At 48.1% G+C, this 243,909-nt stretch overlaps 4 protein-coding genes, 1 long non-coding RNA gene, 1 other non-coding gene and 1 pseudogene across 8 annotated transcripts; all 7 read right to left on the reverse strand.

Annotated features, from left to right (window-relative positions):
• Window positions 1-899: 899 nt before the first annotated feature.
• LOC149992133 (uncharacterized) lies at window positions 900-4,387 on the reverse strand. Its single transcript, XR_016508440.1, has 3 exons — window positions 4,253-4,387; window positions 3,082-3,231; window positions 900-1,090 (listed from the first exon to the last, which is right to left on the reverse strand). It is a non-coding gene; the product is annotated as an uncharacterized LOC149992133 (long non-coding RNA).
• Window positions 4,388-8,429: 4,042 nt separating this feature from the next.
• On the reverse strand, window positions 8,430-53,912 carry BLM (BLM RecQ like helicase). The gene is made up of 22 exons (XM_090263686.1): window positions 53,866-53,912; window positions 52,000-52,101; window positions 50,457-51,157; window positions 49,162-49,324; window positions 46,500-46,624; window positions 42,497-42,629; window positions 41,485-42,191; window positions 39,427-39,618; window positions 37,313-37,431; window positions 36,320-36,433; window positions 33,882-33,980; window positions 33,523-33,671; window positions 27,803-27,909; window positions 26,055-26,215; window positions 21,860-22,055; window positions 19,526-19,716; window positions 18,584-18,728; window positions 16,077-16,276; window positions 15,456-15,648; window positions 13,898-14,020; window positions 11,763-11,964; window positions 8,430-8,691 (listed from the first exon to the last, which is right to left on the reverse strand). Exons 2-22 carry the CDS (start codon window positions 52,095-52,097, stop codon window positions 8,514-8,516), a joined length of 4,296 nt encoding a protein of 1,431 aa, XP_090119812.1. The 5' UTR covers window positions 52,098-52,101; window positions 53,866-53,912; the 3' UTR covers window positions 8,430-8,513.
• A 10,307-nt stretch (window positions 53,913-64,219) lies between these two features.
• On the reverse strand, window positions 64,220-64,299 carry LOC149992135 (small nucleolar RNA U3; annotated as a pseudogene).
• Window positions 64,300-85,015: 20,716 nt separating this feature from the next.
• CRTC3 (CREB regulated transcription coactivator 3) lies at window positions 85,016-147,618 on the reverse strand. Of its 2 annotated transcripts, none has more exons than XM_090263699.1 (15): window positions 147,328-147,618; window positions 138,699-138,797; window positions 114,405-114,524; window positions 108,427-108,488; window positions 107,028-107,090; window positions 105,007-105,107; window positions 100,023-100,058; window positions 98,255-98,340; window positions 96,929-96,978; window positions 93,394-93,611; window positions 91,431-91,726; window positions 88,231-88,431; window positions 88,062-88,142; window positions 86,816-86,918; window positions 85,016-86,374 (listed from the first exon to the last, which is right to left on the reverse strand). In XM_090263699.1, the coding sequence occupies exons 1-15, from the start codon at window positions 147,457-147,459 to the stop codon at window positions 86,169-86,171; spliced, it is 1,854 nt and encodes a 617-aa protein (XP_090119825.1). In that variant the 5' UTR covers window positions 147,460-147,618; the 3' UTR covers window positions 85,016-86,168. The 2 variants fall into 2 exon arrangements, with proteins under 2 accessions (XP_090119825.1, XP_090119824.1); XM_090263698.1 differs by having other exon boundaries at window positions 85,016-86,377.
• Window positions 147,619-156,701: 9,083 nt separating this feature from the next.
• IQGAP1 (IQ motif containing GTPase activating protein 1) lies at window positions 156,702-223,250 on the reverse strand. The gene is made up of 38 exons (XM_090263786.1): window positions 223,113-223,250; window positions 221,333-221,432; window positions 200,779-200,935; window positions 199,293-199,370; window positions 195,128-195,204; window positions 190,510-190,577; window positions 189,073-189,186; window positions 188,336-188,514; window positions 187,620-187,704; window positions 185,927-186,090; window positions 185,125-185,209; window positions 184,226-184,389; window positions 183,874-184,034; window positions 183,264-183,388; window positions 181,590-181,753; window positions 178,770-178,860; window positions 178,415-178,582; window positions 177,539-177,681; window positions 176,733-176,903; window positions 176,059-176,142; window positions 175,892-175,963; window positions 175,726-175,795; window positions 175,194-175,402; window positions 174,519-174,674; window positions 174,098-174,261; window positions 173,401-173,625; window positions 171,172-171,312; window positions 170,999-171,083; window positions 169,731-169,963; window positions 169,013-169,145; window positions 167,950-168,052; window positions 167,337-167,472; window positions 166,862-166,949; window positions 164,292-164,504; window positions 163,503-163,669; window positions 161,624-161,746; window positions 160,397-160,505; window positions 156,702-158,434 (listed from the first exon to the last, which is right to left on the reverse strand). Exons 1-38 carry the CDS (start codon window positions 223,165-223,167, stop codon window positions 158,321-158,323), a joined length of 4,974 nt encoding a protein of 1,657 aa, XP_090119912.1. The 5' UTR covers window positions 223,168-223,250; the 3' UTR covers window positions 156,702-158,320.
• LOC149992138 (U6 spliceosomal RNA) lies at window positions 212,392-212,498 on the reverse strand. Its single transcript, XR_016508521.1, has one exon. It is a non-coding gene; the product is annotated as a U6 spliceosomal RNA (small nuclear RNA).
• Window positions 223,251-230,575: 7,325 nt separating the features above from the next.
• On the reverse strand, window positions 230,576-237,788 carry ZNF774 (zinc finger protein 774). Of its 2 annotated transcripts, none has more exons than XM_090263762.1 (4): window positions 237,738-237,788; window positions 235,557-235,670; window positions 234,217-234,323; window positions 230,576-233,820 (listed from the first exon to the last, which is right to left on the reverse strand). In XM_090263762.1, the coding sequence occupies exons 2-4, from the start codon at window positions 235,652-235,654 to the stop codon at window positions 232,583-232,585; spliced, it is 1,443 nt and encodes a 480-aa protein (XP_090119888.1). In that variant the 5' UTR covers window positions 235,655-235,670; window positions 237,738-237,788; the 3' UTR covers window positions 230,576-232,582. The 2 variants fall into 2 exon arrangements, with proteins under 2 accessions (XP_090119888.1, XP_090119887.1); XM_090263761.1 differs by having other exon boundaries at window positions 237,651-237,774.
• Between the last annotated feature and the right edge of the window lie 6,121 nt (window positions 237,789-243,909).

Below are 243,909 nucleotides of genomic sequence, written 5' to 3' on the forward strand. Positions count from 1 at the left end.
ACATCTCAACCGCCTGAGGAAAAGGGCAGGACCCCTGGGCTGCGGTGAGGAGTCATCCCCCCCCCCCCCACCCCGTGATGGCTGGTGAGCAGCCCCGCACTCGGTGCCGCCCTACGAGGTACAGAGAGCAGCGCATCGGGGGTGCGCTGTGAGGAGGTGCAAGAGGAAGCCTTGCCTCTGCCATTTCAGTTCCCCTGCTCAGTGTCCCCTCTCCCTCTTGTCCCACCCCACCTGCCCCCGCAGGCCCTTGTGCAGCCCCAGGACCTAACAAAATGGGGGCTGACAGCGGCCCCCAAGTGTGTCCTGGGATCACGAGGACGGCTACAGCCCGTGTGGCGCTTACCACACCCTGGGAGGCTCTGGAGGCCACTTTGGGGTGGGGACTAACGGGACCCCAGCAGACCCAGGTGCCATCAGGGAGGAAGTGCAAACCCCAGATGTCCCCCGGCGGCCCTGGCCCAGCCGCTTCTGCCGCGGACACTGCACACGTCACCCACACGTACGGCCTGTGGGCCGTTCACGGCAGCCCGGGAGGGAGGCGGGCCAGGCGGCGGCCGCTGTCCCACAGCCACTCATTTCTCAGAAGGGGAGAGGCCAAGAGAAGCCAAGGGCTCGTGTGGCTGACGAGCGACAGAGCCTGGACTCACCAGTTCGGCGGCGACTGTGGCCGTTTCTGCAGGAGCTGCTCCGCGGACTCCACGCAGCCCTCCATGTTCGATTCTTGGCCTCCACGGCCGCCCCGCTGAGCAGTCCATCTGCTTGGCCTGGGCTGGGGCAGGTCTGCTCTCTGTTCCACGACACTTTCCTCCCTGACAAGATTGTGGACAGTTTGTCATGACGGCTAATTGTCATCATGTTTTGCCGGGGGCTTCACACTTCCTGACTTGCTCTCACCATCTTATGGTACTGAGTCCTCTCCTCATTTTGGAGAAGGCCCGGCTCTCCCGAAAGGAGGCGTGGATGTGAGCTGCTCCTGTCTTTGTCCTGGAGTCCTGGCCTCGGAGACGCCCCGCTGTGCCTGGGAGTGCTGGCCCCGTCCAGGGAGCCTGCTGAGGCCTCTCATGGAAGCCATGGCTGTTCTTCCAGAAACCTGCAGGCACACAAAATGAGTATCTGCAATTTAACGGTTTATACACCGTTAAATGGTTTATACACCTCTCGTGTCCCCCCCTTGATTTCCCAGAGGTCTGGATATAGACCTCCTATGCTATGGGGTACCATCTGCCAACTTCCAGAACCCCAGAATTGGATGCTTAATGATAGTCGGATAGCTGGGTATGGCCATGCCTAAAGGAGGCTTCTTTTTCTGAGAGAGAGCTTATAAAAGGATGAATCTGAGAATGACGGAACCCACTGAGTGAGAACTATGTCCAGTTTATTTGCCAGTCAAATATATTTGTACAAATATATGCAACAAACGACAAATACAGAGTGGGTCTATGCCCCAACAACTCATGTTCAGTGAGTGCCAGGCACTATGCTACATGCTGACCACACTTTATCTTGTTAAATCTTCATAACAATCAACTCCACAGGGTTATGCTCTTCTAATCTCTCTGAGGCACAGAGAAGGTATGTAACTTACGCAAGGTCACACAGTAAGTTGACTCAACTGGCTGTATCCTCAAGTACTCGACTCCAGAGCCAGTCTTTCTGCTTATGAACTGCTAAGCTCACAGCTGGGGGAGGCTGGCCCCATCCTGTTCTGAGACTTTGTTCCCAGTTTGGCAGCTGGGTCCTGTTGGGACTAGGTAGAGGCCAGGCTCTCAGTAAACACAGAAATGGTTTTTCTGGAAAGCCTCCGAAACACACTGGTGGCCCAGCCCCCTGTCTAGGAATCCTCAAATGATCGTATCATGAAGTGGCATTTGCTTGTCCTGGCAGGGAGACAGAACTCCGCTCTCAGGCAAATCTGGGGGGTAATGTGACCCCATTTGACTCCACGGGCTGGCAAGTCCTGGGAAATGTCAGCTCACACTCCTTCCCACCGATTTGAAGGAGGTTCCTTTGCCTCCAGTTCACCGAGCAGAGCGCCTGCTGGGAACGGCAGTCCTGCTTCTGCGTTCCACGGCTGGGTCTCCCTCTCAGCTGTCCTTTGGTGCTGGAGGGGCTTTAGGGCCTTGGCTTTCTCATGACACCAGACCCCTGCCTGCCAATGGCTCCCACTGAGCAAGGCTATTCCACTCCCACATTCTTCAACACCTTTCAGACAGTTCTAACTTCTCCCACTGTGGATGGAAGTAGCTTAGCCACCATGGGAAACCAAGAATGAAGGGGACAGGATCCCTCACCCAAGGCCCAAAGCTAAAATTCCCAGCACTAAGGTCCGCATTCGCCCCGAGGGCTGACACCTGGACGAGGTGGCAGCAGCAGCAGCAGCCCAGGGAGCTTATTAGAAACGCAGACCCTTGGGCGCCATCCCCCGCCCCTGCTGACTCTGAAGCTGTGTTTTATGGGCCCTCCAGTCATGTGAGCTGTAAAAACCACTGCCTGGGGCCTCTGCCCTCTCAGCTGCACAGCTAGGGATGAACAGTCTGAATTTCACCCTCAGCAGGCATCTCGGTCCCTCACAAAGCCTTCTCTATGTGGGATCTGGAAACAAAAGCTGAAGATTGTACAAGTCTTAGCGCCTGCTAAACGGAGCATCTCCAAATCCATAAATGGGGAAATCAGGATTTCTGAGAACTAAGACGACACTAATAGCCAAAACCATCCACCCACGGAGAGAAGGAAATGGGACCACTGAGGCCATGTTCCCTTGTCTCGGTAAAGCCAGCTTAAGTGGTAAAAGGCGAGGCCTTCACTGAGCAGCCTGCCACCCTGCTCCACAGGCCTGGCACCACCAACGGGGCTGTGAGAGTCTGAGGGCCAGCAGTCCCAGGCCCCTGTCCCCACCCTCCCATGGGGAGGACAGACCAGGCAGGTGCCTTCAGTGGTTCCCTTCCTTTGCCCACCCATCCAACAGTGTTGTTGGGCTCTGCCAGGCCAGAACTCCTCAGCGGAGGACAGTGGGGGTCCTTGCAGGCCGGCTGGGCCCCCCGCCCCCTGTGCAGTGCCCTCTCCTTTAGCCAGAGCACTTACTGTGCTCCCTGCCGTCACTGGGCATGTGACCCAGCCCAGGGCTCTAGTCTCCTCAAAGTGAGAAGGGTGGCCAGCCAGCTGGGGAGGCGTTGCTTTCTTCTCAGGAACGGGGTCCCCACGATGGTCAAGTGGCTTTCCCCTTGCTTTATTCTGATAACAAAAATGATAAACGATACAGAGCTTGTTGTAAAAAGTCAAATCATTCAGAAAAGTAAAAATCACCACTTTCAATATTTTGGTGAGCAGCCTCACTCTCACACACACAGAGGTAAGGTTACAAATAAAATTTTTACCAGCCACATTGTCCGCAGCCTGCTTTAAAAAAAAAAAGAGCTGTCGTTTATGAGACATACGGACTGCTGAGCACCCTGGGCGTGTTTACGACCCTTCCTGCAGCCCACGTGGGACCCAGGGCCCCCGGCTGCAGGGGGACGGTAACATGTTGTCCTGCTCAGCAACGTGCTGTGGATGACTTTCGAGGTCATCCCCATTAACCACATGCTCTTAAGTAAAATAAGTTACTGCAGTTGGCTTTGCTGTGTGTCTGTTGGGGGGGGGGGGTGCTTCGTCTGAGGAATTACTTGCCAAGCCTGGAGGCAGCGTGGGGTGAGAGTACCCGCGCACACACACTCCACACACTGCAGGAGGTCCTGTCCAGGGGGCTGATCTGGAGCCTGGACCAGGGGCCCCCAGACAGACCGTCAGGCAAGAGGACATTCTGCGGACTGGGAGGGTGGGGGCTGTAGGTTTCACCGATCAGAAACAGCAACTCTGGGATGTCTTCAAAGCATGTTGACAGCCCCGGCCCTGCCTCACGTCACCTCCTTGGCCAGTGGGATCTGTCCATTCCTGTCACCTGTTACCCTGAAAGCTGCTATATTTCTCACTGGACAAATAAGAGCCTGCTGCCCGTCTGCAGGTGTCCAGCCTTACCCTCCCCAATAAGATCTTGTCTCTCTCCTGCTTCAGCGCCTTCCCTGAAGCCAAGTCCACACTCAGCCTGTCCTGAGCCCTAAGAGTGCCCCTCACAGGCCCTGCTCCATCCCACATCCAACCCTTTTCCCCTACGCTTCCCTTTCTCCTGGAGTCTCCTCTTCTTGTTCTTAACTCCTCCCCATTCTTCAAGGCTCCAAGTTCACTTCTGTGACCCCCAGACTGGACTAGGTCTCACCTCGGGGCTCCCACAGCACCTTCAACATCCCAATACTGCTTCTCTTTGTCTCCTGGTCTGTTAAGAGTGCTGGCTGTTTTCTTCACCGACTGTGACCTCACCGAGGACCAAGGCCATGCCTGGGTCTTCATGTCCTGGCCACCAAATATTTATGGAGTACCTGACCAAAAGGGTGTCCACAACCACTTTGGGAGGCAGGGACCTGGCATTGCACTCATGGTGTCAATGACAAACTGAGGCTCAGAGAGGCTGCAGAGCATGCAAAGGTCACTCAGCTAGTTTGGAAAGAGCAGGTTCGCTGGGCTGGGTGCTGTCCCCAGTGGGGACAGCTGCTGTGTGGTCTCTGTTCACAGTGCACGTGGAGACATGTAGGCGGCGAGTCGCAGTGGGGCTCACGTGGGTGGCCTTCTCTTTGGCACGAACTGTTAAACCACAGCTGCCGCAGACACTCACGCTTCTGTCTTGAGGTTAGCAGGGTACTGCCTCCCGGGTCACGAGAGGCTCACAGCCTCTCACTGGGGAGGAGGCCTAAGGGTGCTGGGTGTGAGCAAGACTCTAGCCATAGGTCTAGTTCCCAGAAGCATTTTCTTCCAGGTGGAGATTTCAACGTCTATTGAAGGAGGCTCTTCAGACCCTTCCTGACTGTGGTGAAGGTCACCACCAAGCCTCATGGCTCCGTTCTCTGCCCCATGAAGGGTCCCCGTGGGAGGCGAGGACCTGTGAGCTCCACCAAGGTTTGATCTTCATGCAGCCTCAAGGCTCCTGGCAGGGACTGAGTACGTGGGGCCAAGACGGGCTGATGGATGCTGGTGGCCTGTGTGTGTGACCCACAGGGACACACAGCTGGGCTGAGCTGCATCCGGAAGAGGCCTAGGCCTAGGGGCCATCCAAGTCACCGAATCTTCTATGGGTGGTAGAACCACACTGCGATGACCCCAAGACCCCATCTTGCCCATCTGCAGGCCATGGGGTCCCAGCCTTGGGCCCTCATCACTGCCTGGGGCAGGGGGGTACCTCTTCTCCTGGGGGTTGTCTGCCCTCTTGTCCTGTCCTCTCTGCAGTGACCAGGAGAACAGGGACTTGTTCCCTGGGGCTTTGTTTCCTCTTTCCTTCCTCTCTGGCCAACAGAGAGCACAGGTCTGGCTGATCAGAGCCCGTCTGGGGCTGGGAAGGACAGGAACATGAATGCTGTAGGGAGCAGCTTTCTAAAGGCCACGGGTGCTTGTCCTGGCAGCTCTGGTCATTCCCTGCGTAGATGTAGAAAGTGAATCCTTGCGTCGTAGCAACCGAGTGCTGAGCCCATGGACGGGAGCCCCTAGCAGGGTCAGGTCGGGACTGGCTCCCCGGCACATCCCACCAGCCTGCCCCCCTGAACCCAGTCTGTGAGGCCACGTGGAGGCTGCGGCTGCTGCACGGAGACCCACAGGCCACTGTCCCGAAGCCTCTGTCAAGGTGGGAGGCCAGGGCTCGGTGAGCCTCGTTGTTGCTGCTTAAAGGTGGGCAAGCCGGGCTGGGGCCCCGGGAGCCTCCGAGGGACAGGCTGGGCCTCTGAGCAGTTCCAAGCTGTGGGAGGAGAAGCAGCAGTTTCTTAAGAAGAGCAAGGGGGCCTGGACCACAGCCCCCGCTTCCTCTTCTGGAGAAAAACCACAGCTCAGCTGTGCTGGCTAATTCTGAGGCTTCTGTCCTTGGAGCCTGCTCCAGGGGCCTGAAGTTTTGAGCAGGTGGCGGCAGATGGCCCGAGGCTCTGGATGGAAAAATAGGGTTGGGAGAGGAGGCTGGGTTGTCCAGGGAAAGAGCAGAGACCTGGATTCCTTGTACTGTATTGTCCAAACTGGAGCACTTCTGGGAACGAACGGGCGCTGTCTTAACTATGACACCAGAGCAGCAGATGTAAACCGGGAGTCTTCAGGGCAGACCGGGATATGCGTTACCCTATTTACTACCGCTTCCGAGCTGTGTGGATTCAAGCAATTACATAACTGCTCTGAATTCTGGTTTCTGCACAGAAAAGGCTAGTATCATGTGCTTGCCTCTCAGGCTTATTGGGGGAATTAAAGGAGTAAATTAAAAGTTTGGGAAAGTTCCTGGAACAGCCCTTGGCAGAGTAGGCTCTCCACGTTTCTTCTCTTCCTGTGAGGTAGTGGGGTCCCTGTCCCTGGAGGTAGGAGCCAGAACCTGTCAGCTCTCTCGAGTGAGTTCTCACGGTGGGAGAGGTTGTGTATATATAGCTGGAGAGTCAGATTCCAATCCTTCCAGTGTCCTGCAGAGGGTGAGGGGGACGGTGGGCCAGGGGAGCATCCTGGGCTGGAAGTCCCCGGTGGACTGTTCCCCTCCCCTCCTCTGTGCTCATGGGGGGGCCCCCACCAGGGCCCAGCCTGGAGCGGCTTTGCTGTCTCCAACTCTCTGTGGCTGTGAGAGGCCCTGCGTTAGGCCAGGGAAAGGCTGTGCGCTTCTGCTCTCCTGAGAGCGCCCCAGGCGGATGTAGCCATGTTCTCGGGGGTGGTCTGGGAAGGCTGGAGGCTGACGGAAGGAGGCGGCCCCTTGCATTTTCTGTGTCTGCTCTGGGACCTGTGGAATTGAACCAAGAATTTTTCTAAAAGGCTCGGTGTGGGGCTTGGCTCTGCCAATTGGTCCTCAGCTATTCCAAGGTCTCCAGGCCCGATTCCTGCTAGGAAGTGGAATGAGTCGGCTCTGTCCTCAGGACTGTGGTGACAGACACAGGTGACGGTGCTGTGTGTAATGCCAGCTGCTCACAGCCTCCACACGCCACCCTTGGGCTCCTACTGAGCTTTCTTCACCCATCTTCCCCGTTGCCTGGGAGCCCCTGGAGGCAGAGTGGACCCTCCCGAGGGGACAGTGGTCTCCAGTGTCGGGGCAGAGGAGGTCCTTGGTACAGAAGTGAATGAGGTCAGAGCCGGGAAGTGACTCAACATCTGTGGCATCGGCTGCCCCCAATCCCTCAAAGCCAGACTACTGTAGGAGGAAGGCATGACCTCCTGCAAGATGCCCTTGCGCACTGCCAGCTCTGCAAAGGTGACCTCATGCTGGGGACATTATCCCAGCAGCCTCAACTCCTGGCTACGTTGTCCTCCATCTCCTCTCCTCACTCCAAGAAGGTGGTGCTTCCGGCCACTGAGTCAGGACTGGCTGAAAAGATGGCTTCTTGAAAACTGTCAGCTCTGGAAGGCATCCGGAGGAACAGCGCACAGCCCTCCGCAGACTTCCGCCAAGTCAGTCTCCCGTTCAGTGTGGAGCACAAAGCCCACGGGGCAGTCAGTAGGTGTGCGGCTCCAAGGGTGGCCCCTTGGGGTAGGCGCAGGGTCCCCTCAGCACGGAGTCTCCAGGCCGAGGCCACAGGGCTCCCAGTCAACTCTGTTCTGACCTTTGGCTCAGTCAGGGCCACCCCAGCTCTATCCTCTGACGGAGGTCAAGAAGTGGACACCAAACAGGTCACCAAAGTTATTTACAGCTAACAAACAAAATGTCTCCCCAAACGGGGTACTGGAGCTCCGAAAAGAGGTGTCAGAATTCCACATTAAGACTTTCTGGCCAATCAGCCTATTAATGGCATATCTTGAAAAGAAAGGCCCCTAACGCTGAAGGACTACGCCACCATTTAATATATTCTCACCAGCAGAATCTCTGACCATTCTCTTGTTGTTCCCAGAGTTGGGGATATTATTCAGTGTCGACAATCCGACAGGCAAAAGAAAGGCATCTTGTCATTTTAATTTATATTTTTAACTAGGCAGACTGAACATCTTCCCCATATTGTGGGCCATTTTTACTTCTTCTGAAGAGCCTATTCACCTCCTTTTCTTTATAGGTCTGTCTTTTCTTAATGATTTTGGGTGCTCTCTGTATATTGCAAATACTAATCCTTTGTCATGTATTTTTCCTGTTTATCTTCTAATTTTATTACGCCTTCTACAGAAAGCTTTACCCTTTTACAACGCTGCATGCGTGTCTTTTCCTTCAGCTTGCTTCATGCCGTGCTTAGAATTTCTCTGAGATGATTCAGCTGCTACTTCAGATGTTCTCAGAAGCAGCAGCCACAAGGCCTGCAGTGGCAGCAAATCTTGCTTATTCAAAAGAAAATGTTTATTTTAAAATAAGAACTGTCACCCCAAGCATTTATTTAAATATTAATAGATATGGGTAAAAATCACAAACAGTATAACGAAACTAAAAGCTTTATATTCACAGATGGTCAGATGCTGACAAACAAGAAACGGGATCTCTGTACACTGAGGTTTGCTTGTTATGAAAATGCATACGAAGGCCTGAGGAACGGTCTGTTTACAGGCTTTGGTGGGGCCATAATCCCCAGTTTTCTACTGGCTCCTGGTGCCACCTCAGAACCTTGCACAGCTGATCTTGGCCCAAGTACGCCAGAGGATTTAGTTTTAGAAGATGGCTTTCTGCACATGGTGGAGCCCCTAAAATGTGAAAAAGAAAATTGAAATGTTAAATAAAACCACAAGGGAAGTCTTTTTCCCCCTCAATCTGAAAGAGCTCTATAACCCATGATTTCCTTGGGTCGCATGGGTCTCCCTGCCTATAACCCCCTGGGTAAGGTCAGCTTCCTTTACAATTCACGGAGGACGGGACCGCTGCTCTTCAGACCAATCTGTCTCCCTAAAGCATCAAGGGTTGTTTCTGAGTCCTGGGACTGGGGGCCAACCCGTGTCATGTGCCTTTTCCTCACCCACATCTTTCACATGATAATCAGACCCCTCCCTCTGGACAGCAGCCCAGATGCACGTTCCCAGGTCTATTCTGACCAGATAAAGGAAGCAAGGGTACCTTGTTTTAAGGCCCCCAATGCCCAGACGACAGACACTCCGAAATTACTGCACTTGCACGGTCCAGAGAAAGGCCGCTGGGCGCATGCAGATGGGGCGGAGGGGAGCCCAGCCTCTTCCTGCCCAGCCGCAGCCAGGGGAAGGCTGCCGATGCGGCTCCCTGGGGGCCTGCCGTGGCTGCCGGGGCCTGGCCCGGCTCTGTCACACCACGTCACCAGCAGCCTGCTGGATGGCCTACCCTCCCAGAGCCGTGTGCTCGCACCTCCCACTCACTGCCGCTACAGCTGGGGGAGCAGCCTCTGCCACAGCTTATTACGAAGCCCTTCCAGCGCCTCACTTCCCCAACGGGCCTAAGATAACGGCCATTCCTTTTCCTTCCTCCAAAATAAAATGTAGCAAAAAAAAAAAAAAAAAAACCCACAGGGCCGTACATTTACAAGGATAACAGCTGGCTGCATTCTCTAGAGCAGTCTTTTCTTACACAAGTATTTCTTGCTGCTTCGTGACAAAGCTGAATTCAAGTCCAGCTCTCGTTCCGAAGCATCAGGGCAGGCCAGTGGCCTCCCGTGTCGGAATTCGGGGCCACCAGTCAGTGCTAATGACACTCTGGCAGGGCCAGGTGAAGAGGGGTTTCCAACATCGTTACACTCCTGTTCCAAGGCAGTGCTGCTGCAGAACTGGCAAAGGCGTGCTAAACAAGCAGGGCAGCAGCCCCGCATTTCCCTACGCATTCCGCTGATTTCCTGCGGAGAAATGAAGCCCTGAGCAAAAGCCTGCTGTTCAGGCTGTTTTATAGAGTGAATCTGCCAACAGCAGTCTCCACCTCCCCGGCCATCCCTTTTCCTCCAGCTCCTTCATTGTGGGTCATTCTGTAAAGCTCCAAGGGCAGGGGGGAGAGTCGGGTCCCTGGCAAAGAGCCACCTTTATTCTGTCCCTGCGCAGAACCTCTCAACCAGGTAAGCAGAGGGGAAACTGGGGGAACTGCCTTCCGGAGAGGCTCGGTGGGAATGAGGAGAATGAGGCACAGGTACAAAGAGGCTGTTACAAAGGAAGTTACAGAACTTCCTGGTTTTAGCCAGGAGGGATCAGAGGAGAATCCCATCTTAGACACACAGGCTAATTAAAACCAGCATCAAAACTGGGACCAGGGTTTGGACGACTGGGAGGCCACAGGGCAAAGCGCTTCTCTCTTACAAACAAAAGTTGTGAAAACTGCGTAAGTGAGTCAAAGTCACTGAGCACTAAAACACGGTTTGCTGTGTCCTAACAAGTAAAGACGAGACCATAATTGTTTCTAAGGACGATGTGCAGAAACGGCGTGGGCCAGCCAGCATCCAGGCCTACCTGTGACACCGGGGCCACGCTGCCTATGACCTGGCACAAACCTCGCACAAGGCCAGGCCTCAGCTTCCTCACCAGAAACCCCAGAGGGCTGGACCAGATGCCTTGTAAGGCCTCTGACTCTGTGTGGGCTTCTGGGGAAATGACTATTTCCCAGAACGGAGGAATAAATGAAGAAAATAAAATGTCCCCACTGAAGAACATCTGCTGGTCACTTGCGCATTAGAAAACCACAAAATTAAACTAACATTTACTAATGCCTTTAATTTCTGTACCCTGGCAGAAGGATTAGCACATACAAGATGTTTGTTTATGGAATTAACAAGAAAATGACAATTTGCTAACATGTGCCTTTCCCTCTCTTCCTTCACTCAATTTTTTGTTTTTGATTACCCAGAAGGAAAAGAGATATAAAAACTGCAAAGGAGAAGTGCAGCAGCTTGCAGACAGTTACTGAGGACTCGGTCCCTTTTCTGCAGGCATCTCTGTGACAACATGCAGTGGTTTGGGGGCCACATTGTCCAGACTGATGGGGTGGTCACCATCCTGCCAACCTTATCTACATGGCGAGGACAGAGCGCGTCCGTGCAGAAGACAGGAGAGGGGCTGCCAGTGCAGCGATGAAGAAACACGGACGGACGTGGCCCAGGTCACCCCCACACCTGGCAATGCTCTCTCTGTCCCCCACTGATGTGCAGCAGACGAGGCCCCGCCCAGGGCTCAGCACAGGTGGGAAAGGGCCCCTGGAGGCCTGGCCTGCCTGACCCTCTGCTTTCCCTGCTGTGGCCTCTGGCCTGCTGCCCTGCGAAGACCGGGAGGGAGGGTGGCTTCCCGAGGTGCTAACGAGCCAGGGAGTGTGCAGGGCTTCCAAGTGAAGGCTGCAGGTTCTGCCGCAGTAAAAGCTGTGTGGCACGTACTGACAGCTGCACAGCAGTGAGGGATCGGGGAGAATTCCATCTTAGACACACAGGCTAATTAAAACCAGCATCAAAACTGGGACCAGGTTTTGGATGAGTGGGAGGCCACAGGGCAAAGTGTTTCACTGTGTTTATTCAGCTAGTATACGGTTTAGAGTATTTTAGGTGGAAAAGTCTTTTAAGAAGAGCAATTATTTAAAGAAAAATTTTTTTTTAAGTTAAGGTCAATATTAGAGTTTTTGCAAACTAGAAATGTTTAGTGATAGTTGACTTAGGAGTAGTTTAAAAATCTGAAGCAAATGTTTTGGACACAACCTTAATCTTCATTCCATGAATTACAGAGACAATGTTTAACAACGGCTTTTTCAGTGAATGCCTCGAAGGATCCCCGAGCAGTCGTATTTTTCCGCCCTCCGCCCTCCGCCCGGGACACGCCGTGGGGCTTACTCTCTGGCCTTCGGGTCCCCGGGACCAGGTCTCCTCCTTTTGGCCCGCTGGCAGGCTGGCGCCCTTTTCCTCTTCCTCTCGTTTTTGGTTTTGTTTGCAAAGTAGTGAGAAGATACGGGTGTTTCCTCACTGAAGTCCTCAGAGCCACTCCTCCCAGGGTCTCTGCCTCCAGAAGGGCTCGGCTGCCGGGCGCTGTCCTCGGCTGCAAAGGGACGATGGGGACACTTAGCGGCGGCGCCCAGCCGGTCCCAGCACTGCCGTCTCCGTGGGGACGCGCGCCACGGGCAGTTCGGCTGGCACCTACCTGCTTTCCTGGTGTCTCTTCTTGCCACGTGGGCTTGACAATTCCTCAAGAACTGTACGTTTCTTTATTTCATAAAACCCCAAAGCCCTGAATGGCAATTTGTTTTTTTAAAGAAAGAGGACCAGAATGCACTTAAAAACCTGTGATACTCTTTCCCTTACTTAACTGGAGGCCTCAGGTTTAGCTCCTACTATGTTGTATGGCCTGTATCCGCTACTGTTTGGGCAGTTAATCTTGTTGAGCCCTTTGAAAAGTATAAAGTGCTACATAAAAGTTGATTTTATTTATCATTTTACATATGCTGAAAAAATGGCCCAATAGAACAAAAACATAAACTACGCCTTACACCTCACGTCTGAACAAGTTACTTAGTGAATGAGTACAGAAAACTCCAGACTGCACTCTGCTCTTCAAAGACAAAAACACCTCTTTGCATAATAGTTGTGACCATGTCACACACCGAGCAGGCCGGGGATCTGTATGAAGGGACGCATTTGCAAAGACTGTAATTTCCCTGGGCACCTGCACCCCCACACCCCCAGGGACCATGAAGCCTCCCCACAGGGCCACGGGGGCCCCTCTCCCTTTCGGGAAGGACGGCACTTCCTGGCGGGTCTGGTCACCCTCAGGCCACTATGCTGCCTGGCAGGAAGGGCAGGGAGGGCTGTGGCCCCCAGCAATGGCTCTCACAGAAGGCACTGCAGCTGCGCAAAGAGCGTGTCATCCCAGCTGCGGGACTTCCGGGGACATGAACAGGCCTCGCCCATGTCCAGCTGTAGAATGGGTGCTGTGAGCCTTGAGAGACATAAAATCGCCACTGGCTGTGCCCACAGAGCAGCCCTGTCCCATGTGGGAAAAAGCTTCCAAACAAGTTACTACACTAAGCAAACATCGAGTTCCTACCAAGACAGGCAGGACAGCTGAAGGAAGGCTTTTCATGGAATCATGACTATGCAGTGGAATTTATGAAAACCCTACTTTTCAGCATTTTGTTAATGGACAAAAAACGATTATGAACAGACAGAACTTGAAATGCACGCCCACTCATGTCTCATCCCGCTTACCATTTCCATTAGCCTGGAGGAGAGACCCCTACCATGATTTCTTACAGAAACAGGAAAACATTGAACTTGGCCTGTCTGCGGGGCAGCACGTCAGAGGAGGCCCCAGGACTGCGGCATCCATCCTACCTCCTACAGCTTTCTTCATTTTCAATTTTCTCTTAGTGCTTCCTGCTGCTCAGTGATGAGGTTCGTCATGAGAGGTGCCTTGTGACCAGCCTAATGTAACCTTTGGCAACGTCTGCTAAGAAGCACTCACTCAGGCGATTCTTTCAACGGCTTATAACAATAAGAGTATCTAGCATTACAATTCCATGTTCATTTTTCCAAAATATTTAAACTCTACTCTTTAAATTTTTATCTTTAGACATGCTTTTTTAGATAACAAGTCCCTTCCTCAGATAAGGAAACTGAAGCACAAAGAGGCTATTTGTGGCCTGCCAATGACCACAGAGCAAGGTGGCAGCCGGCATGGGAGATGCACCCAGCTCTCCCGATGCCTCGGGCATTTGCCTTAACAGAACCAGCAATTTCTGGGCTCAAAGGTCAGCAGGTTCAGTAGCTGGCACCCCCAGGGGACCTCAGCACCACTGTCCTGTAAGACCGGCCTGGCACACCCCTGAGGGCCACCCTGAGCACACGAGCATCAGGGTGACAAGATGTAGGAAGCATGGCCACAACCGGAAGCCACGGGACTTTAACCCAGTGAGATGCGTCACTTAGCACTGCAACAGGCATTTAGAAAACACAGATCTGGCTGTATACTGAACCTGGCGATGTCCACTCAGAGTACTTCTGCAATATTGGAATCACTTCTGCACCGTATTTTTCCAGTTTGTCTTCAGTGACACCATCAATTTGAAGCAAAACCTCCGGATCGGAAGATAAAGATTCTGCGCATGAACATAAAATCAGGAATTTAAATTACCACCAAGAGAAAACCCACTGAATTCCTGCTCGCTCACCCATTCAGCACGCCTGCTGAGTGCCGACCAACTGCAGAGCACTGGGCGCACGGGCCAATTTTCTACAAGGCAGCTGGTGCCAACAGAGGCAGCAGGCAGACCCCGAGGGGAGGAGCCCATTGCCCAGGTCCGGAAGCCAAGGGGCGTTAAGCTGGGGCAGAGGGGGGAGACAGCAAAGGACGTGGGGGGAAACTAGGGGAGACTCCTGTGCACCGCGCCTCCGAGTTTAAGCAGACTTTGCTCTGTTCTCACAACAGACACGCGTGCTTCCAGCTCTGCCCTCTCCCTGCACTCCTGACTTCTGTATCTTACTCAGAAAGACAGTAAGCTCACGTGTGGAGCCCAACTGCCACACAAAATGTCCACAGAAAGACTGGACTGTGATTAGCATGTGAACGCAGGAAACCGCAGAAACGTAATGGGAAATACATTTGGCCACTCACTTTAATTTATGCACTTTTACATGTATGCAAAGTATAAATAAGTCAAAATAATTTTCAACGAAAGTACTGTGTTGTTAATTTAATTAATAGATTCTTTTCTTTTCTTTAAAAATATTTTATATATGTATTTTCAGAGAGGGAAAGGAGACCCCCAAATGGGGACCTAGCCAGCACCCCAGGCCTGTGCCAAGTGGGAATCAAACTGGCGGCCTTTTGGTTCGCAGATCAGTGCTCAATCCACTGAGCCACACCAGCCAGGGTGAATTTTTTTTCTTAATAGTTCATAAAATAGATGGCACCTTAGAGCTGATGAAGTCCTGTGATGACCAATGGTGGTGGGAGTGGGAATGGAGGAGGGAGGAGGCAGTGACTGTGAGATTCATGAAGGAAAAACATGGGGTAACGTACAGTACTAGTCACCTATGTGCTAAGTTATCCTCCAGGGACTTGTGGTTGAGCTACCTGAATACAGCAATCACTCAGGACAGCAGGTATTTATAAACTGAAGACGTAGAAGAGGGCTAGATCCAGACTCAAAGAAGCATAAGACATAATCTCTTTTTATAAGGAGCTTAGCTCCTCATTGCAATATCATCTGTACATAACACAGCTAAACAACATATAGGAAGGCAAAAGATGGACAGAAAATCATTCAGTAGCATCTGGTGTCAGAGACTGCAATTATCCATACCTAACATCCAGCAGCAGAGGAAAGCATAAAATTCAAATTATATCAAAGTACTATATATATCTTAAAGAGTATATTTTATCTCAAACAGTAAGTTGAAATTGTTTCTCTGAGCTTTCAATTTAGCAATTAAATAAAAACACAAAAGACTGAGGTCTGTTTATGCACCTCAGCAAGGTTAATTTTGGCCTGTGAACTTACGCAACGTAACGGAAGACTCACACACACCTACCTGCGAGCTTCTTGAGAGTGGCAGTGTTAAAGATATTAAAGTAATGGACTCCGAACACTCTCCCCAGAGACTTGCAGACTTCCGTCAGCTCTCCCAGACATTTCTTAACCACCTCTTCCCTCTGAGATATCTTTGTCACTAAGGCTTTTTGTTTTTTTATATGGCTGGAATTTTCCGTTTCCATAAAGTCTACCTTTGTGTGTGTGAGAGAGAGAGAGAGAGAGAGAGAGAGAGATCATAGGAGCGGGTGCAGGCACAGTTATTTAATCTGCAATTGCATTTGGGGGGATATTTCTGTTATGCCAGGTAGACAGTAAGCCCCTTGGGAAGAGGGACTGTGTGTTCTCCATCTTTGTATCTGCTTCTTGATAAATGTTTATTTAGTAAACATACAAGGCTTCAGTGATCTGAAACCTATTAAATTGACTTTGACAGGTATTACATTACTTAGGTTCAGTTTTAAGAACTCTTAGCAAATTAACAGGAACAGAATACGTTCATATCGGACAATATAAATTCAGTATCCATAAGCTTTGGAAAAGCCAGTTTAATTTTCAGTACTGTGTGTGTGTCTGCTCATTGTGAAATAATAAAATGAAGTAAATACGTAAAACATCCTACCTTTAAGTGCCCATTCAGCAAAGTCTGGGCCTTACTGCCAGGCATTACATAGGCGATCGGCTGGTCCACGGCATTGATGAATAAGTCCTCATCCAAGATCTTGTCCAGTATCAGCTTCTTAAAGAGCCTCTCGGCGTTGTGCCGTGAGTACGCAGACCCCTTTCCAAACATGCCCGACTGAATCTTTGCACTCTTGCTCCCTGGCGAGAAGGTAGAAGTTGTTAGATTAGTAAAGGTGGGTAAGTCATAACCATCCAACAGAAGAGGCTGAAAAGGTCATGGAATAAATAATCTACTCCAGAGGAAACCCACGGCCCAGACACGCCCAGGAAATGCGCATATTTCTGTTGAACTCTAAAATGTCTACGGTCGTATGTACTTCTCCTCATTCTCTTATAACACACACTGACTAAAAATAACGTTGACCATTTAGAATGTTGCACAGCCTACACGACTGTATCAGAGCAAGGAAACCAGAGACAGAGTACTTGCAGAATTGAACAGCTTCATATCACTGTGTTCCCTTAGGATAACTGCATTATTTTTCTAGTTTCAAGAAATTTTTGACCATCAATTTTAGAAATACTACCTCTAACGCTGTACTGAAATCACTCCTCATTTACAATCAAGGAGCATTTAAGTCCGTGCTCTCTGCCACCCTCACGGATGAAGCCTGGATGAACTTGGAGTCGAAAGCACACCGCCGCACAAGCCGGCACTTCCACCTCCCCTGCGGGCCGAGGGCTCCAACGGCCGGAGCCCGGGCTTCACACCCAGCTGCTGTCAGTCCTCACGTCCTCGTCGTAGATACAACTGTATTATAAAAGTCTACGTAGGAAGCCTTGTGACACGGATTACAATCAGAATTAACCGTTACTTTGGGAAGCTTTAGCACTATTTTAGTAGTTCCAAATAATTACATTGTTGTAATTCCCAGATGACTTCTGGCCACATCTTTTGAATGATTTAAGTTTTACTTTCTTCAAGTGTTTTGTATCCCTGAAATGTCACACAGGGTCAGGACAACTGCTCTGGTAATCATGAGATGGGTGATGTGGACCAACTCTAGTGCTGAGGATAACTAGGAAAGCTGGATGAAATATAATTTTCCTTAAGACATCAAAGAGCTTAATGAAAAATTGAAGAAGATGTAAGAAAATGTTTGATTAAGTATTCTTTTTAGGAATTTAAATGAAAGGTGCAGGCAGAGATGTAGCTGAAGGTGTATTTAAAAGGCTATTTAACACAGTCACTTTGGTGTTTTTATTTTTTATTTTAAAGATTTTATTTGTTTTGTATGTTTTATTGATTATGCTGTTACAGTTGTCCCAACTGCTTTTCCCTCTGCTCCCCTCCACCCAGCGACGCCCCCCTCCCACAGCGCCCTCTTAGTCCATGTCCCTGGGTCGTGCATAAAGCTTTTCTCAACATCCCCCTGTGCATTCCCCACCCTCCTACCACACTTCTTAGTTCCTGCACTATTTCCCTCCTTCTCCCCCCTCCCCCCTCCTAGCTGACCTCCCCCAACATGCTCCCCATACCTATGATTCTGTTCCCACTCTGGCTGCCTGCTTAGTTTGTCTTTGTTTCCATTCCCTGGCTTCGTATAATAAACGCTTGGTGATGAGGAGCTCCGTCAGCTTCACCTTGTCTGGGAGGCACTTTCTCTGCCCTCCCATTCTAAGTGACAGCCTTGCTGGCCACAGTAACCTAGGCTGTAGGTCCCTGCTTTTCATCACTTTATTTCCTGCCAGTGCCTTCTCGCCTGCAAAGTTTCCTTTGAGAAGTCAGCTGACAGTCTTAGAGGGACCCTTTGTAGGTAATTCTCTTCTCTCTCGCTGCTTTTAAGATTCTCTCTTTATCCTTGACCGCTGGCATTTTGATTACGATGTGTCTTGGTGTGGTCCTCCTTGGGTCCAGTTTCTTTGGAACTCTCTGCTCACTGGACCTAACAGAGTATGTTCATTTCCTTCCCCAAATTAGGGAAGTTTTCCTTCATTATTTTTTCATATAATTTTTCAATTCCTTGCTCTCCCTCTTCACCTTCTGGCTCCCCTGACTCGGATGTTGGCAAGTTTATAGCCGTCTCAGAGGTTTCTAAGCCTCTCTGGTTCTCTATGTTGTTATGGGTTTAATTCCTCATTTGATTTCCTTACTATTATTTTAACAGGACGTCAAGCAAAAATAAAGAAGTCGGATACTTAATGCTCAGGCTGCCATCCTGAACTGCAAGTCGGTCAGAAGGTAACTCTCTAAGCAAGTTATATTCCATTCACTCACGGAACTGTATGAAGTCTCTTATTTCCTTTTTTGAATGTGAGAACTCATCTCAATGACATGACTTTTATAAAAAGAACTGGTCTAATTCGTAAAAACTGATTTCCTTTTGTTACTCAAAAAGGGTTTTATTCTGAAACCTTTCACTTTTATAAGAAAATAGACAAGAGAGTTCTTTATAGATGTTCAACTTCACCTGATGTAACACAAACTAACGAAACGGGACTTACCCAGGAAAATGTCGACCAGCATATTCAGGGTCAATCTCCCGCAAGGGCGTGCGTGGTTTAGATTTCTCACTCCTTGTGAACTATGTTCTTGAACGAATCTTACGATACTTCTCACATCGTCGGTCACATCTCGTGTTTTGTAAGCCTGCAAATAAAAAGAGATGATCGTCTGTGAGAATTAAGATAACGATGCCACATACACGTCTGTCTGTCTTTCCTCCAGTCCATGCGCCTGCCCACACCACTTCGCTTGTGAATCCCCAGCACCTTACAGACATTTCAAATAATGTGTCAAATGTGAAAATGTTCTGTGAACTGTAAAGGAGACATTAACACATAGGATTAGCATAACAGGCACAAAAAAGTACCCAATTTAATAAGCTCCCAAGGTTGTTTTTAGGACAGATGATAGCAAACTCATCCAGAAGTTATTGCCATTATTCTTCATAGTTTAAAAACAAAACCCAATTTATAATCCAACTGATTAGAATTCAAACACACAGTAATCCAGTTATTGTAACTCTTTGGAGAATGAGATCTCTAAATACAAATTAAATTGAAAATATTCTATCTTCTCATGTTAGATTTTTTTGATATTTAGACATTAATGATATTTCTAAAATATCCTATCAATATCAGTGCATGTATATAACCTTAGTATTTCGGGTAGGTCCAGTGTATTTTTTATGGGCTTCTATTCTAAAGATATTCTTTAGAATTAGTATTAAAATGTTTCTATTCCAAATTACTATGGGGAGGAAGCAATCTTCCCTGTTTAATTCCGTAAGGCCTGCTATTTTCATCTAACTTTTCTTTTTTAGCAAGGAAAGGTTTATTGATCAAGAAGGCCCAGCTAAAGAAGATGAGAGAACTAATTCTCAAATCCACCTTTCATCTAAATTTTCTAAAGTTAGAGAAGAAAAAAATTCCTTCTTACTTTACCTTCATTTTACAGCAGTTATCACAAGAAACATCAGGGTGTTTCTTACAAAAATCAGGATTAAATCCAATTTCACCAAAGTAAGCCAAAAGCTGTATTCTCCTGCATTCGGTTATATTTTCACAGTAATGTACCATACTATACAAATTATTGAAGTGAGTCTCTCTTGTATGACGGTTTCCATCTTTTTCCACTAAAAGAAATGAAGAACATAGCCAAACATCCTTATTAGGGTAGAAAAATAGAAGAGTATATCACAGAAATAATTAAAATATATTCATATAACTTTAGATATTAAATGAAATAAAATTATTAATAGCATTATATGTCAACATGACATCATTCTACATTATAATTAACTGAATATTTATGTTAACCCCTTATGATATTAGTTTTATAGATATAAATGTAGATTGATAGGAGTCGGTAAAATTTTTTGCACATCTTCATTACTCCCAGCGATGAGGATGTGCATGATAGTCACTATATTTATCAGACAAGCACGTCCTGAACTGAAGAGCCAAAGAAAGCGGTGTGTGGAGCTTCAGCAGCGGGCTGTGCACCCCACGGGGCACCTGGGGTCAAAGCGGTTAAGCCAGTGGCTCGGAAATTGTGCGCCCAGTACCCCGGGGTGCTGCAGGGAACTCGCGGGGCACCGGCAGCGTATTTCAAACTTTGGGGCACCAGCAGCGCCTGACACCTGTTGAACAGCACACAAGCCACCAGCGGGCGGTACGTCACGCAAGGTGCGCTGCGCTCCTTTCAATGGCATTTTTGTGAGGGTGAATTGTTGACGGTTCTATGAAAAAACAAGCATCTCCAGAAAATCAATGGGAAGTGGCTGTCCAGTCGGATTCCAGGCTTGGGAACAGCAGGTACATACTTTGCATTTGTAAGAACTGTGGTTAGTTAAGAATGGAAAAATTTCCCCGATGTATGAGTTTTCTTTTTCTCAGATGGCTGCTAAGCGTTTGAGCCTAACTTAACATAGGTTCTGTTTAAAAACACAAACAGACACACTAGGTCTAAGCGTTTCCGTGTCGCACCGAGTCATCTTGGTACCGCGCTGGGGGCCTGGGCTGTGGAGTCTGACGGCCGGGCCCCACCAGGCTCTGCCACTTACTGGCTCTGAATCTCCTTTTCTTCTCTATTAATGGGCAACAGCAGCCGGCACCCCTTACGGGCGTGGAGGGTCACATGGAGTGACACACATAAAGCACTTAGGACAGGAGCACATGGTGAAATGCTGTCTCTAAAGCACTACCACTCGGCCAGCCACGGCTGCTGCTACCACCGCGTCAGCGCCCTCGGGGGCACGTCAGGAAGCCTTTCTGAAGCTCACTTTCCCACGGACTAACCACCCCAAATGCCAGTGGTTAGGAGCAAACAGGGGACACATTACTCGGCACAGTGCTTGGTAAGTGCCGTTTCCCAGGCCCAGTATCGCTGTTAAAGAGTTCTTTCAAACGTGGTCTCAAAGCAGGTTAATTTCTTTAGGAAATGTATTTATTTAACAATCCCCATCCAATAGTATAATGGGCAAAATAACATAATAAAATTCTAAAATATGCATTCATTTTCACCCAGAACTCTAACTAGAAATTTATCCTATATAGATAATTGCACAGATGCCCAAAGATATCTGTACAAGGACATTCAGTATCACATGGTTGATAATAGTGAAAAACAAGACATCTATTAAAAGGGGACTGGTCACATAAACATGAAACCACCACACAACGGAATTCTATGGAGTCAAGCTATGCACGGTGACTGGAGTCCTAACTACAGCTCGGTGTTAACTGAAACAAAACCAGGTTTATATATGCACATATAACACGGTCCTGTTTGCACTGTAGAGCACATGCACTTGGGAATGGTAAAGACCGAATAGAAGATACTGCCTGTCCCCGACAGGGCGGAGGAATGAGATAGGAGAGGGGTGTATATGTCTACATAGAGGGGGTTTTAGTTCTTAGCCTGGATGGCGACACGTGAGAGTCACTGTTTTTCCCCCTTTACCTTTCTGCGTGTTTAAAAGATGTGTTACAGGCAAGGATGCATGCAGAAACGAGGTCTGGAGGAGCAGAAGGGAAACCCATAATTAGAGTGATTTCTTGGGGCAGGAAATAGCATGGTTTGGAAATCTGTCTGATACATGTCTGTGTCCTTTGAGTTTTACATAACAAGCATGTGATACTTCTATCATAAAAATGAATAACTTCCATATTTATAGAAGCAGCTCTCTTTTTCTCTGACCACTGAAGCAAAACTGCACCAGAAGCCCCACAACAGCAGGAGGAGGTCACGCTATCACGAGACTGGAGCGGACTTACTCAGTATCAGTCTCTTCAGCCGAGTCACGTCGTAGTAGGTGTAGAAAAGCAGGCAGTGAGAGACCTCCCCGTCTCTCCCCGCGCGGCCGGATTCCTGGTAGTACCCTTCCATGGACTTAGGGAGGGAGGCGTGGATGACAAAGCGCACATCGGGTTTGTCAATCCCCATTCCAAATGCAACTGTCGCGCAGATAACCTGGGGGGAGAGCAAAGGCCTGTTAGACTCGTAATGCATTAAAAGAACCATCCTAGTAACAGATACTCCTGAACACTTTATCTCCTATTTCACTTTAAAATGTACTCTACACAACGACTTAACATGCTAACTTGGTCCCATTACTTAGCAGGACTGATAGATTTCCACATCGGCGATTTGCAGTTTTATGAAGACCCAAGAAGGTAAAGAGAAGCTTGGGGTGGCAGGCGCTTTCCTGTGTGACTTGGTGTCATCACGCAGGGCAGCCAGGACCAACGGCAGTCGCCCCTCCGCGTGCTGTCCCTGTTCTGTGTGGCTCTGATACAGAGGTGGCTGAGGGGCGCTGCTCCCCCTGCCGGGGTGACCAGGCCAGTGCCGCGCGGGGGCGCAGGTGTTCCCAGGCGCCAGCTTTCAGAGGCCACGGTCGCCGGCTTCTCCGATGAGCCCGGTCCGACGGCCTTCTCACCTGCCCGGTGCTTTACCGCCCGTTCCCCCAGGGACGGCAGCTGATCTCACACCAGCTCCTTTTCTTCGTCGGCGAATTTCAGTCAAAATGTGAAAGTTCTATTGGAACTCTTGTGAGTCAAAGTCTAAGAGTCGCTTATACTAGAAAAAAATGCCTGGTGACCCTTGACCTTGGCCTACGCAAACTACTTACTGGAAACAAGGCAACAGCTAAACTTCAAGAGCTCGATCAATCTGTTTTTAGTAAAAAGTCATTTTCAGGAATATCCATTTCAGTTGCAAATTACATTATACAAATAAAGCTACCAATCTTTTCATAGCACTTAAAACAATAAATTGCTACTGCAATAACAGTATTTCAAAAGCAACCGAGCTATCTGGCAGCCAGACTGGGGCTGGGATTTCGGGAACTGTGAGTAGCAGAGAAAGGAGCTGCACACTCTGGAGCCTGGGACGGCACACGGGTACCTTCCCCAGCAGGGGACTGGCCCTCAGCCATCTGAATGTACGGCGCTTTGATCCAAGGCAAATCTCCTTGGAGAGGGGACGCCTACCACAGCCTCAGTGGTGGACAGCAGGTGGACAGCCCACGGACCAAGATGTCCCAGCCAACAGGACGCAGGGGGCAGCCTACGGGGCTCCAAGAAGCCCTGGACGATGTGGGCATGTGACCCAAGGCCACCGATGACGCCAGCCCTTTCTGAAAGTCCTTATTTCTTACAACTGGGAAAACTGGCTTTGTCCAGTTGTTACTTCCTTCTTTATTTCTGCGTTGTTTTTAAAACTTCAGATGACAATCAATTCTTTGTGAAGAAAACCACCAAGTTTTATTCTGCCTCACAAATCAAACAAGATTAAGGCTGTCTAGCTGGTTATATTATTATACCCTGACTATAAGGATTAACTGGTCTGAGAGCAAAAACAATTATGACTGATTAAAAAAAGACTTTTAACCATTTTTTAAAAACCATATTTTTGATCAGTTGTATATATGTATATATACCTATATATTGTAGAATATTCATACTATATATAGATTTAGAAGTTGAAAAAATTGGCTTCTTGTTTGTCTATTTTCTATTCAATCCTCTTTTTTATGGTTGACATTACACACTTTTGAATTCTACTTTTCAGTACCTTTATCCGTCATGATCATCTGAACATTTTCATATCATTAAAAAAGCTCTTCATAAACCATTTTTAATGGCAGGAATGTAGTACCATAATGTACCCAGTCATTCTCTCAGGACAGTAAGGCTACTTAGTACCAAACAGCCAATAGGGCATTTACTATTGAAGACAACGCTGATGAACCCCGTGCCAGCGCTGCAGAGTTGAGGCTCCCCTAGTCTGCCATACCGCTTTCCAGAAACACCGTCCCGAGCGTCGTAGGAAATCGGCCTCTTACAGTGCCGTCCCCAACAGTTAGTAAAGGTTTGTTAATATAAGAGGTAAAAAGTTTCTCGGCTTTAGATTTTAATTCTTTTGATTATTAGCAAAGCTGTACTTTAAAAAAACATTTGACTTTAGTCTTTTGAAGCTTTTCCTATCCAATAGTCTCTTGATAGCCCATAAGGTAATTTATTAAGACTCGTGTTTTCCTTTTCGATTTTTTCAAGCTCTTCATTATGTTTTATTTGCTCAAGATATAGTTCCTCATTTACTGTTGCCCATAATTTTATTGATATAGAAGCATTGCATCCTTTAGATTTTTCATCATTTCTGTGATTACTTTCTTTTGGGCTCTTTTTAGCCTTCAGTCTTCTTCTACTCAGAATTCATTCATTTAAAAATACCAATACCTTTATTTACCCGTAATTAATTTTGATATGAGGCTTCAGAATAATTCCCCACATGAGGTTCTTTGTAGAGTAACCAATTTCTTTATCTTGATGAATATAATTATTTTAGCATTGTAGATCAAAGTGCTGAACTATGTCTACATGTAAGTTTTTCCCTGGTAATCTTCGTCTTTTAAATTTGCTATATATTTACTTACAATACATTTTAACTATCCTGATTTCTTCCTTGGGTACACTTATTCACAGACTAAACCCCTATTCCCTGTCACCAACAAATATTTTTTTCCCTTCAATTTTTACTTGTTTTCTTTTTCCTTCACATTCTCAAGTTATTTACTATGTCATTGATTCAAATGTCTGCATAGACCACTTGCATCTTGATGTACAATTCTATTTGCTTTGTTTTTCTTGCATTTTTTATTTGGATATATTTTTTCTCCTGTGATCTCCTTATGACAAACTGCTTCTAGTTCATGTAAGTCAAGTTTCCTTATACCTTTCTGAGGATACTAGGGTGATATCCTCCAAGATATTCTTCTGTTTTCCTTTAGAAAATAATTTTGAGAGATATTTCCCCTCTATATCTTCAGGGTAATCATTTCCTTTTTTGAGCTGAAAAATTCATAGGCTACAAAAAATTATGAGTTATTTTCCTGAAATTCATCCTTGTATGGACATAGTACAGAAGACTGACGATACTAAGTATGGGTGAGGGGCAAAGACAATGGAATCTCATGTACTGCCGAAGGGAATGTAAATGCTATACCTGCCTTGGAAAACCAATGGGCAGTTCCTTAAGAAGTTAGAACTTAGAGTTACCATATTATTAAGCACTTCCACTCCTAGTGTATACTCAGAACTGCAAACACAGGTTCACACAAAAACACACACAAATATTCACAGAAGCATTATTCACTACCGTCTACCAAATGATGGGTGGACAGCCAACTGTGGTAAATTCATACAACGGAATATTATCCGACCTCAAAAAGGAATGAAGTGCTGATGCGTGCTACAATGCGAATAAATTCTGAAAACATTATGATAAGTAAAAGAAATCAGTCACAAAAGAACACACAGTGTGTGGTTCTATTTATATGGAATGTGCAGAATAGGAAAATCTACAGGGACGATTAGCAGTAGCTGGCAGATTAGTGGTTGCCAGGGGACGGGGACTGCTAACAGGTATGGGGTTTCTTTTTAAGATGATGAAATGTTCCAGAATTAGTGGTGATGGCCACATAGCTTTGTGACTATACTAAAAACCACTGTTATGTAAACTCCTTTTTAAAGATTTTAATTTTTTAGAAAGAAGGGAAGGGAGGGAGGGAGGAAGAGAGGGAGAGAAACATTGATCAGCTGCCTCTCGCACACCCTCAACTGGGGACCTGGCCCACAACCCAGGCCTGTGTCCTGACCCAGAATCAAAACCTTTCAGTTCGCAGGCCGGCACCCAACCCACAGAGCCACACCAGTCAGGGCACTGACTTGTAAACTTTAAAAGGGTGCATTTTATGGTCTGTGAATTACATCTCCATTAAAATTTTTTCTTTTAAATTTAAGAGATAAAAAGCAACTTTAGAAGTCTTAAAAAAACATCTATTTTTTAATTTTAGTCTTATTTTGATGTTTACTCCTTATGGGAAAAACGATTTTCATTCTACGGGTGCAGGCCTGCTGACGCACTATGAACGAACTATTGACCGAGTCTGTGGCTCCTGAACAGCGTCACCTGGCAGCCGTCCTGGTTGACCCACTTGTGCTGCACCTCGTCCCTGGCGGAGTCGCTGAGCCCGGCGTGGTAGGCGAGGGCGGCGAGGCCGTGCTGCTGCAGGGTGTCGGCCATCGTGTCGCACTCGCGCCTGGAGAGGCAGTAGATTATCCCCGAATCATCTGTCAGGGAATGAGGGCTCGTCACATAAACAACAATGCAACTGACATTATGCTCCTCGAAATACATGGCACACAGGCAGACCTCCACAGTTTTCTTGTAGTCGGGGGAGAGCCCTAGGCAGAGTTAACTCAGGCAAGGAACTCGTGTGCACTGAAAATGACGGGGTTTGACCTTTAACCCTGCCCCTGCAAAGGACTCTGAGGTGCACCCAGACGAGCCCTGGGCGCCTGTTCACACTGACTATGAAATGGGTGGGAGCCCTGGCTGCTGTGGCTCAGTGGATTGAGCGTCGGCCTGCGAGCCAAGTGTCGCTGGTTCGATTCCCAGTCAGGGCACATGACCAGGTTGCACGTCAGGTCCCCAGTTGGGGGCGTGCGTGAGAGGCAACCACACAGTGATGTTTCTCTTCCTCTCTTTCTCCTTTCCCCTCTCTCTAAAAATAAATAAATAAATTATTATAAAAAAAAAAAAGAAATGGGTGGGGACTCTCACACACAGTTTGCAGAAAGCACGTGGCAATGTGTATCAAGAGCCCTAGAAACGCCTCCCCTTTGAGTCAGTTTCCTTCTAGAAGACTAATCTGGAAAATAAAGGGGTACAAGGACTTATGCAGAAAGTTTTATTTGAATTTAAAAAATTAGAAAAATTTTAATGGCCAACATTAGGGGACTAATTAAGATAGGAAATTATGAAATAAAATATAGTATAATTATCGAGTATTTTCTAAGTTTTTAAAAAGATGGGAAAATGTTCAAAATATGAAACAGATTAAGGGTAGAAACACAGTGTATATAATATGCTAATGAAGAGGAAAATGCATACAAAAATTACTGGAAAAAATAAACCAAAATGATAACAGTGACATGTCTTGAGGTGAGGTTTGTCTTTTGCTGCTTTCTAAATGTTCTTCAATGAGCATGTATTATATTTATTGTTTTGTTCACTGTCATTTTTAAAGTTGGAAAATGAAAGGTATTAAGAAAAAGTCATCCCTCTGTGGCGGAGCCAAAGGTACAGATGCACACGCCCCTCCTAAGCTATTTACGGGAGCTGCCCGGGAGGGGGGACCCTGGGGAGGGCAATTACTGACTCCTTCATGGTCTGTCTCTGCACTGTGTGATTTGCTCAAACCACTTTGTAGACTAAGCTTTAAAAAATGAAATAAATATGTTTAACAAAAATATTCCCCATTGAAAAGTAGGTTACATGGAAAGCTAGTGTGACTTTCAGACTCCCGTTTTAGTTAACACGGCTTAAAGGCAGCCGCTTGGGAGGACGGGCTAAAACAAAGACCTGCTAATTCATACAGTGACAGGAGCCAGAGGGAAGGCGCTGAAACCACACGTTACATTACAGGGCTGGGGCAGGGAGTGCTTAACATTCCTTTGTTAGGGCTTATTGTTATCAAACCAAATGAGATTTTACAATATCCAGAACTGAGAGAGTGGTGATATTCTGCTCTATAAATAGAAAGTCAGTGCTATCATGAGAAACGTTTAATGTGCAATTTTATAAATTCTATTGTGGTACTAAAAAGACATTTATTTATTACTTCTGGACATAATTCATCACAGGGCTGTACTCACGTGGGTGATGCTTTCTGATCCATTCTAAGCAATCATATGCCACCTTTTTAGGCTTTTTTGGTAACACATAATATTTCAGATTATGTCTGTTAAAGCTCATGGTAAACCTAAAAGAAGCCCCAAACATAAGATTTTGTTAGGAGAAAATATAATTCTAGCCACTGTCAAAAATTAAATGCGAATGTTCTACAGCGCAAACCTAACACCAGGCTGTGTCACACTGGGTACTGTCGCCAGCAGCGTGGGTAACAGAACACTGACCCCGCCGCTGTCCCCAGTGGCAAAGCTCTCAGAGCACACTCACACCCCTCACGGACTAACCACACGTGCCATCTGCTCTCGTCACCTCCACTGCTGCTCTCCCCATCACCGCTCTACCAAAACGGTCTGACCCAAGTTTTTAAACCTAAGGAAGGTGAGAGAATTGTTGCAGGAGAGACAGACGTGTTTGGTGTCAGGACTAAGGAATGCCTGGCGTGTGGGGGCAGGCACGTGGCTGTGGGCCTGCTGCTCAGGTAAGAAGGCCACGCAGGGGGCAGCAGCGACCTGCCAGCGGAGCCTGACCGCACCCCTCTAACGCCTGTCATGCCGCGCGGCAGGCTATCCTGACCGAAAACCTGTTAGTGCTCTCAGTCTTACACTCCCTTTACCTCTGATTCTTCATTTCCTCCTCCTCCTCTTCTTCAGGGGCCACACTCTTTCTTTAAACAGCACCCACACACCATTCCCATGAGTCCCCACTTTTGCCTCCAGCTTAGTCCTTAAACCACATCCAGCTTCTTTCTACACCCGTGGTCTGCAGTCAGGGTACAGGTTCCCGCGGGGGCTTGGTCACAAAGACCATCTCAAAGCACACGAGCCAAGACAATCTTCAAGGAATCGATTTCCAGCCCCTCCATGTCTACATGCACTTTTCGCTAAAAGACGGATCTACAAATGTTGTAAACACAAACAAAGAAACCAGCCAACCAACCCCACCCCTGACCCATTCGGAACTTGACTCCCGTGCACTGTTCGGGGGTAAAAGCCTCCAGGACCCCAAACCCAAACAATTGTATAGGTGGGTGTGGGTAAACTTTCCTAATCAAAGAGCCAGAACCCCTTGTGGGCCTCCGCGGTTTTAAGTGCTTTCCGTATCCCTGTTAACGCCAGGAATGAAGTACGGCGACCTTTATTGGGGCGCTCCGGCCTCAGACCACAGTGAGGGGGCAGCTTTCACTGTGCAGCGCGGCTCCCCCTCCCCGCCCCCCACCTGGGAGAGCGTTTGTACGAACACGCAGAGCCCCCTATGAGGGCCCACAGCGGCAGGGGGACGCGCAGCGCTGTGGCAACAAAGGTGGCCGATGAGAGACTGACACATCCGCGAGCTGCTCTGGTCGGTCCAAGCTCACGCCTTATGGGGAAGAAAAGGGACCACATGGCGACCTGACAAGCTCTGGGGAGGCCTGAGCGGTGGCCGTACAAACCCAGAGACCTAAGTAGCCACGAAGGACGGTCTGAAATGAAAACTTAATAACTAACAGCAGTTTCAGGCGGGCACCCATGTCCTCGGCTGCTATCTTTCCCTAACAAAGGTCAGCCTTTACCTTGACTGAGCCTGTCTGTCGTCTGTTTGCGTATGAGATAACATACCTCTGGAATGTCAGGATAATTCCCTTTCTCCAGACCCGAGGGCACGACCTGCCCGCAGCGGAGACCGCCTGTGAGCACTGCAATGCTCACTGCGCATCACGGGACACCCGCCAGCATGAGGGACGTCTGCGACTCTCCATTGTACTTTCTGTCCAGGCCCAGACGCGTCCCCGCCTTGCTTCCTCCTGCCTCCCTGATCTGTCACCAATGGACTTCTGGGAACCCCCTCCACGGTCTCCTCCTCTGCCTGCAACGCATAGAATAAGGCGTCCCCGCCCTGGTCCGCAGCACCGCTCTGTCCGTCGAGATGCTGCTTCCCGGCAACTGTGGTCAGTCTGGCTCAAATGAACGCGCAGAAATTCTCTGTAGGTTTGAACGTCTTACGCTGACACTTACAATCGCTGCCACAGCAAAGGGGACCGTAGTCCTGACCCAATCACCGCATAAAAAGAACGGCTCGGGAATACAAATGGTCTCCAAACTCACTTGGCTGGGCTGGAGCTGGGACTGGCGCGCTCAGCTCCCCACGACAGGAACCCTGAAAGGCTCTGCCCTGCAGCATGGCCTTCGTGCCGTTCCCTGCGTTTTACACCCCACTTTAATTTCAGAACACTGCTTCACACATACATAAAAAACAAATTGGCTGAGTCAGAAAAGACAAGACCGTGGCAATGCTGGCGGGAATGTGACTTGAAAAACTGTCCAAATTTTCTTTTTTATATATAAGAAAACAAATCTAATTTGGCTGACTGCATTTGCCAATTAGGTAATACAGTAGTCATGTCCCATGATTTGAAAAGAGCTACTCAGCAGCCACAAGTTTTGACAAAACTACACTTTAAGAGCATATCACACAATAAAAAATATGTCAAAACATCTTAGGTGTACTAAAAGTTAAAGTATTTTGATTTTCTCAACTCTTCAGAATGTATTGGACACAAGGTTCATTGATGTGGAAGAGTAACAAGAATATTTAATAGTCATTGGTTAATCCTTGGTAAGGCATTTTTTAGGATGTATTTCCTGGAATAAGTGAGTAACTACTGACCTGACTTATTTTGCCAGTCAGATGGTTTATAAATCTTTACTTTCAACAAAATTTGAGGACCTAATTGAGTTTTCAGCTGAACTATCACTAACAATAAATTTTCAGGACCGATTATTATGTAATTTTTGCATATAAGTCAGAAGGAATTCAAATAATTGAGTATTAGTACTACAATAAAATGCTCCCCATTCCGATCTACATGTTTATGTGAGCAATATTTCTCAATGCTTACATCTATAAAAGAAATTTGAGCCGACTGCATTCATAGATAAACTAATTGGAAAAAAAAAGGTCCATCTCCATTAAGCTACGCATTCCCAATCAAAATTTATGCTTAAGACTTATTTAAGATACATCTGAACTGTGTTCACAGCCCCTGCCACGCTGCCTCCGAGCTTGCTGAGCTGCAGCCAAAGGGGACGGGCGAGGAAACAGCTCTCTACCCCAGGCTCCTACAACGCAGACCGCCTGCAAATCAACAGGTGGCAAAGCACCATGGCAGCAACTCGCTATCAAAGCCACTCTCCAGAGTGCACCCTCTATTGGAGGGTTTTTTAAACGTGTTTTGCTAGTGGATGATAGTAGGTACACAATTGCTATTATATATTAATATTCTACTGGATACATTTTTAAAGGCTAGGTAACAATTTGTTTTAAAATGTTAAAACAAACCGCATCCTCTTTAAATCCGTGTTGAAAAATTTTAGACGGCCGGTTAAAAGTGTACAAGGGGTACAGTTTTCCAACACTCTTTTAGGACGCACATGTGTCCGAAGAAAGTACAAAGGCTGGCGTACTGGCCGACCCCATTCACGCTCAAACGTGCCAAACACCATGGGTCGAAAGTCAAGTTGTTACCCACTCCCCTGACCTTCTTCCCTCCTGCACGTCCGGTCACTGTCAACGGTACCAGTCACCTGCACTGGCACCGGCAGAGACCTCCACTGAGTCCACACTGCTCGCCCACCAACTGCCAGTCCCCCCGACTCAGCTGCTCTCTCGCCCGACTCCTCCCGCACCTTCCTTTCCTACCAGCGCCACCGCCATCCCCTCCCTTAGATAGCTCCAGCGGGGTTCCTGAGGGACCCCCCACTCCGTCCTCTCTTCCGCTGCCAGGGTTAGCATTCTACCACACGGTCAGATCAAGCCACTTTCCACACCAAAATGCCTACAGAGTAAATCCAAACACTTCACCATCATGATACGCAAGACCCTCTATGATCTGGCCTCAAGCCACCTTTCCAGGGTTATGCCTTCTTTTCATTTCTCCACTGAGTCTACGGCTGATTCACCACTCCTGGGCACCTGCCTTCTCCAGGCCTCGGCACATCCGCCCCTGGGCTACTTTAATCCAAACGCGGGGCTTACTGGCAGAAGAGAAGATCAGGAAAAAATGTATCAGAAAGTGTTCGTTCAAATCTTTTACTTCCACTAAGGGATTTAAACCTTCCCAAATATAGATGTGCCAAATATATTACAGAGTCAACAGACTGGCCCAAATTTTCAGATTTTACCCACATTTACCAAAATCCCTCCATATGTCTCATTTATTCACTCTTTCCGAGAGCCAATTATGCACGGGGCACCACATGCTAGACTCAGGAAATGCATAACCCGCTGCCTTTGCAAGCAGGTCTCCTCACCCCACTAGGAAGACACTAAAGGTGTCTGCCTCTAAATACATCTGCGCAACGTTTACCCAAGCAAAGACGACAAACTCTATACTTACAAAAAGTTATTCAAAAAGTGAATTGAACTAGTATAATTTCTTTTAACTACGGGCATTTGGCTAATTAATCTTACTAATCTAAAAGAATAGTACATTGCTTCTGGCATAAATTGATGGAAAAAAGCTAAAAACATTGCCTATTAAAAAAAGAAAAGCTTTCACAGACCAATGCAGTATTTATAAAAGCAAATTTCTAGCGTGTACGTTACTCCCTAAAACCTAAAGGGTGACACCTTGAATAACATGTGATGTTTATCAATTATGGAAGCAAAATATACCCCCCCAACTTTATACAAACACTCCTCTGCAAATGAGATTAAATTAAAATGCCCCATTCTCAACTCTGTGATCACACACGCAAAACTTGGAGCAACTGAACACGCTCGCGCTCAGAAACGCCGGCCTCATCCACAGAGGCCCCGGCGGCCCCCACCCCGCACCCCGCCAGCGCGGCACCTGCAGGTCTCCCGAGAACGCGCCGAGAGATGCTGTTGCTGGTTTTACTGGTCACAGTGTTTAGGGAAGCAGCTTATTCTCTGTATTTCCAAATGAACAAAATGTGTACTTTAAAAAAATCACCCTAATATTTTAGTTATTATTCCACCGGGCACCCCTCAAACTCAAAGCACCCATTAACAAATTGGAAGGAAAAAGTATTTTAACCCTGGTGCATGGCAGCTGTCAAATAAACATCTGCTGAGTGAACGGCGCTGGCAGAGAACGCACCTCGGCCTACCAAGTCACGCCGAGGTACAGAATAATCCAGTACGACCTACAGACGGGGGCTATCTGTCTGCTGTAGTTTTATCACTGAATAATTAGGGGTTTGCTGCCAACAAGAAGCCCTTTGCTGCTGAGGTGGAAACACAGTAAAAGGGCTGTTTTCAACGTTCTGGATGTCACTGGGACCTCAGGGGGAAGGACAAGGCAAGCTCACTGGTTCATGTCATGATGTATACAGGACGGATGGGAGCTGGACTTAGATAAATAAAAGCTAATTCACTCCTGGGGTGATCTCAGGTCTAACGGGGACAGCATGTACTTTATACCGCCTTACAAAATAGGTACCAGGAGAAAGTTTTCATTTCATTAAGTGAAGAAAAGCCCGAGGGCCTGGTTTCCAAATTTTGCCGCACACTGGAATCACTTGGAGATTTAAAAACGTACTGTCTCCCAGCCCCAAATTCGGACTTAACGGGCACTGGGCCCAGCCTGGGCACTGGGACTTTTAAAGCTCGGTAAGATGAGCGTAACCCAGAGCCACCTGCGAACCACTGCCCCGGGGCTTTACGGCTGTGACTGTCAACTTACACCTGAGGGCTGAGGATCTTCAGCTGAGTGAGGATGTCCTTCTGCACCCTGGGGTTGGCTGTGGCGGTGAGAGCCATCACTGGGACAGAGGGAAACTTCTGGCGAAGCATATTCATTCTTTTGTAATCTTGACGAAAATCATGTCCCCACTAGATGGGAAAAAAAAATACTGCTTTTCAGACTGTATGAATCTTCCTTATTTACAAAGCAAACACTGCTCACTGTATTCCAAATCAACTATTCTTCAGTGAAAGAGCCGAATAATTCACCCAATGTTTTTTTTCCCTTCGGTTCTGAAAAGATACATACCCAGTTGGCAATACATTTACCAGTGTTTCAGGACACAGAACAGCACTCACCTGACTGACACAATGCGCCTCGTCAATAACAAAGCGCGCCAACAGCTTCCGCTCATACAGGTTCTCCAGGGTAGAGATGAGTCTGTTACTGGCACAGACCTAGGGCAGAGACGGATTAAACATTTAAACATCACCTCACCTCAAGGATTCTGTTGTCTTTGAAGTTCTACTACAACTTAAGCTGCATTAAAACCTTCAGAGAAAATTAGTTCTTATTCCAATCTGTGATGAGAATTAGCAGAAGTAGCAGAAAATAGCAGAGACATTTTAGAATGTTTAGCAAACATTTGTGTATCAGGTCAATGGTTCTAAAATTTTTTTTCTGGACCTCAATATACCTGAGGGCCATGTTTACACTGGGGACAGTGTTACGGACATTTTACTTGCATGCATGTCATTTGGGAGGGAGGTGGTACACAAGCACATATATCTATATGCACACACATATATTTGTATGTATGTATATATTTTGTAGCTCCGCCCATGACAAGGCCTACAAGCAATGACATGCTAGTATCAACCACCACATCTTGAAAAGACATGTCAAAAGGACACAGAGGCCAGTTTGATGGAGGTTTCCCACTGGCCAAATCCAGGACAATTAGAACATTAAGTCACAACACAAGAATCGATTATAGCCCACTATGTAAGTAAAGTCCATGATTTCATATTAATACAAATAAATATGTAGGTAAAAGAGAAAGCTCTACATTATAGTAAAATACCAACTAAATTAAAAAGATCATCGTTTGGCATCCATTATATTAACTAACTGGGAATCATCAATGATGATACAACTATCAGATAAAAGTCTGATGAGTAATAGGATATTCACAATGTCAGGGTATCCCACAACAAAATATCTACTATTACCAAAAACTTACATTTATTACAAAAAAAGAGAAAAAACTGATTTTACAGTGAAGAAATCCAGCAGACACCACCTAACAGAATGAATCAACATGCCTCCTGATAAGATTGCATTGGGAACTGATTACCGCTTCTGATAATTCTTGCTAAGATGAGTAACTGGAATTTAATCACGAGGAAACAGAAGATAAACTCAAACTGAAGGACAGTCCTCAAAATAACTAGCCTTTACTCTTCATGTTGTCAAAATCATGAAAGACAAAGAGATAAACTGTGTAAAGACTGATGACAACGAAACACAATGCACAATCTAGGATTCCCTTTTGTTGTAAAGGACGTTATCAGGACAGCCAGGGAAACTGAAATGAGGCTTATAGACTGAGTAATAGTGTTGAATCAATACACATTTTCTGATCCCGATAATTCTACAGGGGTCATGTAAGAGAACGCCTTGTTTTTAGGAAATGCATGGTGGTGTTCAGGGTTAAAAAGATACCATGTCTGCAACTTTCAAATGTTTAAGGAAAAAAATAGAGAGAAAGAATGATAAAGCAATTACAGTAAAATGTTACCATTTGGGGTTTCTGGGTAAAAGTCATACAGGAATTTTCGCATTATCCTGTACATCACACGTGTGTCAAAATTTAAAAGTGTATGTATTCTAGTGAGCTTTTAGGAGATAACAGAAAAAATATAATGGTTTCCACCCCCCCAGTTCCGGCGCCGAGCTCCTGGGGCCCCTGGAACTGCCTCAGTGCCGGGAGCACAGGGAGCGTCTTTGACTCTGTTTTGGAGACTCTGGGTGTCCCCTGCATGGCGCTGGTCACCAGAAAGACAGAGCCGTGGCTAGAAGCCGGGAATCTTCAGCCCCACCCCAGCCTCCAACGGGGAAAGGGGGCTAGGAATGGAGGTAGTAACTCATCGTGCCTACACGAGGAAGCCTCCATAAAATCCCGAAAGTATGGACCTCAGAGTTCCCAGGTTGGCAAGCACAACCACACCAGGAGGGGGATCCCCTCCCCCCACTAGGAGGGGGATGCCCCCAACTCCATGGGGACGGATGCGCCTGTGCTCGGGACCCTCTCAGACCTCACCCTGTGCACCTCTTCACCTGGCTGTTCATCTGAATGTTCATTGTGTCCTTTAATAACCTGGTAAACTTAAGTGCTGCCCTGAGTTCTATGGGTCTCTATAGCAAGTGAATCATACCTGGCAAGGGAATCAAAGGAACTTCGGACTCGTAGTCAGATCAGGCAGCAGCTACGGGTAACCTGGGGACCCACTGCTTGTGTCTGGCACCTGAAGTGGGATGGGAGCCACCCTATGGGACTGAGCCCTTAACCTGTGGGAGGTGACACTATCCCTGCATAGGCGGTGTCAGACTTGGACACCTGGCTGGCGTCACACGAACTGCATTTGGTGACCAGCATGAAGAATTCTATGTGCGCAGTAAAGGGGGGAGACATGGGAGAATAATGCTGGGTTTCTCCCTACTCAGCAGGGAGAACTGAATTGCTTCCCTAACACAGAGTTAATATCATATCTTAAAATAATGATAACATACAAACCTTCTCCGGAGTAACATACAGAAGTTTTATAATGGGGTCTTTTTTTGATAATTGGAGGTAAATACTTGTAGCTTCTGAGTCAGTCTTATCACCTGTCAGATATGTAGCCGGAATCTAAGTATAAAAGTAGTAAATAATTAAAATTTTACACATTAATTGGACTTAAGCTTATATTTGCCCTTTGTTTTTATAAATATTTTACAAGTTGTATGTGACATCTGTCAAAGGAAAGATAATCTCCATGTAACAGAAATAACAATCAGTACATATTTTTTAAAAACCCTCATTAACTATAATTCAAAATCTTCTCATCGTTTACTTCCTTTTCTTTTTTCTCTCTTCTTTACTTTCTTTGCTTTTCCCATTTGTAAGTAAGAGAAATATGAATTCAGCATCAAAGAGGTCCAGTCTTAACAGATAGCTACATCCTTTTTTAGGTAAATGCATCTTCAGGGTTTCAGTGTATGACATCGGTGGCAGGGCCGTAACATCGCAATGGCGGAACAGCTACCATCACTGCACTAAGACATTCTTTGCAATAAAAATCGAACCAGTGGTCTTGTTGAATGGTAGTGGCTCATAACCCCGAGAAGAGTTCTGTTTGATCACAATATGCAGAATTTAGTAAGATGCAGTCCTATAAAAACACGTGTGTGGGCACATGCATGTGTATGCACTTTAAGATATTAAAGGAGTACGATAAGAACTATGCTGATCTGGCACTAATTAAAAAAAGAAATCTTTTCATATTAGTAAGAAAAGTTAACATCAGCAAAACACATTCTTCTAAAATAAAATCAGGCTGAACTGCAAATGGTTCCCAGTATCGGAATTTTCAGACTTGTGGTTAAAGTACGACTTAATGTAACTGCTGTACTCTATTTTTATAATTCATAACTATTAAGTAAACATTAGCCCAGAGCACTGAAATATAATTATTTTTAAGTTATTAGTATTTTTATTATAATTGGTAGTGTTTCGTTTTTAACTTACATCCAGTGACGTCAGCTTTTGGACTTGATCTACGATAAGTGACCTCAGGGGGGAAATGACGATAGTGACCCCAGGGGACACACAGGCGGGGAGCTGGTAACACAAACTTTTACCACCTCCTAAAAGAGAAAAGACAAAAACAAAAGTCTGTCAGGTTCTAGCTTGAGTGCATGAAGGCAAAAGTTACAAAGTAAACCACATACAACATTTAAGACAACAACCGACAGGACACCAAGTGCTGCTCCCTGTGCTGCTGACAGTTTGCCCCATTCCGATGAGCCGAAACACTCAGGCAATTCAAACGCATGAAGGCTGTCCTTTAGGGCGTCCCACACAGGCACACGTGACAGCAAAAGCGAGAATCAGGGCAGGAAAACTGAATGCAGCAGAATTGCTTCAAAAGTCTACTTGGGAAACCAAATGCAGTGCAAGGGGTAGTCTACGTATGATACTAGGATTAAAATAATTATTTTATACAATATTTCACTTCTAAAGAGTTGAAATGTGATAAAATGTGGAACACTAACACCCACAGTTAACACGGTTTAATATTTCTCTGATGACCCAGAGGGCACTTCTAGAATCTCAGTGCCGTTGAGCCACGAGTACGAATATGAGAGCTTTTACTCCCCATCCTCTTGCCAGTAAGGTAGTATTTCTAATCCCCCTTTGAAATACAAGGATAAAACTACATGTATACACACTAGCAGAAGATGAAGAGAAAGAAATTTAGAGACAGAAGGGTGGGTGGACTCTGTCTCCGTGTAACTAACTCAACATGGCAGGACAATCAGTACACATTTACCGGTAACTAAAAGATTCATCCGTAATATTCGACTTCATCTGCCTACTAATGGTAGAAACTCGTGCCAGGCAGTTTCTAGGACTGATATATTTTTTTAACAACACACTCCACCTTTTCCACACGTGTAGTGAGTCAATTTCACTTTGAAATATACGTGTAATGTCAAGGCAAGAGCAGGAAATGGAACCCCAGTTTCAGCTCCGCCCCTGAATAGGTTCCGGGACAGAGACACGCCGCATAGCCCTACCATGCCAAACGCACTAGATCAGGGGTTTAGGTTTTTTGTCTAAAAGGAACTATTTGGAATATAAATGTGTCAAGAGGCTGAAATTGGGTGGAAGGGCGCTTAAAAACACCCCCTTGGGGCCCTAGAGGGCCATGGAAAGACCACTGGGTTAGCCAGGGGCATTTCCTGCTTTGGTTCTTAAGTACCAACTTGGAGTCAACACCCAGTAAACAAGGTAATGAAATATGAGATGATTATTAAACCAATATCACCTAAATTTTAAAACCAGTTTGAAAAAATTCAGGTGGCCAGACAACACTAGTTAACAATGAAGGCAATAACTAACTGCCTAATGTCCCTGCAAGGTGAGGCAAGGACAGAGGAAGACATGGGTGAGTACTGAAACCCCAAACTCCCAAGCTTCTTACCCTAACTGTGTATTTAATATTCTGACCTGGATGACTATAAACCACTGACCAGCTGTTACAAACGTTTACAGCACAATGGAAAGTCCTGGATCTCTTCAGAACAGGCCAAGAAAGAACCACTCTAAATGTTTCCCATTTAGTGCTCAAACTCTCTGCGGCAGGTGTCATGTTATTATCGCCCCTGCACATCCGGGGTGCAGGGGGTGCAGGGCCCTGCACAAGGCCACGCGGCCAGGCAAGGCTGTGCTCTGAGCCCAGGCCATCTCCCCAGAGCTGATGATCTGAGCCACCACGCAACACTAGACTGTACCAAAAAAACTGCTAGAAATGGTCGTGTCTCTAGTCCAGTCCTATGTTTTTACTCATGTTCCAGACTAATTTAGACTAGGAAAAAGGAAAAATTCCCAAAGAGAAATTCCAGATCAGTTCAACACAATGAGCTTTGAGTTGAAAATCTTAAAAGGGCTATAAATGTCATCATGTCAACAACTAGACGAGAGGGTGTGAGGTGAGGCACTTTCTCGCTGCGGCATGGGGGCGCAGAGGCCCAGAAATGACAGAAAGACTGTGTCGCTGTTCTCTTCATTTCTATCAAAGGGCTCCCATTTCACACCTGCCAATGAATTCCTGCCAATTCATATCTAAAAATACATACCAGTGGGCATTAAGATAAAACAGTCTTCACCCAGCAGCGCAGCATTGATCGCCTCTAGCTGATTTGTTCTAAAATTATGCAGGCCAAATTTTTTATGAAAAATCTTCATCATTTCTTTTGTATGAGGAAAATTAAGACTTCGAAAATGCTCGTGTTTCAGATTTCTGGATGCCAAATTTTGCGCCGACCCGTCTAAGAAAATAATCAACGTGAATAAAATAAAAAAATCAGTGCGTTAATGTCACAAGTCAGTTTCAGTACTATCACTGGCATACCTCTCCTCCCATATTAGTGGAAAGGCCAAGTTCAAGTCTTCCCTTGATTTTTCTACAGCACTACCACTAGTCTTTTTTTTTTTTTTTTTAACAATTTTATTTATTTTCAGAGAGAGGGGAAGGGTTGAAGAGGGAGAGAAACATCGAGCGGTTGCCTCTCATACGTGCCACGACCGGAACAAAACCCACAACCAAGGCATGTGCCCTGACCGGGAATTGAACCAGCAACCTTTCACGTTGCGGAGTGATGCCCAAACCACTGAGCCACAGGGGTCAGGGCTACCCACTGCTCTTTATTCCCTGCTTCCTCTTCTCTGCTGACTGACCTTTAACACAATTGTGGGTTTAAATTCCCTTTTTGGTCCCATTTTCTCCACTTGCCCCTTAAATTTGGGAGTCTTTCAGATACCTGGGCTGGGCTCTTTAGATGTTCTTTTTCGAATTTTCCTAGTCCTATGGTCTTAAGCATCAGCTAAGTACACAGAAGGCCTGGATCTCTTTCTTAAGACCCGGCTGATCGGCTCCTCAACTGCAGTCCTGTATGCATCTCCTACTGTCTGCAGGACATTTCCATCCGAATGGCCTCTCAGCACTGTGCGCTCAGCGCGTCCTGCAACAGCCCTCCCAGCTTTTCTCCGAGTCTGCCTGCCTCCCGACGCCCCTACTTCTGGTAATGCCGTCGGCTTCCCTGTCACCGGGTCAGAAACCCCAGTCATCTCAGATTCCCGACTTCTTCCACAGTGTCGCTCCCGCCTGCCCCCCCTCCCCGTCCTTATTGTCGCACAGTGAACAGGAGCTCCTGCCAGCTCTGGCAGCTACTCCAGCCCCAACACTCAACTGTCTCAAAGATAATTGCACATGTTAAGTATGACACATTCTAACACGGCACAAAAATAAGTCCATTAATGGTTGTTTTAAAGGTCAACAGCGTAACTATAAGAACAACCTCCGTGGTATTAGGTCATCAATAGCAAAAATAGGGAGGACTGGAGTTTATAAAACTTTGCACATCTAAACTTGTTTCAGTTAAAAAAACACTTTGTGATAATTTTATAGTGTTGATGCAAGGTTTTAAAATTTATTTTGGCTTTTCTCCACACCCTTTACAGAGGCTAATTTCACTCCTCCAAAAACTTCCCTCACCGCACTGGGAGCTCCAAGAGAGCAGGAACTGTTCGTTACTCATCTCTTACCAGAACCTAGAGCAGAACGTGCACATGGCGGGCGCACAATACCTACCTGATGAACGAATTAAACGATTCTAGCCAAAAGAAATTATTTGATTAAGAAATTTGACTTCCTATCTTTTGTAGACTGCCCTATATTTTAATATTTTAAGACATAAAATACATTTCTCTACTTGATAAATCGATCAGTTGTCATCAATCCAGAATTCTAAAAATATACACACTTTCATTTTTAACATAAATTCAGCTTTGCTTTTGTCCATCCCCCAAATCATTTAAAAACTTGGTCCTCGTGAGCATTATTGTTTTAGGGGCTAAAAAATGTTAATTTAAAGGCAAAGCACATTGGAATGACTTTAGAGCTTTACTCCAATAGGTTATAATTACACATTTTATAAAACTCCAGCTGCTACAAGACAAAAGAGCAACTGGATTTTGAAATTGTGATTTGTAATTCATATTATCAGCGGAAATTTGCATAGGAACAATGTAGTTTTCAGGCCATGGTGACTTGCGAGGGTTTCTCTCTTACAATTCCAGTTCTGGACCTTTTGTTTTCATGTAAAATATAAGCATTCGATGTACTGTACACTTACCAGTGTGATTCTGAACTGACTCTGACAAGTTTTTATTCTGAGCAGTAGATGCCCCTGGAAGAAAGTTGGTCTTGGCAGGAGACATTCTTTCTGACACTGATTTAACTGGCCGACGGCCCTCTTTAATAGGCGGGTAGGCGGCCGTGGAAGACTTGCTGGCTGCTAAGTTGAGCATTATATGTTCCCACTCATCATCATCATCATCTAAGTCCTCAATGTCAAAATGATCGATCTCACCGGGAGCCGGCCTTTCTCCTTCAAAGCTGCTCACTGAAGCGGTATGTTTATTCTGATCCTTCACAGCAGTGCTTGTGAGGACATTTCCTGGGAAATGGGAGCTCCCGTTTCTTTCTGCTGTCCTTGGTGTTTCAGCCCAGTTGCTACTTACAAAGGACGTCTGTAAATGGGAGTTGAATAATGGTCTTTCAGAGAGAGTCCTCTTGGTGGCTGAGAATCCTGTCTTTCCTGGGGTAGTAGTCACCAGACATTCCCCAGAAGAAATGGAATTTGAGGAAATGGATGAAAAATTTAACTCCTTATCAAAATCCCCTGTATGGCAGGCATCACCCACTGGAAACGCAAAAGGCGAGGAGACAGATATCACGTGCTCCATGGGGCTCCTGAGTGCACCAGGCCTCTGCCTCCACACTGAGCCAAGACCACCGGCATCGCCTGGGTTACAATTCGCTTCAGCCAGGAGTTTTCTTCTGAAAAGGAAACACACGACGCCGTATTAAGACTGAGCAGCTGACCACAGCTGACCACAGTGCACCGCGCCGGTGTATCTTTAGTTCTCATCCCAAATTGGGGCAAAATACATCCTCTTTTTTCTAATTAAAAAAAATCTGGATACAAATATTGAAAAAACAATGCGAAAAGGTAAACAGATAAATGTAAAACATAGCGACAGTTCATCCTGTTCAGAATGCCTGAACTTCCGCCCCGCACATTTCTCACGTCCAGTGGTGGAAACGCAGTCGGACAGGCTCCAGGAGGAGGAAAACCAGGGTACCTCACGTCCCGCTGCTCCAGGAGGTCGCGCCCACAATGCAAAGCTTTCAGTTCCTCGTCAGGAATGGCATCCACTAGGTTACAGATGTGGTCCATCACGCCGATAAGCCGCTGCCGTAAACTTATCTTTCTAGCTGTAAGGTAATTATGGTGTTAATATCTTTCCTTGAAAACAAAAAAGATGTAAGATTTTCAAAGTCATGCATGTAAAATCTCAAGTAGTTTAAAAACAAGGTGATAAACTACCTCATACTGTCCTTATTAACTGCCTTTGAAATAATTTGAAATCAGATTGTCTCTCTTCTATATCCATGATAGCTTGTAACTGTGTTATCATTTAACTCCTATTAATTCTTAATATTTCTCTTAGGGTGTAACCAAGGTTGATGGAAGATAAAAGAAGTTTTATCAATTTACTACCATTTTTTAGTAACTTCAGGTGAAAATCTCACCATGCCCACACCAAATACAGCGGTCCCTCTCTCTCTCGTGGTTCACTTATTGCGGCCTCACTGCATCGCGGGATTTTTAAAAATATTATATTTATTTATCGTGGATTTTTCACTATATCACGGGATTTTGCAGTACTGCACACGTATGCTGTTAAAGTGACGTAGGTTTAAGCGTGTAGAATAAATGTAAGGCTGCTACTTCGCGGGGGGTCTGGAACGTCACACCCGCGATAAGGAGGGAATGCCGTGTACCGTGAAGGGCTGCACGGAAGCCCCCAACCACACTGTGCCGGTCGGCCTGGCGGCCAGGCTTCCTCTCGGGGGTGACAGCACAGCCCCCGGCTTTCCTTCTGGGGACCTTCCCGCCCCACTTCCTCAGTGGGCTCGTGGCCTGAAGCAGCTCGGTGGGAATCAGGCCGACTTTTCTGGCCGGTGGGACGACAAGCAGGGCAGGCTGCCAGGGGCCCCCTCTGCCACCACACAGGGAACACAGCCTGGGCTACGACTGAGCGGAAAACAGAGAGACAGATGCAGAGGACTGAGATGGAGAGAGGAGACAAAACAGGACAGGGAAGGCAGGTGACTGAGAAAAGTCTGGACAACAGCGCTTGGGTACCTGATCACGCCAGCCCACTCCCCAGCTATCTGCTGAACCCACGTAACTAAGAAGTAAAATGTCAAAGGAGGAGGGGCGTTAGATGAAGGGAAGGAAACAGCCGGGCCAGGGAGGCAAGTGAGACACCACGGCAGCCCCGGGCCGAGGCCGACAGGAGAGGCGCGTGGGGCGCGGGGCGCGGGGTGCGGGTGCTCTGGGAGGCGCCCAGAGAGACAAGGGGAAGGGCAGGGTCAGACGAGACTGGGAAACCGATGGGCAAGTGCAGTTGGCCGAAGGGTCTGACGGGCAGAAAGGAGAGGCAGAGAGAACACACTGGGGGCGGACGCAGCGACGTGGGAACAGGCAGCTGCGTGAAAACGGGGGCCCTACTAGCGACGGACGGGAACAGGAACGTGGGGTACGAGAAGGCAGACGTGGACCCGCTGGATCCCTGCTTTCCCTGTGTGTTCTCTGCCAGGAGAAGGGGCATGAGATTGGAAAGAGGAGGATAAACAGCAGTCTGAAGGGGCTGAAAGCCAAGACAGGCTCAGAGAGAGCCAGCCATCGGAAAGGAGCTCCGGTCTCCTTGTCTGTGCAGATTACACTTCGGAGCACAAAGGAAACCCGCAAACAGATTTCCGTGACATGTGAGGCCGCCGGTGAATAGTAAAGTTGATGGAAGAGTGAAGACAGGCAAACATTGTTTTAGTTTTCAAAAAAATTGTAAAGTCAGTGCCAAAAGCTACAAGCTGGTGATCTTGATGTTAATTCAAGGCAAAATTCTAGAACATGTTATCAAATGGCTTCTTTGTGAGCTCTAAGGGGAGGAAACAATTATAGAGTTAGCAAGAGTTCATGAAAATAAACCAGCCATCTTATGCACTGTGTCCTTTGAAAGGGTGACCAGATTGGCATAACAACAGCTGCCCTTTATTGAAGGCCTGCAGTGCACTAGGGACTTTTCCTTGAATCTTGCAACCACTCAGCAAGTTAAATATTATTCTCCCCGTTTTATAGAGGAAACTGAGGTCCAGAGAAGCGTAACTCAAGTGCCACAGCCACACAGCCAGGAGCAGGAGACAGGTTTGTATCTCAGGTCGGCATCACTTTAGAGCCCATGCCCCATCTGTTCCCTCTTGCTGTCTCAGACCTTGAACTTCTCAAGTCATACGACCAAGACTGTCATATCCTCGGGGACGAGGGAGAGAAATGCAGCATGACAGGAATCCGTAATGACTGGACTGATGACAGCTGGGAGGGGGCCTCTAACGACAGTCTGTACCACCCTGTTCTGGCCCCTGTCCTAGCCAATCATTTTCAAATGTAATGATGTAGAAACATTGCAGTGCAGAGGTTTATCGGTGTAAACTCAAGAGCCTCAAGACTGCTGGGTTCAAACTCCAGCTTTGCTGCTGTCTAATTCTATGACCATGTGCCATTACTTAACTCTGCTGCATCTGTTCATTTATTTATAAAATGGGGATAACAGAAGCTACCTTACAGGGCATTGTGAGGATTAAATTGGTTAATGCTATAAGGCACTTAATAAACTAAAAAAATTTTGAAACAAACAAGAAACAATACAGAGACGACCACGCATGCGTGTGTGCACACACATACATACCATGTATACAGACAGCATCCATCAAACAAGAATGGAAAGTATTTATTATAGAAACATATGAAGGAAAAAAGAGCTCTGGGAAATTGATTTGATAAAAATGAAAATTCCATAGAACAGTTAAAAGATAAAATTGAGGAAACTTCCCAGAAAGCAGAGAAGCAAGAGATGGAAAACAGGAAGATAATTAATGGGACCCTAACAACCAGATAATAGTTTCAGGAGGAGGGAAAGAGAAAAGAATGAGAGGAAATGCCAGAAAAACTTCCAGAATAGAAGGACACAATTTCTAGACTGAAAGAGCCCCTGGGCAGAAGAAATTAAGAGTGAGAAAGGAGACTTATTTTTCCCTTTTAGAGTACTATTGGATTGTTTATACTAGATACTTAGTAGAAAAATTTTAATGGATTAAGAAACAAATCCAACAAACAAAAAAGTATTAAACTTTAAGATCCAAACTCAGAGTCTACACAGGAGAACTTGGAAGATGTCTAAAAACCAATATCTATAAGGAGTTAAAAGACTTAATAATGCCCTGGCTGGTGTGGCTCAGTGGACTGAGCGCCGGCCTGCAAACCAAAGGGTCATCATTTTGATTCCCAGTCAGGGCACAGGCCTGGGAGGTGGGCCAGGCCCCCAGCTGGGGGTGGACGAGAGGCAACCACACAGTGATGCTTCTCTCCCTCTCTTTCTCCCTTCCTTACCCTCTCTCTAAAAATAAATAAAATCTTAAAAAAAAAAAAAAAAGCTTATAAAAAAGACCTAATAATATGTAGCCTTAAAAACAAAACACAACAACTTCTGGAAGCTTTAGACTTACCTTACAATGATTAAGGTATAGAAAGGCACATTTTGGTTCAATACAGTGTAAGAAATAATTTTCTAACAAGCAGTGTTTGCAAAATTGAGAGTGAATTACCTTGTGAGAACATGAGTTTATTATTTTTTAAATTTTTACTTATTTATTTTTTATCCTCACCTGAGGACGTGCTTATCGATTTGAGAGAAAGAGGAAATGTGGGAAGAGAGAGGGAGAGAAACACAGGAGTGAGAGAGAACCATCGACAGTTGGCTCTATTACACCCCCTGACTGCAGACCGAACCCGCAACCTAGGCACGTGCCCCAGCTGGGAATTGAACCCACAACCTTTCGGCTTGAGGGATGAAGCTCCATCCAGCTGAGCCACCCCAGCCAGGGCTGAACACGAGTTTACAAGTTGCTCAAGCAAATGCTGGCTAACGAGTGGGCAAGGCAGCCTACATCAGGGCAAAAGGAACTATGGTTTCCCAAAGTAAGTAGTTAAAATACGTGACAGGTCTAAAACACTTTTTGTACCGTCACAATCCGTGCCGGCTTCTTGGGTAGGCTGCTGAGCAGGCATTTTCTCAGGTTTTGACAAGTCCTCGGGTGCGCCTAGATCATCCGCCTTTCTGTCCCAGGTGTCAAGCTCCTTCAAGGTACTACAAATTTAAAAAACGAATTATCAATCAAAGTGTAGAGTAGATCAAATGCATCATTTTTTCCTCTAATATTTCTCCACAACATGTAACATAAAAGAGAAACATGTTTTTGTATCTTCTCTATTCTAAAACCTCTCTAGCTGGCCCTCAAAGTCCTTCATCTCCTGGCCCAGGAGACCCTCTCAACTTTACCTCCAGCAACATCTTCCCAATAATCCCAGGCTCCAACCACAGCCCACCACACCCGTTCTTCTTGGCCCAGCGCAAATGTTTCTTTTCTGATTTCTCCAGCAGGTGGTTATTAACGTCTCTCCCTTCTGAGATTCCAAAGTATTATCCCGACTCCTCTTAGACCAACATTTATATGTGTGCATCTGTACATATAAGTAACTTATGCAGATCATACAAAAATATATTAACACATGCAAACAAGGTCAGTCTGGATATAAAACATACTTTAAAAGTAACAAAACTAGCACACATTGTTCAAGAGAGGGTACTGTGGTAATCCAAAGAAAGATAACACTCTCCCAAACCTGAGAAGGCTTTGCAAAGGGAGTAGATTGGGAGGAAACCTTGAAGAATAGCTATGAGAAATGACAGACTATGAAGAAGAAATAAAAAAACAATTCTATTCACTTGCTATCCAAGGACCAACTGTACTTTCCTAAAACAGGATTTTGGAATGCAATCTTCTAACTAAATCAAACAGTGATGAATAAAACTATGCTTTATTAAATGATAAGATATTATAATTAAAGAAAGGGCCTTACATTTTCAGCAATGTTTCCCAATTTGTCCCATTAGGCTCATTGGAGCTTCGGGTTCTTGCAAGGACATAAATAGCAATAAAGCTGAAAGGCAATGTGGGGCCTGAACACGGAGGATTTTTGAGGGCCAGCTACAAAAACACGTTTGTTTCTCTTTTCTGTTCGCTCTATTACCTGACCATTACACTTCTGAAGTCAATTTAGAAGTCACAACCAGCATTTCAAAATAAAAATAAAAGGTAAAGTTTAAGTGTACTCTGCACATAAAGCACCATTTGTGAAAATTCTATTGCTTTATAATGTATACAAATACAAGGTTGCAATGGAAAATATACAGAGGCTCTACCTCAGAAGTAACCACTTGCCCAGTGCTGAAGATCTAGGTAAAGTTAATTATGGTATGACAACTCAATAAATAATACAGCAATTAACAGAATAAAAATAAAAAACTATATAGCAATACAGAAAATGTTTTTAAAATACTACTAAAAGAAGCAGAATAAAAATTATAGTTACATGCTGATCGCAGCAATGCAAAAATTATACACATGTAAAGAAAAAAGCAAAGCAAAACCTGGATAAAGACAATAAAGACAATGTTTGGTTTGTTGGAACGCTGAGACTGTGAGTTACGGGTCCTGTTAAGGGGGTTACAGTGTTGTTTGTGCAATAATGCTTCTTCAGTAAACCAAAAAGCCCGGGAACAGCACTATGCTGGGGGTCGGCCCCTCTGCCATGAACTCTCCCATCCTGGGCCACCGCCGCCTGCTCCTCCCTGCGCCTCGGCTGCTTCCCCTGCTCAGTGACAACGCTGCTTTAGAATCCGGACTCTACATGGACTCCTGCTCAGTTTTCTCACTTTGTGCAATTCTGTCTGAATTTCTATTGGAAGGGAGGACATGAATGGGCAGCTGTTAACAGTTTTTTTAGTTTTGTCATCAAATAGTAATTATGCTTCAACCTTTCCTGCCTCTGCAAACATCCCAGCACACCTGTTAAAACACAAGCCCAGAGAAATGCGATTATGCACACAAACGCCTCCTTCCTGCCTTCCTTCCCCAATTAAGGTAATGTACTACAGGGATCCATTCCTCATCCAAATATTGGTTAATAGTCTAGTATTACTCCAAATACCTCCTTCCTTCCCTAATTAAGGTAATGTACTACAGAAATCTATTTCTCACCCAAATATTGGTTAATAGCGTAGTATATACTCCACCACTCAACTGGACTGTGATTTAGATTGGGGTGAGCATGGAGGTAATAATGACTATTTTTTTTTTAAGCTATTGATGAGCTGCGAGGACAATGTAGTTTTTCCCGTAACACCACAATTAACAACCACCTTGTCCCTAATGTACTAAAATTAAGTCAATCAAATACAACAGCCAATTCTATCCCATAGGATTCAAAACATATCACTAAGTCCCTTTCCCAACAAAGAATTAGCTTTGTGTCGTTTCAGGGCCAGGAGTTTGGAAATACAGTATTTTTAGGAATATATTAATGTTAAAATCAACTACATAAAATTGTGTGGAGGTCCCATGTAATTACAATTTTGGTATTCCTCTAAAGCTGGCACTTCATAGCTTTAGAATACTACCAATTAAATAAAAGGTATCAATAGAGACTCTTTGAAGCTTTCATTTAGATATAAAATAGACTGTGCAGAGCATGAAATTACACAGAAATGCTATTACATAACTAAATTATTTCAGATACTCCAGAAACAAACAATAATGCTTACTAATTAATTAGTTATTTTACCTAAAGCATTTTAAAGAGGAAGAAGAGGCGGAAGTCATTCCTTCTTCTGGAGAAGGTGGAACAAAATCTATATCATAATCATCTTCATCAAGTTCAACACATGGCAATTTCTCAACTGAAAGTAATTCCGTTTCTTCCAAGTTTTTTTCTTCTTCACTATTATCTAAAGTAAACAGTTGATAAACACAGGTTACTTTAATAATTAATGAGACGGAAAGAGTATAAGCACTGAAAAGCGAGTGCTTCAGGCAAGTCCTAAACAGTGACACCCCCCCGGGAGCCCTCTTCCTTCCCCCTGAACGGTGGCTCGTTTCTCCACGAACGACCGCGTCAGCCGGAGCAGCCCCAGCAGATGTCGGACTGAGGAGGAGATCTGCTGTAGGATGTGCGCGACTGTGTCCAGTAAAATTGTGAAACCCAAACTTGGCATTAGCACGTTTGTTTTTCCATTTTCTACTCTTATTTTCTACTCATAACGGTGAAGTGCAACAGATGAGTCTGATAATTGTACAAATACTGTTGTTTGTACAAAGTATTTTTACTTTGTCACAAAGGTTTCCTAGTGATTTAAGTCTACCAAATTGTGTCTCCTGAATGCAAGGAAAAACACAATCCCAAATTCTTGCTCTTTAGTTACCTTTACCAAATTTTCTCTTCATAAACAGCAACACACTGGATTAGACTACACAGTTCTGCTTATTATGAGTCACTTTTTGGTTCTCTCTCACCCTACAGTAACGTCCATGGGATTCAGGTGCTTAAAAATTTTAGTCTCATATTTACATCTATTTCATAAGGTAGGTACTTCCATATATGGCTAATCTTAGCTATTAAGTTCTGAGCATCTAATAACTATGAGACCTAAACAGAAAATAATTTGAATGTAATTTATAATGCTTTAATAGCATAATTAGATCATATCATACAGCAATACCAGGTGGCAGCAAGCCATAGAGGAATCAGAATAGAAAGGCTTAGCTTTGCTTCCCAATTGTACCACTTATCAAGCCTGTAGAACATTAATAGGCCATTTTAACCTCTATGGACCTTATTTTCTTCATATATAAACATCACAGCACTATCCTTGGTGTTAATATGAAAACTGTATTAACAGAATAAAATGTTTCATTTCATGAATATGTCCTGCTTTGAGCATATGATCAACAGATTATTCAGTAAGTGCCTCTGAAGATTCTAAGAAAAAAGCTGTCACATTTGCTCCTGGTCTAGTGCCTAGCTTTGAATGAACAAATATAATCAATATATTGAAATAAAAATAAAATAATAATTGTTACCTCTTTCCTCTCCCAAATGAAGTTTTAAAGAGTGACTATCCTGAGTATATTGATTTGTAAGCTCTTCAGAATCGGGGCCGTCATCAATACAAATCACATCGCTACTCCACCGTTTGGAGTCAGCCTTCTGTTTCTCAGTCAAACACACTTGCTTACATTCAGAGGGGGAAGGAGTCAAATCAGCCTTTACTGTATTTGCTTTATGAAGCTGTGCTTTAATAAAGTTTCTCTTAGACTTTTTTGATTTCTGAGCAGTGCTTACTCTTACGAAGTGATTTTTGATTGGTGTAACAAATGCTCTGGAATTTCCAGAAGTATCAAAGTCATCCATATCATCCCAATCATTGCTGGTAATAAGAGAGTCTGATGAAGAAGTAAATTCTAATTTCTTGAAAGTAGCATCATGGGCTTTCTTCATAACCAGTGCACTCTGTGTGGTATGTAAAACTGCCCGCGGCACCCGCACCGAATCCGGCAATAACGGTTTTGAGCCAATTCCCGTGGTTTGCTGTCCTGCCGCAGCATTATTAAAGTCACTGGTCCTTGTCTGCTGACTCGTGGTGTGGGGTGAAGTTTCAATGAAGGAAACGTCCTCAGTAACATTAACATCTTTATCACTTAACACGGGTGTTTTTGCTACTGACACATTAGTCACAGATACATCACTGGCTGAAGAGGTTTTCTTTTTAAAAGTGAAAACACTGGAAAATTGAAAACCTGAATTAGATAAATTTTAACAAACCCACCAACTACACAAAACTCTACATTTTCTACTAATTTATATAACTTCCCTGTATCACAAATGAGCAGACTCTATCCCCCTCTCTGATTTTAAACTTTACGTAAATTATACCTTGTATGCTCTGATCCTTCCTATTCGGGGGCTGATTACCCAGGCCCTTCCCACAACTTTATTTCCCAGGCCGGTAGTCCGCAATTAATAGCATCTCCAGAGGGAGGGGATGGCATAAGTGAAAACAGAAGAGACGCAAATGTGGCTACTTGTTGCTGCTCTGATAAAAGTTTTATGGCGGAAAAGGTTCAAAACTCCTCATGATACTAAGATCTGGAGGAAAGTAAGAATCCTGGACATCTCTAGATTTAGTGACATAAAGGTTAATGATGACCTTGAAGTCAAGCACCCAGTCTACAAACCTGGTAACAGTGCAATAAGGAATATAAATTATTATAGGTATCATTGAAGTTCGGGGTATAACTTTGGGGCAAGAACAGAATCAGAGAGCTATATTGTTTCCTTATAAATTGCTTTTGGAAAGGATATAAAATGTTAAAAATACCTATTTGCCCAAATTTAACAAATATTTACTTGAGCAAGTGTTATGTGCCAGGAACTGTGCTAAAGTGCTGACCAATCTGTTACCTGGGGCTGCGAACACCTGCTCTCCCATTAATTTGCAAAGTGGGAAAACCACTGACCTCACAGCTTTATTTCTCATCTCCACAACGAGAGGGTTGAAAGGGCAGCTATCTCATTGGTATGACACTGTTAGTGCCTGTATAACAAAACCACCAAAATACTTACGAAGATTTTGGTTTTGAAAGGCTTAATTTACTGTTAAGTTTTCTGGCAGAATGACGCTCCAGTTGCTCCTGTAGGTTATTCTGAGGAACAGCAGCCATGATCCTAAAGAGAGAGGGAAAAAAGATCAGTATATTACTTTGCATTAATCACAATATTTGGGGGGGACAAGCGGGATGGAGTGCTATTCCAATTGTGCCCAAAGAAAAAGGCTTTTTTGGGGTCAATAAATTGTTTTGACATGTATGACTGCTAACATTTGCAATATATAATCTTTAAATAACTGAAGGCTCACTTGAATACCAAAATGACCTGGTTTTCCCGGATGCTAAAATAAGCACGAAAGCGATTAGGGAAGGGATTATTAGGGAAGGGCTTGCAGGAAAATGGTACCTGGCTGGGCTTGAAGAATAAATAGAAAACGGACAGGGAGCGAGGTGGGAGAAAACAGGCAAAGCCTACGGAACCCGAAGACCACGTGAATACATGAGTTCTCTGCCCAAGGGGGAAAGGGAGAAAGAGCACGTCCACTGTGAGCAACGGCTCACCAGCAAGACAGCACGCTCCACAATTACTTATTTCAGCCTGAAAGAATACTTTCACCTACCAGCCGTATTCTCCACTTGGAGGACAAATACTGTGACACTGCTCAGCTACTGCCTGAGCTAAGGTCAAGGAAGAAAGGACGGGCAAATCTACGATGGCAAACAATTCCCATTTTAGCTAATAGTTATAACCCCTTTCCCGTTTTATCTTTAACAGAGTCCTACCAAAGTGGATGTGTCATTTCCCTGCACACTGTCATTTTATGCACACCCAACAGCGCGGTGTCCCCCTCGGTACGAGGAAGGCACCAGCCACCTCCCCCGCCATCCTCCTCCCCGGGGCCGGGAGCTGCTTCCCGACAGTGGGTCTTCGGCTTCCTCTCCCCCTTCTCAGTGCCTGAGCCCTCACGCAGTCTCCTCCGCGACCGCCCCTCAGGCCGGGGAGGGGCCCGAGTGTCACCCACGCTGGTGACACCAGGAGCTGTCAGGCACGTTCTCCGCGTCGGGGCATTAAGGTGGCCAGGGGCAGGCGAGGGCTCTGGGCAAAAGCCCGGGCCCAGGAAGACGCCTGGGAGTCGGCTCCCCGCGCAGATCGCGCCACCACGAGCCCTGCCGGCACCGACAGCGTCACTGTGCTCCAGGGGCCCCCGGAGAGCAACCCGGCCTACTCGGCCTACTCGCTGGGCAATGGAAACAGAACCCTGACGAGGTGCCGAGCGCTCTTGGAAGCAGTTACTGCACAGACTAGGTCGCTTAATCTTCCCCCCCAAAAAAGATAAAAAATAAAAAATAGAAAACCACCCGGGACCGTTCCCCCCACGTGCCGGAAAGAAACAGAGGCACTCCGTCGAAGTCACGGTGGAGGCACAGAGCTGGTGCGTGGAAGGGCGGGGATTCGAACCCGGCCCCCGGAACCACGCCCCTCTGCTGGGATCTCGTGACGCTACACTAGTGACAGCGGGTGCCAAACACGTGGCCCACAGCAGACACTCAAAACACAGTGGGCGGGCTCAAGGCTGTGGGAGGCCGCGGGGCGGAGGGCGTTCTGGTTGTCCCTCGGGAGGGAAATGGGGTTGGGGCCGCGCCCTGCGCTGGGCCCGGCCGGTGACCGCTCCGTGGGCGCTGTAGGCCGGCTCGTCCCCAACGCCCAGGGCGACTCTTGGACAGCCCGCCCCGGCCCCTTCTCTCTCCGGGGCTGCCCGCGAAACGACAGCGCTCGGCGGGACGAGCAACGGAGGGGCCGGCGAAGCCTTCCTCTCCGGCCGGACGGGGAAGCCGAGCTGGGCCGCGCCGAGCCGGCCCTAAGGCCGCGCGCCGCACTCACCTCTCCCCGGGGCTCCGAGCAGCGGAACCGCAGTCCAAACTCCGCGCGCCGCCTCCTCAGCCCTTGCGCAGCGCGCCAACTCACTTCGCGCCGAAGTCGGCAGGTTCCGATTGGCTGCCCCCAGAGGAGACCGACCAATACCGTCGCGCCGTGGCCCCCGTCCTTGCCGCCCCTGGGCTTCCGGGGCGGTGCCACCATTCGGAGCTGCGGGAGCACGTGTTCTGCAGCCCAATCATAACCTACAATGCCGTGTCAGCTGACCACGGTTAAATCCCCGGCTTCCGGTGCTAGTTAGGGCTCTGTTTTTGTTGTTTCCTAGCGCTGGGAAAGGCTTTTCACCCAAAACAGGCAACGGGATCGCGGGTGCGGCGGGATTAGAAACCCCGGGGTTCTGAGGGGGGCTTGAGATTTACAGGTTCCCACGGACAGCGGCTCTGCGCCCGGGGCGCTTTGCCTCTGCGCGTCCGCGGCTCGGGCGGTCTCCCCCGCACCCGGACGCCCCCTGCACTTGACCAGCAGCAAATTGTCACTATCGGGGAAAGGGGCCGCAAACTCAGGTTCCTCCAGGGACACAGGAGTGAAAGCCGAACTGCGGCCGCGCCGGACTGGCCCTGTGATGCCCGATCCTCCCGTCCTTGAAACATTTCTTCATTTATTTATTTCTCTCTCTTAAAAAAAAATATTTTATTTACTTTTAGAGAGAGGAGAAGGGAGCGAGGAAGAAAGGGAGAGAAACATCGATCGGTTGCCTCGCAACCGGGGGCCTGGCCCGCACCCCAGGCCTGTGCCCTGACTGGGCAGGCCGACGCTCAGTCCCCCTGAGTCCCGCCCGCCGGGGCCTATTTATTTCTCTTTCTAAGAAAAACAAAATCTGTTTTTTGTGTGTGAAGCCTGCCAACTTTGACATTTTACAAACAAACGCTGCTCAACAAAACACGTTGCAAGCGCTCGCTTCGGCAGCGCACACATTAAATTGGGCCGACGCGGAGCTTAGCGCGGCCCCTGCGCAAGGATGACACCCAGATTGTTAAATGACTATCGGAAAAAAGCAAAAGCAGCGTCAGTTAAGCAGATTCTTAAATAGCACAGTGGGCAAGTAGGAAGCAGGATAGAGACAGGGTTCAGGCTATGAATAATCTCCCAAAGGAGGGCCGCTAGCGTTTCGACTTCAAAGGATACCGCTTGGAACATTAAGGAGGACCCTCAGCACTCAAGGAATGGCACTCGGCTGCAAACGCCTGCTCCACACGCCGCTGAAACCCTCCTTTTGCCTTTTTCTTCTCTATCCTTCAACTTTGCTTCCTTACCCAGTGCCAGGCATTGTGCTTCCTAATGGCGCACGCAGTGTGTTAGACACCCGTGAAAGAGGCGGACACGTGTGCCCTAATAATGGCCACGTGCGCCATAAGAAAGAGGACTGCCATTACGGAAGCACCAAGGAGGGCCACATAGGCAGATCTGAAGGGTTAGGTAAGGCTTTCAGAAGGTGTCCTCACACCTGAGAGATGAGTCAGTAATTTTAACACTGGATACTGGGTACGGAGGTCCTAATGGATGGGACCAAAGCATTAATGTCGCAGTCTCCACCATGGGTCTCCTGTTATGGACTGAAAGTTTGTGTCAGCCCAAAGTGTGTATGTTAAAGTCCCAACTCCCAGTGTGACTGTACTGGAGATAAGACCTTTATGAAGTGTAACTTAAGTTAAATGAGGTTGTAAGAGTGGGCCCCTAAGTCAATAGGACTAGAGGCATTATAAGGAGAAAGGAGGGGAGAAAGAGAAAGAGAGAGAGAGAGAGAGATCTATGCTACCAAAGGGAAGGCCATGTGAGGACCCAGCAAGAAGGTGACTGGCAACAGGCAACAGGCCAGCCAGAGAGGCCTGACTAGAAATTGAATAAGTCAGCACCTTGATCTTGGACTTTCCAGCCTCTAGAGCTTCAAGAAAATCAATGTCTGTTGTTTAAGTGACCCAGTCTGTGCTATTTTGTTATGACAACCCTAGCAAAATTGGACTTGCAAGTGGAGAAGCAGTGGGCTAATCACCCCTTTATTAATTAGGTTTTATATAATAAGTTTTAATCCTTGGAGGCTTTGTTTTAACTTATATTGGACCATATTAACTATTTTAACTGGGAAGTGGGCTTCTTGGGGTGCCATATTAATCATTGTGTTAGAGTGTGTTTGTCCAATTTGGGATATTTTTACAGCTATGGGTATTATAAGTATGGGAAATTTAGACAAGGCCATAGTTAAAGCGAGGCATTCCTATTTTTCCCCCTCAATTTTATAGTTACTTTCTTAAGATTATAGGGGCACAATGTTTACATATAATGGGATCCCCAGGTGTAAGTATAATTTGAGCCCCAGTAATAAGTAATAAAGTTTTGTCAATTGGTGCATTTTAGCAACTATTAGAGTTTAGACCCTGGGTTGCAGACTCACAAAAGTCAGACAGCACCCTTTTTACCTTTTTGTTATATAAATTCTTTGGATTTTTTATGTAAATTTTGGATTTCCAAATGGGCCAAATTAAGGCCCTTTGTTTTAATTTAGTTAGATATCACATATACATATATAATGTATCTGTTATATATGTTAAAATATTATTTATACATAATTTATTAAGTTACCTTTTATCTCTCTCCCCCTGTATTAGGGTTCTGCATTTTCTTTTTTCCTTGCCCACCCTCTCTCCTCCTGCTTTAGGCTTTTAGCCACTGAAGCTGTGGTTTTTAGTTTCTGTCTCAGGCTGATAAAAGGAAAGAGGAAGCGGGAGGGCCCATACTTCTAAACAGCAGCTCCTCCCTTCCTTAGCCGGGTCTGTCCCCTTTTCACCATGCCCCCTTTGTTCCTCTTTAAAAAAATCTTTCAGGACAGCTAAACACCTGTATCTGTAGGTGGCTAAAGTTTTTTCCCTTTTTAAAATTTCTGTCTATATGTCCCTGACCATTTCCCTTTTTTTATTTTCTTTTGAGTGTTTACCTGATAAACTCCTAGGCTGAGTAAGATCTGGAGCATAGGGGCTCTCCCTAGATGGCTGGTACCTGGCCGTGAGTTCATTTAGGGCAGGGGAAATCTTGGCGTGGCATGTGGAGGTGATAAGGAGGTGGCTGTGGGTATGGACTTGGGATTGGTTGGAGGGTTCCTTAAAAGACTCTTCATGCTTGCAAAAGCAGCATCACAGGAAAGAACAAACAACTTTGGCCATTAGTTTGCCCCTATGGTTAATAGATGCCAAGTGGACAAATGCAGAATCAAAGAAAACACTGTTAGGGCAGCCCCTCTCCACCCTGGGGCATTTTCCAAGAGGCCAGTGCTAGGAATAATCTAAAATTCCTACACATGCAAGAAAATAGGGAAATGTGACCCATAGTAAAAACAAAAAAGAATCAGTAGAAACTGACCTCACACTGGTCCAGATTTGGATTTAGCCAAGACTTTAAGGAAAGTATTATAAATACGTTCACAAATCTAAAAGAAAATATGTTCAAAAAATTAAAGAAAACATTGCCATCATGAGTGAAGTAATGGGAAAGCAGAGCCCAAAGGCATGCAGAGGGACAGGGAACGCAGAGGTCTCCCTGCTCTCACCCAGTCCTCATCGTTTTAGACCCTCCCACCTTCCCAGTTTTAGAGACACCTGGTTCCGCCCTCGGCTGTGCTTCTCAGGGTTCTGTGGCGCGAGCCAGACTGGCCCCAGCCTGCCCGCCACCAGCCCAGGAACTGTCCCTTCTCGGATCTGCTGAGACAGTCACCATTTCTCTTCTGCTGTCTAGCTTCCAAAATTTTGTGACTATTGTTTCCTCTGTTCTCCTCATCCTTGTGGGTTTACTGTAGTTTTTTTTTTTTTTTTTTTTTAACATTTTACTGTGGATTGAGAAGGGATTTTAGAGGGAATGGATCTAGATGTGCGTGTTTAATCTGCAGTTACAGCCTAGGACTCCTGCACTAATTCTTCAGAGCAAATTAAATAACATAGCGTTTCTTGGAAACTGTTCTCATCCAATATGTTAGCTTTCTGTTGGCCTCCTGCTCACTAAAAGGCCTCAAGTGAGATTTCTTAATGTCCCTTTCTTCTTGTGCGCTCAAGGGCCACAAAGCCTCTAAAATAGTTTCGTTAAGCCTGTCCACAGCCCGTTCCTTGGACAGGACAAATTGGTAACAGACACTCATTTTCGTCTAGATAAGTAGTCATCCTCAAGTGACCGGGGCTCACCCCACTTTCACAAATACACATCCTTTTTGAACATGTCCGTCTTTTATCAACAGTAAATATTAAATATGCTTCAACAATAAAACCTCTACTGCCTCTAACTTAGGCCAACAACATTAATGATTACTTAAGTCTTAAAATCTAAAAGGCTTTTTCTTCCATTAAACAAGTCCTGTCAGCCCCAGCAATAGGTATCCACGATTTCAGTAAATACTTCCCTCTTTTCCTCCATTAAAAAAATTACCTTTGATGTACAAAGAGTAATAGAGACAACCCCCTATTGTCTACTATAATTCTCCTTGCGATTGGTAGCACCAGGTGTACCTCCAGCCTGTGTTCTCTGGCTAGAACATCTATCTTTCTGGAAATTCCTATTTTTGTCTGGGCTGCTCCCTAAATGAGGGTGGGGAGGGTCATCTGCTTCAGAAACAGCACAACTTCTAAAATTCAAAATATAATTCCAACCTGCTAAAAAAACTCATAATTGTCTCACAGTTTTTGCACACACCTCTGTTTGCCTTCACACGACCATGCTCCCCTCCTTTTTGTTAACAGAATCTTAATTGTAAGCAGACATCTAGGCACATCCCTCTAACCCTAGAAACTGACACAATCCTTGGCTCAGGGGCAATATTTTTTCTTTTTCTTTTTTTTTTAAGAGGAGAGAGAGAAAGAAAGAGAGAAACAGCAATTTGTTGCTCCACTCAACTATGCATGCGTTGGTTGACTCTTGTATGTGCCCTAGCTGGGGATCGAACCTGAAACCTTGGCATATTGGAAAGATGCTCTAACCAACTGAACTACCCAACCAGGCTCTCAGGGGCAGTTCTAGTCAGGTACCATCCCCCTGGATGGGGATTGGTCCAGTATGGATACAGTTCTGCCAATGAGACATGAGGAGAAGTCTCCTGGGGAGGCTTCTAAGAAAAGTTTCCTCATTCCTAAAGATACACTCCCCCCAGCCCAGGAAAAATCATTCTGTTTTGCCAGTCACTGTCAGCCTGAGTGTGGCACCGGGACCTGCAGTGGCCTTCTTGTGACCAGGGTGCATCTAGCCTTGGGAGGGCACAGAAGAAAGATGGAAGGACTTTGGGTCCTCCGTGATATCCACGAATATACTAGCCATGGAGCTTCCCCACCTCAGGAAGTCTTATTAAATAAGAACTGTGATTTGTTTTTAAGCCAAGTGGACGTTGTCTGTACTAGATTTTTTCTGTTTGCCCCTTCAGATCCATTCTCCACGCCTCTGCGTCAAGAGGTTGGGTCTGGCCAGTGACATGCATTGGCTTTTGATCGAAGGGTGGAAGCAGAGAGCCAGGCTTGGTTCAACAGTAGCGGTATTCCTACAAAGGCCATATTCCAAGGTCCCGATAATCGCTCCTTCCCTCTGCCCTCTCAGGTGTGGGGTAGCTTCCCTCTGCCATTAGTTCCATCGCCTGTGGTTCCCTATACCCTGCTCCATGCTTTTGTAAATAGTCCCTTCGTTAGCCTCTCTTAAATGTCCCCTTTGTAGTGTGCCACCTCTTTTCTGTCAGGACCCGTGACTGATGCACTGGGTTTTCAACTGGTGTATACAGCTATAGGCCACCCGACTCACCCTGTATTGGCCTCAACGACATCTTATTGTCATTTTTCACACAGACGGGTCTGTTCATCAGTTTCAGAGCCTGAGGTGGGGTAATGTTCCCCTTCGATGTCCGAGACTTGCCCAGGTGACGAACTACTTTCCTCTAAACACGAATCCTTATAATAAATCTGCCAATATTTTCATTGATTCCGGCTGACTGATGAGTTCTTCTTATTTATGGCCACCTGGGAAAACAATGAAAGGAAATAAATCTCCAAACGTCTTTAGATTATGAGACGCTCTAACTGAAAATGCTTTGGCTACCGCAACCATTTTCTCTCTTCTCAGGCCATACTTGATTTTCCTCACTCACCAGCCAGGTTCCTCTGACAACTTTCTTGGATGCTCTCTGCCCAAAACCGGGCCCCAAATTCAGGGGAGAACTATGTAGAGGCAGATGGCCTTCACCCACATCATTTTATGTTTATCCCAGACGGCCACTTGGTGGCACCCAAGAACCTTCACCTTTACTTTGATCACATGATCTGCGGAATGGGTCATGTGAATAAAGAGGGTAGGGCAGGAAGTCTGGTAAAAGCTGTTAGTATGTCCAACATGTTCCGTTGTGGATCATAGCATTGTCACACCTCCCATTTTTTAAGCTGTCAACGGAAGAACGTCCAACCTAAAGAAAAGTCTTGTAAGAGTTTATTTGAGCCAAACTAACCATTGTCGGAAAGCAAAATCTCAACAGGATGAGAAAAGGCTCTGAAGAACGGTAGTTTTGCAACTTATTTTATATGCTGGAGTCAGAGGAGGAGACGTAGAAGAGTTAACGTGAAATTTATTGGCGGTAGGTTAGGGAGGCGAAGAAAGCACAGGGGAAATATCTGAAAATGGATAAAAACAGCCATTTTTGCATTGGTGCGTACAGGATGGTTAATATTTCCAGCACACAGAGACGGTATGTGGCCAACAAGATAACAATGCGGTCGATGTGGTTTTGTATAGTTGTGCCTCTGAGGGGTCTGGGAACAAAGATACTTTGACATTTCAAAAGTATGTTATCTCAGACATACAAAGGCAATAGACAATTTCAAAGGTAAAGATTGACCTTTGTCAAGGAAGCTACGGGTCTAGGACGTGACTACCAACATTACCTGCTTTTAGTTAGGAATTTTTGCGTTCAGACCACCCTGCTGGTTACTTTGGCCTCTGGGTTTGTGAGGCTGACCATGCAGGCTTCCCCGGACCTTGTCAGGCTTAGTATGTGGCCCCTTTTTAGTCTACATAGCATATAATGGAAGGGCCAAATCTACAGCAAGATTATTCTGTTTCATTTCATCCAAATGAAGAAATACTGATCACATAAATAGAAATTCAGAAATATCACCATATGCAAAATAATGTACTATTGTCACTGAAGAGTTGTGGAAAGGTTTCACCCTCAGATTTGCACTCCCCCTCACCTTTAATACAAGGCAAAGGAAGTCAATGAAGCCCTCAGAAGCAGCAAGAATTTCACTATTGACTCTCACTGGAGATTCAGCCAAGGAGGTGAAATGGCAAAACAGAATTTTGAAAATGAAATCGGCCACAACAGAAACCAGAATCATATAGCCCAGATCTCAGTCTTAGGTTTTGCAAGTATAAGTTACATGGCTATCAAAGAGACAAGGCTTTCTCATCTTGAAATATTAATAGGTTGGCCCATGAAACTTCACACTGTGCTCCCAGGAAACCCATTTCAAAGACATCATCTATTAAATGACATTCTACTTAAGTAGTGCAAAGCATTTTCTTTCAAGGATGTCAAGGCCTTCCATTATTAAGTGCCCTACCATAGCAATACTGTTGGTGACTCACTTATGTCCCCTTGGGTTCCTTTAACGCTGATTCCAATTCTGATGTCCACCCCCCTCCACACACACACATGAAGCAACTCTCAGACACCTGCTGGGTGTCCTACAATTCAGCTCCATTCTGACACTGCCGACGGAGATGGTGTCAGGTCCCACACGTCGGGGGCCCAGTCCTACAAGACTGCCCTCCCGCCTTCAGACACCAATCCTAAATCCAGGTTGTCACCTGTTTGCCAGAGAGCCTCACAGAAATCAGAAGCATTTCACTTACTAGATTATCCACTTTTTACCAAAGGATGTAACTCAGGAAGAGCCAGATGGAAGAGAGGCGTGGCGCCAGGAGTGGGAAAGGGGGTGGCACTTCCCTGCACTGTGAGCACGCCCTTCTCGCCATGTCCCCGCGTGCTCACCAGCCCAGAGGAAGGGGTCCGAACCCTGCCCTCTTAGAATTTTCATGGAGGCCTCATAACAGGCACCATTGATTAAATCACCGACCACTGGTGACTGAACTCAATCTCTAGCCCGCTCCCCTCCCTGGAGGTGAGAAGGGTGGGTGGGACTCAAAGTCCAACCAGCCCATCTTTTGGTGACTTAGAGGCTCCCACGTCACCACCTGAACGTGCCTTTAAAAGACACCTCCGTCACTCTCGTCACTTAAGAGATCCCAAGGATCTGAGGAACTCTGTGTCAGGAACAGGGACAAATTCCAAGTATAGATTTCTTATTATAAATCATAGTGTCACAGTCTCCCCACTTCTGCTCAGCTGCCCTGCAGGTTCTGTGCCCTTTGTTTCCCGTGGCTTTTACCTGTGACTTTGTTCAGAAAATCACTCTCGGGCTTGGGCTACTAGGGCTGCTTTGCACACCAGCACTCAGAGGAATCGAATTGCCTGGGAGCTCGCTCATGTGTCCTTCCTCCTCCTCTGACCAGTACGGGAGTCGAAGGAAGAGCTCCCCTGCTGGTGGCGGGACGACTCCTAGGTGGGATTTACCCTTCAGAACTCCCTCGGGACCAGGGCGAGGTTGGGGCTTGGCCCGCATCGTATGGACACACTGTCTTCCCTCTGTCCGTACACTGAGCCCAGCAACGATAGAACACACATTGTTTTCAAGGACACACAGAACACTCCCCAAGACAGACCATAAAATAAGCCAATAAATACTAAAGGACTGACATCTTACAGAGTATGTTCTTTGGTAACAATGGAATTATATTAGAAACAATAATAAAAAGAAATCTACAACAGACCCAAGTGTTTGGAAATCAAACAACAAACACTACTAATTAACTCATGAGTCAAAAAAGAAATCACAAGGAAAAAATTTAAATATCTTGAACTGAAATATAATGATAACATCAAAATATGTGGAATACAGGGAAGGCTATGTTTAGAAGGAAATTTCTAACTTTAAATGCTTCTGTTCCAAAAGAAAAGCTTTGAATCAGTGATCTAACTTTTCACCTTAAGTAGCTAGAAAAAGAATGAACTGAAATCCAAAGAGAAAGAAAGAAAGAAAGAAAGAAAGAAAGGAAGGAAGGAAGGAAGGAAGGAAGGAAGGAAGGAAGGAAGGAAGGAAGAAAATAATAAAAACAAGCGCAGAGATCAGTGAAATAGAAAACCAACAAAAGTAGAGAAAACCAAAATTGGTTCTTTGAAAAGAATAATACAATTGATAAACTCCATCAAGACTTAGCAAGAAAACAGAGAAAGAAAGAAGATAAAAGTGGGGCCAGGGTAAGTGCTACGTATGGTGGTTCTGTCCACTGTTCTTACAGGTTTTCTGTATGTTTCAAATTATATCAAAATAATTTAAAGAAAGTGGGTGAATGTCCAGACAATACTGAACACCTCAAATATTGGTCAAGAGACATGCTCCTTTTCTGCTGAACTGAAGACAGGAGTGGGAGGAGGATGGGAAGGAAGAGGAGTCACGGGCGAGGACACTGGAGCGCTTCGTCCTCCTCGGTCACGTGCCTGCCTGACCTGGACGCCCACCCTCGCTGCCCAGTGTCTTTGTCATGTGGCCTTTATGAGCTGCAACCGACTTCCCTGCCCGTTTGCCTTCTCCCCTTGATATTTCTTGTACTCAACACTTCAAACTCTTCTTGCGGCTCTAACCTAAACACCATGTGAAAGCCCAGTTTCTTCCACAACGTTACGGGGAGGGAGGATTAGGTTTCAAAGAAGGAGAGTTAAGTTTCACAGGAGGAGAAGGCAGGCGTTTAAATTTAGACGTGGATGAAAGCAAGTCTCATATTGCATCGGAATCAGAAACTAGGCAGATCAGTTCTTTATTCTAAAAGGCAGCAGCTGCTCAGAGACAAGCAGATTGAAGCACTTCCTCCGTGCTCAGAAATTCTCGGAGAGGGCACACGCACACACGCGCATTTATATACATATATGGTTAGAAGGACAAAGGGAAGGAGCACAAAGAAACATAACTCATTGGTGATGTCATTTGCAACTTCAGGGCACAGTTATATGTTCCACAGTACATGATTTCCTGCAGAAGTCACGTTCACGAGTCCACGCAATTCTCTCAGACCGGGAGGTTAAGCATCACACTGCAGAGCAGCACAAATCAACCAATTAAGACCGATGAGTTGTTTTTTTTGTTTTTGTTTTTTTTAATGAGAGGTGTTATTTCTTTTTTAGGGTTTTATTATAAAACATTTCAAACGTACACAGAAGAATAGTGTATGCCCATCACCCAGCCTGGGGTGCTCCACATGTTCAGAGAAACTTCTCTAGTAACAAACCATAGAAATGGTCCCTGAAAGTATAGTCTTCATCATCCAGCCTGAGCAATCCGATTGCCTTGAGTTGGAAAAAATCATAAAATCATAGACAAGGGCACTAATTTAGCTTCACTGGGAGCTTGCCCCGACTTCGTTAATCAGCTCATCACAAGCCCTTTGTTTAATTTCCGTTTCCTCCTCAGTGTAAAGAAATGCTGTCCACCACCGGCCACCTGCCCAAGTCCCCATAGGTCAGGTTGAATGCTCATGCCCTTCTCAAGGTCCCTTGTCTTCGCTGATCCCTTTTTAAGCCAGGTTGTAGGAAAAAAAGAAGACTTTATATCATTTTCTACTTTCCATTTTCAACAAAAGTGAAGACGTTTTCTAACCACGATCTGCCATGTCAGATGGCGACAGGATTCCAGTGGAGAGGAGCCTTGGGCGAATAGAGCCATCAATCTGGATCCCAGGAAGGAATTCTGTGACTGGAGATCTGTTAGAAGTGACAGTCCATGAAACTGGGGGACACTGTCAAGAACACAGTGCAGAAGAGAGGAAGGCCTGGGTAGAACTCTGGAGCACTCCCAGTCAGGCTGTAGAAGGGACATTCAAGAGCTAGGTGACAAGGCACACAGCCCTGGGAGAGAAGGGGAAATAGACGGGCTGACCACAGGGAGGGACCCAGGGGTGCTGAAGCCCCTCCGTGAGTCAGACAAGGGCAGGGCTCAAAGAGGATAAGGCAGAGGGGAACGACCTAACATCTCTCCGGCGCATCCCATCCCTCCCTAACTGCCCCTGACTGTCCTTCCACTTTGGAGTCCCTGGGCGCTTGGGGAGAAAATCGCCCTTGGCTCCTTCCTCTCCATCTCTTACCACCTTGTCCCTGCCCGTTCCTCCTGGGCTAGCCCATTCCTGCTCATCAGGCCGCAGCCTAAAAACCTCTCTTCTGACCTTCCAGTGAGGTCAGATACCACCATTATCCACTCTGTATTTTTCCCTATAAAATGTCTCGTTTGTCACGACTCTTTGACTAGTGCCTACCTCCCTGAGTAGGTGGCTAGCTCCAGGAGAGTGGAGACCGGGCCTGTGTCCTTCACAGTGTGCACACCAAGGGCCAGCCTTGGCACACGGCCCGGTTGTACTCAACAGATTGAATGAATGAATGATTGAATAAATGAACGAATGAAGGAAGGAAGGAAGGCAAGGAGGTAAAGCCAACTGTCACCAGCCCCTGCTGGTGCAGCGCCCCCACCCACCCCCCGGCCCGGGTCCTGCTCTCCTGCCTCAGCTCGGCCCTGCAGAGATCCCTGACCGTTTAGAGCTGTTTCTGGGGCCGATGAGGGTGGAAGCCAGACTGAAACGAGTGGGAGGTGAGGACAGGGAGACAGTGGACGCAGACAGCTTTTTCACAAGTTTGGCTTTGAAAGGGAGGAAAGAATTAGGGTGGTAGCTGCCAGAAGCTTTAGGGTCAAAGAAGTTTTTTTTTTCTTTTTTGAAACTGCGGGAGAGATTGGAACATGTTTAAATGCCAGCAGGAGGCTTCAGCGGGGAGGGAGAGGCTGGGTGAGTAGCAGCAAAGAGGAAGGCCGGGAGGAGGGAAGGCAGCTCTGCCGGGCGCCCGGGTGTTAATACGAGTTCTTTGTGCCTCCGAGCTGACTAAGGCCCCTCCAGGAGCGGCCGTCCCCCTATTCCAGCGCGGGACACGAGGCCACCTAAGCAGGGCCGGGAATGGAGATGTCCGAGGTCTAGTCCTGAGTCACTGACCACCCCGTCCCGCTGATAAAACGGCTGGACGGCTTGAGAGAGGAGCCAAAGGATTTGGGATTTTCTGTGGGAAAGGCTGGCACTGTGGAACGCACGGGGAGGGGAGGCCTGCGTCCTATTTTTCTCAGATCACCTGGGAGGGCCACCTGGAGAACCGGAAAGGTGGTCCCTGCAGCCAGGGAGACACAGGAGTTACCTGACTTGCACCAGGACAGAGTCCTGGCGGCCACCAGGGCAAAGGGCCCGGGCCCTCGGCAGAGCCCTGCGGATGCCTGCGTGGGACTGAGGGCCTCCGGTAAGCCCCGTCACCCCCTGCTGCTGTAGGCCTTAGCTGTGCGCCCGCCCAGGCCCACGCCGGTCAGGCAGTTCCTTGATCGGTGAGACGCAGGAAACGCAGGGAGCTCTCAGCCCACTTGTTCCCATCTTGCCTTTACAGAGGGGACACCTTCCAAGCTGCACCTCATAAGGGTCGCTGAGCGTGGCCATAGCCCCTCGCTGATCTGTGACGTGTGCATGTGGAAGACGAGATTCCCAGTGCTTCCTACAGAAACGACTCGGTGCTGCGGTGGCAGGTGACCGGTGCTGACTCTGACCACAGAGGGATTCACGGGAAGGACGTGAGTCCCTCACAAGGGACAGGGGAAAGCTGAAGAACTTCGTCTGAAAAGGACAGGAGCCAGGGAGGCATCGGGGACCCAGAAGCAGGAACCCAGGGACAGTCTTGCCCAGCGACAGCCCCGCCTCTTCTCTGCTTCTGCTTCCTCCCTGCAAGGGCCAGAGGCCCAGGGGAGGGCGGAGGTGGGCTAGAGGGCCCTGCCCCTGGGAGGACAGACCGATGTTTTGATTCACAAAGGTAATCCGGACCTGGGAGCGGAGGCAGGGCTGGGAAAGGCTCAGGGGCCTCCTCGGCTCCATCAGGAGAGGGCGGGCACTGGTGTCTGCTCCTGGGAGACCCTCCACGGTTCCCTAGGGCCCTGTCCAAGACAGAGGCTCCTCAGCTCTGGGTCTCAGACACCCTCGTGACTCAGACGGAAAGAGAGGACTGCATGGCAGTTTCTGGGAGTCACTGGACCCCCCTCTCCAGTCTCTGCTCTAGAGGTCTCCGTCCCCTCTACCCGGCAGAGGCTCAGAAGCAGGTCTCATACATGGTATCTCATATATAGTTTGACCATTCCACGCCCACTGCCATGTGGGTGACACAGGCAGGGCCCTAAATCTTGTCTCAATTTTGTAAAATTTTTTTTTCTAAAAGGGTAAGACACTATTTTAAGTCACAGTTTTGCAGGGAGAAGAAAGTCCTGTTTGTCTTTATGATTCACTTTGGTGCGTTTTGGATGGCATTGTATTGATTCACGACGACTCACCCAGCATGTGGTGTGAATTCAATGGGACTTTCTCTCGGTGACAGTGAAATCTTAAACAAGGCTAACGTTAAAGGCAGGCCTGGTGGGAACACCAGAGCTTGAGCAAGCGTCGGGGCCTGAGTCAGTGAGCTCGGACGGTGCTGCGTCTGAGCACACGCAGTGAGGGCTGACCGGGCCTCTGCGTGCTGCTGCGGGGCGTAAGGTCTGCTCCTCGCCGCCATGCCCACGACTCCTTGCGGGGCAAGCTGCTCCCCACACTGGGCTTTTCCGTCCTGTGGCCGGGAGTCCAGTTAGACACACGGGGAACAGAGGCAGGAAGCCATCACGGATGTTGCACCAGGGGCCAGGTTGTCTCTGGTTTGTTCCAGGAAATTTTCCAGAATCCCAGAGACCACTCGGTGGCTCCTGAGAAACGGCTGGTCCAGGGCTGGGACAGAGGAGTAAGGAAGGAATCAGACGCTGTGGGGTTGGAATGAGAGGAATTGAGGGAGCAAACCCGATGGGACTCTCTCTGGCCAAATATGGGATGATGTGAGCATCAGAAGGAAAAATGCAAATACGGTAAAATCCTTATCTGAAACTTGACGAGAAGCCTGGGGCTGAAAGATGAAAGGCTATTTCAGAAATCATGTGGCTTCCACAGGTTTCTTTCATTTGACACAAAAAATTGGTTCCACTGCCCCTAAAACCTACGTGTTCTCAGTTCCCTTTAGTGTGATTAACCGTGGTGGAAAGAAGTTTGTCACGTCTTCGCTGGACTCATGGAAGAGAAGCCAGAATGGGAGTCCCCAGCGATCACAGTCACCCTGTGACCGTGACCGTGCCGATCTCGTGTGGGGGAGAGAGAAAGGCAGAGCAATGCGTGAACAGAACACTGCAGGACAGACGGGGACATCTGTGGCACGGTGTTCCAGTTGGAATCTTCCTCCCATAACTGAAACCCCAACTCAGAACAGCGTTGGAATAAATTTCTCAGCCCAAGATGGAGCTGCTCCTGCCCAAGCTGCCACGTCAACAGCCCAAACGTCCCCGTTTCTGTCAATGCGCCCCTTGCCCAGAAACGCAGTATATCTAGTCAGCCCAGCCCCCAGCGCCAAGCCCCCTCGGGGCGCCACGCTTATTTCCTTGATCTTCCTCAGTACGGTCAGCCACGCAGCCCCAGCCCCTCACCCTGCGTCTGCACTGCGGCTGCATCTGCTCGCTCTGTCAACCCCCCCCCCCTTGCCCCAAGTCCCTGCGGAAGGACGCTCCCCTGCTTGTGAGGCACTGCACTCCCCAGTCCCAGGAATAAAAGACATCAAACTTGTCACCAAATTGTTGCAGTCTGTCATTGGGTGTGAGATCAAATAATAAAAGGCAGTGATTGGATCACATCATGACGAAGCCTAGACAGTGACTCACAGCATGGTCATGGGCCAGCGCATCCGCACACGGCTTGCCCCTTGCTGGTCCGCAGTGGCCACACTGTTGAAGCACCATGTGCCTGACCATCTTACTACAAACTTCCTCTCCTCCATTGTTGATAGCGCTAAAGAATAATGACCACCCTGGTAGAAGAGACAGCGGAGGACCACTTTTTACAAGGGAACCTGTTAGAAGCCATACATTGCATGTTTTGTAACACGGCATGTTACAGAAGTACCAGGCAACAAGATAACAAATGTAAAACTGGAAACAAAAAAAAACAAGAGTTCCTTTATCATAGACAGTTTGAGAGACACTAGCCTCGCATATGGGGAGTCACAGTCCTGGCTGCTCGTTAGAGCACCTGGTGAGCTTTGACAGCTACTATGCAATCACATCCTTCCCAGAGATTCCGATTCCAGCAGCCTTGGGAGGGCCCCGGGCCTGGGCAGTTTCAGAAGCTCGCCAGGCATTTGGGACAGGCCGAAAGTTGGTGGTCTGGGTTCAGACTGGCCTCAGAGGAGACTCGGCTCCGTGGTCAGGAATCTCATCAAGGACCTGAAGTTCTCAGAGCACTAAACGTTCACATTAGAAAAGAAGAAAGGCCGCACATCAATGACCTCAGCTTCTGCCTTAGAAAACTAGAGAAAGATGAGTAAATCAAGTCCAAAGTAAGCAAATGAAAGGAAATAAGATCAAAGAGGAAATTAAGGAAATAGAAAACAGAACAATAGAGAAAAATCAATAAAACTGATAGATGGTTCTTTGAGAAAATCAATAAAATTAATAAATCTATAGCCAGAGTGATTAGGAAAATAATAAAGAAAACACGAATTACCAATATCAGGAATGAGGGGGGAGGGACTTCCAGCCAAGATGGAGGCCTAGACAAACACGCTGCGTCTCCCTCCACAACTAAGAAGGAATACGACTACCTCAAAACTAGAGACAACCAGACGTTCCAGAAAATCGAGCTGCATGGAAGTCCAACAAACAAAGAAATAAAGAAGAAATACTCACCCAGACAGGTAGGAGGGGCGGAGCTGGGGAGGAGAGGACGTGGTGTGGTGGTGGCAGCAGCAGCAGCAGCGGCAGGCCGGCGGAAAGCGCAGTCACACATTTTAAAAAGTCAAGAGGGACACCTGGGGAGCGTTCCCAGCTCCTCACCAGACCAGATCGCACAGCTTAGAGTCCCAGCGCCGGAGAGAATAAAGCCTCATTGCTTCTGACTGTGCAGACCAGAGGGCATTGGGGCAGAGGCAGAAACTGCCAGTCTCTCAGCAGAGTCTGCTTGTTGGAGGGGCCCCCATGGTCCTGGAGCGTCCACAGACCCACCCACTCTGGGAGCGACTAAGCAGCTGTGGCAGCCACTTTGGAACCATAAGGAGAACAGAGAGGAGCTGGGTCCGAAGCAGATACTGCGTGAGAACTAGAGACAGAGAGAGAGACGTAAGGACAGATAGACGGATAGGAAGAGCTGAATATGAGGGGTCACCCCAAGTTTCTGTCTCTTTTGAGGCCTAGCTCTTCAGATTCTTTTGGATTCATGGAAGACCCTTTATATTGTGTTGATACAGTGAGTGGATGTCTGTTTCTTACAGCCAGAGCCACCCTGACTAACCAAAATGTTCAATGAAAGGTAAGTTCCTTCCCCTCCTGCAGTTAAGTCCCTGGTATCACTTCTCTCTGTAAGGACACCGTCTTCATTCCCAAAGTCCTCAGATATTTAATTGGATTCTCTTTTCTTTTGTGTTTATTTTTTAAAAATCTGTTTAAGGCATAACATGCACACAGTGAATTTTAAATGTATGCCTAGGAGAATTTTTAAACATGCACACACACACACACACACACACACACACAGCTATGCAGCCGCCACCCAGATACAGAACATCTCCAACACTTACAGTTTACTCTTGTCTGTGGAGTCGCAGATCAGATTATGAGCAGCTGGCTGGGCTGTCCATGTGCTAAGGACTGAACTGTGTCCCCTCATAATTCATAGGTGAAACCCCAACCCTCCATGTGACTCTTTGGAGCTAGGGTCCCTAGGAGGTAATTAAGGTTAAATAAAGTCATAAAAGTGCGGCCCTAATCTGATAGAATTAGTATCCTTATTAGAAGAAACAGAGAGAACAGAGACCTCTCTGCCCCGCTGCACGTACACTGAAGAGGTCCTGCAGACAGGCCACGAGATGGTGGTCACCTACAAGTTCAGAGAAGATGCCTCAGAATGAAACCTTGATATTGGGCCTCCCAGTCTCTAGAACTGTGAGACATAAGTTTTTTTGTTTTGGAGTTGGTTTTTTTTAGATTTTATTTATTTATTTTTAGAGAGAGGGGAACAGAGGGAGAAAGAGAGAGAGAAAAACACCAATATGCATGCCCAAAACTGGGGACCTGGGGACCTGGCCCACAACCCAGGTATATGCCCTGACTGGGAATCGAACCAGTGACCCTTTAGTTCTCAGGTCAGTGCTCAATCCACTGAGCCACACCAGCCAGGGCAGACACGAACTTCTGTTAAGGCACTCAGCCTGTGGAATTTGTTATGGCAGTTTGAGCAGACTAATACACCGCATGACCCATACCAATAACAGAGAGGAGAGAGACACTTTGAACAGAAAACTACCCTTGGGAGGAGCGTGGGTGGCTGGCCCAAAATGTGAGCAGGCGGCCTGTGCCGAGCATGGGCGGGAGGAGCATGCCAGCAGCACAGCCTGCAGAGTAGGCGGCCCCTCCGGCCGCGAGGTCCAGTCCACTTCCAGGCTGACTTGGACACGTTGCAAGGAGCCGTTCAATAAATTTGGAATTATAGTTAAATGTCAACCAACAGCCTCTCACTCATCTGTCCTTTAGGAAATGCTCCAAGATGTCCCGACACTCCAATGGGGCTTTCATTTGGTGTTCCTGATCCAAATGGGAGCCTTGTGGGTAGGCCTATCTGATCATTGACTTGGGAGGACAAACTACTCACCACAAATGGACCGAGTGCAATTTCCCAGCTAAATGGCACTGACCCTCATCCGAAAACAACGTGCTGCGCCACTATGACTTTCCTCCCCTGGATGGTGGTGAAGACCTTGGCCAGGAGTAGCGGGGGGGTGGGGGGGGTCAGTCCTGGCCCAGGCTCCCTACTTCATCACTGTCCTGGGGGCTGTCCACTTGCAGGATGGGAGAATTTTGCTGTGCTTAGTTTCCACAAAGAAGCAATGCAGATGTCTTCCCTGCATGGTGCATTTGGCATTCAGAATGCAGAAGGAGCTGGAGTCTCTCGCAGGCTGTAGCGCCTGAAACTACGCACTGTCTTGACCCCCACGTTAGAGAAGCTGTGTCTTCTGGGATGTTTTTTCCTGGCTGAAAATGAGCATTCCTGGGCCTGTATTCACAGAGGTGGAGGACGGCTTGACAAAGGACGCAGGAAAAAGCTCTGGTTCCAGAGCTGCCTCCGACAATATGTGGAGTCTTTCAGACAGAATCTTGGCCAGTTTAAATCAAGGAAATTGCATATTTTGGGAAGGTGCTTCCTGGGCCAAGTTTTTACACAGATTTCCAGCAATGTCAATGCCAGGTATATAATTATAGTATTTTTAGATGAAGAAGAGGCTCCATGGAGATGCTAATGCAACATGCTACATTTAGAAACCTTTCTGCTCGAATCACGTAGAACAGGGACCCACTTTTACTATCTCATTTCACAGTAGCACGTGAACTATATCCTTTGTAAGACTTAGGAATTCATGTATTTATCACATTTGCCAAAGGGAGCATTACATGGGGGTCTGCCCAGGGATTTTCAGGAGCACCTCTTTTGAGGGGTTTGCAACAGAGGAGGATTTTGGGAGACGTGTCCCCAGGGTTTGTGCTTTAACGGAGACCTCGGCACACACAGTGCTGTTCCCAACAGGGAGCCCTGCCCCCTACCCCCGACACAGCACCACAGGACAGAGGGTGGCTGATCTGGAGGGAATGCTCCAGAGGCTGAGCCGACTGCCTTCTCCGCCCTGGTGGTTTGAGATTGGGACACTCAGGGACAAGGTCAGTCAGTACAGGCACCAAACTCGGTAGGGGCGTGAAAAGACCAGCCATGTTTCAGTCAGTGCAGATACATTGGGGATGCAGAGACGAGAGATCCCGTGTCTTTAGAGAGAAAGGTTGTCAGGCAGAGGCTGAAAGAGGCCAGGCGACACAGACTAAGTGACAAAAGGATGGAAGGACAAAGAGACAGGGACAAGATAATTTTAAAAAAGAAAGAGAGATGACAGAAATGGCAGAGAGAGACAGATGCATAGACTGAGAGACAAAGGGACCAGGAGACCAGCCTTGGCTCCCCATACGTCCCCCCCCATCCCCAGACCAGACTGCCCCCTGCCCTGTCCCCTCCCCTGATGCAGGAGCTGGCCCTGCCATCCTCCTCAGGCAAGTCACTATTTTTTCTTAACTTTGTGGGAGGGACTCTGCTGGCACAATTCCTGGGTGAGTCAGTGACCAGACAGGGCTTGGGACTGAAGGGAGCTAGGGCTGCTGCTTTGTGCCTCTTCTGGTCATTTATTTTTTTTGGGGGGGGGAGAAGGCATTTTGTGCTTTTTCCCCCTGAAGGGATGGGAATGAAGCATGTGAGTCAGGACAATAAAACCACGTATGTCTCTGGTGAGACGACGATATATTTTTTTCCGATCTCCAGTCATCAAGTCAATGCTGCTGTAGAAGTGACAAGTCACTGGGTTTTTATTTTTGTCCCGAAGGTATGAATAGCGCTGTCCACTCTCTTACTGTGCACCGGCTGGGTGGTGTGTCCAAAGTGACCGTTCTGGAGCTTCAGGGAGCTGGAATTGAACAGCTGCTTTCTGTAGAAATCTGCCTGGTCATCCTTATGGAGTAAAAACCACATGACAGCAGGTTTTGAGACTGTTCTTCCCAGCAGCTTGTAGCGCACAGTAGCTACTCAGTTAACACAGTTGAAAGAATGGACGTGAAACGTACAAACGGGAATGCATGGATATAAGCTGGTCACAGCTGGCAGGAGCGGGAGGAAGAAAAGCGGGGGCCTGAGGACCTGGGCTTCAAGGGTCTCATCTTTTTCCAGGTGAGCCCTGGGGGCCCCTTTCCTGCATGTGGCCGGCTGCGACACTCACCTGGATGGGGCTGAGCCTGCCCTGGGTCACTGAGGCTCAGGAAGAAGGGGAGAGAGCAGGCTCATGTCTTGTCTGGCTTATATCCATGCACAAGAGTTGGCTCCTGGTTCGGAGGGTCAAGTTCACAAGGGTGGGAACCCGAGAGAAGGACCTGGGCTGCCTTCCTCATCATAACCAGCAGCCTGGGCTGGGCGCCAATGAGGCTGCCATTCCTCTCGCTGTTTCCAGTGTTCCTGCCCCAATCCTGGCCGGACGGGGAGGCGGCGGTAGGTGAGGGGGACGGCATATGTGTGCCCATCCAGAGCCCACCCCAGCTGCATAGAGTGCTCACAGGGTCTGGAAAGACTGTCCTGCAGGTCCCCAACTGGGACTAGGGAGCCTGCAATGTCACAGAGCTGCAGCTGCCAGGGGTGGGCTGGGCTGGAATGTCCCCAGCTGTGAAGGCAGGAGTGACAAATATCAGTCCCCTTCAGGTGTCCTCCAGTCTCTGCATAAGCCAAAGGCCCTCCAGGCCATTTTCCTGAGTTTCTGGATCTGGGATTTCCTTGAAGGTCTGTCTTCCTGACTTCAGGAGTCCTGGGAGGCACCCTCCTTCAGGATGGCTAGTTTTCACTCTGTTGCCTCAGGCAATGATAGTTGCCCAGGGAAGTTCAAAATTTTTGAGAGTCATCTGACTTTGTCTTTTTCTGCTTGGAATTTAGAAGTTTCTAGTTTTCTATCACATTTAGGAATTTCCGCAGGCTATATCTCAGGGTCAGATTGGCTTCTCATTTTAACTGGTACAAGATAACCCATCACAGTTCATTATAGAGCACTGTGGGCACTCACCCTAAGGCTCGTACTCGAATGTCGAAAGACATGTGTTCTTCATACGAGACCCATAAGGCAGACTGACTACTTCAGCTCGTGCTCAACCAAAGGAACGGCCATCTGTTCCCACTTGGAAAGCAAACATGGCTGAACTGAGAGTGTGTGACCCTGCCTTGCTCTCTTGGGTAGCTCCCTCTAGGGAAGCCGGCCACCACGGAGAGGCCTGCTGGTGAGGCACGGAGGCCCCCTGCCAACGGCCTCCTGATGAGACATCTTCTAGCCCCGCTAAAGCCTTCAAATGATTCCAACTCCAACAGACATCTTCCCTACAGCCTCACGGGACACCCTGAGCCGGAACCACCCAGCGAAGCAGCTCCGAATTCCTGACCCGTCAGTGTGTAACATCATACGTGTTTGTTGTTCTGAGCCACTGAGTTTTGGGGTAATTTGCTACCTCTATCCACCGTGCACAGCCGGTGTCTGTTTTGCTTGGCGGGCGCCCATGCCTTGGTATTTTGACTATCAGTAGGGTAGTCATGAATGAGACCAAGTGCTGGAGGCAGGGAGAGAAGCTGCACTGGGAGGCTGAGTCACTGACGCGTGGAGACGGCGGAGAGAGCACATTTCTGAGCCCAGCTGGAGTACAGTCGTGACTCCTCCTGGATCCGGGCCGTTCTGGGTTTGCGGGTTTACAGTGTCCTCCCTGTAAATGCCCCACGGCTTGGAGTGATAAGCCTAAGTGCTCTTCCTCATTCTGATCCTGGTGCTGGAGGACTGCGCAGTGCTCAGCCCAGAAACGGGCACGGGGCACGGGCTGGCGGCAGACGCGGCCTTCATTCTGCTCCTCTGTGCAGTCGTGGCCCCATCCTCACCCCACATCTGCCTCCCCAGCCCGGTGGGACGGGCTGCGTGAAGGGAATCCACTCCTTCATCTCTTCTCATGAGGTAGGGCTGGGTCACACGGACCCACGGGCATCCTTTTGGGCTCTGCCTATGCCTGAGCCTCTGTTTGGGTTCATTTCAATGACATTTGAATGGAATTTAGGGACAGGAAGTGATGGAATCTCAGGCCACTCTAATAATTTGCTGAAAATCAGATATGTAGCATCCCCCCGCATTTTGTCATTAATTAAAAAAAAAAAAATTAAATAGGAAAAGTTCCAAAATACAAAAATACCAGAAGTGTATTCCCCTTTTTCTTCCCGTTCTCTGGTTCTTTCGATTTTCTGTTTTTTCTCCAGTACATACATTTCTGTGCTGTGCTTCACATACCCACGTGCGGTTGGCAGGCATTTTCCAAAGAAAAGATTCCTAGACGTCAACCTGCAGATTTTACGTAGGCACCTCGGTGGCCCGGCAGGACCCAACTACTGCGTGATGCTGACGGCACACGGGAGCATTCCTTTCCTTTCCTTTCGTCAACATGAGATATTATCCACTTTTAAATCTGCATTTCTCGGATGCACAGGGAGCCTACGTGCCATTTCTCAGATAGAGGCTATTTAATGTGCTCTCCCGGCATCGCCTGTCCTGTGCTTTGACTACTTATATACCGGACCACAAAGCTTCGGCCTTTGGGAGGCAGCGGCTCTTCGTGTTCCTGGCTTATTATGCCGGTTGCAGCGCCGTCTCACTTGCCTTTTACCTCCGATACGGTCCCCAGCCCTCCTGCTGTTTTAAATGTTTATGAAGTCCAATCTGTCCATTTTTTCAGATTTATGGTTTCCAGATTTTGTGTCTTGCTTAGTTATGTTTTCCCACTTTGAGTATAAAAAACATATCATATTTTCTTCCAGTACCTTAGGAATTCTGTTTGGTAGCGCATGTCAAATGCTCCTCCAGAAAGGCTGTACCCGTTTACATTCCCGCCAGCAGTGAACGTGCCCCCTCTCCAGAATCTCCATGTGGGCGCCACTTACTGGTATTTCTTTCTCTGTGAACTTACTGACACTCTCCTGGCACTGTTTTTCCTGTTGGCTGTTGGTCTTTATCTTATTGATAAAGGGCTCATTGTTTATGAAGGAAATGGGTGTCCCGCCCAGTGTGGTAAATGAGTTCCCCCAGTTTGTCCTTATCTCCCTGCTGTCTGCTAGGAGCAGTGGGAGGAGCAAGCCCCCTCAAACCTCACTGGTCACGTGGTCAGCAGCCCTGGACTCCTGCATGGGGCACATCCCTAAGGCCAGCCCCCCTCTTCTGAGAACTTATGCTTTGATTTTTACCTTCAATTCAATCCCATCTATTGGCCTTTAGCTTTCCTGTATCCTTTATTCCCCAGAATTTCTGATCATGAGGATGTCCCTTTGTAGTTGCTAGCCCTATCACAGACTTTTTTGAACACATGTTTTGGTCGTGTTTAGAGGGCCGGGTTGAAATAGGGTGGTTGGCTCAAGCTGCCGCCTTGAGTTAACCTCCTCACCCTAAATGCCGACATAATCACATAACTGATTTCTCTCACCGTTCCTTGTGGTTTTAAATAGGATTTTGTCCAAGCTCTCAAGCCTAGAATTCTGTGATCATTTTGCTAAAGACACTGTAACAAGCTCGCATGGGAGAGCCACACTCCCATTCTCACAAACCAGATGACCAGGCAGACATTTCTGAATTGAGGAAAAAAAATCAGCTTCTAGATCAGAGGCCACTGGTCAGCACGTCCTGGGTTGGGTGCCCCAAGTGGTTTCCACAAGGCAGTGGGAGAACGAGGCGGCCCTCTTGACAGACAAGAGCCCCCCTCTAGTTAGTATTAGTCTCAGGCATGGCTTCCTTGACAGTCACTTACATTAATATTTGTGACCAACAGGTATAACAATGACATTCATGGCTTGGTCAGAGGCATCCCAGGCTTCCCTGAGCCCACGCACGCCGGGTCCTCCAAGTTGGGAACTCTGGGTGGCCTCTCATCCTTCCCTCCTGCTGTTTCTCCGTTTTGCTCCACCCTTTCCCCTCCCCTTATCTGATCCTTTCAGAGTCTAGTTCTCTCCTGCGTGCTGCCCCCATCCTTCCTGTTTCCATGCTTCTCGGGGTGTGTCCCACAGAACAGCAGCCTCACAAGGTGCCTGACAGAAGGACTCAGGGGTCAGACAAGTCTGAGAAATGCTGACTGCCACGTCAACCTCTTGGAAGTGGGTTGGCACTTTGAAGCCTCTGGAATGAAGACATCCTGTCACTGCATTTCAGCCGCCAGTGCCCAGGCCTGTGGGAACTCTGTCTGTGTGTCCCTTCTTAGCATTCTGCAGAGCTAATGATTGCTGCACCTTGCCAGGGGGCACGCTGGCTTTCAGGACCCTTGGTGGGAAGTGGCTCAACGGCACTGTTTGTAGTGGCAAGAAGCGTATGATGGTGTAACACTGGAAGTTCCCCGGAGCTTGGCCAGGGAGATCTATCTTCAGAAAGAACCTGTGGCTCAGCGGGTTGGGCGTCATCCCACAAAGCAAAAGGTTGCTGGTTCGATTCCCGGTCAGGGCATGTGACTGGGCTGTGGGTTGGTCCCTGGTTGGGGTGCATTCAAGAAGCAACCAATCGATGTTTCTATCTCATGTCTCTCCCTCTCCTCCCTTCCTTCCCCTCTCTCTAGAAATAAATAAAAATCTTAAAAAGAAAGAAAGAACCTGGAGCAAAAAATCACATGTTTCACTAGCTGCCACTGCCCTTGCCTGATCCAAAAGAGACAGAGAAAACAGTTACAGAAACAGGGGCCCAGACAGCAGGCCCGGGCAGGGACAGAGCTGCGTGTTCCCCAGGCTGCTACCGGGAAGTTAGAGCAAATCAGTGGGTAGCACACCAAACTCAAGAGTAGCTGCTGAACAGCCAGGCCCCAGATGGCAGAATAGTGGCCACACACTTGTCACCTAGCCCGGAACCTTCTCTCCAGGCCACTGCCACTAATATGACTCAGTTTCAACAATCCCCAGAATCTGTGTATCTCCCATTCAAGCTTCAAGTTCCTGGGAAAGAATATCTGATTGGCCAAGTGGATCAAGCCAGCATGGCAGGGGATGGGGTCTGCACCCAAGTGGCCTCCAGGTTGCACGGCTCTGCCTGAAACCGGTAAAACCGGCCCCTTGTAATGTGCAGGGCTTGATGCAGGGAAATGAAGCCCCTATAGAAAAACCACTCAAGGAAGACTCAGAGGTTGCAAGTACTTCTTCCCCTGCCAGGCTTGGAGCAGGTGAATAAGCATCCTTTGAGGATGGCCTGAGACTCCTGAGCCAGGAACCTGTGCATCAGAAGCCCCCAGGACAGCTGCTGGTGCCGTGGCCACACTGGTTAGCCACTCCAGCTCCTCAGCAAGAGGGTGGGGCTTGGACAAATCCTTTTGTTGTGTTTCTGAGGTCTAGCAATAGTAAATATTCATTTAATAAAAAAAGTAACAGTGCAAATGATAGCTAACATGTAGGAAGTACTTACTAGGGTCAGATGCAGCCTAATGAGGCAGGTCTCATCACCCCATTATATAAAGGACTGAGGCCCACAAAGGCCACGGACTTGTCCCAGCTTCACGGTCAAAGGGCAGAGAGGTCAGATGTGAACCGGGGGCTCTGGCACTCCAGACCCCACGCTCTTGTCCCCTAAGCAATGCTGGCTCTAGGTCTTGTTCTTCTTCACAGACTGACCCTGTGTCCCTGACCACGCCAGTAGTCCTGGCACAATTGCTAACACGGCCTCCTTTCGCTCTCGGAAGTATCCTGGTTTGGATGATGAATTATAAGGAAACTAGGCCAGATGGAACCTAGCTGATCACAGCATGATGCTGGTGGGCGGAGCTGGGGAACCCGGCCGGCAGCTGCCCCTCCCCGTCCCAGTCCCTGGTGCCCAGCGCCCCCTCTCCACAGCGGGTCTGTGTGGCATCAGTGAGCTGGCCCCTGACACCTGGGCACCCAGTGAGTCAATGCTCCGAGATTCCCGCACCCCAAGGCTGCGGGTTCATGTTGGACAAAGAGCTCAGCGCTCTCTGTGCCCCCAGCCCCCTGCTGTACTCACCAGGGTCTTCTGCCTGTTTGCATGCAATGGCCAAGCGGCCGCTATGGTCCCCGCTGCTCCCAGGTCGGGGCGGCTATGCCCTGAGTGCTCTCCCTAGTGGTGGGTCCCAAAGCTTAGGGCTTGAAAGCCTCCTTGTCCAGACTTGCAGGTGAGTCCTGAAAGCAGAGGCCCTGGGCTCTCCACTCGGACGGGCTGTCCTGGAGAGAGGGCAGATGGAAGGGATGAATCTGGGTGCCCTTCCGTTGGGCACTGGGGAGTCAGAACTGAATCAGACGGTCTTTGCCTCAAATTGCTCACTGGCCCGGGGGGAGGCAGCCGCTCTAACAACATTAGCCTTGTAGTTAACAAAGCCGGGAACGAAGTGCAACTCAGACGAAGGAAGGGAAATAAACAGAGGTGATCAGTCAGTTACCACCACAATGATGCCACCTAACAAAGAGCCCCTCATTCCTGGCCCACTGCTATGGGCATTTATTCCCGGCTCATGTGTGGCGATTCACTGGGACAGCCTGGCTGCTTAAGCTGGGCCTGCTTGATGGCTGGTGGGCATGGGTGTGGAGTGTGCCCCGGCCCTCACGCTCCTGGAACTAGAAGCCACACAGTGGGGAAGCTGTGCTTGTGGCAATGGCGGAAGCCCAAGGGGACCAGCTCTGCCATCAAGCCCAAGTCCAGGCTTGGCTCCAAAGCCCTCACCTCCAAAGCCCTCAGTGGCCAAAGGAAGTCACGGAGCACAGCCCAGGGCCACAGGGTCCTGGAGGCACACCGCTCCCACAGAGCGGCGGGGAGGAAGGAAATATCAATACTTGTCAAATAATAACCCAAACCTCACAGAAGGCTTCACAGAGGAGGTGTCAGTGGACCTAGGCCTTGAAGGAGAAGTCGGGTTTTTCCAGGTGAAGATGGGAGAGGGCACTGCCCTCGAAGGGATGAAACAGGGGGCGGGGTTGTCAGGATGATGGCGGAGTGGTCACAGAGGTCCCCTGAGCTAGAGGCCTCGTATGGCCTTTCTTTGAACACTGCGCCCCTCACCCTGGTCATTTTATTTCCTGATTCTAAAACTTCGCCTCCATGTCACCAAGTTTAAGACTCAGTTTTCAGCGAGGAGTCATCTTGTGCCTACCCTGCAGATCTGTGCCAGCCCGCGGCCTGCCCACCCCCACTTCGGGGTTCGGGTCTCCAACCCGGCAGCACAGTAGCTGCACCCCTAAGGACCAACGCAGCACTTCTTGAATAGACTCCCTGATGACAAAGTCAAGGCGGCCAGGAGGTGAGTCAGAAGGAAGGGCTTGGGGACCAAGGGCTGGGAAGCCCATCCTGGAAGGGCTGGCGGGGAGCAGGGGCCCACGCAGACAGGCCCTGGGGCCGAACAATGGCGGGAAGGATGGCTACAGGACAGGATGCAAACAGCACTGAGCGACAATGCACAAGCGAACACTCACAGCGCGGGGAGCGGGGCGGGAGGCGGGAGGCGGGTGAGCTCATTTCCTCCTCCCGGGGCGCAGGCTGTCTAGGGCTGCCGCCTACAGTTGAAACGGTTCTAGAGACCGAATCCAGCTTCTGGGTGGTTTTCCTTCCTTGCAGAGAAATGATGAAGAAGCACAATTAATCAGCTGCCAGGTATATTTAGGCTTCCTTTTTCGTTCTGTTAAATTCTAAGTACTTTTTCCAAAGAGAGCATGTATTTGTTTTGTTTGCAAAAATTTCCATCCATCTACCTGCCTTTTTCCCTGAGTACATGAGGAAGGAGGTGTCTCTACCACTTTCATACTCTTCAGTGTTAACGTGAATTCCTTACGATGAGCATGCTCTACTATTATAAGAGCAAAGCCTTTAAAACACATTTCTGAAAGAGAAATTCCTTTGCTCCTTAGTCGGCACCTCTCACTCCAGCAACCTGCTCCCAGGGCAGTTCCTGGGCGGCTCAGCCCCGGATGCCTGCCGTGAGAAGGGTGCGCTGTGACCCACTGGTTCAGCCCGGGACAGAGCCTCCCTGGGACGGCTTCCTCATCTGCGAGCCCGAGAAGTCAGCCTGGCCCTGCCTGCCTTTCAGGCTGCAGAAAGGAACGTGTAATGGGATCGCATCGTCCGCAGTGGAGTGGGCACTGGGGAGGTTTATTTGCATCCTGCCGTCACAGGATGCAATCCCAGCCAGCACCACGCCAGCCCCGGCCCAAGGCTACATTGAAGAGGCTCAGGGAGCTCAGTCTGGTTATTCTGAGCCCTAATGGCCACTCTTGTGGTCTCAGCTCCATCTAGCGTTCACATCAGGACAAAGTCACTTACAGGGTGTGGCAAAAGTAGGTTGACAGTTGTTTGTATGGAAAGTAATACAATAATTAATTAATAATAATACAAGAATAAACTGTTTCATGTACTCGCAATCATAAACCTACTTTTTCCCCACCCTGTATAACTGGCTTATTATAGCAGAACCCTAAATTCCATGCTTGCAAAAGGTACAGAACTCATTAGAACAACATTCCTCCCCCTGGCTAAGACTTGGTACTTCAAAGCACGCATTGTACAAATGCAGTATTTCTATAGATTTGTGCCTCCTGTCTTTGAAAGAACATACTCAAGCATATTCAAGTGACAGGTAATACTCATAATTGACCCTGAGGGAGCTGTGTCCCTGCCCCGGGGGTCATGAGAGGGCTGAGCAGGGTGAGAGCTGGTGAGGGCCTCACAGAGGCCACCGACCCTGGGGACTAGGCCTGGGAGGGGAGGAAGCCAGGAGAGGATGGGCAGGCTGAGAGAGGATGGGACGAGGGACAGAACTGTCAGTGGGGTCAAAGGACAGGGTGTGTGTGGACACAAGTAGAAACGATGACTCAGGAACTCAGGGTCAGAGATGGGGTTTCTGAGTAAGACCTCAGGAGTCACCTTTATGATAAGCTCTGGGTGTGGCTGAGAAGGTGGGTCTCTGAGGATGTTGGCTGGGCCAGGCCTGTGCTCCCTGCTGGGCCCTGGGGCAGGGGCGGGGCAGAGGCCGAGGCAGGTGCAGGACCCGCAGCTCTGCCGGGAGGCCCTCTGCCCTGGATACTCACAGCTTCAAAGGAACCACGTGCCCTACTTCTTTCTGAGCTTCTCTCTGGAGTGCACGCGTGACAAGCAGGTCAGGGCAGGACCCGCCAAGCCAAGGACCAGAAACCCCTAACGGCAGGCTGAGCCACAGGAGACGGCGTGAGAGAAAGGCTTTCCCCCGGTTCATCTCATCCGAGACAAGGCTGAAGAAAAACACCAAATGCAGATACAACCTCATTGTGCTTTTAATTACGAAAGATGTAAAATGATGCATTATAAAACTTGGAAGCTACTTTATACAAATTCCAATCTTTAAATATTGTTTAACAAGGGACCTGGGAGTTAGGACACTGGCGGGAAGTCTGATTAGTTGCTGTGACGGCTCCATCGAGGGCAATGCAAACACGCTGGGAACCGTCTGCGCGCAAAGCCCAAGGGCCGGCGAGGGTCAGAACTGGAAATGTCCTCGGATATGCCAATGGACCAGGACACACAACAGTTCAGCTCAGGTAATACACAGCAGACTTCAGAGAAATGAAACAGGACAAAGGAGAATCTATGGCCATCTTGATACGATCAAGAAAATCTTCTCCTAAAACCTTAAGTTCTAAAAACCACAACTGCACAGAAAGAAAGAAAGGACACACAGACAGGCTTTAGTTCTATGCTGTTTAACTGCTAGGAAATGAGTAGTACAGCCATCGGTTTCTTGTAACAACACTAAATATTGTGAAATATTTAGCTCGCAGCCACGTCAGGTGCTGAGGATCACGCCTGGTTTGTTTTAAAGGCACCGGTGAGCACAGACTTACCCGCCGACAGTCAGAGCAGCCGCCTGTCCCTGACACCATCTAGGCAAAGTGGGTTGTGTTAATGCCCAAGACCTTTTCGCAGGAAAAGATCGGACTGATGGACCTAAGGATAAATTAATTCAGTGCCATTATTATACTCCCCCAAACGAGCCACTGTCCCGGGGAGCCCCCAGGCCCTGCAGTGGCCAGGAGAGAGCCCCCGGCAGCACAGGCTGTGGCGGAGGTCTCGGGCTGCCCCGCAGACACAGAGCGGGGGCACCGGCCCTGACGACCCCCTGGGTAAGGCACTGTGCACAGGGATTTAGGCTGGGGCCACTTGTAATAAACCCCTCTCACAGCATCAGCACCGCTCCCCGCCTGAGAGGCCAGAGCGGATGTTGGGGCCTTGGGCACAGAAAAGGCGGATGGGAGCTGGCTGCTGTCGGCACCCTGGGGTGCTGCGTGCAGTTAGAAGGAAAGGCCTTGAACTTTAACACACAGTCGCTCCCCACTCCCATCTGGGGTCTTGAGTAGAAAAGGACCTGAAAATTCACCTGGGAATAAAGCTGGGAGGGGGAGGCCAGCTGCCCCTCCCTGAGCCAGCACTCAGCAAGGAGGACTCTGGTTTGATTTCCTAATTCAACAGAGGGAGGGGACTGGAGGCTGGTGTGAAGTGGGAAGGCGTGGGTTCCACAGCGAAAGATGGAGTGGTCCGCCTTCTGGGCTGCTGGGAAGGAAGGAGGGCAGGCAATCCCCCTGAAGATCACAGAGGAACGGGACCAGGCCTGGAGAGGCCAGCAGCCCGGATCCCTGAAGACTCCTGCCCTAAGGCACACAAGGGTCAGGTTCAGACCCGCATAGCTCAGCCCTGCTGCTTTGGGCTGGGAGTAGCCTCGTGACCTTCAGGCATTGCTCACCTCCCCTTCAGTGGCTCTGTCCTCCCCACCTTGTCTCCCATGCCCTGATTCTACCCAGACCCCTCCCTAGGGGTGCTCGGCAGGCCCCACCCCCCTGACCCCCTTCAAATCCACCAGCCAGGCTTCTGGTCAGGAGCTGGCGTAGCCTAAGTTAGAGAGGGCAGGCAGTGGTGGAAATACGGTAATACTATTTTACGCTAAGGTATTAATGACTAATGATAATTTCATGAATCAGGCCTTCATTTTACTACAGAATTTCTTCAACTTCAAAGAATGAGCATCTATTTTAAGGCAATTTAGAGCAAAATATGGATCTGCGAGGGAAGAAGTTTGAGGCGGGGCCTGCCGGGACCCGAGGCACCTGGGCGGCCCTGAAGGCACAGACGGTCTGACCTGCCTGCTGCCCAGGAGGACAGCTGCCCAGTCTAACAGTGGGTTTGGTCACCTAGTGTTAAAAGCATATTAAAGTGCATGCTTGACTTAACCACAGGCACAAGTGTCAGACAAGCTACAGGTCTGAGAAGATCTGGCAAGGAACAGAGGCAGCTAAAGCCGGGGCTGCCTCACGGCAGGCAGACCCGTCTGCGCGCTCTCCCATACAGGCGTCCGTGCACCCAGCGCACAGGGGCGCGGCACCTGCTCAGGGCCAGGCACCCGTTGGTACCAGGGCTTCGACACAGTCCCTGCCTGCCCTCAAGGAGCTTAGGGTCCAGTGGAGTGACAGTACCACTCCCGTCCCACAGAGCAAGAGCTCCGCTCTGCTGCTCTCTGCTGGTGGCCGAGTGGGCTGCGAACCTCCCGCCGCCGCCTCCAGGTGGCATGTCCCGAGGGCGGCCCGTGTGAGCCTGGAGCTGTCCAGAGTGGGTCTGAAGAATGCAGAACACCGTGTGTCTGCGAGATGCCTTCAGGCCCCTTCTCTCTTCCCTCGCCACCAGGAAGCGCTGTTCCTCCTCTTCAGGCTCATCCATTAGCAGGGGACTTCTCTTCAGTGACTGAATAAAATAATCTTCCTTTTCCTTTGGTCCGTAGGAAAAGGCAAACTGAAGCAGCAGAAAAGAGATTACAACTGGGAAGAAAACAGATCACCATTCAGCTTGCTTAACTCAAGTCTGTCTAGGAGTCGTGGTGCAAATGGTTCTTCATACCAGAATTAAGGCATCTGAGGGCACAGTGGCCCTCTGTTCTGTCCCGAAGACCCCTGCCACCAGCTGGCAGGTGCGCAGCCAGAACGGCTGGGTCAGAGAAGGCATGTGGCGCTGTGGTGCCGATGCTCAACACCGAGCCCGCTCCCGAAGGCCTGTGGCCCCAACTGCCTCCCACAGGGGCCAGGGCTGCCCCTCGGCGTCTGTTGGCTGAGAGCAGCGGTTCTGAGCACCACACAGTGCGGCGGGGCCTGCGTCCCAGGGCGCTTTCTGCTTTACACGGTGACCACCTAGATGGCCAACAGAAAGATGTGACGGTCACGGCAATGACCACCCCTTTGGAAGCTCCCAATCAGCCTGCCTGCAGCGACACAACCCGCGCCTCAGGCCTGAGAGGCAGTGCGTCACTCTGTGGTCAAGAATAAGCCACAGTACGTGAGAATGAACCTGTCGGAAAGCTAGGAGCCGTGGGATTGGTTCTTTCCGCGTCAGAAGCCCAAGAAGTAAAGCCCAGGGGTGCAGCTGGCACCATTGTATTCCGTTCTATTTTAGCTGTTTCTGATATAAGTTCTCCTGTTCTGTTCCATTCTGTTCACAGTCGGTCAGCTCGAAACGTCTCTTCAACAGAGGGGTCAAGCAGGCCCATGCTGGAGTCGCTTAACATGTTGAGTCCGTCCAGGCTCAGGGGTTCGATCTGGAGCTCCTCCTCCAATGGAAACGGGGTGTCCATGTTCAGGTTGACCTCGGGCAGGCCCGCCAGCGCACTGCTGAGGTCCTTGAACAGGCTGGAACTCGAGTCTTCTGGAAGCAGCAGCAAGAAGAAACAACAGGGCAGGTTAGGAGGTGTGAGGGCCGCAGGCTACAGTACAGCTGACGATCCCCCCAAACGCTCTCCCTGTCCTCCTCCCAGCCAGGACAGTGACCCTGTGTCCCAGCCACGGCCAGGCCTACAGGTCTGCTCTGCAATCCGCGTTCCTTCCAGTCAGTCCCACACCCCCAGTCTCTGCAGGCTTCTCCCTTTGAACAGCTGTCAGTCACTTAGAGCTCAGTCCTTCAGAAAATGTTCCCTGCCTCACAATCTCCGGGCTGGACACCCGCAACTCTCAAAGGTAAAGCTGAGCCAGAGAACGCTCCTTTTCTGATTTATCTAATGTTGTCGTTTAAACTGTCTGATAACGGGATCTGTAAAAACCCAGCAAAGTAACTACAGTGAAGAAGGTGAGGGCAGCTCCCACTTACCTGTCAAGACGTTGCTTGGGAAATTTCCGCAGTTGGAATACAGGTTTGGTCTCAAATGAAATGAGTCCTGCGGTTCCTGGGGGCCTTGCTGCGCGAGGGGCACCTGCAAGCACCAGAGGTTACGCTGGAAGGAGCTGCCTCTGCTTCTGAGGACAGCGATGTGACAGGCTCCCGGAGCAAGCCCGGCTGGAAACCAGCTCCCAGCCCCGCCGCCAGGGTCCCCGAGCGCTGCGCGGCCAGGCAGACGCTGGCGTGGAGCGGGGGCCCCAGCCACATGCTGCCCGACCCGCCGTGCCGCCCGCCACCGGAGCAGGTGGCAGCCGCTGTGGCTGCTGAGCCGCCCTGGCCTCAGACCCGCTGCCCCTCAGTCACCCTGAGGCTGGCTGGAACGGCACCTGCGGGGAGCCTGTCGCAGCGCCCCAGGGAGGCCCGAACAAGCGATGCAGCCAACATGCTCGTTTCCCCTTGGCTTCCGGAAAAATGAGAAAGTGGAGCCCTTTCCCACACTCAGAGGGAGAGGCCTCAGGCAAGGCCCAGTCTATGAGGAAGCCTCTCTGAGGACCGGTGCGCACTGAGGCCTATTGTAGGTGCCTTTCCAGAAATAACGCTCCAAACTGTTTTTAAGAATCTCTCAGTGGCAGGAGTGCCCGTCCTTTTTCTGGGAGACACCGACTCACAGAGACTAAAACGGCTTCTCCGGCCAACAGGGCGGCAGGACCCTCGGGTCTCACCCTGAGGCTTTCCCACAGCAGATAAGTCTTTATTTACTTCACTGTTATTAAGCTCTGTAAAGTGGTCCTTAATCCATCCTAGAAGCCAGTCCATACTTTTTAAACATTCTAAAATCTAGGGATATTAAAAACGGCCTGTGTTACAGAACATTAAAAAGCAAAAGGAAACGGCTGGGTGGAAATGTCTAGGCAAGGGGGCCGCACGGCGCCGGGCACAGCAGCAGGTCCTGCCGGCCCAGCCCTGCCCGCTCTCAGCCTGTTCCACGGACAGCTGAGTCGCTGCGGCCCCTGCCGGTGCGGTCCTGGGACCAGTGTCCCCATGGGACTTCTACCCCTTGTTCAAGCAGCCCCTGTGGGGGGCATGACGGCAAACGAGGTGGCCAGTCCCGGCCCCTCAGGGCATGGGGGAGCCCAGCTTCTCCCAGCCACCAAGCACGTCTGCCATCCTTGCTGTGGGTCACACGCCCTGACCGGCTCCCGTGTGAGAGGGCAGACCCTCTGGGGCGGTCACTCACCTGCTGAGTGAAGGCTGGGCCTGGCCTCAGGGACTGCTGGTCAAAGCTCCCGTCTGGGAAGAAGTTGGTCAAAGACGAGCCCTTCAGGGAATAAGGAGACGGTCACTTAGTTTGGAACTCAAGGCAAAATGAGCATTCCCTCCCTGCCGGTGCTCCCGCTGGGACTCACGTGGTCGGCGAGGAACTGGAAGTCTGGCTGCGGCAGTGACGCGGCCGCCTGTGGCTGCTGAGCAGGGGGCGCCTGGGGGCGGGGCTGCTGGAGCAGAAGCTGGGGGAACTCCTGGGGCGTCGGGTAAGGGGGAGGTGGGGACAGCTGAGCCTGAGCGTCCGAGGCCAGGAAGGAGAGCGGGCTTCGATCGGAGGACACCATCTGAAAAACAGTCACTAACTAGCTTAGCTGCTGAGTTTCTGGTAGTGGGTCCTTTGAGATTAGGAGATCTTCTTCACCAGGCATTCTCTGCTGTGCTCAGAGAAGACTTTTTCTGCCTCTTCAAAGTATATCTCAAATCTCACCGCCCCCCCAAAGCATTTCCCATTCAACGACAATTTCTATTGTCCTACAAAACAAAACAAAACAAAAAAAGTCAGCCAATTTAGCAGTTTCCTCTCAGATTTCTCAGTAAAAACCATGTTTTTTTTTTTTTTTTTTTGTTTTGTTTTGTTTTTAAGCCGTAATTTCTGGTTAAAGATGGAAGACTGAAAAAAGCATTTAGCTCTACTGTCTCCCAATATTCTACTAAAAACACTAAAACAACATTAAACATTAGTAAACATTCATAAACAATACTAAAACAATAGTAACAATACAACAATAAAACAACCCAAGGACAAAAATAACAGGCGAGAAGAAAATGGCAACAAAATCTGGAAAACGAAAAGCAGATGGACAAGAAGTGACGGCTGGGCTGGGCGGAGAAGGCCAAGTGCTAAGCTGGCCGTGGGGACACCGAGACCCAAGCTGACTTTCATCACAGGGTCCTGAAGGCAGCGGTGCCGAGGCAGCGGGGGGTGAAGGCAGAGCTGAAGCCAGGAGGGGCTCGTCAGAGCTCAGGTGAGAGGCAGTGGGGCTTGGAGTCCTCGCTGCAGGAGCCTGGAGGGTCGCGTTCCAGAGAGGGGGCAATGGAGGGTCTCTGGATGGGGCACACCCGACCCTGCAGGTGGCTCATGAGACAGCTCACTACTGAACCTGAGTCTCCACCTTTCTTCCCCAACTTGGTTCTCAGGGAAAGAAAGCATCGCAGAGATAATTAAAGAAAACTTCCCAAAAAACGAAGGATGAGTGTCCAGATTGAAGAAAGCCACCTAATGTCCAGACTCATGCCAAGCCACATTATCCTGAAGTTTCCGAAAACTGGGGACAGAAGATCCTATAAACCTCTGGGCAGGGCAAGGGGCAGATTTCATTCAAAGTATCAAGAATCAGAATGAAATTGGATTTCTCAACAGCAGCTCTAGAAACTAAAAGGGCAATGGATTAATAACTTCAATATTTCAAGAGAAAATTATTTCAAATTTAGTATTCCATATTCAGCCAATTATTAATGAAATTGCTGGTTAGAATAAAGACATAATTAAATCATGCTGCGATAGCTGTACTGAGAGAAGATCTTCTCAATTCCAAGAGTTTAAGACTGAATTAGTAACGCAGACATAGAAAACCAGACTAACAAAGTAGGTCAGTTAAGTTTCCCAGGAGGAAAACAAATGTAATTTCATAGTATACTATACGGCTAAACTCTGAATACATTATTCTAACTATGGAAACATTACATACCGAGGACTGTTCTGAACAAAACCGTAATAAAGCGCGTTGTGAGGAATGAAGAGAAGGAGAGATGTGTGTACGTGCGGGGGAGGACTGGGAGCCGAAACAGAACAAAACGCTGACCTTCCACAGCGGGGTGTCGTTAGGAAACACCCAACACTAACTGTAGAACAAAATCAGTGTGAAACAGCGTGACTACAGCAGAGCGATGAGCTGCAATGGCTGCAGGCGGCCGTCCCCAGGGAGTGGGGAGTATCACTGGGAGGGAAACAACTCTAACTTCAGAGCAAATCCTTCAGAGCTATTAACTTTTTAAACTATGAGCATAAACCTGGATTTTTTTAAAAAATCTAAATATAAAGCAAATAGAAAAATGGAAACATCTGGAAGAGGACATTCTCTATCCATACAGTCTCCTTAAACTGTATCCAGGAAGGCCAAGTAATACTTTTTATTAACCTACTGAATAATTCTTTTTATCCTCACTCCCAGTGACATTTTTTCTCTGCAGTTAGAGAGTGAGGAAGGGGGTCAGGGGGGAGAGAGAAAGAAACGCTGATGTGAGAGAGAAGCGGTAACTGGTTGCCTTCTCACAAGTGCCCCAACCCGGGGTTGCACCCTCAGCCTGGGTACGTGCGCTGACTGGGAATCAAACCTGTGCTCCTTCCGTCTATGGGACAACATTCCAACTTACTGAGCGACACCAGCCAAGGCTCAAATACTTTTGCAAAATGAAATTAATATCATAAAAAGAACCATTAAAAAAACAATTATGAAATACCCACTCACCCTCTGCTGAAACGGATTACTCATATGATCAAGACCCTGCAGCCAGTAATTGGTACAGAATGACTAAGAGCCGGACCTGCCAACCCTCCCGTTGTGTCCCGTCCGCTCCTCCTTGTAAGTCATTACTCACTGAGGGGGAAGTGGTCAGGGAATGATGTTATAAGGTCCCTAGGGAGTGACCAACAGATTAAAAATATATTCATTGATGATTTCGGTGAGGAGAACCACCCTAGGAGCTTAGAATAAAAACAAAATCAGCAAGTCAAAATATGATGTTTCAACCCCTGAATTTCTGTAACGGGGCTGGGACTCCAGCCTCTTTCTAAACTGACTTTTTTCGGTTCTTCTACAGTGATGTCATCCTTCCTACACCTACTGTTTTGTGAACAATACAAGTTTCTCAAACCTGTAGTCGTAGTGAGGGAAAAGGTCTCATGTCAAAGCTTTAGGGAGATAGTAAATGTCTCCTGTGGCTTTTCCTTGTGGTTTAGAGCACTTGTGGGGCCAATTCTCGATTTTCCGCACCGATTTAAAAATCCCAGCCTGGTGCCCTCTCCTCCTCACCGTGGCCCAGCGCCGACGTCGGGAGTAACAGCGACGGCAAACTGTTCAGTGTTTGCTTAGGAAATAATCGCCGCAGGTCTGCTCTGAGGACGTCACCAACGCGTCCCGAATCGGCCCCACTTCTGCGCCGATTTCACAGGTAAGTGACCTCACGGGTACGGCGCCCGGGGCGATGGAGCCAGCCCAGAACCCCGCGGAGGAGGAAGGCAGGCGCTGTCCCCTGCGGCCTGTGTTGCCGCAGTGCTTCTTACCTGCGAGGCCGGGTAAGGGTGCAGCGGGCTGGTGGCGGAGAGCTGCCTGCCGAAGGCCTGGTGCGCCTCCGGGCCGGGGGAGAGCGTGAGCGGGCTGACGGGCGGCTGGCGGCGCCGCGGCGGGCCGCTCGGGCTGCTGGTGGGAAGGGACGGGTTGCTGAGGGAGAAGAGCCGGAGCGCAGGGTGCAGGGCAGAGGCGCCGGGCGCGGGCGGCTGCGGGCGGCTGTGCGGGGGCGACAGCGCCGCCTTGCTGAGCGTGGCCTGGATGGAAGGGTTACTCCGGGAGCTCTGCAGACCTGGAAGACAGCAAGCCCACACGTCACTGGCCCTAACTTCAGACCAAATCGTTCATCTTCCAAAGATTAAAGAAAACTTCCGGCGATGGGGGGTGATTCTGAATGTGAGGGGCTCCCTGAAAACTCCCACTGCAGGCGCATCACACAGACCGACAGCGGGAGAAAGGTGCCCTTGAGACGGGGTCGGGCTCCTGAGAGGAAGGTGCTGCGGACAGGGGGTGCGGGGGGGCGGGGGGGTCCTGGGCAGGACCAGGCAGCAGGGGCAACAGCGGCCAATGAGCAGCGTCCTGGGCTTCCACCCCGGCAGAGGGCCCGGGGCTGTGCACCCAACTCCGCTAGGAGCCCTGGAATGCCTCCGCCCCAGGCACCCTGCCCACCCCCTCTGCCGCTTCAGAGAACGTCTTTTCACTGGGACAACTTCGTGTGCCATGCATTTGAGGTCCCATGCATAGGGACCAGGAAAACGTGACACTGGTTCTGACATGTTCTGGAAAAAACAGTGCTTGTTTGAGGAAAATGACAGCCAGTGATCAAACTCGGGATGTGCAGCTAACGCAGACGCTGGGGGCTACATTGCAGAACGCCCGCTTCCCCAGGACCCAAGGGAGCTGAGTGCCGGTGCGACTGGACTTTGGGGACCTTGGATGTCTCTGTTCACGGAAGATCGACCAGAGTCACATAAGTAAAGCAGCAGAATAAAAAATGACCAAAGAACCAAAAATTAAGGTGGTCACTGAAATCAACTCTTCAAACCTAAAATTCTGTTGCAAATCATCAGAGAGCCTTCCAGGTGACCACCCTGAAGGGGATCATTGTCATCTGAGTGGTGAGCTCTGATTTATGGAGACAAGTCACACTGAACCCAGAGTGGAACCAGCAAGCACTTTCCGCACAGACAGACCATCGCCGAGGACCCTCCCAAAGGTTCACGGCACGAGGCTCAGAGCCGTGGCGCACCTCTGGGTGGGTGTGACAGGGAGGAGCGACGCCTGCCCCACACGCTGACGAGAGCATGTGCCAGGGTTCAAGCATGGAGTCCCCGGGGGTCAGAGCTGGAGACACTCAAACTCACACAGCGATGCCCAAGTCACACGATGGGTAGCATTAACACAGCTACGTGGCACATCGTTCAGCACTTCTGAAGAGCAGAGCTGATCATTTTGAACCGTGGTAGATTTCTATTTAATATACATATCTATTAAGTATAAATATTGTCATCACATCCACTGTCAATTTTGTAAAACTCAAAATGCTCTCTTTTGAAACCCAGTGGGAAACTGGAGGGACCTAGAGAGGCAGCTGTAACGACTGAATGTCACCACATGCTGGTAACGGCCACTGACACTGTCCGGCCAACACAGAGGAGAATGGACACTTGGTTCCTGACTCTCCGCATTGCTAAGTCCCCAGGACACGCGGGCTGATAAAGACGATAAAGAAGGGGCCGAGCAGAGCTGCTGCAGGCTCATTGCGTCCAACAGAAACTGGGCCATGAAAGCAAAGCGTCACCAGAGTCAAGAGCTACCAGAACAGGCAGGTTACCACTTCTAACTCAGATGCAATGACTCTGACCCCACGATCCACTAACAGGCCACCTGGCTGGGGACCGCCTGCGATGGAGCCACCAGGGACACGGGCGAGGTCCTCGCAGAGCAGGGGATGCTTACCGGATGAGCTTCGTATGCCCAGGTGAGTCATGGCAGCAGGAAGGTTCCCCACACTGTTCCCCATGCTCATGCCACCGAACAGGTGGTCCCCGGTGTCCAGAGAGGCCGGCAGGGGCGCCGAGTAATGGAGGTTGGTTAGATCTGGCAGGGACCCTCCGGTGTTCAGGGTCCCCAGGAAGGGGGAGAGGCCCACGTTCTGACTGTTGTGTGGAAAAGCACTGAAAGAGAAAAGGTAAGGATCACTGTCTAGAACCACGAGGCTCTGGGGACTAGGACTCATCTGAGATGCCTCTCTGTCAGATGAAAGCACGGGGTGGCAGAGACCTAAGTCCTCACCCGAGCTCTGCCTCTTGCTCTCCCGAGAACGTGCTTCCCCGGCTCGGCCCTCTGAAGTGCCGTTGCTGCCTGTTCAGCGGGACTGAGGGGGCCACTGACGCCCACTTCAGAGGGATATTTTCCAAGCCCAGATGAGAACACTGATGCTGAGCACTTTAAAAACTAGAGAGCACCATATCGCAGGTGAGGCGCTGCTGTGTAAGTTACATGGTTCTGTTTGCTAGATTTATAAATAGTCATTCCTACAGAAAATAAAAAAAGTATCTCTGTATCAACCAGACACCTTCCAAGACAGGGTTTTTCCATTCTAGTGTGCAGGATGGCTTCTGGGAGCAGAAAGATGGCAGGCAGAACAGTTAGCAGCGACGGCTGTGGCCCAGGAAGAGGCAAACGGGAATGAATTCAATGAGGACACTTCATTCAACACAGCACGATCCCTAGGGCCCCTCCCAGGTACCAGCCACTGACACTGGGGCCTCAAGAGACTCGGACAGAGCAGGGAGACGGTGCCAGAGAAAATAACTTGCCACACAGCACAATTGGGCAGCACACTGACAGAGCCTGGCCGTCTAAGTGCGGAGACCATGCCTGGCAGGCTGGAGGGGCTTCCTGAATCCTGTCTGAGTTGAGTGTGGAGGTTAAAGAAATCAGATGATTGACACAGGAAAGTCACTGCAGGAGGAGTTCACAGCATGGGCGAAGCAGAAAGGTGTGACACCGCAGTGTCCTAGAAACTTAAGACACCACAGGAAGGTCACGTTTAAGAGGGGTAGATGGTGACCTGGCTGGTGTGGCTCAGTGGATTGAGCGCTGGCCTGTGAACCAAAGGGTTGTGGATTCGATTCCCAGTTAGAGCACAGGCCTGGGTTGCGGGCTGGGTCCCCAGTCGGGGATTGTGTTAGAGGCAACCACACATTGAGGGTTCTCTCCCTTTCTTTGTCTCTATAAAAGTAAATAAAATATTTTTTTAAAAAGAGGGGTAGGTGGTGATGGGAGATGGCCCTGGCTGGAGAGGCGGGAGAAGCGGGCACGGAGCACGTGAGGGCTGGACTGACACGCTGACACACGAGGCCCATGGACAGCTGAACGCAGGCAAAGACACGCTCCGCGCCCTTAGGACGGTGTGGCTCACAGGCCAGGGGCGTGCGGGCGGGGGTGCGCGCAGCAGAGCCCGGGGGCAGGCAGGCGCGTTCAAACAAGACATAACTGGAGCATGGTGACAGTGAGACAGGATGGATTCAAGAAGGACTCAAGAATGATCCCTGGTTTTCGGGTGTGGGGACTGACGGAGCCACCCACTGAGGCAGGGACACTGAGGAGTAAGAGCGGACGGGGGGGGGGGGGGGGCGGGTAAGGGTGGGTGGCATGGGTAGCTTAACGAATTGTTTTGGACACCGAGTTTCTGTTATATAGAAAGACATGTCATAGGGGTGTTTCTTGAGGACAGTTCGGTTACGAGAGCGCGGGTGGAAGCCAAGCCAGCAGTGGACAAGCAGGAAGGTGGACTTAAGGCTAAATGCTGCTACACTGCTGGGTGTGCGGGTCTCCCGCCCAGCTGTGTCCTGGCAGGCCTTGTGACCTTCTGAGAAGGTCAGCCCTCATCTCAGCTCAGGGGGCTGTGAGTCACACTGCCTAGGAGTTTATACGTAACGAGCCAGAAAGCAGGTCGGCACCTAGGCCCTCAGGAGGGAGGGCCCTGAACTCCATGCCGGACAAGCCTCACGTAAGCGTCACAGGGGGAATGACATTTGCGGACTGCCTGGAGTAGGCCGAGTTTGTCCCCAGGCCCCCTGGAGTGTGTTCATACTCAGCTAGGGCAGCAAAGGGTTCCATTTTCAAACTACGTTTTGGCTCTGGGAAGACTGGCTGTTTCGGAGCTGGTTTTGGTCCCCTCTGCGAAGAACCGTAGACAGCGTCCTCCCCTGGTGACTGCCCGTCTGGATCATCACTGGCCTCACTAGTTGGGTCCCTCTGCGCCTGTCCCTGTGTGGGCTTTGGGACCCCTGTCACCTCCTCATTCTCCCCCAGTCCCGGTTTCCTCAGGGACCTCTCATTAATCTTTTTGTGCTATGCATATTTTTGTCAGCTGTCTCAATTCTTTTAGGGAGTAAAATTCTATCGTCGTCGTCGTCGGCAGCCGTCCGTCTCGAGAGACGATGGTGTAGCTTCTTAAGAGTCTATCTGCACCGCCGAGAATGGTTGTGCAGTCCGACTCGGGAGTGACACGGTATCTGTCTCCTCCCGTGTTGAATCGACATCTTGCGATGACGCTGGAGTGTCCTCTCCAGTGAAGCTGAAGCTACAGAGCCTGGGCAGGGTGATATGGAGGGTCTGCTGTTGCCCATGCAGCAGACCCCCCCTCTCTTCGCAGCTGAAGGGTCCAAGGGAAAGACGGAGTCAATACAGCTTGGCTTCAGGTGCGCCGCAGGAGTTGCCGGTGTTGACTACAACGTCAAACCGCCTTAGGGACTCCGGCTCCGGATTTTCTGTCGGGGTTTACTCCCTTAGCCTTTCCCCTGAAGAGGTATGCCGCAAGGCAGCGGAGGTTTTTTGGGGTCAGAGTTTTCCTTCTCTGATGTGCCCTGACTGGAAGATCGAACCAGCGACACTTAGCTCGCAGGCCAACACTCAATCCACTGAGCCAAACCAGCCAGGATAGTAAAATTCTATACTACTAAATATATAAATGCATTAACAGTTTCATAGAAACTTTTCCTATTGTAAATTTTCCTATTTGCTCATCTTCCATTAATTTTTAAAATTGTAATAAAAGATGTATTACATATAATTTACACCTTTTACGTGCACGGTTCTGTGACATTAGGTACCTTCATAGACACTCAATTAACTCCTGTGTAACCAAAGTGCCAAGTGCCCACAGCGGGAGGCTGGGGGTCTCCTCTCCACGCCTGCAGGCTTCTGCTTCATGCTGTGTGTTTACCAGAAGTCAGCTGTGTTATTCTCAAACATATTCATGGCAGTTTTATTTGTTACTGCAATTATGCAATATAATTACTTTAAATAAATGAAATATGAGTACCAAAAGGGAGCCATTGTTTTCAATAAAAATTCAGTTGATTTGCAATTTATATAGAACAAGTGAGGTCTCTCAGAGTTCTGTGACCAAGTAGGAAGACTTTCCTTTTGGGAAAGCCATCGGGACAGCCCCTGAGCCGTGAACAGATAGCACGTTACTTACTTGCCACCTCCAGCATCACAGGACCGAGGGCGCCCTGACAGGGACTGAATCTGGGGAGAGACACAAAGCTGGTTACTCACTGTAGAGCCACATTCAAGTTCTCACAAGCGTCTTCGTAAGCATCTTGGGGCTCCAGTGAGTGCAAGTGAGAGCCAGTGAGGAGGAGCCAGCCCCGTGTGGCAGCCCTTTAAGTTCTGACTAGACTTTCCCAGGCATAAGGGAGACATAACAGTAATAAATAAGGGGTTTTCTTGTTTACTGCAGAAGCCAGGGACCTAGAATGCCTGGCAAAAGGTGCTCAACAAACACACAGTATGTTGAAAACCAGGAACCACCCACGGACTCAGGTCTTCCCCCAGAAATGACTTACGCAGGACTGCAAACCCTTACGAATTCAGGGAGCTGAGTACCTCCTCCCAGAGAGGCCCTGGGCTCGGGGAAGAGCGGGGCCGCTGCCTCCTCTGCTGGAGGAGCTACACTAAGTGCCCTCCGATGAAAGCCTCCAGGGTGACTGTGTGTCCACAGCCACAGTGGCAAAGGGTGGCGGCTTAGCCTCTGTCTCAGGGTGTGAGTTTAAATCACATCTCTTCTTCCCCCGAATGATGGCACATCAAGTACATCTTGCTTTTACGAAAGCCCTTCCAAGCCCACTCTGACACTGAAGGGACACCTGTGGACGTGGCAGAAGCACAGGGACCCAGACAAAGGCGCCTTCACAGGCGGGGGGGGGGGGGGTCGGGACAGAGGCGACACAGGCACCCGCCTCACTAAGGGCCGGGGTGAGGGGCTGCTTTCGGCCTCCCTGTGGGAAGGGGGCCCAGGCAAGGCCCACGAGACCTCCCTCTTCCCCGTGAGAGCAAGTGCAGCACAAATACTCAAAAGCTCAAGGAAATCATAAAGCAGACGACTTGTTTACGGACTCGCTGAGGACTCAGGTCAAATGCTCTTCCTTTTAAAAAGGGATGTTTGGTAAACCAGCAATTCTGGACAGAACCTGGTGACCAACAGATGGTGTTGGCTACAGAACAGGAAAATCTGCCTGTGACCTGTAACCAGGTCTGAGCGCTTTCAGTGGTATGAATGAGAGGTGAGGGACTACCAGGCTTTTCTGAATTAGTCAGTTTCCACGCAGATTAGAAAGCCCAGAGATCACTGTGCTAACCAGATGTGGCCATTTTTATTTGACCCACCATTCCCTAGCGTATTCTTCCTATCTCTGCCCCCAGACGAATCCTCTCTTCCTTTTCCCCCGATTCCTCACTTTCTCCTCTGCAGGGCCTCACAATGACAACACGCACAGCGCACAGCGGGGTGCTGGCCACCCACCTCCTTGGTCTCCCACAGCTGCTTCGGCAGTGGCCTGGGGACGTTCAACAGGTTCTCTTCTTTCATCGGGCCAGGGAAAGACGCCACTAAAGCGGGGGAGGAAGCACAGGCATTGCATTAGATGGCAGCCATCCCACTCTTGGCCAAGCAAATTATCTTTGTTAAAAAATGATTGATTTCACAAACACGTACTGCTGCTCTCAGAGAGGGACTGCAGGACAAGGGCCTGCCCGCAGGACTTAAGGGATCAGGTGCCAGGAAGGGGACCCACCGTTGGAGACACCGGCTCAGAGCCATGCCCGCAGCTGGGTTTTGGTGACTGTCATGACTGAATGGTTTAGCCCCACACAGGCTACTCAAGAGTGACGGACCCCAGAAAAAAGTCAGTTAAAGCAGGGCCCAAAATTTCAGAGGAAATTCTGAGGAACTGGTTTGAAAACTGGAAAGAAAACCTCTAAAATAAGTTTCTCTCTTACTTAGTAAAACTCAGGACGTGACTGCACGGGCGGGCGGCCTGGAGGAGCCCAGGGCGAGGGAGGCCTCTGCTGGCCCCTCACACCGTGCTGACGGCTGTCCTCCCACTCCACCTGCCAGGCTGCACCCCGTTCCCTGGGCCCTCTCTTCACTGTGACAGTCCAACCCCTCTGAGGAACTTAGTGTGCCAACATCCTTGTTTGGTTTTCTTCTCTTCGCTGCTGGGGAGAGCTCAGAGCAGTGCCAGGGACACACTGGCTCTGCAGCCCATGCGGGGACTGCAGGGCAGGAATGAGAGGTTGGAGGGCCTTTATCAGCAATACAATGAGCCTCTCAGGAAGGAACAATCGCCCTTTAAGGCACTGATGGATGATAGGAAAAGTTTCAAGGGCTGAGGGAGGTGGCTTCATGACTCAAGGCTACTTCTCCTGAGAGCCTGGTCACAGGAGTACGGCTGCGGCAGGCGCCAAGGCCTTGGAGGGACTGCTTCCTTAAGACTTCACCGTTTCCAGTCTCTTTTCCCATCCAGGATGGGTTGGGAACTCCTCGGAGCATTCACTGGGGAGCCACAAAGAAGCCTGAAGCCAATTATTTATTTCTGTCCTAGCGGATATTTATTGATGCTCCCACTTTCCAAGATTTTATTCAAGGCCTAAAAGGGCTTGTCCAGAAAAGGCCTCCACAGGCCGAGCACAGAGGCCCGTGCCCCTGGGCACACGCTGCCCCTGCGGTACCCGCGCCCAACCGAGGGCTCCACGTCCACGTTGTAAAAACGACCTCTCAGGTCAGAAGAGCCCGGTACGAGGGGGCGAATAGACAGGGCCGCACTCTCATTTGTCACTGCCTTTGAGCGTCATTTCAGTAGATCTCCAACATCATGTTAATTGGTTTAAAACTCAGTATCTTCTGCAACATCTGCTATTTCATTTTGCAATCAATTTACATTTTCCTCGCATCGCTTATTTACATCTGTCAATCACTGACTCTCAGAACCGTCTAAATGGGCGGGGACAGACAGCAGAGGAGGGAGGGATACTGGAGGAACTCATAGTTAAGTGAGAAATTCATTAATATTTTCATGTGGTGCCTACTTCTGCGTTCCTGCACGACCCTGGGACTTGGGGCCTCTGTAATCTAGCCATACATGTCCCTTCTCATGGCCTTCGCTGTGGGGAGCCCTAATGTCAGAGAGCATCTCAGAAAAGCAAACCGATGTTCAGTGACCAGCATTCTGCAAAGTTCTGAAACATGAGGATGACTGAGTTCAGATTCACAGTGGCAGATCCATCCCTACCTTCCCCACGTCCACCGTGCTCGCCATCACAGAAACCTAGGGGGAAAAACAACACTTTTATGTGGTGTTTCGTTTTTATTTGTGAATTAGTCACTCTTCTGATTTGAAATAGAATTTTGAAAATTCCAACAATTCTGGTACACTGACTGATGTCCATCTAAGGTATATTAGCATTTACGCTAAAGTTAAGCTAGATATGACCAATTTAAGTCTAAAGTTGGTTCCCATCTACCATTATTCTCCTTTAAAATGATCTCATTCTTAAATTGTTTTACTGCCTCTGTCCTGAAAGAAAAACAATTTACAAAGTCTGAGAACCTCTCAGCTTACAAAGTAAAGAAGTACGGATCGAAACCTCTTCCAAATGCTTTACCACTGGGAAGGGAAGATACCTCCAAAGTCTACCTCACTGCTTCCCACCTACCATGAGGGCCTAGAGGAACAAACTGGAAGTTCCATGCTATATGGTATTTTATGTGTGTGTGTGTGTGTGTGTGTATGTGTATGTATACATCTCTTGAAAGAGTAAAATTATTTTTAAAAAATAATTTACTGTAAGTCTCAGCCAATTTAAATAGGATATGGTGATCACTATTCACAAAAATTTAATAATTTGACTTTGAATAAATTCTGGCTGAATAAAGTATTTTTAATCTATAAAACCTATTGCTAATCACAAGTACAGTATAGCCAGCTGCTCTAGGCTAAACCCAGACTTGTGCCAAGAATGTAGGCTTATTATTCTCCTTGGAGGCATCGAATATACCAAATGAGTTTTCAGTACAAAATCAGAGATTTTAAGTTCTAAGCCTTTAAGTAAAGGCTTACTTAAAGTTTAGATGTTTCTGGGCAAGCTTAATCTACAAATTAATCTGATTAGTCTAGAAAAGCTTAAACTAAATATCTAACGATCATTCACTCCGCATACATTAAGTTCCTACCTAAAGGGTAGATGTGGCCAAGTGATGGCGTGTAGGGGAGAAGACCACACCCGGGTTTTGCGTGTTGGTCACCACAGAGATGATGGTGGCAGTAACTGATACGCTAGCAACAAGCTGACATATGACCAAAATGTGCGAGCCAGGACTTTTTTATCACAGGCCTCAGCTATGCATAAAGGGTTACAAATAAAAAGGAACAAGTTGTGACGGGATCTCTGGAAAGAGGACTCTCACGCTCCTCAGCCTCACGGGGGGAGGGGCAGCGGTGACCGGGGCTGCACCTGTGTCCCAGGAACCCTGTGGCCCCAGAGCACCAAGGCGACCTCCTTCCTCAGCGTGTCTGAGTCCACGCTCACTGTCCCCGCTCCCAGGCCTGACAAATCTAACGCCTAGCACAGTCTCGATTCACCGGCTAGAGGGGCAGTAAGGGGTGGCTCATTTAACCAGAGTGGGTCCTTTAAGAATCCTCTGGGGCCCTGGCTGCTGTGGCTCAGTGGATTGAGTGTCAGCCTGCGAGCCAAGTGTCGCCGGTTCGATTCCCAGTCAGGGCACATGACTCAGTTGCCCGTCAGGTCCCCAGTTGGGGGCGCGAGTGAGAGGCAACCACACAGTGATGTTTCTCTCCCTCTCTTTCTCCTTCCCCCTCTCTCTAAAAATAAATAAATAAATAACCAAAAATAAAATAAATAAATAATTTTTTTTTAAAAAGAAAGAATCCTCTGGGGCTTCAGCCTCCTCATTCTGGGCCCTCCTGCCAACTAGGTGAGCCTTTCGCCCCTCTTCATGACCTGAGGTGCTCGTGCCTGTCCCCTCTCCCTCCTGTGTCATGCACAGGCTCACTTATTCCAGGGTTCTTTGCATTTTAAGCCTTTTCCTTAACTATGCAGGTCAAAGTGCATTGCCTGGAAAGGTCACTGACATCTGGCCTGTATGGGTCCCAGAGGAGGAGCTCTGGGCTGTCGTCCCCAAGCTGGCCGTGCTCAGCTGAGAACTCTGGGTGCAGAAAAGACACGCATTCCACCCTCCTCAGCCCTTAGCTCCCAGACTGCCCTCTGGAAGGAGGAAGACCACCCCAGGCCCTCTGTCACAGGCTGGCCAGGAGCCAACGAGAGGTAAGGGACAGACCTAGGCTTTGGGACAGGGCGAGTGTCGCAGAGAGCCCTTAACTGTCTCTGTATGTGTGCGAAATGATCATTAAACTGCTCAGGCAGCCCGGGAAAGGATCAACGTTTCTTTTTATGGATTCTGGATAATTAAACAAGAAGGGAGAAATCATAAAAACCTTGTTTCGTTGCACAGAAGTTTATTTCTGCCATTTCTATCAACTGCTTATCACTTACGCCAAATCATCATGCCACTCAGTAACCGTCATGAAAATCACTACCCATGAGTCAGAATAAAGGCTCTGTTTCCTTGGGCCACAAAGCCCTGCTCACGAATGTGCCCAAGTTCACTGCTCACGCAGTTAAGCTTTGAGCAGACGCTCCTTCATCACCACTCGCTGGGGCCCAGCACTGTGCTCAGGGCAGATTCCCACGGGCAGGGCAGGCAGTACCGCGTCTGCCACGGGGCTCCACTCTGGGCTCCAGTTACATGTTCCCATCACTTGTTTAATCTTTACTTTATTTGGTTGGTCCTATAATAAGAAATACCTTTTTACAAAGCTAGTTGATATTTTTAAAATCCAAAAGGAAAAGAAAATGAAAAACTTTAACGAGTTACCGGGGGGAAATGCATGAAATGATTTAAAATAGCTCCCACCAGCAAATGTAATTATCCAGAAATAATTCCCATCCTTGGAGACTTGAATAATATTTTAAACACACGGGCCTTCCCATGTAAACACACCCATATTTGGACGTGTTTCTGAGTCCTGCGAGACGGGCAGCCGTGCAGAAGCACCCGCACGGTTCAAGCTGGAGGGCGGCCCACCGCGCGCGGCTGGCAGACCCCGAACTGCTGAGGCGACAAGGGGCGCCCACCGCGGGCTTCGAGTCCACCCAGGCATTCTGCCCTAGGACGACTTCCTCTCTGCTCCTCCTCTCTACCAGGATCACCACCTACACCCCTCTGCTTTTCTTCTTCCCCGTTCTGACGGCGCTCGCCGCTTCCCTGCCAAGGCCACATCGCTCTCGGCATAAATACTTAACTCAAGTAATCCCTTTCCTTAGTTGCTTTCTTTTCTCCTTGTATGCAAGCCTGAAAAGCCCCTTGCTTAAATTTCCGATATTTTCTTGTTCTCTCTAGGCCTTTAGTCCTTGTTAAACTCCGCCCAGAAGGAATGGCAGAGGCAGAAATGCAGCTCTTCATTCAGGGTTCCAGGGAAAAAACCCATCCACCCATTTTGCCCCCACTCCAGGGAGACAGATTTTACTGTGGTCACAGGGCCCCCACCAACCACAGCCGCTGCTTCTCCTGGGCTCTGCTGCTATCTTCCCATCTGTACCCAGTCCGAGCTAAACTACTCCACCTGCCCAACCCACGCCCCGTGCTGACGCAGTGCCAGCCGGGCCCTCGTCTCCCCACGCGTGGACACACGGCTGGCGGCCTCACCCTTCACAAGCAAACAACTGTCTGAGCAAATGTGTTCACCTCTGCATTGCACCAAGGGGACAAACAGCAACAACTGTTATTAAGTCCTGTCCCTACTATGTGCAAGAAAAAAAAGACCAGGCATGCTCGCCTCGGAAGAAACAGACTATTTAGGCTTTAAGTTGTCTAAAAAGTAAAGAAACCAGAAAAACTGGTGCTATCTTGGCTGAAGATTTACTAGCCTGTTTCAAGATCAAACACATAGTCCTTCCTGTTTCTGGACAAGCATCAACCTGGAATACTGACTGGCACATGGAATGGATAACGCAAAACCACTATTCCTGTTCGGTAATTAACCCCAGAGAGGCGGCTCGGACCGCGTCTTAGGGAGCCAGCCTGGTTTCAGGTGCAGGCTTGATGGCCGCCTGTGCTCTGCACACGGAGCCCCCGCGTCATCTGCCCACACCGCCCGCCACGGAGGCTCCTTGGGGATGAGACCGGTAAGATGCTGATGTCCAGAAACCGGCTGAGCCCGGGAGTGACGCACGGCCGCCAGAACGGCAGTCGCGAGCGACACAGGTGCACGCAGGGGCTTCGGGGTGCGGGAAGGACATGGGCAGCTCTGGACTGGGACAGCCAGGACGGTCCAGGACAGCGCCACAGAAACGGTGACAAAGCTGAGGGCGCTGACCGGAAGCCAGGAGTGCATGGAGAGGAAGAGAGGGGAACAGGAGGAGGCATCAGGAGACCCCGACGTGGCTCCAGGTTGGTGAGTGAGCGCAGAGGGAGGGAGGTGGGTGGGGGCCGGGGCCTGGGGCTCCTGTGGTCCCCGACTGCGAGGACTGGGCTCTCCCCTGGGGCGGGGGGCGGGGGGCGGGGGCACTGAGGACTGTGAGCAGGAGACTGATGGGATCAGAGCTGAGCTCACTCTGGAAGCAGACGGCATGAAGAGGGTTTTCCCACCCCGGGCTCTCTCCTCCCCTTTACTCACTGTGGCCAACGCTCTACCCAGCGCAGCGGGGCCCCACTGCGGCCCTCCGCTCAGGGCTGCTCGGCTGGGCCCTGCCCTTCAGGCTGACCTCACCCCTCCACGGCGGCCGCGCTGGGGCCTCCTTCTGGGGTTCAGTCCCAACAGGTGTGGACCCACAGAGAGAGGCCATGCCCTCCTGTCATTAACAAAGATGATACTAAGCTCCATCTGTCACTTCTGGTTTTATTTCTCAGTTTGCTCCCGTCCTAAATGAGAAGAGCGGACCTTCAGAGAACCCACGTAGAGCTGGATCAGAGGCACAGCGGACTGGAAAGAGCAGACCAGTTATGAAGTTACGACGAGTCCACAAGGGAACAATGAGCCTGGCGGCGAGGAGGGAGAACCTGCCAGAGGAGAGGCAGGACCACGGCGTGGGACCCGCACGCCCTGTCCTCACTGCCCACGAACACACACACCTCTCCGGCGCTGGGGAAGCGCAGACAGAAAGCGCGGCCGCTGCGGGCAGGGCCGGGTGCCTTACCCATGTACTGGGCCGGCCAGGCCGCCGGGCCCGCTCCTCCGTAGGGGTCCTGGGGCTTGGTGCTCAGCGCACTCGTGTGAAGGGCGGAGTCAGAGTTGGTCCTAAGGGGGGAGGAGAGAGCAGTGAAAACACAATACTCTTTGCCGAGCAGGAGCGCCGGGAGGGAAGGCAAGGGTAGGGACGGACAGTGCGCCCTGAAACGCGGGGCCTGGGCCTGCTGAAGGCCCCCATCAGCAGCAGCCCCCAAGGACCACCCACACCCAGGTGACTGGGCTCTGTGCTCGCACAGCCCTACGCCTGGAAGTGGATGGCACAGCGTGTATTAACGATCTGTTTCCACGAGGCCCCAGACGCGAGTGTTCCCCTAAGGCCTGCCCACCCGTCCCCCGCTGAGAGCAACACCCTGGATGAAGGGGAGGACTGGCCACGCAGCGGCTCTCAGCCCTGCCAGGGGGCACGAGGCCCTGCGCCTGTGATGAGCACTGAAGAGCTCTCTGCCCTTCCGCTCGCTCTGCGGGGCTGTGGCCGCGGGCGCCACAGACGGGATCACAAGCAGGGAACCCGGCCGTGGTCAAGAGATTTGTTAACGGGATTACAACGCCGCTCTTCCCAATACATTTTTTGTTTCGTCTCTTAAAAAAAATACTTACGTTAGCATGCAATGGGTTTGTTATTTTTATTTTGCTATTTCAAAATCCATTAATAAGTATAAATCTCTCAGCTCAACTTCTACTATCAATAAATAAATACCAACAGACATACCCACATGAACAGACTCGCTAGGGTCTCAATGGTTTAGGTGGCAAAGGAGTCCGAAGACAGAAAGCTCGGGAACCACTAATCTATGGCATGTTTCTGAAATGCCCTCAGTCAGCTCCAATCTATGCACAGCCTCAGTTCCAAGAGATGACTATTGTCTCAGAGAAGGCTGAACGATGCCTTTCAAATCAGCCTCAGATGCTTCTCTGCTCGGTTCCAGGTGATGGCCTCACATGGCCTGACTGCGTGGCCAGGCGGTGTCCAGATGGGGCCCCGCCATTCTGAACCTGTGTGCTGCCACGGGGAGTGTGGGGTCTGGGGTCCCAGAGCCCTGGAGTCAGATCCAGCACCGTGAGAATCAGAGACACTCAACAGAGAATGTCACACGCAGAGAGACAACGGGGAATTTTTTTTTCTTTTTCAAGATCGAATTGGTTTTATTAAGCAATTTATGAATCGGGCAGCAGCCCATCAAACAGCTAGAAGGGCGCTCCCTGGGAAAACGTGAATGCAGACGGTGTTAGAGAATATTGGTGAGTTACTGTTAATTTACTAAGTGTAACAATGGAATTGTGGTTATGTATTTTTTAAAGTTCTTATCAGCCTTCTGTCGTCAGATACAGTTCCAGGCAGAAGACAGCACCTGGCCAGTGTGGCATGGGGTCGGGCGGTCGGGGAGCCGGAGGCTTGAGAAGAAACAAGACCGGCACTGAAAGGCGAGCACGGGGCGTCTTCTCCTTTCCCTTCGGTGTATGCGTAAAATTTTGCACTACAAAAAGTTTCCTCACATATCAGCTCAGTGGCCTTGGACAAGTCATTAATCCCAGAGATCAGGAAAAAACCCTCCTTCTTACAGGATGTTATCAGTATTGAAAAACGGCCTGTGGAGACAGAGCTCCCCAGGGCCTGGGCCCCAGCGATCAGGACAAAGCTACCCCTTCCCGGGCATCGTCTCATCTCCACACCCAGCCCTTGGAGGAGGCACTATTATCTCCCTTTTCCGAATGAGCCAACGGAGGCACAGCGACGTGACATGGCCTTTTCAGGTCACTCAGCCAGGGGTGAGCCTGAGCCCCACCCCGGACCTCAGGTTCCTACTCTGCGCTGCCGCGTCCTCGGCGGCTATTCAGTGCGTGGCGGGGCTTTGCGGTTTGCTGTTGTCAACACTTCACATAAACACGCCTGGTGTGAGCAGAGCTCCAAGGCAGTCACTGAGCGCGTCTTCCTGAAAAGTTATCTCTATTAGGAAACAAGGCCTGTACCTGTTAAGTGCAGACGTCAGCCTGAAGCCAGGATGCTTTTCTTCTTTCCAAGGAGGCTGCTGCCTTTAAAAACCAGAATGACAGAAAAAGAAAAGTAGTTCAATCCCCAAGAAGCAAAGGGGGGACTCCGACCTGGTCTGAGAACTCTCTCACAACCTGAGGGAAGTCCCTGCCAACCTCCTGTCTTGCTCGCCATTGCCAAGGTGAGGTCAGACCGAGTGATCTCTCCCGCTCCTGACCGCTGATTTCAGTGATAAAAACGGCCACAAATCCATGAGTAGGGGACTGGCCAGCTGCGCATACAAGGGGTTTAAAAAGCAGCGGGGCACAAAAGCGGCTTTGAACACCTTTTGACATAGTTTGACTCTAGGACAGATTCTTTCTAGGGGGCGCGAGGCCTTACTGCAGGCGTGTAAAAAGGACTCCTCGTCACACGCCCAGCGTGTGTGCAAGGCGTGCCCTGGCAATGCTGGGGGCTAAGGCTCTGTGTTCCCGCACACATGGCCAGGAGGACGAATATAACTGTTCCCGTTACCCCGTTTATGAAAACATCACTCCAATCCTAGTGCTCTAGAAAGCCTAGAACATTTTTTTCTTGGATACAAAATTTAAAATATCAGCTTGGGGATATCTTTTCATGATTTAAAGGACGGGGTCCCAAGATTCCTGAGGGTGGCTGAAAGCGCACTTGAGGCAGGGCTAGCTGCGGCTCGCCTCCCCACGGGCCTGTCCCAGGTCCGGCCGATGTCGTCCCGGGACGTGCTTGGTTAGAATGTGCCCAGGAAGCTCAAGCGGAGAGCCTCACGTTTCTAACATTACACTCAGGAGGCCTCCTAAGTCTGACTTGATCTGAAAACGACACCACACACACAGCGGATGTAGCGATCCTCTCAGTTACTGTTATACTGTTCTCCTCCATACAAAACAAACAAACAAAAAAACCACCTTTTTTTTTTTCCTGTATATACTCTCTGTGTACCAAAATATTGAAAGAGACCCTTGATCAAATCCACTGTGCAATTTACCACTTTGGGAGCTTCCTAAAGCTTATTTATGTTCCCTTCCATGGCTTCCTCTTAACCATCCTCAAGACAGGAGCTTACTTTTCCGTGTCTTGAATATAAGAATAAGAAGTCAGAATGTCCCACTGGTAAATGTATTCCAAATGTGTTTCTATTTGGTTTTAAAAGTGACAATCTAACTTCACTTAAATAACTTTTCATTTTACACCTTCATATAAGCCAATGATTACACATGAAAAGACAAATTTTATAAGAGCAAACAAGAATCTATGCTTTATATTAGAAGTTACTAAAACAGACTTCGAGGTGGATAAAATGAAGTGAAAGCACCCAAAGGAGCACATGCTCATCATACCTGTAAAACAGGGCTGGCTTACCTTGGCCAACTCTCGTCCAGGGCCTGCGAGGAGTAATTGGCTCCAAAAGAACTACCATCAAAGTAGAAGTTTGAATCAAGGAAAAACAAACAATGAAAAGGTGAAGCAGAAGTAAGACACTGGAATTATGGGGAGGGAAGCAGCTGAGTTTTGGGCCCTTATCTTCATCTCTACACCCGCTCGCTCTTCCTCCAGGCTCTCTTACCAACTTCCTCTGGAGTCCACTCCTCTGCCTTCCAACCAGGGCGCCTCTGCACGAGTCAGGTGGGGTGGTTCTTATTTTCCGTGCCTGCCTGGCAGCCTTCATTTGTAAGATCGCCCTCTGCCCCCGCCCCAGACCTGGTGAGGTCTCACCGTGCAGGGCCCCCGGTCCCACGGGAGGGCCCCAGGCCCAGCATTTCCAGCCAGGTACCTCCCTCCCCTGCAAACAGCAGCAGGTCCGGGGGGGTGGGGGTGGGGGGGTGTACAACGCACACAGGACCCGAGCACTCCTGAGGGGAAGAAAAAGGAGCTCCCGCGTCGTGGGGGCGAAGGCCTGTTTACACGTGGTATCAACACAAAGGTGGCCCTGCACAGAGACAGAGTCTCCACGCCGTTGTGGGAGCCCCGGGTCCCAGCCTTCGGGGGACATAAGCCAACAAATGCCCTTTTCACAAGCTAAGGAGGGTTCCTGTTATAACCAAGAGCTGCACCAGAAGGTGGAGAGACGTCCACTTCCTCATGTGGTCGGGGACTCCGTGTCACAAAGCCCGTGGCGTGTCGTTCTGGAGGGGGTGCAGTGCCAGACGCGCGCCAGCAGGGCCCACGCGGAGTGCGGCCAAGACATTTTGGTTACTTTAGTTAACTACGTGCAAGGAACAGTTCTCTACAGCATTTTCGTATCCTGTCATTCCCCTGCTAAGAAACCCTCCCTCCGTGATTCTGGATGCGAGAAGCCATCACGCTGGGACTCCGGAGGACGCGGGGGCCTGGGCGGGGGGGGGGGCCGACATGCAGGCCGGGCTGGGCGTCCCAGGCGAAGGGCAGCCAGCATCGGCACCGGGAAAAACGCAGGCACGGATCGCGTGAGCTCTTAACGACCTAGCGTGGGACGTTCCCTCTGCCCGGACAAGCTTCGCTTTCTGTGCATCAGTTCTGCCATGTCTAGTTACCTTTTCTCAATCCAACCTTTTTTCACGAGAGACTTTTCTACAACATTAACTATCAGACTTAATTACGTGACCTACAGATTAGAAGAGACCGCAGCAGGAGACAGAAGAGGAAACGGCAGTAAAGACGCACGAAGGCCTCTGAGGGACAGGCCACGGCAGCGGGGCAGCGGCAGAGCCACTCAGCAGCAGCCACCGAGTCCCAGAAGCTGTGGGAGCGGCCCCTCTCTTTCCTCCAGAGAAAGATGGCCCCGTCCAGAAAAGCTTGGTCTCGTACGGCCGGAGCTAACCGCTCCTCTCGGCACCCTGCCAGCGCTGAGGTCGTTAAGCCCGGGTCCCAGTGGTGGGGATACAAATCAGATGCGGTGCTGTCACAGTGATGTAATGACCCGGCATCAGCTGCTTCAGAGTCCACGCCCCGTCGGCGCCGCAGCCTCTCTGACGGTCCAGTCCCACAGCCCGTCGTGTGTACCGGGGCGCGGCCCACCTGCTCGTCAGAGTCACCCCAAGGCCCTGCAGGCCTGTGGAGGAAAATCCCTTTCGTGGTCCTGCCTCAGTCCACTGACAGGGGGCTCCCACTCCTTCCCTACTCAGGGAGCCAGAGGGAAAGTCCTTACTCCTCCCCAGTGAAGGGGAAGCAGCTCTTCTGTTGATAAGACGTCTGTGGGCCCATTCACCCGTGGGTGGGGACACTGAGTCACAGAAGCTCCAGACAAGTTCCACACTGTCTTCTGTGTGCTGCCTGCCCCACAGCTGGTGAGCGCAGCAGCGTTCTTTTGGCTTCCTGTTCCCACGCGATGAGCGCACCCGGGGCAGGACGCGGGGGCTGCCCCCACTTCCCCGACCCTCTGGAACTCTGACCTACCAGGGACAGAGCTGGTGGGGCAGCCCTGTGACCTTTCACGCAGCTGGTGGGATAAGCGAACTTGGAGTCTGCTTCACTGAACCCGCCAAGATGAGCGCCAGGGTCAGATTTAATATATACAACTGGTCACAACTGGGGTCCTCCCTAACTTCTCAACCACGTCTTCACCCTCACTCTGCTTCCTCTTGTGCTTTTACCTCCCGCTCTGTCCTGCAGACACACACACGGGCAAGGCCAGTGCTAAGGGAGGGGCAGGGGTGGCCTCCTTCCGAGTCTGCGCACACCACGACACCTTCCTGTCCCCCTAGTGCACAGGCGACAGAGAGGTGGCATGTGCAAATTTGAATCTGAACTTTTTTCCCTTAGACTCTAGAAACCAGCACTTCCTTGTCCTCTGAGATGCAAATCTCTAATGGGTGTGAGGTAAACACTGGGTTTTGTGATCAGACCAACTTTGGAAACCCCGGGTTGAAGATAAGAAGTTTCTTAACTGCAGCGCTTCTAGAGCCCGGACAGTGACTGAGAGGCTCCCAGGAGAGCGCAGTGTGTCCTGAACGTGACAGGCGGGCATTTCTCAGGGGCAGCACGCATCAGCGCACGTCCTGCAGGCTTCGCCCCCACACAGGAGGAGTCAGAGCAGGGCCTTGTCCAGAGAGGAGCACCGCTCCTCGCCGGCAGGTCTCAAGGCCCCGGTCTGGGCCGCGCACACTAGTGTCCTAGATGCGGTGCGCTCTCAAACCTTCCTGGGGATGGAAATCAGAAACGGCCTAAACGTTTGTTTTACTCTTTCTAAAAAACACACCTCTTTTAGAAGAAGGCGTTTTCTATGATTCACCAGTGTTTCCCCTTCTTTTTCAATGTATTACCCACAGGTCTGTGATACTATCGCATTTGCTGTAAATTGATGCTAACAGTGTAGAAACTCAACAAGAAGGCACTTGGGGTAACGCCGGCTGCTGCAGAAAGGCAGAAGAGCTCCCACGCGGAGTCTGAGGCCCGTGCCCCGCCTCCCCCCTGCCCTGCGTGTGGCCGCAGGCAAGCCTGCCGGGCAGCGCCTGGTCCGTGCCCACGCTGCCTGCCCACTCCAACACCAGAGCTCGCGTGCCCGCCTCTGCTGCGGCAACGGCTGCCCCCACAGCAGGGATCTCCCCGCGCCAGAGCTCTGCCTGCCGGGGCTGCTCGCTCTGGGAGGAAGCCGGAATATGTGTGACACAAGGTTCGTTTCATCTGAGGCCGCCGTATCACAGGACTGAACTGTCGTCTAGGCCAGTGTGCCCCTTCTAAAATAACACCCCAAGAATAGCTGTAGCGAGAGAAATCTGATTACAATTTTTCTTTTTGTTCTAACAAAGATTCAGACCAGTGTTAAAACTTTCAAATGATAAGACCTCATTAAGGAGGCACTAGACAAGCGTAAAAGGCAAACTCCAGCAAACGCAGGCTACTGAAGGAAGGCTGGAACCGTAGTCCCCTTCCTCTGCGTCCTCCTGGGTGTATTAATACCTTCAACATAAGATCATTCCACTTTTATATTTTACTGGACCTCACAGTCCCTTGATTCTTCAAAAGACACTCGCTGCTCATTACCAGGAGGGCCTACACTAAAAACCTACGCTAAAACCCAGGACCCAGTTCAGGGCTTAAGAAGGGAACTAGAGACATCTCGTCACCTGCACTGGCTGCTGAACAACTTTCACTCTTCTGTACGTTAAGGGGGTCCCTGCTGCTCCTCCCCTGAGGGGTCCATCTGCTTCGCTGATGCTCCCACAAGCTGAGCCGCATGCAGGGGCGGGTCACAGCCTGAGACACATGGCCTGAAAAGAGACCAAGTCCCCTGAACACACAGCGCAGCCTCCCCTTCCAGGACTCACGAGTTCTTCCCTTCCCAGCGACCTTCCTCTCTCTGTCACTTACAACCATCTGAAATTATTCTATCATTTTTTTTAACCTGTTTGCTGTTTGTCCTCTCCCACAGGACTGTAAACTCAAGAAGGCGGGCCGTGAGTGTCTTATTCACCACTGGGTCCCCGGGGCTTAGGACAATGCCTTGTACAGAGAAGCAGCTCTCTAAATATCTGTTGGATAAATAAATAAACGCATTACCCTCTCACTTACCCCTCAAGCCTCAGGTTCCCCTCCAGGATGCCTTCTCCAGGCCCCTGTCAGCCTGCACGGCCCCTGGCTGCCTCCAAGCCGAGACCACTTCCTCTCCTGCTGCTCCTCGCTCAACTACAAGCAGCCCAGGGGCAGGGGCCCCCTTACGTCTGCCATGGCATAGGCGGTGCCTGCCACAGGGCCCGACACCAGCAGCCACCTCATCGTTAAGGGAATGAACATTCTTCCCTGTGACTTTTCTTCAATCCTTTCCTCTTCCAACTCGTCCCTTTGGGTCTAACAGCTGTGATCACGTGTATATGTTTAGACTACACTTGCTGCAAAAAGGATCTGAGATAACTACACACGTGTGCGCACGCACACACACACACAATATTTAGAGAGAATGCCTCCACAGAAAGGGGAAATTGAGAAACTGAAAAAGATATACTGCTTAATCAAGCAAAGAAACACTCCCAAGTTTTTGCTTGAGAATCCCAGGCGATGTGGACAATGGTGTGAGGCACACCCCCACCCACACTCACACGTGTGAAATAGCGGAGGCTCTGCCTTGGCCCTCTTCTCCCTTCTGTGTCCCGCGTGGAAGTTACCACAGGGCACAGAAAGGAAGTCTCGTCTTCCTTGCCCTACCAACAGCCGCGTCAGGGAACCCAACGTGCCATGACCCTGGGGGCAGAAGAGAGGGGAGAAATAATGTCCCCGGGGACATCCTTTGCCTCACGTAGACGAAAGCCTGCAGGGAGCCTGAAGGCAAGAAAAGCAGCAGCCTCCCTGTGCGCGCACTCCCGTGGGCCTTGCTTGCCTGCGGTCCTGGGCCGACTGAGCGGCCGCGTGTGGGACAGCGAGGGAGGGGCCGGGCCCGGCGGTCGGCCTGACCTGCGCTGAGTCTGTGCCGCCCCAACCTCAGTGGTGGAATCTTGGGCAACAAACTTCGGCACTCAGTTTCCTCACTAGAAAATGGGGTTAAAAAAATAAAACCACTCGGTAAGTGCTGAGGACTAAATGACATATAAACTGCCCCGCACAGTGCCTGGCATGGGAGGCGCTCCGTAAACACGGGTGCCCTTCCCCCCACTTCCTGGTGTTTAGGCTCCCGAAGCCAATCCTACCATCGCTGCCAGGAATCCAGCTCTGCAGTGAGACTCACCCGCCTCTGCGCCGCCCTCCACCCGCTCCCCAGCATGCTCGTTCTACATCCTCGCCCCCAAATCCATGCCCCAGAGCCCTCAGCACGATGCAGGACCCCCGCTCCAGCCCCGAAGAACGCAGGTCCAATGACATTGTCAGGTGACTTCACCATCCCGCTCCCTGATGCCCACTGACAGCCGAGGAGTGTGCATCACTGTGTAAGAATTTTCCTAAACACCAGCTTTATATTTTGCTAGTCATTCACTGAGTTTAAAACTCCATAAATAGAAAATCATATGAAGTCTATTCTGTAAGTTCTAACAGCAGGTCAGCAGGTCAACAGGAACAAAAATAAATCATATATCTGTTGATCTGTTTTCACTAGATAACTAAATCTCCCAAAGCCATTCAAAATCAGCTTTAACTCGGACTTTACTGATTTTTCAAGAAAATGCTGAGAAAGTCTTGCACTGGGGCGAATTCCACTCTGTTTATCTCCATTACTTCATTAAACTGAACTCGATCCATGTTTGTGTAAACACCTACAGTGGCCTTTCCAATGGCTGCGGGGAGGATCCGGTTCCCAACTAACTTATTTTTATTGCCTCCATTCATCAGATAAAATGAGGGTTTTGAAGCCAAAGAGGAACTGCAGAGACAATAAATCCTAAAACCTTCCAAACATTTCAGCATGTACCCTCTGCTCCGACGAGAAAGGATATCTGTCGTGCTGGCTTGTCTCCAGGCCGTCGGTGGAGGGGGTGGAAGCGGGTCCTCGAGGGCCTCTCCACCAGCCCGTGATGGCGGGTCCCCCGCACGCTGTCCGCCTGGTGAAAGTTCGGCTGCAAAGAGAAGGGAGGAGAGCGGCCTGAGACCACGGACGTGCCACCTGCTCTTGAGAACAGCAACCGACAAAAAACCAAGTGAAAGCTGACTGCAGAGTTTTGCTATATGCCCGGGCCTCGGTCGAGGTAAATAATGTAGCACACGAAGCCACTTCTATATAGTTACAGAGGAATTAAAATAGTCTTCAGTGTGTTCCGATGAAGGCTGAAAGAATATAAGTTAATATAAACTGTCCCAGTCAGAGGTGGAGAATCGGGAGACTACGGATTCATAGATCAAATCCCAGCAACTAGGAAGTGCACTTACAATGTCAAAGATGTAAAATGTAAAATTTAAGACAGAAATAAAGTGGCTACCTCCAGTATCCAGTGTCCAGAAATAGATACGGTATCAGAAATAAAATGAAATCGCTACAGACTGGGGCCTATTCATCCTGCACAGTGACTTTGTACACTTTTGACCGAATTGGCAATGCTTAAAAATTCAGACTTAGGGGCTTCGAGGGGAAAATCAGAACACCTTGGCCACACTGGCCCACTCCTGTGCTTCCAATGCTCACACCAGACCCCTGCACTGGCTAGACATGTGAGTTTGTAACCCGAGCTAAGAGAAAAAATACTACGATCTAAATATAAGCAAAAACATGAAACTCACTGTTCCCAAAATGGCATGAATGAAAATACAAACACATTCATGATCAATCCATGGTCAGTAAATCTAAAATACCTTGTGAAGGGGAGCGTGGGGTATACTCTTAACATTTTTGAGGATGGCACCGTAAAGGACACTTTTGGTTGTCGAAGAACAAACCCTGGGCCGGGCCACACAACGGGGCGACGTGTGTGCATTGCGTACCCACGGACGTGCATGTTTGTGAAATAGATGAAGACAGGTTTTTAGTTCCATTCAATCACATGTAAAACAGCTCGCTTACTACAAGAGAAGCCCTACGGTGGAATGTGTTTTTACAGGGAGCTTCCTTTAGCTAAGAATTAACCGCTCGTTTTTCTTTGTTAAATATGTGGACTTTCTCATACTCGGTTTGGAAATTCCTCCTATTTCTCCTGAGTGGGCTGATAAAATGTCTGGGTGGATTTAGTTGGTTTCGATCTGTTTTCACAATCTAAATCTATGAACTCCTGCCTTGCTCATCAAATGAGTGAGAGCAGTTGCCCAGCCTGGGAAGCTGGAGGCTGAAGGAGGTTTCAGAGGGAAGGAGCCTGTCAGACACTATGGTGTTTGGGACCTGGTCTAAGTCTCTGGGTCCCCCACCCCAAAGCTAGTGACAGACACACATGGTTCTCCTGTTCCCACCAACTTCTAACTCATCTTGCTTGCTAGAGTAAAAATTGTTATTTAAAAGTATATTTCTTAGGTAAACTTTAAAAAGAAAGAAGGAAGGAAGGAAGGAAGGAAGGAAGGAAGGAAGGAAGGAAGGAAGGAAGGAAGGAAGGAAGGAAGAAAGAAAGAAAGAAAGAAAGAAAGAAAGAAAGAAAGAAAGAAAGAAAGAAAGAGAAAGAAAGAAAGAAAGAAAGAAAAGAAAGAAAGAGAGAAAAAACCCTGCCACCCTGAAAACCAAGCACGAGATGGGGGCAAAAGCAGGACTACAGCTATGAGGACACAAAAGTTTATTCTTGTATTCTTATTAATTATTGTATTGTTTCACACAGCAAAAATTGTAAACCTACTTTCCCCGATCCTGTACTTCATTTTTCATTCCTTTGCAAGTTTGAGTCATAGTTTTTAATCCAAAAATTTTACGTGGTTGTACCCACAAAGAATATATATTTTTGTATGTAACACTTTGTAAATAATTTTCCATATATTACATAATCCAGTTCAGTAAGTGTGCCGTATTTCATTCCCAGTGTTTATAAGGCCAGGATTCGGTGCTTCAGTCCAAAGAACATGTGATTTGGAATCAAAGAAACAGTTCCAGTCCAGGATCCTGCACTTACTAAGAAGTTACTTCATCTTCCTTATCTGTAAAGTGGAAATGACGATTCTGATAACTTCCTTGCAGGCTTGCTGAGAACACTGAATTATGTATTGTGAAAGCTGCCATGGTATCCTCCAAAATCCATAGGTTAAAGCTCTAACCTGCAATGTATTTGGATATGGGGCCTTTCAGGAGGCATCTGAGGTTAAATTACATCATAAGGATGCCTTCTAATCCAACAGAACTAGTGTCCTTATAAGAGGAAGAGAGGCCGGTATGACGTTCTAGCGACCCAGTGGCTGCAGTGGTGAGACCTGTCCCCCTGCCTCAGCAGTGTCTGTGACAGCAGGTTCCAATCCACGCTTGGTAAACTAGCGTGTTTCTAAGTTGTAGGGCTGCAAACAGTGTATGTGCCCCCCAGGGAGAGAAGGAAGTGAATACAGTTAAGACAAGACATTAGAAGCTCTGTTTCCACTCAGTTTTCTATTTCTTGTGCACATGATGTAATAGTAGAGTGGTATGTGTATGTAATTTACAAACAAATAAGCAAACATACATAGACGGGCATACAAAACAAATTTTTACTATTAGAGTGAATGAGCAGAAAGTTTAAATGACAAAATGCTGATAATTACTGAAACTGGTGGACAGCTAAAATTTTCCATAATGAAATTAAGAATTCCCACTTCAAACCCTCAGGGATGGGGATGGGCATGGCAGGGGTTCACGCCGACCCCAGGCCCTAAAAGCCTATTACTGTCTTCCCAGGAAATGCTGCACAAGCCCCCACAGAGGGACACGTTTGAAACGCCTCTCCCTGCCCCCCCTTCCTGCCTGGTGCGATGTGCTCTGTGGGGAGAAAGGCCTTCCGTTGGGTGTGGCTCCCCTTTCACCTTGGCTAGTAAGGTCAGGATTAGAGAGACTAGTTGAGGGTAAACGGGGTCTGGCTATTTATTTCCTCCAGAAGCAGCTGATCTGCTTCTCACGGCGCTGACGAGCGACGGAAAGGAGCTGTGAGAGGGAAGAACCGGGTTTCTGAGCGGAGCCTGAGCAGTGATGGGGCAGAAGGTGCCTGGCCGAGGGGCAGGTTACACAGGGGCAGCGGGCAGACAGAGGAAGGCCGACCGTGTCCGCGGAGGCCAGACGGGCCAAGTGGGTACTTCAGGGCAGGCGGGAAAGGAGCCCAAGCGCCTGAGCCCTAGTTTCATCGCGTCGCCCGCTTCTTCCTGCCGCAGGAAAAGGACATAAGAAATTGCCCCTTGCTGGCCCTGGGCACCCTTCTCCCTCCCGTCCCAGTCTGCTGCCACCTGGGTGGGCCACACCAGACACGCCACTGAGACTGAGCTTGGTAAGACCCTTCGCTGAGTTTAGAAGAGATCTTAAGTCCGAATTTTTAAAAGGTGGGGAGGGATAAATGAAATAAAATCCCAAAATGTTGAAAACTATTAGGGGTGGGAGTAGGTGAAGGTGGCCGGAAGGCACAGACTCCCTGCACTAAGGCGGCTGAGCTCCGGCAACGGCGGCCGCAGTTCACAGTGCTGTCCTGTGTGTCTGAAAGCGGCTGGCAAAGGATCTCCTGAAAGTTCTCACCACAAAGAACCAAATCTGTCACTGCGAGGTGATGGCTATTAATTAGACTTCCCGCGGTACCCATTTTGCAATACAGTCAACACTTGAACAACACACGTTTGAAGCGCACGGGGCCACTTACACACAGATTTTTTTCGATACCGGAACCGTTTTGGATCCACAGTTGGGAGTCGGTGGGTGCAGAGGGCCGAGTGTATGCACTGATCTATGTCATTTTACATACGGGACTTGAGCACCCATGGATTTTGGTCTCTGAGGGAGGTCTTGAAACTTATCCATCGTGGAGACCAAGGGACAATGGTTAAGAAGCTTTTAGGGAATCAAAAGTTATCATGTAGGTTTTTGACTACATGAGGGTCAGTGCCCGTATCCTCGCATTGTTCGAGGGCCAGCTGTATATACATATATACCTTAACTCGTAAACCTTAAACTAATACAATGTTTTATGACAATTGTTATCTGAATAAAACAAAAAAATTATTGAAACTGATGATAAGTATAAAGGAGTTCATTATCCTTCTCTACTTTGGGTATATTTAAAATTTCCAAATAAAATATTTATTTTCTTAAAAAATAAATAAAAATAAAATTGTGACACTAATAAATTAAGGGTGTCTTTTTTTTAAGCTTTAACCTAATAACTTCAATTGACATGAAAAAAGAGACAAAGGCTAACACATAGCCAGCAAAAATCATGACTAAAATTCTTTTGTCCATATGACTTTACAGGACTAATAAATACCTGATTTCACAAAGGAACTAGAGACGTATCATAAGAGAAAATGTTTTGGGAGGGAGTACAATAATCTGAAATATTTAGTTAGGTATAACAGCACATGGCAATTCTAAATAAAGCATATTGAGTAAAAAAATGCACATCCTGTTTTTGATTTACAAGGGCCTCGGGTACTTTTGCATCTGGCGGTGGCTCACGAAGAGGCACACGGTGTCCTGTCCCGTCCGGCCCCCACGGAGCCGCCAGAGATGGGAGCCTCGGCTTTCCCAGGCCGGCCACGCCCCTGTCACACAGCCCTGCTTCTGCTTTTCCCCTTAGGCCGATCTGTGACGGTCCTCGGGGGAGTCTGCCCAGATGAGAGGTTTCTAAAAATTCACCTTTGTAAGATCTTCCTTCTCCGCGAGGAAGCAGGCTACCAAAAGTGGAAGAATAGGTCCGTGGGACCAGGTTCTCCTTTTAGTTTGAGTGGGAACGCGAAGGGTCTGGCTGCTTGTCTGGAGACTCCGGGTGAAGCTGGTTAACGCTGCTTTGTCAGCCACACAGAACCGGCCGGGCTCAGAAAGAGGAAGCCTTTTCTCTTCATCTGCAGCGCCCGCGCCGGCCTGCAGACCAAGCTGCTATCCCGAGCAGGCCCCTCCTTCTGAGGGGCTGTGATTTAACCCGTGATGCCCATGTAATGAAGCCTCCGTAAGACCCCAAAAGGATGGGGTTCAACACACGGACACTTGGGGAGAGTGGAGCTCTGGGGGAGGGCATGGAGCTCCTTGTCCCTTCCCACGTACCTTGCCCTGCCACACATATTTTCATCTGCATGTTCACCTGTATCTTTTTGTCACACGTGTAAGTGTTCCCCTGAGTTCTGTGAGCTGATCTAGCAAATTAACTGAATCCAAGGGGAAGGGTCATGGGAACACCTAATTTGCAGCCAGGTTGGACCGAAGTCATGAATGACCTGGGGACGAGCACTCGCGGCCGGCATCTGAACTGTGTGTAGGACTGAGCCCTTAATCTGTGGAGTCTGCTGCTCAGCTCCTGCTGCAAGTGTCAGGACTGAGGTGCGCTGTAGGGGGACTGCTCGTGGGTGTGCAGGACCCTCACCCCGTACTCCCGCGGCGAAAGTGGGTGCAGAACCCCGAAAGGCCCACTCAGTCAAGCTGTGACTGGAGGGTCAGGACCTACCAGGGCAGGCCCTAGTCCTCTTTCTTGCCCCGAGGTCCGGGGCTGCCCACTTCCCAGGGCTGCTGGTCTCCATGTAAGCACACCAAGCCTGTCCCACAGGGGAGGGGTCTGACACACCCTGACATGTCACCCTTCTCCTCCCAGCCCCTGCGCCTCCTCTCCTCTTCGCGGCCCAGTCCCTGATGGAGGAGCTGCCCCCACCCCTCCCGCAGCTCCCACTTGCCACTCAGCACCCTGACCCTCTACTCCAGCACAATTCCTATGCACGACGACCGTGGCCTTTCCTTTGGTGCTAAATCGAACTGGACTTCTTCAGCTCTTCAGTCACTTTGCCTCTCAGAAGCATCTGAACTCACTGACAATTCTCTCTTGAAAACCGTCTCCTCGCGGCTTCTGCAACCCCACGCTCTCCTGGTTTTCCACCCCATCTCTCTGGGCGTTTCTTTCCTGCCTTTCCCGCGAATGCGTGAACTTCATGCCCACACCTGAAAGGCCGGGTCTTCAGGGCCTGTCATCCACTCTGCCTCCGCCCCGATCTCTCTCCGAAGCCGCAGGCGTGTGCACGCACCAGCTTCTAGGGGCGGCGTGCAGGCATTTCAAACTCAATAAGCTGAGAAGTACGCCTGTCACCTCCCTCCCGAACCTGCCCCATGTCATGTGTTGTAATCTCTGGGAATAATACCACCCAACTCTTCATCCTTGAGCGCTTCCTCCCCCACCCCTCTCCACCCCAGGCTTCACCAAGGCTGGTCACTCTGACCCTCAGAACCACCTGTCGCAGCCCCTCCTGTCCTCAGTTCTCCACCATTCCACCCCGCCGAGGTCACTGCAACAAGCTTGCAACCGGTCTTTCTGTCTCTGACCTTGTCCCCCCAGCCCAGCCTGCACACTGCGGGCTGCTCTTCCTAAAACACAAATCTGATCACGTCACTCAGCTGCAGAAAACCCACTCATGACAGAATTTTTTTTAAAAAAAGACCTTAACAAGCTGATTTTGAAGTTCATCTGGAAAAACAAACATGCAAGAATAGCCTGGAAAAATCACTAAAAAGGAATAGGAGAATGAATTAACCCTACCAGGATGTAATATAAAGTTAAAACAGTGGTTCTCTTGTACGAACAGACACAAATGAATAAAACGAACAGGAAGTGTCAAAGATGATAACCTAACATATTGTGGGGATTTCGTATATGACAGAAGCAACAAGTTAAATTAGTGGGAAAGAGATGATCACTCAGTAACCAGCACTGAGACAGCTGGTGGCAAGCTGAGAAGAGAGGAGTCAGATTCACACTACACATTTCACATCAGCATAAACTCCTGATGGATCAAAGATTGTTAAATCTAAAAATGAGGGCACAAAGTATGTCAAGCACTAAAGAGGAGAGTTTTTAGCACGACAAAAAAAGACACTATAACAATACATTAAAAAAATTCAATAGCTGCCTGGAAAAAAACTCATCATAAAGAAAGTCAAAGACAAATGGGAAACTGAGAAAATATTTACAACTTGTATCACAGAGAAATGTCTACTCTTCCTGATATATGAAGAGCTCCTGAAAAAATCAATAAGAAAAAGATCAACTACCCAAAAGAATTAAGGGCAAAAGAGATGAACAAATTGTTCACAGTAAAGACAACAGAAATGATTCATAAACACAGGGGAAATGCCCCTCACCCAGAACAAGAGTAATGCAATCTGAAACGACACAGAAACATCATTTTTCATCCGTAAGACTGACAACGATCAGTCTGATAAACACTGAGCTGGGAGGATGTGGGCAAACCCTCGTACATGGCAGGCTGGGAGGTGAGTTGGTGCAACTTCTGCAGAAGTAGACTGACGCCATCAAAACTACAAATGCATCTACTCAGTGATCCAGCAATTCCACCTCTAAATTTTTCTTGCAGCTCTACCTGCATGTGTATAAAATTCTGTGTAAGGTTGTTTACTGCAACACAGTCTGCATATTTTTAGGTGTATGTAAATAAATGCACTTCAGTCAGGAACTAGTTGACTAAATTATGATAAATCCGTATAATAGTGCACTGTGCACTGAGAACCAAAGCAAGAATAAACATGCTCTTTGTGAGCTGATAATGGGAAGATCACAATATACTAGGTAAGAAAAACAAGGCACAGAAACGTGCACCGCTGGCTGCCTTCTGGGTAAAAGGATGGGGTAAAGTGAATTATATGTTCATATCTGTTGGCATCTACATAAAATATCCCTGAAAGAATAAGCAGATGACGACACTGGCTGCTCGTGGGAAGCAAACTGGGTGACTAGGACAAAGATGAAAGGGACTATTTTCCACGGCACGCTCTTTTAATTATCTTTAATCTTGAACCACATAAATGATACACATAGATATCTATTAAAAAAACAACTAAAATTGAAGGCAAAGAATATATGATATAACTAGAGCAATTACACTGATGTGGAAATGGACAAATAGCTACATCAATACAAAACAAACAAAAACAGAAAAAAACGTAAAAATTAATTATTTGAGAACTTTAAAAAAAAATTGGTCACAGAGGGAAAACTGTGGATCTCTGTTTCCAAGTTTCACATCAAAATTAATCCCAGAGTAATCACAGTATTAGAATAAAGTATGGGTTTTAAAATATGGGTGAAATATTTGAGAAATCTTGAAGTGATGAAGGCCATTCTAAACACACCACAAATTGTAAGAGAAGCCATGAACAGACCCACACAACTGCCTCATAAAAATTACAGCGGCAAACTGTCAAATAAAATGCACTAAATGAAGAGAAGAGTATAGATATGGCAGGTTGCGGTACAGGGACTCGAACACCTCCTGGTGTTCACGCCATGTGCAATTCCCAGCTGCTGGCTGTGGGCAAGGACCTGTGAATTTTTTTAACCGATAGGCTGTGGCAATAGAGAAATTTAATTTTGGCATTTGTGAGATGGAGAGACTCCCCTTCACTGGCCTGGAAGAAAGAGCTGCCAGGAAATTAGCGGCCATGCTGGAGAAGCCCGCGTGGCGAGGAAGGACAGCGGCCGTGGAAGCGGAGGGGAGGCTCTGGCAAGGATCTGATGCCTCAGTCCTGCAACCAAAAGAACACGAACTCTGTCACCCCGGTGCACCCTGAAGGCCCATGCCCGCCTCTGCTGAGACCCAGCCTCAGCCAATTTATGGACGGCACAGCCTGGTGAGGCCCTGAAGCAGAGAAACCAGGTAAGCAGAAAACAGATTTTTGATCACAAACTGTCAGATAGTAAAATGTGAGTTCTTTTAGGCCAGTAAGCTTGTGGTAATTTGTTACACAGCAATAGAAAACTAATACACAAAAAGCAGTTTTCTTCATATAGCCATGCGCCGCATAAGGACATTTCAGTCAACCAGGGCAGGGCCCCCAGAGAGGAGGCCGGTGGCCAAGGATCACAGTGGACCTGAGGAATTCCTGTGGCCTGGAGATGTGTCCTCAGGACCTAGCAAGGAGGAACCTCCTCCGTGCTAGCCGGTCTATCCATAGAAACGCCTGGGGGCACTGGGGGGGGGTTGTTTCCACAGATGTCTGCCTTTTCCAAGCCTATGTGACAACAGGACAACCCTTATGGCCCTTAGGACGGTTGCAAGATGCTCTTCAGTGATAACAGTCAAGAAAGGCTGAAGCAAAACAATTACTTACAGGCCCCGGAGACACGAGACACAAAGTATCCCGAGGGCACATACAGAGGCAGGGACAGAGAGAGAGCCACGCCCGCCCCCCCCCACACGCAAGCATGCATGCCCCCCACCCCCCGCAGCACCCCCACACGCCACACGGACAGCCTCCTCCTCACCCAGCTTCACAGCCAGGGATCGCTGGTCCCCAGGACTGGGAATCCCTGGAGAGCAAGAACAGCAGGTGCCTACCCGACCACTCCCCACAGCCTCAGGCAGAAGATAACATCAGAACAGCAGCCCAGAGGCCTCACAACAGGGTGCCTACCCTTTTTACCCAATTATAATTCAATAAAAGCTCAAAGCCCCCCAGCCCCTCAGTGCTGGGGTCTCTCTCCACACACCAGGCCCCTCTCCTTTCTTGGGGAGGGAATAAAAACTTTACTCTCTACAAAAAAATAAATAAATAGGTATCCATCCAATTAGACTTTCATTACAAAAGAAACAGAAGCACATGAGAGACGACTCCGGAACACAGAAGGGGGGCCATTATAATCCTGCCATCCAAACACAGCCCTGTTTTCCTCCAGCGTCTCTGTCCCCAAGGCCCGTCGCTCCACAGCTGTATTCCCACGGGGGACGTTTTGACAAGACCCTTCTGACATAGTCATTTTTGTCAGGGAACATTTTGCACCCTGTCAAAACAAGGCTTTGAAAAGCCAAAGAAAAGATCACTGCTTTTATAATCCAGTAATGTGCACAGCAGGCTACGCACACCCCGGCCCGTTTTCGTCCCTGCCCTGCCTCTCACTCCCGGGGACTTTCACTTTGTACCTCATTAATTACGGGACTGGTGCAACTCTCATAAGGATGGATCGCTATTATAATTTTTTAAAAAGCAATGATTTAGTTTAAAGCCTACTGCATTCGCTTCTAAAAATTACTATTCCTTTGCCCAAACGATCATTACAAAGAAGTGTTAGAACATGAATATAATGCATGAACGACTAAAGAAACTGTTAGGAAGTTCACTGAGGTTGTCCCTAATAGTGGTGAGGCCAAGGGTAAGAGATCACATTGTTCCTTCGATAATAATCAGCCCCTTTACTGGCATTCACAACATTCCGGGTATCATGTTAGATGCTTCATATACGTCAACCCCTTTAAGCCCCACAGCACCCTGTGAAACGGCGCCATTATCATCCCCACCTTAGGGAGGAGGAAACCAAGGCTCAGGAAGCTGTCTAAACCCTGCCATGGCGGCTCGTCATTACTTTAGTTCACGTGTCACTGCTTATAGTGACAACAAACACACTCTGGGAGATCTCTTTCCCGGGTGAGTTTCCTATTTCCTGATTCCTCTCTCCACGGCAAATGTAAGCCAATCCAAAGGGTCAAGGGAAAAAGGGGAGAAGCAAGGGGAAGGGTCTAGTCAAGGAGCTAGTATGAAGACCCAGGGACATGGACAACAGGGTGGGGACTGACTGTGGGAGACGGGGGGGCAGTGGAGAGCAATGGAGGAAAAACTGGGGCAACTGTAATAGAACGATAATTTTTTAAAAGAAATGTTTTTAAAAGGCAGGATTTCAGAGCCAAGGATTCGGCAATGGGCAAGACAGGGTTTGTCGGAACAGCAGACTGGACTCGAGAATTCTATAGTAATTGCAGGGACCAGTCCTGGGGCCTTTGCGCCTGCCTTTACTCAGTGGCTGAGATGGTGACCTCCATGGGCTTTGAAGGCCAGACGTAGCGCAGGGAGCATCAGAGAGGCGGGTCGAGCTTCTAGCCCTCCGAACAGCTTCACAAGTTCCAAAAAACTCCCTCCATTTCACTCTTGTGTGTGAAGGCGAGGGAGCTGCGAGCACAAATGAAGAAATCAGGAAATGGTTTCTTTTCCTTCAAGAAATAGTCTGGTTGAATTTCTTCAACAGGTTTCAACTTCTGCATTCAGAGAAAATACTTCTGTTTTAGTAATCCAACAAAAGGAGGAAAAAAAATTGCCGGGAGGCCAGCTAGTAGCTACAAGCATGAACTTCCAAATCCAACAGCCTGGACTTGAATTCTGGCTCGACCACCTACGACTGTGGTCTAGGGAAGTTGCTTAATTGTTCTCAGCCTCCGCGGTCTCCCTGTAAGTGGGGACAGTAACAGCAGCTAACTCCGGGGGACTGGGCAGGTTAAACAAGGTGTGCAAAGCGCTTGGCCACAGTGCCTGATACATGGTGCCGATTCGGTACCTCGCCAGCGCCAGTGGTAGGAAGTGGTAGCAGCACTAATGCTAATGGTGGCCACCGTTGGAAGGAGGGAAGGAAAGAAGGAAGGAGTGTGTTTCCTTTTCCACTGCGTTCCAAACCAAAGGGCAAACGTGCTGGTCCAGCCGTGCGGGGTGCTTGCTGACAACCAGAAGCTCCACCGGCCATTTTTGAGCTGAGTAACACGAAGCTAATCACGTAATTTTTTTGTGTGCCTCCAATTTTTTGACCAATAAAGTAAGAGAATTGCATCAAAAGAGCTCCAGGGTCTATTCTGGTTCTAAGAATTCTGATTCATCTGCCAGGGCAAGCAGTCAACATGGAAAGATCTCTGTTCCAAATCAGAGCCGCCCATTACAGCGGCGGCCCGGCCAAGGCTGTGCTTTGCTCCCCACCAATGTTTCCCCTTTAACGCTCTTCTCTGCTTCATTCTGAGCTCCAAACCTTTTCAGTGATAGCTCTGAATTCATTCATTCTAAATTAAGCCCCCAAACTACTTAGAGACTGACCAGGCACAGGCTGGGAGAAAGCAGCTCCTGGGCGATTTCAGAACCGATGTGATGGCAGGTGCGAGAGGCTGAGGGGGGCCCTCCGGCAGCAGGTCCCTCAGGCCCCGGCGGCAGGTGCCCCGGCAGGCGCAGCGGCCCACAGCAACGGAGCATCCAACTGTGTGGTGACATCTGCTCTGGTGGCCCATCCTCCCTGGCTCTGAGTTTCTGGATCCGGCTCTTTCCTTCGTTAACCGGCCCCGTTTCATCCTCGCGTCAGCCTCCCAGCGCCGGCCTTTCCCAACCGAGCTCCAGCGTGAAAACCTCAGTTCAGGAGAATTAACTGACCTAGGGGCAGATCTCCTAGACAGTCGAGAGAAGGACTAAAAGTGGAATTAAACTACAGCAAAAAGACTTCTCAGGTGGCTGAGGGAGTGAACAGGCGGAATATAATCTAAGAGAAGGAATCAACGCAAGGTCACATTGAACCGGGCATCGGACAGACCCGAGGACGGAGGAAAAGAAAGAATAAAACAGGTTTCCTAACTGAAAACAAATTGACTTTGTGTGTCCATAGTTGTTTGGTTTGCAAAATAAGAGCAAAGGCCTGAGGAAGACAACCCTGGGTTCGGATGCGGACTCCGCCACATGACTGTTTAGGCACCAGCAGAGCGGGGGGGAATGATACTAGACGGCCGGCATAAGGATTCGAGGGTGCGGGCCCCACGAAGCTGCCAGGGACCCAGCAACCAGACGGCCCTGTCCCCGCGGCCGAGCTCTCTGGTCTGTGTCTGGGACGTGCCTTCCCTCGCAGACAGGCCAGCTCGCAGAAAAGAAGGTGCTGCCTGCCCTGGTGACTAGTGGCAGGAAAAAATGGGGCGGGGAAAGCTCTCTGAAGTCACATCCCCGAGAGGCTGGAGGCAAAGACAGACAAGGGCTAAGACGTCAGCCAGTCGGTGGCTGTTGCCAGTTTCCCCACCCAGGGAGTTAGTTCCTTGAAGCGCAGACCATTGCCTTTGAGCTAGAAGCCCACTCTGGAGTCTGGCATCCAGACCTGTGCAGAATCTTCTACAGATGTTACCCTGACTCTTGGAAAACGTCCAAAGTAATCGTAAACAACTAAAGCTTCATTTTAAGGTTTAAAGTATAAAAGCGGGCTGTTTCATAACATAGGGACCAGTTCTGACTATTGTGAAACTTTGCAGGGAATTGGAACAAAACTTTGGCTGGTCCTACGACCAAACACTGTGAGAACCTGAGTGCAGTCAGAGACAGTCACCGCGCTCAGCGCAGCGCCTCCCCTCCCGTTCCGAGCCGGCAGTCAGCAGCTGGGCTCGAGGCGGCTCCTCATACACATGATTTGAACCAACGTGGCATCAGAATTCGAGGGAATCGCAGGCCTGGCTCTGCCCGGGGCCTGTCTGCTCCGCGGTTTCCCTCTGCTGCTCAGCAGCCAGCCTGCTGACCCTGGAACGGCCAGTGAGGCTCTCAGCGGGAGTGTTCCCATCTAGCTAGCGAAGGATGAGCAGGATGCCACGAGCCTACCTGGAATTTAAGAAGCTTTTTATGAACAGCCAAAGCTAGTTCTCCAGCCCTCGACTGGGGACCTGCAGTGAGAGGGGAAGATGGTACCAACAATGTACTGAAGTCCAGTTAGAGGCTGGTGTGCCCTGATTCTGGCCCTTCACACAGCAGGAGAGTTTGTAGCAGGAACTCTGAACATGTATTGAGCAATGATGACGTGTTGGGGATTTATATGTTCTAAAGACGTGCGTGCAGTTAACTAGTTTAATCCTCACGACAACTTTGGGTACTATTTAGCAGCCACCTCTCACCGATGGGTGAGCTGAGGCAGAGAGGTTCCGAATCTTGTCTCAGGGCCCAGTGCTAGAGAGCGGTGACACCGGCCGTCAGGTCCCACCACACTCCTGGTCTCCAGCTGAGGCTCCGAGGCAGAGCGGGAGAGCTGTGCTCATTTTCCTGCCCTGGATGGCAGGCTGCAGAGATATATGGGAGAGATTTATTGAAGCTGCTTTTTCAGAGCAAGAACTTGTGTGGCATTAAAGGTTTGGAGAGACTCAATGTGTTGACCCCCCAAATAGCTTCCCAGACAGTTCTCGGGCAAGACACCTCCACAGACTAAACCTGGATCTCAAGGGTGAAACGGGGGCCCTGGCGACTGCTCATTCATTGTCCTCTTATTATTCAGACTCACGCCGGAGCTGCAACACCCACACCTTTGAGGAGCCACAGAGTTGGTGGCCCGACATTGCTACATGATTTTCAGAAGAGCCTCCAGTTTGGACCAGATGAATTACATGTCCAGTTTCTGAGGCCACCTTGGCACTCACCCCGCCAGGACGTCTGCCCCAGCCGTGCCGGGGAGCCGTGGAGAAGGTGGGGTAAGCCTGCGAGGAGACAACACAGGCCTGATCATTTGGGGCGAACCCATAAATTCCAGAACTCTTTTGAAATTTCTGAGTATGTGGCCAAAGTCTGGGAAATGTTTGGGCCTACATGGCTCTACATACTTTCAAAAATCTTCTAAAACCGAAGCTGATAGCCCCCATCAGCGATGCAGAGTGACGGCCGGGATTTAGAGCCGTCCTAAGTGACGGACCTCCCTCAGGGTGCTGGGGGTCAGCACAAGCTTGCTGAGTGAATCACCTACGTTCTCGCTGACTCGGTCCATCACTGACATCACTTCTAGCTCCATGAATAAAAGATCCCAAAATATTATCAGAAGAGAAGTGATAGTGTGAGGAAAACCGTGGCACGCAGAGCAACAGCTATGTCTACTGTTCAAAGAACTTTCTGCAACTTTATAAGGAAAAGAAAGAAAACCGGGCAACGGTTATGAACAGGAAATTCACAGAAGAAGAAATCTGAATGGCCAATAAATACGCAAAACAACTGTCACCCTCATCAGCAATCAGGAAAATATGAATGGAAGTACCACACCCCTGCCCTCACGCAACCCTTCTAAGAGCGAGAATCACTGTCCATATTTTATAACTGAGGAAACTAAAGCCCGAAGAGGTCTTAACTCCGCCACTAGCTGACAGAGCTGGGCCCTGGAAGCACATAGGCTTGTAACAAAGTCTCTGCTGGCTCCGACACGCTGCCCTCTCAGAATATCCGTGTCATTGCTCAGACGCTCTTGGTCAAGTCAGTTAAGCTCCCTCGTCAGGCTCGGCTTTCTCACAGGCACAGCGGGAACCAAGCAGTCCCAGGACGCAGAGCTGCTGCGAGACCGGGAGGAGATGCTGTACACCAAGCGCTCGGAACAGCGCTGACCCCGGTACGCATTCAAATGTCTGACCCATTCACTCAGCGCACAGTCATGAACTCATGCTCCGGCTCCCGCTCCAGACTCGGGACAGGCCCAGTGAGCCACAGTGCCCTTGCCCTCGTGGCACTTACATTTTAATGAAGTAGACAAAATATAAATAAGATAAATAAAGAGGAACATACAGTACACCGAGGAGTGAGAAAGCCAAGAAATAAGCAGGACAGAAGGCAGAGGGGCGCGATTTTAGAGGGCAGGCCGCACTGCTGGGAGATAACCGAACACGGAGCTCAGAGAAGTGAGGAGGCCTTCGGACCCCTGGGGGGAGCACAGTCCTGCCAGAGAGGCCCTAGGAAGGGTCCCGGGAGCAGAGAAGAAGGCGAGGGTGGCTGCAGGAGAGCGGGGAAGGGACTGGGCAGCTGTGTTGTACGTGAGAGCAGGGAAGTAAGTCGCCGGGGCCATAGAGGGCCCTTCGTGCCCCAGCCGGACACCGAGTGAGGTGGGGAGCTGTGAGGACTGTGAAAAGAGACGTGATATAATCTGGCTCATATTTTAAAAGGATCACTAGGACGGCCGTGTCAAGAATAGCTGAAAGGGGAGAAGGACAAAAGCCGGGAGACCAGTCAGAGGCCAGGGCAGGAGTCCAGGGCCGAGATGGCAGGGGCTCAGAGTCTGGACGTGCTCTAATGGAAAGCCGAGGATTTGCTGAAGGCTCGGCGGTGGGGTGGGCGAGGATGGGAGCAATTGAGGGGGACTGAGGTCGCGGCCTGAGGAACTGAAGAACGGAGCTGCGTTTGCGGAGACGGGGTCCAGGGCGGAGGCTCCCTGCCTGCAGGCGCTGCCCGTTGGGGGGAAGCTGGGCACGCTGGAATCCGATCAGAGGTGAGGCAGGCAGCTGCCATCAGGGAAGCGCGCTGGTCACTGTATTCTAGGGCAGGACTCCAGTCCCTGGGACGGAGGCTGATAAAAACAAGGCACTGGGGTAGGAGGCAGGTTACCATGGGATTCTGGCACCCACGAACCAGACAAAAGTCCAGTTATCGGAGCTGAGGCACAAGGCCAACAATGGTGACTTGAGGCCAAACGAGAGAGTGAGCGGCCGCCTCGGGCCCTCTGGCTCAGACAGGCTGTGTCCTAGCGACAGGCAAGAGGCTGGCTAGCCAGCGGCCAAGAGGCCCCATGGCCTGGGAAAGGCTCCACGAGAAGCCAGAAACCACACAGCCCTGAGCCCGTCTGCACCGCTGCCGAGGCATCGGGGTGATGTCGGCACAGCGTGGAGGCCTCTGACACACTGGGCAGGGCCACAAGGCCAGGTCACACTAGGCAGGGCCACAAGGCCAGGTCACCACATGAAAAGCCTGGGCGTGCGGAAACCCGAGTCCCTCCAAGACGGGGCAAAAGGCGGGTCCTGGGACAGGAAGTTGGGGCACTAGTTTGCCAGCGGACTGTGAAATAAAAGCAAAAAATATTCTGGGGGCCAGACCAGAGGCCACCTCCACACTGTCTCCAAAGGGAGAGAAAGCGACCGGAGCTGCTCTGAGACCGGGAGGTTGGGGCTGCCAGGCGGGGGGCTCGGTTATGACTGAGCTAAGCAGTGTCTCCTGTGCTAAGTCTGTTCTCAGGCTCCTGGACGCTGATGTCATTGCTCCCTACACTCCTTCTTTCCTAGCCCGGGTATAAGGCATGCCCACCAAAACACAACAAACGCCTTTAAAATTTAAAGCAAGTAAGGGGGAAATATCTGTAGCAGTTCACTGTCTGATGATTTAATTAGTGTATTTATTTTTATATATTATTATAAAGATATGTATAATCATTTCATGATTTATTATAAAGAGAATCATTTCTGTAGCTGGCACTAACAATGAAATTAAATTTACTTTCTAGGAATGACAGGTTAATACATACTACCAAGGAATCAGAAAGTAGTAGACCTTTGCTAACCTTCACTTCCGTTAATATGGAAATATCTATACAGACTCTTGGTTTCTCTTGAGTCGCATTTCTCTGACAGCCATACATTTCCTATGCATATTTGTGCCCCATAAATTAATGGCCTTTTCAGTTGTGATGAAAGTTCTCTATATTAAAAAAAATTTTTTTTAATGCAAAGTAATATATGAGAGGTACTGCAGGGGACACGAAGCCACAGCGCAGCGCGGGCTAGGCAACCTCGGTCACTCACCAGCCAGGGCACGTGGCTCTGCACACCAGCCACAAGGCCCCTGTGATTAAAATTTGTGCTTCAGTAAATATGCAAACGACTTATGTCATGAACTTTGGAGTCATTCTTGAATAGTCAACACTTGTAATGTTAGACTTGCAAAGGCTGAGGACCTCCTGTAGTTAAGGTAATTCAAGTCAATCAGAGTCAACAATTTTGTTAGGTTAAATATCTTTGCTGTCAGACTTACACAGGACACCCAGCTGGTAGGTGGCAGAGCTCAACCTCAAGCCGGGACCGTGACAAAGCCCAGGGTGCAGCTGGGGCCCCGAGGTGGTGGCGGCAGGAGTGGGGAGTGGTAACAGTGCCGAGATAGAGGAGAAGCACCTCTAACGGCTCGCCCGTGCCAGGCGCTGCTCTGAGTGTCACACACATGACCTCATTCATCCCTCCCAGCAGGACCTGCTACTGCCACCGCTCCCATCCTCACTTCACAGGGGAGGAAAGAGGCAGAGAGCTGGTAAGTGATTCGCCCATGGGGCCGGGACGTGGCAGAGGCTGGATTTGAACTGAGTCGGACCTTTTGGCCAACATACTCTGCCACCTCAGAACTGCCCCAAAGGCTTTATTTTAAAACAAAACATATGTTGGCACATGAGTCCTCGTGGTATTTCTTTTCAGAAAGACCACCGGTTTTACTTACAGGACGGACTTCTTAGGAGAAGTTCCCGTCTCTTCCAACGTCCCTGGCTCAGAACCTTGGAATTAATGGGGTACATCAGCCTTTTAAAGCACCGCTGGAAGGTCCACACCACCCTGACTAATGGGGAGCATGTGAAAGGCAGAAGCAGCATGTCAATATTCCAGCTCTCTCGCTCAAGTTCTCATGGAGGCAGATGTTCCTAATTCAGTGCATGGGGCCAGTGTCTCCTCACCGCTTCCATCATTTCAAAGACCTTTATTCCCGACAACCAGAAACTCATGGGTTGCCCACTTTTTCCTTTCATTCTGTACGGCTTCTATTCAACACATATGGGCAGAGCCAAAGGACGAGGAAAGGGCTACTCAAATATGCATTAAAAATATGACAACCACATTCTTGGTCGCAGCTCCTCTTTTGGAATAGACACACATTCCAGTGCTATTAAGTCAGCCCCTGACTTTCTGTGATTCTCACCACTTCCTCGGGCAGAAGACAAGATGCTGCTGGAAGTCAGTATCAAAGGCAGACCAGTGAGCAAATGAAACACAGAGACAGTAAAAGAATCACAGCTGCAAAGTGCACATGGCTTGGGAGGTATGGACTCCTAAACAGAATTTAGGGACAAGGTCAGGAAAGTGTCGTTCTCTGAGAAAGAAGCTAAGACATAACATAAAGTAGATATTAGTATTCGGAGAAAACCTTTCCTGGAAGTAACGCACGTGGACAAGATTTGTAAATGTGGTCTTCTAAGCCTCATGCAGAAGCCCAAGGTCACTCGTTATATCTGACAGCGCTGGGATAGAAGCGTATTGTTTCAGGGCTGGCCGGGAGCAGGCTGTACCCAAGACCAGGGCTGGCTAAGGGTTATGACCTTGGGAACAAAATTCCCTCTCACTTTTCAGTTCTGAGCAGATGACTAGGCCACAAAAGCCACAGCGTCTGACGAATGGGCCTCCACAAACAGAACTTAGCTAGTGGCCTGAGAAGGAATCAGTTACCTCTCCACCCTGGTTCCCTTAACTCGCCCAGCTCCCCAGCCCCTTGGCCAGTGCCTCTGCGCCGCCCCGTTACTCAGTTTATCCTACGGACAATTACTATTAGCCCTGTCCTACACGGGAAAAGTGGGCGCAGGGAGGCGGAAAAACGCCCAGGACCACAGGCCCAGAGAGCGGGGCAGTGAGGACGCGAGGCCAAGTCTCAGGGCAGCACAGCCGCATCCTGGGCAGCAGCCGGGGGAGGCCGGGGCTCAGGGCAAGGTCACCTTGCAAGTTGCTACCAAAACTCCAGGAGCCAAAAGATGGAGGAAGGACAGTTGGGAAATATGAGCTGGGAGCTGAACGTCGAGATAGACAGAATTTCTGAAGACCAATACCCGGCACAAGAGGCTATGTTGATGTCCCTGTGAAGATTCATCTGTGACTCAAGACATAACCACTGGGGGTTAGTCTCTGAGAGGCCACGGACCCCGCCTCGGGACACAGAGCTGCCGGAGTTAAACGAGGACTAACTGGGCCATGGTCTTCTGCGGAGGGCCGGTTTACCCACTGCTCGATGTTCCCTGTACTCACACAGGAATACTATATTTCTGCCACCACAGAAGGCTCTCAAGAAACATTTGCTGAATTTATTTATTATTTATCTATCTACCAATTAATGAGAACTGAAAAGGAAGAGCAGTTGATTCCTCTCTCAGAGGCAGGGAGCAAGAGAACACAAACCCCTCCCAGGGTCCGTTTGCTCATGCGGATGCGGCGAGGAGCCCGGGAGCCCGGCGGAGCTCAGAGGGTGAAGGTGGTCCGGGTCATGCGTGACGGTGTCTGTGTGCTACTTACGAAGTGTGTGGCTGACGTTCAAAGAAGCAGCCCTCAACAGCTGGCACGCCGTTACGCGGCCACGGCTGGACTTTCTGCTAAGAAGCTGCTCAAGGGTGAAAGGCGGAATGGCAAGGATCTTGCCTTTTTAGAGAACACATTATGGAGAGTAAACTTTTGTCCATAGTAATTCTGACTTGTTCATAATATCACCCTCCTTTGTCTACGTTTAGGATATTTTACTAGTTTTGGTTTTTTGTCATTTGTTGCTATGTTATTGCATCATATAAAAGCCAAATAACGCTATGACAATGACCAAGTACATCTACCGACCCAGTATTTTTTGGGAAGATTAAATAATCTGGGCAGAGGGCTTACTGCAGCGCCTGGCACAACCACGCAGTCAATAAACGTTGGCTATTAGTACTGGCAGTATTTTGAAGTTAATATTGCGACTTATGTTTTCCATTTGTTTGAGCTTAACTGACATATTTTTGGCCATTTCTTTCTTTCTTTTTTAAAAAGAATCTTAAAATTTTAAAAGAAGAGGCAGCAAAGAAAAGCCACTGGCGTTGGTGGGTAAGTTTTGCTTCGTTTACGCACCTGCTGCGCAGACTCCCAGCCTCCGCACACCCACGCACGCAAGTTGGTGGCAGGCCCCAGGAAGTCGCCGTTCTAGGCTCACTGCCATGCGACAGGGCTTTCTCCCTTTGGCCACCAGATTGTTCCCTACACCAGTGAAAACTCATAAACAGTTATAAAGAAAATGACACAATTTTGTTCAAATGTAGCAGAAATGTATAAAGTGTGATTTGGTTTTAGTGGAGTAACTGGAAGGGACAAGGTAGGTGGCGTGAAGGCTACAATAGGCTACGACCATACCCAGAGAGTCCCAGGCAGGGAGACGCCCTCTGTCCCTCTCTCCATAGCTGACCTCCATGCCACCCAGGCAGCAGGTGCCCTAGCTGTTCTGCAGGCTGGGATGGGCTAGGGAACTGTGATCCGCCCCTACCCAGAAGAGGCAGCCCAAGCTCCCAGAGAAGAAGATAATGCCCACTTCCTCCGCTTGTCCTCTGAGGCCCAAAGGCCAGGCCCAGTCTGGAGATAGGAGGGCTGTGACCCCAGCCACTGCTGACTGATGTCTGGCCCCTTGCAAAGGATTATCACAAGGCAGATTGAAAAGCTTGTTTTGGTTTATTCATCTGATTAGTCTGTGTTCTCTGATAAGGCCCAGAGGGTTATAGGGGAAGAATGTGCTTTTAGATCTTCTGTGAGGATAGAAAACTGGTCTTTAACCAATATTAAAATAATATTATGTTTAGCAACTGATGTTGTAGTAAAGATCGAGTAAAATAACAAGTGATCTAAAACATAAAAGGAAGCGGACTGTGTTTAAATAAATAATTATAAGCGACTTAATTTGAATCAAAACCTGTGCTCTGTACCATGTTCATGGATTAGAAAGCTCAGTATTATTAAGCAATCAATTCTCCCCAACCTGTTCTACAGACTCAATACAACCCATTTAAAATCCCAGCAGACTTTTTTTTTTATAGAAACCAACAAGCTAATTCTAAAATTTTATGGATAAGCAAAGAAACTAACACAAGCAAGACAACTTCGAAAAGAAACAAAGCTGGGTCTCCCCCTGCCTGACTCCTAGCCTTCTTGTAAAGACTGGCGATCCAGCCAGCAGTTAGCAAAATGACAGACAGAAGACGCAGGCAGGAAGCAGACCCACGCTCATATGGTCAAATGATTTTCAACAAAATTGCCCAGGCAATTCCACAGGGAAAAGTCTTCTCAACAACTGGTGCAGGAACAAGTCAACATCCATATACAAAAACAGTGATCCTCAGCCCATACTTTGTACTTCATTTAAAAATTAACCTGAAATTACTTAAGTGTAAAACCTAAAACTATAAACTTCTAGATGAACACACAGAAGAAAACAACTTCTTGATCCTGAGTTAAGCAAAGAATTCTTAGAAAAGACACAAAAGGCATAAATCATAAAAGAACAAAATGATAAGATGGACTTCATCAAAATTTAAAACATCTGCTCTTCAAGACTTCTGTTAAGAAAATGAAAAGATAAGTCACAGGCTGGGAGAACATATTTTCAAAATACATATCAGATAAAGAAATTGTATCCAAAATATATAAAGAACTCTACAGTAATAAGAAAATGAACTGAACTTGAAAACTGGGCAAAAGGTCTGAAGAGACGCCTCAGAGAAGACACGAGCAGGGCCCAGAAGCACTAGAAGGTGTTTAACACTATCAGTCACTAAGAAAATGCCAACGAAAACCACTGTGAGATAGCACTACACATGTGTTAGAAGGACCAAAACTTAAAATATGAAATACCATCACCTCACGCCCATTAGGATGACTAACATATAAAAAATAAAAACATAAAAAACCAGAAAATAACAAGTGCTGATGATGATGACAGTGTGGACACATCAGAACTCTTGCACAGTGTTGCTGAGAATGTGAAATGGTGTAGCAACTGTGGAAAACAGTTTGGGAGTTCCTCAGAAAATTAAAAATAGAATTACCATAAAACCCAGCAATCCCACTTCTGGGGATACAACGAAAGGAATTGAAGTCATGTTCTGGAAGAGATGCCTACTCTCCCACGTACACAGCAGCATTATTCACAATAGCCAAGAGGAGGAAGCAACCCAAGTGCACACCAATGGACAAACAGATAAACAAAATATGATTCATACCAAAATGGAATATTATTCAGCCTTAAAAAGGAAGGAAATCCTGTCATGTGCTACACATGGAAGAACCTTGAGCACATCATGCTAAGTGAAATAGCCAATCAAAAGAAGACCGGTACTGCATGATTTCACTTACATGAGGGGTCGAATTCAGAGACAGGAAGCAGAACAGTGGCTGCCGGGGGCTGGGGAATGGGCATGGGGGTTGGTATTTAACAGGCACAGAGTTTCATTTCTGTAAGATGGAAAAGTTCTGGAGGATGGTGTGCTACACTGTGAATCTACTTAACACTACTGAACTTATACTGTAAAATGGTTAAGACGGTAAATTTTATGTTGTGTTCTTCACCACAATTTTAAAAAGCTGAAAAACCAGGTGCTGGAGAGAGAAGGCAGGTCCTGGAGCCCTGACACATTGCTGGTGGGAATGCAAAACAACAGAACCATTTTGTAAAACCAGATAAAATACATACTTACCATATGAGGCAGCACTTCCACTAGTAGGTGTTCACACAAAACCTGGGTATGAACGTCTACAATATCTTTACTCACAATTGCCAAAAGGTGGAAACAAGCCAAGTGCCCACCAACCGATGAGGAGCCAAACAAACTGTAGCACCGCCATGCAGTGGAATACTACTCAGCAATAAGAAAGAAACAAACTACTGATAAATGTACCGGAGTGGGTTGAATTATGTCCCCCAACAAAGACACATTTAAGTCCTAATGCCAAGTGCCTGTGAATGTGACCTTGAGAATCTGGGGAAGAGACTCTTCACAGAGGTAATCAAGTTAGGATGAGATCATACTGGACCAGAGTGGGCCCTAGATCCAATGACTGGTGTCTTTATCAGAGAAGGGAGAGGGAGACGTGAACACAGACAGACAAACAGGGAGAAGGTCATATGCAGGGGAGGCAGATGAGGGACGCCAAGCACTGGCAGCCGCCAACAGAAGCTAGAAGAGGATCGTCCCCTACAGCCTTGGGAGGACATGGCCTGCGGACACTGATTTCGGACTTCCAGCCTCAGGACTGGGAGGGAACACATACACGTCTGTTGTCCTCAGTCACCCAGTTTACGGCACTTGGTGAGAGCAGCCTTCGGGAGCTAACAGGTGCAACAGCATGATGAAAGCACCTATGGCAACCGAGACCGCTGGTTTGCGCCTTAGGTCTGCGCCCTCCAATGTGGCAGAAACTGGGCACCGAACATAGTAAAGTCCGGCTAGTCCACACAGAGATGTGTTCTCAGCATAGTATACACACCAGATTTCAAACACTTCATACAAAAAAATAAAGAATGTGAAATATCTCATTCCTGTTTTTTATATGGATTATATGTTGAAATAATAATATTTTGGATATACTAAGTTAAATAATTATTTAAATTACTAAAATAAAATTCATTCTTTACTGTGGCTACTGAGAAGCGCCAATCACACCACGTCTGTGGCGCGTGCTACGTCCCTGCTGGGCAGCGCTGCCTCGGGCCGCCGGGAAGCCACGCTGCAGAAACTCAGGAGGAGAACGCTGGTGAGCTGCATCTAGCCCAGGTTGATCCTCCGAGATCTGCTCTTTTTAAGAATCATCTGCCTAACTCTTTACAGTCCACTCGGCTTGCAGAAGTAAACACCCAGCGGTACCTGAAACTCGGAGGCGCTGCTCCGCAGCTGGCTCACGTTCGGCAAGGACCCGCCGTGGTACTGCGTCAGGCGCAGCTGCTGAAGCTTCTGAAATTGAACCTGGAAACAAAGAGATTTCAAGCCTTTGAGAGATGACAGCAAAGCGCTGGAGGAAGCATCAAAGTCTTGGTTTCAATTTCTTCTCCACTTAAAACTGTCGGGTTTCCGGTGCTTGGTGGTTTTTGATGAGTCTATTTTTGGAAAGAATTTACCGATGTTCCACATGCCCTGTGCGTCATCAGAGTACGGCACTGTCGCACGTGTAGGCGTGCGGGCGCGAGCTTTAACGGCAATACAGGGTTTCTCGAAGAAGAACTAAACCCCTGTGTACGAGCCCACGACACAGCCGTTCTCCCTTCTCCAAGCTCTTTCCCGGTCCCTTTCTGTGTAATGACTGCACGGCTGTCATCATAACACAGGTATAGGACCCAATCCTATTTGATGGCAACATAACATTTCTTCTGAATTATTTCCAAAGGACACATTCCAAAGAGGGGTTACTAAGTCTCTGGGTACAGGCCTTTCAATGGCTCTCAGCACACATTGCCCAAAGGGTGCGCCAATGCAGACACAAGAAAAGTTTCACCGGAAACCCCAGCAACATTGGATATGATCCTTAATTGGGGTACGGAAGGAGGCCAATGCCACAGGTATACAATGGTATTCCACTGTTTTATATGCCTTTCTTTTGCAAGTTTTTCCTTGCTTTATTTTTCAAAAGGCAACAAACCAGTTACAGTTCTTGTAAACCCCAAAGTGGTCCAATTTGGTCTTTAAGAGCTCTCTTTCTAAAATAATAAATTACCTCTGTGGTTATACAATCCTTGGCACTTATAATCCATTCTGGGAAGAAAGGGTAGATGGGAACCCCAAGGCAGATGCTTACCCTTTCATGACACCCTCTCTTTGTCTAATGTAAAGAACTACCAGATCTGAGTCTCTGTGGCCCACTTCATTCTCCCCCTCGCCACAGCCACCAAGGGAGCCGGCATCATCCCACTTTACAGACCTGGAGACCCAGACTTGCGGAAGTTCAGAGACTTGCGCAAGGTCCTGAAGCTACAGGAAGCCGAGCTACGGCTGTCTAACTCAAAACCCACATTCTTTCTTATATCTGCCATACCCCCCCCCTTTTATTAAATTTCTCCCTCAATGATCGTACTATTGACAAGCTCAGAGAATAGTGGAGTTTGGTTGACCAAAAGCATTGCTGAGCCTATGAAGCTCTTTGATTTTTTGTTTTCACATTTATTATGAAAACTTCCAAATATATACAAAACCTTATGTAGCCATCTTCCGGCTTCAGCTTCCTTCCAACTTATGTCTACTCTTGATCCATCTTTTTTTAACATGCATCTCCAGAAGATAAGGACTTGTATCTGTCTGGAAGTATTGGAGGCATACAATTTCCTTATACCCACAGAATTTGATTTCTCAAACATAGTCCCCTGCGAGATGTCCTAGTTATCAAAAACCAGATCTGAGAGTCAGAGGAAAGAAGGACATGGTGGCTGGGCTTTCCCACCCATCGGCCTAACTGTAAGAACCGAGTCTCAGCCTTTGATTTAACGTTCTCAGAGCACTTACCTGAAGCACTTGACTCTGTGTCCTTGAAATGCTCTAGATGAAATTCTCACCCCTCTTGGTCTAAAGCCTTTGACTCCTTCTTCCATCAATTCTTGCATTTATTCACTCACATACAAACCCTGACAGAGAAGGAAAACTCTGACTCCAAAAAACCTCCGCTGCCTTGCGGCATACCTCTTCAGGGGAAAGGCTAAGGGAGTAAACCCCGACAGAAAATCCGGAGCCGGAGTCCCTAAGGCGGTTTGACGTTGGAGTCAACACCGGCAACTCCTGCGACGCACCTGAAGCCAAGCTGTATTGACTCCGTCTTTCCCTTGGACCCTTCAGCTGCGAAGAGAGGGGGGGTCTGCTGCATGGGCAACAGCAGACCCTCCATATCACCCTGCCCAGGCTCTGTAGCTTCAGCTTCACTGGAGAGGACACTCCAGCGTCATCGCAAGATGTCGATCCAACACGGGAGGAGACAGATACCGTGTCACTCCCGAGTCGGACTGCACAGCCATTCTCGGCGGTGCAGATAGACTCTTAAGAAGCTACACCATCGTCTCTCGAGACGGACGGCTGCCGACGACGACAAACCCTGAACTGGGGGTCGGGTACTGTGCCCGGCACTGGCCTCGGTAGATGAACACGTACCACAGTTCCTGCCTTCAGAGAGTTCTCACAAAGGCTTTAACTCTTACCCCACAGCCTCAATCGACGCTTCAACCAAGCTAAGCTCTACGTGCCACTAGAGACCTGCCTTCTGCCGAGCTGAAGGGCCTCTCATGGTCTCCCATGTCTGCCCTCCCTCTCGAAGAGCCTACTTCTGGAGCCTTCAGAGACGGCTGAACTACAGCAAAAAGAGCAATGAATTTGGAATTAGAGAACCTGGCTTGGTAACCTGGAGCTGCATGTGGTTGGGAAAATTACTCTGCTGTCTACTTCACAAAGAACAGGCATGAAGTGGTATGTAAAATGTAAAGCTCTGGAGAACTTTTCAGAATATCATTATTGTTGATATTTTCAACTACCTCCTAAACCCTTGAGACGTTTTGCTATTTTCCTTTTTTGAGATGTAGAATCACTGAACCAGAAAGAACCTTAGAGACGGTCTGCAACACCGACACACTTACTGATGATGAAAACGAGGACCAAAGAATGATTAGCCTGAGGCAGAGGTCCCAGACTGGCAGGCCAGAGGCCACATTGAGCCTGGAGAGTTCTGTTTGATTCCCACAATACTGACTCACTCAATGTTTTAAATCAGAATTTAAAAATTGGGAGACAGTATAAAAATCTGGATTTTCAGCTTCTCTTCGTTGAGAGCTCGGACAATACTGAACCCACATTCTCGCACGGCCAGATGCACAGAGCTGAGAAGTGAAGGCCCCCTTAGCCAGGCTCAGGTTCTCCTGTCTGACCAGCTCCTCGCTGGGCCTGAGAGCAGCTGCCATTTGCATCTCATTCCTCATCCCTGCGCTCACTTCCCCTACCTGCCTTACCCTGGAACTCAAGTTAGCAACCTCTTGACTACAGTCACACACTTTAGTGCAATTTCCTTCAATGTCTATACGAAACGAGAGCCAATCCTCACTAGTTCCTTTTTGAAAAAGTATCCTAAGAGTCAACACAATCCCAAACAAAATCCCAGCAGGCCTGTTTATAGAAATCAATAATTCTAAAATTGATGGATATGTGAACCATCTAGCCTAGCCAATACAAGTTTTTTAAAAGAGCAGTGTTAGAAGACTTAAGTCACCTCATTTCAAGACTCACTATAAAGCTACAGTGATCCAGGCACTGAGCCATCGTGAAAAAAAGAGATATAGAGATCAATACAACAGAAGAGCGTCCAAAAATAGAGCCACACATACACGGCCAATTGATTTTTGACAAAAGGGCCATAGCAATTCAATGGGGAAAGAAAGGTGTTTTCAACAAATGCTTCTGAAGTATCTGAATACGTAGACACTCAAGTGTGGCAGCCAGATTCAAACCCCAGCCTTACCACTTACCAGCCATGCAACCTTACCTCGCAAGCCTCAGCTTGCTCATCTGCAAAATGAAGAACATTCTAGAAACATACTCCATAGGGTCACCGTGAGAACTGCATGAGGTAATGAACGTAAAGGGGTCAGTACAGTGCCTGGCGAAAACATACTGCTCAATTCTTAGCCGCTCTTGCTCTTTCTAGTCCCCTCTCTCTGAGGCCCCCCCTACTCTGTAACATAGCTAATGCTTGTTTGTTTGAATCTAAACACAGTTGTTTTTTTTCCCCCAAATATTCAAGCCCAATTAACGCTCCAGGTTGACGTGCTGAGTTTATCCTGTGGTTTCTCAACACTACAAGTTGTCCTTCAAAGCGGAACCTCTTGAACAAGTTCCCAACCCTGTCTCCACTTTCTCCCATTCAGTCCTCAGTGCCTACAACCTCCCTTCCAGCCAGCAGCCTGTGAATGCGCTGGCTCTCACCACGGTTACCAGTGACCTTCACATGACTCGTAGACCAAAGGACATGTCCTTATCATGTTAGACCAAGTTAGCAGCACTGGCCTAGGCTGGTCGACATTCCCTCCTCTTAACAATAATACCTCCAGGCTTCTCTGCCTACCCGCTCTTCATTCTTCTTTGCTGGTGCCTCCCCCTCCTCTCGTCCTCTTCCTTTCCTTTAAATGCCAGAGCCACTTTGGCTTCTCCTAGGCCCTCTTTGCATCTCAGTCTATAGAAGGGTCACAAACTCAAATGCCTACAAGAGCCAACTATGGAAGATAATGAAGTGGGCTGGAGTCACCATGAGGAACACCACAGGGAGTGGTGGGGACTGTGGCAAACTGAAGAACACACACATGCCCTATCTAATGTTGGCAGCCACTATTCAGCTCCAGGTAAGTGCTGCCATGCAGAAATGTAGGGTAAGTGTTGGCAGATAATTCTATTTTTCAAAACAAGCCAGAGTTCATATTTTAATGTAAAATCTCAATATTCATCGTTGGTCCTGACTTTTAAAAAAATACACATTTGGGTCCCCCAAATTAAAAACATGTCAGAGGGCCAAATTAGAATTTAGGCTACCAACATGCAAGATCTGTTCTAGAAATTCTTCCCAGGCAGCTGAATCTACTTTTGCAGCTACACACCCAAGATCCCACATTTCTATCACTAGCCCAGACTTCCCACCTCAGCTCCAGAACCACTTACCAACTGCCTGCTGGACCCTCTTTACTTACATACTTACATGACTCACCAGCACCTCAAACTCATCTCTTGACACTGAGGAGCCTGCTCCCTGCTTGCTCCTGCCAGTGCTCCTTGTCTAATGGAGGGGACCCTGAATGGCTCAAGTCTGAAAGCTGGGGATCCTCCTCGAGCCCTCCCTTTCCATGCCATTGCCGTATCTCCTAGAATAGTATAACCACCTTCAAACAGTTTCTCTGCCACCTCCTCCTCCATTCTGGGCACCATTCTGGAGTTAGAGGCATTCTTTGAAAATGCAAGGCTCCCCTGGTTCAACCCCTTCGGTGCCTCTCCATAGTCCCTAGGATCAAGTCCCAAATCCGGTCTCCACAACCTGATCCCTGTGAACCTCTCAGCTCAAATCACCCTCCTCATCCCCTTGATGAGCCTCTGTTCCCTGTGCCTGAAACATTCTCTCTCCCTCAACACACAAGCATGTTCCCTCAAGTGCCTTCCCCAGTCCCAGGAACCCTGGAGGCCACTAGAAGAGGTCAAGACTCCCAATCATACACTCTAAGAGCCCCATCTTGCTTCCCCTTTGTGATATTCATCAAAACATGTCCTTACTTGTGAAATGAATGTCTTTCCCATTAAATCCTAAAATCCATGAAGAGACTGTGACCTGCTTAATTGCTACTGTACCCCCAGTTTCCATCCTAACCCCTGGCACAGACAAGGGACTCACTCAGTAAGTATTTGTTGAATAAGTTAACAAGATCTTTGAAGCAAGATAACATGTCTTCCTTCACCTTCCCCACGCACACCCCTGTCAATCACAGTGGGCACTCCAGCACTGACAAATAAACGAGCTTGCCCGCTTCCACTTTCTCCCCTCCCCTTACCGTGCCAGGGACTACCTCCTAGCATTCTCTTCTCGAAATCCTCCCACGGCTTCCTGATAAGGCAGAACCCAAAAGAGAGAATGAAAACTCTTCATAATCTAGTCCATCGCACCTACTAGGCAAATATGATTTAACTCCAACACTTGAAGGATTAGCCGTGATTATTACAGATGGTCTTGATGCCCAGCACAGGCTCAGAGAGGAAAGAGCAGCTACATTGATTAGTGATGTCTGCTATGGGCTGGTAATTGGAAGTCAGTATATATCTGCCATCCAGTTACCAACAAACAAACAGATGGATTCTTCTCCGTTTGGAATTTTTGGACCATTAGAGGTTCACAGACATATGCTTGGAGACCTAAGAGTTCTCTAGAGTGTTCACTTTTGTGGTTTATTATGAAAATAATCCTTAAAAAAAATTTAAAGATTTTATTTATTTATTTTTAGAGAGAGGAGAAGGGAAAGAGAAAGAGATACACCAATTTGCTGGCCCTCACATGCCCCCAACTGGGGACCTGGCCCACAACCCAGGCATGTGCCCTGACTGGGAACCTAACCAGTGACCTTCTGGTTCACAGGCCAGCGCTCAATCCACTGAGCCACAGCAGCCAGGCCAAATTCTTAAAATTTTAAATAAGCAAATATTAGTAGGCAAATTCAGTGTTATCATTTGTCTTTGTGTTTATGAACACAGTGGAGTCAAGTTGTATTGCCTTACTTGCATTTCATAGAGGAGAACAGAAAACAGTCAAAATTAACATATAAATGATGCTCTGTACCAGGTGAAGGGCAAAGTGACATCATAATTTTGTAGTAATTAGAATAGAGAGAAGTGGTGGCTGAACTAAGTTATCACATGGGGCACAGATGACCAGGCTTGCTAAACTCCAGAGAATCTGGGCTGTAGGGATTAGCACCGTATTCACACAGAGAGCTTCGATTCAGTTCAGTAAAATGACATTTGTCACATAAATTAATGTTAATTTGAATTAACTGCTTTTTTAACTTTGAACTTATTTATATATATATGCGCTTTGGTTTATGGTTCTATCACAGCTATGAACAAAGGACACTCTGTACAAGTTTATATGTCTGAACATATTTGAGTAACATAATCGAAATTCATTTAAGTAAACACTGAGGATCTGTGAAAAAATTTTGCCATTAAAAGAAGTCTGTACCTTAGTCCTGGTTTTATCTGTCAGAAATGCATTAAGGGGGATTCGTGAAATTGGTGACAGATTAGATCACCTCTAGGCACACAGACACAGCGAATGCATGTATTTGTACATGCAGAACTTATGTACTCAACACAAAACAACACAGGCCCCAGCACCACCCCTCAGCTTTCATCCAGTCACTCTCCTCCATGTGCCCTGAGCTTGTCATGCTCATTCCTGAATCTAACCAGGGTCACATGGAAATGCCTGTGGACACCGGGCAGGTGATAAATGAACGAAGCTAGTCAGGGCATGAGAAAATTTTTTCTTGACATCCTCAGCCTTCTTTATCTACATGTTTTTGTTCTCAGTGTGACAGAAATATAAGAATATTTCATTTTCCTCCCAATTTCACTAAAAGAAAATGTCAGAAAAAATAGATAGCCCTGGCTGGTGTGGCTCGGTGGATTGAGCATTGGCCTGAGAACCGCAGGGTTGGGAGTTTTATTCCCAGTCAGGGCACAGGCCTGGGTTGCGGGCCAGGTCCCCGATTGGGGGCGTGTGAGAGGCAACCACACATGGATGTTTCTCTCACACATGTATGTCCTTCTCCCTCCTTTCTCCTCTCTCTGAAAATAAATAAATAAAATCTTTAAATATATATATTTATATTTATATATATGATAAATGGCACGTGGCACCTAGCCTCAGCGTGGGGGACCCTAACGGTGCGTGGTGTGAACTGTGGCCAACTAAGAGAACTCAGGCTCCGTTTGAGGGGGCGACGGGGCCCCCCAGCTCCAGCCAATAGCTGTCGTGTGGGAATTCAGCATGAGCGTCTCCCAATATTATAATTACATATAATACAATATGATAGACATATTTATACTTAAAGACATGTTTTACAGATCTAGAAATAGATATAATAAATTTTCTGTGAAATTCTTCGTTTTTCCGTGCTCTCCCAATTATAACACTCTGGGAACAGATTCAAGATGTTTTCCCCAAACACTGCGCTGATCAAAAAACACAGGGTCCGCCGCCCGGCGAGGCGGCCCAGCATCCACATCCTCCCCCTCCCCCCGACGGTCCCTCAAGGTCAGCATCAGGCTCCCTCCCGCGGGCCTGCCCGGCTCCTGCCGAGCCTGCTTCCCCGCAGCCGCGCGCCGACACCGCCGCTGGCTCTCCATCCTCCGCGGCCGCCCCACCTCGCCGGGTGCGGTCCCGCTCGCGCCCGGCTCGCTCCTCCCGGACCCCTCGGTCACCAGCAGCGCCGCGCACCTGGCCGGTTCCCGTGAAATAACACCCGGGGCCGAGCGCAGGCAGCCGCCCGCCAGAGCACCGCGGAAGAGCTGGGAGTCGCAGAGGCGGTCCCCGGCCCCCAGCAGCCCCGGCGGGCCCGGAGCGCTCCCGAGGGCGGGCGGGACTCTCGGGCCCCGACGCCCCGCGGTCGCGAAGGGCTCGCGGCGGTGGACGCTCGGAGCGCGGAGTGGACGCACCGCACGCCGCCGGGCTGTTGGTGATTTCCTCCGCTCAGGCCGCCCGCCTCGCCCGCGCGGCCCCGCCGCACCTCCCCGCACGCCCGGCGCCGCGACCTCCCACTTCCACGGCGCGCGAGGGGCGAAAGGCGGATAGTGCTGAGGCCGCGGCCGGCCGGCCGGCCCCGCTCCCGGGCGCCGCCCCGGCCCGGCCCCGCCGCCGCCTCAGGCCCGCGACCTCTCACCCCACGCGCGGGGCCCGCCCGCGCCCGTGGCCGCCCCCGCCCGCACCGGCCCGGGCCCTCACCCGCGACAGGGTGAGGTCGGTCATGAGCTGCTCGAAGGCCCGCGTCTCCTCGGCCTGCCGTTGCGTATGCAGCGCGATCTTCTCACTGAACTTCCGCGGGTTGGCGCTGCCCGAGCCCGGGGAAGAGGCCATAGCGCGGCCCGGCGCTGGCGCAGAGGAGACGGCGGGCGCCGGGCCCGCGGCTCTGCTCACGCGTCGGCCAGTCAGTCCGCAGGCCGCCCAAGCCGCCGCCCGAGGCCCTTCCTCGGCGCGACCCCGCTGAGGAGCCGCCGCGGCCCCAAAGCCAGGCAGCAGCCGGGAGCGCGCGAGTCCGCTCTCCAAGCTGGCCCCGCCCCCGCCCCGCCCCGCCCGCGGGCCCGCCCCCGTGTCTCCCGCTAGGCCCCGCCCTCTGGCCCCGCCCCCCCCCCCGCTGTCCCAAGTTCCAGGGCTTCCCCAGGCTTCGCAGCCCCAGCTCGCCGACCCAGAGGAAACCCCCGTCAGCAAAGCAAACGGATCCTGCGTGTGGAAGAAGCTAGCCCGCTGTTTTATTGAAACGCTACACTTTGGGGACAGCCATGCTTCTGGATTTACGTTATAGTTTTAGAACTGTTTTAACACCTTTCTCTCCCAGATTATGATGGGGTACTTCATGGGCTGCAAACTGATGGGCTTCAGTTTGAGCAGTCCTCTCCCTTAGTTCCCACTCTGGGCCCCTCCAGCTCCCATTACGCTCCCTCCCTCGATTCATTCCGCTGACAGTCTGCTCAGGCCCACCCAAGACCAAGTTACTCAATCTGGATCCTTCTAAAATCATCTCCTGATTTGCACGAACTTGAGGCACCATCCCCTCCCTGGCGCAACCTCTTCGCTCTCCTCAGCCCGGGCATCTTCTTCAGGTTCTTTCCACGTCTCCCTGTGGCCTCTGCAAACTCCGGCTCCAGCCAGGTGTCCTCCTCACCTGTTAAAACCAGCCTGCCAGCCTCAACGCTTCTCCTCTGGCAGTTCAGAAACCACTCAGTATGAATGCTGGCGTGTATGAACACGGACTGGACAGCCCTGAAAGTGTGTCTGTGTTTTACAAATCGGGAAACATCAGAGATATGCAGAAGAGTGCAGAAAATGATATTAACACCCCACGCCCTCCACCATCAAGATGAAACATTTTACAACATTTTGCTTCACTTACTTCCTATTTAGTATTGGACCTAACTAAAGCCCCACCATTATTATTCTCCTTCCTTCCTGGAGGTAGTCAGTGTGCTCAACGTGGTGAATTTCATTCCATTCCTCTTCATGTTTTTTATATTTTCATTACATCTGGTATATGGACCTACCCACTGCATATGGAATACCAAATTTTGTTTTTAAATCTTACAAAAATGACATGCTGAATAATCTTTTGCAACTTTTTTCATTTACCATTGTTTCTGAGGTTTGTGTTGATTCATTTGTTTTAACTACTGTGTAGTATTTCATGATGTTTTTCATGTCTCATATACAGCAACTAGCTGGATTTTTAAGAACTCAATATGATAATATATCTCTATTAGCTGGGGTGTAGCTTGTTTTTGTTTTCTTTTAAGATTTTTATTTTTAGAGAGAGGGGAAGGGAGGGAGGAAGAGGGAGAGAAACATCATTTTGTGGTGGCAGCTCATGCGCCCCCAACTGGGGACCCAGCCCGCAACTCAGACATGTGCCCTGATTGGGAATCGAACCGGCGACCCTTTGGTTCACAGGCTGGCTCTCTCAACTGAGGCACAGCAGCCACAGTGAGTTTGGCTTGTTTTATTAATTCTAACTGATTTTTTTTCTTTTGTGCTCTTTAACACACTTTTTTTTATATTTTATTTTTTCATTTTCTGCTATAGTGTCTGGATTCAGTTTCTGAGAACAATTCATTCTGCATAGCTTAAGTACAAAAGGGTTTTTTACAGGGTATAAAGTGGCTGAAGGGCTCGTTGGGCGGGGGCTAAAGAAGCAGACTCCAAGTTGAACATTCAGGAATGACTTTGAGAGCCATGCTGCAGAACCAGGCCACCAGGGGAGCGAGCCACTGCCTCTTCTTAAATCTGGAAACCAGCTGTTGAATTGGAAAGCTATCCCTGCAACTACCATCTCGTGAACCATACAGCCGTTGTCATAAGAAGCCACTGCAGAAACATCAGACAAGCCCACCACAGTCTCCACCAACAGAAACAGCGTACACACAGGCTCTGCTTCACTTACACTTGACAAATCAAATCAGAGAGGTAACGTGGCTGAGGAGCTACAACTGCACCCAGAATCCTGCCTGAAATGACACCTAGGAAATGGAGTTGTAGTCCTCCAGCTTCTGAAACATAGTAAGGTACAGCAGAACACTGGAATGGGTGTTAACATAAATCCACCTATTCACCCACCAATTCACCAAGGCACGTACCTATCATATCTGCTTTCTATTGCATTGAATGACTTTTTTTTTCTTAATTTCCACATTTCCCCTATTGAGTTGGAATATACTCATTGTGTTTCTACTCTTACTAGGGTTAACTTAGTCATTTTCAAATTTTAAGTCAAATAAATACATGTGCATTGTTAAAAACTTTCCCAAGATCTATAATTTTACAAAAGCAATCCCAAATTCCCATTATAAATAAGTTTATCCTGCTGTTTTGTGATTATTTTTTCCTTCAGTTTTTAATATTAACTATTTTTTATTATGGAAAAGGATGCTTTGGCTATTTTGTGTCCCCACCAAAAATATGAATTTTCCTGCTCCCATTCTCTCAATGTAGTTAAATGATAATTTTTGGTATATTAAGTATTTACTCTAGTTCCATACTTGCACTTTTTTTTTTTTTTAATTTAAAAGTTCCCTCCATTTTGGCCCTGACCACATAGGTCAGTTGGTTTGAGCATCTTTCCCGATATGGCAAGGTTACGAGTTCAATCCCTGGTCAGGGCACATATAAGGAACAACTAATGAATGCATAGGTGAGTGGAACAACAAATCAATGCCTCATCTCTCTTTTAAAAATCCATTTAAAAAATTAAAAATAAAAATTTGGGGGGCAGGGACCTAAATTTCTCTCAACCCATTACAGATCCTGTCCCAAACTCTGTGGTTTATAGTTGTATTTTCAGCCCTGTTCATCCTTTTTCGGTGCCTTCTTTCTGAAATCCTCTGGACGAACTCAGAAAGATGCGACCAAATCTGAGCAACAAGTTTGAGGAAAGCTTCTCTCTTCGAGCACTTTCCTTCCTGCTCCCTTCTGAACCGGCTGCTCCTTGGGTGGAGCTCCTCTCCCCTCCTCAGAATCCTGCGCACACCTTCATCTGTCCCTTCACCTCTGCTTCCTGCCTCCCACTGTGTCCTCCTGCTTAATGTTCCTTCATTTTAGTGGAGTACATTCTCCAGTAGTTTCCTGAGGGGTGGGGGTGGGGGGTAAAGAGTACATGAAAAATAAAATTCTTGAGACCATATGTGCAGATGCTTTTATTTTACCCACAACCTTGATTGATAGTTGGGCTGAGAATAGTCATCATAGGAAATTCTTTTCACTTAGATCTTTGCACTGCTTCTCCTTTTTCTCACTTCCGGTGCTACTGTTGGGAAGGCCGCTCATATTGTTTCACTCTCCTTTGGTGGTGACGTGGTTTCTTGAGAGGTGTTGTTTATTTGATTTTGATTTCTCCCCTATTCTCTGAAGACTTAAGTGTCCTGATATGTTACGATGATGCGCCTTGATGAGGGGCTTTTACTGCTCATTGGGCTGAGCACCATGAATGTGTGTAGAACTGGACACTCATATCCTTTGGTTCCAGGAAACTGTCTTATCTTTTTGATAATTTTCACTTTTTGGTTTTTTTTCCAGAAATTTTGTTAGCTGATGGGTCTTCTAGACAGCTCTTCTAGCTTTATTATCTTTTTTCTCTATTTTCTATTGCTGTGTCTTTTATTTGTTGTTTTATTTCCTGACAAATTTTCTCAACTTGATTCTCCAACCCTTCTGTTGAACTTTTATTTCTGCTATTATATTATTCATTTCTAAATGCTCTTTTCTGATTTCTGAATATTTCTTTTTAAACAGCATCCTGTATTCATTTCATGGGTGTGCTTTAAGTATAGGTTGTCTCTGTTTTTATATTTTCTTCTGCTCCTTATATTGTCTCTGTTTTGCCTGAGTTAATTTTTTTTTTTTTTTAGTTTGTTTATTTTGGTCTCCACCTAGAAACTTTCCTCAAAACTCTAGTGATCCTCAACTCTGTTTAAAATTAAGACAGACACTAAATATGTATAATTCCTTGTTTCTGGAAACAAATGTTTTTATACACACACACACACACACACAGATTGCTGTCTGCAATTTTTTTGTTTTTTCTTTGTTTCCTAATATTTACTAGTTATCAGCTTGAAGTCAGGTTCTGGTTTAGCCTCTTTCCCCAGCATTTTAGAGCATGTTCCATGGGACATGAGTTGCACAGATGGCTAACAGGAGCCTTCTGAAAAGTAAGAGGGCTGGGATTCCCAGCACATTTGGGGAGAGCGAGGTAAGGCGGAGTTAAGCAGATTTCTTGACTGCAGGACTTTGCAAAGCTTTTCCATGTGCTGATGTGTGTCTTGACTTGCAATGCAGCACTTCCCAAACTTTCCTGTTCACAGAATCCTTCCAAGGAGCACATGAAGGCCCAGTGTACCAGCCTGTTCTACTGTTTCCCCAACACCCAGTAAACCAACTCTAGTTCCTAACAAATGTCTCTAGCATGCACCCCTCTTTCCATCCTAACAACCACTATCCCATTCAGGCCACCAGCTCCCACTAATTGATACCTTAATTGGTCCCCTTGTGAATCAGGGTCCCCGCAGCAAACACATAGCACACTCAAACTGGTAATCTGAGGCAAGGCTAATAGAGACAGGGCCCAGTTTGGGGGATAATGCCATGCCCCCAGGGTTAGGCAGAGCAGGACTGCTTGCTGCCATGGGGGAGGGTGGGTGTTGGGGGAGAGCTACCTGACTGGGGAGGCAGCCAATTCAGCGACCTGCAGTAAATCCTACCTCATCTGCTTCCAGAATTTATCTCCCTGCTGTGCCTGTCACTGACCAAACCCAACCAGAAGCTGCAGGGTCACTGTGATGCAGCCCATGGGGCCAGCTTCCCAGGGAACAGAGGGGCCTGGAGGGTGGACAGTGGACCTGCAGGGACGAATAGAAGAGCTCTGCCACAACGTCTTTGAGTGCTGCCTCATCCCCGTCCATGCCCCACTTTTCTAAAGCCTAATGCTGACATTTCTTGCTCATCTTTTGAAAATCCAACCATTGAGCCTTATTATTCTTCGGATAAAATCAGTTTTGTTAATAGCTCATGAGAGCTGATTGCTAGTGTCTCTTCCCAGTTCTCCATTCAGTGACAAGTGACATCAAGCTTGAAATCAGCGATGGGGAAGTATTTACACCATGGAATTGCACATATGAAGATAAAAGCATATTACTTAAAAACTTGTTCCATGAACTTAGGAAATGTTCATTAAAAAACCCCAACCATTTCCACTGGAAAGAAGTTTAGAAACAATGACCACCCCAGTACTGACGAGCACCCCGGCACCCAACCATGTTCTCTACACACCACCTCCCACTAAGAGCAGCCAGGGCTCCTTGGAGAAATGATTGATTCCAGGTCTCCGGTGAGAAATGTAACAAGATGAGGCTGAAACATCGTATGTCAGAGAGCAAGGAAGCTACCAAATACAGCTAGGAGCATGTCCGATGACTCAATAGTCACTGTGAAGGTACTTCTGCTGCCCCAAACGGACAATTTGAGCATTAAAAAAAAACAACCTACAATAGCCCTGGCTGGTGGGGCTCAGTGGGTTGGGCATCGTCCTACAAACTGAAAGTTTACCAATTCAATTCCCGGTCAGGGCACAGGCCTGGGGTGCGGGCCAGGCCCCTGGTTGTGGGTGTGCAACAAGCAACCAATCAATGTTTCTCTCCCTCTCTTTCTCCCTCCATTCCCCTCTCTCTAAAAATAAATAAAATCTTTTTTTTTTTAATCTACACTGGATTGAAAGCCCTTGAATATATTAAAAACCCAGTCATATGATTAAAAACTTCCTTGGTCACCTTTTAAAGATGTTAGGGAACCATCTCATTCTGAAAACTGGTAAAGAAAGAGGAGCACACATTTCTTCTCGTATGAACACTCTTTAAGGTAACCGAAGAGTTGATGACAAGCAATTCTTTTTAGAAGAAGCTGAGAAATGGAGGACTGATACTTAGAATATCACGATTTCACAAACCCTGATGAAATAAGAAATCTAGGCAGTCATCAGCGGCTGAATTTATGTAATTTGTGATGAAAAGATGATGGGAAACTTTATACCAAAACGTGTCAGGCTGGCAATGCTTAAACCCAATGACCAGACCATTGTACATCATAACAAGACCCCGATGTGATGCAACAGGAATTTCAAAACATTCTTGCCGAAAGACTGAAACTGAGTCTGATCCACAAAGATGTAACAAGGAATCTAGAATGTAGAAATTCAACAGCATCAACACCAACTAAATTGCAAGACGAAAAAAAAAGGGGGGGGTATAGATTAAGGGGTTTAAAAGACCTCTCAACTAGATGTCGTGGGTGGACCTTGTTTGGCATCGTATTCAAACACATGAATTTTTTAAGCAATTATATGACGAGCGGAGAAATGTAAACACTGACTGCATGTTTGATGTTTTAAAATTATTTTTTAGGTATGATCATGGGTTGGGGGTTTTTCAGGAAGCCCTTATCTGTAGAGTGGGGTTTCTCACCCAGTCCCACTGACATCCTGACTGTGCACTGTAAGATGTGGTGCAGAACCCAGGGGGCCAAGAGCACCCCTTTTGGTTGGGACAACAAAAATTATCTCCAAACGTTGCCTAATGTCTCCTGGGGGGGCACAGTTGCTCCCTGTTGAGAAAAACACTTAAGTATTAATGGTCGAAATGCTATATCTGGGATTTGTCGAAATAAGCCATGGCAGAGTGTAGAGTTAGAAAGTTTGATCATGTGTTGATACCTGTTGAGACCGGGTGGTGAACACAGGGGAGTTCATTATACTATTCCCTGCTTATATGTGAGAAGTGTTTCATAACAAAAAAGTTTAAAATTTGTAGAGCAAAAGCAGCATTGAAATAGTTCTATTTTCCCAAAGCATCTTTAGCATATTAGGTTAAACAAAGTTGACTCTAAGTCACAAGTTATAATTCAGAGTAAAAAATGGGTGATTTTGCTGTAACAAAACACCTCCCATTTCCATATGCTTACCATGGCAGCAAAGTTTCTCAGTTTACACTTATAAAAATGGAAACTAGGAAGAAAATTGGTTATGAGCCCTATCTCATTCTAGCAAGTGGTAATATTTATCCGTAAGTTTCTTGAAGCTTCATTTAAAAAACCTTCATTTATCTCATTAAGCAGCACATTTCAAATCTTACTTCTTGAGTTCTTTATCAACATGTTGCATTGCTTCGATCTAATATGTACTAAGAATTATGATGATGCAAAATATTTTTCTGGGTTGAGTTCAACAGCCTTATGGTCACAGGAAATAAAACAAAACTTTGTTACAGGTAATGGTGACAGGATGACCAAAAATAAGACCCATGCTTAAAATATTACATTAATATAAAATGCTGAGGAAAGTGGAAGAGAAACATAAGTATGAAGAGAAAAAAAAGATGTAAAGTTTCCAACTGACAAAGATCTTTGCTCACGTACCTTTTGAAATGGATGGGGGGTGTCCATTGGATTTCTTCATAAGTGAGGTCATTTTCATCTTGAAATTCATTAATACGTTGGCAAGTACACACTTTACAATTTAAACATAGAAAAAGAAAATCAGACGTCACAGTTAAAACGGTGGTGGGAGTTTTCCCAGGCTCGTTTTGGGCTTCTGCGGGCGTGGATGTGGGAGCAGCCGTGCTGTGGCCTCCCACCAGGGGCAGGGGGGCCCTGAGTACTCACTGTCTCTCCTCATCACTCCAGGCTCCATCCTACCTTACCTTCCTCCTATTTCCCCTTGGTTCCAGTTCCTGTATTTAACATCCTGATGCCTTGATAAGCACTTTTCTAACTCCACTGACTTTGCAGGACAATACAGAGCAAGCACAGGTTGTTAAAATATGGTTTATTTCAGGTGTCAGTAACACACCTACCAGCATCATCCCCTTTTCTGAAGGAGACAAGCAGGAAAGCCCATATTCTCCCCACTTCCCTCCAAGTTTCCACTTATCTTTGCTTCCATTCCCACATATTTCATATTGCCATTTTACTTAAATGCTGCTACAATTTTCAACTTTCAGCCACTGGCCAACCAGTACTCAATAACATTATGTTGTTCTCGCTACCCCCTATTTCTTTTTATGTTGAGGTTACTTAAAGCATATGACATTTAAAAAGGCTACTCACACATTAAAAGTCTCTCTGAGACAATTCGGTGACTTGGTAGCCGGGCTGTGTTTGCTCCTTCAAAAGCCTATAAAGGGCTGTTTTCGATTATTAAGTCCCACTCTAATCAACACTGTTTAGCAGGAACTGCTAACAATGAAACTGAGAAAAATAAACACAAACATGAACAAATGACCTTTTATTTCATACAAAGAGATACAAAGGCAATTGTGTGCAGCAACAATCTGATGGGCAGTCCAAATTCTTGGGAGGAAGTAAATTCATGGTAAATGTCATGATGGCAGGTGGACGACAAGGTCAAAGAAGGCGAGAGACCGGACAGAGCGCGCTGCAGCTAATAAATTAAAATCAAAGCTCCACGGATTCAGTGCACGTGGGTTCGTCGGAGTTTTCTTCACGCCACTAAAACTGCTTGTCTACACAGTTACCATCAAAATTCTGGAAGTGCATTTTGTGCTATTTTGCATGAAAAGGTGTAACAAGGGAACTGGAAAGCTTACAAATAACTGCAAAGCATGTAATATTAAAGGAGCTGTAAACTCAGCTCAGTGTCTGTCACGGATGTGGCCTCTGGGGCCCGACAAGCCTGGCATGAGCATCTTCTCTGAATGTAAACGGACTGACACTTTGGTTGCCCTCAGTCTTTGAGGCGATGCTACGTGTAATACTATCTCCTTTTCATCTGAGGAAAATAGTTACTACAAAATTATCTTGAAAAACACAACAGAGGACGGGGTCAGGGTGCGGAGGCTCCTTCCACGGCACTTGCTGCCGGGGCACCCCCTCACCGGCCTGGGGTACTCGGCAGTATAAAGACACATCCAGCTTCCTTCTGCACCCATAGACCTGACCAAGTAAACAATCTACTATGAAAACCACATCTCCAATACTTATATCTGTAAGAGGGACACATCACATAATTTGTTACTAACAAAGGTTTATTGGCTTTAAATAAACATTGGTAAATCTTTAAATGTTAGTTTATTTTGTTAAGTTTTATGTCTTCTGATAAAAGAATACTGAACCACAACAGCAGAGAAAATGGAGGCTCAGTAGCATGATTTAATATATTTTCCTGGATAAACAAAAAAAAATTTTTAAATAAAAACTTCCTAAAAATTTAATGGTTAGAATTGAATTGTCTTGTACCCAGAAAACTGAAGTTCATAAAATAAAAGCATAGTGTTGGCAGCAAAAGACAAGAGAAAGAAGTGGAAAAAAACAGATTTGAATATCGAGTGTAACATTGGTTGGCTGGTTTTTTGTTCTTTTTTAAAAAAGATTTTATTGACTTACTTTCAGAGAGCGGGGAAGGGAGGGAGAAAGAGAAGGAGAGAAACATCAATCAGTTGACTCTCACACACCCCCAACTAGGACCTGGTCCACAACCCAGGTCTGTACCCTGACTGGGAATCGAACTAGTGACCGTTTGGTTTGCAGGCTGTCACTTAATTCACTGAGCCACACCAGCCAGAACCGGGTTTTTGGTTTTTTTAAATTTCTGTTTCAGTCTATTTAAAACAGGATTATGTCTCTGCAACCCTGCAGATAAATCCTAGTGTTTTAGCTATAAGAAAATTTTAAGATTTCAGATATACAGATAAGCCAATTAAAAAAAAAACTTTTCTAACAGCATTTAAAAGGCTTTAAAGCATTATATAAATCTTTAAAATTCCTATAACCCACATTTTAAGAAATAAATCTATACTTTAATAGGCACTCTTAAGATATAAAATAGTTTTGAAAAAAATTACATCCTATGCTAGGCTAACCCATTTCTTTGCCATAGGAGGGGACTGGCTTCCTGAACCTCGTCAGTCTCTGGGCACCAACACTAACAAGCAGGTGCCTCCAAGAGCAGAGACACTCAATTTACCTAAAGAGCTGGATTTCATCCACGGGACTCTCCCGTCCACTGACAAGAGTTACACTAACAAAATTGTCAAAATGTCATGGTGAAGTTTAAGGCATTATTTCCCTTTTCTAGAAATGCTTCCTTTGAACACAGAATAGTGATTTCTATTAGTTTCTGCTCATAAAGGGAAACAGAGGGAGGGGGACCGATAAACCCTACACCCTTCAATTTTATTGATGAGATGAAAATATAAAGGAATGTCCCTTTTAAATGACCACCTAATAGAGATAGATAACCTGACCTTTTTGTCATGTCTTAGATATAATATTGGTGCTGAGAGATTCCCTTTTAAATCACAAGAATTCAAACCCCACCATCGTTACTGCTGATTAAAACAAACACCAAAGCTTATAATATAGTAATAATACAACCTCTAACATCAAAACAACACAGCCATTTTGGTTGAGTTCCCATTCTTTCCTAAGTGAAAGAAGAAAACGGAGGAGCGAGAAGGGTCAGACTCAGCCTGAAATACAATTTCACTATAAAAAAGGGGGACCAGCGAATGTCCATCAGAGCAGGAGGCGTTGCACAGGTGGCACCGGGACTGTCACGGGAGGCGCTGGCAGGGCAGGGCCTGTGGTTCCAGTAGGTGACGAGGGGCCCGAGGCAGGAGCCCTGAGGTGCGTCTCGCCGTCCCCTCCCCGGGCTGGCGGCAGAGGAGCATCACTTCCCGTAGAACTTCTTGTTGAGGAGGAAGATCAGGAGGTTGACGTTCACTTTAGCCCTGTCAAACAGCTTCATGACTGCGACCCCTTCATACTGGAGCTGCAGCAGGTCCTGTGCACGCAAACATTGTGACAGTGAGTCAAGTGTGCAGGACAAGACAAGAAGGGACAGGTGTGGGGAGGGATCCAGAAGGAATGTCGCGTTCCTCGCGGGCCAGGAACCATGTGGGCTGAGACCGAGGCTCCCGACCCAGACCGCCCGCAGCACAGCGACCCTGAGGGCACCAGCACCGCGCACGCTGGTCAGTCGAATTTTCTGATAAACTGGGAGTCAAGAAGTCACGTGGCTCGTATCAAAATACACAAATCATGCCAAGAAAAAGCAGCATGCTCAGTTATCACACACACACACGCTTCTTGTTTCACAATTCTGTGTGTCTAGTTTGTCTAAGCGATGGGCCAGCCTGGAGAAGGTGAAGGCATTTCAATCCCCGAGGAAACGTACAAGTCACTGAAAACAAGACAAGGCCAGTAATGCCCTCTCAACAATGCTTCCCAGAGTCTCGATTTCTGTTTCACAAGAAAAAGCCTTTATATTCTGAAGGCAAGGGAAAAGGAGAGGTCTAAATGTTTATTAGGTGCCCGTCCTGTGCTCAATATCGTATAAGCACACTATACAGTGTCTTTTTAATAGTGTCTTTTTAAGTCTGACAAAAGTCCCACGAGGGGCGACTGTCCCAAGTTTAAAGATGAGGCTCGGGGACGGCGAAGGGCGTGACTGACGGATCGGGACCTGCCTGCACAGCCCACGCTTCTCCTGCCGGCCTCCACCGTCCACCAGAGCAGCCCCAGGAATCTGCCTGGCCTCCCGCTCACCTTCCACAGAGTGGTGATGAGAAAGCAAGAGCCAAGGGCGTGGAAGGACCCCCAAAGTTCAACCAGATCATCCTTTAGAAAAACCCTAGCAGCTCCATGAAGACCAGGACCCAGCTGCGTCGCCTGTGCCTGACACACCACGGCGCACCTGTGGCTGCCCCGCTTTGCATGAACTTGTACGCAGAGGAACACACGACCTGGGGCAGACTGGTCAGCCTATAAGAATGCAGGGAAACTGAGGGAATAACGGGACCTTTCTGCATAAGTGCTTGAGTTAGCTATGGCATCAGAAAACCCTTTCACACTTCTTCAGCGAACACGTTTTGAGGACCCACGAGTGACCGAGAAGGAAACAAAGCAACACTACCCGTCTGTAAGCAGCTCGCAGTGTGCTGCGGGGCGAGAGGAAAGTAAGCAGCGCCCGCAGTGCCAGAGGCTCCTCTAAGGGCTGGGGGTCAAAGGGGGGACCCCTGCAGCTGGACTGACCACAGCAAACAGCAGAAGAAGCTGGGGGCGGGGGGGGGGCTGGCTCCCAGGTAAGGGGGAGCAGCCTTGCAGAAGCGCGACAGCACGTTCCAGAGAAGGCGGCAGCGGGGCAGCAGCGTGGGGACCGAGGGGGGACCGACGCTGAAGGCCACAGACACAGCGGCACGTTGCCTAGGTATCCTCCCTGGGCCCTGATATTCTTTCATGCATGACGTTTACTTACTGCAGAGTAAAAATTAGGGATAATTATATTGCAAAACAATTCACTGCAGCATTCTTTTTGAGTTTACAATGGGTTTCAGTTTACGAAGACGAAATGTATGTACACCTTGTCAGAAACAATCCTTTAAGCGCCTGTACCAAATCAAACTTTAAAAACAAAGAAAGTCAAGCTACTGAGTAGGCTCACAGTCTCCTGTTGCCAAGACTCGCACCTGAGCATTTTGTTTGAGGCCAAGGGATAAGCTCAGCTGAGTGGCAGCACTAGGTGGGGGCTTCCAGGGACTGCTCTCTGAAGACTCCCGCGTCTCGGAGTGCGCAGACCAGACGGCACCCAGGCCCGGCTCCTCTCCCCGCGGCGTGGAGCCCCGCTCCCCACTCACCACACGCAGGTACTTTCCCCGGGCGCTCTCCTTCCTATCCACTGTCCCACCCAGACGAGAACCCCACTACCCCAGACACAGAGCTCCGCTCCCGCCTGGGGCGGACCCACCTGATAATGTAACATAAATGTCTCCATCTGAACCCCCATGAATTTGGCTTTCACTTCAAAGTCTCCAACTTCTTCTGTCGGACTGATTTCAAAGATAACATTCTTAAACCTGTTGAAACAGAGGACATCATAAAGGTGTGATTTTTTTAATGTTCTCATATAAAATTATCCTGTGAAAGGCAAAAAGGAGATGAACAGGCTATTCAAGAGTGACCGGGGTACAAACTAAAGGTCCATGATTCCCTATTGAAACAATTACCAGAGAAAACACAGGTAATAAGCCATGTTTTAAACACACACAGGCATACTAATCAGAATTCAAAGAAACACAAAATTTTAAAATGAGCTACTTTTTAAAAAATATTGAACTAAAAAACATCAAAAATTATTTTATTATTCAGCGATGGAAAGAAAGTAGTGAGATAAGTAAGCACTTCTGTACACATTTCAGACACTACTAAAAAATATTTTGGCAATACAGATAAAAATTTTTTAAAAATTCCACTAACGTGGAAGAGTATGGCCATCCCTCCAAAAGTTACAAACAGAACCATCTAGTGACCCAGCAGCCCCACTTCTGGGCACGTATCCGGAAGAACTGAAGGCAGGATCTCCACCTCCTGGTCACTGCAGCCAAGAGGCGGACGCCACCCAAGGGTCCGTCGATGGATGGATGGGTGGGTGGGTGGGTGGGTAAACAAAATGTGGTTTATACATACAGTGGGGTATTATGCAGCCTTAGAAAGGCAGGAAACCGGTCACATGCTACAACATGGATGACCTGTGGACATCACGCCATGTGAAATTGGTCAGTCAGAAAAAGACAGTAAGACAGAAAGGCAGGACAGTGGCTGCCAAGGGCTTAGAAGGGGGCACAGGTGTTGTTTATTGGGCACAGGGTCCCGGCTTTGTAAGATGTCCCTGTTTAGAAACAGAAGAAATGGCAGGAACGGCTTCCAGCTTTGGAGAGGAAGACCAGAGCGGGATCCACACAGCAGGTGTGACAACGCCCTGAGGCTCATGTTCCACAAGCGAGGAAAAGAAATATAATTAATAACAGACGGCTCTGATTATCGGGTCTAATTCTGCACCTCAACATAACAGATAGAAATACATAAAAATGATCATCCAGCTAAGAGAAAAAAGGCAATAAGAAAAAGATGTAATAAATGCAGAAATTAAAAAAAAAATCAATGTATATAACAAAGTAACAAAGTAAATACTCACTGATTCACTTGTAGGTCCTCAATTTCTAGAAGCACCCCCTTTTCATGTAGTCTTGCTGCTGTGTATTTCAGAGAAATCTTTTTGCTTTTCTTCCCTTTCATTTCCCTAGGCTTCTTGGAGACCCTGTAAAAAATGATATCATGTCACTTTCTATAATTAACTACCTACCTCAATACTGTTGGTAATTAGAGGATATGAGGTCAGAAAGTAAACTTCCCACACATGAGGGTAACATACCAATTCTAAAATAGCAAATAAATAAAATGGTTCGGATTTGCCTGGGCAATATTGTTGCACACAGGGGAAGGTTACTAAATTGATTTCGTCTTTAAATTACAATCAAGAACACACCATGGCTTTGACAGTGTCTTAACCTTCCTATGTCCCTCACAGAACCTAGGCACCTGCCAGCCTGGGGGAACGGCCCTGAATCCCGGGGAAGCCACTCCAAGCCCCTCGGCTGTGCAGGGAAAAAATACACACATCTCAGAATAATACTTTCTAAAAGCGTTTAAGCCAGCATAGCAATTACAGAGGAATGGGAGCAAGGGAAAAGAAACAGATGTTAGGAGCAACTGGGATAACTAGGCAAGAAAGGAGAATAAAAGCAAGCAAAGGAAAAACAGACAAAAGAAAACTGGGGATTTGGGACTCCGGGGCTGGGAATGGGTCTCAGAAATGGGGCAGAAATGCTGGTAGGATTGTAAAAGGGAATAATCCCTATGGAGGGAACTGAAGTATCTGTCAAAGTTACAACTGTACAAAACTTTTGACCTGGCAGTTCTACTTCTAGAACTTATCTTAAAAAATATGCCCACATTTGAAAAATGACGTATGTACAAAAGGTTATTTGTTGCAGGATTTTTTATAAAAAATAACTGGAAATAACATAAATGCCCATTAGTGGGTTACTTCTTGAATCAGTTGTTATATCCATCTACACAATGGAATACTACGCAGCCTTTAAAAAGGAACGAGAACCTCGCTCTGTCTTAGTAGGCCTAGAAGTGATGATGACTCCATGACTTAGTGCCTAAATCTTGGTTTCCAAATGCCATTCTTCATTAAAGAGAATCAGGAATGTTTGGAAAAAGAGCTAATCAAGCCTAGTGACAGGGGTGGGGCAGGGAAGTACAAGTTGAACCAGAAGCATCTTGTGCTCTAGAGTCAGGAAGTTCTCAAGAACAATGGGGACGTGTCAGAAGGACACAGAAGCCATCCCTGCAACCGGGACAAAATGGGCCTGATTTTTGAAAGAGAGAGCGTGCTGATTCTGTGGCAAAATATTAAAAGCAGGTGAATCTGGGCGAAGGGTATGCAGGTGTTTATTCTTTTCATTCAACATTTCTGAGGTTTGAAAATTCTTAAAATGGAAAGTCAGGAGCAAAAACCAAACCAGCCTACAAGTAGAACCTACACTTACCGCTGTACCTGTCTGGGTTTTCGGTTTCCCTCTCTCTTAAGCAAGCAGACTGAGGTTTTCGGCCTGGGCCAGGAAGGCTGCATCAGACTTTCCTCAGTGGCCAAGAAAGGCAGGGACTGACTGTGTGTTTACTATTCCTTACGTGATTTTGAGGCACAGCCAGGTTTGGTGGCCACTACATAATCTCCATCATGAGTCTTTAATTTCTAGGGCCAGGAAGATAGTTTGGAGTAAGGAATGCTTAGAAAGAAGTACCCATGAAGTCCCCCCACGCAGTGTTCATCTGCATTGCGCAACGACAAACGGGACGAGGAATTTGCACAGATGATCAGAAGCAAAATGAAGAGCTAACGCAATAAGGAGGGCCAGTGCATTTGATGTAGAAGTCTCCCACGCCACTCCAGTTGCCCCTACTTCTCTCTCCCTTGGCAGGGCTTCTTTAAAAGCAGTACTCACTTGCCCTTGCTGGCTAGGTTATCCAGGCACGTTTTGATGTAGCTTTTGTAGTAATCCACCTGCTCGCCATAGAAAGTGGCCTTGGAGTTCAGAGCAGAGTACGTCTGCTGCAGTTTCACCAGCTCGGCCTTCCTCCTCTGCCGGTATCTCCGCTGATTCCGAATATCCTGGGACACAATCATTAAAATGAGGAGAACAACGACAGATATCCCATGTTTCTTCAATCATTAACACTAGGACCCGGTAGTGCTTAAAAACTTTGCCTTGCTTGGCCGCCCGTTCTTAATAGGCAGCAGTTCATGCTCAATAATTAACAAAGACATTCAGAGCTCCATTTTCTCCCCCCATTTGTATTTTCTAGAGGCAGAGAACTGTGTTACTTTTATAGACTTCCACGTTCTTAAAACTGACTTGCAGAGCTGGTTTAAACCTCTTAAATATGTTGTCAGGAGAGGGAGAAAGTGATCAAGATTTGATGATCAACTCAATGTGAATTTATATTACACAAAAACCATTAAAAAGACCTGGGAAATTCCAAAGAGGCCAAAGACAAATGGAGACACAGGAAGTTCTAGTTCTGTCTTCTTCCTATTAATTAGGCTCTGAAATAAGTTATCAAAGGGCGGGAAAGGCCCTCCTGTTAGCAGAACCAGCACCGATTCTCCAGAGGCGAGGACCCGAGTCGGCCCGCGCACGGAAGCTACGATGTCCTCTGCACAGCCGCTGTCCCCCCACCCGCCTCAGGGAGCTGTGACCATGGCCAGGCCCCCAGGGCCCCCAGCGCAGTACCCTGGCGATGTCGTTGATCAGCTCCTGGTATCTGTTCTTCGGGTCCACGGTCCCAAGCTCCGTCAGCTTCTTCAGGCCCGACTGGATCTTCTCTTTCTTCTCCTGCAGAGTGAGGTTGCTGTCTTCCTTTACAAATTTGGACTTCTTCATCTTGTCAGGAGTTTTGGCATCGCGGATAGCACGCCTCTGCATGGCCCTCTGATGCTCCGCTTCCTGCACGTAAGAGAAAGCAGCTCCTGGTAAACGCAGCCCAGCAACCCAGACCCGGAGCTCACGCGGCGTGTCCGCAGCCGCCTTCACTCAGCTCTCCCACGGCATCCTGGGAACCGAGGGAACGACCCCGCCAACCGCTGGCAGAGAGACTGCGTGGAGCAGAGGGAGACCTTCCGATCCCCCAGCCTCTCAGGCACGATCGGGGGGCTGGGCTCCACTAACTATAAAATCCCTCGTTTTTCCCCCCTCACCTTTTGGGACACAGAAGCCGCCTAATCTATTGGAACCACAGCTCGCTAAGTGTTATAACTGCGCCAGCGCAACACCAGGGCTCAGTCAGTCCGCGCTGACCCCTGTGCCACCCTGCCCAGCTGACTCTCACTCAGGCCGCCCCTCTGCGCTTAAACGTGCTGCCCACACCGGCACCCTGAATATACGAGGACGTCCCCTTGATTCTGTGTCTGTCCTAGCCAACACCCGATGTTTTCCCAGCATGTTCCTGCCCAACATACGACCCACACTGTTGTTCAATTCGTTCAGCACGGCCTTGTCTCTTTGCCCGTGGGCTTCTGCGCCTACCACTCTCATCACCGACGGCCACCCCGCCCCAAACCCAGAGCCGTTTCTCGGGGCGCGCCTTGCTCGTCTCTGCATTTTCCTCTCGCTCTGAGCACGGGTTCGGTACCTGCAAGTGGCCTGGGGCCCTTTTTCTGTGATGTTCACTCTCAACACTTCGCCGATCACCTGTGCTGAGATCCCACATCTCTCACCACGGCTCCAGGGTCGCACTGTGAGCTGTTTGTGCTGGGATGTTCACACTGGCAACGGCTTGGAATTCCTCCCAAACTGGAGCGCTTCCCTTTCCCGCACTGCCCTAATCCCCCTAATGCCAAGGCTACCCGGCCTCACATAATGCAAAGAGCATAGGCTCTGGAGCCAGACAATAGGGTCCCAGTCTGGTTCTGCCCCTGCAAGCAGAAGACCCCGGGCAGGTGCCTCAGCTCCCCAGGGTGTCAGCTTCAGCACCTGTAAAATGAGGCTAGAGACTCGCCCCACAGGGAAAGCGCGAGGATTGGGTGGAAGAACATGGGTGAGGACACCAAGCTGGCACCAGTGTCTCAGTGCCGACGGGCTCCCCTCCCCCACTTCTAACGTCCTTGTAGGTTAAATAAGGCGCAGTTACTGGTTACGTCTCTGCCTCCTTTTTCGCCCCTTGTACACATCTGTCTATTCAGTAATCAAACACAGCCTCTAAAAGTGGAGAATTCATTTAAAACCATGGTTTTTAAACAGCCCTCTGTGCAGCCCGAGGGGGCCCCCGCAAGCCCCACAGCGCCCCAGGAGGCAGGGTTCCCAGGGCCCCCTCCCTGCTCCAGTTCCACCTGCCTTATATACATGGCTTCCAGGTCAACTGCCATTTAACAGAAAGGACTCCTGTGTTCAAACTCTGGAAACAAAGGACCCGACCTGCTGTTCTCAGCTTAGGGGACTGAAACAGGAGGCCTAAACACGAAGGGACTCAGCCCTCCCTTCCCACTGCCACGCCGCCTCCCCAGCTGGCTAGGCCTGGAACCTTCTCACCCACCTAAGGACGCAACTCCCATCTGCCCTGAGGGAGCCCCCAAACTAACCAGCGTTACACGGTCCCCAAAGTCAGAGGCCCGCTGGTCCCAGCCTGTCCGGTGCCAGGCTTGCGTGCAGGTTTTGGGTTCTGCACGACGGTCCCCGTGTGCGAGCTCTCGCTGCTCACCCTCACCCAGGCCTTCGCCCCGGAGCCGCCCGGCCCTCCTCCATGCCGCCTCTGCTCACGGGCACCGCCCCGCCGGCACTGCCCCTCACGCCACATCCCACGCAGCCTTCCTGAGAGTGGCTCAAGCCCACGTCTTCCTGCTGCTCTGCTCCTCACTGGCCGCCTTCCCGAACCTCTAGCATTTTTATAGCCAATATTACAGTCAAGTTTTAAAGGTTTCCTAATTGTTTCTGGCAGATATGTCACATTTCCTCAAAAATATCAAGAATTTGTTGAGTTCAGGAGCCACATCCTGTCCTTTTATTCTATCTACCAAGACACTTAACATTATCACTTTATAAAATTCAACAGGTTACTGGGTAGACGCACTGATTCTGCCTTGGGTTAAATTTAAACACACACACACGTACTGTGCGTGAGTGCCAGGGAGCCTGTGCCCCAGGAACACGTGCCTCTGGGTTTAGGAACCAACAAGTTTCCCAACAAGCCTGGACCACCACCGTCCTCTGGTCTACCCCCAGGTCTCCACCTCTGTTACCTGTGTCCCGCCTTTCCTAGGAGCATCTCTGCACCTTACTACGGTGTATGTTAAACCCCCAAATTTTACCTGTTCATTGGTGGCTGGTGTGTCTAGGATTTCAGTCAAAGTCTCTCCAGGCTGGAACCGGATGACATCCACAATTAAACGTTTTGTGCTGAAAGGAAACGGAGGAAACATTTAAATATTACCAGGTGTTCTTCTTCCTCTCAACAGACGTAAGCAGCAGCAGTTCAACCACCACCTCCCAGAGGTCCCACTGGGAGGTGCTAACACCAGGTACTCAAGGCCCAGACTTATTTATGCAACTGTAACAGAGTGGGCACCAGGGCCAGGATTTCCAAGATGTAAATCCCACTTCGCCATCTTATTGGCAAAAAGGCAGGTAGGTCCTATGCCAAGTATAATACATGAAGCGGCCACAATTATGACAGGCTCACAAGGCCACGGTGACCATCTCAGGAATGAACAAGCAGACTCATTCACCAAGGTCAGAGGACCGCTGGTTTACACTTACTCTGTCCTTTCTGCGCTCAGTACTCACTTCAGTAGGATGGTCCGCGCGTCCATTTCTGCATTCTCGCCCCCAGGCACATCAAACTTGTTGGTCAGCGTGAGAGACACTTCCGTCTTAGCCAGCGCCTCCTTATTTGGGTCATTTAAATTGCCAGCGCCTTCTCCTAAAGTTTTGGGAGGGTGGAAAGAATGTGTGTGATAAAGCCAGGAAATGGGGAGAGCAGATATGAACAAGTTAAAGACAATGGGAGCCTAAGGGGGCACATGAACAAGCCGACATGCGCGCTGTGGCAAGGACGCCTCTCACAGGGCAAAGGAGAAAGATATACACCAACAATGAAGGCGAAGGGGCCATGATGGAACAACCTCATAAATGTCTGACAGTCAGTCCAACACTACCTAATAATTCTCTGTTCGTTTCCTTGACAGGACTTACAACCTCTACGTAAATGATCACAGGTCTAGACACATTTACAAGGACCTTGTCCATGGGACACGCTCCTTGTAGTCAGGCCACGTGGGTTTCCTTCCCCTCCCCGATGTCCCCTCGGGGCTTGAGCAGTGCAGCACCCAGCAGTGCCCATCACAGCTCTGCTCTGTCACAGGCCCCTCCTACTCTGGGCAGGCAGGTCAGATGGTACCTATCAGGGACTCGATGGTGGGCACCTCGCCGAGGTCATCCAGCAGCTCGTGGATCGGGTCGTTGTGCTCCGGGGCAATGGCATCCTGGTGATCTAACAGCAGCTGCATCAAACACCAAGGGATCAATCTCATTCACACCCTCAGCCCGTCAGCCCTGCCCCCACCCACCGCCACACAGCATGAGGGAGGTTAGACAAAGCTCCTACATGCAAGGAAGGACAGGCCAGTCCTCAGCAAGCTGGCCCAAACCAACCACGCACAAAGCAACATGCCCGGCCTCTGCTGGGTGACTTAGGGCACGTGGACAGAAAACAAAGGCACTCTCTCAGCCTTACGGTTGCTACAAGGAATTTAAAAGTACCCTATGGAAGAAAGAACAAGGAAGCCCCCAGACTCAACATCCCTAGTCATCCACGTGCCCTACGACCAGCATAAGTAACTCACAGCCATCCTTTCCCTCCACGTTCCCAGCACACGACACCTTCAGTCCAGGGCACAGTGCCCCAACCCTGCTGTCAGGGGCCCTCAGTGCCCCAAGTGATATCCTCAGCAATGACAATACCTAAAACTTCATTTCCATTTTCTCTATTTTCTCATTTCCTATTCTATATGTCACCAAAAGGGGAAAGGACTGAATGTAAAAATATTTGGGGGATAAAGGGAACACCCGAGGGAAAAGAGCTCAAGACGACAGAGTAAAAAGCTGACGTTCTATTCACGTCAGGAGAACAGCACAGAGGAGAGAGAAGTAAGAGCCAGGGTGAAAAGACAGAACAGAAAACGCGGTGCTCTATCAGGGCCTGGGACAGCGCTTGTGTGGGGGTTCTGGAGCCTGCCGCGGGGACTATGGCCCCGGTGGCCTGCGCGGGGCTCCGCAACTTAACAACCAGCCCACACGATTCCACTGCAGGGCGCCTGGGTCACGGAGGAACGTGGCAGACGTTGTAAAGAATAATAAGCAGCAGGCAGATGCGATGTCAGTGAGATCAAAGGAAGGTGAGCGCAGCCAGAGGCGGCGGCTCAGGACGGCCACGAGATTAGGTAATTACGGGAAAGACTTACCGTGTGGGTGTTGATGATCTCACCGATGGAGATGTAGATCACGGGCTTGGTGAGCGTCACGAGATCAGAGTATTCATCCACGTTAAACTTATCCTGCAGCTCTGGGACATCGCAAGCAGTTTGGAAAAACCGCCTGGGAAGGAACGTAAGAGCCAGAGATGAACAAAGGACACACGTGTAAGAAGCTGGCACGAGGACACCCCACAACCCGCTGGAGAGATGCATTCAAGCAGGGGCCAGTCCAGACAGCTGCTTCCCCAGAACGTGCTGTGTGTTTGCGCTGCTGGACGGCCCTGGGATGCCGGCTCCGAGAGCGTCTCTCCCCACCCCACCCCTGCCCATGTCAGCTCTCCCACAGGAACCTGTCCACCGAATTCCCACATCGTAACATAAGGAGGGCCAGCTCTCTCGTAAACACGGGGTCTTGAACTCACAGCCGAGTGTTTCCTTTACAGATATTAGAAGTACTCTCCAACGCTTTTCTGGTTACAAAGTGCCATGTGCCTGACGCACAGCCACTGTCCCTATGTGAAGTGCTGTCTGTGCCACAGGAACGCATTTCCACAGCTCACCCCCCGGAGCTCCGAGCGTGCCACACGCATACCCTCCAACGCGGCCACCCGGGAACAGCGAGGCGTGGCCCTCAGTCCCGTCTTTACCCACAGAGTTAGAAACATGCGTGCAGTGCCGCTCCAGTACCGGGTCCCCGTCCCCTCACCTGAATTTCTGGTAGGACTGGGAGAGGTACTCGTTAATGATGCTTAGGTGAGCATTGTCTCCCAGAAACATCTTGTTGGAAGCCGCGTGCTGCAGCATCTTGGCAATGGAGCCAAGGTTCCGGCGCTGGTCTGTGGTGAGCTGGCCTCCTGCCGACAGGTCGATGATGTCAAAGGCATCGGGAGCGACAATGGCCGGGTTCATGTATCGGTAGTAGAGCAGGTTACCAATAATCTGGGGACAGATGAAAAGAAAGGTGGGTGTTAAAAGCCGCTCCACCAAGGAGGCCACAAACGACTGCTGGCAAAGAACCAGGAAGTGCAGTCCTGTGGGGGAAATGGACACCGCACGCACAGACATGCATGCAAACATGCATACACACGCTCTCGCACGGCCGGAACCTAACATGACCAAACACCCCTTGTTTGGATGCAGAAAGAAAGAAAGTGAGGACAGAACTGGAAGTCACTGCAATGGAAGCACAGGTCAGAAGGCTAACATGAGGCTTAGGGTCTGTTAAGGAGCACATTAGGGCCCCTTTGTTCCCGTCCCACGGCAGCAGGTAACTGTCACGGGTGCTCGGCTCCCCTTCCTGTGTGTGGGCCTTCATTCTAGCCAGCTAACAAACACAGTGACAAGTAAACCCTGAAACATGGCCTCCCCAGCACAGGGTAGCCTGCCCAACCCCCCACGACCTCATGCTGCACACGTCAAAGGGAGGCAAGTCCATGCGCCTGCAGTTAAAGTCACGCAACACACAACGCTCCCACAGAAGAATTCAAGGACAGTCAGAGCATTCTCCCTAGTGTCATTCAAAAAAATAAAATTAATTCACCTGAACAGAAAGTCTAGAATCGAGGCCTCACTGTAGGAAAGCACAGAACTAGGAGAGAGAAGAAAAAAGCGTTCAGATTAAGAAAAAACAAAAAAAGAAAGGAGCCGGCCAAGTGAGAGCCCCCAGCCACGGCCTTAGCAGAACCCTCGCGGCTCGCGCCCATTCACCCGGCCACCAGCAGAGGGCGCAGTTGTCCAGCGAAAAGACAGGACTCAGAAACTGATCTCAAGACAGAAAACACACACCCTGCCCCGACGTGTTGGGCGTGGGCCATTCAAACTCTATAGGAACTCAGAGAGGTGCCATTTACTATTTACAGCCACTTTCAAAATCTCACAACCAATGGCAAGCTACTGCCAGCATCAGGCCTGGTTCTATCCCTTTTCTTCAAAGGTGCAGCGGAAGGCAGGCTGAGCCGGCTCCCGGACGCGTACCTTCAGCAGCTCGTCCTCACCGGCATCGGGGAACTTCTCGTGCAGCGAGTCCTTCAGCACTTTGGCGATGAAGCGCATCCCGTAGCTGTGAGACGGACACAACCCGTGAGCGGGGCCGGGGAGCAAAGGGGCGCTGCTGCTGGGTTCTGGGGGGTCACAACGGGCGCACTCACGGGATTTTGTCCACAGAACTGATGATGGCCGAGAGGAACTTGTCGGTCACGGCCCGCATGTTCCTGATGGAGTTGTCCAGCCGTGTCCTGACTTCCTCGTGGGCCAGAGCCTGCTCAGGAGTCACATCATAGGGCAGTTTGCTGGGAAAGTAGAAATGACCCCCAATAACGTCAGACCAAAAGCCAGTGACTGCCTGAGGCAGAAGCCTGCCTTTCACAAACAGAAAGACGCAGAGAGAGGAGGCCACGTGCTCACGTTCACTGAGCTGGCACACGGTGGGGCAGCATTTGAACTCGGGTTTTGAGCTGTGAGCTGGGTGCCTTGAACAATGTACCAGGCACCACGATGGGCACTAGGGATGAAAGGTATAAGAGACACGACTGCTTCCTGAGTGTCTTCCTGTCTGGTGGGAGAGACACACAAACAGGTATTTATTTAAAATGTACTGTGCCATACAATATATGTAAGATGTGGGCCACAAGAGCCGCGGGGCCACAGAAGGGGCTTCCACCTAGACTGGAGGAATCAAGGAAAGCTTCCAGGAGGAAGGAACATCTGAACTCAGGAACAAGGAAGAAGAGTCTTCTAGGAAGGAAGACCAAATGCAAAAACAAAAAGAAGAAAAAGGAGGGGGCAATAGGCAGGTGCAGGTCACGCAGGGCCCTGTACAGGATGCTAAGCAGCGGGGACTTTCCCAGGTGCCGGGGGAGCCATGGAAAGGAGGCAGACACGAATTCTGGGGAAGATCGCTCTGGCTCACCGTGAGGAACGAGTAAAGGACATTCAGCAATGAAAGAGGCAGCAGACTAGCGCCTCAGCCAGATCAAGAGTGATGAGGGCATAAACAAGCATGCAGCGGCGGGGACGAGGGGAGAGAATGGAGAGGTATGAAGGCCACACAATCAGTGGACTTGGTGGTCCTGTGGGTACTGAGGAGGGAGGTGACAGTTACAGGAACTGAAGCCAGATGAGCTGACAGGATCACTCAGAGACGGGGCAGCAAGCGAGAAGGAAGGGGCAGGAGGCTAGCAGACGTGCTGGAACACGGGCCTCGGCTCCATCAGGAAGCAAAGAGGACAGGAGGGAGCGGAAGGTCAGAAGCGAAAGGTGGGTCCGGTTCTGGAACTTTCAACAAGGCCAGAAGGTAGTAATGATTATCTTGGATTATCTGGGTGGCCTAAATGCAATCGCAGCTGTCCTCATAAGAGAGGGATGTGGCATGCAGAAGAGGAGACAATGTGACCACGAGGCAGAGGCTGGAGTGATTCAGCCAACAGCCCCCAGAAGCTGGAGGAGGCACAGAGCGAATTCCCCACTGAGCCTCTAGAGGGAGCCCCGACACTTGTGGTAATTTGTCAGGGGACCAACAGGAAACTCATTCAAGGAGACAGGGAAGCACAAACAGGTAGGCTGTGAACACGAGAATTCCGCAAAAATCAACAGAAGAGAAAGGCTTGCTGTGAAAACAAAACTGGCAGCTGAGCTAAACAGTGTGCCCAGTGTCCCGGGCGATTTCCAGTCACTGGTCCGCGGCCCAAGCTCCTCCTCCTCCTAAGCTCCAGAACAAGAAGGAACCTCCGTGGGCTCAGCTGCTCACACAGCCACCTTCACTCCTCTCCATCCTCACCTGCGCTGGACAGAACCAGAAATATTCTGGCCCCCTGAACTGCATTTTCCCAGCATTCCCCATATTCTGTCGACACACTTCTGCCTCAGATGCGTTAATGCTGGTGGTCAAACCCCAGCCTGGCATAGGCTCCTGAATTACGTGAACTTAGTTTTAATCCAACGCCCAGGACCCCAGGGCAGCTCTCATTCACCCCACGCCTTCTCCTCTTCGCTGACGAGACACGCTCAGACCGGCTCAAGACTCCCAGCCCAACCGCACCCCTTAGCTGTGCCGGTGTCCTTGCAGGTCCTCCACCCTCCCGGTGTCCTGCACCGGACGGCACTTGGACATGATGGCTCTGGCTCTGTGCCCCACTCTTAGCAAGGCGGGCCCACCATGTCCTCGTGGCTCAGTTAAGTGCGACTTCTCAGGGAGGCCTCACAGTGCCTGGCACACAGTAAGAGCTCAATGAACATTTGCTATACCAGGTCAACAATTTAAAAAAGAGGTTTCTTAAGAAGAAACTATTTGAACTATTATTAGTTTGTAAATCAAAGGTCAACTGCTTAAAAAAAGAAAAAGAAAAATGTGACAGAGAAGGACGTTGTAGTTACCGTACCTTGCCTCTCCTGTCTGAGACTCCATCTGATTAACCCACGACTTGTAAATATCCACGGGATCAGTTTTGATGTTGAGGGATTTGTCATCCATAATCTCCTTCACAACCGGGGCCAAGATCTGTCTCAGGGCATTCTGACCGCGAGCGCCTCGGTTGAAACTTACAACCATCTTAATGACTGTAGGGTTTCCTGTCACAATCTCTTGAATCTGGTCTACTTTTGACCTATAAAACATCAGAAACAAACTCAGTTTAAACTCATCACAGAATATATGAGCTTAAAGATCCTTCCTACGTAACCATCCCATCTCCTGGACACACAGAATGGGAAGGAAGAAGGCACTAGTTCCTTCTCTGGAAAATGAGCCAACCCTCGTCTGAACATAGAACACCTTTCTGCTACTGCAAACTCAACTGAGGGAGTGTGAGCAGGTCCCGTATTAGATAATAATGTGGAATCTTGGTGTTTGGATCAGCTTCTCAAAAATTAGTTTACTGTGGAAATGTACCCAAAATTAGTTCAGCAAATGTAACATTTTATCACCTCCCCAGAAGCAGCAACACTTTATATTAGTAACTGAACACGTAGACGCTTCTTTCGAGCGTCTGACACAGACCGCAGGATTAGCGGAGGTGACTGAGAGACGCAGGCACCTGACTGCTGCCCCAAGCCCTGCGGCGGCGGGGAGCCCCCTACTTGATTTCCTCCTGGAGCGCCGTCTTGAAGAGCCGCAACAGCAGGTACTCCTCCCGCTGGTTGGACGCGTAGTTGTAGAGGGTGAAGATCACGGAGTCCATGAACTTGGTGGACTTGTTTTGGGGCATCTGAAAAATCAGCTTGGCCAGATAGGTGGGGTTGGTCTGAAAGAAAACCAAGGGCTAAGTCACTTCCGATCATGTAAAGGCTGGAAAAAGAGTCAAGGTTTCTTTAAAACCGAAGGGTTAGAATGTATATGAGCAAGGAGAAAAAGAAAATGGAAGGGAAGAAAGGAAAAAGAGACAGCTCTCTGCTCACTCCGAGCAGAAATCAGAAACAGTCGCAGAGATCCACAGATAAGGTTTTCTTGCAACAAGTAAATCAGCGACATGTTTCAATACCACTTCCAGGAGCCACTTGCCTGCAGTAAATAAAACAGGTGTTGATAAGCTTCCAATTTCTCTCTCTTCTCTTTGCTCAAAGCCTTGAGGCCTCCCTTCTGTTTATTTAGCATCATCATATCAGACAACTGTTCCTTATTTTTTTTGGTAAGCTTTTTACTGTGAGAAACCACATCCTGTAAACAAAAACCAACACACAAATCAAAAAGCTTTCAAAGCTGGCACTGGGCACTGCGGAAGGGCCTTACGCTGCCCTGGCAGATCCCACCAAGGACGACGGCCTCACTACACTGTTCCCTTCTCAGTACACAATCAAATACGGTCCTCCTGTAATAATAGGAGCTTGTCAAATAATTAGAAACAAAAGAGGTAAATTACAGTATATCTTCTAATGAATTATAATGCTGTCATTAAAAATAATATTTATGCCTATCATATGGAAAACATTTTATCCTTTAATTTTAGGTTAAAATGTACTATACAAAATGACTGTAGAAGGGTAGAATTATGAATGGTTTTTACCTTCTTTTCTCTATTTAAAAATTAGCTATTAAATTACAGTATTTCATTTCTTCTGTAAGTTTTGAAAAACGTGAGACATTCGCTGACAAGAAAGCCCGACCACCCTCTCCGCGCATCAGCGGGGGCTGAAGCAGGACGGCGTGCCCTGCAGCCCACCCGGCCCCGGATGGTACCTGCAGTGTAATTTTATTTTTAACTAGCAATCCGATTTTGATGTCCATGAGATTGAGGTCATTCTCCAGCTGCTGGTTGGAACGAATGAGGGTAATGACCTCTTCCCGCATCTTCATAAGATCCAGCTCCTCCTGAAAATCCTGGTCACTTTGGTCAAGCAGGTGGACAAATTTCCGGACCACGATCATCGGAGGATCCTCAGCATTAACTGACAGACAGAAAGCACGTGTCAGACAAAGAACAGAGTTACCGGGAAAGTTCTAAGTCTTGAGGAACTGTCCTGAAGAAACAGCGCTATTCACAAATATTTGTTTATCTTTGAGATGCACAAAGACGAGCACAGGTGCGGTCCTCCCAGTGGTCACAAAGCTGACATGTGAGGAAAGGACCGGCAGCCAGAGGTTAGCAATGGGGGTTCAGTCACAAGCAGCACCTGACCCCAAGCCTTGCCTGCAGGAAAGAAAAGAGATCCGCGGAGAACACCCAGACCCTGACGGCCTCAACCCCTCCTCCGCCGAGCCAGTTACTCACTGAGAGTCTTGTAGTCGTCACGAGCTTTGTTTGCCCGAATAAAAGCCTGGATTTTGACAATGTCATTTATCTAAGGAACAAAGAAGAAGAGATCCCTTTGGTCATCTGTTCACCCCAAATATAGCAAAACTGATTCTACTGGCCCCTGTTACCAAAGGGCACTCACGTGGTCCCGGAAATACTGCAGGCGATCTCTGTAGCGCTTTCTAGCTTGATACATCCTGGTCAGGGACTGAATCTGCGGAAAAAGGGGCCTGGAAATTATACAAGCCCTTCATCTGAACCCAGGCCGGGCCTGCAGCCCATGTGGGGAGACCTGCCCGGCCGCTGTACCTTCACGGCTTCGTCTTTATGCGCGTGCAGGTACGCCAGCCGGTCCTGGTAGGCCTTCTTCTGCTTATAGCCTCTCCACTGGGACTGAAACCATCAAACAGCAACGGTTGGCACGTTACCTCCCAGGGTCAAAGGCAGCGGAAACATCTCCTCTTCATGTATTATCCCCTGCAACTCACGACGACGCCCGAGAGGACCATGTCCTCCAGTGACAGGGGAACGGGGGCGGAGCACACTAGCTACCTGCCCGTCCCCAGTGTCAGCTCAGCACGTCACACCCTTTGGAAATGCCTCCACACAGACCGTCACTGGCTCCTTACAGTAATCAGCCGAGGCAGAGGGGCACCATCCCCTCTTACAGATGAGGAGACAGACGTAGAGGGGGTCACCACTAATGCCCTGGCAGTGGCGGAGCCGTCGTCCCTGGCTCAGAATTCTTCTGTGACACTGTGCTACCCTGTCAGAAACACAGCCACTGGGCCGACAGCTCACCAAGGACCACATCAAGCACGCTCTGGTTACAGAGGGCGTAAAGAGGAAACACTTGTCAGGGGACAGAGGAGACCAAGAGGTCAGAAGGGAAAAACACACTCAGACATCGGTGGTAAGAGCCGACGGTGCGTTAGCCCTGCCTGGGGCACCCCCCGCTGTCTGTGCACTACGCTCTGAAGTACCTGAATGCAGGTGATGGCAGGAATTTGCTTCTTCAGGAAACACAACCTGGACCGGAATTCCTGCCGGACTAGGAAACCGCGGCAGCGTGCCTGCAGCCTGGTGATCAGGCCCTCGTTGGCCAGCCAGAGCTGCTCTCGGTTATAGGCGGCCGTCACCCCGGAGATGGAACTCTGCAAGGGCACAAGGTCACACGGGAAGACACGCACAGGTGAGGAGGGACATGGGGTTTAACACGGCATCCTCCACAGCACACAAACGAACCCTCCCTGCTTCCTCAGTCCGTACTAGACCCTGGAGCAACGGCGTGCCTGGGTCACTGCTCACAAGAAGACAGAGTAACGGGGGCCCACAAAGGGCCAAGGGGCTGGGTACTGAGTCCCGGAAGCCCCTGGAATGCTGCAGTGGAGAAACGGCCAGGCTGCATCTAATGTACAGGTTATATCCCACTGCAGTGCAGTTTGGAGTTTGTGGAACAGTCAGAAAAGAGGTTGAGAACGTACATTGAGAGAGGTAACAGCCGGTGCATTTAATGGGACGGTAGAGCAACCTCTTTTTTCTCTTTTGGATCACCCCAGTTTCCTTTAATAGGCACACAATTTATCTGACTTTACTCTACAATCCTGATGTTTTCCTAATTTAGGCCTTAGTCACTCCCCTAACCCCTAGAAAAATTACTGTAAAATAGTTGATTATATAGCCTTAATTTCAGCCGAGGGCTTCTGACGTTACGCCCCATTCCTCCGAACTAATATGAGCTCTAACCCGCTTCCTCTCAGCTTCCTTCGTGTGAAGAAATGGGACCTACCTGGATCTCCTCCCGAGAAAGCTGCAGAGAATTTTGCACAAAGCCTGGGGGTTGGTCCCATCCTCCTTTCTGGGTCTCCAGACTCTGGTAGTAAAAGTATCCACCTTTCACCCAGTGCTTCACCCACTTGCTGCTGTTATCACCTGGCGGACAACAAAGGGAAAGTTAAGGAAACCGGGAGCCGCATTCCCCACGCTCGTGTGCCTGATACGACAGGATGATTCTGATCAGGTTTCAGTCTAAACAGAGACCATTCCAAATACCGGTTCCTTGGGTCTATGGGACTAAAGGGGATGTCCTAATTCCCTCATGAACGGTGGCTTTGTAATGTCACATTTAGCTCACGCCCATCTACATTATAAAAAGAAAATATCTACAAAGTCCAACTGTGGACTAAATTTTGATTAGCTCTGTTCCTTCCAAAACCAACATCTATTACTCTGTGTATCAGAACACTCCCTTCTGATAAAAGATCTGCAACCGTTCAGCCTCTCTAGTTAATAAAAAGGCCATAAAAAGGGAAGAGAAATCTTATCGGTATTCTCCTCCTTTTGCAGATAATCTACTTCTATCTACCTAGAGGCTTAGATACCACTGGAGCTACTGACTCCCTATGAAAGATAAAAGGTCAAATATCTTGATCCTCCATGCATTTTCATAGAGTTGACCTTTTTAAACATAGTTGCCCACAAGGGGAAAAAAAATATTTTCAAAAATAGGGATATTATTGTCTCCTTAGAGTATTTAAAATAAGCCTGAATGCTGTACTTCTATTTGAAAGTATCCTTCCCTACAGATGGGCCCTTGGCCTACATCAGCCCCTCACACACTCAAGTTCTCAGCGTCAGGGCACACGCTGATGTCCCTGTGACTCACCTGTGGCCAGCCTTCTCCTCCTGGCCTCGGCAAGGTCGCTCAGGTATGTCTCAGCACACTCAGGGATGACACCGTACAAGCCGACATCGGGGGAACGGAGGGCACTCAGCGTTCTGCCAACATTACCGCTCTTCACGGCCTCATTAATGGCAAAGATTCCTAAGGCAACTATCGTGGAAGATGACTGTTAGCAGTTTGGAAAGAACTGAAACTCATACGCTAGCTCGCCTCACTACACCCACTGGCAAACTGGTCCCCCAACACGCCCCCACCTGGGTCAGGCTGAGATACGAACAACGCGACCTGGAGCCACCGCCAACCCCACCAGAACCGAAATGAAGCAGCCAATACGTACACCTCTGTGCTTCTTGGGTGTCTTTGTTGGACTGCCAGATTCCACCTTGAATTTCGTCCAACCATAACACAGCTGACTCGTCCCGGGTTTCCTATACACCATGAAAAGCAAAACAATATTAAGAGCCATGAAATCAGGGCGCATGTGATAAAGGCGCTTCTGAGACTCAATCGGACATGCAGGAAGTTGCAAACACATGGGACACGCGGAACAGTCACCTGGAAGAAGCTGGGCAACCAAAAACTAGTGAAACGTTAGGAGAAATGCCTCAGATCAAGTGATAAATACAGGAAGATGAATTCAAGTGGTTTAGCGGGTCAAGAACAGATAGAAGGGACATAGGGGCCAAACTGGGAAGGAACCAGGGAAGTTTAAGGACATTCCTGTGTAATCATTAGCGGACCACTAGTTAACCAGCAGAGACTCAGTGGGCACGCAGGATGAAGGACAGCGACATAACAGAAGGAAAAGTCACTAAACAAATAATGCCAATAACAGAGACAACAAACCCTGACTTTCAGAGCTGCCCTGTTGAAATGTCCGGTTTTCAAAAACTACAAGGTATGCACGGAAACCAGAAAGCATGGTCCCAGCAGGGTAAAAAAGCAGGTAACAGAAATTTTCCAAATTGAACATGGCAGAGACTTTTATCAGCTTTTTAAAATACGTTCAAAGAACGAAAGGATATAAGAACAAGCTCTCATCAAACAGAATTGCCAACCAAGAGACAGAAATCATTTTTTGAAATGAAGGACCAAGGAAATTTTTGGAGTTGTAAAGTACAGAAACTGAAGTGAGGAAATGCCTGGAGGGACGCAGGAGATTGGAGCACACTGAAATCGTCCAGCCTGAGGAGGAGGGAGAAAAAAGAACGAAGAAGAAAAGGGAACAAAGCCCAGAGACCCGAGGATACCATCACTAACACCAACATATGCATCGTGGGATTCCCAGAAGACAGGACAGAGAAAAGCAGAAAGACAACTTGAAGAAAATCTGAGCAGACCTGTAACAAATACAGAGATGGAATAATAATCAAAACATATCCTGCAAAGAAGTAAAGCCAAAAAAACAGGACCCCATGGCTTCACTGGTGAATTCTACCAAATGTCTACAGAAGAATTAAGACCGGTCCTTTACAAACTCTTCTAAGACACAGAAGAGGGAGGAAAACTCCCCAATTCACTCCGAGGCCAGTGGTACCCTCACACCAAAACCACACACAAAGATAACGGGAGAGAACTATGGACCAAATTTAAGATCTCTGGCTTGCTGAATTTGGAAGTCAGATGATTATTTTTAAAACCCCTCCCATGATGGCTCAGAGCAACTGAGCGGCTAAGCCGCAGCCTTAGAACAGGCAGTCCCGTCTGTAAGGGCGTCTGCCCCGCTGGGCCCGGCGGCGCTCAGCCGGCTTCCCTCTAATGCCCCCTCCGTCGGCCTCTGATGACCTCTGACGTTATTCCGCAGCAAAAGGAAATGCTCCAAACCCCAGTCACATCCTCCAACGGCTCAGCTCCCACGACCCGACCAGAAGGAGCAGTCGGCTGGGAGCACAAGGGAGGGCAGGTACGAGTTACGCGCTTCGCCCACTCTCCTTGTTTAGACCTGGGACCCGGCCGAGTCCCTGCCCTCGAAGCCCGCTCCTCCGCCCGTCAGACCTGACTCCTCGGGCCTTATAAGGCAGCAACAAGGAACACGGCTGCCATGAGCCCACGCGGGACCACTGCGGCCGGGCCCCGGTGTGCGGCTCTGAGCCAGCAGAAAGAGGATAAATCGTGGTCGTTTTTGCCCTGGCGGGTATGGCTCAGTGGACTGAGCGCCGGCCTGCGAACTGAAAGGGCGCGGGTTCAACTCCCCAGCTGGGTCCCCTGTGGTGGGCGTGCAAGAGGCAACCAGTGGGTGTTTCCCTCCCTCTCTTTCTCCCGCCCTTCCTCTCTGTCTACAAATAAATAAAACGTTAAAAAAAAACCAAAAAAACCATAGTCATTTTTTAACAAGTGGGAAACCACCAAAATTTCACCAATACTGGAACATACAATCACACAATGGGCAGTACATGACAATGACAGTGAAGAAACTACTGCCGCATGCAACACACGGGCAAGTTCCATCAGCGTCACGGGGGGCGGAGGCCAGAGAAGGGGACATGATGGACGCCCTCACGCAAACGCAGGTCAGAAAGGGGCAGGCGTGGCGTCAGAATCAGGACAGTGGTTACCAACAGACGCTGGAGAGGTTTATAAGGATGGTAGTGGGTGTGAGGAAGGCTCTGCTAATGCTTTTTTTCCTTCTACTTTTTTAAAAAAATTTATTGATTTGAGAGAGAGAAACATGGATTTGTTGTTGCCCTCGTTTACGCATTCACTGGTTGCTTCCTGTTAATGTGCCCTGACCGGGGATCAAACCTGCAGCCTTAGTGTGGCAGGATGACACTAACCAACTGAGCTACCTGGCCAGGGCAATTCTTAATGCTTTTATAACCTGCGTACCAATTACACAGTATGCTCAGTTCTGAAGATTTACACAACCGTATATATGACTTATGCACTTTTTGAATCTTGTATTTCAGTACAGAATTTACTTAGAGACATCGAGCTGTGTCTGCAACAACAACAGCAATAAAAGCAAATGTATAAAAACAGCAAAGCTCCCAGAGGGCGGAGTCTATGTCCCTCACAGCTGGGGTCGCTCCAGAGCGCTGAACTTGGGGGTGCCCGGGAACAGTCACTGAGCAAATCAGGGGAGACACCCTTCCTGTGCTTTGGTGCTTGCAGGGATGGGGCTCTCTGAGCAGAAACACGCCGTGGTGACACCACTCACCTGGGCTTTCTCCCTCTTTGCTCGGATCAGCGTGTCTTGGTAGTGCTGGGCCACGTCCGCCAGGACCCCCTCCAGTTTGGCAGCGGGAATCTGCAGGGCCTGCAGGGTCTTCTCGGCGTCGCCCTCATCCAGCGCTTCATTAATTAACCCGATGGCTAAAATCCCTAAAGACGAAGAAACAGGTCACTTGTTTAACTGAGAAATTCTATAAACAAATCAATCTTTTAACATGCAAAGTAAGCATAAATCTGCCCACAACATTGCCATGATTCAAACTATAATTTGTCATCCGTCATATCGAGCAGCATTTTGTTTTTTAATTTAGTGTTTTCTTATTCAAAGTAAACGCCTTTCTACCCACATTCCCATGGAAAGCTCAAGTCCTCCTGTTTTATTTGCGATTGCTCAGGCTGAAAGTGTGAAGATTTGAATGAAACTGCCTTGATAGTAGACTTTTCAGATACATTTCAATGTGTCATTAAACCATCCTTGACTAACAAAGAGTCATCGAGTTCCAGGATCTTAAAAAGTCACCTAACTCAATATTATCATAGGAAAAAAGATGAAGCTTAGGGATCTCTCTTCCAAGATCATAAACAAGTGGCAGATGGAAGACCCAAGCCCAGGGCTGCCTGTTCTAAGGCCAGGCTCTTTCCACTAAATCAGCTGAATATTTCTCATAGGAAATACAAAACAAACTGGGACTGCTCATGCCCATGGTGTCCTGGTCAGCTGTGCTACTTTGGTAAGGGTTCTGTCGTATAATAAAAATTCTAGCCGGTCTTTGTCCCTAGTTCCTGAGAAAGTGTCTAAGCCCTTAGCATTTCCCAAGTGGCAGGAACAGTGCTGTTTTCCAGGCGGGCCCCTGGGACCACACCTGAGTTGAGGCCAGCAGGTGACCTCTGGTGGGCCCCTTCGCAGTTCCAGGCCGGGGGTGGGCCATGCCACAGACCCCAGCCACGTGCTTAGAAGACTGGGGCGGAGCCACGTGACAGGCCATTGGCCCAGCCTCCCTGCCCACAGGAGGGGAGGGAAACCAAGCTCAGTTACGTGGCCAGTGACTCAATCCATCATTCGTGTATAATGACGCTTCCCAGGCTGTGAAACATGTGGGTGTACGGGAGGCGGCACAGCCAGAGGACACCCCACCAGACATTGCCATGTAGGTCTCTCCCTTGGACTTGTCCCGATTCGCGTCCTTTCTAATAAAACTGTAATCCTAAGTACAGCGCTTTCCAGAATTCCACGAATCAGTCTAGAAAATTCTGGAACCTCAGTGGGCAGAGGAAACCCAATATATAGCACACTACTCAGACGCGTGGCGACCCGAGAGCTCTGGGCTGCCCGCCGGTGTCCAAGGAGGCCGAAGCCCTGCGCCCTCAGCCCAAGCCACGGGGCCTGACCCCAAGGTGTTCCTGTCACAAGTACCTATTATAACAGCATTAAAAATAATAGATCATGTTCAATCCATCTCCTGAAAACTTTACTTATTACCTACATACCCGATTAGAGCAGCTGACTGGTGTTTTGAAAATAACACCCAAGCTTAGCTTTTTAAGTTTTAGATATATATTTCAATGATCAAGGCTCCTTCCAGGAGTAAAGTCTAGACGCAGCCTCGGGAACCATCCCACCCTCACTGAGACGCTGGGGGGACGGGAGCGGGTCACTCACTCTCGTGCTCCTCCTGCACCACCAGATTCACATGGTCCACACAGGCCTGGATGTCATTCCACGTGATGAACTCGCTGTTCTCCATGTGGGCCTGAGCTTTCAGCTTCATCAATTCATCGAGGTACCTACCCCGTTCCCCAACAAAAAAAGACAGTGAAGTGCAACATGAGAAATGACCTTCGGTGTCATTGCGGGTGACAGGAGTGAGAGGACGGGGGACAAAGGGCCCAAGAACCCAGACAGTCAAGGTACTCGCTCCCCAGTTTGACCTATTCTAGAGGCCAGCATTGGGACTGAGGAGTTACCGCAGACAAAATGTGGAAATGTAAGGGTATCACCTAGCCTTAACGGCCTCTACATTCTAGGTAAGGCCAATTCTAGAATCAGAGAGGCAGCAGGTCAGGCAGTTTCTCTAAAGACAAGAAAACAAGGCCAGGCACCAGCCAGGAAATGCAGAAGGAATGACAGATCAGCAAGTGGTCATTCCGCAGCTCTTATTGAAAGCACTTATAGAGGATCCTGTGGCAGTCACAGTGCGGGGGGGGGGGGGGGGGGGGGCACAGGAGCGTGGGCCCCGCAAGGCGGAGGGAGCACCCCTCGGGGCACCCACCTCTGGCAGTTCTCCTCCTCGATGTTGGTCAGGCCCGTGACCGAGCTGCTCAGCTGCTTCCACACCGTGTTCATGTCCCCCGACTCCAGCGCCCGGTTGATGAGGGCCACGGACGACAGCATCTCCACAGCCACGGAGAGCTCGGGGTGGGTGAGGCTATGCTGGACGTACGGGGCAAGGGGACGGTGAGGACAGGCACTCCGCAACACCGGGAGGCCAGACATTTAAGGAAACCACACGGAGCCCACGTTCTGGATAGAAGACTGGGCCCCTAACGACACCACCAAGTACGTGGGTGTTACATCCCCCCCCCCGCGTCCTGTGCACAGACCGGACGGCCCAGGTTACTCACCTGAGGACTCTGCCGCTGCAGGGTGGCCAGCTCCTTCTGGTAAAGGTCAGCAGCGAATGGACACACCTGGGGCAGCTGGGCTTCAGGGTTCATTAGTTCCAGAACAGTCTTCTCAGCAACACCCTTCAGGATGGCAGCGTTGATCGCCGCCACTGCTGCCAGCCCTGGCAGGGAACGGGGTCACAAACAGCTGGCTGAGCGCCGGGAGCGGGAGGAGGCGGCAGCTGCCCCAGAACAAAGTCACATTCTGTGGATGCGCTGCAGGCCGTGCCACCTGGGAACGCTCATCTTCGGAAAGCAGCCCCTTCGTTCGGGCGCGCACCGCACGGCACGATGCGGACCGCAGCGCAGGAGAGCTGTTTAAGGGACGCACGTCCCTGTCCCCCTCCTGCAAGGCCTGCCACCCGCATCCGCGACCCCGCTCCTCTCTGCCTGAACACCTCTGCCTCCCCTCGCAGCCGACAAGTAAGGCGCCAGCCTCTCCAGCCGCCCTTCAACCCTCCCACCACCTCCCCAAGCCCTTGCGTCCACAGCCCAGCGCAGGACGCCCACAGCAGCTTTATTCTGCGCGCCGGCCCTCAGCACGCCTTTCGCCTTCGCTCCCTCCGCGCACACTCCCTCCCCCTGGTTGCCCTGCATCAGGAGCATCCTCCTCTCTCCCCCTCCGCCAGCCCAATCCCACCCATCACTCCCTGCCGTCTCGCTGGCTCCAGACGTGCCCCTCACCAGCCACGCTTGCCGGCTGCGGGGCCTCTGCAGCAGGAGCCCCGCTGCCCGAGGCGCCGGCCGCTGGGTACAGCGGGGAGGCACCAGGCTCCAACCTCAGACCCCAGTGACGGGACGTGAAGCCACTGTCCTGCCCTCCCGCGTGTCGCCGACACCCCGCCGGGGACCCTTACTTCTCTGATACTGCTGGGCGGCGCTGTTGGCGGCGTCCACGGCGGCCTGCAGCTCCTCCTTCTGCAGGGGCTCGGCCTGACCGCGCTGCAAAGCAAAGCACCGTTAGGTCAGGCCGGCTCCCGCTGTGAGGTCTGCCGCTGCCACGGCCGTCGCCGGGGACAGAGAGCCGCGGGGAGAAGGGGCAGCCCTGGCCACGGCTGGGCTACGGTGATGCTCTGGACACCAGCAGTTTAAAGAAATGTTTTGAGAGAAGCATCAGAATCTCCCAAGGTAATGTGCTTATGGCATCACTAGCACACGGACGCCCCTCACTTTGGCCCATGTGTGCTGGGAATCTCTAAAATGTATACATGCCCTTATTTACATAGAAGAGAAAGCCCCTCATGTTTGTTCTGAAAAAAAAAACTCATGAGGTCCAACCCCACAGTCTGCTCCTGCAGGGGGTGCCACCCAGTGTTGGCCAGAGGGCACTGGCGAGGTTTGGGTTTGAACGGGGCAATTCCTGAAGTGAGAACGTAAAAAAAACCCCTCAGGTTTCCCCCAATGGCCTTCACTTGAGGTGTTAAGGGGACGCTTCAGGTGAAGGGTGGTTAGATTGGGAGGGCAGGTATTATTTATTTTAAAAGACCAAAGAGAGCTGAAGACAATGTGCACTTTACTTGAGGATATTTTAAAAACCTAATTACATGTAGGGGGGAAAGCTACACTAGAAAAAAAGGCCTCGTATGTATCTTTAAAGCGACAGCATGTGACTTAATAGACGTGCATAAACCCCTGCTGGCTGGACCCGAATCTCTTCACCTGTCGCTTCCGCTGTCTGTCACCCAGGAGCTGCTTGAGGTACCAGTCGCTGTTCTTCTCCTGCAGTCCTCGAAGGCCCAGTGCCGGCGACTGCAGGACCCTGAACAAGGCCAGGGCGGACCCCTGATCCAAAGCCAGGCCTACGTTTGCTAACGCAGAAAACGCTAAGGAGGAAAAGGGCGAGCAGTTAAGAAAACGCTATGGTAACATTGTAACCTGTGATGGCCTTTGCTGTGGACCATCACAGCAGCCCAAGGCTTGGGAGTGGAAAAGACCCTTACCGCCGTCAAGGTCCCAGGGGTTCCCGCCAGGCCGCTCCTCAGACCTCAGGGACTGCGGCCCACACCCGGGCCCACGCGAGCGCACCCAGAGGTAGACGCGGGCACCACGTGGGCAGCCGCGTGAGCAGCACCCACCGGGACCGACAGGCGCCCCCACGCCTTCTGAGATGCCAGGTTGTCGTCTAGACTGAACTCCTAACAGGAGAACGTACCTCCCGCAGAAAGTTACCGCATCTTGGGACAATTCTGTTTTACAGTGTTGTCAGGGAGGATGACGAGAGGGAGGCAGGGGCCCAGACTGAGCACACCGTGGAGTGTACAGACGTCATATTATAACGTTGTACCCTGAAACTTACATGATGTTATTAACCACTTATTACCCCAACAAATTTAATTATAAAATTCAAACCTTGTAGCATATCGTTAAAGCTCTCACCCCAGAGCTGGCCCTGGAATACATACAATCCCCATCCCCTGTGACAGTCTGGACTCAAGAGCCTTCGGGCCCTCAACCGTTTCTGACCAGGCCGCACGCTGCTCCCCTTCACGACAGTGGCACGGCCTGAGCACGCCCGCCCGGAGTGGTCAGTGCCCGACACCAAGGGTGGTCTGGCCCTGCCTGACGCAAGGTCCTGCCTACACCCTCTCACAGTCCCTGCTTCTAGCCTAGAAGTTGAGGTCACACAGGGACCTCGAACCCACAACCCTCTGGTGCACAGGACGCTCCAAGCAACTGAGCCACCTGGCCAGGGCTGAAATCAAATAAGGTTCTGCCTTCTTTTCCACTCCGGAGCCAGGCTCTTCATGAGTCATGAAATGAACAGAATGAACACAAATGAGCATCTACAGAGCCGCATGCATAAAATTCTGCACAAAGAGCCCCATGGGCTAGGGACCTGCATGTGTGTGTCAAGTCCTAAGGAGCCACTGCAGGCGCTTTAGCAGAACAGTGTGACAAAATGAAAATGATACTAAGAATTTAATTTCTGAAAAGTGTGTTAACACATACATATGAAAATCAATATGAATAGTACAATCCCATTTTTGTTTAAAATACGTTCTGAAAGGGATATGCGTTAAAAAATCTGTGGTTATTTCTAGGTGATAGGGGTCAGATTTCTTTGTTTATTGTTTACTTTTGGATAGCCTGTACTAGTCTTTTAAAGAAAAACAAAGCTATTACATTACTTTAAAAATAGAAAAAATAGAATTCCTGTTCAGATTTTTTTTCAGTGTGTAACCCAGGGTGAAAGAGGGAAACCAGCCATGGAGACGCACCCAGAAGGGAGGCGTGCAGGCTGCGCAGGGCCGCAGGAGCACCCCGAAGGTGTGGGCGCACGATCAGACAGAGCAACACACCCATCAATCATTCATGTCATCCCCTTAGGTGCCTGGCCCAAGGACATACTTACTGTTGACTTTGTTTATATTGCCTTGAATTTCAGCCTGAGTGAGCAGCTCCTCATAAACGTCCCTCTCTCTCTCAGAGCTGTCTGTCTGGAAATGAATTAAAAGTGTAATTAGATTAGCTTGGGTCTCTGAGAAGACCACAGGAATACATGTGGGTTTCTCCCCCACCATCTCCCCCACCGTAACAGAACCAAGAGCAAGTAAAGGTGTAGCTTCAAATCCTTTGTCAAGAACGAAGTGGAGTGCTACACAGCTGTGACTAAGACGTAAAGAGCAAGGCTGCCTGTGAAGGACAAGCCCCGGGCTGTCCCAGCGCCAGGCGACAGAAGGAAGCACCGGTGGGCCCATGAACAGGCAGCCCTGCCACACACTGAGCAGAACAGGTGCGCAGGGACCAGCTCGCAGGGCCTCTCACTGGTTTGCACAAAATTCAAGGAGAAAGAAGTCAAAGTAGAACCTCAAGCCAAAAGACTAACTACATTCTGTGTCATTCCATTTCATTTACATGAATTTCTCAAAAAAAAGGAAAACTGTGGTGATAAAAACAGCGGTGGTTGTCTGGGCTCAGGAGCGGGGCATGGGGGACAGACTGCGAAGGGGGCTTGGGACTTTCTGGAATGATGCTTACAGACCGCATGTGTCAAACCGCATCAAACCATGCACTTAACATGGGTGCACTTTACTGTATGTAAATAAACAGCAGATGGTCCAGTTTTACCCTGTTTTTAGCATTTGTCATCTTGTCGTGCTTGGCCTGATAGAGCACGTCCTGGTAAGCGGAAGCCAAGAGCTCGTCAAGGTTTACAAGCATGGCGTTGGGGTTCCTCAGAGCTGTAAATGTGTCAGTGGGGATCCGACGGTCCACAGCTTCGTTAATAGCAATCACGGCAGCATGCACTAAAAATGAATTCAAAACACAGGACGCTGAGGTTATACAGGGTAAAGGACACAGGTAACACATACAAAACCGGGCTGCAACACGCGGTCACAGGGAAGGGCTTGTTTTCAGTGCAGTAACAACTGGGGTGGGAGGAGCTGGGAGGAGCGGCTCCCTGGGGCCCAGAAGCCTCGCCCCCTCCTTAGGACACACACAGCCACTGCTCCGATCCACTCCACTCGGGAGGCAGAGTCAGGAAACTCACAGGGAGATATTCGTAAGAGAGCCCTGCAATGAGCATTTATCACCCTTAATCACCGTGTAAATACCATAAAAAAATAATCACCTCGAAGAGGCAATGAAATGCAGAACTCACTTTTTAAGTGTTTGTACTATAATCAAAATCAATCGCTTATTTCCCAACAACTACAGCATAAAAGACTATAGCAGTGTTTAAAACTAGAACTATTGGCCTAAATTTGCCAGCAGAATTCCTAAGGTCAAGATCATAATTAGAGGATTAATCGCTGGAAGTGGGAGCAACGGTCCCGCCTGAGCCCACAAAGCCTCTCGCTTACGTGCGGCCTCGTCCACCGAGAGCTCGTTGGCCAGGATGCCCCCGATCTTGCTGAAGGCCGGCATCTGGATCCCGTACTTCTCCAGCTCAGTCTTCATGTTGTTGATTTCTTCTTCTACAGGAAGAAATAAGACCAAGGGAAACACCTTTCCGTAACTCACACAAGGGAAGAGATTCCTTAACTACAAAAACGGGATAAAGTGGCATCTACCCCTCAGGATTGTTCCAAGACTGTAGCGAGACAGTATACACACGGCACTTAACACGGTACCTGGTACGTGATGTGCGCTCAGCAGACGTTAACTATTATTACTATTTTCAAAAGCCTGAACAATAACTATAGTGAGAACGGCCCCACAGAAACTAGTCTTTCAAAATGGAGCTGCACCAGAGGAGCTCAGCTAGGAGCAAATTACAAGCCAGCTGGTTATCTCAGTCTTTCGATTCTAATCACTAGTTAGGACGTTTCTAAGGCAGGAAACCAAATGATAAAGAAAACATGCAAGGTCAGGGCCTGCCCCCAGGCCTGCTGAACAACTTCCCTGGAAGGAACAATACCATAGATAAAAGTTTTATTACCATTTTTACAGTTCCCAGGCCTATAAAATAATCACCAGTTTGAAAGATCTGACTCGTCTTACCCCTAACCAGTATCACCACCGTCCTTCCCCCGCCCAAGTCCCCATCGCTTCAAGCATCTGACTACGGCAAATACTTAAGAGTAAGCTAAATAAACTAAACTTTAAGATTAAATAAGTTAAATTTTTGCTCTGGCCAGGTAGCTCAGTTGGTTAGAGCGTGGTCTCGATACACCAAGGTTGCAGGTTCAATCCCTGGTCTGGACAAATGTAAGAATCAACCAGTGATGCATAAATCGGTGGAACAACAAACTGATGTCTCTGTCTGTCTGTCTGTCTATCTCCATCTTTTCCTTCCTCTCTCCCTCAAATCAGTTTTAAAAAATAAGCTAAATTTTTAAATGATCCAAATAAGCTAAAATTTAAAATCACAAAATTATCATCTTTGCCTTATCTCACTGCCCCCAACCGTTGCTTTGCCCACAACGGGTGCTTTCTGAAAGAAAAAGGGAAAGACTGTCATAAATTATTTTTTCACCGTACATGAACATTTAACGTTACATGTTAATATTATAGACTTCCTTTTATATATTATATGTTAACATTACTCCCAATTTAGATAGAAGAAAACCGAGACTCACTACTCACACCCACTGTCGGAACTGTCAGAAGAGAGCCTGAAACCCCAAGTTTCATGCTCCCGCCCCCACACCAGAGGCAAGTTACTTCCATGTCTTTCATCTCTGCTGCCACAGGAAGGTTCGAGCTTCAAGTGCTAAGTCACTAAGATGGGTTTTGTTGACTCTCCAGGCTATTGCCACATAAACCGAGCACTTCCTGCCGGGCTTGTAACTCCTTACCAGTGAAGTCAACCTTTCCATACAGGTCTTGAATCTGAGGAGCCAGGCCTAGTTTGAACAGGTACAAACTAGAAGACACAAACATGAAAGATTCAGACTTCCCAGCCATACCTCGCTGCTCCTGCTGCTCTGAAAGGAGAAAATCGGCACCAAGAACAGAAACATTCTGAACACAGAGGCTCCCAGTTCACCATAATATTCCCCTTTGCGGTTATGCTACTTTACCTCAGAGCCTTATTTCAGTTTTACATAATAATATTGTCTTAAAAAGTGGCATAATGAAATGCAGAAAGCACTGGGCTGGGAATCAGTAAGCACAAATTCAAATCCTAGTTCCAGTGCAAATCCAGTGTGTGAATAGAGGTTTGAAATAACAAGATATTTTAGACAAGTATCCTGAAAATTATTCAGATAGAAAATCTTATTTAAACTGAATTCTTACTACTGATGGGAAGATTTCAGGTAATTTAAGAGTTTTAAATAGAGTACATATTATATACTTTCCTCTTTCAATTAAAATCTACTAGACTCTGAGGTGCATGAATGCAGGGACAATAAATAAAAGTCTTTCTCACCAGTGTCTACCCAGAGCCTAGCATATATTCATAAACATTAATCAGTATCTCAAAGATGGCCAGGTGAATAAATGTCTACAAGCCTGAGTTAAGTTAACTGGATTCTAAGGCCCTAGTAGATCAGTCAATAAATTAGACATCAGAGGGCACTTTAGGGATGGACATGAGCCAGGCCCTGACAGCCTAGCAATGGGGGAGGATATGAAAAGGATCTTTAAAAAATTCTGTTACATATCTAAGAAACAAACCATAGGAACTCAATAAAGTGGTCTATAGTTTTTGCAAATAATTTATAAACCTCAGTATTATCTAAACACAAATATATATAACACATATTAAATTCACAGAGAACTGTTCAGAACTTAAATTGTATAAAATATGTATAATCTAAAAAAAACAAAAAACCCACAATGTTCTGAACACATATTCAAATTTATACAAACACAGTTACTAATAATTTTTTCTGGTAAATACAAGTGTAAATCATGTTATGATTAACTGTTTTTCTTTAGAGTAAAATGCTCGAGATAGAACTTCCTCCCTCAGAACTTTAAATCTATTCACTAAATTTTCCAAAGCAGAAGAGCTACTTTTTCTCCAGAAATTTCTTCCTCTTTCATCGCTACTTTGAAACAGGAAAGTGGCTGCCACACTCTAAATAAAGTTCAAGAATGTCACTTTCACAGCCTGACGTGAGTGAGCTTTAGATAGCTTCCCGCGGAAAGTTACAGGAGTTCCAACAGCGTTGCTGGTTGTCGTGAAAAGCAGAGGAGAAGGTAAGATCCGGGCACCATCTTTCTTTTATCTCAGTTTCGGTGCTTGGAATATTTTAAGGAGATGCTGGAGTTAAGAAGGGGATCATAATGACCACTTAGATCCCCTTTCCCAAAACTGAAAGTACTTAACCTCAAAGCTGAAACGTAAAATCCTAATGGCCACCATCACTTTCCAGCCTCTGTTCCGGCTCTCCCATGACTACTTTTACAAATAAGCTGTTGGGTACCTATGTGGTCAGCATATCATGAGCTGAGATTTCTTTTCCTTCTTCTTCTTCTTTTTTTTTTTTTTTTTCCTTTTTAAGTGATACTTTATAGCAATGTGGAGAAAGAAGCTGTGTTAGCCTGTCTGAATTCCAATTACCATTGCTGATGACAAAATAACCTAGAGGTCACTATGCTAATCTCAAAGATTATTAAGAAAGGTGCTGAAATACAAACACAGCAGATGATTAGGAAACAGAATCTAGTACCGGTCCATGATCCCATGTCTCAAATCTTTGGGCCAGATATAAATTTAGGATTTTTCAGAGATTAGAAAGGTTTTACAATGTACACAGTATTATAAAACACCCCCAGCAAGCCTTAAAGCAGCCCCACTAAATAAATACATTAGTTTTCTGGGGAGAAACATACATATTATCATATCAAGTAGATAAATGTTCTAAATAATCTCAATTAATTCTGATCTGATTTTGCTAACAAATGAATTTGGACCAAATTCAAACTTAATTTTCAGAGCTTTTAGGTTTCTTTTGAATTTAGGATAAAAATTTGTGGGTCTATTTAATCCCAAAATCAATTCTTTGAAAGATGCTACATCAGGAGACATGGAAATAAAGTGTACCTATATACTTGGGATAATGAAGAACTGAGGTCTTATCTGAGAGTGGAATGTCATCTACACACGTGATGCAGCATGACTCAAGTACAATGACTATCTCTGGAATAATGCCAGCCAAGACTTAAAGAGAAGGGGGTGGGGAGGCAGGAAGGAGAGCACAGGGAAGTGATGCTTCTGTCACCCCTGATCCAAAAGGCAGCCGGGCCCTGTCCAGGACAGTGACGTGGGGAACCTGCCTTGAACAAGATGGGCTTTTACGGGAAAGACGCTCTGGGTACACACACTTCATGCACATTCTCAAGTGCTGCCAACAGCCGCCGCCCCCACTTCAGGAAAAACACTATTAAGGGACAGAAGAAACCAGAAGCCAGCACGCTGGAGCCCCTGCCCTGCGCGTACTTCCAGGCACAGGCGGGAGCAGAGAGGCACGGAGAACAATGGCAGACTTCCTCCCTTTCCCATTCTGGCCCGGCCACTGGGAAGGCCCAGTTAACACTTCGCCTCCACTTCAGAGCGTCTGAGGACCTGGGACCCAGGTCACCCTGCAGAGACCAGTGACTGCAGAGGAACCTGCCAGCTCGGCCTCTGGGCTGCCAAGCTCAGATACCGATCACAGGGACAGCCTTCCCAAGGTGATCAGCAAAGACACAAGTTTAATCAGAATTAGCCCGGGTTTGGCTCAGATGTACATTTCAAATGGCTACAATCTGAAAATTCCCCTGGATACACCCAAGGCTGAACATTTGCAAAGAATTCCCCCTCCCATTGTTTGTCCGATATTAGGCCGTGTGCCCTGGAGGGGAAAACGTAAGACAGGGCCTCAGTCCCTAAGGTGCCAACAATGCGAAGGAGAAAATATTAGACACGTGGAAAAGACAATATATAACTAAAAACCCCAAACTAAGAAAACAAACAAGAAGCAAACCACAGGAATTCAGACAGAGGCATGAGCCGGAGTCACTGGGTATCACAACTCTTTACCCGACAGTGGGAACGGAGCTACGGCCTCGCTGGCAAAGCCAAGACAAACAGAGTCTTTCGATAAAGGGAAAGTACCATTTCCCTTTTACATTTATTTATAGGGCAAGAAATATCCCCTTGAGCGGGAGGAGGGGCAGGAAGATTTGTTATAATGTACGATTTTGATACAATTTGTCGTTTACCAACTGCATGCCAGGCATCTAAATGCTGGAGTCACAGAGGTAAGTGAAGAATAAAGAAATTGATTATTTCCTTTGCCTCCAAGGCAATCCGCAAAAGCCCTGATCAGAACAAATAACCAGAGTACAATGTAACTAACAAGCACTCTACTTGAAGTAAGAGGTTTCTACAAAGTAACAAAGTAACAAAGTAACGCTAGAGGAGCACAAGGACCGGAAATAGCTAATTCCCTGTAAAAGATACAAAGTTGAAAGTATGTATCAATGAAGAGGCAGCATTCTGAGGTCGGGGAGGGGGCCCGCAGGCAGAGCCAACAGCACAGCTGCAGAGCCGGGAACCGCTACACGGGAGACGGGAAGGGAGCCCTCAGAGTGCTTTGGGGGGGAGGGGGCTGGTATGAGCGGGGCTGTTTTGGAAAGATAGTCTGAGGACACCGTGGCAGATGGACCAGAAGGAAGAGCTATGCAAGGAAACTCCTAGAAAGGAAGCTAATGCATTAGCGCACAGAAGGGATTCCCTAGCTGGTCCTCAGTTATAGTCTTTCTTTTGTGGATTTCACACGGGTTCCGGGATACCAAGGATCTGGCACAAGTCTGCTCACACGGAAGAAAACGGGCTTCTGCTGGGTCATGGTTACACGTGCATCCATGTAAACACAGCTCACATGAAGCGCATACACACGGGCCGCTACCTACCACGGGGAGCCCAGGCAAGAAGTCTCGCCCTCGGGCCCCACCGCCGTTGTCAGTCCCACTGCCATCAGGCAGATGCGGACCCTGTGAAACGCTGTGTCAGCGCCTGCTCCCGGCCCGGCCCACCCCACCCCCTCCACAGACTCCACCTCCCCCTTCCAATTTCGCACTTTGCTGATTCTAAGAGTCAGGAATTAAAAATGAAGTCATCTTCCAAATTTACTATAAAATTGTGAACAAACTTTACTTTGTGTCAGTTCCTATTTATTTGTGTTGGCATAGAAGTTGTTTAATGAACAAATGACTTGCTGGGGATGCAGATAACTAAGTTATAAACCAACCATTTGATATTTACTGGTACTATTTGAAGATGCTGACAAAATTTGTACTACTAACGTATCAAGACAGAGCCTATCTTGTATTTCAGCTTATCAGCTTGAAAGAAAATGTAAACAATAACTTTTTCAAATGTACATACTTTTGATAACTTTTAAGAGATTTTAATTAAAAAGAGATTTCCTGTTCTCTGTATCTGGTACACAGCTTACTTTATCATGAAAACCGGATTACCTGAGTGCATGGATGCAGTAGATACACCTCGGCATGTTCTTCCGGTCGTAGATATCTGTAGTTTCTGGGTAAAAAATCTAAGGAGAAACACAGGAAATAAAGTAAGGCATCCGCCATGGGGCTTCTTTTGATCTTCTCACCAATCATCAACAATGCAAATAAAACAGGGGACAATCAGAAAACATAGCTGGCGGTGAGCAAGTGACTTCTTTAGGGCAAAGAGACATTTCATCGTAAGTAATGCCAGGAATTACATGCTACAATACAGAATGAAAAACTACTCGAAAACGTCTTATTTGGTCAGCCACGAACGTCCCCTCGGTATGAGACCGTGACTCCCGTGCCGTAGATAAAAACATGGGCAAATCAAACCCAAGTTCTAGACCAGTTTAGAACGCCGGCTTTGAAGGATTGCAATCTTCCCAGTTACTGCCTGCTATGCCTAGACAGACTAGTAATTCAACAACAAACACTTACTAAGTGCTTCGGTCTATGCAAACCACTACATTTAGACGTTGTAAAAAACTATAAATTATTAGGCTGTGTTACACTGCTTGGGGGATATGGAAAGATACACAGATGAAGTAGCTAGAGTCGCGATGTGTGGGAGGTAAGTAATTTTCCTCGGTGGCACTTAGCACAACTAATCAATTATTTGTGTTATCATCTGTTTGACTCCTCCAACAGATCGTAAGTTACACGCAGGCAGAGACCGAGTCTAAGCCATTCAGTGCTCTATCTTGGACGCCAAGCCCAGAGCCAAGGTCACGGAAAGAACTCTATATTTGAGGAATTTGTGAATGAGGTCCAAAAGAAACAGAGTAGGTTTAGATCGGGAACAGCCTTGAATTTCCAAACCTATTCTCGTGGTAATGGGGTGCCATACCACTCATTCTGTAATCCAGCGGGGGAGGAGTAGCAGTGGGCTGGAGAAGTGAAAACCGAATTGTGAGGTAATTAGAAGAATCTGACAGGGCAGTGGGAGAGAACGACAGTGCTCTGCATCCACCGTGGCACTTAACACACTGTGTGCAATTCTTTGTTTTTATGCTCTTCCCACAAGAATCATGGCTCTCCAGTAGAAAGAACTATCCCCACTCAAGAAACGAGATGTATCAGAATCATACTTTTAAAGAAATTCTTTATCTATATTTAGAGAGAGGAGAAGGGAGGGAGAAAGAGGGCAAGAAACATCAACGTGAGAGAGAAACATCAGTTGGTTGCCCCTCATATGTTCCTCAACCGGAGACTGAACCCACAACCGAGAGGAACGCGCCCTGACTGGGAATCGAACCGGTGGCCTTTCGCTTTGCAGAATAATGCCCAACCACCTGAGCCACACCGGTCACGGCAGAATCATCTTTTCTGATAGCTTTTCCAAGTCTACACGCTCATGTCTCAAGACTGAAACGTCCTCTCCCGAAAGGAGAATATCACAACCACAGTGAGCCAAGCCAGCCTTCCTGAAAACAGTACAGCCTGCGTTTTAGAAAGTAAGACAAATATGAGGTAGGGAGCTAGGATGGAGTCAGATTACGAGGACCTTGAAAGTCAGACAAGTTTGAACTTGATATGCAGGCCACAGTGAAGTCCTAACTCTGGAGCCAAGGATTAAAAACAGAGCCTCAGAGCCTCAGGACAACCGACTGGAGACAAGAGGCAGGAGGTGCTGCACGCTGGGGAGCTAGAAGCTAAGGAGGCAGGCTGATGGGCTGTTTGAACAGATAAAGGAGATGCTTCAAACAAGTGAGGAAGCTTTGGGGAATAACTGTATTTAAGAGGCCAAGGTGACCCCCCAGTTTTGAGACTGGATAACTGGGAAAATGGCAGCAAGGTTCCACTGATGACAGAGGAGGGGACGTTAACGTGACAGACAAGGTAGGTCTGTCTGAGACGTGAGAAACTATAGGTGACAGGAAGCTATCCAAGGAGAAATGTCCACTGGAAGATACTCTGTTTATCAAAATAACTGACATCTTGAGAACAAAAGAATGTAGCTCCAATAAGGACTGCATCTTAAGGAATGCCCACCTCTAGGATATGGAAGATAGAATAGTTCAAGAAAACAGAAAACTAGCTGGGCAGATTAAAAACAAGTTAAAAAATTAAACTCAAAATAACAAAATATTTCATGGAGGAGGTAGCCAACAGGACCGATTATAATGAACAGTCAAAAAGGATAAGAACCAAAAAATTATCATAGCGCGTTTCTACAATTAACTGGCATGTACCATATAAAGGGATCGGGAAGACATCCCAATAAACACTACCCACGTACTGTCGACGACAGAGCGCTCGTTATATTGCGGCCAACGATACCCCGAGGCCGAGGCCCTTTAGCCTGCATTACTCAGAAGGCTGCGGGACCTGAGTCATGGAGAGCGGGCACTTCACAACTGAGAGCCCAGCCCCTGCTGACCCTGAAAGCCGTTGGGAAGCCCATGTTTGCTGCAACTGTGGGCCAGGACAATGCACTACTGTTAGGAAACAAAAAGGCAATAAAATGCAACCATTAAAAAGGCATTTTATAATAGCAATACCACTAGCAATAGCAAATAGCAGCAAAGCTCTTAGTGCCATTCAAGAGGGTAAATGTCATTGCCCAATGGGCACAGCACAGAAAACAACAGGAAGAGGAAGTCACAGGTGCACAGAAAGGCCGAGTAGCCATCACAGCTTGACGGGGTGCATTTCCTGACACTTGGGGGCCTAATTCTCAGACACACCAGTGCAAGGAAGAAAACTTCAGCACTTTGCTCTGAAAAAAAAAAAAAAAAAACAGGACAAAAGGTCGTCTTCTGCAAAGTTCTGCAAAGACCCAGCTTTGGGTTTAACTCAGTTCAGTAGACAGATACGCGACATCAGGCTCAGTACTGTGCACCCCAAAGAGTCACTTCCCGGTGGTTTTAGCCACTTCCTAATACTCTACGTCTCGCTCACTCGTGTTTTCTTCATTTTTCTTCTTTGGCTACAACAAATTTAGAGTCTACAGTCCAGTACGAAGAAAGAACCCCCCCCCCCTAATTTCATCACACAGAAATGAAAACTGTGTCTCCTTAACGGGTTTTTTCCAAGAATACTCACTTTATTTTACACAAAAATAGTGATCTCATCTTAGCCGAAACACAAATTCTCATCACCTTCATGTATCATATTTTTTTCCACTCAGCACATCACAGACAACTTCCTCTGTCAATACAGAGTGATGCCCCCCTCTGAAATGGCTGCACTATACCTGACGGGCTAGAACACAGGGCCCCCAGAAATGAAACACGTGGTTTGCTATCAATTTTTTCTACCGTAGCGAGGCTGAAAAATCCTTCCATCTACATCTTTTTGTTCTTGTCTGATTTTGGTGGGCAGATAAATTCCTAGAAGTGGAATTCTTAGGTCCAGGGTCCAGGGTGGGGTGGAGGGGAAAGCTGTCGCGCCTCTAAGAGTGACAATACAGCATGGCCCTGCTGGGGTCCAGGTAGCGTTGGGGAGGCGGCAAGTCCACTAAGGGCAGCACTAAATGAACTCCCGAGCAAAACATTTGAGAACACGCATGCCCATTGTCAACACGACAGCCATCACTTCAAACTCATCAAACTATATACACTAAATATGTATAGTTTTTTTTGTACATCCATTATACCTCAATAAAGCTGTTACAAAAAAACCCTACAGCCATCACCCAAACTGGATATGAGGAAAGGTCATTATATTGCCTCTATAATTTGAAATATAAAATGACCCTTCATACTCCCTACAAGTTTGGTTACTGTGAAGCTGGAAGATAACATTTCTGAAGTATTTCCTTATATTTTCTAAAGTCAAATTTTGATGTAACAACTTTGGGAATAATAATAAAAAAAAAACCCACTAAATTGTAAACTTTAAAATGGTTAATTTCATGGTATGTGAATTTCAATGGAAGGCTAAAACTTGATGTATAAACATAAATGACATCATAGGGAATTTCTCTAGAGTAAGGTGAAGCAGGGAGGAGGAACAGAAGAGAAAAAGAACAAAGATTACTGTCTAAAAGAAATAGGAAAAAGAGATCTTAAGTACTTAAAAAAAACCACCGAAGACCCGGGAGAAAATAAAGAATACGTTCACAGGCAGAGAACGCTTAAACAGAGCGGAGTGAGGCCGGAGCGGCGGCCGTCGCGCACGTCACCTTCGGCAGGCCGATGTCGTCCATGGCGTTCAGCCACTGGATCACGTTATCAGTGTGTCGGAAGTGGAGGCCGGTCGCCTGGAACAAACGAAGAACGTCAGGCGCTGAACAACAGCGACACCGACCCTAAATGAAGCTCTCTTGCTTAAGTTTCCTCGTGGGGCTTGACAAGGCCCCCTTAAATTCAGTGGCAAGCTGCAGTGTGATGTTCCTGTTCCAAACGCAAAAAGCCAGATCCACATCCTCGCTCCCCTCACTCAACAACGATCCAGAGAGTCTTCCTGGGTCTAGCGCGCTCGACAGAACACGGTCTTTAGGATTCAATTACCCCGGGTTTTGTTTCTTGCTTTGCCATCTGCTAGTGACACGGGGCCGTCCCTTCACCTTTCTGAGCCTACGTTCGCCATCTGTAACACCTACTTTACCTGTTTGGTGTAAAGGTTAAATGAGAAAACATACAAAAAGCCCTCAAAGTGGCGTCCGGCAGAAGATACAAAGTGATATGTAGTATTAAATATATTTAAATATCAGGGTTTTCAGGCCACACATACAAATAGTCCCCCCTAAACCTCCATGCCCATTATTTTTTAGGAAGCTGTGCCCCCAGTGGGGGACAGGCATAGGGCCATCGCTTCCCTTGTCGCCGCAGCCGCTTCTCTTCCTACAGATCCAACAGAACAGCCCCGGCGCTGCCTTCGGGATAACCGCTCCTCTGCAACTCAATACGCAAGTACTTGCTTTCTGATTAAGAAAAGTTTCTATGTGAGATTTTAATTTGGCTTCGGGTCTGTACCTTTCTTACTTTCCTTTAAATTTAAACATAGAACATAAAAATCTGCCTTGACTTTATCTTCATCCTTAGCTCACTCTGAGTTCCGGCCCAATTCTTACAATCGACCCCTCTGATACTTGCTCGTGGTTTTGCAATCCCCCGCTATCTCTCATAGGCGCCCTTTGTTCCAACAAGGGCTGACAGGAAAGCTCCCGCAGGGGCCCTGCGGACAACGGGCTCTGGTCCTTGTCAACCTAACTGAGCAGTCTTCTTTTTCAGGGCCGCGGGCCACAACAATCAAACCCTTTCACTTATCTCAATTTTCTGAAATAGGATCGCTTTCCCGTTTTATCTTGAATTCTAATATCACAGGATGATCTTTTTTCCTAAAATCGCTTTCAATTTGCCAACAAATCTCAGTGCTTGGTTAAAATTAGATTTAAAGTAGTAGTTCCCCTAGTTACTTCCTCTACCTTCTAAGAAATAAAAAACTCATCAAGAACCGCAAGGATACCCACCATCGTAAGAAATGTACCAGAAATACAGACTGCTAATGTTCTTTTACTCCCATGTCTTGACTTTGCACTACTCTCTCCACTCTGCCAGTAGAGAAAATAAACATCCTTCTCAATGAGACTCTTACACATGATAAAGTACGCTCTCCTTCTCTCTCAAGCTGAAGAACATTTCAGCACCAAGTGAGGGAGGACTCACCTTGTATCGGGTCTGCTCTCGGTCGTAGATTTTCTTCAGGGACACAACTCTGGGAGAGAAGAAGTTTCCCAGTTTGGCCAGGTAGACCCCATTCCGAAGCCCCTCTTCCAGCTCTGTGGTGGGAGGCAGATCTTCCCCGAGACAGGCTTCCATCCACCTGCACAAAGGGAGACAGGGCTTGAGAAAAGGCGTGGAAGGTCTGAAGCTCTCCTTAGAAAATTCAAACTCAATGCCCATTCTCCTTGGAGAGGCTTAAGATGAACATAAGCAACATTCTTTTAAAATCCAGTTTCACACATCCTTGTCCTGGCCCAGTCAGATCGCAGAGGCAGGGAACGTGGGAAAACTCCTCTCCATAAATGCCCCCTGCTTCTCTACCCTCCTTTCCTCTCCTGTGCGACAGAGCCGGCTGGCTCCCCAGGTCCTGACTGCCCCATGAACCGCGGATCCTTTCCCTCGGTCCTTAAGGCACTCCTTACGAACTCCTAAGAAAAACCATTTGTAACTGAAGCCATCATCTCAACTGTTTAGAAATTTAAGTTCATTGCTGAAGTTCTCTTCTGGTTTTATCATTCAGAACCCTCAGCGAATTTCTAGGTTCAAGGCTTCCTCGTTGTTTTGGGTTGCCAAAATAGTCAATTATCTCAGCTAAATTATTGAAGGTAACTCTAACGGAAGCAATTAAAAATGAATTAAGTGCTTTTTGGAGAAGGAGAGGAGGTTGTAAAGGGAAAAGAAAAACTGTATTTTCTCTCCTCAAACACCTCTCGTGAGAGTTCAGGGAAGCCCAAGAAAAAACAAATCAAAGTTTAATTATATATCTTTTCTACAAACAGAAAGGTAGCTAACGAAAAATCATTTAGTGCAATGGTTTTAAACCATTCTTTGAGTCACAGAATCCTTTAAACATCTAAGAAACGCTATAGATTCTCCTCTGGAAAAATATGCATATACTTAAATATTTACTCAGAGCCTTCATTCACCCACCCCCAGATTAAAATCCCTAATCTAAAATTACTCTACTCTAATTTTACAAGGCTTCGCCATACTGGGGGGCAGGGGGAACCTCCCCAAACACTACAGGTTGCCTGGCCTGTTTCACTAGTGATAAATCTTGAAAAGTCATTTTTTAAAATTCAAAGATACAGCGGACTAAAGCAAAAACTAGATTTACTGCCATGTAGAACAACATAAAAGTGAAACATTTATAATGTCATTGATACACAGAAATTTAAGTTAAAAGGCAAATAAAATTAGAAGAAACATTTAAATATGCCAAATTATACACACACAGATACAAATAGTCATGAAAAATTATACAAAAACACTAACATACCAACAGAAAAACAGGTCATATAATATGTAAATGTATTTATGATCCACTGATATATTTTTATATAATTCTTTATATTAGGAAAATTAGGAAAATTGCTTGAAAGACATACAACAGAACTTGAATGTGTCATTCATTTATAATTCAGAATTAAATTTCTTGTATTAATTCCACCTTTTCAAACTGAGATTACATAGAATCTTTAACAAATAATAAGCAAAGCAACAATGTCTCTGTTTTTGTCAAGTTCAACAGAAGAGTCACTCAGCGCCACTTTCTAACCTGTTCTGCGTTTGAAGCAGCTGGCATGCTGACTGGCACAAAGGGGACTCGTAAATAAATACTGCCCGTACGGATGGGTATATACCACAGGGTTTGGGGGTTATTTCCTAAACTCCATGGTAATAACTAAAATTTGCTTTTCTGACTTTTCTTTCAGGTAGAACTCAAATGCTGGGGGTGGGGGGGCGAGTAGGAAGAAATGAGTTTTCCAGAAGAGATACCATAGTAACTAAGTCAGAGAGCAACTGGTAACAGTTACAAAACCCAAACCATCCTTCTGGAAGGGCCTAAAGACCAGAGGGCGAGGTGGAAAAGGACGCAGATCACTGGTATGGAAAATAGTTGTAGTCTCAGGACAAATCTCACATAACAATCCCTCCAATATTTTACTGCTAAGAGGACACAGCAAACCGCTCCTGGCAGCCCAGGCTCTCTCCCGGGGGACAGTCTAACTTGGGATCTCGTGAACAGCGACAAACCTGGAACCACTCTAGGATAAGTCAGCAACAGATCTTTATGTAACAGTATGAAAAGTTGCTTTTCTTCTCAAAATGAGGTGAATGCATAGGGAAGAGGAATGAGCAGCACAGGAAGAGATCTGCTTGAATCAGAGCCAGGTCCCTCTCCCATGGGATTACCAGTCACATCAAAGTGCAGGAGGGACCCGCGACATCTGCCCAGCCTCCCTGCGATGAGACAGCCCCGGTGAAGAGCTCCACGGCAACCGTAGCAACTCCCCCACTCCCCTGTCCCCTCCCACTCCCGCTCTCACTTTGCCGCTGGAACGCTCCCTCTGCTCAGCACTGCCACCGCAGGGAGGTTGAGGTCAAGGGCAAGGCTGCGCTGGGAGGGGAACAGGCAAAGCAGGCGGGCTGGTTGGAGCGGGGAGGCTCGTCTGCAAGGCCAGGAAACCACCCTTCATCCTAGGCATGGGGACTCGGCAGGATCCTCAAAAGGCGGGTGACCTGAGCAGATCGACGTTTCAGAAAACCATTCTGGCAACAATGTGGGGTGTGCACATTTTTCTTTAAGAACACTTACAAATGTTTCTACAGGTACAAATGTTTTAACAAGTAATCACTTTTAAAAGGTTCTGAGAACATGCTGCCAGCGGCGATGGGATATCAGCGCATCCGACCGGCGATCGGACGCGCAGCCATGACCACAGCAAACGCGGGTTTCTGACGGCAGCTCTCATAGAAGCAGGTGGAGAGGGGTTCTTGGCCCTTTCTCTTCCAACAGGGGACAGAAGCCTTCAACCTTTTATCCTCCTCAATGGTTCGTTTTCAAGTAACACCAAAACAATGATCTCTAACACCTCGTGGCCGATATTAAGCTAAATACTTGGCATAAACGATCTCACTTGATACTTACAAAACCCCCAGAAGGTAAGTCGTATTATGGTTCTTTTACAGAAAAGGAAGCCACAGGCTCCTAAGTCATCTGCCCCGAAATACCCATCTTGTCTGTAAGTGGCGGAGCTCACTCTTGAACCCAAGCTGGCGTGGTCCTAAAGGCCAAACGCCACTGCTACAACACAGAGCCTCGTTCAGATGTGCTGCCCACCACCCACTGAACACCCTGCGACAAAGGTCCCACCTGACGCCAGACTCCCTGAAACGTCCCGCACCAGAGTCCGCGGCTGCTCTGCTGGCACCGCCAGACAGGCGTCCCCGACCCTACACGCTGGTGAAGGGGACACAATTAGCGTGAAAATGAGTGCTTATACAAAAGCCTGTCTTTCATATAATTACGTAATTTTTCTCATAAATAATTCTTATATGCTTTATACATATTTTAAATCAATTTACAAAAAAGAATGTTTACTCTGACAGCTACACATCCATTCAGGAAAGACTTTTTATGGCCGACTGTGCAACACTTAGAAAACGTGCTGCATACTGTCCCCCCCTTTGCAGAGATCGCCTTCTTGGAACAGAGATGCTGAAGCAGCCAGCTGCAATAGGAAATGACATCTAAACAAGGCTTTGTAAGATAACTTGTACTCAGAGGTGAAAGATGGGAAAAGAACAGTTAAGATCAAGGAAACAGCATGAACAAAGGGCGAAGAGGCAGGAAGACAAACCTCATACTCAGGCAATGACACACCATTGGCCTTGAGGGCCAGGTAGAGACTTGTCTAGAACACTGTATGGAGTCTGCAGGCGCTGGGAACCGTGAGGTTGTCAAACAGAACAGTAACCAGGACAAGAGCATGGAAGACGAGCTTAGAGGGAACATCAGGCAACTATCTCAGGAACCAGGTAGGAGACGAGCAGGCCTGCAACTGGGGCAATGCTGCAAACTGAAGGAAAATGATGCCTAATCACAGCTGAAGAGGCTGCTGGGGGTGGGGGGGTCAGCAGCCAGAGGGGAAGCCACAGGCAGCCGAAGGACCAAAAGGCAAAGTCAGCTCCTGACCTCACACTTTGCTACTGAGCACAGACATCAAATGCATTAGAGATTTTAAAAATAAAGAAATAAAAGGCGGGGAAAAACAGAGATGGATGGTTGCACAGTCCTGAAATGGAAGACGCCTCTCCAAACCAGACCACAGAAGCAGAAATCAGGAAGGAAGAGGGGAAAGCTGGCTACACAAAAAACAGTTAAACCTCTTTAAGGCAGGTTTTAAAAAATTAAATGGAAGGATAAACTGGAGAGAAAATTTGCAACATATAACGAAGAACTAATAATTTCCTGCAATCTTTATGTTATATATGTACAGTTTAAATGTTTGAAATAAATAAACAAATATTTCCCTAGGGGAAAACTGGGTTAGAAACACAAAAAGGAAGTTCACAGAATACAGATGGCCAGTAATTACAGGAAAAAATTTTTAAACTCATTACTAATCAAAGAAATGCAAATAAAAGTAACAATCCCGCCGTTTTCAGCTGGAAGCCCGGCAAAGATGAAAGGGAAGATAACGTGGGACGCGCCACACACCCTGTTCCAGGAGGCAAGCTCGCAGCGTCCCCTCCACAGCAAGCCTGCAGAAACTTCTATAAAAGGGAAAAGACTGTTTTATTTTTAAACTATGATTTGGTGACTTGAGGCTGGATGACTAAATAAAGGATGACGCCATGAAGCAAGGCTGGGGACACCGGGAGCAGCAGGCCAGGGAGCTAATCCACCCTGACACGGGCTCAGGCTGAAATGTCAGGGGCCCCGGCAGTGAGAGCCCACAGGCAGCGGAAAGGGCCCTGAGAGTGGATGAGCTCACCCGAGAGGCAGGCTGCACAGAGACAAGACGGCCAGGAGCTGCGCCTCAGGAAGGGACATTCCGGAGACAAATATTACAAAGAAAGGACAGTCACTAAAACAGAATGAAAACCAGGAGAGAATCACATGAGGGCAACCAAGGAAAACTGTTCGGGAAGCTGCAAGGGTCACCAAGTTCCAACACTGCAGGGAGATGGGTGGCCAAGAGAAAAGGTTGAAATAAGGAAGACTGTGCCCCGGCCCCCAGGAAGGGGAGACTCCATGCAGTGAGGCGGGGGTCTGCCTGCTGTCACCAGCAGTCACCAGAGCCGGCGAGCAGACCCGGCGAGCAGACCCGGCAAACGCAGACTTCTTCTGCAAGAGGCTTACGAAGGAAAGAAAGGGTTAGTGTGAGAGGAGGCCTGTCCAAGGAAGGAGTGTCTGTCTGTCTGCCTCTCTCCCCCTCCCCCGAGGACTGAAGAAGGGGCGAAGGGGGCACCGCAGTCACAGAAACACCGACACCGAGGGGAGGGGCAGGCCTGCCCCTTCCTTGAGAAAAGAGGGAAGGAAATGAGAATGAGCACAAATGACGTTCATCTAACGCCTCTGAGCTTCACTTTTCTGTCCCCAAAACAGGACTGGGAGCCGCCGCCCCCCCCCCCCCCCAAGACTGTGAGGACTGGGCGAGGGCACGCGCGCCAGCACCGCAGGCTCTGACGAGGGCGGCCGCGCTGGGGTGCGGACCCGTGTGTGGGGGGAGCAGGTCCCAGAAACGAGGCCTCCTTCTAGTCTCACACCCAGGAGCTTGCGTAACAGCACCCGCCACCTTGTCTTAGCGATGGTATTTGTCAGAGGGGGTGTATGTGCGTGGCCCTCCCCCGCCGCGCGGAGACCGGCTGCAGAGCCTGAAACAGGCCCGGCCCCGAGCGCAGGGAGAAAAGAACCCGAGCGAGAATGAGGGTCTGTGCGGAGGGAACCAGTCGGACAAGTTCCACGGAGCACGTGACCTCCGTGGTTTCCCGGCTCGGAGCAATACAGAAGGGGAACCTACCAATGCCGGAACTGCCTCCTCCAAACCGCTGACATTCGGTTCCTCCAGGGACACGGCCGCCACCACGCCCAGCGCGCACAGCAAATGCCCCCAAATGCCGGGGCGACGCGCTGCGAAAGCCCCCGCAAGCTGGGCCCTCCTTCCTCGCGATTAGGGTGCTAAGACACGCATACATCTGGCCCCACACCTAGGCCCTGGAAACAGCCTAGCAATTACAACAGGCTGGTCAGAACGGGTCTTGAGAGAAAGGAATGTGGAGTATTCAATAAAGCATCCCTGGCCACATGAAGAGGGAGGGATTGGGGCTGGTTCCCCAGAGAAAATGGCACCGAGGCCTTGAAGGATGGTGTGCGCGGGTGTGCGTGTGTTGACGGGGCAGAACACGACCAAGGGAGAATGTGCAGACCCTCTGAAGGAACTGAAACAGAAATGAAATGGACGAATGTGACTTAAGCGATCACTCCAAGCAGCAGGGGCTGGGAGGAGCGCCCAGGAAGAGCCGAGGAAGCACTGAATGCAGTGATCATGGCAAGAAACGACACAGGCTTGCTTCCAGGCCATGCGAGCAGAATGAGAAGTCTTAAGTCTCTGCTTTTAGGGAAACTTCTGAGTATAAATTAAACCAATCTGATCAGCTACAAGGATACGTGAAAGACAGAAGGGAAACTCTTTTCTCCCTAAGTTACTTATTTAACCTGTGTTTCTTGATACCTGATGCAGGCCCACGCCTGAGCAAATCATTTAAATCTTTGAATTGGATAAGGTATTGTCAAGTGTTCTTGCCGAAATTAAACATCTAATTGCTATCATATCCCAAAGGAGTGCACTGGAATGACAGAAGCTAGGCCATGACGACAGGTGCGCCGCCCCATAAATTTGCTTAAAATCATTAAGTTTCTACTAAAAATGGGAGAATTTTATGGCATGTAAATTACAGCCCAATGAAGTTTTCAAACAGCCCCTGGGCTAAGAGGTTAACTCAGTCCTTAGCCCCTGCCCAAGCCTTCAGATGCAGGGCCCAAAGGAACCTTACCATGCTCGAGCCACCTGTCCCTGTAAAAAGACCTTTTAACCTCAAAAGACAAAAAAACCTTCAAACCGAGTTAAATCTCAATGATAGCTCAGCAGCCACAGACTAATCATTGCTGGTTAAGAGCAGCATTCGAGAAGAAAAGAAAAAAAAAGGTCCTGCGTTCTCTCCAAGGAGAAAGACAGGTACTGCTTCTCTGCCAAAGCAGTTCTCTGAGTCACTGCCTGCAGGCAACTGCCAGAGCCCGGGGAGCAAGGGGAGCCTGCAGAGCAAGAGTTATGTCAAAAATTTAACTTTCAGATCTAGTACCTGGTGAGAACACCCCGGGAGGCGGGGTTCACCCCGAGACTCACTAAGACAGCCCTGCCCTCTCGGGCTCACAGCACAGTAGGGAAGAGAGTATGAGGCACGGATTGTAAAACGCTGTAAGTAAGGTGCACTGGGGGGAGCCTCTAACCCACACCTGGGGTAAGGGTGGGAATCTAGGCAAGCTTCCTGGAAGAGGTGCTGCTTGTATTTATTTTCCTAGATAGGTAATAGTCTTACACAGGTCAAACTTCAAAAAGTATGAAAAACTACCCAATAAAAGGAAGAAGAGTTCATGACGTGAACAGACAAGTGTCATATGCTGCTGAGATTAAGAAAGAAAGTACTGAAAGCTTTCCAACGGGTACAGTAATCAGGTTATGGGTGAGCGGAGCAAGAGGAATCTCAGTGGGGAGGCAAGGGCCGCGAAGTGCTCCCACACGAGGTCAGTCCAAGAAGTCGGGGCGCGGCGAGTGGGGACGAGTTCTCCTTGAAGGAAAAAAATACAATAATCCCAGTAAGGTCTAGGATTGAGGGAGTCTCTATCTTGAATGGGTGAGCATATTTATGTGCTAAGGACAGAGAATCAGAAGGAAAAAAAATACAAGTTATAGTTAAGAAACTAATACTGGAATAGGGACGCTCGGTGACAAGAAGGGAGAGTCCAGACCACAGACAGAAGACGCTGCTCCCACTGCTACAGGGAAGGAGGTCAATCAAGAGGGCATATAGGGTGAGCTGGGGTAAATTTGTCAGGGACAGAAAAATCAAGAGAGTGTGCAGAGAAAATAGAGTTCATCAAGCGGTAACATGGGGCACTAGGGATGGAGGTGCCTACTAAGAACCAAATTTGGTTAAAAGTTTTGATCAGCCTCTCCCATTTGTGACAATTCAAATGTTACTTTCAAAAGTCACCTCCTCCATGAACTCTTCCGTGATCTACCATTGGAAGTAAACTCTTCCTCCTCCAAACTTCCTCTAACCTTTCCAATCGCACTTTGTAACTCTCACTTTTCTTCTTTTTTAAAGAATTTATTTGTTTTTAGAGAGACGGGAAGGGACGTCAGGACTACTTGTATCTTTACCTCTTCATTCAGTTATTTAAATACACAGGGGTGGGAGGAACCCTTTTCTGGTTTACCTTTAAAGCATGGTGCTCTACAAGTAACTGCTGAATGATGCAGAACTGCCCCTGGCCTCCATGATACCAAATAATAAAAGAAAAAGAAATCCCTCTAAGCACTCAGCATGGCTGTGAAATTCTCTTCCCCACCACAACCCCCTCGTTCCCTCCACACGCTCTGCACCAATTCAGCTGAACAATAATCCTGAGCTTCCACTTTGCGCAGAGCGCTGCAGAAGGAGGTGTGGCCAGACACCACGCAGCAGACACAGACCGCCCGACCCTGAAGGAGCGCAGGAGAGGAAGGCAAGCATCTGTGTGGCTACGCTGTCCCCTCCCTCCCACACCCTGGCGCTTCTCTTGCCAAACTCAGCCATAAAATAATCTTTCCTCCTCTACACCCTCGCACTAACGGCGGCATCTCCTTGGCAACCATGCACTGCCTCTGACATCAGTTAGAGCTTCCATGCACTGATGCTGAGTAACTTTTCAAACGGTCATGGCCCGTCTGCCCCATCAATCTGTAATCCCCGAAGGGCAGGACTGGGTCCCACTCCAGTTCCACCAGAAGGTCCTGAACAATGGAGGGGCTCAGAACTGGTTCTCACATGTTTTATTTCATAAAATGTTTTCTCCAACTGTTTTAGCCATGCGAGGATAAGAGAGAGAGAGAGAGAGAGAGAGAGAGAGAGAGAGAGAGAGAGAAGGAGCAATGGAAACCAAGTGTCGCTGGTTCGATTCCCAGTCAGGACACATGACTAGGTTGCATGTCAGGTCCCCAGTTGGGGGTGCGTGAGAGGCAACCTCACAGTGATGTTTTTCTCCCTCTCTTTCTCCTTTGCCCCCCATCTAAAAATAAATAAACAAACAAATGAAAATAAATTATTTAAAAAAAAAGAAATTAGTTAGCACTGTTAGTCTCTTCATAATACATACGTCAAAGCGGTTCATCTGAAACCTGTTCTCTCAATGCCACCTCCATTGTATATCATTAATCTTTGTAATATCACAATACATCTTGCTTGAAAGCATTCTGAAAAATTCTAGCCAATTTCTCTAAAAGGAAATTTAAGCCATATGTTTCAAAACTCTCTACCATTGAAATTGCTTTGTTCTGAGAAAAACAAGTTGGGTCTCAATTGATAAGAGACTATGGCAAACTCCAGAGCACATTCATAAGAGAGCCTTTACTAATGTTCAATATTTAAGATATTGTCCAGGCCCTGGCTGGGTAGCTTAATTTGTTAAGAGTGCCATCCCAATACACCAAGGTTGGGGGTTCAATCCCTGGTCACAGTACATACAAGAATCAACCAATGAATGCACAAATATGTGGAAAAACAAATCTATGTTTCTCTCTCCCTTCTTCTCTCTCTCTAAAATCAGTAAGAATAAATAAGATATCCAAATATTATGTAGAGGGAAAAAAATAAAGCAGGATCTCTACCTCATTCCTCACACCAACATAAATTCCAAATGGACCAAAGGGTCAAATGTTAAAACACTAAAAAAAAAAAACACTAGAAGTACAGGGCATTGTTTTTGTAAAATCTCATTATAGATAAGGACTCTCTAAAAGTAACATAAAGTCCAAAAGCTAAAAATATAAAATGTTTTAATATTTTAAACTATTTTGAACACTTTAAAGTCAAAAGTTACAGAACAAACTGAATAATTATCTCCTACACATATGGCGTCCAAAGGGTCGATCTCCTCAATCTACAAAGCCCTCTTAAAGGTCAGTAAGGAAAGGCCAATAACCCATAAGGAAATAAGCAGACAATTCTGCCAAAACTAACAGAAAAGGAACTAGGGATGGCTTTTAATCATAAGAAATGATGCTCAGCTTCACTCAAAATTAAATAATCTAAAGAAACTATAATAAAAAACTATTTTTACCTATTAAATTCACAATTAAAAAACAAAAACAAAAATAAAACATATACGCCAGGATGATGAAGTTATGGGTAAAGCAGCCGTCATATACAGCAGGTCCCTCGCTATATCGTGGTTCACTTATCATGGCCTCACTGTGTCACAGGATTTTTAATATTATATTTAATTACTTATCACAGATTTTTCGCTATATCGCGGAATATTGTGGTACTGTGTACGTATGTTGTTAAAGTGACGTAGGTTTAAGAGTGCAGAATAAATGTAAGGTTCCTACTTCACGAGGGATGGGGGGATCAAGAATGTAATACCTGCGATAAGTGAGGGAATGCTGTATTATTCAGGGACATGCCAACTAGTACAACCCCCGCAGACTGCACACTGGCGATACTTGTCGAATCTAAACAGACAGATTCCCTTTGACTCAGAAATCCTGCTTTTAGAAATGCATCCTGCAAGAACACTCTCAAGGGCAAGTACAAAGTTGCTAACTACAGAACTACACCTAGCAGCAAAAGCTGGGGGCGGGGAAGTGTCGGTTGCCAGGGAAGACCACGCAACTGTGAAGAAACAGATGAGGCACCCTCGCGGCGTGGGTAACGAAGGCAGGACGCACATTGAGCAATCAATTCTGACCGAGGAAAGCAGAGGGATCTGTATCCATGCACAGAGAGCATCCTGGCAGGACACACCGCAGCTGGGGGAACTGGGTGGCTGGGAAACCAGGCTAAGGAGACAGGTTTTCTTCATAGGATTTCCCATCACAGCTTCTGAATTAAGTATCAGGTCCATATATGACCCATGTTTTAAATGATTACAAAAACGTTTTCATTTTAAAACAATTAAGACTAAATCTGCCTAAAACTATATTTGTAGGAATTCTCAAGTTTTTAAAGAAAAAACCCCAGTCAAGCGACTGTCAAGCACTATTTTCAAACAATCAATGATTAAGAAGCACTGTCGAAATAATGACATAACAAGATATCTTCAAGGCAGAAAAACCGTTTGTTATAATAGTCAAGCCAGTGGTGAGTAACTTTTGTTTCCCTGTAGCTATTTTACAGGTCGCCTGAGATGTTATTCGTAATAAAATTATGTATACTGTGAGACTTTCCATTTACATTTTACTTTTATATCATTTCCTATCTTTCTTTTTAAAAGATTTTTATTTATTATTTTTACAGAAAGGGGAAGGGAGGGAGAGAAAAGGGACAGAAACACTGATGAGCTGCCTCTCGCCTGCGCCCCAACCTGGGGACCAAACCCACAACCAGGCATGTGCCCCGACCAGGAATCAAACCGGGACCTTTGGTTTTGTGGGACGACACCCAGGCAGCTGAGCCACACCGGTCAGGGCTCATTCTCTACCTTTAATAATCCCTTTTTCTTTCTTACTTTTTATGGAACGTTCCGTTGCATCTGCGTGCCATCCTCGCACAGGGCCACGCTAATCTTCTCTGCGTCGCTCCCATTTTTGTGTTTGTGCTGCCGAAGTGGGCACATTTCTTTTTTTCTTTTCTGTTAAATTTCTACTTTTCTAATTTTGCCCCATTCCCTCTTTTTATACTTCAGTTCCTTCTGCTTCAGTTTTTAGGAACACTCATTACTTTCTTTTCGAGAAAACACTTTTAGTTTATGTTGCTATTTAATGAACCCTAGCAACAGACTGACACTTTCTATTTATTGATAAAAACCTGTCACAATACAAGTGTTCCCTTCTACTATAAAAATCTCATGATTTTTCTGAAAACCGGACTTCTCTCAGCCACCAAACATCTGTCCTAAGAGAAACCAAGCCCTAGGCTGGCAACGGCCTCTCCAATGCTCCCTTCTGCTTTTCGTTATGATTTCCAATGAGTCAACAGGAAGGTATTCTGAGTAAAGAAGAAATAGAGGCCTTTAGACAGGCCTTTCCTCCGCCCACACCACCAGAAAATGCGGTTCTCGCCAAATGATCCAAGGCAATTTCCAATCCAATTTGCCACTCCTGTCTGCATGAGGTCATTATTAAAAAAAAAAAAAAAAAAAAAAAAGGCCAGCAATAGGGAAGAAGGAAAGCCTTCTAAACTGAATCAAAAGCAGATACAAGATTAGGAAAAAGAAAACCATCCATCCTCTACTGCATCCGCTTCCACTTCCAGGGAGACTGTCTGTGAGAAGTAGTCAAAAAAGCTACAAATACACATTTGTCACAGGTCGATTATCATTCTTCTGGACACCTATAAAAGTCACTCGACTCAGATTTTGTCTTACAATATTTCTCATAAACATGGATGCGCGAATCTCTCATCAATCAACAAGTACTGAACAGCTACTCAGGTAAGTGTCTCACTGTCTTCAGCTCTGCAGTAAATTAAAGAAGTTTAAGACAGAGTCCAACAATCTACATATAGACACAAAAACACGTGAAAATTGGCCCTGGCTGGTGTGGCTCAGTGGATTGAATACTAGTCTGAGAACCAAAAGGTCGCTGGTTTGATTCCCAGTCAGGACACAGGCCTGGGGTGCTGGCCGGGTCCCCAGCTGGGGGTGTGCGAGAGGCAGATGATCCATGTTTCTCTAACTCCCATAAACTATTTCCTCCAAGTATCATATAAATGTATTAAAAAAAAAAATAAAAACGTGAAAATCAGAGACTTGCCCTCTTGCAGCCCTAGTGGTAGCTGGAAGCCTGTGGGTGCCTGAGAGGGTGACAGCACCAGGGGCTGGTGCCACCCAGGCTGGGGCCTGAATTCCACACATGGGCTACCTGACCTTGAGACAGTGATACCAACTCATGTTTTCCCTCATTCAAATAAAAATGCCTGTCCTACCTCACAGTAATATGTGTAAATTACTACATCGTCATTCCGCTTAATCACTGGGAGCTGCTGCTGCTGTCATTACTATTTTCCGAAGCAGAAGTGGTGCTGTAGAGGGCCCTGGAGTCCCCGCCAGACCTGAGAGCTGGACCAACCACTCATTACATGAACATGGGTGAGTCAACCTCCTTGGGCTTTGCTTTCTTTTCTGTTAAAAATAGGTTAAGCACCTTCTGGGACTTCCAGAAGAGCCAATTAGACAATGCACATAAAGTGCTTAGCACATAGTAAGTGCTCAATAAATGGCACCAATGATGACAGACGGGAACAACTGATGAGGGGGCAAATGGAAGGTTTGGGTTTGGGGGTTTGTAGGGGTTTTTCTGGTCAAGCAGATTATCAGGAGCCCTCCCAGGAGAATCAGGAAGCAGAGCCCTGACTCAGGCAGGTAGGCACGGGCACCTCTGAAGAAGTAGCAGCACTTCACTCAGCTTGCTCAAAGATAGTCTCCTGGCAACCGAGTCACAAATTACACAAACAGCCCCAGTACCATGAATCACTTCCGGATGGTTTCCCTTTGCCTACCAGCTCTGTCTTACAAATACTTCCTGTGAATGGGTTTATTTAGCAACCCCACTGGAAGCAACCAGGAGTCCACTGAAATACCAGACGGCTTAAACATGTCCAACAGTCCCTGCTACCGACAGGTATCCCCAAATTGCTTTCACTGGGAAGCAGAAGACATTTTGCACCATGCAAAGCCAGAAATTAAGTTCCCAGAACATGCCAACTTAGGCCCTCAAATATATTTTTTCTGTATTTTCATGTACATAATTGTTGCTCTGGCCTCTAAGAACAAAACAAATGTATGCCAAATAGGTCAAGTCCATGGTCCACTTAGCGTAATCAGACTTCCGCAACCTTGACTAGTGGGCAATTCATACACCCCAGCCGGCCAGTTAACACTGCTCCCCATCAACTCGAAGACTTACTGAAAAGAAGGGAAATTGGTAAAGCACTGCACCCAGTTCTCTTGACTACCAGCTCCTCTTTTCCCCCCTGAAGGGAATCCTATATGTGTCACATGATTCTTCATGAACTAATCACAGACCACTTAATCTGTTATCAAGAGTAGAGAGGGAAAAGGAATTAGCAGTGGGAGGAAGCAGCTAGCCATTAAGAGACCAATGAAGAAAGGCAAGAGAGTAGAAAACCAGGTCAGTGAGGCAGATCTATGTGAGACACCTACAACACTGATTTAACTAAGATAAGAAACCAAAATGAAGAACAGCCATAAAACAGACTGCGCTGATCTAACCTAACAATAGGGACCTCCAAGACAGAACTAATGAATCAGAACCAGTTACTTATTCAAGGTGTAACAGACAATTTCCTAGAGCTAAAATAAACAAAAAGGATACTATGTATAACTTGAGGAAACCTCAAGAAACAAGAAATTTACAAGTTTCAAATCATGAAAAAGTATAAAAAGAAGTAACTTGTCATGCAGCTAAGAACAAGCTAGCTTTAGGAGTCATTTCTCAATAACAAGTATAAGAAAATGAAGTCATACACCCATTTTCTCTAGAAAAATGAAATAGTTCACCATAACAGAACAAAACGTCTAGAAGTAAAACTAGACGTAATTTAACATCTGAGAAAGCAGATATCAAATGCTAAGAGGTAGTAATAAGACTGATTTTAAATGATAACAGAATAATTTAGAAACACTATGAGAGTTAAAGACTTAGGTTCTTTAAAAAAAAAAAAACCTAAATCACTACATTAAGGAAAAGGTAACAGAATATAAAACTTCAAATTTTAGCAAGGCTTTACAGAAATTAAACTCTCTACTTTGAATATTTACAAGAAATTATAAACAGAAAGATTAACATTTAAACGGCATTAAATTTAAAACTGTACAGTGAATAAACAAATAAAATGGAAAATTAAGGAAAAATATCTATAGCAAATATGACAGGAGGTTGACGTTCTTTTTCTTTTCTTAAATTGAGGTGTATCTGACATATAACATTTTATTAGTTTCATGGGTACAACGTAATGATTCAATATTTGTATATATTGCAAAAGGACCACTACAGTGAGTCTAGGTAACATGCGTCCCCACACATGGTTACAAAGAAAACATTTTCTTCTCGTGATGAGGACTTCTAAAATCTACTATCTTAGCAACTTTCAGACATGCAGTACAGTATTAACTAACTGTAGGACATCCATGTTATAAGAATACTCACAAAAGTTAACGTCATGACAGCAAAGACGGACAACCATCCACAATTTGTATGCTACAGTAAAACTGGTGACCAAACATGTGGGGAAATGTCGAACCTTCCCAGCAATCAAAGCAACATAACACTAAAACTGGAATAAATAAATCATGAACATTATGTACCCACTGAAAACAGCCATTAAGGCGACACTAGAGCCATTTTTAAAATCTGAATTTCTCATTACAACAATCTAAAAATGATGTACTCGGACAGGTTTTCTGTTTCCTTAAGTCCCTTTCTCTTTCTTATAAAGTTCATAATCCCTGCACAAAGCCCCTGAAACACACGGCAGGGCACTCAATGAGGAAGGGTCGCGCCCGCTGCCCGCCCACCCTCACTGTGCCCCGGAGGCAGTCTGTCTTTGTGGCGTTTCCTTGTTCAGAGAAAAGCTTAAGTCTGAAATGAAGAAACCAAGGCTGCCAACTTTCAGGACCTTGAAAGGGCCCAGAAAATCCCCCGAGAAGGTTATAAACACCTCATCACGGTGACAGTAAGGCAGCTTTTGCCTCCCAGGACCAGCACAAAGAATAATTTACTGTCCTGCATGCCGACTGTAGCTCAGGCACCTCCCAGCGCCTCCTGAAATGCGCGGTATGTCCGTCCTGCTGGGGACCTAGTCAGACTCATCCCCCCCCCCCCCCCAGGTGAAGCGACCTGCAAAACCAGCCTCGGAGCTCACACCTGCCAAAACCGAAAGTCCTCGTTCTTTTCACTGCACATATCGTTGGAGTCAAGGTTTTCAGAGACACTTCAGACTTTTTTTCAAGTTCCCTTTTACTTAATTATTAGTATTATGAGACTGCAGCCATGTGACTTTTCTCAGTAATCAGAACAGCTCCTAATAGCTGGCTGCCTACCGTTTCCCAGGTTACTCGCCACATTCTTAACTGTGCGTTCTGCTGTGTCAGCTACAAGGGTAGAAGCTTTTGGGGGCCACACTAGGAACTAACCTCTTCCCCTTTAGAACACTGTTCCTGTGTGGAGAGCGCTCTTAGTTTTCATGACTTTATAACAAATACGCGTTCCAATGCAACCCCCTTCTTATCATGGAGTCTAAGGCAGCTGCACTAAATGTCAGAAAAGAGAACAGAGGTTTTCGTTTCTGTCACCATTTTAAGAGTTAAGAGTGATCTCACCCCACACTTCCTCCCTGATAATTACAAATACATACATGAGTGCGTCCAGCTGGCCGCCCCGACCTGCCACCAAGCAGTCACATGCTCTGGAGCCCCTTCATCACCCTGGGTCTCCCCAGGCGATTAAACTAGCTTTCTCATCTGTGAAGGAAGAACTTGAGTCACCTCCTAAAAGTGACCCCCCTCGATGTTTAAGTGATATTCCTCCACTGGAAAATGCTAGAAGCTGGTGGGCAAGCTGTTCTTCCTAGTCACCTCACCTACCCATTTTATTCTCCTGCCTCTTCAGTGCCTTTAACTTGTTTTCAGGATCACAGTGGGCCAGCCCGGATCTGTGCAGCTGCTACTGCAACTCTGGTCCCACTTCAAAGGAGCGTTCTGAAGAGCCCATCCCAGAAAAACGTTCGATGCCAACAGCAAGGACATATGCACAAAAGAGAATCTGTTCTTCAGACCTGATTTCTTTCCAAGATACTTTTTCAACTCCCCTAAATTACAGAAGGTGAGGTGCCTCTGTTCAGCGCTAAGCTCTTGTTAACACTGTGTAGCCTGGGACAGTCTCTCACCAGCCACCGCCCTCGCTGTCCCTTCCTGCGCTGGGGCTTGGACTGAGCAGGAGGAAGGTGGCCCATGACAGGCTCAGACAGCCGCCCCAGCAAGCGCGTGAAAGCAGGAATCTGCACAGGAAGAGTGCTGGAGTTAACCTGCAATTAACCTTCTTCTTGTGACCTTCGACCTACTGAATTTATCCCGTTTCCAGTACTCTCTCCTTACCTTTAGACTGCCCTACCTGGTATGTTCTCTTCCTTGTGTTTTTTTTTTCCACCTGATCTATTTTTTTCTGATCTATTACCTCTTCCCATGCAAGACCTGAATATCTACTACACCTCGCATATTTAAATCTCACCTCCTACACTTGAGTGAGAATGCTATTCATCTCTACTATGCCTTAGCCAAAACAGATGTAAAGCCCATCTGGAATAGGCAAAAAGACAAAAATAAAACCATATTTCAGCATAAGCAAGTAACTTAAGATGTCTGCCTTTATAAGGCCCTTGGTCTGCTCTGTAGCCCTTAGCAAAAAGCCCTGTATCCCTAGATGATATTTCATTAGAGCAGTAACTTAATTTCCACATTGAAGCTACTCTCCAAACAATAAAGAAGAGCAGAAAAATCAGTATTTTCTATTTCCCAACCACCCCCAGTGTACACATTTAAGGAATCACTCCTAAACTTTCCCAGTTACCTTTTTGGGGAAACAGCCACACCCACAACACACTCACTGCTCTACACACCCTCACTTACACATACTGTCCCCACACATGCATATCACTCTCTGCACACTCTCCTCCCTTCCCACTGAGCAGCTCTGTTACAGGTACCCGAGAAAGCGGAGTGCCCTAGGAGACACAATGAGGCCACTGTACTACAAGGTGGGGCTCTCAGAGGGAGGAGGAGCGGTCTTATAAATAGAACTAAAGAGGGGAACCTTTTCTCCCTTGGATCTCTCTGATCTTTCTTCCTGGCCTTGGAACCGGTGTAAATTCCGGACCTTGAGCCTCCTCCAACAGGGGAGGGGTGGAGGTCAGGAGGAAACAGGATGAGGCCAATTCAAAAAGGCAAATGGGCTTGTGCTGGGGGGGAAGAGGGCCCCAGCAGCAGGGAAGGTACAGCCCAGCTCTCTGGGGTAGGAGACATGACTGGACCTGAAGCCCCAAGCGCATAAGGAGGAGCATGTGATCTGTCTGGGTGCACCTCAAACACTTCCATGGGGGTGGCCGCGGCTACAGTAGGGGGCCTGTAGGCATCCAGTCCTCTTTTCCCAGCATGACATTCCCGGGCTTCTTTTCCTAACCCTGACTACTTGTAAAATCTAAATAGGTGCTTCCAAAATTGATTTTCTAATCAAAGCCTTAAACACAAAAATCACCACGTCCATATTTTATATAATTGCCTCAATAAAATAAAGCAAGCATATTCCCACCATGTCAGGCCAGCGGGCAGAGCATACCAGGGCAAATATGCCACTATTCTGTCCTCCCTTACAATAAGGATCACAAATGTCTCACTGCCTTAGTCACCTCCTAAGTATGCAAAAACACCCAACCAAAAAACGCCCCAGGGGATCATGGCCCCCTGGAAGGGTTTTTAAAGGAAATGGGCTACCTTCCCAGACTGGAAAAAACACCTGACAAATGAAATGCCTTGCTAGGGCAGCAACTGAAGGAGGAAATGAGATTATAAAAGCATCATTCTATTAAGGCTATAATATCCCAGCATAAGACAGGCTTCTCAAAACGTTTTAAATCTTGTTTCTCAACAAGAAGGAATCATCCGAACCACTAGGAGCATTTACAATATACAGGACCTTCCAGCCCAGAATAATCCCTGTGGCAAGGCCTGGATATCTATTTAATTTTGTTTGTCTCTTTGTTTTTTAAGTTTCCCAAGCGAATTCTAATGCACAGGCCTGGTTAAGAAACACTATATAAAATGATGATAATTATTCTTCAATCAAGCAGGCCATGAAAACTCTAGCCCCAGTCTCTTCGTTGAAATGAAAAGGACGCTTTGGATGAGGGAAGGTGAGCCAAGGCCCTCCCTGCTCATCCCCACAGAGGTGACCAAGGCTTCACAGAGCACAGACTGGCCTCTCAGACCAGATGCAGCTTCCAAATTCCTTGGCCTTCCAAAACTAGATCTAGTGCATAACGGAAGGAGCAGAGGACTTCGTATTCTTGTTCAAAGGGCCCTTAGAAACTTTGTGTAAGAACCAACTCCTTTTCTAATAACATACCTATCTGGTGTCTAACCTTCCATTTAGAAAAACAAGTCTCCCCAACTAAAGCGTCACTAATCCCACCCACCCCTCCCCCAGTCTCCTGGAAGGGCTTCCAGCTCAGAAAAGAAGCCTGGATGCAAAAGGACACACCAAATGCATGTTAGTGTAGCCCAGGGACAGGACGAAGGGGAATGGGACCAGAAAGGGGCACAAAGGGAACTCCACTGTGTCTTTTTGAGAGGAAAGGGCAAGATCTGAAGGGTTAACGTTTGTTCCTTTTGAAATACAGTATCCCTCACTTATCACGAGTATTACGTTCTAGACTCCCCGTGATAGGTGAAAATCCACGAAGTAGAAACCTTACATTTATTTTAGAATTTATATATATTTTAAGGCTTTATAAACCCTTCCCACACACTTATAAACCATTCCCAGTTCCTTATTTAACCTTATAGCAAAAAACCCACGATAAATAATTAAATACAATATTTTTAAAAATCCCGCGATACAGTGAGGCAGCGATAAGTGACCTGTGATATAGAGAGGGACCACTGTACACGGATGTTTGCTATGTTGTTTTTAGACTTTCCTGTAGCACTTTAATGTTTTCAGAATTTTTTAAAAAAACTAACTTATTAGTAACATTTAAAACATCCATGATTTTCATTAGACTATGGATCACAAATATCTTTCATTAACCCTTGCTGGTCTTTTCCACCAAAGCTCATTTATAGGGTACCTGGTCTGTAATTAAATGCATCTATCTGCCCTGGGACATTCAGGAAGAGAAGCAGGACAAAAGAAATGAACATGGATGGCAAACCGACACTAAGTTCACAAGGTCTCGGAGCATCTGCAAAGAGAAAAGAGCAGCTGTACACTCACTTTACAAAGAACGCAGAGGGCGCTGCCTTTGGTGAGCTGTCTCTGAACACTGCCAAATGGACGGACATATACCCGTAGCACTACCAAGGAGAGAAGGCACCCAGTTCATATATAAATCAAAACCAGCGCAGAACCAGTGAGACATTAAAGGCAAGAACTTCAAACTCTTAAAAATGCTATTCCACCCCCACCCCTAGCTGGTAGTGCCCCAAACATGCACCGGAGGCATAAAACAGAACAGCAACAAATCGGGGCATTTTTCAGTGAATAAAGTGTCATCAAGGTTACTTGCTCCCATGAATAAGTACCCTGCCTGTCCTCGGTCCTTCAAACCACCAGCTTCCTTCAGGCTCATCCACAGCACACTCAGCGATCGGCATCTGCACTCACACCGATCAGCTCCCCTCCCCCAGTCTTCCCTCCAGACAGCCCCACTTTACCTCTTTGCTTCTTCCAAATGACAAAGGTACTCGTAAGCCACGTTCTGACGTCTCCTCTCATCCATCTCCTCTGCAGTGAGGCGCTCATTATCCAGGACGGCTGAAATAGGAAAGAAGAACATGAACAAGAGAATCCGTAACCTTTCTGAACAAGACACGAATGCCACATCATCAAACGCCTGCTTGTCACCTAAGAGGCACGGTCACCTGCAGAGGGGTGGACAGCCAGGACTTCCCTAAAACAGGAACTAGGGAGTTTCAGCTATGCCCATCTTACCTTCCCCCCCCCCCCCCCCCCCCCGTGGTATGATGTTACAAACATGTACTTTATTTGAGCTTAACTTGAAAAATAATGACTTGCGATTTGGGGCCAAAACTGTCCTAGTCCATCTGTCAGACTCTCTAAATACACAACTAATCATGCTGTTTCCCTCTTTTATTAACAACCGAAGTCAGCAGCGCAGTCACTGAGAACAAAGTGGCAGGAATTGTGCTATAAAGCACGTGACATGCATTCCCTCACGGAAGCCCCACAACCATCCTGCGAAAATCACTCCCGTTTTACAGAGGAGGAAACTGAGGCCGAGCGGTGTCGGCCCCGCAGCTGGTAAGTGGCGGCGCCTGGGTTCAGACCTAGACGGTCCCTCTCAAAAGCCTGTGGGCTTAACCGCAAAGCAACCTGCCTCCTGCAGGGGCACGGAGCCCCTTCCCAGCTCCGAGGGATGGCCCTCGAGGAACTGTCTCCCCCCGCCCTTCCTCCCGCCATGGCGCCCCCACGCCCCAATCCCAGCGCCTTCCCACCGCCCAGCACCTCGGTCCAGGCGCTCCCCTCTTCAGGCCACCTCTCCGGCCCCACCCTGCCCGGCCCGCCTGACGACATGCTCGCAGGCTCGGCCCCCACGTCCCCACTGGGGCCCCGTCTCCCGAAGCCTGTCCCCGCCGCCCAGGCCGCTGTCTGCTCGCCGCATCCTTTGTCCGCGCGACACCCGCCGTCCGGGGCTGCACACCTGCCTCCCCCCCCGCCCTCTCTCTGGTTAAAACGCTCGTGGAAGGCAGGGCCTGGTCTCGCTCACCTTTCCCCTCACACGCGTGACACACCGCGCATGTAACTGTGGGTGCGTGAAATCCCCCGAGAAACTGGACGTTACCCCCCGAGTGGACAACAAAGTCGGAAACCGCAGGCCCCGAAGGGCTCCCCTCCGGCCGCGCTAACCATCCCGCCCGCGGTTCAGGGACGTCCCAGGGCAGCTACAGAAATGAGGAAGTCGGGGGTTTGGGGGGTTTCGGGTTTTTCTGTGCTTTTTTTTGTTTTTTGAAATCCTGACGAGGGAACTGAGCCGAAGGAGGCTGACGCGACCCGCCCAGGGCCGCACCCCGCGGCGCGCCTGCGGCCGGGCAGGTGGGACCCAGGGTCTCCCGCGCCGGCAGCGCAGGGGGAGGAGCAGCGCCCTCGTCTCCGGTCGCGGGACACGCCCTGCACGGCCCTCCTGCCACCTCAGCCCAGGCCGTCCCCCTCAATCACGGTCCGGCCGGGCGGCGAGCGGCGCTGGGCGCGGCCCTCCTGCCGTAGCGGCCCGGCTGAAGCGTGCAGACCGCCCGAGTGCCCCCGCCGCCTCGGAGAGCGAGGGGCGCGCGGGCTGGGAGCCGGCTCTTCCGGGTCCGCGCGGCCCGCAGCCGCCCTGCCCCACCCGCCCGGCCGACCCCCACCCCCGGGAAAACGGCGCCTGAGAAGCAGAGAACGCAGCCCCGAAACTCGCGCGCCAGGAAGCCCCGCACTCACAGCCATAGTGCGGCCGGGACACGCCCAGCCCGTCGATATCGTCCGCGGCGGACATGGCGGCGGAGCCCAGGTCTCTGCTGAGGAAGCGGTGAGACCGTGGAGGCGCGGGCGGCGGCGGCTGCAGCTCCTGTAGAGTGCGCGGGCTGTCCGAGTGTCTGAGGCCCCGCCCCGCGGCGCCGGCCCCGCCCCCCGGAGGCCCCGCCCAGCGGCCCCACCCTGCTGCGCCGACGGGAGCGGGCGGAAGGAGGCGGAGCCCGAGCAGGCCTGTCCCGCCTGTAGCCCCGCCCATAGCCCCGCCCCGAGCCCTCCAGGCGCCGACTGGAGGCGGAAGAAAGGAGGCGGAGCCAGCGACCAGTCAGACTCGCGGAGCTGAAGGCCTGCCCCCGCCCTGGAACCTCAGCCTCTCCCGCCGCCACCGCATTCTCGCCTCCGACAGAAAGGCTGCCATTGTCGGTGGCTTGAAATAAAAAAGCTTGGGCTCCTTCCCTCCCCCTGCCCGCCGAGCTAAACTGCGTACCAAAGGGCTCGAGGAGGGCGTCCTCTGAAGTGGCCCAGCGTGTCCTTACTGGACGCAAGCAGGACCCCCACTGCCATAGGGACCGCGGAGCCCGGCGGTCTGGCCTCCGTTCTCCTAAGACGCGCCGGCAGTCGCCGGATTCGGACTGCTCGTCCCTCCTAATGTTGAGAAGGGGATGGTAAAGCGGGAGAGCTGTGTTCGTCCAAACTTCCTTCCCTTAGATGCCCTGCCGCTGATCTTGGCGAGTTCTTTTTAGGGGACTCTCTGCCCCTTTGGGGGCTCTTCCCCTCGCCCCGTGTGCGCTGCCCTTAAAATAATTGCTGTTCGACAGAATTGTCCGCAGCCCTCTGCCGTTTCTTTGTCCACGCTCTTGGGAACTTTATCCACGCTCACCTTAAAGCGGCGAGGAACCCTAGGTGTATCTCCAGGCCAGACCCTCTGTAAGTTCCCACTCGGTATTTTCAGCCGTGTGATGGGCATTTTCCCCTATGAATCCCACAAATACTTGAACGTGCCCAGCCCTGACACCGCTACTGCTGTAGCCCCTATATTTTACCAATCACCTTTCAGAAACTTTTAATAATCCTGGTCCCATTCACAAACTTAGTTAATTCAACATCTTCAATTCGAAATCATGTATATATACTAGATGTTCTTTTTAACTTCTTCAGGTGTTTGACCTAGAAACTTCAGTGCTTAGTAACCCTTTTAAATCAGATAAGCTTACAAATATAATGAATCTAAGTTCTTAGTTGGCCCAATTCCATGTGTAAGCTTAGTAAGATTTCAACTCAAAATCTTAAGTCTAAAACTAACTCAAATATGCATTTAAAACAAGAGTTTTAAGGTTGTCACTCTAATAAGCCGATTTTTAATTATTGCAAGGGCATAAAATGTGGGATATGAACACATTTCTTCTTAACCCCAATGTCGTAACCCCACAGTTTTTACCCCATTACCCCTTCCTGTACTTAATCCTAAAGATTCTCTAAGTTGAAAGACACGAAACTGCTAAGAAAGTGTCCAACCTAATTAACTAAGGTTATTTTTCATTAGCGGATCCTACAGACATAAGTCCTGGAGCTGTGGGCTTTCAGAGCCAACCCTCTCACTGTGCCAAATGTCATTCTGAGCCCCGTTTTATAGTATTTCATTGACTTCAAAATCCATTATCTTATCTTCTGACTCCTCTTAGAAACCTGCAAGTCCTACCTACCCAGTTTATCTTTGATTTGATTTTATGTTTCTTGGCTTTTAAGATATGTACATGTTTTTATTTTAATTATAAAGACCTTTGTGATGTATGCTATCCAAATAAGTAAATGTATTTTCTGTCGGATGATAAAGGTTATGAACCTAATGGGCCCTTGCATTCTTTCTTATTCCGAGGAGCACAAAATTGTAACAGGGATTTAAATCAACACCCCACTGAGTTTCAGATATCTCACATAGCTTTCTCTGGTGTTCACAGACTAAGTCATTCTTCATAACTACAGTAAGTAAATGTGCAGAGTTTTTACTAGACTAAGTGTTTTATATTGTTTCTTATCTAAGCCTCATAATAGTCCTACAAAGTAAGAAGTATTATTATCTCCAATTTACAGGTGAGACCATGGAAAACTAACTCAACTGAAGCCACACAGCAAGAGGCAGAGCTGGAATTCAAACCTAGGTCTGTCTAATGACGAAGCCCACATAACTGGTTAATAACCACATTCAGAGAAATGCACATTACGACTATAACTGGCCACTTACCACGTCTTGCCTGTCAGAGTAGCAACGTGGTGTTGTGCTGTGCTTTGTTTTGTTTCAATTGATACTATTGGTAAAGGGGTGAAAAACCAACCACTGTCATGTCCTGCTGGTGGTCTGTAAATTGACACAGTCTTTCTGAAGCCCCACTTGGCATTAGGCAGTTCTCCTTGAGGAGCCGAGAGTAATTCTTGGCTAACAGCCAGCAAGGAAACAGGGACCTCAATCTATAACAGCAAAGAACTTGATTCTCTCAATGACTTACATGAGCTCAGAAGCAGAATCTTCCCTAGACCCTCAAGAGCCCAGCCCAACAGACATTTTGAGTCTCACCTTGTAAAACTTGAGAAAAAAAACTCCAGTTAAGCTTGCCCCAGACTTCAGTACAAAACTAATACATATGTCCAGGGACATTTGGGTATATGGGGGTGGGGAGGATGAGGTGGTTCACAGGTAGTGTTGTCAAATGCTCTGATGATAAAATTTTCATATAAAAAGAACTGTGACTAGCTGGACACCCTGCTCCTCACAGATAGGACTGACTCCATATATTCAATGAGTTCTTTGAGCGGATGTAGTACTTCATGTGATCTATGAAATCTCTGCTCTCATTTCTCTGTGTTCCATGGTTAAACTCAGGCTAGAGATAGAACAAAGAGGACAACATATCACAAATTACAATATACCATCCAGTGGGTCTCTGTTAGGACCCAGTTTTCATCTTTAGTGAACTTTAATTGTTACCTGCTACCGTTTAACTCTCCTTTATGTCTTTGAAGAAAACCTATTTTGTCTTGTACTTCAAGTATTCGGATATCCTGGGTCTTGTGTATAAGCATCGTTCCTGCCGGATATTTTGACTTCAGACACTTCTTCAACCTCATAATTTTTCAGAAAGGAGCAAAAGTTTTAAACTTTATAATCGCAGCCATTTACCAACTGCTTACCATGTTCCAGAACATGCTAAATGCTCTCTCTAGATTGTCTCATTTAACCCTCACAATAACCCTATGAAGAAGAGAGAATTATTCTCATTTTATGAATGAGGAAACAGGCGCAAAGAGGTTTGGTATTTTGCTCAAGTCATAAGATGCAGAGGTAGGAATCAGGCCTAGGTTTTTCCGATTCTAAAATCTCTGGCGTATCACTGTTCAACATCATGTTCCAGTTTATAGATAGCTTATCACTGAGAAGGTGTTCAGGCACTTCCTGCACAGGCCAGATTGCCTCTGAAAGGCCTTCAAAAAACATTTGTGAACCCCCATGTCTTGGTCTAAAGACCCCTGACAACAGAGACCTGAAGTTGTGGGAGGAAGACAGGAAGTGAGCCCAGAATGGAGATGGGGAATTGGTTTCCCGTCGGGGGGTTAGAACAGGCCACAGGACACTCACTCCTGCAGACTCAAGGCTAAAGACAAAGGACAAATACAAGGACCCATCAGGAGACATAGTTAGGAACCATGAGCCAGATCCAAGTCTGCTGAAAAGAGAGGCAGGAGGACAAAAGAAGACCAGATTCTTTCACAGGCCCTGCATGGGCAGGGCGCTCTCACGCCATGCATTTAAACGTCTATAGAATGATAAGGGGTTACTAGCAACACTAGCTAACCTCTACTTAGTACACGAATGACGATTTCAGAGCAAAAGCCATGCTTGGGAAGAAAAACAAGCTTCTGGCTTCAGGATCCCTAGAATGTCTCTTAAAGAATCTGATGGGCAGCTAAAACAGGTGGGATCAACCTGCAGTCCTGGCTGCAGGGAGAAAAGCCAAGCATTTGCAGACTGGGACTTCATTGTGGACAAAGAGTCTAGTATCTGGGGCAGAAGGCAGGGTCACACCGGGAGAAGAAGCAGGAAAGGAAAGTTGATGCCAGAGCCCAAGTGAGGGTCTTAAATTCTACATTAAGGAGATTCAGCTCTCTTCTGTAGATGATAGGAAACTATTTAAGTTTCTAAAAGCAGGGAAGGGCCATAATTTGACTCGGCAAAGATTTATGAAATGTTTGCTTTGCACTGGGTACTAACAAGGGCATAATGTTGAATTAAAAACAGTCCCTGCCCTCTAGACAAGTACACAAATGACTTTACAAGATGAAATAAAAAGTGTAACCCAAGATGTACTGTAGGAAAGGTTACAGAGATCAAAGGAGATCCCATCTGCCTGATGGTAGAGATCTGGAAATATTTCATGGAGGGGGGGTGTTTAAAGGGGCCTTGAAGAATGAGCACATTAGGAACACAGACTTCCCTGAGGAGGTCACATGCACAACCAATGAACTTGTAAAAAGTGTTCGACTTCCCCGCCAATCAGAGAGATGTATATTAAAACCACAATGAGGTCATCCATATCCCTCCGATTGGAAAAATTTTAAAGTCTGACAAAAGAAAAAGTTGACCAGGAAGAAGAGTTAAGGAAATACCTAGTGTGAGAATGGAAATCAGTTCAACTACTTGGGAGAATAATTTGGCACTGTCTAGTTAAAGATGCACTTAACCTATGACCTCAGACTTCCATTCCTAGGTATATATACTCAGAAAAACTCCTACACATGTATGCAAAGAGACATATTAAAATGTTCATCACAGAAATGCCTGTGACAGCAAAAGCCAGAAATGATCTAAATGGCCATCATCAGGAAAACAGATACATTTCAGTGTGACTTTATAGTGAATATTAAAGCAAGGAAACAAATGAAGTACAACTACACGTATCAACATGGAGGACTCTCACAAATACAATATTGGGGGTGGGGGAGTATAGAACACTTACCTTGATACCCATTCACACAGTTTAAACAAGTTTTTGCAAATCAATATTATACATTGCTTAGGAATCGATATCAATATCTCTATATAAATATATACAGAGAGAAAGCATAAATAAAGGTAAATTCATGGGAGTGAGAAATACCAAATTCAGGAGAGTGGCATAAGGGCTGGGGAAGGAGCTGTGATTGAGGAAGAATTCACAGGAACCTTTATTGGTAAAATTTACTTTTTTTTTTTTTTTTGTTAAAGTGGGGCTGACAAAATTTTATTTCTTAAGCTGTGTGGTAGATACATAATTGTTCTTTGCACTACTCTTTATACCTTCTGTATATCGTACATACTGAATTTTTAAAAAATAGAGTGGATACTGGTTCAGTAGGAAAAGGTGAGGTAGGAAAAGCACACTAAAAGGTTAGGGGTTCGATTCCCAGTCAGGGCTCCAAGGGCAGAATTGTACTACTGTTTATGCTTCTACATCCAGTTGGTATAAGCTGGAAAATAAACAGGTATAACATAAAGCCTTTTAAGAGATCCTGTCTCTCAAACTAGCAAAACTTTTTCAAGGATGAGGGTGTGGTAAAACTGGTGGTCATTTACTGCAAGTAGCATTGTAACTTGGTACAACTGGCTCAGAAAATGATTTAGCAGCAAGTAACAAGAGCTATAAAAATGTTCACACCCTGCAGAAATAATTTAAACTGTGGGAACATTTTTTTCTGGGAGAAAAAAAAAAAGGTGTTCACAAGAGTCTTATTAATGCAGCAAGGAATCCTGCATTCGGACAGGAGGTCTAAGTTTGGCTGATTATGGAAGCATGGGGCTATCATTTTCTGGACAGTTATTTGTACTACGTAAGGGGAGGGTCTGGGTCTTAGCTGAAGGAAAATTGAAGAAGTGTGACTGAGAAAGAATGGAAGGGATGGGCTTGGTGTCTGTTCAGGCCTAGGCACTTGGATTGTCTTTTTTTTTTTCCTAAGTATAACTCAAGTTTATGTGATCTACGTGAAAAAGCTGAGTCTCTTGGAAGAGTGTTCTGTTTTCTTATTTGCTCTTTTCTTGTGAATTATCTTGTAAGTAAAAAGTACGTGAATAATGCAAATTAATTTAAAGAATAATTTTTTAAGAAAACCCTGTGTCCTCAGCACCCACCTTAAATAGAAACGCAGTACTCTCCTTCCTCATTTCCACTGACCTCTACTCTGACTTCAATAAATCCTTTGTTTCCATTACAGTCTGTGAATGGCTTCTTAACACTCAAGCAATATGGTGTCTGGTTTTGCCTGCTTTTCCTTTCATGGAATTTTGGCCCTTACTACCATATGTGCTTTTCTGTCTTATTTTTTGCACTCAGTATTGGATTTTTGAGGCTTTTTTGTGCTGGCACATGTAACTGAAGTTTGTTCATCTCCCTGATAAATATCACTCCACGGTGTGAATTTACCAACTTGTCCAAAGGTGGGGTCACTAAATCTGCATTTTGCATAAGCACCCTGGATAACACTAATGTAGGTGGCCCTTGGCTCACACCTTGAAAAATATTCATAGAGGAAAAAGTCCAAGTCTCCCAACTCTCTACCTCTGCCTTTTAATTTCGGGTAAGGTGCTTGTCGCCCCTTTTCCAAAAATATTTCCCGTCTTTCTCTACATAGGTACTCCTTATCCTTTAAAACTCTTTCAAGGCAAAGATTATCATTATTATTACTGTCACTGACATTTATGAAGCAGATACAATACTATACAGTCTTATATGTATCATTTTGTTACAGCTCATTAAGCCTCACTCAACCCCATGGACAGTACTGGGGTCTGTGAGAGCCCCCAATTTTATTTATTTATTTTTAGAGAGAGAGGAGGGAGGCAGAAAGAGAGGGAGAGAAATATCAAAGTGTGTTTGCCTCTCACACACCCCCAACTGGGGACCCGGCCCACAACCCAGGCCTGTGCCCTGACTGGGAATCGAACCGGCGACTCTTTGGTTCGCAGGCTGGCGCTCAATCTACTGAGCCACACCAGCCAGGGTGAGAGCCCCCAATTTTAAAGTGTTAGAGACAGAGGGATCTGTTTCTGATTTAACAGACAGACTGAAGCCGAGAGTGATCAGCTGGCCTGACCAAAGACGGCTGGCCGAACAACTGCACCAAAACTGGAAGCTGGGTCTTCTGCCCCCTGGTTCTGTGCCACTTCCACATCCTGCCTCCCAAGCCTAGGGTCACTCACAGACAGTGAGCACACATCACATTCCTAGCTGGGTGTAGACTGATGCCTGCCAGTGCTCATAAGGTAGCTTTCCTGACCCTCTGTGTCCTCTAACCGGCTCCCTCTTGTGGGGCATCTGCAGGGACATTTTACATTAATGCGTGCAAAAGTCTCAGAACATCTCTTCTGAGGGGTATCGAACTCACCTCTGTAGGGTGCCATTCCACATACCTGGCCAAACCACTTCACTCCAGAGAGGTGGCACCCCCTGAGTTCACACATGTCACTCCTAGGGTCTGATTCAGTAGGTCTGGGCTGAGGACTTAGAATTTGCATTTCTAACAGGCTCCCAGATGCTAAGGAGACTGGTCTGGATGCACAGTTTGGAACCACTGCACTGGATTAACCAAAAAAAATTTTGTCCTGGTCAATTATCTAATTGTCCGGTCAAAGAAAAAGCTTAGGTTACTGGCAAGTTCTGTCCCATATGAGTTAAAGCCCTGAGGTGGCATTCCATAGGAAGGGGACAAACTAGGTTCCAAGGCTGATGTAACAACTTAGTCTGTATTAACACCTTCGGGCAACCCTTCTCTCTCTGGAGTGTTAAACAGACAACACCCTCCTTTAACCCCTTGGACTCCCTGCGTCTGCCCTTACCTGTCCACTCTCACCCCTCGGCAAGGATCAAGGACCCCCGGCCCAGGATCCTGTAAAGCTCCTGGGACTATGGGCTACATGCCTCCATCGTTCCCAGATGCACAGTGGTTTGATGGATATAATATGGGTCCTCCAGTCCTGCAGTGTTGCAGAGACACTGACAAATTCCAGAGCCGGTCTGTTCCATGTTGTTCACGAGGAGACCTGCAGCCAAAATCTGGCTCTTCTGTGAAAACATGTGACCCACAATGAGTCATGTGGCCTTTTCAGGCCTTCGGTTTTCAACGGGTGAAAAAATGAGTCCCTCATCATGAGAGAAAAGGAGACATCTGGAGAAATATTATCCAGAGTTTCTTGGAAAAAGACTTGAGCAACAATAGTGTAACATTAAATTTTATAGTTTAACCAGAAAGTGCTTATGTGCGTGTGCGCATGCGTGATTGCGTGCGTGTGTGCTTCAGACCCTGAGAGAAGGTGGAAGTCTGGCCAAAGGTAAGTGTTAGGGCCAGGACTCAAACAGCTCACCTTCTCAGGGAAGCCAGTGTTCTTTCCAACACACTGCCCTCCCTCCATGCATTTCAATTAAGTATAGGAATGTACCCGTGGGTAAAAGGAATGACCCTAAATGGATCAGAGTCGCATTCACTTAAAACTAAAAGCAATGACCCAGCAAATTAGAAAACAGGGATTGTTGCCTATAGCTGAACGCCGGGAAGCACCCCTGTAATAGTCTTTAACAGTCTCGGGCATTTTGCTTCCGCAGCATTACTACGGTCCTCTTCCAGGTCCCCTTGGCTTGCTTGTCACCGGGTATTTCCTATGCCTTAGATGGCAGCAGGCCTCCGGTGACAGGACCTCAGACACTGCTGTACAAAAAGCTTCTGAAATTCTTTCAGCTTAGTCACAAGACCGCAAATGTCCTCTATGCTGATTCTGCCTTGTCACAGCAATGAGACATCTGGTGACTAATGCCTGCATAGCACTGGGCTGGGAGAGCGTTTTCTGTGTTGTTAGATCTGTGTGTTTGCTCCCCAAATCCTCCAATGCCAACCTAATTTCTTGCAGGTCCCGGGCTTGCGGGGCTGCACCAATGACTTCCTTTCTGAGTAATGAGGCTGTTAGAAGCCCCCAACTTTGTGTGGAGTGTCTTTTAAGGAACAGACGCTACATTGAGGGCTTTATATAAGATCGCAGATCTTAGTCATCACAGTGACAATGTGACCACTTCGTTACTGAGCACCTACTTTGTGCCAGGCATCGTGCTAGGTGGCTCACACGGGACCTGTAGGTCACATCGGTCTCACTTCTCCTTTAGTAACCAGGCATCAACCAGTAAACTCCCGTTTCTCTAAGAGTCCATCAAAAACACTGAAAGAATGCCTTTTGTGTTCAAAACATTATTGGGATCCCACAGGGTCATCCTCACCATCCACATGTGGAGAAAATGAAAGAGGGCAAACAGATCAGGGCCCACGCTGAGCCGCCGATGCCCGGGGTCGGGCTTTCTGTCTGTGGGACACTTGCAGACAGTAGCAATGGGAGTGTGGGAGGGAGCAGCAGAACCACGGCGGATAATTTTCTAAATCAAGTGAGTGTTTTGATGGCATAAAAGGTGTGCTTTCTGGCGGAAGCTCTTGCCACATTTAGTGCAGTGAAAAGGTTTCTCTCCTGTATGCGTTCTGTGGTGCGTCAGGAAATGGGAGCGCTGATTGAAGGCTTTGCCACACTCCGGACATCGGTACGGTCTGTCTCCCAAGTGGATTCGCTGATGGGTCACGAAGTGGGAGCTCTGACTGAAGCTCTTCCCGCACTCGCCACATTGGTACGGTCTTTCTCCTGTGTGGATGCGTTGGTGCTTGATGAGGGCAGAGCTGTCAGTGAACCCTTTCCCACAGTGGTCACACTTGAAAGGCCTCTCACCCGTGTGGGTCCTCTCGTGCGTGACCAGGTGTGAGCTCTGACTGAAGCTTTTGTGGCAGTGAGGACAGCTGAAAGGCCTTTCCCCAGAGTGAGTGCTCATGTGAGCTACGAAATGAGAACTGTCCCTAAAGCCCTTCCCGCACTCCGGACACCTAAAGGGCTGCTCTCCTGTGTGCCTCCGTCGGTGCTTAATCAGGTCTGAGCTTTGGCTAAAGGTCTCCCCACAGTCACTGCACCCGTAAGGCTTCACTCCCGTGTGGGTCCTCTGGTGGGTGATGAAGTTTGAGCTCCGACTAAAGCTCTTATGACATTTGAGGCACGTGTAGGGCTTCTCTCCTGTGTGGGTTCTTTGGTGCATTACGAGGTGTGGCTTACGCCCAAAAGCCTTCCCGCACTCCGGGCACGCGTAAGGTCTCTCGCCAGTGTGGGTTCTCTGATGTTTGATGAGCGTGGAGCTGTCACTGAATTTTTTCTCACATTCACCACATTGGTAGGGCCTCTCTCCTGTGTGTGTTCTGCGGTGGGTGACAAGGTCTGAACTCTGTTTGAAGCCTTTCCCACACTCAATGCACTTAAAAGGCCTCTCGCCAGTATGTGTTCTTAGGTGTCTTATGAGATAGGAACTCTGGTTAAAGCTTTTCCCACATTCTGCACACACAGGCTTCTTTCCTACATACCCATCCAGGAGCTTGTTTGAATCCCTGCCCGGCGAAAAGGGCCCCCGACAGCCCTCTCCTGGAAGGCTGCTTCGCTCTTCGACTTCAAGGCCCATCTCCCAGCTTCCTCCCCAGCTGGGAGGATGAGAAATACCTTTAAGGGCCCTTTCTGAGGATGTTCCACATTGTTCTGCTGTTTCAGAAATGTCCTGCTGGAGTTTCTCCACCTGATTCTCAAAGTCTGAAAAATGAACAGAAGTGACAGAGAATAAAGTTATCAGGGACAAACACCAGAAAACAGCAAGAAAGATTAAAATTAGTACTTTTGCAAGAGACTATACTTAATTTGACTACTTTGGTTTTCACTTTGTGAGAAGTTTACTGAAGTTCATTGAGCTTAAAGAAAACGTGAAGTGACCTTTACATCCTTCAAGAAAGGGTAAGCCACATACTGTCAAAATTGGCCAACTTCTTTCAAAGATGTTATAATCAAAACACAAGCAAAATGCTCACTGAAAACGAGACTTTATCTGGTCAATTACTGACTGCCCAAGCACTCAAATTGAAACGTCTAATAGGAAGAACAAAAGTCTAGGGCAGCATTCCAAGTCCTTCTCCTGCCCGCATCACATCTCACCTGGGTGACTTCCCCTTAGGACCCTCCTCGCCTCAGTATTGGGGAGTGGCAGGACCCATGGCTCTTCTTTCTGTTCCAGCTGGGAAATTACACTGGGTCCAGAAACCCTATACAGGAAGATGAACACAGGGTGTTAATCTGAGCCAATCACACAAGGCCTGGCCAAAATCTAAGCCCTCCTCCTCCTCCGATAGAAGAGAACACCCAGAGAAACTCTTCCGTGTGTTTGGTCTCGTTAACAGGGGCAGCCATGGTAAAGTGATAGAAGAGGGTGAACTCCCCAAGAGGCAGAGAAAAAGCCCTTTCCCTCTTATTAAAAAAAAATCTGACTCCTCATTGAAACCTAGAGTAAGCACAATAACTCATCTCCGAAGGCACAAGGCTAAACCCATGTGGAAAGATAAGTTTATCAGAAACAAGGCACCATGACCTCACCCTTAGAGAGAACCAAGGAAATTAACTATAATATTGGGCTTAAATTTCTCCCAGAAGGGCAGCAATAGACACAGTGATGACAGCGACTTTCTACCGGTGTGCCGCAAGAATTTTTAAAATGTGCAATACTTGACTATTTTATCGGGGTCACTGACCTCTTTTCCCTTAGATGGCAAATAAAAAAATGACAGCAGCCAACACAGCAGTGGCTGTTTGGGGTGAATGAGTTAAAGTTATACCTGTATTTTGTCAGATCGACAAAAACTGTATTTTTGGGTGTGCTGCGGGATTTTAGTAACTAGTTGACGTGTGCTGTGAGATGAAAAAGGTTGAAAACTGCAGAGCTGTGCAACCTCAGGAAAGTTACTTAAACTTTATGTGTCTGTGTCTTTATCTGTAAAATAGGGATAATGATAAGCCCTACCTCGTAAGTTATAAGGATTAAGCGATAAGTCCTCAATAAAGTTAGCTATCACTATTAATTAACCCAGACTCTTATATCATAATAGCCACTGTGATGGCAGAATATGAAGAAATGGACACTTTCATATAATGCTGCGGGAATAAATAAATTGATTTAATCTTTTTAGAAGGCGTTGGGCAACAATATCGAACTAGAAATGTGCCTGTGTTTTGACCCAGCATTTCTAATACTGGGAATTCTAAGAAAATGGGGGGAAAAGGTGGTATAGATAATACATATATCAAAGGGTATGTTGAGATATTAACAAGACAATAAAAATCAAAGACGACTGCAAACCATAAAGTACCATGAAAAAAACAGTCCTCCTTTTTTTTCTGCCAGGGAGGCAAGCATTATTCTCACAGGGATCTGGAGCTCAAGAGACCACTTAGACCCAGACCTTCTTAAAAATATATAAATATTAAATCTAAAGCATCCTTACCTATTGAGAGCCCATTCTTCTACCTGCGCCGGGCGGTATCCCTGAAGAGGGCTCTCTAAGTAGCACCCACTCTCCCCTGAAGTCCCCAGCCACATCATTGGGGGTCATCGGGTGCTAAAGCAAGAGACTTCAGTAAGCATCAGGAGCTCCCTGGATGCTCTCCCCCATGGACTAAAAACCAAAAGACAGCAAGCAAGGAAACCAGAATAATCAAACAAAGCCCCTATGTCTCAGATAGCTCTCAGGTAAATTCTGTCAACCACAGAAGGTTTGCTTTTCTTAGTCTCTGTTTGCATAATCTTTCCCTTGGCCAACTCTCCTAATACTAGAGAGGCTTGTGCCTTTCACGTGCATGAACAGAACCCTATCTCTGACAACGCTCACCTTTTGAGGAACAAATTGTCCGTGATAAACAAAGGAGAGGGTGTGCAGGTAAAACTCAATTTCTGGAAAGCTTTCAGATTCTCTCCAACTGCATTTTCCTCAGCAAATTAGCAAGTGGACTTAATTATACTCATAATAGTTATGAGAACAGTTGACTTTTCCCAGCTTGTAGATTTGGTGAAATACCAAGGAAAACCACAAAGGGAACTGCCCTGGATACCATTCTATTTCAAGGTGCTTTAAAAAAATCATTATCCTTTTTTTTTTAATTTATTTTTATTGTTTTCCTATTACAGTTGTCCCACTTTTTCCCCCATTGCTCCCCCCCAGCCCACCCCTTCTCCCAGTCAATGCCCACCCTATTGTCCATGTCTATGGGTTATTTATACTAGTCCCTTTAAAAATTATTATCTTTTAAATTTATTGACTTAGAGAGAGAGAAGAAGGGGGAGAGAGAGAGAGAAACATTGATTTGTTGTTCCATTTATTTATGTATTCATTGGTTGCTTCTTGTGTGTGCCCTGACCAGGGATCAAACTTTATCTGGAGGATGTTCTAATCAACTGAGTTACCCAGCCAGGGCCCTATTTCATGGTTTAATGGTGTCAGAAATGAGATATAAAAAAACATGGATTAGAAAGAAAAAGGTGGATAAGCTGTAAAATTAAATGAACTTCAATGGGGATAATATATGACTATCTAATCACTATGATGTACATCTGAAACTAATAAAAATACAAAAGAAAAAGAAAAGAAATTCAGTGGGGATAAGCACCGAACAAACCCTAGGGGCTGAAAATAATCATTAATACATTATAATAAAATTGACAGCAGTATCAAGAAAAAAATTATTTGGGGGGAGATGACCAGATTACTGGACGGATTAGTAATTTATTCATTAAGTAACATATTGTAAGGCAGGAGGAGTCACAAAGAAATATCAGACAGGCCCCCAAGTCAGGCACTGAGCCCGCCGCAAAGAATGTTTCTGCGTTTCAGTGCAAGATGGACCGGATGGGGGTGAGGACCCTCCAGAACCCACGCACGCGAACACTTGTCAGGGAAACACTTCTCCGTGCACAGCCACTGCTACTGGTCACCCCCAACGTGCGCAGTGTTTTAGGACCTGAAACCCATAGCAATACATGTCACCTCTCTGGCTTAAGACCTTCACGAACAGAAACATTGTCCTTTAGGGTGTGAAACTGCGCTGCGTGCGGAGCGCGGGTTTTCTCCCTACACCCGCGACCAAGCACAGCAGCGGTGTCCCCCTGCAGGAGAAGGCGGCAGTGAGGGGCCCGAGTGCCCAGGCGCGGTCCCAGAAACCCTGTCCCCCACGCTGTCCCCAGCCCCCTGTACAGGTGACCGCAAAGGCCCCGGAGCGCCAGGGGCTGTGCCTAAGGGCCACTGCGAGAAGCACCGGGTTGTCACTGCATTTATTAATAGGAACATGACCGCCCGGGTCGGCCGCCACCCATTCTCCCCCCTCGCCGCGGGGGCCGCCCCCAAGGAGAAAGGAAAAGGAGACGAGGGCCGCCGTCCCGACGACAGCGCAGAGCACCGCAGCCAGCCCTGCCCACCGCCCTGCACACCCGCGGGCTCCGAAGGGCGAGCGCGACGACCGGGCAGAGACAGCGTCGGGGCGGCAGGCGAGCCCCCTCCACGCCCCTCAGCAGCGCCCCGGCTGTCTCCTTCCCCGCACCCACTCACCGCCCCAGGGCCCAGCGGGGGTGGAGCAGGAAGAAGAGTCGTCCACGGCCGAGCCGCACCCGGCCCACCACACGAGCCGGTCCCTACCCGAGTCCTAGCGGGGTTTGTGACAGCTCTGTGGAGACACAGGTGCGACTCAGCCCCACGGCCAGCCGCCGGAAAACGCCGCCCCTGTCCTCGTGCCATTGGCGTATCAGTTTCCGGGATGAGAAAGCTTCCTACCCATAGGCTGACAGGGCTTTCAATCACCGCGCTGCCTTCTGGGAAATGCAGTCCCGAACAGCGCCCCAAAAGATTCGGAGTCCCGTACGCCCAGTTCCGAGCGGTGACAAATGTTAAACGCAATTTCCCAGCTACCCGATTGCGGAAACCGCCTCTCGGGAGCTGACAGGGGGATCAAAGACGGTGCTCCCGGAGAGGGATCTGCAGACGCGAAGCTCCCAGCGTCGCCCGACAACGGTGCGGCAGCCGGATACCAAAGGCGGCGTCCCCTGCGCTCTGGTACCCAGCCCTTCCAGAGCGCGGGGCAGCTCGCCGCTCGGACCCTGCTGCTGATCCCCGCCCCGGCCTCTTCTCCGCCCCACCCCGGAGCGGCCGGAACCGAAGTGACACCTGCCGCCGCCGGGCTCACGGCCAAGTCAGACTGCGCAGAAGAAACCCCACGCAGTACTGTTAGTGGAAGGGAGATGTTCTGCTGCTTGGCATCAGTATCACAGTTCCCAGGCATCCAGCCCCTTGCCACTGGTTAATACACCTGTTCGTAACCAGAGGAAGCAGGCGAAGGAGTCAGCTATTCTAGGAACCATGTCCTTGCTGGTGCCCCATTCCCCAAGCAGGGGTTCCCTGCCATCTACTTCCGCAACGCTCCGGCTCGCAGAAGCGGGCTCCTCACTGCCTAGCCGTGGGGCGGGGGTAGGTGGGGGAGATGCGGGCGCGGGTCGCTGTCCAGCCAGCATAGCTCCCAGCCCAGCTCCCTCTGCCTTTCCCTTTCCTCCCTGGTTCTGCCACCTGACTGGCCTGGGCAGGGGCGGGCGAGGAGGCTGGACAAAAGCATCTGGGCCTCCGGGCCCCGGGCTGCCCCCTCGAGGAGAGTCTTCCCTCTCCTGTTCTTCCTCGAGGCCTGCCCCGTATCCTTATCTATGCACAGAAACTTTCACATCGCTAGGGAAATTGCTTAATTTCACAAATGTTTTGCGTCAACTGAGAACTTATTACTAGAAATGAATGAAAATAATGTTTGACTTCCAGAAACTCCTCAACAGCTCACTGGCTCCTTAAGTTGTAAAGCCTTGAGAAGAATCTGAGGTGGAAAAAACAAGCCACAAAGACTACAGTGTATGGGCTCTACCTTGTTTTACTGGAAATTAAAAAATGTATGTAAATATACTTATGCTTTCTAAGCACATGAAGTAATTGTAGCTTTCCTTTCTTTTTAAAAGAAAGGGTTTATCAGGCCATTGCTAGCAGAAGGAGCAGGAGAAGGGGGAGGGGTAGGAAAGGATGGGAGGGAGGGAGGGATCCAGAGAGAAAGAAAGAGAAAGAAAGTGGGGGGAGGAGAGACATATTGGGGTACCAGTAGCATGATTCAGTAGTAAAGACATCATGTTCCAGTTCTAGCTTTTCCTGATGATTCATAATCGTGAACTGTCAGCCCCTTCCTAACCCTTTTAAATAAATTCCATTTACCCTTGAAAATTGTTTACTGAATGAATCCAGACCGTAAGCTATTAACCCATGCCTCCCCCCTCTCTCCCTCTCTCTCTCTCTAAGATACTAAGAAGGAGTCCTGGGGAACTGCTAAAGAATTCTGCATTAGCTGACGAGGTGGGAGTGGAGTTTTTCCTCCCAGGCACTTAGCAGGCTAACGCTGGAAGGACCGGTTTACCGCATCACATTGATTTGAACGTGCAGAGAGTGACGCCGTGTGGTGGCTTGGAGCACCTGCAGACACAGCCGCAGTTCGGAGCTTAAGAGCAACGCGTTGGGTTTTTCTCCCACACCTGTGAGCGCCCACAGGGCTGCTTTGTGCGTTACACAAACCCCATGGCCCTGGGAAGTCCAGGAGAAAGGAGAGCTCCAAAAACGAGGTTATTGGCTAATTCAGTAGCTAGAGGCTGGAGCTAGTTTTAGGTTCCCTTATTTTGGAAAAAAAAATGTAAAGGCATCTTGATGTGATACAGTTCATATCGGCCACACTCAGATGCATAGAAAAAAGAATGCAAGGAAACCCACAATAGAAAGAGAGATTGTATTTGGGTATTGAAGTTATACATAGATTTTTGTTATCTTTTTAAAGGTTTCTATATTTTTCATAATTTTGACAGTAAGCATACGTGTATATGATTACCTTCCTTTTTTGTTTTGGGTGCAGATTTTTATGTGGACATTAAGTTCTCGGTTCCTCTGGGTACATACCAAGGAGCGTGATGGCTGGATCATATAGCAGGAGGATGTTTACATTTTTAAGAAACCACCAAACTGTCCTGCAAGAGCACCTATAGTATTTTGCAATTCCACCAGCAATGACTGGGATTTCCTGTTGCTTCACATCCTCACCAGTGCTTTCTTTTTCTAGTACAAAAAGTTTTAAAATTAAAGAAGACAAAGTTCCTCAACTCCATTATTGTATTTTTTTTTTTTAAAGCACACACATGGTAAAATACCCAAAACTTTAGGAAACTATAATGTTAAAAGGAAAAGAGTCCCATCCTGTTTTTCAGTCCTTCTCTCTATAGCTAATCACCATTCACACTTTCTTGTGTATACAAGAAAAATTTATTAGGTGTCTCTTAACATATATATTAAATGTTTCTTCCCTTTCCATTTTTTCACAAAATGTGTGATACTATATGCACATTGTTTTGGACTTTGCTTTTTCCACCCATCTGGAATCTTTCTCTATTAGCATATAGAGATCAATCTCATTTTTTTAAAAGGTAATAGAATTCCAAGGATAAATGTTCCAAACACTTTCTGTATTTGCTTTGATTTGCACTTTTAAAATTATTACTGTGGTTGCGCTTCTCTCTCTCTCTCTCTCTCTCTCTCTCTCTGTGACCTGCTTATTCTTATCCTTTAGCCATTTTTCTATTGAGTTCTTAGTCTTTTTTTTAACATATAAATTAGAAATTGGCCTCTGGTTTGTAATGTGTGTTTCAAATATTTCCCCTACTTTGTCTTTTTTTTTTTTTTTTTTACCTAATTTATGGCCTGTTCTGGTATGCAGACATTTTTAATTTTGTGTTCAGATATGTCTTTATTTTTCTTTCTGATTTCTGAGTGCGTTAGTTTTATAACTTTAAAAAATTCAAATTGTGCCCTGGCTGGTGTGGCTCAGTGGATTTAGTGTCAGCCTGTGAACCAAAAGGTCACTGGTTCTCTTCCCAGTTAGGGCACAGGCCTGGGTTGCAAGCCAGGTCCCCAGTTGGGGGTGTGCAAGAGGCAACCACATGCTGGTGTTTCTCTCCCTTTCTTTCTCCCTCCCTTCCCCTCTCTCTAAAAAAATAAAATCTTTAAAAAAAAATTCAAGTTGCTCTGTGTGTGGGAGAGAGAGAAAAATCAAACATACAGTAGTCAAAGCCCATTAGGGGAACGTCCTCGCACCGAACCATTCCTAGGGGAGTGTCCCTACCTCCCTGGCCATGTGTCTCAGGGAATCTCATAGTGAGTGGTGTCAGTGTGCAAAGGAGTAGCTTAGGGGCAGCAGCCTGATTTGACAGGTTAGCTGGGAAACTTGTCCTGAAGCCCTTTCTGCATGCCAACTGTATTGCAAGCTTTTACAGACGGTTACAAGATTTTGTCTTTCTCTTCCCAATGGTCAACTAACTATTCTGGTGAGAATTTTCTCCAGTGAACTAAGTAGGCTAGAGATTGTGTGTGTCTGTGTGTGATCATATGTGTGCATGTGTTTAAATGCTTTCCTTCTCTTCTTTATAATTTGTTTTTATTCATGATAGCTTGGGGGACACTGAGATTTCTTGTGCTAAATCCCCTCGAAAATACATGCTGTCCTAAGCCACCCCATGCCACTGGAGCCTCTGCGTCTCGGCAAGCACTGCCTGGCACTGGGGCCGCCTCCTGAGGCATCTGTCCAGCCCAGAGGACCCTGTGTCTTCCCAGAAACATCCTTGAATAGAGCAGTTCAGAACAGGGCGTGGGAACTGGCCAGAGGCTGTAAATCCAGTCTCCTCTTTCTTGGCACGAAGCCGCTAGAAAAGCCCAGGCTAGCACATGACATCTGAGAAAGAGGAAAGCTATCATCTCTTGAGGAGCAACATAAGGTTCAAAGGGTCTCCCTCTGTCACACTAAATAAATACAAACCATTCATTAAAAAAAAAAGGATACTGGCCTTGGGGGGTAAAAAATTTTATTCTAAAAAAAAGAAAAAGTCCTGCTTTAGCTTCTTTTTGCAAGGGGTGGGGGTAGATTTAGGTGAATGCTCTCCCTGGTTTGGAACCCAGAGAGGAAGGCAGGCAAACAGACATGGCTGCAGCAACACCAAGCTCACGGTGGACAGGCTGGGCTGTTTCTGTTCAGGGATTTTTGCTGTGGTTCTTGGGGCCTTACTCTGTTTCTTGGTTCCCAACTTCTCAAGCCTGATCCTTAAGCTCCTATTTACTCTGGGAGTTCCCTGATATTCTTTAAGTAAGTCCCTTTTACTTAAGTTTGCCAGAGTAGTTCTCTGAAGCTTTTTTTTGTGTGTGTGTGTGTGTGTCTTTTTTTAAAAAGATTTTAGTTATTTATTTTTAGAGACAGGGGAAGGGAAGGAGAAAGAGAGGGAGAGAAACATCCATATGTAGTTGCCTCTTGCACACCGCCAACTGGGGACCTGGACCGCAACCCAGGCAAGTGCCCTGACTGGGAACTGAACCGGCGACCCTTTGGTTCACAGGCCGGTGCTCAATCCACTGAGCCACACCAGCCAGCGCTTCTTAAGCTTTAACCATGACTGCTCACTGGTAGAACAGAGCCTCTGTCACCCCTGTGGTTTGGAGAAAAGAATAAATAGCAGGAACAATCCTACTCACTGATGGGGCTGTGCTTCTAGGCTCAGTTGCTGGTCATGGGGCACTGGCCTGGGACCAGGATATGCCAGGAATTGGTCTTAAATGTGACTTATTGTCTATGTAAACCTGGGACAGTTGACATTTGCCAGGACCAACTTCCTGGAGAATCAGGCACAGGGCAGAGATGGCTGACTCCAGGATTTTCCTGTAACGAGACAGTGCCAATTTCTTGTGGCCCAGGGTTGGCTTGGGATAGATAGAAGCAGAGGTAAATGAACTTTTAGGCTGCTGGAAAGTTTCAGCTGTATCCTCACCCCAACCGCAGCCAAACATCTTTTCCCTTTTGTGTAAATTTGCATCCCTAGTGAGGATGGGAACATGGAGAGATAAATCTTTGTTAATATAGGATCATCCTCCAGAATTATCATACTCAAACATTTTGGAGATCTTGCACTCCTGGAATGCTGACTACTGGAGAGGTGATAGCATCTATTTCTGCCTTCAGGCGCTCAGTGCAGCCTGCTCAGGCTAACCTGCAGGTGGCAATGTTTGTGTGTGGTCACTTCAGACTAATGCATTAAGCCACTACCTGGGACATAGGAACAACGGGAGAACCTCACTTTGCAACTTTATACTTAGATTAGTTAAAGAGGTTATAATTAGTGAAAAATAAGTGAAACTTAAATCATCTCTGGAGTGGTGCAGAGAACTTTCTAAGAATAACACAAAACTCAGAAGCATTTATAAAAAGACAAAACTGATAAAAATTGATGTCATAAAAACGTCCAAGTTCTATGTTTTAAAAAACAACAAAAAGAAAACAAAAAACTGAGAAAAGTAGTAGCAATTTCCTATAACAAAGGAATCATTACCCATACGAAGAGCTCTTATGGGTAAATTCAACTTAAACAAATGGGAAGAAGATAGGAACAATCAGTTCATTGAAAATGAGATGTAATCACCAATAAACATAAAACATTTCTCAAATATTCACAAAATGAAAATTAAACTTTCATGAAATGAAATTTAAATGAAAATTAAAAACATAAAGGCAGTCTTTTGTGTGTGCCTCCAATTATTGCTCTGTACAAACATACATGATCGCTCTATCACAGATCTTTTAAGAGCGACTTTCTCTCCGTTCTTATATCCCCCCCTGCCCCCCCCCCCCCGTGGATTTCCAGGTAGTTACTTACTTGTCATACAGCAGCCTTTTCTTCAAGAACCCCAAGCGCAGGAACACCACGATAGA

This window comes from Furipterus horrens, unplaced genomic scaffold, assembly GCF_987537825.1.
Source record: "Furipterus horrens unplaced genomic scaffold, mFurHor1.1.pri manual_scaffold_16, whole genome shotgun sequence".
In the NCBI taxonomy this organism is placed as follows: Eukaryota; Metazoa; Chordata; class Mammalia; order Chiroptera; family Furipteridae; genus Furipterus; species Furipterus horrens.

Excerpts from the sequence above, each read along its gene's own strand:
- BLM (XM_090263686.1), bottom strand. The coding sequence starts at position 52,097 with ATGGCTGCTGTTCCTCAGAATAACCTACAGGAGCAACTGGAGCGTCAT. Across the intron at positions 18,729-19,525 it reads ATAACTGCTGTAAAATGAAG|GCTTACAAAACACGAGATGT; the intron begins GTAAAGTAAGAA and ends TTTTATTTGCAG. Across the intron at positions 8,692-11,762 it reads GGGGACCCGAAGGCCAGAGA|GGGCTCCACCATGTGCAGAA; the intron begins GTAAGCCCCACG and ends TTCACATTTTAG.
- CRTC3 (XM_090263698.1), bottom strand. The coding sequence starts at position 147,459 with ATGGCCTCTTCCCCGGGCTCGGGCAGCGCCAACCCGCGGAAGTTCAGT. Across the intron at positions 108,489-114,404 it reads GAGACAAGCCAGCACGACAG|TTTGATGGTAGTTCTTTTGG; the intron begins ATATCCTTTCTC and ends TCAAACTTCTAC. Across the intron at positions 86,919-88,061 it reads GCCCAGCCTTCACTCAGCAG|GTGCCCCTCGCGCAGCAAGG; the intron begins GTGAGTGACCGC and ends TGGTGCTTGCAG.
- IQGAP1 (XM_090263786.1), bottom strand. The coding sequence starts at position 223,167 with ATGTCCGCCGCGGACGATATCGACGGGCTGGGCGTGTCCCGGCCGCAC. Across the intron at positions 169,146-169,730 it reads CAGTCCTACCAGAAATTCAG|GCGGTTTTTCCAAACTGCTT; the intron begins GTGAGGGGACGG and ends GTTCCTTCCCAG. Across the intron at positions 166,950-167,336 it reads GCGCGGACCATCCTACTGAA|CACAAAACGTTTAATTGTGG; the intron begins GTGAGTACTGAG and ends GTTTCCTTTCAG.
- ZNF774 (XM_090263762.1), bottom strand. The coding sequence starts at position 235,654 with ATGATGTGGCTGGGGACTTCAGGGGAGAGTGGGTGCTACTTAGAGAGC. Across the intron at positions 234,324-235,556 it reads GAAGAATGGGCTCTCAATAG|GGTTTCTGGACCCAGTGTAA; the intron begins GTAAGGATGCTT and ends CTTCCTGTATAG. Across the intron at positions 233,821-234,216 it reads CCTAAGGGGAAGTCACCCAG|ACTTTGAGAATCAGGTGGAG; the intron begins GTGAGATGTGAT and ends TTCATTTTTCAG.